The 239721-nt window shown below is 36.6% G+C and overlaps 1 protein-coding gene, 1 long non-coding RNA gene and 1 pseudogene across 27 annotated transcripts, besides 19 other annotated features; 1 reads left to right on the forward strand and 2 right to left on the reverse strand.

Annotated features, from left to right (window-relative positions):
• Positions 105870–105936: a non allelic homologous recombination region, noted in NCBI's record as "sub-region 1 (BP4 from PMID:23555282) recombines with sub-region 1' within the DPY19L2 LCR2 recombination region 1". NCBI's record gives the evidence for it as "EXISTENCE:nucleotide sequencing assay evidence [ECO:0000219][PMID:23555282]" and "EXISTENCE:polymerase chain reaction evidence [ECO:0000082][PMID:23555282]".
• Positions 105870–108082: a biological region, named in NCBI's record as "DPY19L2 LCR1 recombination region 1". NCBI's record gives its function as "recombination_partner: LOC106007491".
• Positions 106059–106115: a non allelic homologous recombination region, noted in NCBI's record as "sub-region 2 (BP1 from PMID:23555282) recombines with sub-region 2' within the DPY19L2 LCR2 recombination region 1". NCBI's record gives the evidence for it as "EXISTENCE:nucleotide sequencing assay evidence [ECO:0000219][PMID:23555282]" and "EXISTENCE:polymerase chain reaction evidence [ECO:0000082][PMID:23555282]".
• Positions 106117–106412: a non allelic homologous recombination region, noted in NCBI's record as "sub-region 3 (BP2 from PMID:22653751) recombines with sub-region 3' within the DPY19L2 LCR2 recombination region 1". NCBI's record gives the evidence for it as "EXISTENCE:nucleotide sequencing assay evidence [ECO:0000219][PMID:22653751]".
• Positions 106407–106419: a nucleotide motif, noted in NCBI's record as "nucleotide motif; similarity to the predicted 13-mer PRDM9 A binding motif (LD hotspot motif), CCNCCNTNNCCNC". NCBI's record gives the evidence for it as "EXISTENCE:motif similarity evidence [ECO:0000028][PMID:23555282, PMID:19165926]".
• Positions 106414–106456: a non allelic homologous recombination region, noted in NCBI's record as "sub-region 4 (BP5 from PMID:22653751) recombines with sub-region 4' within the DPY19L2 LCR2 recombination region 1". NCBI's record gives the evidence for it as "EXISTENCE:nucleotide sequencing assay evidence [ECO:0000219][PMID:22653751]".
• Positions 106458–106551: a non allelic homologous recombination region, noted in NCBI's record as "sub-region 5 (BP6 from PMID:22653751) recombines with sub-region 5' within the DPY19L2 LCR2 recombination region 1". NCBI's record gives the evidence for it as "EXISTENCE:nucleotide sequencing assay evidence [ECO:0000219][PMID:22653751]".
• Positions 106473–106760: a mobile genetic element, noted in NCBI's record as "direction; forward".
• Positions 106553–106582: a non allelic homologous recombination region, noted in NCBI's record as "sub-region 6 (BP4 from PMID:22653751) recombines with sub-region 6' within the DPY19L2 LCR2 recombination region 1". NCBI's record gives the evidence for it as "EXISTENCE:nucleotide sequencing assay evidence [ECO:0000219][PMID:22653751]".
• Positions 106584–106690: a non allelic homologous recombination region, noted in NCBI's record as "sub-region 7 (BP1 from PMID:22653751) recombines with sub-region 7' within the DPY19L2 LCR2 recombination region 1". NCBI's record gives the evidence for it as "EXISTENCE:nucleotide sequencing assay evidence [ECO:0000219][PMID:22653751]".
• Positions 106691–106738: a non allelic homologous recombination region, noted in NCBI's record as "sub-region 8 (BP5 from PMID:23555282) recombines with sub-region 8' within the DPY19L2 LCR2 recombination region 1". NCBI's record gives the evidence for it as "EXISTENCE:nucleotide sequencing assay evidence [ECO:0000219][PMID:23555282]" and "EXISTENCE:polymerase chain reaction evidence [ECO:0000082][PMID:23555282]".
• Positions 106740–106831: a non allelic homologous recombination region, noted in NCBI's record as "sub-region 9 (BP3 from PMID:22653751) recombines with sub-region 9' within the DPY19L2 LCR2 recombination region 1". NCBI's record gives the evidence for it as "EXISTENCE:nucleotide sequencing assay evidence [ECO:0000219][PMID:22653751]".
• Positions 107818–108082: a non allelic homologous recombination region, noted in NCBI's record as "sub-region 10 (BP7 from PMID:22653751) recombines with sub-region 10' within the DPY19L2 LCR2 recombination region 1". NCBI's record gives the evidence for it as "EXISTENCE:nucleotide sequencing assay evidence [ECO:0000219][PMID:22653751]".
• Positions 110359–116437, reverse strand: LOC105369797 (uncharacterized). The gene is made up of 4 exons (XR_945017.2): positions 116401–116437; positions 114168–114269; positions 113649–113721; positions 110359–110504 (listed from the first exon to the last, which is right to left on the reverse strand). It is a non-coding gene; the product is annotated as an uncharacterized LOC105369797 (long non-coding RNA).
• Positions 116310–116664: a mobile genetic element, noted in NCBI's record as "direction; reverse".
• Positions 116465–116478: a non allelic homologous recombination region, noted in NCBI's record as "sub-region BP8 recombines with sub-region BP8' within the DPY19L2 LCR2 recombination region 2". NCBI's record gives the evidence for it as "EXISTENCE:nucleotide sequencing assay evidence [ECO:0000219][PMID:22653751]".
• Positions 116532–116581: a non allelic homologous recombination region, noted in NCBI's record as "sub-region BP9 recombines with sub-region BP9' within the DPY19L2 LCR2 recombination region 2". NCBI's record gives the evidence for it as "EXISTENCE:nucleotide sequencing assay evidence [ECO:0000219][PMID:22653751]".
• On the reverse strand, positions 123797–233689 carry DPY19L2 (dpy-19 like 2). Of its 26 annotated transcripts, none has more exons than XM_047428722.1 (23): positions 233642–233689; positions 231349–231448; positions 230719–230743; positions 228642–228729; positions 226228–226365; positions 212129–212249; positions 209287–209380; positions 191353–191410; positions 188924–189015; positions 186122–186221; positions 183035–183112; positions 182188–182274; positions 173500–173559; positions 165190–165270; positions 162693–162794; positions 160850–160921; positions 158971–159017; positions 148696–148720; positions 147290–147409; positions 145546–145720; positions 135642–135741; positions 134108–134233; positions 123797–125546 (listed from the first exon to the last, which is right to left on the reverse strand). In XM_047428722.1, the coding sequence occupies exons 4-23, from the start codon at positions 228660–228662 to the stop codon at positions 125396–125398; spliced, it is 1848 nt and encodes a 615-aa protein (XP_047284678.1). In that variant the 5' UTR covers positions 228663–228729; positions 230719–230743; positions 231349–231448; positions 233642–233689; the 3' UTR covers positions 123797–125395. The 26 variants fall into 26 exon arrangements, with proteins under 26 accessions (XP_047284678.1, XP_024304714.1, NP_776173.3 ...); XM_024448946.2 differs by lacking the exon at positions 233642–233689 and adding an exon at positions 232941–233377; NM_173812.5 differs by lacking the exons at positions 231349–231448; positions 233642–233689 and adding an exon at positions 232941–233377.
• Positions 216462–216991, forward strand: S100A11P4 (S100A11 pseudogene 4; annotated as a pseudogene).
• Positions 233274–233333: an enhancer, noted in NCBI's record as "active region_6585". NCBI's record gives its function as "activates an Ori minimal core promoter by ATAC-STARR-seq in GM12878 lymphoblastoid cells {active_cell/tissue: GM12878}" and the evidence as "EXISTENCE:reporter gene assay evidence [ECO:0000049][PMID:35858748]".
• Positions 233783–234284: an enhancer, noted in NCBI's record as "H3K4me1 hESC enhancer chr12:64062679-64063180 (GRCh37/hg19 assembly coordinates)". NCBI's record gives its function as "activates a minimal SCP1, AML or CMV promoter by ChIP-STARR-seq in naive H9 embryonic stem cells {active_cell/tissue: H9 hESC(naive)}" and the evidence as "EXISTENCE:reporter gene assay evidence [ECO:0000049][PMID:30033119]".
• Positions 234285–234784: an enhancer, noted in NCBI's record as "H3K4me1 hESC enhancer chr12:64063181-64063680 (GRCh37/hg19 assembly coordinates)". NCBI's record gives its function as "activates a minimal SCP1, AML or CMV promoter by ChIP-STARR-seq in primed H9 embryonic stem cells {active_cell/tissue: H9 hESC(primed)}" and the evidence as "EXISTENCE:reporter gene assay evidence [ECO:0000049][PMID:30033119]".

A 239721-nucleotide genomic window follows, 5' to 3' on the forward strand; every position in this document is an offset into this window, starting at 1 on the left:
GTCCACACCAAAACCCCATCTGTAAGTCACCATCATCAAAGACCAAAGGTAGATAAAACCACAAAGATGGGGAAAAAACAGAGCAGAAAAACTGGAAACTCTAAAAATCAGAGCACCTCTCGTCCTCCAAAGGAATGCAGCTCCTCACCAGCAATGGAACAAAGCTAGACAGAGAATGACTTTGACAAGTTGAGAGAAGAAGGCTTCAGACGACCAAACTATTCTGAGCTAAAGGAGGAAGTTTGAACCCATGGCAAAGAAGTTAAAAATCTTGAAAAAAGATTAGATGAATGGCTAACTAGAACAAACAATGCAGAGAATCCTTAAAGGACCTGATGGAGTTGAAAACCACGGCATGAGAACTACAAGATGAATGCAAAAGCTTCAGTAGCCGATTCGATCAACTGGAAGAAGAGGTATCACTGATGGAAGATCAAATGAATGAAATGAAGCAAGAAGAGAAGTTTAGAGAAAAAAGAATAAAAAGAAACAAACAAAGCCTCCAAGAAATATGGGACTATGTGAAAAGACCAAATCTACGTCTGATCGGTGTACCTGAAAGTGACGGGGAGAATGGAACCAAGTTGGAAAACACTCTGCAGGATATTATCCAGGAGAACTTCCCCAATCTAGCAAGGCAGGCCAACATTCTAATTCAGGAAATAAAGAGAATGCCACAAAGATACTCCTCGAGAAGAGCAACTCCAAGACACATAATTGTCAGATTCACCAAAGTTGAAATGAAGGAAAAAATGTTAAGGGAAGCCAGACAGAAAGGTCGGGTTACCCACAAAGGGAAGCCCATCAGACTAACAGCTGATCTTTCGGCAGAAACTCTCCAAGCCAGAAGAGAGTGGGGGCCAATATTCAACATTCTTAAAGAAAAGAATTTTCAACCCAGAATTTCATATCCAGCCAAATTAAGCTTCATAAGTGAAGGAGAAATAAAATCCTTTACAGACAAGCAAATGCTGAGAGACTCTGTCACCACCAGGCCTGCCCTAAAAGAGCTCCTGAAGGAAGCACTAAACATGGAAAGGAACAACCGGTACCAGCCACTGCAAAATCATGCCAAATTGTAAAGACCATCGAGGCTAGGAAGAAACTGCATCAACTAACGAGCAAAACAACCAGCTAACATCATAATGACAGGATCAAATTCACTGATAACAATATTAACCTTAAATGGAAATGGGCTAAATGCTCCAGTTAAAAGACACAGTCTGGCAAATTGGATAGAGTCAAGAACCATCAGTGTGCTGTATTCAGGAAACCCACCTCACGTGCAGAGACACACATGGCTCAAAATAAAGGGATGGAGGAAGATCTACCAAGCAAATGGAAAACAAAAAAAGGCAGGAAAAGAGGAAGTCAAATTGTCCCAGTTTGCAGATGACATGATTGTATATCTAGAAAACCCCATCATCTGAGCCCAAAATCTCCTTAAGCTGATAGGCAACTTCAGCAAAGTCTCAGGATACAAAATCAATGTGCAAAAATCACAAGCATTCTTATACACCAATAACAGACAAACAGAGAGCCAAATCATGAGTGAACTCCCATTCACAATTGCTTCAAAGAGAATAAAATACCTAGGAATCCAACTTACAGGGGATGTAAAGGACCTCTTCAAGGAGAACTACAAACCACTGCTCAATGAAATAAAAGAGGATACTAACAAATAGAAGAACATTCCATGCTCATGGGTAGGAAGAATCAATATCGTGAAAATGGCCATACTGCCCAAGGTAATTTATAGATTCAATGCCATCCCCATCAAGCTACCAATGACTTTCTTCACAGAATTGGAGAAAACTACTTTAAAGTTCATATGGAACCAAAAAAGAGCCCACATTGCCAAGTCAATCCTAAGCATAAAGAACAAAGTTGGAGGAATCATGCTACCCGACTTCAAACTATACTACAAGGCTACAGTAACCAAAACAGCATGTTACTGGTACCAAAACAGAGGTATAGACCAATGGAACAGAACAGAGGCCTCAGAAATAATGCCACATATCTACAACTATCTGATCTTTGACAAACCTGACAAAAACAAGAAATGGGGAAAGGATTTCCTATTTAATAAATGATGCTGGGAAAACTGGCTAGCCATATGTAGAAAGCTGAAACTGGATCCCTTCCTTACACCTTATACAAAAATTAATTCAAGATGGATTGAAGACTTAAAATGTTAGACCTAAAACCATAAAAACTCTAGAAGAAAACCTAGGCAATACCATTCAGGACATAGGCATGGGCAAGGACTTCATGTCTAAAACACCAAAAGCAATGGCAACAAAAGCTAAAATTGACAAATGGGATCTAATTAAACTAAAGAGCTTCTGCACAGCAAAAGAAACTACCATCAGACTGAACAGGCAACCTACAGAATGGGAGAAAATGTTTGCAACCTACTCATCTGACAAAGGGCTAATATCCAGAATCTACAATGAACTCAAACAAATTTACAAGAAAAAAACAAACAACCCCATCAACAAGTGGGTGAAGGATATGAACAGACACTTCTCAAAAGAAGACATTTATGCAGCCAACAGACACATGAAAAAATGCTCATCATCACTGGCCATCAGAGAAATGCAAATCAAAACCACAATGAGATACCATCTCACACCAGTTAGAATGGCGATCATTAAAAAGTCAGGAAACAACAGGTGCTGGAGAGGATGTGGAGAAATAGGAACACCTTTACACTGTTGGTGGGACTGTAAACTAGTTCAACCATTGTGGAAGTCAGTGTGGCGATTCCTCAGGGATCTAGAACTAGAAATACCATTTGACCCAGCCATCCCATTACTGGGTGTATACCCAAAGGATTATAAATCATGCTGCTATAAAGACACATGCACATGTGTGTTTATTGTGGCACTATTCACAATAGCAAAGACTTGGAACCAACCCAAATGTCTAACAATGATAGACTCGATTAAGAAAATGTGGCACATATACACCATGGAATACTATGCAGCCATAAAAAATGATGAGTTCATGTCCTTTGTAGGGACATGGATGAAGCTGGAAACCATCATTCTCAGCAAACTATCGCAAGGACAAATAACCAAACACCGCACGTTCTCACTCATAGGTGGGAATTGAACAATGAGAACACGTGGACACAGGAAGGGGAACAGCACACACCGGGGCCTCTTGTGTGGTGGGGGGAGGGGGGAGGGATAGCATTAGGAGATATACCTAATGTTAAATGACGAGTTAATGGGTGCAGCACACCAACATAGCACGCATATACTTACGTAAGAAACCTGCACGTTGTGCACAGGTACCCTAAAACTTAAAGTATATATATAAAAAAAAAGACCTTGTCTCTACAAAAAAACTTAAAAATTAGCCAGCCTGAGTTGGGAGGATCACTTGAGGCCAAGAATTTGAGGCTGCAGTGAACTATGATCATTCCACTACACTACAGTGGTAATAGAGCAAGACCTTGTCCCTAAAAAATATAACAAGATAAAAATTTAAAGGCCGATTTGCAAGGAAATATTGAGGTTAGAATTCTGCGTATACTTTTTAAGCAATGGTACATGAGTTAGTTAAATAGGTACTGTTTTGTAAAGCCAGTTAAAATTTTTTCTATCCATTTTAAAGTATGTTGAAACTATGGGTGACTTGAAATGTATTTCTAATATATAGGTAGGGTTTTTTTTTTTACCTAGCTGTTTAATTGTTCTGTGATTAATACGCTATTGAAAAAATGAATTGTTAATTGTTGGGATTTTTCTTACATTATGTGGCAGGTTGTAGGTACCCATTTTGCACAGCCACCTTCTATTCTTATGTGAAAAAAATTCTCTTTGTTGCAAAAAAAGTTTATTTATTTATTGCTAATAAAGAGTTTGTGTCAATATGACAAAAAAAATTTTCAGCCAAGACAGACCAACAGCTAGACATCTTGCACCAAACAGCCAAGTTGTAAATGCTGGTTTGAATTCTGACTCTGCTACTGCACCATGTACCTTAGTCACACTTTTTGACCTCCCTGAGCAAATGGGAATAATAATATGTATCTCATAAATTGTTGAAAAGACCCAATTAGATATTTTATGTAAATTGCTTGCCACATAGTAGGGATTTAAAAATATCAACCCCTTTCTTTTTGGTTTGTCTGGTAATTACCATCCAAAGAATAAGAGTAGTGGGCATAATAACACTTCCAAATTTCTTTTTATATACCACAGTGCTGCAGGCACAAGCTTACTTGCACAAACTGTTCAAATTAAATTGCTCATGTTTTGTCACTTCTGGAAATCTAACTTTCTTATTGTGTTATACAGTTTAATTTTTCTTTAGTTTCCTTCACATGGTTTGTCTTTATGCACATGATTTCCATATCATGGTACTGAGTTGTCCTCAGTTATATGCTCTGATATCTACTGTGTTATTCATGTTGATAGCTTTATAGATTTTCCCTTGACATATTTTTCTTTTATCGTTGTCTGAAACCGTCCTGTGTCTCATGGCCCAGTGTTTCTCTTTTGCGTGTCCCTTTTCTCTAGTCTGGAAAATACTTCAGTGTCTGCCCAGGACAGAAAACAAACCAAAAAAAAAAAAAAAACCCCACACACATCCCAGAGGTTTTTAGACCCTAATCACTTGAAGGGTATATGGTGCATTCAGCCCAGGTATTCTCTGGTAATTCTCTGCCTTTTACAACTGGTTTCCATGCAGTCAGCTGGAAAAATATAATAAAATCCAAGTAAGGTCAAGCCAGGAAGTCTATCCCAACTTCCTTCAAGTCACCTAAGTAATCACTTAGAAACAAAGGCTAAAGTAGTCCTGTGTAACCTGTAGTACTAGCACTGCCTGACTGCTGATAATCACAGAAGGCTCACTAAACAACCAAGCCCAGAGGATGCATAACTTTAGCACAGGAAACAGAAAGGAAAGATGAGATACTTCCCTTCCTAACTCTGATTTCTTCTCTCAACTTCAAATGCCTTTAAACATATTTTTCACTCATTCGTTTTTTCATTTATTCATTTGTTATTTATTTAAGGAAACACACAGTAAATACTAATTATAGGCCTAGGAATTTGCCAATTAGTAAATCCAAACTTCGTGTCCTAGAGAAACTCAGCGAACTGGAAAGATAAGCAAATAAATGAATAACAGTCTGACGTGCATGTAAGTTTAAAGAGGTGCGGTAGTGGGAGGTGAAGAGAGAGCAGGCAGCAGGCAGATGCTAGAACAGCTTGGCAGAGGAGATGTCACAAGCACTGAGCCTGGGGAAGGACAAAGCTGGAGGAGAGGGGGCAAGGAATGTGGGAGGGAAATGTCATCACATATTCAGGGATACTGAGGGATCTGCTGTGAGGACAGACAAGAATTGGTTCATTGGGTCAAGAAGAGAGGATTAGAGAAAAAGCAGAAAAGGTGATCCTGGGAAATTAGGTACAACCAGCTTTTTGAAATGTACAAATATGGCATGAAGGGACAGTGAAAAGATCATGGTTTTGTATGCTAGCTGGGCTACTTAGCTGTATGAACTTGGACTTAACATCTCTACACTTAATATCTCTGAACCCTAATTTATTTGCTTGTCAAGTTGAGGATAAGACTCAGGATTGAGCTAGAAATGATAGATAATGTGTTTATAACAATTGTTATAATATTAATACTATAGCTACTATGTATTGACCACTTACTATATAATGTCATGTGCTTTACATGATTATCTCATTCAATTCTCAGAGAATAATGTTATACCTTAGATATTATTATTATCCACATTTTACAGTTGAGGAAACTGAGATTAAATAATTTTCTATTAAATGGCTGCAGTATGATTAAAACATAGATGTGTCTAAACTAAAGTTCTTGTTTTTAAGTGGTATATTACATAAAGTAGTCATTGCCCAGTAGATAGTACATGCTCAATAAATGGAAGTTAGAAATCATAGTAGCAGTAGCAGTAATTGTAGTATTACGGGTAGCCAAAAGAAAACTAGCAGTGAAATTGTAGTAATGGCGGTAGTAGTGTTATCCTATAGGAAATGAGACACAAACAAAGGCTTTTTGTTGTTGTAATTTGTGTATTTATTTACAGAGAAAAAAACATGATTAGATTTGCATTCTAGAACAACTTTGGGAAAAGTATCTTAAAAAATGCATTTGAGAAAAAAGTTCCTTGGAACTTCAAATGACATTTATTTATTTAAGATGTTGTCTCATCATCTTATGTGATATTGTGAGCCCTGGACATAATAGAACACATTTTCAAATATTTTAGAAGTATAAGTACTAAGAGTTAGTAAATCATTGCATACTGGAGTGAGGTAAAGTTGATACCACCAATCCAAGAAGAGGACTACAAAAGAAGGATCACACAGCAGGTAATTTTTTTATTTGGGAATATGTTGATAGTAAGACATTCAGGTGATTCTGTCCAATAGACAGTAGACCCTGGACAAACAGCCTCCAGGTTAAGTTAATATAAGACACAGTCTTCCTGTAGGGCTAAGTAAGAGCACCCAGGAAATGTACAGTGAGGAGAGAAGAGGGCATAGGACCACACCCTGACGAAATTCATCCTTTGTGACATCTAGAAGAGGAGTTCACAGGGGAAACCAGGGGAGGAAGAGCAGAAAGGGAAACTGGAGAAGGTGAGGATAGATTTTATCCACTTCCAGTTTGAAAGGATTGACACTAGGCTCAGGGATGAGCATTAAGATTGTTTTTTTTTGCAATTGGTGTCTGCTATCACATATCCCATTGCAGGAGGTTATGATCCTACATATAACAAATAAGTAAGTATATATGCATATGTGTGTGTGTATATATATATATATATAGAGAGAGAGAGAGAGGGAGAGAGAGAGAGAGAGAGAGAGAGAGAGAGAGAGAGAGAGAGAGGGAGAGAGAGAAAATCCACAACTAGAAACTAAATTTGTGCAGTTATTTAATTTTTGATTGATGTAAATTTAAATTTAAGCAGCCCCATTTTTCTAGTGGCTACCATATTGGGGAGTTTCACCAGTTAGAGTGAACACTAAAAAAAGTAATGCAAAGAGTTGTAACTAAAAAGACAGGAAAAAATAAAATGGAATGGGAAAAAACCTGTTAATTCGAAAGAGAAAAGAATAAAAGAAAAAAGAATGAAGGGAGCAAATGTTTTAAAATAGTAAATTAGTTAAATTTGTATCAGTAATTACATAAAATATAGATAAACACTAATTTTAAAAATTGATATTGTCATGGAATTTTTAAAAAAGAGACCAATTATTTGCTATTTCGAGAGATATATTTTAAACATAAAGATACAAATAGTTAAAAGTAAAAGAAAAACTACATCGTACAGGTGCTAACCATAAGAAAACTGATGTGGAAATATTAATATCAATCAAATGAGATACGAGGACAAAAAATATTTCTAGAGGAAAAAATGGGCATTTCATATGGATAAATGGTCTAATTCACCAGAAAGACATAAAAATCCTACATGTATTACTTACAATATGAATTAAAATAAATGAAGGGAAAATGGACAGAACCAAAAGAACCAAAAGGAGAAATAGACAAGCTTATAATCATAATTTTAATATAGGTCATTCTGTAATGTGTAGAGAGAGCCAACAAAAAAAAAAATCAGAAAAAATCAGGGAAACTGGAGAAGGTGAGGGCAGATTGAACAACACTATTTACCAACTCGACCTTGACATTTACACACGATCTTACCCAACAACTGTAGGATTATTTTCAAGTGAACATGGGATAGTAACCAAAACAGACTATATGCTGGGACATACAGCCATTCTCAATAAATTTCAAAGCACTAAAATCATACAGAGTATGTTCTCTAACCACAATAATTAAACTAGAAATCAATGACAGAAGACAAACAGAAAATCCCAAAACATTTGGAAATCAAGTAACACAGTTCTAAATAACCCAAGAGTTAAATTGAAAATCACAAGGAACTGAAAGATAATGAAAATGTAACATATCAAAATTTGTGAGATACAGTTTAACCATTGATTTAGAGAAAATTTTCTCTTTAAATGCAAAATTTAAAAAGGAGAAATGTATAGATTTAATGATAAAAACTTTATTCTCAAGAAGCTAAAAAAAGGAGCAAATTAAAAAAGAAAATGACAAACATTAGAAATAAATTAAATAGAAAAATGTCCACCAAGAGGAAAAGATATAAACAAATGGTGGTACATTCATGTGATAGAATTCTACTAGCATTAAGAAGGAACCATTGATACATGCATTAGTGAGGATAAATTTCAAAAATACTATTTTTTTCAAAGAAATGGCTAATTTTAATTATTTTAATAGCCAAGTCAAAAATACAATCTCTTAGGAGATAAACCTAATGCTAAATGATGAGTTAATGGGTGCAGCACACCAGTATGGCACATGTATACATATGTAACTAACCTGCACATTGTGCACATGTACCCTAAAACTTAAAGTATAATAATAATAAAAAATAACAAAATAAAAAAACATACAATCTCTTTTTTATTGAGGAATCCTAATGACCAAAGTAGATGATGCTGTTATCAGATATTGAAGTAATTAGACTTAAGACATAAAATAATGAAGCAAGGTAAGAAAGCACTGATTTGAAATTATCTTTCTTTTAAATTTAGATGGATAATTAAAAATGTTTTTAATTCAAAGTTCCAAGCCTGAAATCCAGATATGTCATATCATGTACTTGCTTCTTGAAGATGAACTCAATAGTTGGTGGATAGAATCCGCACTCTAACAAAACAGCAAACCACAAAAACAGTTGTCTCCATGAAGAAGCCAGTAACTTTGCATTTTTTAAAATTTTACTCTAAGTTCTGGGATACATGTGCAGAACGTACAGGTTTGTTACATAGGTATGCCTGTTCCATGGTGGTTTGCTGCACCTACTGACCTGTGCTCTAAGTTTCCTACCCTCACCCCCGACCCCCCAACAGGCCCTGGTGTGTGATGTTCCCCTCCCTGGGTCCATGTGTTCTCAGTGTTCAACTCCCACTTATGAGTGAGAACATGTGGTGTTTGGTTTTCTGTTCCTGTGTTAGTTTGTTGAGGATGATGGTTTCCACCTTCATCCGTGTCCCTGCAAAGGATATGATTTCATTCCTGTTTACGGCTGCATAGTAGTCCATGGTGTACATGTGCCACATTTTGTTTATCCAGTCTATCATTGATGGGTATTTGGGTTGGTTCCATGACTTTGCTATTGTGAATAGTGCCGCAATAAACATACGTGTGCATGTGTCTTCGTATTAGAATGATTTATATTCCTTTGGGTATATACCCAGTAATGGGATTGCTGGGTCAAATGGTATTTCTGGTTCTAGATCCTTGAGGACTCGCCATACTGTCTTCCACAATGTTTAAACTAATTTATATTCCCCCCAACAGTGTAAAAACTTTGCATTTTATATTTCCATCTTCCAGTTCATTCCCACCTGTTCGGGATTTGGATTCCTAAAAGCTTCTTCAGCTAAAAACAAAGCAAAATAAAACAAAACAAAAAACTATTTTCAATGAATTATACCTGGTACACAGAGTAGACATTGTATTATTCAATTTATATAATGCTCAAGACAAGGTTAGCGCATCATGACAGAAGTCACAAAATAGTACATGTAGAAATATTGACAGGAAAAGAGGCATGAGGGCACTTTCCAGGTGGATAACAGTGTTCTGCATCTTGGACTAGAAGGTGCTTACAAATGCATATGTGAAGGTAAATATCAAACTATATAGTTAATATTTGTACATGTAACTGTTTATAAATTACAACTCAATTTAAAATAAAACCTCACTAGAGTAGCTAAGCAGCATTTAAGCAACATGTTTCACATGGGGGACATAAGGAAATATATTTGAATATGTTAATATATAAGGAAATATATGTGGATGTGTTTGAGATATCTATTAGATAAACAAGTGAGAATGTAGAACACATCAGTAATCATTTCAGTGGAGTAGTGAGAATGAAAACTAAATAGAGTTGAGAAGGAAATAGGAAGCTACTGAAGAGACAACAAATGCAGACATTTTGAGAAGTTTCATGATACGGGAGAGAAGAGATATGAGGAAAGTCATGAGAATGAGAAGAGAGAGAGAGAATTCTACGAAAAGAAAGAGAGCATTAATTTCTGGCTTGTCTTCATGTAGGTGAGACAGGATGGGACCCAAGTGGAGGACGAGAGTTGAGATAAGAGCAGGGACAATTTTCCACTGTCACAGGAGAGAGACTATGATACATAGGCACAGATGCTGATAAGTTGACATATTTGCCATTGGAAAGATGATGTAATTCTCATCTGATTGCCTCTTCTTTCTCAGTGAAGCATGAGATGAATTCATCAGCTGAGAGAGAAAGGAAAAGAACGTGGGAGATTTGAGGAGAGAGAAGAAAATGTAAAATAGTCATGTGAGAATACAAAAGTACATTTATTAGACAAATGTCAGACTTGTTGGTCCATTTGAGATCAGTGATCATAAATTTTAAATTATGCACAGTTGTGTAGTTTTTTCAACAACATTCAGCTGCCCTGGGCTGCATGTTGTTCTAGATATAAGAGTTGGGTGTTCTATCATAGGATATTTTTAACCATAATGGATTACTCAGTTAGGTGTTGAGTCACAAAATTCAGAACCAATTTTACTCTTCACCTCCATAATAAATCAGATGTATTAACTTTACTAGTTCAGTCATCTTCACTCCATTTTTAAAGTTGTTGGTTCTGTTTTTAAGGGGAAATGTAAAACAAAAGTATCCTAAAACCATTAGTTCCTCTTTTACATCCAGGGAAGCTTTAAATTTGATTTTGTATTTTGAGTAAAAAAGACTGACTAAAATGGACTTTTAGTGCTTTTTAACTATATACATAGTAACATATTTTATTTTAAACTTCGATATTTTCTTCAATGTGCTGGAAGAATGTCTGTAAACTCAATCCATGCCAGAGGTAGCAGAAGTGTGTAATATGAAAACAAAGCCATCTCAGAAGAAACTAGAAGGTGTTGTGAAATAAGGCAAATTTTTTGACCCCAGTTTCACATAAATGCTCTGAGCAAAAAATAAATGTTAATGATAATTTAAATGACTGTTAACCATACATAGAAGAAAAATATGAGATTCAATTTTCAAAAAGCAGGAGAAAATGGGCAAAGGGAGGAACTAACATTTGGCAAGCTCTTACTTTGTCCCAAGCACTGTATCAAGCATATTTAATAGGATCCTATTATCCATGGCTATTATCCATGGTTCATCTCGCCCAAGTCCAAAAAGACTAGGTTTGTTCCTGAAAACTGTTATCATTTATGTGAAAGCATAGTCTGATGTGCATTTTCTTTATTACGCAGATGTACAAATCAACGCATTCCATTACAATTTTATAAAGACCACAGATGCTTTTACCCAGAGAAGCAGGTAGAAAGTTAAAAAATTTCAAATTTATTTGAACCACTATTCCCCACATAAAAATTCAGCTTAATCTGACATACACATGCCCAACAAGCATAGAAAAAATGCTCAACATCACTAATCATTAGAGAAATGCAAATCAAAACCACACTGAGATATCATCTCACACCAGTCAGAATGGCTATGATTAAAAGGTCAAAAAACAACAGATGCTGGCGGGGTTATGGAGAAAAGGGAAAACTTATAATTGCTCCTATGCAGCTATTAAATTTTTAAATGGAAACAAAATGGAAAAATTAGGATATTATGTGGCTTGGTTGTTCTGAATAAAACACTTTGCTGCTTTTACAAGAAATCATAGTGGTAAACAAGCCCTTTATAAAGCAGCAGTGTGTGTTTATTGTGAGAAATACTTTAAGATCTTTTAAATGAAGCCAAGAGGAGTTCAGTTATTAACTCTGTGCTGGTTTCAAAGATTTATAAAACCAGTCCGTTTCAGATAGAATGTTTTTCTCAGCTGAAATTTGGTCATATGAGTGTGTATGAAAAGCATCAACCAATGGATCTGTGCTATTTTTTTAAAAAATCTCTGTATTTGACATAAAAATCCATTCAATCAATTTCACTAAGACAAATTAGATTCGATATGTAAACCCATTTGTTCTTCATCAAAGTTCTAAATTTTGCAAATGATCAACATATCTTTCAACCAATTTGTCAACATATTAGCAACAAGATAACATGATTCATGGCTTTGGCAAGGTAAAATTGGGTAACAAAGAAATTCTCAGAATGTATTTTAGGAACCAGAAATCTTTGGCCACCGTATTTTCTAAACTAAAAATCATCCCATTCTAGCGTGTGGAATTGTCTTTTAGTAAGTGTACATGCTAATACTTCTAGAGATTTAAAACTAGTTAAAGAAAATATCACATGGAGTATTATATAGTTATTAATTGTAAGAGCTAAATTTTAAGACATTCGGGGAAGCCACAATGCATGGCAGTGGTCATTTCTAGCAGTTGTTATGAATAACTTTGATGTTTAATGCAACATATTCTACATGTATTTCAGAAAATTACATGGATATTTGAATTATTAATATTTATATTAATACAATGCTTTACAGTTAACAAAGTCTTTTTTTCATAACTAACCCATTCTTCCCTCACAATCAGCCCATGGAGCAGATGTTGTCATTCCTGTTTTTCAGGTTAACAACATAATTAGAAAGTTGTGGAATTGGGACTCAAACACACATACTCCACTTTCTGACTCCTAAGCCAAGTTTTTCTCCACTGAATTATTCTTAATCTCTATTGAAATGATATGTTCTATCCATACTCATGTATGAAAATATTGACATAAGATTTGGATTCCAAAATCATTGGGAAGTCTGTACAATGAAAATAGGAAGCCACAAAGTTGCTATAACATTGTGTGATGTGGGAAACCTATCTAAATGTGGCAAGAGGCAAACTGCAACTGAAGACTATTTTTAGGGAATGAATAATGTGAGTTTTGTAAACTTAAAGATACTACCATATAAAGGCTTTTTTCCCTATATTACAGAGATGATGGCGGAGATTTTAACTAAATGAAAGGAAACGTGCCCCAGTAATAATTAGGTCCTCAAATTGTTTCTCATTTATTTAACAAATATGTATTGAATACCTTGTCTTTGCAAAACATTGTGCTTGCAATGGTACAAAGGTAACAAAAATAATAATAATTTTAAAAGCAAACTTATTTATTGGCATATCTCTGGCAGTGTTCTAAGTTTACATAAATTAATAAATTTACCTGAGATTTCAAAACTTTTTCTTTTCGTTACAATTAGTTTCCATTTATGATGACTCTCAAATAATTCTTATAAATGGAGCAAAAAGATGGACAGAAATCAAAGTGACTGACACACAATCAAATGTGGAATGAGAACAATAATACAGCTGTGACCTGTAAGGGGGTGTGGTGGTCAGGGTTCTCCAGAGAAACAAGAAAAATAGACATATTTGTACAAAGACAGAAAAAGATTTATATAAGAAATTAACTTACACAATTATGAAGACTGAGAAGTCCCATGATCTTCACCTAGTAAGCTACAGACCCACGAGAGCTGATCTAGGCACCCTGTGGCCCAGTCAAGTTGATGCATAAAATTAACCATCACAAGGAGAAAGAGCTTTGAACCTGTCCTGAATTCTAATTCAAGTTCCATCACTAAATAGCCATGTGACCTTGGGAAAGTTAGTTAACCATTCTAAACCTAGAGACCTGACATCTGTCATCTGGTGTTGGGAGAGCCTGTAAGATGGTATATATAAAGTGCCTAGCAGTGCTAGGCCCATACTGGACAGTTATGGAACCCTGGCTTCTAATTAAATGTGCCTTCTCTAGCCACTCTAAAGCTTAATTCTGTATGACTGTCTTAAGTCCTTCAGGTGTGGTGGTAGCCAAGAAGAAAGTATGAGAGGAAAACTATGGCAACCCCTTTGATGTGATCCAAATGGCAGAGTGCATTTTCAGTTCAAATGAATTCCCACGGTATCTCCTAACCTCTTTAAAAACTAAATAGCTATTCAAAGAATTTTCTCAAGAGACAAGAAAATAGGCATTTATATTTAAAAGTATTATAAGGAGTTAATAGCCCTTGGAGTTACTGATTTAATGGCCCCTTATTTAATTAAGGAGTAGAGAAACTCATTGAGAGTCATAGAGTAGAGCTTATAATTAACGGATAGCTCCAGGCAAGAATTGCCTTTTTGCCCCTTTATCTCTGCTCTACCCCTTGAAATTTATACTTAAACATTATGAAAATATATATATCTAGGAAAAAGTGAAAGATCAATATCAAAGTTCTTAGTTTAAAAAGAGAGACCAAATTCATTCAGGATCTCAGATGTGGTGTTCTTAGACCATGTGGAGACAAGAAACAGAGTAACAAAAATGTAAATAGCATAGGCCAGAAGGGTAACCTACATCTGCTGACTAGTCATTACAAACAAAACTATCATGGCCATAATGTAATTTGGTGACCTGAGTCTCTGCAATGAGGTTGTTGCCTGGAAACAATGGGGTTTCACAGCTGGGGGTGACCATAGAAGCTGAGGTCTAGTAGTCCCCCCATCTAACAAATGAATTGCAATAAGTGATCAAATTCAAAGTCACATGGAAACAACAGAAATTAGGGACAGAAAAATATCCAGATGTCTGATCCCATATGCATTTCAATATTCAGAAAAAAAAGCTTTAAAAAGTGGAAAGAGGCTGGGCGTGGTGGCTCAGGCCTGTAATCCCAGCACTGTGGGAAGCCGGGTAGGTGGATCACCTGGGCAACATGGTGAAACACAGTCTCTATTAAAAATACAGAAAAATCAGCTGGGCATGGTGGCACACGCCTGTAATCCCAGCTACTTGGAAGGCTGAGGCACGAGAATCACTTGAACCCTAGAGATGGAGGTTGCCATGAGCCAAGATCCTGCCACTACACCCCAGCCTGGGCAGCAGAGTGAGACTTTGTCTCAAAAAAACAGACAAACAAACAAAAAAAAAACGAAGTGGAAAGAAAACTAGATAGAATTGTATCAAAAGATGCACACACTGACTTTGTGACTTCAGGAAAATTACCTGATGCTCTTAGCCTCATAATCCACAATTGTAAAATAGCAATCATAAAAATTACTTTGTAGCATTTCTTATTAGGACTCATGAGACAAAATATGTAAAAATATCTTTAAACTATTTAAAATAAGGTCATAAATTGGTAGCCCCAAGGTGTTTCTTTAGCCTGGAGAGTTTTTGTAAGTTTTTGAAAATACTGTTGTTTAAATTTTGAGAATCTATGTATGTCATGTAAAATATGGGATTTGGGTATCTCTTTAAAATAAGAAATCCGGCAATACAGAATGCATTTTCCCATAGCCACAATCAGCTAGATATGAATAAAAGTCCTCATCACCATACATACTCATGCAGTCTCCATTTACAACAGTTCCCACCCAGCTCATGTCATCCATCAGTGTACATTTCTGGCCCTTGTTAGCATATAAGATACTTCACCCTTGATTAAGGCTTTATTAAAATATCAGATTTTGTTATGTTTCAGCCAAAAGGATCTTAATGACCACTACAGACTGATGCACACTTTCCATGGAACAATGGATATGTAGAATAGAATATGTATTTTTTTATCACATAGCTAGGATACAGAAGAAACATTTGTGAAATGTAAACTATTCTTGTAAAACAATAGTCCTGAACATATGACCCAACTATATTTCTTTTATATTTATTGTAAATTAATCTATTTATAAAGAGAATGAGACAGTGGCATAAACGTCTTTTCTCTTTGCAAGTTTGTCAGTTAAACTCCATTTCTTGAATAATGGGAAGAGTTTGCTCAGAAGCACCCAGAGAAGTTGGGTGCTAGAATGTCTTCAATTGTGTGGCTCCATCTCCTGGTTTCAAATAGCCAGAAGGCAAATGAGGAACTCACAGAAAGGAAATATAAAAAGTAGTAAGAAAAACCGCTGTACTCTCTGGACTGCAAGTATATTGGTTTTTCTCTTGCTTGAACTTGGAATTTGAGTAATCTCTTCCTGCAGAATGGATAACATGTACTTTTACAATGTAAAAAAATAAGTTTCTGTTAATTTTGGAATGCATGATAGTATCATTTCATTAGGCACATCACAAACTAATCTCATTTTATAGTTGGCCATGAATATAGAAAAGCAATCTTTTACTTCCTCACAATAAGTCTTTCATCTATGTGATTTTGGGGATTAGAATTCACTTTAAGAGAGATGATATAATATTATTGGACGTGTGTGGCAGATATTACTAACTTCTCAGCAATATGGAATTTCACTCTCCTTTGGTCACACGAGATTATACCTTCCTGCCACCATGGCTAACTTGTTTGGCCAATGAACTTGAACAAAGTGACATATGTCATTCTCTGTGGAAGTATTTAATTGCTGGTCTTCAATGCTCCACTTCATTTTTTCCCATGTACTAGAGGGGCAGCAGACCCCAAAAGCCTGGGGATCTGAATGACTAATGAGGAAGTCACTTCTGCTAATCCTTATTGGACATGTAGTGGGGCAAAATATGAACTTCTATGGTTTTAGGTCATTGAAATATTGGAGGATGTTTGTTACTGCTGAATAACATAATTTATTTTAACTGATTTAGATATGTAAAAAGACTCTTTAACTAGGTATTTAATTTTTGTACAATTTAAGGGAATCTGAGGATGGGAGTATATTTTCTTTCTTTGTTTCTTATGTGTTGATATTGGACAAAGATGATAAATATGCTAATAGAAGAAAGTGCCCATCTTGACACACATGTGAACAAGTGTGGAAATCTCTTAAATTTCTGAAAACAAGCCACTTATGAAAAGACAAGTGCTGGCAAGGATGTGAAGAAATTGAAACCCTGTGTACTGTTGATGGAAATGCAAAATGGTGCAGCCACTACATAAAACAGGATGAAGCTTCCTCAAAAAATTAAAAATACAACTAGTATGTGATCTTGGTATCTATCCAAAAGAATTGAAATTAGGATCTTGAAGAGATTAGCACCCTGGTGATCATTGCAGCATTATTCACAATACCTAAGATGTGGAAACATCTAAATGTCCATCAAAAGATCAATAGATAAAGAAAATGTGATATACGCGATGAAATATTATTCAGGCATAAAAAGAATATGCAATGACATGGCTGAACCTTGAAGACATTATGCCGAGCAAAATAAGGCAGTTACAGCAGGACAAACAGCACACGATTCCACTGATATGAAGTAGCTAAAAGAGTCAAACTCAGAACCAGAGAGTGGAAATGTGGCTAACAGGGGTAGGAATAGAGGGAAATGGGAAATTGTTAATCAATGGGCATAAACTTTTAATTATGCAAGATTAATACATTTTAGAGATCTGCTATACAACATTGAACCTATAGCTCGCTTATTAATAGTTAAGTATATTGCTTGTACATTTAAAATTTTGTTAAAATGGCAGACCTCATGTTATGCACTCTTACTACAATAACATTTAAAATGTTTAAAATTTTAAAAGAAAAAAATGCCTTTTGTATTTCAAAGCATATTTCAGTTATAGTATAATGAACAGCATTGAAGTTAATTAATGATTTTTGTTTAAAAGGCTGCAAATACCATACAGTACACTATGGATAATTAGGGGTAAACTGACTGAATACAGAAGGGATATCTGTGTCCTTCCCAGTGCGTATGTTCACATGGTGTACATCTTCTCTTGCCTACATCTAAATGTGATACAGCTTTCTAAATTTCTCTTCAAAGCAGCCAAAATATTCATCAAAATCTAAGAGTCAATAAGAAAAAGGTAAATCATAATATGTAAGTTGATTCAATAATATAGTATGAAAATGAATGCCACTACAACTAAAAAAAAAAAAAAAAAAAAAAAGATTTAATTTTTGCTTATGGAGCTCTTAGATACAGTGTTCCAGTCTACCTGAACATATTCCATCTAATACAATATGAGTACACTCCCTAAAGGTTATTTCAGAGAATTTTTTTCCAGGTCATAAAATGGCTACTGATACATTGTTTTAAAAAATAAGAATTCAGGCCAGGCACAGTGGCTCACACCTGTAATCCCAGCACTTTGGGAGGCCGAGGCAGGCAGATCACTTGAGATCAGGAGTTCGAGACCAGCTTGGCCAACATGGTGAAACCCTGTCTCTACTAAAAATACAAAAATTAACTTGGTGTGGTAGCCAGCACCTGTAGTCCCAGTTATTCAGGAGGCTGAGGCAAGAGAATTGCTCAAACCCCAGAGGCGGAGGTTGCAGTGACCCAAGATTGTACCACTGCACTCCAGCCTGGGTGACAGAGCAAGACTCCAACTAAAAAAAAATTAAAAAAAATTTAAAAAAAATTTAGAAAATTCAGCAAAGTGTAAATAAAACAAATCATCATCTACCATTCTACCGCACTTGTTGTATTTCCTTCATTTGGTGTATGTGTGTATCTGAATCAGTATCGTGTCTAGATTTCGCCACAATATTTTATCATAGGTATTTCTCAATGACAATATTCTCTAAAATTATGTATTCATCTATGTATAATAGTAATGATAACAGTAACTACCATTTATTGAGCTCTGCTATTGAGGAATTCTGGGTATTGTATAAAGCACCTTACATATATTATCAGTTATTCCTTAGAACGTCCTCATGAGGCAAGCATTTTTGAAGTTAAGCAACTTGCTTAAGGGCATAATGTTTATTAGAAACTGGGATTCAAACCAGACCTGCATCCTCCAAGGCTGATAGTCTTAAGTACAATATTCTATGGAATAAAAACTCATCTTTTAGGGAATATCTAAATTTTAACAATAAAAACCTCTATACATAAATTCTGTGCACATTTAAGTATCTTCTTAGGATTAATTGTTTGAAGTAGAATTAAGAATCTGAGGAGTTCAGCATGTATAAGATACTTGATATATATTACCAAATTGACCTTCATAAAGATGATATTAATTTATTTTCCAACCAGCAATGAAAGTGATTTTCATTTTACTTAACCCCCACCAAAAAATAGTTTTTTTGAAAAAAATCTTTATTTTTCTATTGTAACTTGTCATATTTTTAAATTATTTTATGACTACTAAGTTTATATATGTATCATCTTTTCTTTTTCCAATGTCCTATTCACTCCTTTACTCATGTTTCTATTAATGAGAACATATTTTACTTAATAATTTGTGAGAGTTTTTGTTATATTAAAGATAGGAAACTTTTGTCAGTCATATATGTTGCAAATACTTCCCCAGTTTGCCTTCTAATTTTGAAATTTTTTATGTAATAAAATGTATCAGTATTTTATTTTGTCTTTTGCTTTTAGCCTTGGAAAAATTTTTATACTTTTAAATTTTTATAGCTTCTTAATTTTACTTTGAACTCTTTAAACTCTCAGGAATTTATTTCAACAAAGGGATGAGGGAAAATCTACTTTTTTTGTCCAAATGACAATGCTATATTTTCTGTTTTATTAAATCATCTTGCCATTCACCATCAACTTAAAATGCCACCTTTAGCTTGGTATAAATTTCTATATATTTTAGAGTCTATTTCTTGCCTTTCTATTCTACATCTATGATTTATTCTTTTGTGACTACTATGGTACATTAATAACTGAAGTTTTATAATATGTTTTAATATTTGCAAGTGAAAGTTCAATTTCACACAAAATTTTTCTCTCTCAGAATGTTTTTGGACATTCTCATCTGTTCTTCCAGATGATTTTAGAAATGATTATGTCAAATCTCACAAAAAACGTCTGTGAAGATTTGTATTAAAATTACATTAAACATACAAATTATTTTGCAGAGAATTCTATTCTTAAAATAGTTGGTCTCCTTGGTATTCTTATAGTTATTAAACCCTAAGTCATCTTATTAAAATCAGGACTATTTTTATGAACTCGAGGCTTCCCAGGGAATATTTCATAGTCCTGTCTCCAGCCCTAATAAACATGGCCATTGCCATGTATGTCCCATTACAGCAAAAGGTAGTAATAATATAATAATTATAACAGTCATATCGGGCTTTTTAATCATCCAGGTTGGCTTCCATGTTCTCTAACATTAAAATACAGAAACTCCAAGCTCTTTGGTGACAAAGAATCTAATATGTAAATAATATATCAAAGCTAAAAATCTAAAGTCAATAAGCATTTCTCAGTTTGGAAAATCTTCAAAGGAATTAGCAGTCTCCTTCTAGTTTTTTCCACAGAGGAAACTGGGAAATTATTAATAGTTTTTTTAAATTTTCTCATAATCACTATAGTGCCCCGTCTCATGGCCTTATGTAGTGTACATATAATTATAAAATTTTCCCATCAAGCAACTTAAAATACATTTGCCTTATCCTGAGTCAGAGAACTCTAAAAAATTAGTAATACAGAATGGGATCTATAGCAGACACAATTTCCCTGAGGAATAACTGGTATTGCCAAATCCATAAAAAGAACTTTCCAAGAATTGGGGAACATAAAAGTCCAAGAATGAATGAGCTGTCTGCTTCCCACATAACTCAAATCCCTAAGCATCTTTGTGGGTACAGGACTTTGTGCATATGGCTAGAAGCTCATTAAATTATTGTGTATAAAATGTCTTCAAATTTTAGACCACTATTATATATGTCTCTAGCAGAAAAAGAACTGTCTTGTAGTATGGCAGGACTTACTAAAGGGCGTTCTGCTTAAAATATACATAAAAGGTGGTTCTGTAGGAATGAGTTTGAACAAGGCAGAGTTTAAGTTAAATAGGCCTCTTTACAATGGGATTTCTCAAGGTCTTTAATAGACAAATGTGAAACTTCAGGACAGGAAGAGTTTGCAGCACTTTCTGAACAATTGACACAGAATCTCTTTTTAAGGTAGTCACTAATGATCCAAGGAACCTTTTCAGGAATACTAACTACTGGGATAGAAGCCATGATCTCCACATTAGAAGGTTTTCTAGTTTTTCACCAAATAATAACAGCTGTTACTCACAATCATACATTTGCCTATAGAAAAGAGAAATGTAATTACATGCTGGATTCATTGGTGGGTTTTCATCTCTGAATTTGGATTCGAGACCCACTACTTACTGGCAACATGTGTCCTTAGTTACTCAATCTCAGATTTCTCATCTACAAAATGAAGGAAATGATAATATCTCATAGAATTTGTACAAAGATTAAAATAACAAATGTAAAAGTGACTTTTTAAACTATAAAAAAATTATGTCTGTACATACTGTATTATCATGAATAAAACCTGTTTACCTTGATAGAAGAGCAAACAGATATTTACACTGGAAAACTCCACATGATGAAATGATTCTCTTTCATAAATTGGTTAATGAAATCTACACGGAACAATGAGGGTAAATGCATTTTAAAATCTGAAAATGTTTCCATTATATTCACCCTCTACTCCAGTACTATATTGATTATTGTATTAGTTCTATTGTATTAACTACTACTATGAACTACTAAAATAAAACTCAAAATAATAGTGACTTAAGATAGAAGTTTAGTTTCCTTTTCTGTATCTGAGCATGGGCAATTCAGAAGTATTGCAGTGTCAAAGCCTGAGGCAAAGCCAGAACTTGAGGGTCATCTTCAACCACAAGGACCCAGAAGGAGAGGGGAAGAAAAAACAGTTGCATACATTACTCCTGCTTACATACTATTGGCCAAATATAGATGGCCACAACTAGCTGCAAGGAAGGTGAGTAATTATGGTCTTTATTCTGAGTGTCCATGTGTTCAGCTGAAATTTGAAAGGTCTATCATAAAAGGAAAAGGGAGAGAACATATAGTGAAAGACGATGGCCATTCTCTACTACAATTATGTTATCTATTAATAGTATTAGGAACCTGAAGATTCTGTAATTATTTGCCCTGAATTTCAATTTCAGTAAGCATTGCTCAAATAATTATTATATATACTAATCCTTGGAAATAGGAAAGTTACTGGACAGGATGTTTGCCCTCTTTTTTAAATACCTCAACCTAATTTCCTTAATATCATAAATCAGAGGTCTCCATGTCATTAACTTTCCAGTCAGTTATGTTGCTGATAACCATCTCTGTTGATTCTAAGTGAATTCTGATGTAAAGACATGCATGACCCAAATCAGTCAAAATGACCATCTCAACATATGGTAACAACTGAGCAGCTAATGATCAGATAAATAGAGAACTTCTTTCTCAAGGATCTTTGCTATCTCTATATTACATTTGCCATCAATTCTATATCAATGATAATAAAGCTATCATTTAATAAGCAAGTACTATATTTCAGGAGTTTTGTTATCATTAATTATAATAACATTTCCACAGTGAATGCATTCAATATATTCATTCAAAACTGAGTACAAGTATTTAGAAATTCATTTTCTAGGCTCATCAGAGTCCAATTGTTTTTTCCAAGATCACTTGGTAAACAGTATAGCCAAGATTTCAACAACAGGGCTGTCCTATTTCAAGCTCAGGCTTACAGCCCCACCTAAAGTAATTAATTCATCCCAGTTTGCCTGGAACTTTTCAAGTTTTAGCACTGAATGTCCACATGGGAGGAACTCCATTTGGTCCCAGGCAAACTGGAACAGTTAGTCACACTAGAACCTTCACCCCATTGGCCAACCCAGCCTGTCAGTATCCCACCATCCAAAACCTCTTCACTTTCAAGAGGCAAGAAGTAAATTTTTTATAACAAAATGGGAAGATCTTTGCTCTAGAGCATGAGGTCATACAATGTACATGATAGCAAATACATTATTAAGCTTACTAATGTATTTTTAGAAACAATTTTATAGATATGTCCTCCAGGGATTAAGGGAACAGAAAAAGTAAATAATGATGCTGTTTGTTTAAAATAAAAAAACCCTACTAATTGGATAGTCCTATAATCAGCACTGTTGAACAGACTTCTCTAAAAATGTTCTGCATCTGTGCTGTCCAATATAGCAGCCATAAACCACAAACCACATGTGGCTATTGAGTACTTGACATTGGCTAGAGTGACTAAGACACTGAATATCTAATTTTGTTTTATTTTAATTAATTAAAATAGCCACAGGTGGCTATTAGCTATTATATTGCATAGCACAGTTCTCAGTAAACAATTTTTATATAAAATGCTCAAGGCCATGTATCACGTGGAACATTTCTAGTTTGGGTAAATACTGACAGACATAGGGAACTTGAATGGAGTCCTACTGCCTCATAAAAATGACAATTCAAGCAATAACTCTGAGCAGACTTGTGTGTGAATGTGTAAGTGTTGTTTAAATCTGGGGTGTTAATATTGACTGCCCAAACAAGGAGAAACAACATTATCTCTCACACTTCCGAGAATTATAAAGTCTTAATTTAGTATCATTTGCTCAGAGAGAATGATCTGTCACTCTAGAAAATAAAACTCATTTGACAATAAATTAAAAGTAATATAATTAACATTTCATTAATTCTCAACAGAGGGAAGAAAAATAGAGACTTTCTTGCTCTTTGCTACACTGGGAGCAACCGGAGAGCTTGTGTGTTTAAGCTCTTTAAACATCTAGAAGATAACTCATTACGGATCATCACGGCGGATGGGAGGCAGGACTAGATTGCAGCTCTGGACAGAGCAGCTTCTGAAAGCTCACATTGTGAATTTTAGCTACAGATTGACTGCAAGTACAAGCCAGCAATCCCGAGAGGACCCACAGACCCTCTGAAGGAAGCAGACTGCTCCTGTGGGACCCAGGAGACACCCCAAATACTGTGAGTGCCCCAACTGCAGAAGTGGGAAAGGGAAACCCTCCTTTCCCAAACACACACCCCCACTGGAGAAGCTGAAGGTCTGTTTGCGGAAGAAGTTTCTGACTTTACCTGGAGCTGAGACAATTTAGAGAGCCCAGTGAAATACAGGGGTACAGGAAGCATCAGAAAGGCCCTGGGAGCTCACTGCATCCCCTAGCAGGCCATTCCTGCCTGGCACCACAGGGATCCATCGGAAGGGTGACCAGAGGAGCAGGGGGTAAAACTCCACAGGGAGAAGGAAATCTCTATCTGAACTTTGTAACAATTTGAATGGGGTGAGAAGCCTTCTGGCCAGAACTCTGGGAAGGGGACCAATCCGGCGTGCAGACTCCACAGGCGGGGGAAGAACCAAGCCCTTTTCTTTTGCAGCTGGGTGGTGGGTAGCCCAGGGCAAGTTTTCAAGCCCATCACACCCTTCACCTGGAAACAGACTTGGGTCTGTTGGAGTGGGGCACGGTGGGAGGGAGACCAGCCTTTCAGTTTGTGTTAGAGCTGGGTGAGGTCTGTGACTGCCAGCTTTCCCCCACTTCCCTGACAACCTGCATAACTCCACAGAGGCAACCATAATCCTCCTAGGTACACAACTCCAGTGACCTGGGAATCTCACCCCCATCCCCCACAGCAGCCACAGCAACACCCACCCAAGGAGAGTCTGAGGTCAGACACACCTAGCCCCGCCCCCACCTGATGGTTCTTCCCTACCTACCCTGGTAGTGGAAGACAAAGGGCATATAATCTTAGGAGTCCTAGGGCTGGGCCCACCACCAGTCCCTCTCTACACTACTACAGCTGATGCTTTCTGGAAATCACCAACTCCTAGCAGGAGGCCAACCAGCATAAAAATAGAGCATTAAACCACAAAAGCTAAGAACTGTCACAGAGTCCATTGTACCCCCCACCACCTCCACCAGAGCAGGCGCTGGTATCCACAGTTGAGAGACCCACAGACGGTTCACCTCACAGAACTCTGTGCAGAAACCCCCAGTACCAGCCCAGAGCCAGGTAGACTCGCTGGGTGGCTAGACCCAGAAGAGAGAAAACAATCACTGCAGTTTGGCTCACAGGAAGCCACATCCATAGGAAAAGGGGGGGAATACTACATCAAGGGAACACTCTGTGGGACAAAAGAATCTGAACAACAGTCTTCAGCCCCAGACCTTCCCTCTGACAGAGCCTACCCAAATGAGAAGGAACCAGAAAACCAACCCTGGTAATATGACAAAATAGGCTCAACACCCCCAAAAAATCACACTAGTTCACCAGCAATGGACCCAAACCAAGAAGAAATTGCTGATTTACTGAGAAAGAATTCAGGAGGTTAGTTATTAAGCTAATCATGGAGGAATGAGAGAAAGGCGAAGCCCAATACAAGGAAATCCAAAAAATGATACAAGAAGTGAAGGAAGAAATATTCAAGGAAATAGATAGCTTAAAGAAAAAACAATAAAAAAATTCAGGAAACTGGCCAGGCATGGTGGCTCACACCTGTAACCCCAGCACTTTGGGAGGCTATGGAGGGTGGATCACCTGAGGTCAGGAGTTCAAGACCAGCCTGGCCAACACAGTGAAACCCTGACTCTACTAAAAATACAGAAATTAGCCAGGCATGGTGGCAGGTGCCTATAATCCCAGCTGCTTGGGAGGCTGATGCAGGAGAATCACTTGAACCCAGGAGGTGGAGGTTGCAGTGAGCCGAGATGGTGCCGCTGCACTCCAGTCTGGGCAACAGAGCAAGACTCCATCTCAAAAAAAAAAAAAAAATTCAGGAAACTTTGGACACACTTTTAAAAATGTGGAATGCTCTGGGAAGGCTCAGCAGCAGAATGGAATAAGTAGAAGAAATAAATTCAGAACTCAAAGACAAAGTCTTCTAATTAATCCAATCCAATGAAGACAAAGAAAAAAAGAATAAGAAAATATAAACAAAGCCTCCAAGAAGTCTGAGATTATTTTAAATGACCAAACTTGGTAGTAATTGGTATTCCTGAGCAAGAAGAGAATTCTAAAAGCTTGGAAAACACATTTGGGAGAATAATTGAGGGAAACTTTCCCAGCCTTGCTAGAGACCTAGACATCCAAATACAAGAAGCACAAACAACACCTGGAAAATTCATCGCAAAAAGATCTTTGCCTAGGTGCATTGTCATCAGGTTATCCAAAGTTAAGACAAAGGAAAGAATCTTAAGAGCTGTGAGACAGAAGCACTAGGTAACCTACAAAGGAAAACCTATCAGATTAACAGCAGATTTCTCAGTAGAAACCCTACAAGCTAGAAGGGATTGGGGCCCTATCTTCAGCCTCCTCAAATAAAACAATTATCAGCTAAGAATTTTGTATCCAGTGAAACTAAGCACCATATATAAAGGAAAGATACAGTCATTTTCAGACAAACAAATGCTGAGAGAATTTGCCATTAGCAAGCCACCATTACAAGCACTGCTAAAAGGAGCTCTAAATCTTGAAACAAATCTTGGAAACATATCAAAACAGAAACTCTTTAAAACATAAATCACACAGAACCTATAAAACAAAAATACATATTAAAAAGCAAAAAACAAACAAAAAAAAACATAGGCAACAAAGAACACAATGAATGCAACAGTACCTCACATTTCAATACTAGCATTGAATGTAAATTGCCTAAATGCTCCACTTAAAAGATACAGAACTGTAGAATGGGTAAGAACTCACGAACTAACTATCTGCTGCCTTGGGAGACTCACCTAACACATAAGGACTCTCATAAACTTAAAGTACAGGGGTGGAAAAAGGCATTTCATGCAAATGGGGTAACTTACCCAAAAGCAAGCAGGGGTAACTATTCTTATATAAGACAAAACAAATTTTAAAGCAACAGCAGTTAAAAGAAACAAAGAGGGACATTATATAATGGTAAAAGGCTTCGTCCAACAGGAAAATATCACAATACTAAACTTATACGCACCTAACACTGGAGCTCCCAAATTTATAAAACAATTACTAACAGACCTAAGAAATGAGATAGACAGCAACACGATAATAGTGGGGGACTTCAATACTCCACTGACAGCACTAGGCAGGTCATCAAGACAGAAAGTCAACAAAGAAACAATGGATTTAAACTATACCTTGGAACAAATGGACTTAACAGATAAATACAGAACATTTCATCCAACAACTGCAGCATATATCCAGATGGGTAGAATTAATACTGTGAAAATGACCATACTGCCAAAAGCGATCTACAAATTCAATGCAATCCCCATCAAAATACCACCATTGTTCTTCACAGAATTAGAAAAGAAAATTCTAAAATTTATGTGGAACCGAAAAAGAGCCCACATAACCACAGCAAGACTAAGCAAAAAGAACAAATCTGGAGGCATCACACTACCTGATTTCAAACTATACTATAAGGCCATAGTCACCAAAACAGCATGGTACTGGTATAAAAATAGGCACATAGACCAATGGAACAGAATAGAGAACCCAGAAATAAACCCAAATATAGCCAACTGATCTTTAACAAAGTAAACAAAAATATAAAGTGAGGAAAGGACACCCTTTTCAACAAATGGTGCTGGGATAATTGGCTAGCCACATGTAGGAGAATGAAACTGGATCCTCATCTCTCATCTTATGCAAAAATCACCTCAAGATAGATTAAGGACTTAAACCCAAGACCTAAAACCATAAAAACTTTAGAAGATAACGTTTGAAAAACCCTTCTAGACATTGGCTTAGGCAAGGATTTCATGACCAAAAACAAATGCAAATGCAATAAAAACAAAGATAAATAGCTGAGACCTAATTAAACTAAAGAGCTTGCACACGGCAAAAGCAACAGTCAGCAGAGTAACCAGATAACCTATAGGGTAGGAGAAAATCTTCACAATCTATACATCTGACAGAGACTAATATCCAGAATCTACAACAAATTCAAATAAATCAGTAAGAAAAAAACAAACAATCCCAACAAAAGGTGGGCTAAGGACATAAATAGACAATTCTCAAAAGAAGATATACAAGTAGCTAACAAACATATGAAAAAATGCTCAACATCATTAATGATCAGGGAAATGCAAATCAAAACCACAATGTGATACCACCTTACTCCTGCAAGAATGGCCATAATAAAAAAACAGCAGATGTTGGCATGGGAACAAGGGAACAAGTGAACAGGGAACATGTGAACATGGGAACAAGTGAACAGGGAACACTTCTACACTGCTGGTGGGAATGTAAACTAGCACAGCCACTATGGAAAACAGTGTGGAGATTCCTTAAAGAACTAAAAGTAGAACTACCATTAGATCCAGCAATCCCACTACTGGGTATCTACCCAGAGGAAAAGAAGTCATTATTTGAAAAAGATGCTTGCACAATTTATAGCGGCACAATTCACAATAGCAAAATCATGGAACCAACCCAAATGCCCATCAATCAACGAGTGGATAGAGAAACTGTGGTATATATAGATGATGGAATACTACACATCCATAAAAATGAATTAACAGCATTTGCAGTAACCTGGATGAGACTGGAGACTATTATTCTAAGTGAAGTAACTCAGGAATGGAAAACCAAACATCGTATGTTCTCACTGATATGTGGGAGCTAAGCTATGAGGACACAAAGGCATAAAAATGATACAATGGACTTTGAGGACTTGGGGGAAAGGGTGGGAGGGGATAAGGAATAAAAGACTACAAATATGGTATAGTGTATACTGCTCCAGGTGATGGCTGCACCAAAATCTCACAAATCACCACTAAAGAACTTACTCATGTAACCAAATACCATCTGTACCCCAATAACTTATGGAAAAATTTTAAAAATTAAATTAAATTTAAAAAAAAGAACTCATTGCAAACTTTAAAAACCCAGCAGTTCTCTGAAAAGAAACTCTCTGTTGGGGAATTGGAACTTGCCATTAAAAAAAAAATGAGTGGGGAAGAAAAATACTTTTTAGATAAGTTTGTTGTTTTATTTATGTCACACTATTACTGCACCTCAAAGAAGACTTTATTACGGTTAGTTAAAAAAATCATTGAGAAGAAAGAAGCATCATTCACCTTTCAATTCTAAACAAGCCTTCCATTTCCTGTTTTTTTTTTTTAAATTGAGACAGGTTTTTTGATTGAGATAGGTTTTGTTTTTCTATTAGCTGTTAATTTATTCTAAAACTTAAAAAAACTGATATACTCTTTTTAATAACCCTTCTTCACATTTACTAGATTGTGCCAATAGAATTTAGGAGTAGTTCTAAAATATTACATTTATATAAAATGGACACTACAGAGAATTTTTATTTAATATTTGTTGAAATCAGCAAGTTTTTTTCTAAGATTCAAGCAGAAAAGACTTACAAAAAGAACCAGTGGAATAAGTTGAAAATACCTCACATCAATTTTAGCAGAAAAAGAACTAAAGCACAAAACCTCAGCAACCTTTAAGTATCTAAACCAAAGTTACCTAAAAAAATTTTTTTTTAACTTTATTTTAGGGTCAGGGGTACATATGCAGGTTTGTGATACAGCTAAACTTATGCTACAGGGAGTTTTTGTACAGATTATTTCATCACCCAGATACTAAGCCTAGTACCCAATATTTATTTTTTCCTGATCATCTCCCTCTTCCCACACTACATCCTCAAATAGGCACCAGCATCTGTTGTTCCCCTCTATGTGTCCATGAGTTCTCATCATTTAGTTCCCACTTATAAGTGAGAACCTGGAGTATTTTGTTTTCTGTTCCTGCATTAGTTTGCTAAGGACAATGGCCTCTAGCTCCATCCATGTTCCTGCAAAAGACATGATCTTATTCTTTTTTATGGCTGCATAGAATTTCATGGTATATACGTACCACATTTTCTTGATCCAGTCTATCATTGATGGACATTTAGGTTGATTCCATGTCTTTGCTATTGTGAGTAGTGCTGCAATAAACATTCACATGTGTGTGTCTTTATGGTAACATGATTTATATTCCTTTGGGTATATACCCAGTAATGGGATTGTTGGGTCGAATGGTATTTCTGGTTTTAGCTCTTTGAGGAATTGCCATACTGCTTTCCACAATGGTTGAGCTAATTTACACTCTACCAACAATGTATAAGCATTACCCTTTCTCCACAACCTTGCCAGCATCTGTTATTTTTTAACTTTTTAACAATAGCCATTCTGACTGGTGTGAGATGGTATCTCATTGTGGTTTTCATTTGCATTTCTCTAATTCTGTTCCATTTGCCTACATGTCTGTTTTTGTACCAGTACTATGCTGTTTTGGTTACTGTAGCCCTGTAGTATAGTTTGAGGTCAGGTAACACAATGCCTCCAGCTTTGCTCTTTTTGGTTAGGATTGCCCTGGCTACTCAGACTCTTTTTTGGTTCCATATGAAGTTTTTTCCAGTTATGTGAAGAATGCCATTGGTTGTTAAATAGGAATAAATTGCTTTGGGCAGTATGGCCGTTTTAATAATATTGATTCTTCCTAATCATGAGCATGGGATGTGTTTCCATTTGTTTGTGTCATCTCTGATTTCTTTGAGCAGTGTCTTGTATTTCTCATTGTAGAGATCTTCCACCTCCCAGATTAGCTGTATTCCTAGGTATTTTATTCTTTTTGTGGCAATTGTGAATGGGATGACACTCCTGATTTAGCTCCCAACATGGCTGTTGTTGGTGTATAGGAATGCTAGTAATTTGTGTTCAAATTACTGAAATTTTGTCGAAGTTGTTTATCAGCTGAAGGAGCTTTTGGTCCAAGATTATGTGGTTTTCTAGGGATAGAATTACGTTGTCTGCAAACAGGGATAGTTTGATTTCCTCACTTATTTAGAGGCACTTTATTTCTTTCTCTTGCCTTATTGCTCTGGCCAGGACTTCCAAAACTATGTTGAATAGGAGTAGTGAAAGAGGGCATCCTTGTCTTGTGCCAGTTTTCATGGTGAATGCATCTAGCTTTTGCCCATTCAGTATAATGTTGGCTGTTGGTTTGTCATAGATGGCTCTTATTATTTTGAAGTATGTTCCTCCAATACATAACTTATTGAGAGTTTCTAACATAAAGGGACGTTGAATTTTATTGAAAGCATTTTCTGCATTGAGATAATCATGTGGTTTTTGTCTTTAGTAATGTTTATGTGATAAATCATACTTATGATTTGCATATGTTAAACCAATCTTGCATCCCAGGAATGAAGCCTATTTGATTATGGTGGACTCAGTTTTTGATTCCGTTTGCAAGTATTTTGCTGAGGATTTTTGCATCAATGTTCATCAAGGATATTGGCCTGAAGTTTTCTTTTTTGTTGTTGTATCTCTGCCAGTTTCGGGATTAGGATGATACTGGCCTCATAGAATGAGTTAAGGAGGAGTCCCTTCTCAATTTTTTGGAATAGTTTTAGTAGAAATGGTACCAGTTCTTTTTTGTACATCTGGCAGAATTCAGCTATGAACCCATCTAGTCCTCAGCTTTTTTTTGGTTTGTAGGCTATTCATTACTGATTCAGTTTCAGAGCTCGTTATTGGTTTGTTCAGGGGAGAAATTTCTTCCTGGCTCAGTCTTGGGAGAATATGTGTGTCCAGGAATTTATCCATCTCTTCTAGGTTTTCTAGTTTGTGTGCATAGAGGCGTTCATAATAGTTTGTCATGGTTATTTTTATTTTTGTGGGATCCATGGTAACATCTATTTTGTTGATTCTAATTGTGTTTATTTGGATCTTCTCTTGTTTTTTATTAGTCTAGCTAGAGGCCTATCTCATTAATTTTTCCAAAAACCCAACTTCTTGATTTGTTGATCTTATGAATGGTTTTTCATGACTTGATTTCCTTCAGTTCAGCTCTGATTTTGATTATTTTTTGACTACTACTAGCTTTGGGGTTGGTTTGCTCTTCCTTCTCTAATTCTTTCAGTTGTGACATTAGGTTGTTAATTTGGGATCTTTCTAACTATTTGGTGTGGGCATTTAGTGCTACAAATTTTTCTCTTAATACTGCCTTAGTTGTGTCCCAGATATTCTGGTATGTTGTATCTTTTTTCTCATTAGTTTCAAAGAACTTCTTGATTTCTGCCCTCATGTCATTATTCACTCAAAAGTCATTCAGGAGCAGGTTATTTAATTTCCATGTAATTGCATTATTTTCACTGATTTTTTACTCTTGAATTCTATTTTTATTGTGCTGTGGTCCAAGAGTGTGTTTGCAGAATTAATTTATTACTTTATAATTTTTTAACCAGCAAATAGACAAATGGTATTCTGACTAAAATTTCTATCTTCCTAGAAACCAGAGAATGAATTAAGTTACATTTCAAAGTAACCTTCCAGGGTCATTAAAGCTATTCTTCACCTGCTTCCAATCAGATTAAAGTAGATCCAAAGAGCAGGACTGTGGATATTATATTCACTGCTACATCCTCAACTCACTATAGGTATTCAGTAAATACTTGTTCTTGCAAATTTACTTTGTTTCCTCTGTGATAATTCCTCTTTTGTGGAATCAACAAATCTTACTAGATTTTCTGCTTATTTTAATAAAAGAACTTTTCAGTGTCAGTGGACAACAAGAAACAGAAGACTAAACTATCAAGATGGAGAAAACATTTTTAATCCTATCTACTAATGGAAACTACATGTAGTTTATCCAGAGCAGCCCCTGTAAGTAAACCAGACCACTTCATGTAAGTAAATATTACCAAAGAAAACCTGAGCAGGTATAGAATGCCTTAAGATAATGATTTCTCAACGTGGGGAGTTGGAAGATAGGGGAGGATTCTCAGTATACTGGGTAGAAGATAATGGATATGAAATAAGAAAACCATATTATTTTATGCAAATTCAAATTCAGAAAATGAAATAAAGACAAATTATAGACAACAAATCTTGCAAATTATTGGCTGATGTTAAAAATTGGGAAAAAAGTTGGTGATGTGTGTGAGTCAATCTGTGTATATGTTTAAGAAACTTGCACATTTTTAACATATGAATATGTTGCTACCTTAAAACTGAAGTGGAACCTTAAAGAGAAATAAAGTGAGGAATAGAAATGATGAATTAATTAATATTTGTTAGTCATGTGTCAGGTGTTGGGATTTTGCCCTACTGACTTCACCAAATGTTGGGTGGTCTCCTTTACACAGCCAGATGCACCTCAACTTCTGATACTATATCTATATGCTTTCAGTTCCCAAGAGATTTAACACCAGAATGCTCCAGCTAAATGTGCTTGCTTTATTTCTGGCTAAGCCATCTCTTGAGCTGGTTTTCTACTATAATGAGCCAGATTTCACTACTCAGAAACGTGCAGAATGTCCTTGACTTTCTTCCATAAACTCGGATCCTCTGTTTTCTTTCCTAGGGGTTCCAACGCAGTCCTATTGAGCCCTCCGAGGCAAATTTCACACCCTGTTCCAACAGCCTAGCATGCTCTTCTCCTTCAGGCCAAATGCCTGACACTTGTTCTCTCATTTCATTCAGGTCTCTGCTCAAGTGTGACCTCATTAGAGATACTATCCCTGATCACCTTGCCTAAAATAACACCCCTTCACTCTCTGTGTCCAATCAGCCCTCCAATAACACCTTACTCTATTCATTCCTCTGTGTTTTTCCTTATATAGCATGTATCACCACCTGACATCCTATTGTATTATGTTATGACATGTGTGTGCATGTGTATGTGTGTATGTGTATATATGTATGTTTTTGGTCTACTAACTAGTAATTACATCCATGAAGATAGAAACTTTATTTTATTCTTATTATATCCCCAACAGTTCTAAGCACATAGCAGACACAAAATAAATATTGATTAAATGGGTGAATAAATGAATCTTATTTTACCAGTTGAATATCAAGATATAAAAGAGAAAAGGTACAGTTTTGCTACTACTTGCAAAACCACTACTAGTAGGATGATGACCTTATTATATGTCTTTGAAGCCTTATATCTAATTTTGTAGAAAACAGAACTATGTCTACCAAAATAAACATAATTTCTGAATCATTAGAAATGTTTGTCAGAGCAATCAAAACATGGAAAACTGTGCAAAAGATAGAGTCAGATGACTGATATTTTAGGTATGTTCTGTTAGCAATTTTTAGTTTATAAAAACTTTGACTCTCTTAAGAAAAATGACATCAAAGAGAAATTCCCAGATACTAACAGGCTTTTAAAATATATACATATATATATATATATATAAATGAGTATCTGCTGGTAATATAAAACTATGAAAAATTATGATTCCTGACCTGTAAAAAGAGAACACATTCATGCTAATTTCATGGGTCTGCCAAGACAAGAAATCAGCTTTCCACTTTGCTCACTACAGAAAAACATTGAAGTGCCATTTTGGTGGCAAGAATGAACAACAACAACATTCATTCTTTGATATTTTTCCTTTTTCATCATTTATAGTTGTCAGAGCAGCGATCCTGGCATTATTCCACATAGTCAAATCACACTCAACTTCGTCATTCTGTAGCTGCTTTTAGATGATAAGAAGAAATTTTAGCAGTTTTCATTATAATGTACATGCTGAATTCTGCATTGTTTACTCTCATACACAGGGATTCTAAACACAATTTATTATTGTTCAGACCAATACCCAGGTAAGAGAACTCCTCGATGTTCACAATTCATGCATCTTTATTCTTCATTTAAATAAGCACAATCAACAACTCCTCTCATGAGGAAATGCCAGGGCAGAAGCATTTCAGTTTCCTAAAAGAAGTCTCTAAAATCCTGGACATACCATATTTTAGATGTCTTACCCAAAAGTCCCACAGAAAAAAGAGTTGTGTATGAAAATAATATTATTGGCCGGGCACAGTAGCTCACATCTATAATCCCAGCACTTTGGGAGGCCAAGGTGGGTGGATCACCTGAGGTCAGGAGTTCAAGACCAGCCTGGCCAACGTGGTGAAACCCCGTCTCCACCAAAAAATAAAAAAATTAGCGAGGTGTGATGATGCGCACCTGTAATCCCAGCTACCTGGGAGGCTGAGGCAGGAGAATTGCTTGAACCCAGGAGGCCGAGGTTGCAGTGGGCCAAGATCACACCACTGTACTCCAGCCTGGGTGACAGAGCAAGAATCCATCTCAAAAAAAAAGAGAGAAAGAGAGAGAGAGAGAGAGAGAGAAAAAAAAAAAGAGAGAAAAAGAAAATGATATTATTAACAGTTCACAAGGTACTGAGCATCTTGGTAATAGAAATCTCCTGTCACCTTGGTACTGGCTGACATGTGGACTCTGACAGAAGAGTGGGTATCCATGCCATAGATGCTTCAGTGGTGTCATCACAGGCATAGTTTTAGTCTCACCTGACACAAAATATGATTATAGTTTTAAAGAATAATCATGAAGGCAAGTAATTTACATTTCAGTCTAATAAAAACACTAAGACCTTCCTTAGCCAAGCAGCTGAAATCCTGCTAATGAGATTCATCATTGGCCTGCTTAGTTACCTCATACATCTTTATCTGCTGATTTCAGCTCTCTTCACATGCAGAACTACACATCATTCTTATAAATTATGTGAATCTCTTAAGAGTGAAACATTTCCGAGCAAAACACTACAAGCTTAGGTAATGTAGCAGAATGATCTCTGAAGCACCCACCAAGAGACTCAACTATTAAGTATATTCCTGGACAAGTTATTTTAATTAATGTTCCATGAGTAAATCTATTGGAAGCACTGTGGTAGTTAACCCTGGAGAACAGAAAGATGACTCTAATGATAGTTTGGACCTCCAAGTCAAGGGTATGGGTACATCATAGTGTATGTGTATTTCTACAATCTCATAGAAAGAAAGAAGATATGGACACATAGAACTATAATATTACTGTATTCACTGCCACAGTAAGATGCATTTTTAAGAGTTAAGAATCTCTCTATCTTTTACTATAGTCTCTAAAAGTCTAAAACATCTATTCTTTGAATATTTCATATCACTGGCCCATAAAACTGATGCTTTGGTGGTGCTGACTGGAGAAAGAGCTAGATTTTTAACAATCATTATTATTTGTTTTATATTTATTTGTCTCTTTGGGTTTTGTACATCATCAATTTGCTTTTGAATTTTAACAATATATTTTATTTAACCCAATATATCTAAAATACTATCATTTTGACATGTAATCAAAATTTAAAATTTATAATGAGACATTTTACATTCTTAGTAAATAATGTCTGCTAAGCCAGTGCATGTTTTACACTTAACAGTACATCTCAATTCAGACTTGACACATTTCAAGTGCTCACTAGCCCCATGTGGCTACAGACTACCATATCAAACAGGGCAGTTCTAGATCTTACCTCCATGGACTTTTGAGACCTAATGATTCTCACACTATCTTGTTCTGTAGTGACTGTGCTGCAAATACCTTGTCTAGATTCTGACATGATTTCTCATTTCTAAGCTACTGTTCACATCGAACTTTTAACTCCTAAATCACTGATTCCAGAAATGGACACTTTGCTTGGCTCTCTCAATACCTATTCCCTGTCTGACTAACATTGTCCTGCTGCTACATATCTGGCATGACATCAAGTAATTATTTAGGCTTTTCTCATTAGAAGAGAGGTCTATTTTATAGAAAAGGTATCACTGAGTGCAAGAACATGCTGAATTCTCTGTGGATTCTTTAGATTTACCTACGGGGAGCTTAACTATTTGGAATATAAGACTATTATCTGGTTCCCAGATCCACTCATGGCTACTTACTGCTTGCTGATGTAGTACACAAAAGAAAATAGCTTTTAAACATCAGAAACTAAATATTATCTTGGTCTTTAAATTTGTACAGTGAAAAATTACTAATTTGTTCCCACAGGCCAATGAATGATTCGATGTTTCAAGTAGAATGGGGTCAATGTTACGTGCTCAGAAAGGCAGAGGGGAAAAAAGTATATAAATAATTTTCAAAATATACCTAACTCTCTCACTCCCAGTTAACTTGGAAACCTTGATAGTCTTTTAACTTTTCTATTTTACCTTTGAGGCCAAACCTCTGTGATTACAGGTGTATGCTCACAGGCGAACTTTAACCTTGAAGATGTGTTTTGTTGGCTCACACAGCGTTTAAAATTCGTCTGAACCTACATTTAGAAATTGGGAGCTCTTGGCTGGGCATGGTGGCTCACACCCGTGGTCCCAGCACTTTGGGAGGCTAAGGTGGGTGGATCCTTTGAGGTCAGGAGTTTGAGACCAGCTTGGCCAAATACAAAAATTAGCCAGGCGTGGTGGCACAGGCGTGTAATCCCAGCTACTCGGGAGGCTGAGGTAGGAGAATCACTTGAACCTGGGAGGAGGAGGCTGCAGTGAGCCGAGATCGCTCCACCGTACTCCGGCTTGGGCAACAGAGTGAGACTCCTTCTCAAAAAAAAAGAAATAAAGAAACTAGGAGCTTTCATGTAAACATTCAGCTTTCTAGCTTCCTTTAAAAAATTGAAAGATTCATTCACACTAAGCAGTCCTCCTGCATGGTACTTTTTGGCACAGTTGGACTTGAGAGGGGCTTTCTATCTTGATGTATCAATTTTTATTTTCCAAGAAGCACATCTGTTTCAACTAAAGATTGAAATTTATTGGAATAAAGCCATGTGAAAATTATTTTAATAAGCGTTTTACTATAAAATAGAACAAAATGTGTAAAACACAAATTCTCAAGTTTAATATAAAATGGGCACCTATGTCATCACAACTCAAACTATAACGTCTTGCCAGCACCAAGGATCCCTCCATTTGTCCATTCCCAATCAGAACCTCTACCTTCCCTAGGGAAATGACCACTCTTATAACCCTTGAGATTTTTTTTGTTCATTTTGCTTTTCTTTTTAGACCTATGGCTATACATGCATGCCTAAACAATAAAGTTTAGTTTCACCCAGTTATAAACAACATAAATGGAATCATGCTATATGTTCTATGCTATTTATTTCTTCTTTTATTCAAAATTATGTTCATAAAATTCATCAGTGTTGTTGCCAGTAGCTATCATATGTACAATTTCAATGCCATAGTCTACTCCTTTGAGTGAATATGCTGCAATTTATTTATCAATTATATTCTTCATGGTCATTTGGATTGGTTCTAGCTTTGGGATAAAACTGATACAAACAATGCTGTTACAAACAATGCTGAAGGGAACACTCATACATGTATCTTGACGCAGATACTCACAAGCAGCTCTAAAATATATTCCTAGGAGTGGAATTGTTGGGTCAAAGGGAGGCTCATTAGAGCCTCAGCACTCAAGGTTTTTATTGGTGGCTTGTCAATGGGCATGCTTTGCCTGGAATATGCAAAAATTCTAGGCTCCAGGAGGAGAACAGGTGTTAAGTATAAACCAAATTGTTTGCACAAAGAGTTTAGGCATAGTTAGCCACTCTTATCCATTAAAGTGGTGGAAACCCTCCCAAAAGTCAAGTTCTCAGATACCAGCCACGGTCAACCTTTCTAAACAGTCCTACCAAACGCTAGCACTCAGGCCTGCTGTGTGTGTCAACTCTTCTCTGTACATCCTGAATATCAGACTCATTCAATTATTATTGCTTTGTAATAAGCCTCTATATCTGGAGTTTAAAATCTCCAGCTTTGACTTTCTTTAAAATTGACTTGGTTTTCTTTGCCTCTGGAATTTTCACATAATTTTAGCATCAGCTAATCAATTTACATGTCCAATCATTGATGAGATTTTGACTGGGATTACATTGAATTATACATCATTTAGGGTAAACTGACATCTTTACAATATGCAGTCTTCAATTCTTGAAGATGAATTATGTCACCATTTACTTAGATCTTTAAAATCCCTCCATTTTTAAAACTGTTTTCCATGCAGCATTGTGTATCTTTTCATAGATTTATTCTGAATACTTGATCATTTTTAACACACTTGTGCCATTATTTTTTAACTATTTGTTTTTTGCTCATAGAAATAAATTCATTTTTGTATCCATCAAACTTGCTAAACGCTTATTGATTTTAAGAATGTATGTGTACACTCTTCCAGATGAAATAAGAAGCAGCATAGCATAGTTAGGAGCATAGATTCTGGAACCAAAGTACCAGCTCCACTGCTTACCAGTGTGTGACCTCAGGTAAGTCGTAATCTCTTTATCTTTCTGTTCCTTACCTGCAAAACAGAAATAACAATTGTACCTTCCTCATGGGTTGGTATGAGGATTCACTGAGATTATGTAATAGAAGCACCTAGCACAATCTCTGGGATGTACTAAACATTAAATAATGGTCATTATTACCATCATCATTATCATCACTATATATACACATGATAAATAATCATATTTAGCCCCACAGACATTACTATTTTTGTTTATAAAGTCAGTGCCCCTTTAGATTTAGTGACATATTTACCTGTTTCTTTTTCATTCTTTTCTGCATCCCAGCCCTCCCCCCTCTGGAATCTCTGTCCTTCCATCTCATGTACATCTTTAGAAATTTCTCTAGTGACAGACTATATATTTTTATTTTAAAATGTTTTTATTTCACCTTCTCTTTTACAGAATACTTCCACTGGGTACAGACATTCAGAGCTGGCAGTTATTTGCTTCTCTGTGCATTGAGGTTATCGATCTACTGCCTCCTAGCTTCCAGTTTCTATTGTGCTATCGAGAAGTTGACTGTCAGTCTAACCCTTAATCCACTAAACAGAATTATGTTTTTCTCTAAATCATATTTTTTCTGTAGCTTTATTACAATGTGTATTTCATTATATTTAACCTACTTGTGATTTGTTGTGCTTAAGCCTATTGATTGCCTGTAATCCCAGCACAATGGGAGGCCGAGGCAGGCAGATCACTTGAGGCCAGGAGTTCGAGACCAGCCTGGCCAACATGGTGAGACCCTGTCTGTGCTAAAAATACAAAAATTAGCTAGGCGTGGTGGTACATACCTGTAATCCCAGCTACTCAGGAGGCTGAGGCAGGAAAATCACTTGAACCCGGGAGCAGAGGTTGCAGTGAGCCGAGATTTCACCACTGCACTCCGGCCTGGGCAACAGAGTGAGACGCTGTCTTAAAAAAAAACAAACAAACAACAAAAAAAAACTTGTTGATTGTTGACTTTCATTATTTCTCAAAAATTTTCTCCAAATATCCTCCTACCTATTATTTCTCTCCACTCTTTCTGAAATGCTTAGTTAAGTTCATGTTAGTCCTTACGATCTTATCTAGTATTGTTTCTTCACCTATTTTCCTCTCATCTTTTTTACTTTCTGATTCATTCTGGATAGTTTTTTTTTTTTTGCCTTATCTGTCTGTACATAAATTTTCTCCAGGTTTGACTAACTTGTTCTATTTGATTCATTTTCAAATCTGCTAGATCACATTTGATAGATTTCTGTCCCCTGAATCCAGTTTCATTTTGCCTTTTATTTAAATAGTAAATAGTGTTGTTTTACAGACTGTCATAATTCTAGTATCTATAGATTTGCAGGATTTCTTTTGATTATAGTGTCTGCTGGTTCTAATCTGTAATACTTCATTTCTTTGTGTTGTCTTTGACTGTATGCTGTATATTATTATATGCTGTATGTAATACCCTAAAAAGGCTGGGCATGGTGGCTCACGCCTGTAATCCCAGCACTTTGGGAGGCCAAGGCTGGTGGATCACCTGAGGTCAGGAGTTCAAGACCAGCCTGGCCAATATGGCAAAACCTTGTCTCTACTAAAAAATATAAAAAATTAGCCAGGCATGGTAGCAGCACCTGTAATTCCAGCTACTCAGGAGGCTGAGGCAGGGAGAGTTGCTTGAACTTGGGAGGAGGAGGTTGCAGTGAGCCGAGATTGTGCCACTGCACTTCAGCCTGGGTGACAGAGTGAGACTCCATCTCAAAATAAATAAATAAATAAATAAAGTATTATTTGTAGAAATAACTTGAAGCCTGGAATGAAAATATATTTCTCCAGAGAAGATCTTAGAGTGTCCTTGGAGCATATTAGTCTGGTACCATTTTAAATTACATTTGTGGCTTGACATATTTTGGACCTCCCGGGTGACATAATTTGAGGGCTGCCCAGCTTCTTGAGTGCTAGTATACTACTAGTTCCTTTTTGCCCTGAGAGTATGGCTCCTTGGGTTCACAATTTAAAGTGAGGGCAGTCACTTATTAGACATCCTACTTTGAAAATTATCGGGCTTTGATTTCTGTTAGCTTTTCCTGGGAAGCTGTCAAAGTCGGTATTCAAATTGACAACAATGGGCAAAACTCTGAGGACAAAGTAGCATCTCTACTCCCCTTATCTCTCTGACTTCCCAAATCCTCTTCAACCTTGGCCTGATATCTTTTTACTATTTTGTCAGATTTTTAGTGCTTTTTAATAATATAGTAGGCTGGGTGCTGTGGCTTATGCCTGTAATCCCAGCACTTTAGGAGGCCAAGGCAGGAGGATTGCTTGAAGCCAGGAGTTCAAGAAGAGCCTGGGCAACATAGTGTAAGACCTCATCTCCACACAAAAAAATTCTGAAAAGTAGCCAGGCGTGGTGGTGCACACTTATAGTCCTAGCTTCTGGGGAGGTTGAGGTGAAAGAATGACTTAAACCCAGGAGTTTGAGGCTGCAGTGAGAAAAGAGAAGAGAAAAAATATAGTTTACATGTTTCATCCAGCATTTTTAATAGTTTACAGCAGGAAAGTCTGGCGAACTGACCTAAGCCACTATGGAAAAGGAAGTCCCATTATGTACTTTATATTCTCTTTCATATTTTGTCTTTTATTATTTCTCTAAGTGTGTTCCAAACAATGTCTCACTTACTGATTTTTGCAAAGAGCCAAGCAGCTTTGATTGCTTTTTCTGTTTGTTCTCTATTTTATTCTTTTTTATAATTAATGCTTTCCTAGCATGTTTTAATTACTTTTCTTGATTCTAATTAGAATGCTCAGCTATTCCATTTTTCTTGTTTTCAAGTAATTGCATATAAAGCTATAGACATTTCTCTGAATACATTTTTATTTGTCATGTTTTCTAGATGGTTTGTAATATCAATCTTTACATCCCCTTTAAACAACAATTTATTTAGAAAAGTGTTTCACTTTTTTTAACTTGAATACATTTTATCCTATCTTTTTATTATTAATCTGTTTACATTGTTATGAGTTCAGAGAATGTGGGCTTTAATTATTTTTATTGAAGTTTTCTTTATGAACCAATATATGATCAAACATATTTGTGTTCCATAGGTATTTGCAAATAATATTCATTCTCTGTTCAAGACAAAATTCTTCATTAGATATTAATTCAAATTTTTTTGTTATTTAAATCCCCTATAATTATATTTTTAATTTTCTCGATTTGACTATTTCTGAGAACAGAGTTGGGGTAGGCAGAATAATGATCCACCAAAGACATCCATATCTTAATCCCTGAAAACTGTAAATGTGTTACTTTACATGGCAAAGAAGAATTAGGTTTCAGTTGGAATTAATATTGCGAAAAAGCTGACCTTAAAATAGGGAGATTGGCCGGGCTCACACCTGTTATCCCAGCACTTTGGGAGGCTGAGGTGGGTGATCGCTTGAGCCCAGGAGTTCCAGACCAACCAGGACAACTTAACGAGACTCTGTCTCTACAAAAAATAAAAAAATTAGCCAGGTGTGGTGGTGCATACCTGTACTCCCAGCTACTCAGGTGGCTGCGATGAGAGGATTGCTTGAGCCCGGGAAGTCAAGGCTGCAGTAAGCTACGATCACTGCCACTGCACTCCAGTCTAGGCAACAGAGCAAGACTCTGTCTCAAAAAAAAAAAAAAAGGAGATTATCCTGGATTATCTGGATAGTCCCAGTGTAATCACAAAGGCTCTGAAAAGTAGATGATGGAAAAAGTGGGCCATAAGTCAAGAAATGTGGGAGGCTGCTAGAAGCTGGGAAGGGCAAGGAAACAGCACTATTGAAAATACTGTCAACAATATACCATCATTGTTACTTTCTCTCAGAGCCTCTGAAAATGAATACAGCCCTGAGGACACCTTGCTTTTAGCCCAGTGAGACCCATTTTAGACTGCTGGAGAATCAGATAGTAAATTTGTGGTGTTGTAAGCCACTAAATTTGTGATAATTTGTTACAACAATGATGAAAACATAAAAGGCTTTTTAAAATCTCTTTGTATCCCTAACATTTTTGCTCTATAATTTTTGCATAAAGATACAAGCACCTCATACTGTATTATAATTAGCATAATGGCATGATGCCATGCAATCCTTTCCACCTTGAATATTCTTTCTAATTTTAATATTACTGCAACTTTATTATCATTTTGCTGTTTTATTGTTACCTGTTTTTATTTTCAAACTTCCTGCTCATTTGTTTGTTAACTATTTGACAATTTCTGTGATTTAATCATCGTTGTTCACTGTAATGTCTAAATTGTGCCTTATTCCTGCCATTTTGTTTCATGTTCTGATTGTTTATGTTTTGCTCTCTTTTTTCTTTCATGTTGGATTAATCAGGACTTTGGGATGAGGTGGGGGCTATTCGTTGGTTCTTTGTTTTCTCTGGTTATTCATTCTATTTCTGGCAATTTCCCTTTTTTACTTTCTTTTTTTGTGTCTTTGTTTCTCTCTCTTTTCTTTATCAAAAGACATTAACGAGCATGTTTTGAGGGAAAAAAATCACGGGGTTTTGACTTTTTTCTCTTCTGAATGCTTTAATAATATTTTTATATTATTTTTATATCATAAATTCCCCTTTTTTCAATTTATTTTTACTTTTCCTGGATTTTTCTGGATTCCTGCCTCAAGGAATTCTCCCAAAGAGTATTTAGATGGTAAACTTTCTGAGACTAACAAGTCTGAAAATGTCTTTATTTTACTTTCACACTTGAATACCAATTTTCTGTATAAAGGTATTGGCTAAAACAACAGCACTGTCTCAGATTTTGAGGGTATCACTGCCTTATCTTCACGTATCTGGTGTTATTAATGAGTCGTGTGATTTAGTCTGATATTTTTATGACAGGTACTTTGCATTTTATTTCTTGTGGCTCTTGCTATTTTCTTTATCTTTGGCGTTCGGACATGTCACCATGCTGTTTATAGGCATAGATGTGCTGTCCCCACGCCCCACCACCCTGAATCCTTCTACCCACCAGTCTGAGGATCTCTTCAATCTAAAGACTAGAGTCATTATTCTATTTCCTCAATTATTTGTTCATCTTCCCCACGCTGTTCTTTCTCAATACCTCCACAAAACCATACATTTCTCTAGATCTACCTCCATGACACTTATCTTTGCTCTCATGTGTTTGCCTTGGATTTTTGCATTCAGCTCTGGATGTAGCACTCTGAACCATCACCCAGTCCAGTAATGCGGTCTTCAGTAATGTCCACTCTGCTATTTAGTTCAGTCATTTCTTTCTCTTTTTTATCAAAAAGTTTTTAACTTCCAAGAAAATTGCTTCTTTCTCATAATATACTTTTCTTTTTTATGGGCAAAGTATGCTTCAAATCTCTAGGATACTTATTTTGTTTATTCTAAAACATTCTCTTTTCCCTGTATTAACTCTGTTGCCTTGGGCCATTTCTTTTCCTGTTTCCTGAATCTGAGCCTCTCTTTCATGATATTGACTTTTCTCAAATAACTGCTAATTTTTAATTACCTAATCCTATTTATATATTTATAGGTGGACATTTAAATTGTACAATGAGGCTTAGGCACTCTTTCAGAGTATCTTTGGCATCAAAACTCCCACTTCAGAGGACTTTTACTAGTGGGCTTTGACTTGAGAGTGGGGGAATGAACACAACTGTTATTCCATTCTTTAATTAAAATGTTGACTGCCCATCGCCCTGGCTTTTATCCATACTCAACTAGAGTGGGGGTTATTCTTGGATTCTTCTGGGAAAACTCACATTTTTATTTCCTTAACTTATATTGGATTACGTATTCTTCATCTGTTTTATATCTTCCAGAAATTCCTTATTGTTGTGGCCTTTTCTCTCTTAATTCTCATAATAACCTAATGAAATAAGTACAATATTATGCCCACTTTAAAAAGAGAAAACTAGGGGACAAAAACTTCAAGGAGCTAGCCAGCCTCAGATCTCACAGTCAGTTTCAGGATCAATATTTAAAATCAGATCCAGAGACCACACTCTGACAACTTTCACCAACCATTCAGAGCAGGGATAGCATAGCAAAGCTTCCCAGTGTGTTTCATTTAGCTTTTGACTGTACAATATTAAGGAACATAATTGGGAAATTTTAAATGACCTCTAGCCCACAAGGTTCAAGGAAGCTGAACTTTGCTTATAAATCTGGAAAAAATAAACATCCCAATTGTCCAGCAGGATGTGAACTTACTCACCTAAGACAAAAAATAAATATATATGTGTAGGTTTTCTCTAAGACTTGAAATAAAACTGAAAAGACTGCATTTAAAGTTGGAAAGAAATCCAAGATTTCTTTGTAATAGTTCTTAAGTATCTATGAAGTTTCTTATTTACTTAAATGGAAGTTCTGAAATAGTCACGTATGCCATACTTGTGACTAAAGCCAAAAAAATACAGGAAATTGACAATCAGCTTTCTCATGAGAAATTTCAAGTGTATTTTTTACAGTGAGGGAACTATATTGAGTGGATTAAATACATACCAAAAGGAAACAGAAAACTTCTGTTTCTTAAACAGTTAAGAAACTTCCAATGTTTTTAGGTATTATTTTTCATATACGTATACATTTTGTGCTTTTTCTGCCAAACAGTTTCGTATTCTCTATACTCTCACTTCTCTTTTGTAAGTGAAAATAGTTACATTGGGTTTGGGGGATTATGTTATATATTTGTTTGCTTATGTTACATAATATAATAATTATATAATGTTCATATAGAAATGGTACAATTAGCTATAAACATAGTACCCAAAGATAACCGTGTTTTTTAATACATGGATGGATGATAATGCTTAGAAAAGCAAAATGGCTACTTTAAAAAACAGCAATAACATAGAATAGCTAAACATATATGTTTAGCTATACATATATATACGTATGTATGTATATATACCTATTCTATGTTGTTGAATATATATTGTGTGTGGTGTGTGTATATTTTTATATAAACAGTATATGTATGCATATATATATGTTGCAGCTGAAGAAAGAGTTTGCAGTGTGTGTATATATATATTGAGTACCTATACATATATTGTGTATATATACAATATATATACATATATTGTGCATATTTTTCCATGGCATAAATAACAACCACATTATAGTGGCTGTATACTACTCTATCTTATAGTTCTATACCACAATTTAGTTAAACTATGCCCTCCTAATAATACTTTCAGATAGTCCTGATTTTTCATAATTTTACACAATCCTACAGTTAACCTTACACATGTATCATCATTTGTTTGTCTAATATACAAAGAATAAATGCCTGGCTATAAGAGGATACTGTTCCAGTCAACTTTAATATAGAGAAGTTATGACAATTTAAACTCCCAGAAAGAAGATATAAAAGGACCCATTTTTGTTCTCAATGCACCAAAACAAATAAAATTATTCTTTTTATCCTTTCCTATATAATATTATTTCTTTTAATTGAACTTTTTCTGTTTCACTTGAGATATGTAATTCCAAAAGAAGTTAAGCGTCTCTTAATATGTTCATTGAATCTATATCTTTTTGTAGAAAATTCCTTTATTGGGCCACATCTATTTTTGTGACTGTCTGTTAGCATTTTTCTTGCTGAATACTGAGATTTGTATTTTCTTAAAGTTACCATATATATAATTTATATAGTACTCATTATATATTTAGCAAAATTTTTTAAGTTATCTGTCTTTGAATGTTATTTATGAAATTTTTATGTAATAGAAAGTTTTAATCTTTAGCTAGGCTATTTAATCAACCTTTTCCTTTATGACAACGGCTTAGAAAAATTGTCTCCTATATATGAGTCTTCTAACACTTTGAGGATATCACTATTAATATTTAACTCTCTTTACTACATATGGAATTTGTTTAAGCATAAATTATAAGAAAAAGATTAAAGTTTAATTTAACTTTGTTTTCAATCACAAGTCATTTCATTCAATTTTTTGACAAATATTTATGAAGCATCTACTATGCGCCATTCAAAATGGGATAGCATCATGAACTGGATAGGCATAGTCTTATCCCTTGTAGCACTTATAATTTAGCAAAATAAAGAAAGAAACAAGAAAACAAATAGATAAGTACAAAAATTGTGATAAATGGTACCAAGCAAAACCATAGATATCCTGATGAGGAAAACAGGGAAGGGACACATTTAGATAAGATGGCTAAAAATGGCCTTTCAGAGAGAGCTGAACACTGAAGGACAAGAAAAAGCCAGCCACACACAGAGCAGGGAGGAGAGAGCAGCCTGGGTTGTGATAGGATAATGTGCAAATGATGCGAGACAGGAAGAGTTCATGCACTGGGACATGAAAAACGACATGTGCCTTCCCTCCTTGTGAAGGGTCTGGTGAAATGTTTTGCTCATTTTCATACTTTTACTTATTAGCACCCAGGGTAATACAAATCACATTCACAATTAGATTATATTACTCTCCCAGCAGATTAGCGTAATTTTAAACTCTTACATGTGTTGCTGAAAATGTGGAGCAATAGGAATCCTGCTCTGCTTGTTGGCAAATAAATTGGTACACCCCTCCACCCCCAACTTTTTTTTTTGAGACAGGATCTCACTCAGTCGCCCAGGCTGGGGTGCAGTGGTACAATCTTGGCTCACCACAACCTCCACCTCCTTGGCTCAAGCAATCCTCCCACTTCAGCCTCCCGAGTAGCTGGGACTACAGGTGCACACCACCATGCCCAGCTAATTTTTTGTATTTAAAGTAGAGATGGGGTTCACCATGTTGCCCAGGCTGGGCTCAAACCAGTGGTGGAATGGGATTCAGTTTATGATAACAAGCGTATATAAATGTGATATGCACTTTACTATATCAGTGTTTTCATGATGGCATGTTTTCTGTGAGTTGTTTGTTTGTTCTCCTCTACTAGTATTTGTTCCCACTTCATCTATACTCCCGTTCAAATTTTATACACTGGACACCTAACAGCTATACTTTCCAGTATCCCTTGCCAGGAGAATTTATTTTAGATTCTTCCTGTGAGAAACACCCATGAGATGTGGCAGGCAAAAAAGAAGCAAAAACTATTGTTGCTCCTTTGGAGCAGCAGACACAAGTATGGGCTTCAGAAGATAGCCAACAGGAAGCTCTGCAGCAGCTAAGCTAGTAGGGGCTTTGCAAATCATTCACTTTGATGGTACTGGCCACCAAGATCATTCATGACATTTTTTCAATTATCTCTGCATCTTTCTAATTTCCCAAAAGCAAACTGCAACTCTCTTTGACTTTTATTGCCCCAGCCTTTCTCCTGGTGCTGTAACATCCTATTTCAAATCCACTCCTGCTTGAAACACCTAGACATGTTTCTGTTTTCCTGACCAACCTATGACTTACACAATGTTATTTTGTTATAGTCAAAATTTTTGAAAGTAAGCCAAAAAAAAATGGGGCTTCTCTTATATAGTTTAAGGTACCAACTACTTAAAGTGGTGACATTTGGTATTTCTACAGTCTCCATAACTTAGATTTATGCAACAAATTTACACTTTTCAAGATGCTTTCTTATTCATTATTGCATTTAATGCTATATTTCTTGTTTTTCACAATTATTTATTTCTAAAAACACAGAAGAATATTTTTGTAAAACTGCAATTTGCAAATTACAAAGTCCTTTTTATCTCAGTCAACTCTTGCTCTAAGGCAAGTTTTATTATATTCCCCATTTTTAGCTGAGAAAACTGAACTTGTTTCTATCACAATTATTTTATTTAAGTGAGCAAATAAATGATGTCTTATTGCAGTTCTACATTTTGGCAATGTATATATGTTTATGTTTTAATCTATCTTAACTTTGAGTTAGTCCTCCTGATATTTTAAATTGTCAAATAGACTTGGCATAGATATTAGGAAATTATGAATATTTTAAACAAAAGAATTTTTAAAATTTACTTTAGCCTATTTAATCTAAGATAATAGTCCCTTACCTATAAAATAGTGAGTTAGGACAAAATTATATCTAGGTTTTCTTTTCAGTTCTGTACACTATTCAGGCTTGAAGTGAAAATAACTTAAACTCAGGGAACATAAAATTCTCCAAGGCTCAAACATGTAAGAACTCTGCAACGGAAATGAAGATAAATATGAGAGAAATTTAAGAGGCATGAAGATTCAAAAAACCTATGTACTCATCTCAGTTTCTCAAGAATGGGTCCTAATTCCAGTTGAAGGGAAGAAACACTAATATTTTAGGATGCATAATAAATTCAGGACAGATTCCTACACTGGCTGATTTAATGATTTAACATTAGCTGGTTAAATAATACTATAGAATAGTTATCACCTCCATTTTCACAGATCAGAAAACCAAGGAAAAAATACTCCATTGATGTGTTAAGGCCTCTAGCTTCATATATTCCTCTGAGTACTTGCTGCTTGAGGCCTCAGTGTTCTAGTTGGAAACTAATTGGAGGGTTCAATCATTCTGAGAAGTCAAGTTGTTTTCTAAAGGTTTTGGGGGATAGTTAATGTTTCTTGCAATTCTGCATTTCTTCTGAAAAGAGGTTTTGCAGCATTTGTTCTGGACTATCTTTTTTAGGATAATTGTATAGCAAATAACCATGGAAGTTAGTGACAGTATCTCCTTCTGGAGCAGAGGATAGATTTGCTTGCTTTTCAGGATAATAAAAATAATGTCCTTCCACTATTTACAATAGCAAAGACTTGGAACCAACCAAAATGCCCATCAATGATAGACTGGAGAAAGAAACTGTGGCACATGTATACCATACCATGTAATACTATGCAGCCATTAAAAAGAATGAGTTCATGTCATTTGCAGGGACATGGACGAAGCTGGAAGCCATTATTCTCAGCAAACTAACACAGGAACAGAAAACCAAACACTGCATGTTCTCACTCATAAGTGGGAGTTGAACAATGAGAACACATGGACACAGGGAGGGGAACATCACACACCAGGGCCTGGGGGAATGGGGGACAAGGGGAAGGGAGAGCACTAGGACAAATACCTAATGCATGCGGGGCTTAAAACCTGGATGACGGGTTGATAGTGCAGCAAGCCACCACGGCACATGTATACCTATGTAACAAACCTGCATGTTCAGCACATGTATCCCAGAACTTAAAGTAAAATTTTAAAAAATAGTATATAATAATAATGTCCTCCTCTGGGGCAAAAGTTGGACAGGCTTTCTGGCAGCACCCTTAAAAAAGATTCGGGTTTCCTAAACTCAGGATCCTTCAGCTATAACACAAACTACTGTGGTGGCTGTGTCACTTTCCCTGAAACATGGGGGCAAGGGGAAACTAGGCTGACATGAAGCTCATACCATCTGCTTGCTATGAGTAAGAAAGTCCTTTGTCACTGATTCCAGAGTCTCTTGTCTTCTGCCAGTCTCCATAAAATTGTGGCAGTCTAACTTGCTAGCTTGAAAGTGGCATAAAAATCTCAAACTCTCCATGGTTTGTGGTACAAGATTGATAAGTTAATAAGTGGTGGAATTTTTATTGAACCTAGACTTCTCTAACTCAAAATCTGTACACTTAACCAATACATGACACTATCCTAAGATGACAGTAAGAAAGTAATCTTGATGTAAGTAAATTGACCAGTACCTAAATGTGAGTAGTAAACTAGTCCTGGCAAAATAATGGAGCCATTTTTTAAAAAATTTCTTCTCCTTGAGATTCAAGTTTGTGTTCTTACATGCATTTCCCTGATGCCACTGACTTCCTACATCATTCAGGAAGGATTTCCAGTAAATATTCCCTTCACTGTGCACTGAACCCCCAAATTCCCCAAATTCACTTTTTCTCTTACCTATGAGAGAATTCAAATAATCTTTCATTACGATGTCCTTGTACCAATGCTTTGTTGTTGACTTCTTTCTTGGATAGGCATTATCTCTCATTTAGACTCTAATATCTTCACAGGAAATCTTTTCTTCTATTTTACATTTTTCTTAGTGCCTAACATTGCCCCACATGGAATAGCCTACAGATAGTTACCTGTCAACTGATAAGCTTCCAACAAAGACAATTTGAACTCATTCTTTAGTTGTCTGTGAATCCTCTGCCTTCTCTGTTATTTACATTTCAGCATCTGAAAATAGTTGGACAAAGCCATACACCTGAGTAAACTATTTCACTTCGCATCAGTCATCTCAAACCTCATATGACCTATCAAATTTATCTAGCAATCCTACTCCAAGTAAGTCTGCTCTCTTACTCCCCTCACACCACTTACTTTTCCTCCCTTCTCCTTATCCTCAGCTAGCAACTTTGTCTCTAGTCTACATCATTACAAAAACTAAGGCCATAAGATGACAATCCCTTCATCTTGCAACCACCAACTCTACACATTTAACCTGCAAACTTGTTCATCTCCATGTTTCTACCAATTACATCTGGCAAGGAATAGTTCTCATCTTTTGTAGAACTCATCACTTATATCCTTTTTAAGAATATTAAAAATAAAAAACAATAAAAAAGATGTTCATTATATGCTGTTTGTTCAAAAAGCTAGTTACAAAGTTGCTTATGTCAAAATCATATCTCTGTATGCACAGAAAAAAACTTGAGATATATAGTAAAATTTTAAAAGTGATTTTTTTTATTGTGGTGATTTTATTTTCTTAATGATCTTTTATATGATCTAATTATTTTCACTACAATGTGCTACTTCTATAATAAAAGTGTTGATTTTAAAAACAATAGAAAAGTAGAACATGGTACTATGGAAAGGAAACTTTTTTGATGTTTCTATCCATTGAGCTTACTATTTTATTTTGAATGGCATCTTTTCATTAGGTAGATAAATAATTTGCAAGCATTTGCTAGAAGGTAACATTTAGAAATTATTAAATGGTAACCACTAAATTATCCTCCAACCTCCATCACCAATTCAGCTACAACCTCCCACCTACTTTATCCCATTACCATGCTTTATTTTTTAAAAATTTTCCTCTTAGCCTTCTATGTGAAGTCAGATCATTTACACACTAGCCTACTTGTCCATTTTTCTCCAACACAATGTAATCTCCGTGAGATCTCCTTGATCCAGGTCCTAGGTACTGGAACATGCTCAAAGCTATATCCCAGTACCTGGAACACTAACTGGTAGATGCTCAATAAATATGTGTTGAATTAAATATATAGTAGATGCTCAATAAAAATGTGTTGAATTAAAAAAAAAAGAGAGAAGGAGAATGTTAAACCTTGGGTCACTCTCCTGTCATGAATTATCAGTCTTTCCCTCTTGCTGGTGGACCACTCCCATTAACATACATACATGTGTTAAATCTTTAACATTTATTAATTTTTGTGAGTTGTCACTTTCCTTCTTATTCATTCTTAGAAAGTTTATATTTTATGAATATTTACCTTTACTAACAAATGTCACAAATATGTTCTCTGCTGTTTGCCTTTAAGTTTGTTTAAGTCTTTAAACATAAAAATTTTTGATAACCAAAAATTTAGGTCATCCCTTTATTTTTTCAGGGATGTGTTTATTGCTTAGTAGGATCTTTTATCAATCCAAAATTTGGTAAACTTTTTTAATTTTCTTTTTGTATTTTTTTTAGTTTTGTTATGTATGGACAATCTAAAATTCATTTATATGTATAGTATGTTAGCAATCTTGCATTTTCTTTTCAGATCTATAGCTAATGTTTTAATGCTATTAGCTAAGTAGTTAACCACTACATGCAAACTCTACCATATGCTTAGGCTTTAAATACATAGGTGTATTTCTGTTTACTCATTTTTTCTTCATTCATCTATTGCCTATAGATACTTAAACAAAATTCTAGCTTTATGGAACAATTTGACATCTAATCAGATCACTTCTTCCTTTTTCTTTTTCCCTTTTTATAATTTTTTTGACAATTCTCAGATATTTACTCTTACACATGACCTTTAGCATTAGCTTTTAAATTCCATTTTTAAATCCCATCAAGTTTTGTCTGTGGTTGCATTGACTTTTATTTTGAGAAGACTTGACATTTACAGGGGTGAATCTTCCCATGCAAAAATATAAATTCATTTTCGCTCCATGTTCAGTTATACTTTCATGTCTTAATAAAAATTTTATAGCATATAGGAAGAGAGATATAAGAGGGATATTTTATTTATTTATTTTATTATACTTTTAAGTTCTGGGATACATGTGTAGAATGCACAGGTTTGTTACATAGGTATACGTGTGCCATGGTGGTTTGCTGCACCCATCAACTCATTATCTAGGCTTTAAGCCCCACATGCATTAGGTATTTGTCCTAATGCTCTCCCTTCCCTTGCCCTCCACCCCCCAACAGACCCTGATGTGTGATATTCCCCTCCCTGTGTCCATGTGTTCTCATTGTTCAGCTCCCACTTATGAGTGAGAACATGCAGTGTTTGATTTTCTGTCCCTGTGTTAGTCTGCTGAGAATGATGGTTTCCAGCTTCATCCATGTCCCTAAAAAGGACATTAACTCATTCTTTTTTATGGCTGCATAGTATTCCAGGTTATGTGCCACATTTTCTTCATCTAGTCTATCATTGATGGGCATTTGGATGGGTTCCAAGTCTTTGCTATTGTAAATAGTGCTGCAATAAACATATGTGTGCATGTGTCTTTATAGTAGAATGATTTATAATCCTTTGGGTATATACCCAGTAATGGGATTGCTGAATCACATGGCATTTCTGGTTCTCAATCCTTGAGGAATCGCCACACTGTCTTCCACAATGGTTGAACTAATTTACACTCCCACCAACAGTGTAAAAGCGTTCCTATTTTTCCACATCCTTTCCAGCATCTGTTGTTTCCTGACATTTTAATGATCACTATTCTAACTGGTGTGAGATGGTATCTCATTGTGGTTTTGATTTGCATTTCTCTAATGAACAGTGATGATGAGCTTTTTATGTTTGTTGGCCACATAAATGTCTTCTTTTGAGAAGTGTCTATTCGTATCCTTCACCCACTTTTGATGGTGTTGTTTGTTTTTTTCTTGTATATTTGTTTAAGTTCCCTGTAGATTCTGCATATCACCCCTTTGTCAGATGAGTAGATTGCAAAAATTTTCTCCCATTCTGTAGGGTGCCTGTTCACTCTGATGATAGTTTCTTTTGCTGTGCAGAAGTTCTTTAGTTTCATTTGATCCCATTTGTCAATTTTGGCTTTTGTTGCCATTGCTTTTGCTGTTTTAGTCATGAAGTCTTTGCCTATGCCTATGTCCTCAATGGTATCGCCTAGGTTTTCTTCTAGGGTTTTTATGGTTTTAGGTCTTATGTTTAAGTCTTCAATCCATCTTGAGTTAATTTTTGTATAAGGTGTAAGGAAGGGGTCCAGGTTCAGTTTTCTGCATATGGCTAGCCAGTTTTCCCAACACATATTTATTAAATAGGGAATCCTTTCCCCATTGCTTGTTTTTGTCAGGTTTGTGAAAGATCAGATGGTTTTAGATGTGCGGTGTTATATCTGAGACCTCTGTTCTGTTCCACTGGTCCATATATCTGTTTTCATGCCAGTACCATGCTGTTTTAGTTACTGTAGTTTTGTAGTATAGCCTGAAGTCAGGTGGTGTGATGCCTCCAGCTCTGTTCTTTTTGCTTAGGATTGTCTTGTTTGTAAAGGCTCTTTTTTGGTTTCATATGAAATTTAAAGTAGTTTTTTCTAATTCTGCAAAGAAAGTCGCTGGCAGATTGATGGTAATAGCATTGAATCTACAAATTACTTTGGGCAGTATGGCCATTTTCACGATATTCATTCTTCCCATCCATGAGCATGAAATGTTTTTCCATTTGTTTGTGTCCTCTCTTATTTCCTTGAGCAGTAGTTTGTAGTTCTCTTTGAAGAGGTCCTTCACATCCCTTGTAAGTTGTATTTCTAGGTATTTTATTCTCTTTGTAGCGATTGTGAATGGGAGTTCACTCATGATTTGGCTCTCTATTATTGCTGTATAGGAATGCTTGTGACTTTTGCATATTGATTTTATATCCTAAGACTTTGCTGAGGTTGCTTATCAGCTTAAGGAGTTTTGGGGCTGAGACAATGGGGTTTTCTAAATATACAATCATGTCATCTGCAAACAGAGACAATTTGCCTTCCTGTTTTCCTATTTGAATACCCTTTATTCCTTTCTCTTGCCTGATTGCCCTGGCGAGAACTTCCAATACTATGTTGAATAGGAGTGGTGAGAGAGGGTATCCTTGTCTTTGCCAATTTTCAAAGGGAATGCTTCCAGCTTTTGCCCATTCAGTATGATATTGGCTGTGGGTTGGCCATAAATAGTTATTATTATTTTGAGATACATTCGATCAATAGCTAGTTTATTGAGTGTTTATAGCATGAAGGGGTGTTGAATTTTATCAAAGGCCTTTTCTGCATCTATTGAGATAATCATGTGGTTTTTGTTATTGGTTCTGCTTATGTGATGGATTACATTTATTGATTTGTGTATGTTGAACCAGCCTTGCGTCCCAGGGATGAAGCTGACTTGATCACGGTGGATAAGCTTTTTGATGTGCTGCTTGGATTTGGTTTGCCAGTATTTTATTGAGGATTTTCACATCAATGTTCATCAGGGATATTGGCCTGACATTTTCTTTTTTTGTTGTGTCTCTGCCAGGTTTTGGTATCAACCAGGTTTTGGTTTTATGAGGCCAGGATGATACTGGCATCATAATATTAATTAGGGAGGAGTCCTTCTTTTTCTATGGTTTGGAATAGTTTCAGAAGGAATGGTACCAGCTCCTCTTTGTACCTCTGGTAGAATTCAGCTGTGAATCCGTCTGGTCCTGGGATTTTTTTTTTTTTTTTTTTTTTTTTTTTTGGTTGGTAGGCTATTAATTACTGCCTCAATTTCAGAACTTGTTATTGGTCGATTCAGGGATTCAGCTTCTTCCTGGTTTAGTCTTGGGAAGATGTATGTGTCCAGGAATTTGTCCATTTCTTCTAGATTTTCTAGTTTACTTGCATAGAGGTGTTTATAATATTCTCTGATGGTAGTTTGTATTTCTGTGAGATCAGTGGTAATATCCCCTTTATCATTTTTTATTGTGTGTATTTGATTCTTCTCCCTTTTCTTCTTTATTAGTCTGGCTAGTAGTCTATTTTGTTAATCTTTTCAAAAAAACAGCTCCTGGATTCACTGATTTTTTAAAGAGTTTTTTGTGTCTCTATCTCCTTTAGTTCTGCTCTCATCTTAGTTATTTCTTGTCTTCTACTAGCTTTTGAAACTGTTTGCTCTTGCTTCTCTAGTTCTTTTAATAGTGATGTTAGGGTGTTGATTTTAGATTTTTCCCACTTTCTCCTGTGGGCATTTAGTGCTGTAAATTTCCTTCTAAACACTGCTTTAGCTGTGTCCCAGAGATTCTGGTACAATGTGTCTTCGTTCTCATCATTGGTTTCAAAGAATTTATTTATTTTTGCCTTAATTTTGCCATTTACCCAGTAGTCATTCAGGAGCAGGTTGTTCAGTTTCTATGTAGTTGTGTGGTTTTGAGTGAGTTTCTTAATCCTGAGTTCTAATTTGATTGCACCGTGGTCTGAGAGACTGTCTGCTATGCATTTGCTAAAGAGTGTTTTACTTCCAATTATGTGGTCAATTTTAGAATAAGTGTGATGTGGTGCTGAGAAGAATGTATATTCTGTTGATTTGGGGTTTATAGTTGTGTAGATGTCTATTAGGTCTGCTTGGTCCAGAGCTGAGTTCAGTCCTAAATATCATTAATTTTCTGTCTCGTTGATCTAATATTGAGAGGGGGAATTACAGTCTCCCACTATTATTGTGTGGGAGTCTAAGTCTCTTTGTAGGTCTCTAAGAACTTGCTTTATGAATTTGAGTGCTCCTGTATTGAGTGTATATATATTTAGGATAGTTAGCTCTTCTTGGTGCATTGATCTCTTTACCATTATATAACGCTCTTCTTTGTCTTTGTTGATCTTTGTTGGTTTAAAATCTGTTTTATTAGAGACTAAGATTGCAACTCCTGCTTTTTTTGCTTTCCATTTGCTAGGTAAATATTACTCCATTCCTTTATTTTGAGCCTATGTGTGTCTTTGCACCTTAGATGGGTCTCCTGAATACAGCAAACTGATGGGTCTTGACTCTTTATCCAATTTGCCTGTCTGTGTCTTTTAACTGGGGCATTTAGCCCATTTACATTTAAGGTTGATATTGTTATGTGTGAATCTGATCCTGTCATCATGATGCTAGCTGGTTATTTTGCACATTAGTTGATGCAGTTTCTTCATAGTGTCATTGGTCTTTATATTTTGATATGTTTTTGCAGTGGCTGGTACCAGTTTTTCCTTTCCATATTTAGTGATTCCTTAAGGAGCTCTTGTAAGGCAGGCCTGGTGGTGACAAAATCCCTCAGCATTTGCTTGTCTGTAAATTATTTTATTTCTCCTTTGCTTATGAATCTTAGTTTGGCTGGATATGAAATTTTGGGTTGAAAATTCTTTTCTTTAAGGATGTTGTATATTGGTCCCCCACTCTGCTCTAGCCTGTAGGGTTTCTGCAGAGAGATCCACTGTTAGTCTGATGGGCTTCCCTTTGTGGGTAACCTGACCTTTCTCCCTGGCTGCCCTTAACATTTTTCCTTTGTTTCAACCTTGGTGAATATGACAATTATGTGTCTTGGGGTTACTCTTCTCGAGGAGTGTCTGAGTGGGCTTCTCTATACTTCCTGAATTTGAATGTTGGCCTGTCTTGCTAGGTTCGGGAAGTTCTCCTGGATAATACCCTGAAGTGTGTTTTCCAACTTGGTTCCATTCTCCTCGTCACTTTCAAGTACACCAATCAATCATAAGTTTGGTCTTTTCACATAGTTCCATATTTTTTGGAGGCTTTGTTCATTCCTTTTCATTCTTTTTCCTCTAATCTTGTCTTCACACTTTATTTCATTAAGTTTATCTTCAATCTCTGATATCCTTTCTTCTGCTTGATTGATTTGGCTATTGATATTTGCATATGTTTCACGAAGTTTTTATGCTGTGTTTTTCTGCTCCATGAGGTCATTTATGTTCTTTTCTAAACTGGTTATTCTAGTTTCAGTTTCTGTAACCTTTTATCAAGGTTCTTAGCTTCCTTGCATTGCATTAGAACATGCTCCTTTAGCTCAGAGGAGTTTGTTATTACCCACCTTCTGAAGCCTACTTCTGTCAATTCATCAAACTCCTTCTCCATCCAGTTTTGTTCCCTTGCTGGTGAGTTGTGATCCTTTGGACGACAGGAGGCGTTCTGGTTTTTGGAATTTTCAGCCTTTTTGCATTGGTTTCTCCTCATCTTCATGGATTTATCTACCTTTGATCTTTGATGCTGATGATCTTTGGATGCAGTTTTTGCATGAGTGTTCTTTTTGCTCATGTTGATTTTATTGCTTTCTGTTTGTTAGTTTTCCTTCTAACAATCAGGCCCCTCTTCTGCAGGTCTGCTGGAGTTTGCTGGGGGTCCACTCCAGACCCTGTTTGCCTGGGTATCAGTAGCGGAGGCTGCAGAACAGCAAAGATTCCTGCCTGCTCATTCCTCTGGAAGCTTCATCCCAGAGGGGCACTGGCCAGATGCCAGCTGGAGCTCTCCTATTGAAGTGTCTGTCGACCCCTGCTGGGGGGTTTCTCCTAGTCAGGAGGCACAGGGGTCAGAGACCCACTTGAGGAGACAGTCTGTCCCTTAGCAGAGGTTGAGCACTGTGCTGGGAGATCTGCTGCTCTCTTTTCGGAGCCAGCAGGCAGGAACGTTTAAGTCTGCTGAAGCTGCACCTAGAGCTGCCCCTTCTCCCAGGTGCTCTGTTCCAGGCAGATGGGAGTTTTATCTATAAGCCCCTGACTGGGGCTGCTGCCTTTCTTTCAGAGATGAAGACGGACATTTTACAGTGCTTTTACTTCTGCTGCCATTGTCCATTAACTTAGATTACTCAAATTTAATTCAAAGTTAGGTGCAATATAATTTCAGAAGTGACACAAAGAATCACCAAGAAATTCAACCTTCGAAAGAGCCTTTCCTGAGCAGAGAATGGAATTGGGAGAAGTAACATCTTTCAGCCAGTCATCCCCTCTCAGGGCACCTAAAGTAGGTCTCACTTTGTAGAGTCAGGGATCACCAGGATCTCCTCCTTTGCATGCTTTACTGTTGCCATCAGTTCCTGGGTTTCCTTTGCACTGCTTCCAATTTTTAATTGAGAAAACATTAAATTTTGTTTATTACAAAATTAATTATTCTGGGCCAATGGCAGCATTTGAAATAGTATGATTCACCTTAATTAACACTCATTAAATCCATACCTTAGCCAATAACATTTTGATTTAGCTGAACACAAGAGTTTCCTTAACAAGTAGAGAGGCAGTTAAAATGGGTAGTTCAAGTGTCTGGCAAAGAATAAAATGCTCTGGTATCCAGTTTGATGTATTTTTGCACATGGTTTTCTGTAGCTCTATTCTGTGCTCCTATTTTTCAGGCACTTGAGAGTGAGAAACAAAGCATCACGTTCTAAGCATGGAAGTAAGATTTTCAATGCTAGCAGGTTTTAAACATTGATGATGATTAGAGTTGTGATTTATTGAACACTTACTCAATTCCAGGTGCTCTTATAAGGATTTTTAAATAATTAACTTACTACAATCACATAGAGAGGTTTTTCTATTCCCATTTGTACAAACAAGGACCTTGAAACTCAAAGAATTTAAGTGCATTATTCTAGAAAGTGGCAGAGCCAGGAAACAAACTCGGGTATGTTGGGATCCACAGCTTCCTGCTGTTTCTGTGCTACCCCACAGCCTACCCATTACCATTCAGTGGTTTACCTGCCGTATATAGTTACCTATGGTGACTGTAACAAATTATCACAAACTACATGGCTTAAAACAACAAAAATTCATCCTCCTCAAGTTCTTCAGGCCAGAAAGTTCAAAATCAATATCACTGGGTTAAAATCAAGCTGTCAATAAGGCCGCACTTCCCCCAGAGGCTCCTGGGGAGAATCCATTCCTTGCCTCCTTCCCCACTTAACTTCCAGCTTCTGGTGGCTTCTTGATTCCTTACTTTGTAGCCACATCACTCCAATCTCTGTCACTGTCTTCACACCACCTTCTCCTCTGTGTATGTGTGTGTGTTTCAAACTACCATTTTCCTCTCTTTTATGAGGATATGTGTGATTGTATTTAGGGCCCAGCTGGATAATCTAGTATAATCTCATCTCAAAATTCTTCATTTAATCACATTTTTAAATACCTTTTTTCCAAATAATGTCAAACTTACAGATTCCAGAGATTAGTACCTGACATCTTTGGGTGCCATTATTCAACCTACCACACACACTCATGTTCCAGAGGGACAAAAGCAAAGGTAAAGGCAGATTTTCCCTTAAGACATTCCCATTTGTGGTATGAAGACAGAGACTCTAATCCACCAAAATGATGAGTCAAGAGAAATATACAGATGCCAAAAACTCCCAGAGGGCAGAGAAAAGTTTTTTTTTGCATTATACCAGAAAGTCCCAGCATTTAGTTTATAATCTTGCATATAGGATATACTCAAGAAACAATTGATGAATTAAAATTTCTAAAACATTATGAAAATTTTTTGAATATTACTAGCTAATTATGCTACTTATTAATGGAAATCTTTAATTCTTTAAAGAAGAAAACAATACTAAGAAATAGGTTTAAAAGGTAATAAGAAGGACCTATAAAATCATAAGCATTGTTACAATAGCCTCAGCCAAAAAAATGTGAATTTTTATTCCAATAAACTATTTTAAAGAGTTTATTCTTTGTTCTTTCACTTAAAAAATATTTTAAAGACATTTTTGAAGAATAAACAGCAATGAAAGTTTTTCTACAGTTTAGACTGAGTAAGTAGACTCTAAGTTAAAACAGTATCCTCAAATCTTGACTGTTTTACAAAATTGTTTGCAACTGACATGTATAATAGCATAGCCATGTGCTAATATTAAAATACAAACCTAGTAAAAGGAAAATATTTGCCAAATGTCTATGTTATCAGAGTTGTTAACACTGGAAAAATATTTACTTTTACTGATTTGTCATTACTGATATCTAAGGCAATTTTAAAGCATATTAATTATGTTGACAAAAGAATCCATCTTAGAAGATTACACTTTGTACTAAAGTAAAGAAATAGCAACTCTATTTTGTCCTAAGTAAGCAGTAAGTATGAACTGTGATTCAATTATTTAACTGTTAATTATTAATCTCTATCAGTCTGGGAGCATGACAATGCATCTGCTGCAACACAACTGATTAAATCAGCTAAGCAATAGGAAATTTTAGAAATCGTTATCTCACAATATGATGTTGCTTTGAAGATGTTAACACTTTGCATCTTATCAGTATAAAATGAACAAGAAAAGGAACTCTACATAACTCTGATGAAGCTTCAGAGGAATATTAAATTAGGGTTTGGTGGGAAAAAAGCAGGGGTTGGGGAAGAAAGCCCTGCAAAAGTAGTAGCGATCACTAAGCAAGCATGATCTGCACTTTTCCCCACCACGTATTCATAGTTATAAGCAAAACTATCTATGCACAAAGTAGTAAGAGAAGGAAATGTGGGAGATTAGAATGATTCAGAACAGATTCAGGTAGTGAGTACCTATCTAATAGGGTTGTGGTGAATACTAAATTCAATTATATCAAAAATGCACTAAACTCAGGATCTCAACATCAGCAAGTGGCAGCATATGTTAATTATTGTGAAAAGATGTTCTGACTCCTTGTTTGAGGATATTTAGACCAGAGACTTGATATCCAGGAAAGAGCTCTGCTGTACCAGTAAGCTATGTATGTTTCACTAATCATTAGAGAAGTGCAAATCAAAACCACAGTGAGATACCATCTCACACAAGTCAAGATGGCTATGATTAAAAAGTCGAAAAATAACAGACGCTGGCAAGGCTCCAGAGGTAGGGAACACTTGTACACTGTTCATGGGAATGTAAATTAGTTCAGCCACTGTGGAAAGCAGTGTAGTGATTTCTCAAAGAACTTAAAACAGAATTACCATTTGACCCAACAGTCCCATCACTGGTTATATATCCAAGGAATATAAATTGTTCTACCATAAAGACACATGCATACGTATGTTCATTCCAGCACTATCCCCAGTAGCAAAGACATGGAATCTACCTAAATGCTCAACAATGGTAGACTGGATAAAGAAAATGTAGTACATATACACCACGGACTATTACACAGCCATAAGAAAAGAATGAGATAATATCCTTTGTAGCCACATGGATGGAGCTGGAGGCCATTATCCCAAGTAAACTAATCTCGGAATAGAAAACCAAATACCGCATGTTCTCATTTATAAGTGGGAGCTAAATAGTGAGTACACATGGGCACAAAAAAGGGAACAGTAGACACCAGGGCCTACTACAGGATGGAGGATGGGAGGAAGGAGAGGATTGAAAAACTGTCATCTGTTGGGTACTATGTGTATTACCTGCATGACAAAATAATGTGTACACAAAACCCTGGTAACACGCAATTTATCTATACAACAAACCCACATGTGTGCGCCTGAAATTAAAAGTTAAAAAAAAGAAAGAAAGCTATGGATATAAGTTCTTGCTGGATAGTTTTTGGCTTTGGGCAAGTCTTTCACTTTCTCATAAGAATTGCAATAATTTATCTGACAATGAAATAAACCAGATAGTTTGATGAATCCTTTCTAGCCATAATATTGCTGAATAGATGCCACCAGGAAGAACATGAATCATTACCAATAACAGTGGAAACAAGTAAGACTACACTTGGATTCCAAAGCAAATGGTATTCAGGATATCAAGAAAATGGTAACAAAACAAAAATATATATATATCACTTTTACTTAGAGTCATTTAGAAAGGTTAAGAGCAAAAGGTAGTCTTTAAATCACAGGTAGACTTTTGAGGGAAGAGAGAAAATCCTACTGGGAAGATAGTGTAAACTGAGAACAGGGACTCATTATTTTAATCAAGGCAGTTTTACATGGCCCAATTTAAAAAAATGTGTTTCAGAAAATTATCAGAAAAGATAGCAACAGCCCCCAAAAATGTATGACTAAATATTTGCCAAGTCATAGACCTCTCCAAAGAAGTACTGGTCTATGCAATAGGCAACAGCTTTGTCCTTATTTTTTTTTTAATCTCACATACTTATCCTTTTATTGTGTTGAGAACCCTTAAAATCTACTCTCCTAACAAATTTCAAACATACAATACATTCTTATTAACTAAAGTCACCATGTTTTACAATAGATCTCTTGAACGTATCCCTCCTACCTAGCTCAAATTTTGTATCCTTTGACCAACATCTCTCTCATCCCCTGACCCCCTGGCCCCTGGTAACCATTGTTCTACTTTCTGCTTCTATGACTTTGACTTTTTTAGGTTCCATAGGTAAGCAAAATGATGCAGTACTTGTCTTTCTGTGCCTGGCTTATTTCAACTAACATAATGTCCTCCAGATTTATCCATGTTGTTGTAAATGACAGGATTTCCTTCTTTTTCAAGGCTGCATAGTATTCCATTGTGTATATGTGGCACATTTTCTTTATCCATTCATTGACTGATGGACAATGAGGTTAATTTCATAGCTTGGCTATTGTGAATCATGTTGTAATGAACATTGGAATGCAGATATCTCTTCAACATACTAATCATATTTACTTCAGATATATACTCAGTAGTTGAATTGCTGGATCATGTGGTAGCTCCATTTTTAGTTTTTTGAGGAACCTCTGTTTTGTTTTCCATAATGGTTGTACTAATTCACATTCCCAACAACAGTATACAAGGGTTCCTCTTTCTCCACATCTTCTCCAACACTTGTTTTTCATCGTTTTGATAACAGTCATTCTAACAGGTATGAGGTGATATCTCATTGTGGTTTTAATTTGCATTTTCCTGAAGATTAGTGGTAATGAGCATATATTCTTGTGTCTCCTGGGCATTTGTATGTCTTCTTTTGAGAAATACCTATTTCAATCTTTTGCCCATTTGTTAACTGTAAGCTGCTGGAAGAAATCATAGGGGAAAAGCTCCATGACATTGGTCTGAGCAAAGGATTTTTTGGATTTTACCCCAAAAGCACAGGCAACAAAAGCAAAAACAGATAAATGGGATTACAGCAGACTAAAAAGCTTCTGCATAGCAAAGGAAACAATCAACAGAGTGAAGAGGCAACCTACAGAATAGGAGAAAATATTTGCAAACCATACATCTGATAATGGGTTAATATCTAAAATATGTAAGGGACTCAAGAGCAATAAAATAACCAGATTAAAAACTCAGCTTTGTCCTCATTTCTAATGAACTAAACCAGTACATCTCAAACTTGAGAATTCTTTAACCTCGAAAATATGTCCACTGAGTCTGGTGATGCGAAGAGCCTATTGCCCTATGAATACACAAACATTACTTAAGATGAGCTCCTGACCAACACAAAAGCAGACAGGAGCACTGAAATCACCACAATTGGTAAGGCAGACATGCAAATAACCCCAAATATATTGTTTTTTTTTTTTAAAGATTTTCATCCACATAAAATACAAAATTTAAAAACTCTCATAGGATTATATCTGTGGACCACAAAGGCCTCGGATTCTACTTTGAGAAACACCATACCAGGTCACATCAGCAAACACCTAATTATGTTACAGGATTCCACTGGTGCCACTTCACCAGCCAGAAATCTCTGCAGCCACCGTGACCTCTGCCCAGGGCCTCATTCAGGCCTGCTGGGCTCACTCTGCCAGCTTGAACCGGCAGGCTGCATTCAGCTCATGCCCTGGCCCTGATCTCGCACCCACCACAGCTCCACACTCAACCCGCGGCTGGAACGGGCATGCCATGAGCAGCTTCTGCATTGGGCACCAGCATCTAGATGGGAATGTGATGGCACCTGAAAACTCAGAGATGCAAGCACCTGCAAAGCCCCAAGGGCTGTTATAGCTCTTGCCTGGGGAGTCCCAAGGTCTGGACTCCCAAGAAATATTGAGGCTTTTGTAGTTCAGCGAGTGGGAAGGAATGATGCCCAACAGCTTTTTCATTTCCATTGCTTGGTGAGCAGGAGGGAGCAGCACCTGGCAGCTTTACTTCTTCACACCTGCAGCTGGGCAAATGGGGGTGTGTTACAGCTCTCTCTTCCTGCCACCCACAGCCCGGCAAACAGGGGCATATTAGAGCTCTCTCGTTCCTGCTCCCCACAGCTCAGCGAATTCTGGGTTCTTGTCCCACGACCAAGAGCAGTAAGGTGCATGGACACCAGAGAGTGAGTAAGGCAGAGAAGAATTTTATTGAGTGACTGAAGGAAAGCTCTCAACTGCAAGAAGGGGCCGGAAAGCAGGTCGCCCTCAGCTGCAAGAGGGGGCCAGAAAGGGGGTCACTCCCTGTAAGGCTAGTCCGGGATTTTTATGGGCTCAGAATGGGGGAGTGAATGATGATTGGTCCATGGGTGGTCTTTGGAAAAAGCACCATTCAATTGGTTAAAAGGCGTCATTCAGAAGGAAACAATCCAGAGAGAGAGAGTAAGACAGAGACAAAAGTTCTCACTCCAGTCATGGACTCTATCCGGAACCAGCAGCCCAGTTTTCAGGCTTTAAACTGTCTTTGGCTTGAAGGTCAGGTTTCACCAGGGACCCATCCCTGTCTACCTAGGAATTTATCTGTCTCCTGTCATTATCAATTTTGAAATATTTTATTACATCCATAAGTGATACTCTTGAAGACTAACCAAAGCCAAAATGTGAACAAAATACTTGAAATAGATTTTGTGGGAATGGTTATGAGTAACATCAGTATTTGGCAAAGTAGTGTTAACTATTAAGCACTGATTTACCATACAGATACAAAATCATCCACTATGCCTATTTGTTAATCTTTAGTATTTGAAAAAAAAAAAGAACATTTTACAAAGATATTCATACCTCAATTTGGGCTTGGCTCTGCTCATTCCAGACCACAACACATGTGAAAACTTTTGACACATACGAGTTTGCAAGCCACTAACAAATAGTACTTAATGGAGTTCTTTTAAAGCAAATTTCCCAAGGGTAGCATAATACAGAATAGAACTGGAATCCAAGTCGATGTCTTCATTTGTAAATAAGCTTAGTCTAACTGGGTATTATTCATCACCAATATTTGAACTGCATCCTATTTTTCTTGTTGAATTTTTATATGTTAGAGAAGAAAACTAAAATTGGATATCTATTTAAAGTGTAATTGCAAATAAATGTGAGATTAAGACCATTAACTTGTCCTTCAGAGCTATTTTGTATTTATTAAAAACGCATGTATATTAGAATGTGTTGAACTATTAAACTGCACATGGTTGGATTTAACTATGGAAGTCTCATCCAAGAGATTGAAGGAGAAATCGAAGGAACTGTGTCAAGACATCTGAAAATAGATTCCATCCTGATCTTACTCTTCTGCTACTGAATTAGTATATGTCAGGAGGAGATTGAAATCATGAAACGCTCATTTCAAATGAAGTAATTTCTATTAAAGATTATGTATTTCTCTTTTCCTCTGATTTTGGGGGAGGGATAGAAATGAATTATGGTACACTGACCTTGAAGATATGGAAAAACAGATTAACTAAAATTATTTACTTTTCATCTTGATTTTTGATCTAACATGCACCAAAAAAAGATCAGCGTATTTTACTAGAAGAAAATTGTAGTGTCCTTATAAGATTCTCAGATATCCCTTTACCCTCTGTCACTTACTAGTTGTGAGAGGTTAAGCTAGCAGTTTGATTACTCTAGGTCTCAGTTCTTCCAGAAACAAAATGAGAATAATAGTACCTGTCTAGAGGCATCAGACTGGGTCAAATGAAGTTTCAAGAACCTTTTCAACATAAAAGATTTTTAGTCGATAGACTTTCCTAATAATAAAGGTGCAGTTACTCTAGCCTGTATAAGCATCCTTAAGAAATTAAACCATTCCACATTAAAATTATCATTGTAAAATTTAATGCAATTTGTTTCAGAGAAATTCATATAGAATACTCAATATAAACAAAGAATAGTCCAGATCCATTAGTGTCAGGCTCTATAAAAATAGTAACAGCTGAAAGATTTCAAAGTGATAATGTGAGAGCATAAGTTAGAAAAATTACAGATATAATATGATTAGTTGTAAGATGCTCACTCTCACCTCAGAAGATTGAATACTTAATTCTGAGGATTTGGTTTTAGTTTTTTTTCATGAATATACAATAACTCAAAGTCAATGTAGAATAAATTGACTTTAAATATGTGCTACAATTCTTAAATTACATTGGGATAGTACATAAATGAATTAATTGCCAAATAATGTTTACTTCAAATTGATGTTAACAATTTTTGTTCTTAATTGGCAGGAAAAAATGTTAGTATTACCATTAATTTTTAAATTTGTCTTTTAATAAAATCCAAACAAATAAAGGGGTGCCTATAGAATGTCCAGAAATAAGTAATAAATCTAGATCTAGAAGAATGCAAGAAAGGAAGAAAAGAAACAAGAATAAAAAGGTACATAAAAGAAAACACAGAACTACATGGTAGATTTAAACCCAAATGTATCAATAATTACAAACATTTTCATTAAAACATTTCTTCTTTGGGTCTACTCCACTTACCAATGAGCCTTTGGTTTTCAGGTGAAATACAATTTCTAAACCACTCATTGTGCCTTTTTTTCTCTGCATTCTTCATATTTATTAAACGTTATTATTTACTCTCCTATTTCCTGAACTTTCATTCTAGAGATCTTCGGAAATGGTTCTTTATCCAAATAATGCTTTTTAATGAATTTCATGTCTCATATTAATTTTATCAGCAACATTTTGGTGAGTTGCTTGTAGCTTTGTTCTGTATCATTTTTCTTAGTCTCTTGAATTTCATTTTCCTCAAAATCAAAATATAATCTAATAACTTAAAGAATATAAAATGTCAGCTTTTCTACCAGTGATTTTGCTGAAACAAAATTTTTCGAGTGTTAATTATATGTCAGTAATAGGATGCTCAGAACTGAGTTTCTGTTTTAAACTTGAAAGCTAAAGACTTTTTCATTCTCATCTTATTTCTTCCATCTGTTTTAATGTTTATGATAATGGTAATTTGCTTTTTTCCCCCTTCCCTCTCATGTGTCTTTATACAATTAATAGTATGTTGATTGATATATTCAGTTTTATTTTTACTATGTCAGACTCTTTAGTCTTAGAGTTTCTTTATATTCCTCTGTCATATCTTTGAAAATAGTTTTTCATTATATATATATTAGAATAATATCAAATATATCTTTATTTTTAAAAATAGTTGCAACTGTTTTAATAGTTGCACATGGTTTTTAAAAATCAAATATTACCAAAAGATACATCCAAAAAAGCACTTCTTCTCTCAACCACATGCCACCCCCAGTTACTGCCCTCAGACAGTTAACTCTTCAACTATTTTGCTGTTTTTTATTTCCTCTGTGCTTCTAAATATGTGTATGCTGCTACTTCTGGATTTATCCGTTTTGTCATTACTTTTTGACTCCTTGATATGGCCCCCTTCACCTCATACCCTTTCCCTATCATCCCAATGGGGTCATAGTTAGTGCTTACATTATCATGAGTCATATTCCTTACTTATAGAACTTTCCTTTACTTATAGAACTTTCCCTTACTTACAGAACTTATAGAATTCTCTCCCCAATGCTCAAACATATCAAATAATACAGCAATTTCACTTTTTTTCCGTGTTGTCCTTTCTCCTGGAATAATCCATCCTTCTACTTCAGTTAGGATTTTTTTCTGACCCTCAGCATAGTTGTTATCCTGAAATTTTCATGGTTGTTTTCCTGTGCAGAATTCTCTGTTTTCTTCATCCCAAGTCTTCCTATTGCTTAGTTTACGCTCTCATTTTGCTAAAGCGTCTAATCTAGGAACTCCCTGAGAGTAGGGCGATATGAGTTAAACTTGGAGTTTTAACATATATAAATATTTCTTTATTTTCCCTCATTATACTTGATTAACAGCTCCACTAAATATAAAATTCAAGCTTGGAAAATATTTTCTTTAAAAATTTTGAAGACTTGGCCTTATTATTTTCCAATTTCCAGTATTGATATTGAGAAATCTAAAGCCATTCTAATTTATTTGTACATAGCTGGTTTATTTTATTGAAAGCTTTTATGATCTTCACCTTATTCTTGTTTCTCTGAAATTTCACATGATATAAAATTGATATAAACCTTTTAAAAATTTATTGTCTTTGGCATTTGGTATGCCCTACCAATCTTGATTTGGATGCCCTTGAGAGTTTTTTGGAAACTTTTTTGTCATTTAATTTTCTCCCCTACTTTTTTCTGTTTTTGCTTCCTATGACTACTAGTGGTAAGCTATTGGTCCTCCAAGATAAATCCTCAAATTTTCCTATCTTTTATCTGTTATGTTCCAAATTATTTGGCATTTTGTCCAGCTTTCTGAGAAAATTTCATTAACTTTTGAGTTGAACTTTTCTTCAACTTTTAAGTTCACCATTCTATTTAATCTTATATTTTGTTGTTTATTTTATTTTTTGGGAGTTTTTTTGTTCTTTGACTGGTTATCTTTTAGGGTACCTTGTTCTTGTTTCATGTTCTCCGCATTTTTATTATCTATCTGAGGACATTATTTATAAATTTATTTAGAGTTCTTCTCAATAATCTAAAGATTACATTTTTCCACTTGTTTGCCTGTTTGTTTTAATCTGCCTTTCAGTCTGGAGTTATTCTCTGGATGTCTAGTGATATGTAATTAATTTTATATTTCACAGTGAAATATTAAAACAGTGTTTTGAAGGCTCCACATTCATGGTGGATGGCATTTGTTAACCCATGAGCTTCATTATGGGTTGAATGAGAAGTCAGCCAGTCTTTTCATTGAGGCACCCCGAATATCTGGAAGCCTTTCCTCAAGAAAATAATACTCCAATCTCATGTCTGGATATCATTGGCAGGAGAGTGCATATGCCTTTTAGTTAAGTTCAAAAATCAAAGTGGTGGGTAAGAACTGAAGATTTTACCATTCAGAATTTGGTATTCTAAGTATACAGCATTTTTGATACAATAAGCATCTGTTATAATTTTTTATAAGGTAAGAAATCTGGGGCGCCAAATGTTTTATATACAAATTTTCAATAAAACAAATATATCTGTAAGATCAATAAAAGAAAAGAAAAAGGAAAATTCAATGAATTCAACTTTTTATTTTAAAATGTTTTGTTTCATTTGTTGCTTAGTTTTTAAATCCTCTCAGATTTACTTTTTTCCTTTTGATGGAACACATACTCTAATAATTCCAGTAACTGTTTCTTTGAATGATTTAGAGATATCAGAAATTTTTTAAGAGAGAAAGTGAGGCCAAGCATAGTGGCACGTGCCTGTAATCCCAGCACTTTCAGAGGCTGAGGCGGACAGATCTCTTGAGGCCAGTTCAAAACAAGCCTGGCCAACATGGTGAGACCCTGTCTCTACTAAAAATACAAAAATTAGCTGGGCATGGTGGCAGGTGCCTGTGATCCCAGCTACTCAGGAGGCTGAGGCAGGAGAATCACCTGAACCCAGGAGGCAGAGGTTGCAGTGAGCCGAGATCACACCACTGCACTCCAGCCTGGGTAACAGTGCAAGACTCCATATCAAAAAATAATAATAAAATAAATAAAAAGGCAGAAAGTGTATATAAAACTAGTAACTGACTTAGCAGAAAGGAGAAAGCTATAAATAATGACTGCCACCTACTCTGAGTTTCTTAATTCTACTCCCTAGGAAGATTGTTCCTGTCAATGCTTTCGAAGCTCACTTCTGAGGAAGTCACTGGGGAGAAATCCTCTTAACATTAGCAGCTCCTTCCTATTGTTATTAATTTGAGGTCTCTGGATAGAGGCTAATAAACCAAGCCTTTGGTTTCCAGGGTTTATTTATCCCAAATGCCAATCTTTCAGGCAAGTATTCAAAGCCAATGAGCATATGATGATATGTACAGATCTTAGATCTCCATGCCAGTCTTGAAATTTTTGTCTTATAGCAGTAGACTTCAATATTCTACCTTCAATATTCAGACTTCAATCTTCTGATTTTACCTGGACTTATAACTCAGTACAAGATTGAAATGGTAAATTAGAAACAATATTCCCTTTCCAAAACAGCATCCCAGTATTCTGGCAGCTCATCACCATTAGATCTACCTTATGAGAAATATAAAAGGGAGTCCTTTAAGTTGAAACAAATTGACACTAACAATATGAAAACATAAAAAGGTATAAAACTCACTATAAAGGTAAGAATATAGTCAAATTCAAAATACTCTAATATTTTGATAGTGCTACATAAGCCACTTTTAAACATAGTATAAAATTTAAAAGACAAAAGTATTAAAATATAGCTATAATATTTTAATGGATACACAATATATAAATGATGTAAATTGTGACATCAATTACATAAAGTGTGGAGGGAAGAGAGGTTGAAGTATAGATATTGTGTATATAGTCAAAGTTAAGTTGTTATTATCTTAAAATAGACTGCTAAAACTATAATATGCTTTATATAAGCCTTCTGGCTACCACAAAGAAAAACCTATAGTAGATACAGAAAAGAGAATGGAATCAATTTATACCACTATAAAAAATTGTTAAGTTACAAAGGAAGACAGCAAGAGAGGAAGAAAGAAACAAAGGAACCACACAACAGTCAAAAAACAACAAAATGGCAATAGTAATTTCTTACCTAATAATAAAAATTTTAAGTGTAAATGCATTAAATTCTCTAATCAAAAGACAGAGCAGATGAGTGGATTTAAAAAAAAAAAAAAACAAGATCCAAATATATGCTGCCTACAAGAGACTCTCACTTTAGCTTTAAAGATACACATAGGCTGAAAGTGAATGGATGAAATAATGGTAATCTATGCAATGGTAACCAAAAGACAACAGGGTAGCCATACTTATATCACATAAAATAGACTTTAAGCCAAAAAGACAAACAAATTTTAAGTAAATAAAGAGACAAAGAAGGTGATTATACAATTACAAAAGGATTAGATCATCAACAGAATAAAATAATTGTAAATATATATGCACCCTACATTGGAACACAGAAATATATAAAGCAAATATTAACAGAACTAAAGGGAGAGATAGACAGCAACATAATAATAGTGATAGAGGACTTCAATAGCCCACTTTTAATAATGGGTAGAAAATCTATCAGGAAACAGCAGACTTGAACAACACTATACAACAAATGGACTTAACAGACATATATGTAACAATCCTTATTGTTATGTATACACAACATCAGCAGAATACACATTCTTTACAAGCACACTCAGAATATTATCCAGAATAGATGTGTTAGACAACAAAATAAGTCATAACAAGTTTAAGACTGAAATAATATCAAGTGTTTTCCAATTATAATTATATGAAACAAGAAACCAATAACAGAAGGAAAGTTACATAATCCACAAATATATGGAAATTAAACAATATGCTTCTAAACAACCAATAAGTCAATAAAGAAATCAAAAGTGAAATAAAAAATATCTTGAGAAAAATGAAAATAAAAACACAACATAGTAAAACTTACGGAATGTAGCAAAAGCAGTTCTAAAAGAGAAGTTTCTAGTGATAAATGCCCATAGTAAGAAGAAAGAAAGATTTCCATAAACATCCTAACTTTATACCTCAAGAAACTAGAAAAAGAACGAACTAAGCCCAAAGTTAATGGAAGAAGAAAATGATAAAGATCAGTGCAGAAATAAAAGAAAGAGAAACTATAAAAATAGTTGAACAAAGAAAGGATTTTGAATGTTTACAATACAAATAAATAACAAATGTTTGAAGTAATGCATATGCTAATTATCATGGTTTAATCATTACACATTGTGTACATGTATCAAAATATCACTCTGTATCCCATAAATATGCACAACTATTACATGTCAACTAAAAATAAAATAAAATTCATTATTTGATTCTGTTTTAAAAAGAAAGGATCAATAAAACTAATAGTTGATTTTTTTGAAACAAAATTGGCAAGACTTTAGCTAGACTAGCTGAGAAAAAATGAAAGAAGATTAAAATAATTAAAATTATAAGTAAAGGAGGTGACATTACAACTGATGCTGCAGAAATTTTTAAGGGTCATAAAAGACTATTATGAACAACACTATGCCAAAAAACTAAAAAACTAGAGGCAACGGATAAATTCCTAAAAATTTACAACCTACCAAAACTGAATCAAGAAGAAATAAAAAACCTGAACAGGGCTGGCACAGTGGTTCGCACCTGTAATCTAAGCACTTTGGGAGGCCAAGACAGGAGGATTGTTTGAGCCCAGGAGTTCAAGACTAGCCTGGGCATCATGGCAAAACCCATCTGTACAAAAACTACAAAAATAAGCTGGGCATGATGGCACATGCCTGTAGTTCCAGCTACTCTGGAGTCTGAGGTGGGAGGGCTGCTTGAGTCTCAGAAGTTGAGGATGCAGTGAGCCATGATCACACCACTGGACTCCAGCCTTGGTGACAGAGCAAGACCCTGTCTCAAAAAATAAAATAACATAAAATAAAAATCTGAACAGACCATTTGTAAGTAAGGAGATCGAATCAGTAATCAAAAACCTCCTAAGAAAGAAAAGCTCAAGACCAGATGGCTACATGGGTGGATTTTACCAAACATTTAAAGAAGAATTAATGCCAATCCTTCTCAAACTCTCCCAAAAAACGGAAGAGGAAGAAACACTTCCAAACTCATTTTACAGAGTCAGCATTACTCTGATACCAAAGCCAAATAAAGACACTACAAGTAAAGAAAACTGCAGGCAGGCTGGGCACAGTGGCCCACGTCTGTAATATTAGCACTTCGCGAGGCCAAAGCAAGCAGACCACTTGAGCAGTGGCCTACATCTGTAAAACTAGCATTTTGAAAGGCCAAAGCAAACAGACCACTTGAGCTCAGAAGTTCAAGACCAGCCTGGGCAACATGATGAAACCCCATCTTTACAAAAAATACAAAAATTAGCCAGGCATGGTGGTGAGAGCCTGTAGTCCCAGCTACTTGGGAGGCTAAGGTGAGAGGATTGCTTGAGCCCAGGAGGTCAAGGCTGCAGTGAGCCTCAATCATACCACTGCACTCCAGCCTGGGCAACAGAGCAAGACTCTATCTAAAAAATAATTATAATAAAATAAAAAAATAAAAGAAAAAGAAAAAAAGAAAGAAAATTGCAGGCTAATAACCCTGATGAACATAGATGCAAAAATCCTCAACAAAATGCTAGCAAACCAAATTTAATGGCACATTAAAACAATTATGTATTATGATCAAGCAAGATATATCCCAGAGATGCTAGGATGTTTCAACATACACAAGTAAATAAATATATCACATTAAGAGAATACAGGATAAAAATCATATCATCATTGCAATGAATGCAGAAAAAGCATTTGACAAAATTTGACATGCTTTCCCAATAAAAACTCAACAAATTAGGTATATAGAAGAAACGTAACTCAGCATAATAAAAGCCATATATGACAAGCCCACAGCTAACATCATACTTGATGGTAGAAAACTAAGATTGGGAACAAGACAAGGATGCTCACTGTCCCCACTTCTATTCAATATAGTACTAGAAGTCCTAGCCAAAGCAATTAGGCAAGATTTAAAAAATGAAAAGACATTCTACTCAGAAAGAAATAAGTACATGACATTACCTTATATATAGAAAACCCCAACAACTCTACAAAAATTAAAAACTGTTAGAACTAATAAATGAATTCAATAAAGTTGCAGGGTACAAAATCAACATAAAAAATCAGTTACATTTATAATCACTAACAACAAACTATCTGAAAAAGAAATCAAGAAAACAATATCATTTACAGTAGCATCAAAAAAAATTAAATATTTAGGAATGAATTTAACCAGGTAAGCGAATGATCTGTACCCTGAAGACTACAAGAGGTTGATGAACAAATTCAAAGAAGACATAAATGGAAAGACATCCTGTGTTCATGGATTAGATGAATAAATATTGTTAAAATGTCCACACTACCCTAAGCAATCTACAGATTCAATGCAATCCTTATCAAAATTCCAGCGGTATTTTTCACATAAACAGGAAAAAAAATCCTAAAATTCATGTGGAGCCATGAATAGCCATGGAGACCCCGAACAGTCAACACAATCTAGAGCAAGAACAAAACTGGAGGCATCACACTACCTGATTTCAATATATGTACAAAGCTATTGTAATCAGAACAGCATGGTGTTGGCATAAAAACAGACATATAGGCCAATGGAGCAACACAGACAGCCCAGAAATAAATCCATGCATTTAGAGTCAATTGATCTTCAACAACGGTGCCAAGAACACAAAAGAGGAAAGGATAATCTCTTCAATAAATAATATTGGGAAAACTGGATATTCACATGCAGAATAAAATTGGCTCTTATCTTACACCATATATAAAAATTGACTCAAAATGGATAAGATTTAAAAAGTCAGCTCTGAAACTCTTAAACTACTAAAAGATAACATAGGGAAACATCTTCTTGACATTAGTCTTGGAAACCATTTTTTTACACATGACTCCAAAAGTACAGGCAAGAAAAGCAAAAACTAATACAAATGGCATTACATCAAACTAAAAAGCTTCTGTACAATAAAGGAAACAATCAACAGCGTGAAGAGATAACCTGTTAAATGGGAGAATATATTTGCAAACCATAAATCTCATAAGGGGTTAATATCCAAAATATATAAGGAACTCAAACAACTCAATAGCAAGAAAACAAATAACCTGATTTTAAAATGGGCAAAAAACCTAAATAGACATTTGTCAAAAAAAAAAAAAAAAGGACATACAAATGGCTAACAGGTTCACTAAAAACATCACTAATCATCAGGGAAATGCAAGTCAAAATCACAATGACATATTACCTCATACTTTTAGAATGGCTATTATCAAAAAGATGAAAGATAACCGGTGTTGGTGTGGCTGTGGAGAAAAGGTAATTCTTGTACACTGTTTAGGAATGTAAACTGGTACCACCTTTGTGGAAAGTAGTATGGATGTTGCTCAAAAAGCTAAAAATAATACTACCATATAATCCAGCAATCTCACTACTGCATATACGTCCAAAGGAAATGAAATTAGTATGTTGAAGAGATATCTGCCTTCCCATATTCATAGCAGCATTATTCACAGTAGCCAAGATATAGAATCAACGTAAGTGTCCATCAACAAATGAATGTAACAAGAAAATGTGATACACACACACACACACACACACACACACACAAATAGAATAATATTCAGCCTTTTTTTTTTGAGACAGAGTCTTGCTCTGTTACCCAGGCTGGAGCATAATGCTGCCATCTCAGCTCACTGCAACCTCCACCTCCCCAGCTCAAGCCACTCTCGTGCCTCAGCCACCCAAGTGGCTGGCATTACAGGCATGCGCCATCACACCCAGCTAATTTTTGTATTTTTAGTAGAGATGGGGTTTCACCTGTTGGCCAGGGTGGTCTCAAACGCCTGACCTCAAGTGATCCACCTGCCTCAGCCTCCCAAAGTGCTGGGATTACAAGCGTGAATCACTGTGTCGAGCCTATTCAGCCTTTAAAAAAGAAGAAAATCTTGTCATTTGCAACAACATGGATGAACCTGAAGGAAATTATTTTAAGTGAAATAAACCAGCCACAGAAAGACAAATACTGCATAATCTCCCTTATATAGGGAATCTTAAAAAGTCGAATTCATAGAAACAGAGCAGAATGGTAGTTGCCAGGGGTTAGGGAGTGGGGAACATGTAGAAATGTTGATCGAAGGTATAAAGTTTAAGATGTGCAGGATGAATAAATTCTAGAGACCTAATGTACAGTATGGTGAATATAGTTAATAATACTGTGTTATATACATGAAATTTGCTGAGTAGATCTTAAATGTTCTCACCATCCCCTCTCCCCAAAATTGAAAGATAACTATGTGAGATGGTAGATACATATTTTTTTCTTTTTTTTTTTTTTTTGAGACGGAGTCTTGCTCTGTTGCCCAGGCTGGAGTGCAGTGGCGCGATCTCTGCTCACCGCAAGCTCTGCCTCCCAGGTTCACGCCATTCTCCTGCCTCAGCCTCCTGAGTAGGTGGGACTACAGGCACACACCACCACGCATGCCTAATTTTTTTTTGTATTTTTAGTAGAGATGGGGTTTCATCGTGTTAGCCAGGATGGTCTCGATCTCCTGACCTCGTGATCTGCCCGCCTCGGCCTCCCAAAGTGCTGGGATTACAGGCATGAGCCACCGCACCCGGCCAATGGTAGATATTTTTATTAGGTTGATTGTACTCATCATTTCACAATGTATATGAATATCAAAACATCGTGTTGTACATTGTAAATATATACAATTTTTATGTAAATTATACCTCAATAAAACCTAGGTTGGGGGAGGATAAATGATCAAAAGCCATTAAGAAAGGATGCTTGTGGCTTCCATGCTGGAAGGAGTTGGGCTTTATGTGTGTGTGTGTGTGTGTGTGTGCGTGTGTGTGTGTGCGTGTGTGCAGGAGGTAACAGCCTGGCTATTCAACTTTCCCCAGAGGAGATCCCTTTTGCCCTTCTTTACCTGGTTCTCATGTAATCAACAGTATAGATATCTGTAATTAAGACATTTATGAGAGGATTTATTGGCAAACAGAATGAAATCCAGCACCTGTGCAATCTTTAGACATCCAATATTTGAGAAACAAACTAATGGATATAACTGCTACCTCATCATCTAGAATGTTCCAGTACTATCCTTGTATTATGTAAGCTTAAGCAGTAAAGTGCCTGGATGTCATGTCCTCTGCTTGTTTGAAGTGTTATTTATGAGAACTGCTTTGTTAAACAGCAAAAAAAAAAAAAAAAAAGGAAAGAAAGAAAGAAAAAGAGAAACTTACTTTTCACCATATATTCTTCTATACTTTTAAAATTTTGTACCAGAATTATGGCTTATTTGTTAAAAATAAGTATTTTTTTACACTGAATTTATCATCCTGCTCATGAACCCACCTATCCCACCTTAGAAATTTTTCTTTTGGTAAAAGACATCACCATTCACCTAGTCACTCATACTAGACATGTCAATATTTTCTTCAACTTTTAGGTCAGCCTCAATATTTACATCTCACAAAGCACCAAATCAAGTCAATTTTTATAAGACTAATTTGCATATCTAGTCCCTCTCTCTATCCTTATTGTCACTACTTCATTTCAAGCCTTCCAAATGTCTAGTGGGACTAGTGAAATGGCCTTTTGTCTGGTTTTTCCTCCATCAACTCCTCCTAGTTCCTATCCACTTTCCAAATTGCCACTAGTTATAATCTGAAAACAATTTTAATGCATCACGACTTCTTATAAGGCCTCCACATGGATGCTCAATAGCCTATTCATTTGAGTTGATGGACTGAAAAAAAAATTGCAAAAAGAAAAATTTTATGAAACAAACTAAAAATCAGGCCAGGTGCAGCGGCTCACACCTGTAATCCTAGCACTTTGGGAGGCCGAGGCAGGCAGATCACTTGAGGTCAAGAGTTCGAGACTAGCCTGACCAACATGGAGAAACCCCATCTCTACTAAAAATACAAAATTGACCAGGTGTGGTGGTGCATGCCTGTAATCCCACCTACTCAGGAGGCTGAGACAGGAGAATCACTTGAACCCAGGAAGCAGAGGTCGCAGTGAGCTGAGATCACGCGATTGCACTCCAGCCTGGAAAACAAGAGCAAAACTCCATCTCAAAGAAAAAAAAAATCAAAAAATGCTAGGATTTCTTTTCAGATTTTCTATTAACTTGGCAAGCCTGGAAAAAATTTTTTTTTGAATCTCAATTTTGTCAATATAAAAATAAATATAACACACTAACTGACAAGAGAATTTGCTAATGATTGCAGAGCATATGGAAGCTTTAAATTAAGCTCCAAAACATTTATTAAGTCATGGGTTTCAGTTGCCTGTTTAATTACCATTTACAATGAACTATTCTCCATTTATTTTAAGAAACTGTCAAATAGATGTTTGAATTATACTATAATTTGGGCAACTATAATTTAGTGATTGCTACATTTGAATTTTAAGTATATTTGAATATGTATTAAGTCAGAAATCTCACCCAAAAAACACTTATACTTTAATAGGCTGAGCTTTATTTAAATTTTAGTAAGTCAAAGAAGAGGGGCAGAAATGTATGTGACATTAGATTTTATGCTTGGTTAGTATTTAGGAAAACAGCAACCTAGAAACAAAGTCAACAATAAATCTGAAAGGAAACAATTTCAGAATAAAGGCCATAACACTTTATACACTAGGGGAGACATGTATAGCAGCAAAATCAGCAAACCTTTTTTATCCAAAGAGAATGGAAAAACAGAAATATTTACAATGAAAGTGAAAATAAAAGTATGCATGCTCTTTAAAATTGCTATAATGGTTCTTTATCCTCCCTACTACAAAGGGCTCCATCAGTAGACAAAATTTTGTTACCCTCCCCTCTTGTGGAAAAGACATCACAGACTCAAGAGTCTAAAATAAACCTTTCTTGGCCGGGCACAGTGGCTCATGCCTGTAATCCCAGCACTTTGGGAAACCGAGGCGGGTGGATCACTTGAAGTCAGGAGTTTGAGACCAGCCTGACCAACATGGTGAATCCCCATCTCTACTAAAAATATGAAAATTAGCCGGGTGTGGTAGCGCGTGCCTGCAGTCCCAGCTACTACTCAGGAGGCTGAGGCGAGAGAATCGCTTGAACCCGGGAGGTGGAGGTTGCAGTGAGCTGAGATCATGCCACTGCACTCCAGCCTGGGCAACAGAGTGAGACTCCATCTCAAAAATAAATAAATGAATGAATAAACAAATAAATAAATAAATAAAAATAAATCTTTCTCATTTATTAAGGATGGCATTGCATGAAGAAAATGGAGAAGGAACTTACTAACCAATAGTTGGAGAGCTACCATATCCATTAAAGCCTCAAAATTACAGGTTTCCTTTTATCCATAAGTAGAAGTTAAGACTCCTTCAGAAAATTGCCTTTTATTTGGCTCTTCTGGCAGAAGCAGGTCTCCTTACACTAATACAGTGGAGGAGGGGCTTTGTCTTACTAAGTGGAGGGAAAATGCTGTGATATTAGGAGGAAGAAAGGATAGTCACAAGTTAGCAAATGTCAAAACCTCATGTTAAGGGATGCGGAGAGCATAGTCTTGAAAAGGGCCACAGTGTTTGTCCAGTAAAACATTAAAGGTCTATTATTTGTTGAGACCAGCTTTATTCCTCTAACTGGTAGGCTACGTCATGCTTAGCAGTTCTTCCATTTTGAGGAGGGTAGGGTTGGTTTCTTCACCCTCCCTTTCCTCTGACACCCACCGCCACCTGAATGGCTACTCAAATTACACATGAAATACCTGTGTATACATGCTTTACCCATCTAGTAATGTTTTTCATCAAAGCAAAAGACACTTGAAAGAGAGGAACATGAGAAGTCAGCTCCTCAGAACTTTCCCAGTCCAGAGCAGAAGATGGAAGTTTACTGGAATCTGTGCAGTTCTCCCACATTCCCTCTGTACTCAATCTGTGCGATGCCAATGGAAATGCCCTTTCCCCTCTAGGCTGAAGCTGTTACAAGGAAGTAAAAACCTGGAGACTCCATTCTCACTCAAATTTAGCTTGAAAAATATATTCTTTGATCCAATAATAAATTTGTTGCAATAACTTTCAAAGAGCCTGTGAATATTTGGTCCTATTTGCAAACTTAATTAAAAATATTGCAATGTTATAAACTAATTAATTAAAGATCCCTTTTACTATAAAAAAGTTTTTAAAATGATAATTTCCCTTTTAACTACTTTTCTCAGGTAAAACCTCTGTAAGCACTAAATAATACTAATGTATCTAACAAATTAAACTTTTAATAAGCTGAATCTAAACTTCTCTTATTTTTATATTAAGCATAAATTTAGTAAGATATCAACTTAAGATCATAAGTCTCAACTACTTAATTGGATACTTCAAATTAGAGCTTTAAGGCTGACTGTTTTTGACCAAGTTCTCTTATGTATGACAAGTAACAATGGTAATGGCAAATACTTACATAGTGCCTGTCATGTGACAAACACTGTTATATTGAATTCAACACAATTTTTACATTGTATTGAATTCAACACTGTACAGAACATATATTGTGTTGAATTTAATTTTTTGTGTATGAATTACTTGAATGGGTTTTTGTGTGTGAATGTCTATTTCCAGATATAGTCTATATCCATGTGCCAGATACAGTACGAAAGGCTATAAAATAACAAATACATGAACAGTTTTGACTACTTGAACTCACCTATATTTAATGTTACATCTTTCCACAGCTAGGGGAAGCATACTAGTTAATGAAGACAGTTTTCATTTCATTTGTTAGTTATACTCTAAGAGATTTTTGCAAGGAAGTAAGAGATGGAGGCATCCAAAGCAATTTCTCTCATGACCAACAGAGAAAACTGTGACATCATTGACATCATCCCAAGCAATTCTGAGTTACCTTCTCAGCATGCTTGAAAGTACCAATAACCAGAGATTTAAACCAAGACACTAATGAGAGTATTGATGATGACACTGATGGAATTCACTAAGTTGTGTGTTGCAACTTGCTACACCATAGGCTTCAGAACTTGAAAAGAATAAAGAGATTGCCTTTAGGAGTCTGAGGCCCATATCCTTGGACTCAATTTATATAAGCACTCCCTGATTATTTTGCATACACTCAGAAATTTCATGGCTCCCATTGAGATTCTTCACTCTGAAGACTTGTAAATGTATCTCTCCTTATAACTTAAAGACTGTAGAAATCCTCCTAGCAAAGGACCAAACACTCAAATATTAAAGGAATCACCAGTACCCACGTTCTTTATGCTGTAACTAAACCTAAAAATTATACTATTTAAAAACAAGTAGGTCATTGAGGCCAAGAAACATGAAAATACTAACATCACTAATGTTAGTATTTCAACATCACTAATAATCAGGGAAATGCAAATCAAAACCATAATCTGATACACCACCTTACTCATGCAAGAATGGCCATAATCAAAGAAATCAAAAAAGAGTAGACGTTGGCATGGATGCAATGAACAGGAAACACTTCCACACTTCTAATGGAAATGTAAACTAGTACAACCAATATGGAAAACGGTGTAGAGATTCCTTAAAGAACTAAAAGTAGAACTACCATTTGATCCAGCAATCCCACTACTGGGCATCTACCCAGAGGAAAAGAAGTCATTATATGAAAAAGATACTTGCACACACATGTTTATAGCAGCACAATTTGCAATTGCAAAAACATGGAACTAACCCAAATGCCCATCAATCAATGAGTGGATAAAGAAACTGATTTTATATATATATATATATATATATATGTATATATATATATATATATATACACATATATATATATATACATATATATATATAACAAACTGATATATAACAAACTGATATATATATTTTATATATAATTTTATATATATTATATATATATTTTATATATATAATATATATATTTTATATATATAATATATATATTTTTTATATATATATATTTTTTATATATATATATATATAGAACAATGGAATACTACTCAGCCATAAAAAGAACATAATTAGTGGCATTTGCAGCAACCTGGATGAGAACGGAGACTATTATTCTAAATGAAGTAACTAACGAATGGAAAACCAAACATTGTATGTTCTCACTCAGAAGTGGGAGCTAAGCTATGAGGATTCAGAGGCATAAGAATGACAAAGTGGACTTTGGGGACTCAGGGGGAAAGGGTGGGAAGGGGGTGAGGGATAAAAGACTACAAATAGGGTGCAGTGTATACTGCTCAGGTGATGGGTGCACCAAAAGCTCACAACTCACACTAAAGAACTTACTCATGTAACCAAATACTACCTGTTCCCCCAGGAACCTATGGAAATAAAAAATTAAAAAATAACAACAGGTCATTGAAAAAATGAGTGACCAAATAAACCACAACCATTCCCATATGTTACTCTCCTAGACCCGTAAGAACGATGTGCACTCTGGTTTCCCCATTGCCATAGGAGCTGTTGGGGAAGTATAACCAAAAACAAAATCTATTCCCAACCTAGAAATCCTCTCTGCAAAGATAGAAAAAAAGATTTAATGTTGAATAAACATTAAACCAGAATGTGATGCATATCACAGGCGATCTGCTAAGAGATTACAAGGCAGGTAGGTACAACCCATTACATACATCATTTGAAGATAAACAATAACTAGTCTTCAAGTAAGAGGACTTGACAGCACCCTTTGTTCCACATGGTTCATCCTAACTTTACCTGGTAATTAGGGTGACCATCTGTGTTAGCTAATTGACTTTATCCGGGGCAGAAGCAAGCTTCTCCTATTTGATGAAAGGAGGTACTTTTGCAACTTGGAGCAAGAAGCCCCTGAAGTTAGGCTCCTACCCTTTCACAGAAACTGGAAGAGAGGGGTGCTATCTTCTTTGTTGTTTATATTTCAAAGAGGTGGTGTCCAGGTTCTTGAGAAAGATACTTGGGTCATAAAGTAAACAAAAGTTCTATCTAGCTTTCAAAAGGCTTTATATACATTTCAAGAAGAGGAGAAAGTACTTACAAGTTTTCTAAAGTAAATGCTCTAAGAAAGGGGAAACAGAGGAATCTCTTTCCTTATTTTCAAGAGAGAAGCCTCTTTTTAAAATAAACCTTAAAGCAGTTTTAGATTCATGTAAAGTTGAATGGAAGGTACAGAGGTTTCTCATATACCCTCTGCCACCACATATATACCACCTGCCCCACTATAAATATCCCACATCAGAGTGGAACATTTGTTACAATAGATGAATCTATAATACACTGACACATTATCATCCAAAGTCCATAGTTTACATTAGGGGTCACTCTTGGGGTTGTACAGTCTATTGGTTTTGACAAACATATAACAACATATATCTATCATTATAGTATCATGCAGAGTAGTTTCACTGCTTTAAAAATCCTCTGTGTTTTGCCTATTCGTCTCTCCCTCCCCACTAGCCCCTAGCAACTACTGATCCTTTTACTATCATTTTCACAGTTTTGCCTTTTCCAGAATGACATACAGTGAAAATCATACACTTTGCAGCCTTTTCAGAGTAGCTTCACTTGATTCCTCCCTGTCTTTCATTTAAGATTCCTCCATGTCTTTCCACAGCTTTATAGCTCATTTCTTTTTAGCACTGAATAACATTCAATTGTTTGGAAAGCCTCTTATTTTTAATTTTGATTTGTCCTTATGGAACAATTCTTGCTAGTGTAGGACTGCCAGATATAATGCAGAACTAGTCCTAGGCAACAAATATTTGTAGAATTCATCTTATTGAAATAACTTCCAACTCCTCCCAGAACTTCATCAAATGCCTCCCACGTGGAAAGTGTTGTCCCCTTTAAGAAACACTATTGGGTCCCTCTTCTCCCATCACCGGTGAAGTGATCTAATACCATCCTATGCCATCCAACACTAATAATCTTACTATAAATACATCTAATATTAATAGTAATCTAATATATTTGATCTAATACTAATATCTAATTTAATATCCAATATTTAGTTAGTATGTAATGTAATACCAATCTAATACTAATTTAATACATCTAATAATATACTCTTATTACTGACATATCTAATATTAACACTAATACTCTAATCTCATAGTTTATACAGAGTATATCCACAGGCATCCACAGGGTGCCAGGGACTCTTCCATCAGATTGCTTCAATGCAAAATTGCTAAATTCTCTGAATCCTCAGGAAGACACATCCTAGAAATGATGGATTTAAAATATCCAGCATCCCTTCAGAAGAAGTTATCTTCTCCAGTGGAGGTTGTCATTCTTATAAGGTGGCTAAAAACTCCTTCCCAGGAGAAGCCTATTTCACTAAAAGAAACTCTTGCAACAACCAAATCTTAACTTCAGTAACTGGAAATAGAATAAACTGGAGTAACTTTTCCCTCAGAGGAAACCTGCATTGTTAAAAGCCAGAGGGTAGAGAGTTGTTTGTATTAGAAGTAAATAATCCTTTTCTAGCAGGAAGCATGTGTAGAAACTGAAATTTAAATAAATATAACTGTAAGCAATTCTTGCACATTGTTGATATTTGTTTTACACTTTAAAGCATTTATTCAGTCCAAAAAATCCTTGGGTGCTGTGCTTCATACAGGCATATGACATATTTATTGAAGTAGACACTTTATTCGGAGGTTTCAGGGTCTTAATCATATTGATCTCTTTAGAAAGATACCCTCCAAAAAATTTTTTAAAGGTTTAACTAAAAACCTGAAGATTTTATAGGAAGAAGGTGTTTTAAAAATTGTGTTGAACTCAATTTTTTGTGTATGAATTACTTGATTGGGTTTTTTGTGTATGAATGTCTATTTCCAGAAATATACAATAATATACTGATGTGTGTTTTATGAAGCTAAAATTATATGTATTATGTATTTTAAAAGTAATTTTTTTTTTTTTGCTGGCTTAGTCTTAAGCCTAAAAGAGGAGTTAATTCTAGACTGATAAGAAAAATGGCTAAGGAAATGCTAAAAGCTTGACTGCATCCAACCCTAAAGGTTAAAAACAAAGGCAGTAGCAGAAAATCATGCCTAATACCAAAAGCTACATTCTAGAAGGATGGAGATCAAAGCAACCACTCTCCCTCTTTCTTTAAAAATTAAAATTAAGGCTGGGCCCAGTGGCTTACACCTGTAATCCCAGCACTTTGGGAGGCTGAGGCAGGCAGATCGCTTGAGCCCAGGAGTTCAAAATCAACCTGGGCAACATGGTGAAACCCTGTCACTACCAAAAAAAGATTTAAAAATTATGGATGGACCGGGAGGCCATTATCCTAAGCAATGTAACACAGAAACAGAAAACCAAGTATCACATGTTCTCACTTATAAGTGGGAGCTAAATCTTGAGTACACGTAGACATAAAAATGGCAACAGTAGATACCGCAGATTCCAAAACGAGGGAAATTGGGAGGGTGGAAGGGTTGAAAAACTTCCTATTGGGTACCATGTTCACTATCTGTGTGATGGGATCAATAGAAGCCCAAACCTCAGCATCACACAATATACCCTTGTAACAAACCTGCATACGTACACCTGAATCTAAAATAAAAACAGAAAATTTTGAAAGATTTTAAAAATAAAAAATAAATTTAAAAATTAAAAAATTAAAGATAATGCAGACAACTACTTATTTGTGACTATGACACAGTGATTGACACATAGAAAGTGGGCAATAAACTTCAGTTATGATTATCATGATCACTATTACTCTTGCAATTATACAATCCATAAATATTTGTAAGGCTAAAATCACTCCAAAATGTCTAAGTCACTTTGGAAATGATACCCAGGTAAGATGTCTTAGCCTAATTCTTAAAATAAAGCAGCTTAATTAGAACCTAGCCAAAATATCTGAAAAGAAGAAAAAATTAAAACTCTCCCAATATCTAATGTTGTTCTTCCTGAATTCAAACCTTGAATTAAATGCCTTGCAGCCAAAGTATTTAAATAATGATTGAATATATATGAGACAATTATTTAAGTCACAAATCAGCAAGAGCAACTAATTACAATAACCAGAAATAACTCTTGGGTAAACACCTATAACTGCTACATCAACAGACCCACCTTCCCCACAGAGGGACTTGCTAACAATGAACAGCTTCCCAAATGAGCTTTGGAATGATGTGTTTCCAAGGTGTAAAGGCAAGAACAAGCTGCAAACGAGATGTAGTAGGTTAGGTTTTGTTTCCTGTATTTGGACTCTGCTCACATTCTTGGCTATTGATCAATTTCTGGGCAGGGGGGTGGGGAAGTATGTTGGATAAATCTTAACAGCCTAGGTTTGCTTGAGAGACAAAGTAAAATAAGCATGGAGTTCAATGACCCCAGGGAGGTTTCAGGAGTGTTCATTTTAAAATGTTAAATCTCTAGGCAGAAAGAGAAGAGGGCACAAGCCCAATTGTACCACTCGAATAACTGTTATTAATTTTTATCAAAAGTGTCCTTTCTTTGTTGCTGTTCTGGGGCATTAATACTACTACAGAAGTAGTTGCGGAGTTGTTTCCAAGAAGAATCAACTCATCCTTTTGCAACACTTAATTCCATGCTAAAACTCACTTAGAAATTATAGAAAGAAAGAAATAACAGCTTTGCAAGATGGAGGGATATTTAAGAATCAAACCACTGTAGCTTCTTTGACAAATCACCTCCTTCACAGGCTCTGTTAATAAAGAAGACAGAAGCTTTCTTACAAATCTGTTTTTTTTTTTAAAAAAAAATCTTATGAATACCGTATCTTCTCTAATGAACAAAGAGAAAGTGTTTTAATTCCACCATGAAAGTATTTCCAGTTCGCCATGAAAATAAAAAATAGCAAAGGAGACAGAGGAATAATTTTTCCCGAGAGGAGGAAAAAATAATTACAGTAAAACGATAAAGATAACAATGATAGTAATATCAATTGAATAACTACAACATGCAAGGCATTATACCCATTTATTTTAATCCCTATCAAAGCTTTATACTGTAAACATTATTTGTCTCCACTTTTCTGATGGAAATGTCAACTCATATATGGTAACTGTTTTAGTTAGGGTAAGTAATACTACCTTTCTGATAAAGCCCAAAATTCCTGTAGCTTAACACAATAAAAATTTATATTTCATAGCATAGTCCAATGTAGGAATATTGGTTAAGCAATCTTCAACAAGGTCATGCAAGGATTCAGGCTCTTTCCCTCTTATAATATTGACATATCCTAGGGCCTTAGAGTCTATAAATCACATCACATCCACTCGTGTTCCTTTGGCCAAAACTCAGCTATATAGTCACATCTAATTAACAAGGGAGTCTAGGCAACAAAAGCACCCTGCCCAAAAGAGAATAAAAGGGAAGGAGCTCAAATTTGGCATCAAACAACTTGTCCATGGTTACAGAATTAGTGGGTTTCAGAGGTGTGACTTGAACAGTACAAAATAACCACAACAATGAAAAAGAACAGCAAGACTTTCCCCTCATGAAACTTATAGTCTATAAAGACAAGCATTATTTACACACAAAAGTAAGATTGCAACCATAAGGAGTACAATAAAATAGAAGGACATGGGCTATGAAAGCTTTTGAAGTGTTGAGGAAGGGATGGAGAAACACTGGAAACTAAATCTGAACGATGAATGGGAGAAAGTTCTAGGCAGAGAAAGCAGCATGGACCAAGGTCCACTAATAGGAAGGGGCCTGAAGAATATGAGAACAACTTAAGCCCATGTGGCTGTGTGGCTGAAAGGGAAAGAGAACAAGAAAGAGAGTGGGAATTGACTGGGCCTTGTAGGCCACGTCGATTAATACTGTCTTTATCTTCAGAATAAAATGAAAGATTTGAGTTTTTGGGTTGTTTTTTGTTTTTTTGGAGACAGCCTCACTCTGTCACCCAGGCTGGAGTGCAGTGGCACAATCTCGGCTCACTGCAACCTCTGCTTTCTGGGTTCAAGTGATTCTCCTGCCTCAGCCTCCCCAGTAGCTGGGATTACAGGCACACATCACCACTCCCGGCTAATTTTTGTATTTTTAGTAGAGACAGGGTTTCACCATTATGGCCAGGCTGGTCTTGAAGTCCTGACCTCAAGTGATCTGCCCGCCTCGGCCTGCCAAAGTGCTGGGATTACAGGTGTGAGCCACTGCGCCCGGCCGGATTTGAGTTTTTTAAGCAGAAAGTTTGCTTGTTTAAGACATCAACCTACAAGCATTATTTTAAAAAAATGGATTGATGACGGTACTCAAAGGCTGCACAGAGACCACTAAGGAGGCTATTGTTTGAACCAATGCTGGTGGTGGGAAAAAATGGAAAGCAAAGAAAGGATTTGAGGAACATTTAGGAATGAAATGAACAAGTCTTGTGACCAGTTTGATATGGATTCTGTCTAGAGGATGACAGAGATTTGTAAATACTTAATAACCCCAACATTATAAAGTAGCTTCACTCAGAGAACTTATTAAGGTATCATTTATATGATACCTTACTTTCAATTGCAAAAACAGCAATTACTTTTGCACCAACCTAATAAAATAGAAATAACAATATGCTACTTTAGAATCAGAACCTATCATAACTTCTTAAAATTAAAAATAAATATGTTAACATAACTCTGTGTCTTGCAACTTCCTCTTTGCTTTTATATTCCTTTTAAATATTAGGTTAGGTTCCCCTTCTCTCAGTCCACCACCTCTTTTTTCATAAGAATTTAACTTATTTTAAATTTAATGTAGAAAGTGTATGTGGGATCTAAACACATGTATTGACACTACTTGAGAAAAGAAACAATATTCTTTCACTATTTGGGTAATGGGAACCCTAGAAGCCCCATCCTCACCAGTACACAATATACCTATAAAACAAACATGCACATGTACCCCGTGAATCTAAAATAAATAAAATTATTTAAAATATAAATTTAATTTAATTTAAAAGTTTTATACAATCTTAGAAAAAAAAAAAAGAAAAAAAGAACCAACATTCTTTGGTTACATCTGGATGTTCCAGTCAGTTAAAATGCGACAACTGTGTGAAAGGAAAATAGGATAGGTGGAAAATTTCTCTAATTTTGCTGCAATTGCTGAAATTAAATTTATTATCTGACATATTCTTCTACATGAACACTATAAATCACCTGAAGAACAGTGTTTTTGTCTTGTTTTGGTAGTGGACCACACATAAGCCATTCAGGTCACGGCCATGTGACTCCGAAGTAATTAAAATTTGATTGTATTTTTATTTTAACATCTGAATTGCCTACTGATTCTTATTATTTTCCCCTCTATGAAAGTAATACATGTTTACCAAAGAAAATCAGAAACTATAAAAAATTCTAAGAAGAAATATTATTATGGTTCTTCTAACTTACCTCTAATTATTGCCCTGAAGAATAATGTTAGGATGGGCCGGGCGCGGTGGCTCATGCCTGTAACCCCAGCACTTTGGGAGGCCGAGGCGGATGGATCACGAGGTCAGGAGATCGGGACTCATCCTGGCTAACACGGTGAAACCCTGTCTCTACTAAAAAATTAGCCGGGCGCGGTGGCGGGCGCCTGTAGTCCCAGCTACTCCGGAGGCTGAGGCAGGAGAATGGCGTGAACCCGGGAGGGACAGCGCCACTGCAGTCTGGCCTGGGTGAAACAGCGAGACTCCATCTCAAAAAAAAAAAAAAAAAAAAAAAAAAGGATAATGTTAGGATGAATATCTGAGAAGATAAATCTTTGTGTTACTTCATTAACTTTTTACATTCTAGATAATAGAATTATTACATGAGAATCTTTTTACTTATTCTTGAATTGCCATTCAGAAGAGTTATGCCAATGTATAGACCTATCAGCAGCATAAAAGAAAGGCCCACTCTTGGAAGCATTGGGCATATTCATAATCTTTGCTCAGTACCTGCCAACATGAAACAGGAAGAGGGGTATATTTCATTGCTGTTTAGATTTGAATTTCTTTGACTACTAGTGAAATTCAACAGTTTTCTCTCTATTTTTTCTCCCCTCATGCCACACTATGGAGATTTTAAATGGAGGCCATATTATTAATACTAGTTCACGTCTCCATTTGCTATCGTAGGACCACAGTCTTTTTTTTTTTTTTTTTTTTTTTTTTTTGGAGATGGAGTCTCGCTCTGTCACCCAGGCTGGAGTACATTGCCACAGTCTCAGCTCACTGCAACCTCCGCCTCCTGGGCTCAAGCGATTCTCCCACCTCAGCCTCCTTAGTAGCTGGGACTACAGGTGCAAGCCACCACACGTGGCTAATTTTTTGTATGTTTGGTAGAGACAGGGCTTCACCATGTTTCTCAGGCTGCTCTCAAACTCCTGAGCTCAAGTGATCCACCCACCTCAGCATCCTAAAGTACTGGGATTACTGGCGTGAGTCACCGTGCCCAGCCAGACCACAGTCCTTTTAATTGTGCCCATATATATCTCACATGAGAAGAGACACAAGCCCTGCTGACTACCATTTGGCATCTGCCAATTTCTTCTTTCTCCTGACCTGGCTTCCTTCAAAGATATCTGCAGTCTCCACTGCCTGAAAAACTGCATGTAGGGACTTTGCCATTAACTCAGGTGTCCAGAAAAAGGAATAGCAATATTATTTGGGCTCCACCAATATTGTTGGGCTCCACTCTCAATCCAGGGAATCACCTTCCTCCGTAAGTTACTGCTGCCACCTCCACTGGGTACCACTCAGTCTATTTATATGAGAGGTAGGCTTGCTATTGCTGCCACTTCTGCATGGAACCACTACCTTTGCTGGTCACACTGATACCGATGCCCTGAGGCCAGAGATACAAAACTTCAAGGTATTTCATAGTTAAGGGGCAGAATCCTCTGTCCATTTCTATTGAATAATATATAAAAGTAGCGGTGCTGAGCCCCTTTTAAGAAAACAGCCTCTCAGTCATCATCTACATTGTTCTACCTCCTCCCAGCTGCATGCATTATGTTATGAATCAGACAGAAAGCTTTGGGGAGAAAAACAGAGACCTACTCATCTAAGCAGTAATTGCAATGCTCAGAATTGCCTCTTCCGCCTCCAATGACTCTTTTTGTTTTGTATTGATGCTTGCCTGTTCTCTTCCCTCAAGACAAGTTCTCACTCCTTCCTTCCCTGAGTCTCCTCACCTTCACATAAATGGATATTGGTTGACTCACTTCTTCAACCTGCCAGGTATTTCTAAATCCCAATGGAAATCATTTAGGTATAAGCTAGACACTCCTCCCCACCATGTCATGTATTTATATAGTTTATAAATGTATTGGTCATTGAAATTTCTTTTTAAAATTATTTATTATTGATACATCATAACTGTACATATTTTTGTGGGTCATATAATAATTTCTTATATTCATACAATCAGGGTAATTGGGATATCTTTCACTTTAAAAATGTATCTTTTCTTTATGCCTGAGCCATTTGAATTATTCTCTTCTAGCTATTTTGACATGTACAATCAATTAACGTTAACTACAGTCACTCTACTGATCTGTCCACCACCAAGTCTTATTTTTTCTAAGTGGATATTTGTACCCATTAACAACCTCTCTTCACCCACTCCTTTCCCAATCTTTCCTGGCTTCTGGCAACCACCAATCTACTCTCTCTCTCTTCGTGAGATCCATTTTTTTACCTCCTACATATGAGTGAGGACAGGCAATATTTGTCTTTCTGTGCTTGGCTTATTTCACTTAACATAATGACCTCCAGTTACTTCTATGTTGCTGCAAATGACTGAGTTTATTCTTTTTATGGCTGACTAATATTCCACTGTGTGTATATACCACATTTTCTTTATCTATTTATCCACTAAGGGATACTCAGATTCCATATTTTGCCTATTTTGAGTTTTTTTGCAATAAACATATAAGTACAGATACCTCTTTAATATATTGATTTCCTTTATATTGGGTATATACCCAGGAGTGGAATTGATGAATCATATAGTAATTCTATTTTCAGTTTTTTGAAAAACCTACATATCATTCTCCATAGTAGCTATACTAATTTATATTCCCACCAACAGTGTACAAGGCGTCCCCTTTATCTACATCCTCAACAGCATCTTCTATTCCCTGTCTTTTTTTGATGAAAAGCTACTCTAACTGGAGTGAGATGACATCTCATTGTAGTTTTGTTTTGCATTTCCCTGATGATTAGTGATGTTGAGCATTTTTTATATACATTTGACCATTTGTATGTCTTCTTTGGAGAAATGCCTATCCAGATCCTTTGCCTATTTTTAATTGGATTATCTGGGCTTTTTGCTATTGAATTGTTTGAGCTCCTTATGTATCCTGGTTATTAATCCCTTGTCAGATGGATATTTGCAAATATTGCTCCTATTCTGTGTCTTTTTACTTTGTTGATGGTTTCCTTAGCTGTTCAGAAGCATTTTAGCTTGATGTAATCCCATTTATCTCTTTTTGCTTTTGTTGTCTGTGCTTTTGAGGTCTTACACAAAAAATCTTTGTCCAAATTAATGTCCTGGAGCATTGTCTCAACATTTTCTTCTATTAGTGTCATTGTTTCACGTCTTGGATTTAAGTCTTTAATGCATTTTTATTTGATTTTTATATATTCTGTTCCATTGATCTATGGGTCTGTTTTTATGTCAGTACCATGCTGATTTAGTTACTATAGCTTTGTAGTATATTTTGAAGTCAAGTAGTGTGACACTTCCAGCTTTGGTCTCCTTGCTCAGGATTGCTTTGACCTTTTGGGGGCCTTTTGTGGTTTCACATAAATTTTAGGATTGTCTATTTTATTCTGTGGAGAATGTCACTGCTATTTGATAGGGATTGCATTAAGTCTATAAACTGCTTTGGGTAGTATGATCTTTTAAAACTATTCATTCTTCCAATTCATGAGCATGGAATATCCTTTTTGTGTGCCCTCTTCAATTTTTGTCATCAGTGTTTTATGGTTTTTCTGGTAGAGATCTTTCAAATTTGGGGTCAAATTGATTTCTGGGTATTTTATATTATTTATAGCTATTGTAAATGAAATCACTTTCTTGATTTATTTTTCAGATTGTTTGCTGTTGGCATATAGAAATGCTACTGATTTTGTATGTTGGCTATCCTGCAACTTTACTAAATTTGTTTATTAATTCTAACAGCTTTGAGGTGGAATCTTTAGCTTTTTCTAAATGTAAGATCATGTTGTCTACATATAAGGCTAATTTTACTTCTTTTCCAATTTGCAAGAAGTAGAAAATCATATAAAATTACACTTGTGGTGAGGTTGGGGAAGTGAAAGTGAGAAGGAGATCCCTGTATTTGGAAGTCCTATATTATTTGGATACACACACACACACATACATATATATATATATACACACATATCAGTAAGGTATTATTACATAAGTGCAAGGAAAACTGCAGGTTGATTTACTGGATTGATTCATAGAATTCATTGGAGTGGTTCATACTAAGTTATGAATCACTTCCCTATCCTTACTCTCCCTGTACCCCTTACATCAGCTCCTTCACCCAACTCCAGGATACCAGAGCTGATGTAAGGGGTGCAGGGAGAGTAATGATAGGGAAATCCAAGCCTAAACAGAAAATAAAAGAAAGAAAAAAATATACTGGACCTTTAAGAAAATCTATAAAATGATACTATTTATGTATTTACCTACAATATATTGTGCAAGTAACTATTTTTAAAGCATATAAAGCTTTTTAATGGATATCATATTTATAAAGAAATAAATTCCTGAAAATTGAGGTAAATCTCATATAATAGTTAGCTATAAAAACACATTACAAAAGTATAGACCATAGTCAAGGGGAAATGTATTATACTCTGATATCAAGGTTATTAAGTGGTCAAGGTTCAAATATAATTGGTAATACTTTATCTAGCGAACACTCTGTTTATGTCAAAGATCAGTACAAACTACCCAAAAAATGTTAATAGAAGTTTTAAAGAGTAGTACTATGGAAGAAGTTTCCTAAAATAGGTCAAATCTCTGAAATTAAAATATTTAACAAATGAATATGCAAAGCAAAAACAGAATGGCATTTATGGTACTAAATCATGTATAGCTTGGTCATAATGATAAAACTGAAATGATTAAAAAAAATTTTTTTTTTTTTTTGAGATAGTGTCTCACTCTGTCACCCAGGCTGGAGGGTAGTGGTGCAATCACGGCTCACTGCAATCTTGACCGCCCAGGCTCAGGCGATTCTCCCATCTCAGCTTCCTGAGTAGCTGGGACTACAGACATGGATCACCACACCTGGCTAATTTTGTTTTGTTTTGTTTTGTTTTTGTTTTTTTTTCGGAGAGATGGGGTCTTACCATGTTGCCAGGCTGGTTTCAAACTCCTAGACTCCAGCGATGCGACCGCCTGGGCCTCCCAAAGTGCTGGGATTACAGGTATGAGCCACTGCACCCAGGCAAGAATTTTAATAATAACCTTTAGGTTAAAGTAAGCCTCAGGTTAATCTCAAGGAAATCAAATTTCCTGGGAAATCAAAAAAAAATCTATTTAGATTTTTCTGTCTAACTGGTACTTTCCATGAAGATAGTACTTGCCAAATAAAATATGGTAGCAATAAAACTGTGGATAAAACTTAAGCTATAGAATGGCGTACCTTTAGAATGCGCCAGGTTACTAAAAACAATTTATAAAGAAAATGGTACTGAGAACGTCAGCAGGGCCTTTAAAAAGTGCAAAACATGTTCTCAGAGATGAACTGTAAGACAGAAAGGCAAGAAAATATTGAGAAGTAAAGCTAAGCTATAAATCAAGGGGATGAGGTTTAAAAGAATCCACAGTATAATCAGAAATACATCATCTCTTAAATTAAAAAATAATAATAACAGTAATAAGCTGGGTGCAGGGGCTCATGTCTGTAATTCCAGCACTTTAGGAGGGCCAAGGCAGGCCGATCTCTTGAGGCCGGGAGTTTGAGATCAGGCTGGACACATGGTGAAACCCCATCTCTACTAAAAATACAAAAATTAGCCAGGCATGGTGGCGCACACCTGTAATCCCAGCTACTACTCAGGAGACTGAGGCATAAGAATCGTTTTAACTGAGAGGCGGAGGTTGCAGTGAGCTGAGATTGTGCCACTGCACTCCAGCCTGGGCAACAGAACGAGACACACTCTCATTAAAAAATAAATAAATAAATAAGTAATAATAGTATAAGCTTCAGTTTCCAAAATTTGCATTCAGCTCTCCCATGTTGACCCTTCTTTTTTAACTGTCCCTACCACCTACCTCCAGGACTGTATTTATTTAGCAGTAGAGGGAATGAAATATAATAAGAGTAGAAGAAATATTTTTCCACTGCCGTGGGACAACTGTCTACTCCTTTCTGATGTAAAATTATCAAAACTAGAATAATTAGCACTGCCTCAGAGACTAGCCACCATATTTATTAGATGGTCAAAATCATTTCCTCATGCCTGATTATGTCCTATATTTGCATATTGTCACCTTAGAAATACAAAGAATAAGATTCTTTTAAATGGACATTCTGGGCCGGTGCAGTGGTTCACACCTGTAATCCCAGAACTTTCGGAGGCCAAGGCGGGTGGATCACTTGAGGTTAGGAGTTCAAGACCAGCCTGGACCAACATGGTGAAACCCCATCTCTAATAAAAATACAAAATTAGCCAGGTGTGGCACATGCCTGTAATCCCAGCTACTCAGGAGGCTGAGGCAGGAGAATCACATGAACCCAGGAGGTGGAGGTTGCAGTGAGCTGAGATCATGCCACTGCACTCCAGCCTGGGCAACAGAGTCAGACTCTGTCTCAAAAATAAATAAACAAACAAACAAACATTCTGACTTGTACATTAGTAGAAAGAGAAAAGAATACCACCCCTTTTAGAGCAGCCAGTATTACCTAAAGTCAGATTTTTGATTGCATATTAAGCTTGCCCAAGTCAAGTGGTGCTCAGAGGTTAATGAACCCACTCTGGAAATAAATGGGTAGTGGGTATCCTCTTTACTTTTCTCTGGGGCCAGTGGAAAACGCATAGGGAGGAGTGTTCAAATGTTATTATACTTTTTTCAGGTGAGTTTCCAGCAGGCAATGTCTACTACTTAGCAATTTCCTTTTGTAGGATTCATGTTTTGGTACCAGCAATTCTCCTGCAGTACAACAGGCCTATATCCCTAAAATTGAGCAAGCAGGCTACGTGCAGTGGCTGATGTCTGTAATCCTAACACTTTGGGAAGCCAAGGTGGGAGGACTGCTTGAGGCCAGGAGTTCAAGACCAGCCTGTGAACATAGTAAGACCCTGTCTCTACCAAACAAAAAAAATTAATGTTTTTAATTAGCAGGCTGTGGTGGTGCACACCTGCAGTCCCAGCTACTTCAGAGCCAGAGGCAGGAAGATCACTTGAGCCCAGGAGTTTGACGCTGCAGTAAGCTCTGGCTGCTCCACCCCACTACAGCCTCGGTGACAGCAAGACCCTCTCAAAATAAAATAATAATAAAATAAATAAAGCATGCAAAACTTATGGTGCCTATTCAAAACACGGCTTCATTTTTTCCACAGCCTTTCAGTGAGACTAGGTATTTCTCTGACCTTGAAAATGTTTAGAGCAACTTCTACAACTTTGATCGTCATTTTTAGGCAATAAAAAGTTTTCCATCACTTAGCCAAAAACATAAACTCAGTTTAGTAACTGATATGTCCAATCCACTGAAACAGTCAAAAACTGTTCAAGGTTAATCTTCAAGTCTCCCTGAGTTTGGACTGTCTAAGAAACAAAAAGGGACATTCTTGGCTTCTGCCTATCTTCAGATAGACTGTTAGTCAAGTTTATGGTCTTTGGAGGCAGGTGGTTTGAAGAAGGAATGAGGAGAAAAAGGATCTTACTTGGCTGATGCCACTGTTTTCTCACTGAGCAGCTTCAGTCAGTTCTTTTGGAGGCTGATCACAGGGACTCTCCCCAGTATTCCTTTCCCTAGAGTGAAACAGTTTTTCTGGGTGGTCACTTGCAGCTTTCCTCTTATCCCCTGGCATATATCTCCACTTTCCTTTCTCTTGGTTCTCACCTCTCTCAAGGCAGCACCCTTGGACAAGATAAATGCAGTCCCAAGGCTGGAAGAAACAAACACATACACACACACACACACACACACACACACACACACCCCTGCTGGAAGAAACACACACACACACACACACACACACACACACACACACACACCCCTGCCTTTGGGGAGGAGGATGTAAGACCTCCTAGGACAAAACAGCCCTCTCAGAATCCTCCTCCAATCTCCAAACTTCTAACTCATTTACAACCTTATGTGGAAGAGCAATTTAGGCATCATACAATGAGTTTTAATTCAACTCTTTAATAACTCAAGTATCTCACATTTCCTGTTGGAATGCAGCACCTACCATCTTGGAAACTTAGAACTGAAACTAAAATAATTTAAACAGCTTATGATCCTTGCTTAAGTAAGCAAGTTTCTCAATTAAATATTATTACCTGCTGGTTATGCTTTGATGTCCACATATAAGGCATGTCAGGTTTTCTTTGTTTATTGTTTTTTTAAGACAGAGTCTCGCTCTGTCGCCCAGGCTGGAGTGCAGTGGTGCGATCTCGGTTCACTGCAACCTCTGCCTCCTGGGTTCAAGCGGTTCTCCTGCCCCAGCCTCCAAAGTAGCTGGGGTTACAGGCACCTGCCACCATGCTGGGTTAATTTTTGTATTTTTAATAGAGACGGAGTTTCACCATGTTGGCCAGGCTGGTCTTGAACACCTGACCTCAGGTGATCCACCCACCTCAGCTTCCCAAAGTGCTGGGATTACAAGCCTGAGCTATCACACCTGGCCAGTCAATATGTTTTGAAAGTTGGTTTGGTTTTTTTATTGTTTTGTAATGAAATTTAACCTTCAGATTAAACTGTTCTACATTTTAAATTATTTTGTGTTCATAAAGTTACAGTAACTGTTAAGCAATTAATTTAATCTCCCTTGATTAAAGAAATTGTTGCTTATAGGTGTTGCCATAGGTGCCATTCTTCACTCTGTTTAGTAGCTAGCGTCAACAGGGCTTTTGACATTATGGCAAACTATTTGGTAACCCATTTATTTGGAAATAATATAGAATATGGGATAAATTATAAAATATAGCAAGGCATTTTGGGTCAGTAGATTTTACAATTTATTTTTGTTTTCAGTTGGTAAAGGGGGAAGGAATATAATATGGAAAATTCTTGAGTGTCTGAGTAGTGGAATTGCAGACCCATCATGGGTGGGTGTTAATGTCAGAGTTTCCGGACATTTGAGGCAGAGGAGGTGGTTAGCAAGCCAGGGAGGGCCACCTCCTGAGGATGGATGGCCCCAGTGCTGGCACTCATCTCCATGAGCCCCATCCACTCTTGTAACCCTTTCCCTGGGTACCATGAGAGCACCATCTCACTCCCCCGAGTACCACAAAGTGGCTAGAAATCTGGAGAATTTGCAACCTCTATCTCTTGAATTCTTTGGAAATACTGGCTGCCTCGCAGTACTCACCATTCCTTCGCTGATTGTGAACATTTGAAAAAACAAGCAAACAGAATTAAACAAAGGCAAGGATCATTCATCTTAAACTTTCTAATACTCACTAAATTTATCTTGATTACCTTTAGGCTTCAGCCCACAGGAAAATGTTTTTCTTCCATGATTTTTGGATGTGAATCAGTGATTCTCAAAGTTTGCTACACATTAGAATCACTTGGGAGCTTTTAAAAATCCCAATGCTCAGGGCTCCTTGGGCCAATTAAAGCAGAAGCCCTAAGAATGAAACCCAGGCATCAGTATTTTTTAAAACTCCCCAGACAATTCCAATATAGAGCCAAATTTGAGAATTAGGGCTGCAGTGTAAATGACTCTGGGCCATGGTGGAAATAAAGGAAGGATACATAGCGAAGTTCTTCCTTAGCTTTCACAGATGACAATCAGCTAACATTACAAGTATATGCTGCTTTCAAAAATTCAACAAAGGAAAAACAAAATTTATAAAATAATGATTTAAGGCTGAGCGCAGTAGCTCACGTCTGTAATCCCAGCACTTTGGAAGGCTGAGGCCAGCAGATCCCTTAAGGCCACAAGTTTGACACCTGCCTGGCCAACATGGCAAAACCCCATCTCTACTAAAAATACAAAATTAGCCAGGCATGGTGGCACACTCCTGTAATCCCAGCTACTCAGGAAGCTGAGGCAGGAGAATCACTTGAGCCTGGGAGGCAGAGGTTACAGTGAGCCGAGATGGTGCCACTGCACTCCAGCCTGGGTAACAGAGCGAGACCCTGTCTTAAAAAAAAAAAAAACAAAAACGGGCGGCCAGGCACAGTTGCCCACGCCTGTAATCACAGCACTTTGGGAGGCTGAGGGGGTGCAGATCATGAGGTCCGAGTTCGAGATCAGCCTGGCCAATATGGTGAAACTCCCATCTCTACTAAAAATACAAAAATTAGCCAGGCGTGGTGGCACACACCTGTTGTCCCAGCTACTCAGGAGGCTGAGGCAGAAGAATCACTTGAACCCAGGAGGCGGAGGTTGCAGTGAGCCAAGATCACACCACCGCACTCCAGCCTGGGAGACACAGTAAGACTCCGTCTAAAAAAAAAAAAGAGATAAAACAAAATTTACATTAAAATATCTTCTTTTGGCTGGGCGCAGTGGCTCACACCTGTAATCCTAGTACTTTGGGAGGCCAAGGTGGGTGGACTGCTTGAGCCCAGGAGTTCGAGACCACCCTGGGCAACATGGCAAAATCCTGTTTCTACCAAAAAAATGCAAAAATTAGCCAGGTGTGGTGGCATGTGCCTATAGTCCCAACTACTTGGGAGGCTGAGGTGGGAGGATCACATGAGCCCTGGAGGTGAAGGCTGCACTGAGCAGTGATCATGCCACTACACTCTAGCCTGGGTAACAGAGCAAGAACCTGCCTCAAAAAAATAAAAATAAAATAAAGTATCTTATTTTTACGAAAGGGTTGACCAAAGATTCCTTGAAGGAGTAAGTACTCCCAATGCAAATTTTCATTAGATGTACAAAAGCAGCATATGTTTTAGGAAAGTGTGTATTAATATAGTCTACTATGGTCTCAACAAAATATGTCTCAAATCTGAATTTGTAATCATCCCCAAATCAGATCCCCCGCTTCTGTCTTCAATAAATCTGTCAATAATGAAACACCCATTGTTCCCTGGTCTTGAACGCAGATGTGTTGACTTTATTTTTTAATTTTATTTATAATTCTTATTTAATAAAGTCCTATAACTATCTCTTTAAAATGATTCTTGTTTTCTATTTTTGGTAATACTTCCAGAAGGTCCACTTTCTTAAGAATAGGCCCAGTTCTATTCCAAGATTATTACTACAGCCTCCTAATGTGTCTCCCTGCTGTCTATATGAATTTTTTTAAAAATACGACTCCTCTCATGCTCTACTTTTCTCAACAAGTTTCAAAATCTCCCATTACATTTTTTGTTTTTGAGACCAGATCTCACTCTGTCACCCAGGCTGGAGTGCCATGGTGCAATCATAGCACACTACAGCCTCGACCTCCAGGGCTCAAACGTTCCTCTGCTTCAGCCTTCTATGTAGCTGGGACTATAGAGGTGCCCAACACCATGGCTGACTAAGTATTTTTTGTAGAGACAGGGTCTCATATGTTTTCTAGGCTAGTCTTGAACTCCTGCCCTCAAGCAATTCTCTTTGTCTCTGCTTCCCAAACATTGGGATTACAGGTGTGAGCCACTGGGCCCGGCCTCCAATTACATTTAGAATAAAGCTTATACTCTTTAGCTTGGCCTACTAACCCTTCTGCAATTTTACCCTATAGTCCTACCTTTCACTTCTCACTTGCCATGGATGCTAGATTTACTCTAGCCACATCTATTTTTGTAAATCCTTTCTCTGAAGAATATCCTCCTTGCTGCATTCTTTCTATCCATATTTTACTCTCTTTTAGGCCCCAAATCAAATCCACTGTCCTCCAAGATGTCTGCTGGCTGGGCCACCTCTGTCTTTGAAGGTCTCTCTATCTCTTTCAACCTCTATTAATATTGCTCTCTTTTTCTCTCTTTCTCTCTCATTATAAGCTGAATATTTATATCCTCCCAAAATTTGTGTGTTAAAATCCTACTGCTCAAGGCACTGGTATTAGGAGGTGATACCTTCAGGAGGTAATTAGGTCATAAGGGAAGAGCCCTCATGAATGGAATTAGTGCCCTTAGAAAATAGGCACAAGGTAACTCATTCTTCCTTCCCACCATGTGAGGGTACAGAGAGAAGGCACTGTCTATGAAAACAATTCTAAATCTGAGAGAAAAAAAAACACACAAGTAATTCTCCTCAGCATTATCTGTAACAGAAAAATTTAAATTTCTATAGAATAATATTACTGATGGTATAGCCACCTTTCCAATACTATGTATTCACTAAAAATATTGTTTAAAAAAGACTAAGCCATACAATGGAATACTACTAAGCCAAAAAAATGAAGTACTGATTTATACTACAGAGTGGTGAACCTTGAAAACACTGTGCTAACTAAAAGAAGCCAGACATAAAAGGCTACATATCATATGATTCCACTTAACATGAAATGTCCAGAATAGACAAATCTATATAGAGAGAAAATAGATTGGTGGTTTCCAGGAGTTGGAGAAAGAGGGAAATGGGTAGTTACTGCCAGCAGGTATGAAGTTTATTTGGGGGGCTGAAACTTCTGGAATTAGTGTTAATGGTTATACAACCTCAATATACTGAAAAACACTGAATTATATTCCTTTAAAGGGTGAATTTTATAGTATGTGAATGATATCTGAATACATTTTTTTAACTATGCCAATATGGAAGATGTATATGACATAACATGGAGGAGAAAAGTAAGGAACAAAATTATATAAAGAGTAGCAAAAATTTCTCAAGTATAAAAGAAGTTTTTTAAAAGAACAGAATGTACTGATACACTAATAGGAAAAACACTGATAGGAAAAAAACAGAAACACTGAAGGAAAAAAAAGTATTTTTTTCAGGCAGTTTATACAAAGTTAGGTGAAATATCTTTATTAACGCACAACCATATTAATGCAAAGCTGTGTTTTGGTAGGAGTTCTGGGAACCACCCCGTAAGAGTCCCCGTGACTTAGTCCCCCGGAACAAATGCCAGTTTATACTTAGAATTTATTTCCCTGGGCATCACACACAAACACTCAGTTGATAAGCTGGCTGAAAACAACTTAATAATGTAGCTATTTTAACTTAGGCATCTATTCTATGAATTATAAGAACAAGATTGGCTTTCACTGTGTATTGTTAAAGAACTGGTGATGACTTGTGCCTGGGCAGACTAGTCCCCAAGTTGCTGGCTAGTCTGAATAAGAGTCAGGAAGGACAGTCCCTGACTGGCCCCATACCAGGGAATGCCTGGTGGCCACACTGCTGCTGACCCTGAGACAACACAGTGCACATCATGTCCACACCTCTACTGTCAGTCAATGCTTCTCCATCTCTGATGAAAGTGACTCCACCAAACCAACTAGGAAGTCCCAATTTCCTTCAGAGACCCACAGGCTGCCAAGAGGACCCAACCCTCCTCTTCCACACCAGCATGAGCTAAATTCTCCCTGGAGTAAAAAAAAACTGTAGCCTCCATCTCTCCTCCTTATTTATTTTTTGTGCAAAAAATGTTCATGGCGTCTTTATAAAAACTAAAACTGGAAACAACCCAAGTGTCCATGAACAGAACATCCATGCTCCATTCGTCCTGGAGAATAAACTGTGGTACATCTCTTCTCTTTAGCTAGCACTTCCATCTCCATTCTCCACTGGACCTCAAAAAAGGAAAGCTGAGGCACTAATGACTCCTAACCTTATTTGTACCTTGTGGGTTGGTATTTCTGAGGAAAGGCATACTCATGTAAGGAGAGAAAAAGAATCTGCTGCTAACTTCCATCTCTGTTACTAGAAAATGAATTCTTCATCAGAGTAATATGCATAAACTTGCCTAAGCCATACAAGTATTGATAAAACCTAAAACTAAGAGCCACATGTTTGGAGCTTGCTGTTTTATTTTAATCGATAAAGCTTCTTCATTTTAAAAGATGATTTCCATTAAGAGAGTCTCTCAGAAGCTTCCTGGATTTGTTATGAGTTGTAAGGGCCAATGAGAAAAACATTCGAGTCAGTATTTCCAGGAATCACAAAACTGTTCACACAGTGATGTAAGGAATTTGACAAGTGAATGTACAGCATGTGCCGTGTTATTTTTATTTTTAGAGCATGTTGCGGAGTTGTTAAACCCTCAAATATGCATCAGACATATTCCCAAGCACTCATTTGCTGGGAATAAATTCATAGATTTAACTCATCTGTGCTGTTTTAAGGATCCAGGATATATTCTAAAGAACAAGAGAATGAATATTAAATACAAAATAGAAATTTCCCTAGGAATTATTTTTTTCATGTACTATTCCTCATGTATATTTCATCCACAATTTGCTAAGTAAACTGCTCATTGTTCAAGCCAGTAAAGATAATAGTCTTCATCAGAGGTCTCCTCTAGAGTCAGACACACCTAGATTCAAATCCCAAGTCCATCTATTTCTATATGTGTTCTTGGATAATGTTCTCCACTTTCCTGGTCCATAAAATAGGAAGTTACTTTTTTCTCTAGGGGATACGCATGTACACATTATGTGTGTGTGTGTGTGTGTGTGTGTGTGTGTGTGTGTGTGTAATTTCTTTGGGTGTTGTATTAGTCAGAATTCTCCAGAGAAACAGAACCAACAGGGTGGATGGATGAAAGAATAAATAGATGGATGGACAGATGAATGGATGGATGGATGGACGGATGGACAGACAGACAGATAGATAATCGGTAATTTGCTCATGCAATTTTGGGTCTAAGACCCAAGGTCTGCAGTCAGGAAGCTGGAGACCCAGCAAAGCCAATGTATAGTTCCAGCCTGAGTCCCAAGTCCTGAGCACCAGGAGAGCCAGGTTCTCTCCAGGAGAGCCAAGGTTCAGTGTGAAAGCAGCAGGCTTGAGACCCAAGAAGAGCCAATGTTTCAGTCTGAGTCTAAAGGCCAGAAAAGACCAATGTCCTAGCTCAAAGCAGTCAGGGAGGAGTAGTTCCCTCATATTTGAGGAAGAGTCAGCCTTTTTGTGCTACTCAAGCCTTAACTGATTGGATGAGGCCTATCCACATTAAGAAGAGCAATCTGCTTTGCTCAGTCTACCAAGCTAAATGTTAATTTCATCCAAAAACACAGACACCCAAAATGTTTCACCAAACGTCTGGATACCCCATGGCTCAGTCAAGTTGACAACAAACCTACTTTCAAATATTAGCTATAATCTATCTCTATCAAAAAATTATCTAAGAAGTATAAATGCCCAAAAGGTTTGTGTCAGTTTGCAAGACAATAGTGTACTACTCTATGTATTTATTTATTTATTTTTGAGAAGGAGTCTCACTCTGTTGCTCAGGCTGGAGTACAGTGGCACGACCTTGGCTCACTGCAACCTCTGCCTCTCAGGTTCAAGCGATTCTCCTGCTCTCGAACTCCTGACCTCAAATGATCTGCCCACCTCGGCCTCCCAAAGTGCTGAGGTTACAGGCATGAGCCACCGCAACCAGCCATACTTATTTTCAAACACAGCATCTTTTCCCAGCCTTCTTTACCCATATGCAGTTTCAGTAGTATGTAACATATCCTCTATTTATTCAGCATTATTTCATTGTTCTGGATGAGAAGAGAATTAGGAAACTTCTGGAAAGTTAGCTGCTCTATTAATTGTTTACAGATTCCATAATGATAACTTATGGCACTTATGGGCACTGGCGCTCAGATAATTAGACATTTTAACAACATTTTACTTTCCATGACTCCAGAAGATTTTGCATTAGTCTAGACTCTTCTGGGAAAGGTATTATCGTAGAAATAATAGCCAATGCAACTTCAACAGCTTTTTTAAAAAACTAAGAGTGAAATATTCATCTCTGTTGTCACCAAATCCAAGAAAGTCACAGATCAGATATACTATCCAGCAGCCTGCTTCAATTTCTCTTTATAATACTGAATATATTTCTTTCTTGAACAGAAATCAAAGTGGTAATATACCTTTCACTCTAGTGTAGTTGTGGATTCAAAGGAAACCCAATTTATAGACTACAGACTGACTTTACATTTTAAAAGGCAGTAAAGGAATAATCTGTAATTTCCACTGCATTCAGAAGAAATGGAAATCAGAAATTCAAAACATTTAAACATCAAACTAATGATTGTCTTAGAAAAATCACTCCAAGAAAATCTGACTTTCTTGCTTTTCTTCTGGCAGATCATATCGTGATGTTATTTACGGGAATATTCTTCATAATTCATGAAAGATAATTTTTCTATACATTTAACACTTCTGCTGCTTTTACTTTCCTGCTGTTGAAGGATCAATAATAAAGTCTGCGTAGGCCCACTGGAGACATGAATAATAACCCAAAATCCTCTTAAAAATCTAGACACAGTCACAGCATCATCACTTTCTATTGAATAGGAATTTATTCTTATGAAGGCTTCTGACAAGCATTTTCACCCTTTGTACCTAAGATTTCATTTGATCCATATGATTTAAGCAGATAAAATAGATGAGTAAAATGCCTACATTTTCTCTAAAGACAGGGTCAACTGCTCAGAATTGCTTTTTTCCTCTTACAATTCTATCATACTCACTTTAGTGTCACCATGGAAAAGTCAATTCGAAAAATATGTTATTATATCTTTCAGTACAGTTCTCTGTGTTTCAGAAAAGAATGGTGTACACACCATGGCACAAGTGAGAGGATGAGTTTCTTGCTATAGCTCCCCTCCTGTCCTCACATATATCTTCACAGGAATGGGGTGGGTGGGGAGGGAGGTTAAATTTTAAAATTCTAAGGTTCTCAATAGTTTTCTTTGAAACAGGTAATTTGGCCAGGTGCAGTGGCTCATGCCTGTAATCCCAGAACTTTGGGAGGCTGAGGTGGGTGGATCACCTGAGGTCAGGAGCTCCAGACCAACCTGGCCAATATGGTGAAACCCCGTCTCTACTAAAAATACAAAAATTAGCTGGATGTTGTGGCAGGCGCTACTTAGGAGGCTTGAGGCGGGAGAATCACTTGAACCCAGGTGGCAGAGGTTGCAGTGAGCTGAGATCACACCATTGCACTCCAGCCTGGGCGATAAGAGCAAAACTCCGTCTCAAAAAAATAGAAATAAATACAAACATACATACATAAATCAGGTAATTTTCTTCAAATCTGCTTAGAAATTAAGAAGAAAAGTCAGAAAATTGCATCTCAAAGATTGCTTTATTCCTTCATCTGCCTCTATTAACCAAGGAAAATTTGAAAGATAGGGAGAGGGAGAGAAAGTGATACAGGAGCTAGAAAGAAATTATTAAGGCAGATAGTGAGGGAAAGAGAGTCCTTGGCAAGGTTTCTCTTTTAATGCAAAAGCAACCCCCAAATCATTTCTTTTCTGACAAAGAGCAGCCTGAAAAATCAAGCTGCAAGCATAGAAAAGCAAGCTAGAAGCTCGCACGGGTGAATGCTGGCAGCTGTGCCAACAGGAAAAGGCTACAATGGAAGCCAGGCATGTTCAACATGGAGGCTCCATCTTCCCTTTTGTCAACCACGTGTACAGTAAAGAGGCAGGCAACATGGCATTAGCCAGGTAGGGAACCCATTTGTATAATAAAAGATTAGGGTGGGGCGGCCAGTTTCTTCGTGTGCTATGCAAACAGCACACCTGGTCCTACCAATATCTCAGGCCCTATGTAAAGCAGACACCGCATCCTCAAGCTCGTCTATAAAACCCCGTGCATTTCACCACAAAACTGGAAGACCCACTCGGAAACCCATCTCTCTCTGCAGGAGACAGAGCTTTTCTCTTTTCTCTTTCACCTATTAAGCCTCTACTCTTAAACTCACTCCTTGTGTTTGTCGGCATCCTCGATTTCCTTGGCATTAGACAATGAACCTCAAGTTTTATCCCACACAAACGATGCCATTTCAAAAGGACAAAGGTTCTTTTCTTCAGGGTCATGGCACAAAAGATAGAGCCCCACTACCACCCCTCCTCACTTACACCCTAAGAGTCTCTCCCAGGTGCTCACAGGCAGAGAACAGGTAGGAGCAGTGCCCACTCAGACCCCAAAGTGGAGGGGTCACAGAAGCTGCCCCACTTGGGGCAGTTCGCTGACTGCTTTCATCCCCGCTGTGGCTGCAGCTGGACTCCATTCCAGCCCCAAGGGAATGTTTTGCTTCAGAGACTTGTCATCTGCATTCCCTTGCCTGAAATACTCTTTCCTCAGATTCCTCAGCCTCCAAGTCTTTGCTTAAATATCACAATCTTGTTGATTTAGGCCTCCTCTGAGCCCCCTATTTCAAAATGTCAGTCCCTTACCGTATTTCCTCCTTGTCTCTCTTTCCTACTTTATTTTTCACCATAGCACTTACCGTCATCTGCCCCGGATGTCTTCCAGCCCCAGCCCCATATTCACTTGCCACCGTCTCAGCCCTGCCACGTGTACCAGGAGGCCGACCGGATGCTCTCCATCAACAAGCTCTGCTGTCCTTCCGCTTCCTGTCGGGTTTGACCAATAAAAGGTAGCAGAACGAGATCCAAGGAGGGAAGAGAAAGAGGTTGGGAATTTATTCTCCCAGCTCCACTCCTGCCAAGTCCCAGTGTGTTAGCTGCCTCCCTTTTTTTTTTTTTTTTTTTTTTTTTTTTTTTTTTTTTTGAGATGGAGCCTTGCTCTGTCGCCCAGGCTGGAGGCAGTGGCGTGATCTCGGCTCACTGCAACCTCTGCCTTCCGGGTTCAAGTGATTCTCCTACCTCAGCCTCCTGAGTAGCTGGGACTACAGGCGCGTGCCACCATGCCCAGCTAATTATTTTTGTGCCTTTTTTTTTTTTTTTTTTTTTTCTAGCAGAGACAGGGTTTCACTATGTTGGCCAGGCTGGTCTTGAACTCCTGACCTCAGGTGGTCCATCTGCCTTGGACTCCCAAAGTTCTAGGATTACAGGTGTAAGCCACCATGGCCAGCTGGTTGCCTCCCTTTTGTGAGGACCACACTCCCTATCAAGCAGCTCTCTCCCTTCAGCTCCCTTCTCTGAGTAACTTCTCCCTCTCCTTACTTGCAGGTGTGAAGAGCTTCTCCCTGTTACTAGCTCCAGGGCATAGCATATCCCTTGTGCTTTAAGCACTGTTTTATTAATTACTAACCTTTATTAAGCTCTTTATTAACTACATTAAGTTAATTAGACTCTTCTCACCATTTTGACAATGACCTTTACTTTCCAAACATCATGTGGCATCTTACGTATTTTACTTAATTACTTGTTTTTCTCCCTCTGCTAAAACATAGGCTTCATGAAGTCAAGATTTGTCCCTTTTGCATACTACTGTATTCCCAGCACCTACGAGAGAACAGGGAACATAGTAGGAGATGAGAAAGAAGCACTGGATAAATAACTGAATCATGAGTGAACATATGACTTAGGAAGGGACATAGAAAGTCTAACTCCCCATCTTCTCTGTATGCTGGATCTCTGCCTTTTCAGATGGTGTCTTCTGTTTCTTTCCTTCCTCTGTTTTGTTACTTTTAACTTTTGATTTTTGTAGGTACATAGGTGTACATATTTATGGGGTACATGAGATATTTTGACACAGGCATGCAATGTGTAATAATCACATCAGGGAAATGGAGTACCCATCCCCTGAAGCATTTATCCTTTGTGTTACAATCCAGTTTTACTCTTTTATTTTTAAATGTACAATAAATTATTATTGACTATAGTCACCCTGTTGTGCTATCGAATGCTAGATCTTCTTCATTCTAATAATATTTTGTACCCTTTTTCAAAATTTTGGTTAGTGTGGATAACAAATATTTCTCTGGGCATTATTTCAGCTCCCAATTTATACTTAACATTTTTACATAACATCATCTGGCAACATTTTAGAGAATTCACATATATAAACCCATGTAATTATAATCTGGCATCACTTCCTACTTCAAAATGTTCATAAATAGCATTGCTGAGGCAGAGGTAGAATCATTTTAAAACAAAACAAAAAAAAGAGCAGTCCAAAAGCAAGTGAAAGATCACCACCAAACCTAACTTCACGGACAACAGCAAGCAAACCTGAATTGTAGGTTCCAGTACTCTATTTAGAAATATTAGCTAGAATATAAACCTCACGAGAGAAGGCTTTGTCTGTTTTGTCTGCTGATGTAGTCCAAGCACTAAGAGCAATATCCAGTATATATTTGGTACTCAATAAGTGTTGAATTCATGAATGAATGAACTAATGTCACCCTGAAATAAGGTACTATTTTGAAGTGACAATAGATTAGATAATTGTTTCCAACTCCTTGCTCCCTGTTTGATTTTGGGGTTTTCTTTTCCTTTGGTTTGGTTTTTGTTTGAGACAGAGTCTCAGTCTGTCATCTAGGCTGAAGTGCAGTGGCACAATCTCGGCTCACTGCAACCTCTGCCTCCCAGGCTCAAGCCATTCTCGTGCCTCAGCCTCCCGAGTAGCGAGATTATAGGTGTGTACCACCACACCCAGCTAATTTTTGTATTTTTAGTAGAGATGGGGTTTCACCATGTTGACCAGGCTGGTTTTGAACTCCTGACCTCAAGTGATCCACCTGCCTCGGCCTCCCAATGTGCTGGGATTACAGGTGTGAGCCACCACGCCCAGCCCCCCTTTGTAATAGAATATCCCACCCCCACCCTTTGTCGTGTAAGGTGGTCATTATGAAAGGAGTATTTCTCCTCACCTCCTTGATTTTGGGGGTTGGCCAACAGGATATGAGCAGAAGTAGCAATGTGCTGATTCTGCACAAAAGCTTTAAGCACAATTGCTTGATTCATCACAGCTTGCTGTTCCCATCTTCTGCCATGATAGAACAGCATGTGCAGTGAGAGGTGGCTCTTTCGACCAAGTCCCAAACTAAGAAGAGAAGACACATAGAGCCAGCCCTCAGTCATCTGCAGCCTGAAGCCACATGTATTGTGAAAATAAATACATTTAGCTTGTTTTTCTGCAGCGTTACCACAGCAAAAACTGACTCAATTACTGGTACCTAGAAGTGAGGTGTTGATGGAACAAAAACCATGTAGGTAGGGGAGGGGGCAAGGAAAGTGTTACAGGAAACAGAAAAATGGCAACTCATTATGTCATGACAAAACATTTGGTAAAATGATCACATATATCATTTTCTTGCCTGAGGTAACCTTTTGTGGTAAGGCTGTCAGGCTATTGCTGCCATTTTTATACGAGTGTGCCCTTTGTGACATCATTTTTAGGGCAACTTGATTTTCTGTCTCTGGAAGTACTATTTCATGAGTATATGCAAAATAGTGATACTATAGTATGTGATTTAGGAACTAGTCTCTCATTTGCATTGGAAGTAGAGATATGATAATCTTCCATCCCATGAAGGCATTTTTAATCCTCACAAAATTCATTGTTGTACCGTATCCTAGAACCAATTCAGTGTAACAGTTAGTTCCATGGATTTGAAGGTACTGAATATATAACTGTCTCTTTAAATTCTCTTTCAGGGTATGTAGTGAATTTTGAGACATTTACTTTTGATTTCTGCCACATGGTAATGTTTCAGAATATCACACTGAGGAACTTGTTAGAACAGTAATATTAGTAAATATAAGATCATAATGGCCTCATATGCCAGCTTTGTCATGCAGTCTCTTATGGAATTTTCAACATTTTGTCTGCTTCCTTGATTTTCTATCTTCAGCATAAGCTTATTTGAAGATAGAGAAGCTGGCAAGTCACAATTATTTTCCTCTGCATGTGATGGGATTTTCTTAATCTAATTTTGTCATGAAATATGATACTGTATGAAGGATTTGTTTCAGTCATTTTCTACAAGAAGTTTGTATTTCTGACCCATAACTTTGCTCTCTATGCTTTCTCAATCATCATCCTTGGTGATTTTGTGAGATTTTAGACACCTTGGATTTATATTTCCTAAATCTTTTCAGAACTGCTTCAGGTCTTCAAATAGTCACATCTTGGCCTGGAATAAAGATATAGATGTAGATACAGAGACAGGTACAAGTATAGACAGGTACAGGTATATAGATGTGTAAATATCTATATACACATCTATTTTTATTTATATAATTTCTATTTATTTCTTTTTTCCTCTTTTAGCCCCATCCCCACCCCCCTTAACCTATCTCCTCATCCCCTACTCTCCTTTTATTCTCAAACTTTGTAAAGTTTACACAGGCTATTTTTGGGTTTTTTTCACCACTCCTCAATCTCACAACCTAGCTCTTATCCACATATCTGTCATGGAAATGGAAACTTATGAGATCCTAATCACAAATCCAATGATCTTTGTTGTATGGAAGGGAGGCATGAAACATTTGATGATTTTGGCCACAGACACTGATACAGAGAATGAGGAATCTGGGGCAAACAAGCTTAAGGGACACGGGGTGGAGGAATGGAAACTCAATGTCAGGCTTAATGACAAAAGGTGAATCCAAGTCAAATCCTACGGTAATAAAAGCAAGAAATAAATGAAGATAAAGTCTAAGTCGAATATTGTTTCAGCTAGCTATTGCTGCATAATATCCAAAAATTTAGTGGCCTAAAATAATAATTTTATTACTTATGACTCTGTGGGTTAGAAATTCCAGCAGGGATCAGTTGAGGTGGTTCTTCTCCACTCCACATGGTGCTGTCTGAGACCCTCAACTAGGGCTGGAGGGTCCAAGATGGTCTTGCTCATCCATCTGGGGCTTTGGTGCTGGCTGTCAACCTGGATCCATTGTTTCCACTCTGCATGGTCTCTCTCTTTACAAAGTCTCTTATTCTCTACAGAGAGCTATCAGGACTGGATGCAGACTGGAGTTTAAGTCTAATGGGTAACTAGATGAGGCTTTAGCAGGTAGAGAGAAGGAAAGGAGGTTGGGTATCTTTTGCCTATCGGAGAGACGTGAGTTGTTGTGGCCAGAGGACACATTGTAGAAAATTGTCTGTAAAGACGGCCACCAACATGCATGTTGCCTTTCCCATCAAGAGGTAGAACCTATCTTTCTTCCCTTTGAATCTGGGCTCACTTGTGACTTGTTTTGGCCAAGAAAATGTAGCAGCAATACTCAGTGCCAGTTTGGGTCTGTCCTTTTAGAGACCTGGCAGCTTCCATTTTCATTGTGTTAGGATCCAGCCAGCATGGAAGCAAGAGTCGTGCTGTTAAATAATGGATTTCCAGGAGACAGAGAGAAAGAGATCCAGCCAGTCCTCAGCCATTCCAGTCACACTTAGCCTAGGTGCCATGTGAGTGAAGCCGTCTTGAATGTCGCAGCCCCAGCTGAGCTCTCAGCTGAATGCAACAGCATGTGTGACCCCAGCTGATACCACATGGAAGGGAGATGAGATATACCCAGTGAACCCCACCTAATTCCTAACCCACAGAATTATGAACAATAAAATTGTTGTTTTAAGCAGCTGTTTTTCGATACTTTGTGACAAAGAATCAAAGTTAGATCAGTCTCTTCTTGGACTCCAGTATCCTTCCTTATAGAATGCAATTTTAACAAGAATCCTGCCAAGTCCATTTAGCCAGAATTCCCCATCCTCAGTATCTGATCACCTTCGATACCTGATCATTTTCCGCCCCCTCCACCGGCACCCAGGTGATGTCTGATCAGCACTGCCTGCCTTTAGCAAGAATCCTGTTAGGTCAGTTCAGCCAGAATCTTCCCTTACCCCTGATGTTTCCAGTTAGTAATTTTCCACCCACTGAGCCCACCCTGCTTCTTCTAGATAGAAATGTCCACCTTTTTGTTGTTTGAGGTTGAGCACAATCTCTCTCCCCTACTGCAGGACCCCACTGTGCCATCCCTTCACCTACCAAGATGTTCTGAAAAATGTCTGCCTTACTGTGCTTCACCGAGTGTCACGAATAATTTTTTTCTTTGACATTTGTTAGGCAACAACAGATAACTTAAACAGATGTTCTCACTCTAGCCAAATGAACTGGAACTCCTGACAGGGCATCAGTTTGGTGAGAAAATAGAGTGCTAAGCAGAGAAAATGATGCAGAAGTTTACTCACATGGGTTTGGAGGGAATTCAAGGAAGGCTGGTAGCAGTCTTAATTTCTTCCACACTGAGGAATTAACTCTCAGCTAGGATGAAGGAAGAAAGATGTCTTTCTAGCGGTTTGAGTCTTTGGTGTGCCCCTGCTTGTGTGCTGTGCTAACTGTGCTGGGATAGTCACTTGTTACACAGTTCTTAGTAAGCAGCAGACAGATTACCATGAAGCTAATGAAGCTAATGTTCAGGTCCCCTCATTTCCACAGCCCCTTTCAAAACTTTGGAAGAGGTTTTAGCAATGTGTTCACCTAAACAGATACATCCTAAAATTCTGCAAAATGTCATGTTGAGTGGCATGGAAGTTACAAGAATTTTGCAGATCCAGTTAAGGGGAAATTAAATTCATCATATATTTAGTTTCTGTTCTAGAGAATATTTGTGTTTGGCAGTCACGGTCTTGTAGAAGCAACCTATTTTTAGTCCTTCAGTGTTGGACTGACCTCCAGGAACACTCCAACCACTCATCATGAAAACTTACCAGGCATTGTAACATGAAGTTGCAGGCCAGAAATAATATCTTGATAGAGGCTTTCCCAAATTTGACAATAATCCTAAAAATGTGTATGACACTACTGATGAGCTGTAAAGCAGAGATAAACGTTTCTAAATGATTAATAAAAAACAAACTTCAATCAGCTATGCTGAATACTAAAATCTTTCTGTTATCTCAATATTTAACTTTTTATATGAAAATACAATCAAAGAACATATAGCCAAAGAAGAAGGAAAAATTATAGAGGTATATTAGGCTCTTAGTTTTCTTAAGATAGCTTGCTACATTCTGTATTTTATTTTTTTTGTGTGTGTAGCTTGTTCTTTCATCACTTTAAATATATTTCCACACAAAATTTTGTTTTCTTTCTCTTAAGGAGTACTACAAAATTATTTAAACTTTAGGTCCATAAAACTTGAATTGATCCCAGTGACATATATTCATTTATTTCATCCCAACTAGCAAGATGCTTTTATTAATGTCTTCATTTTAAAACTGAGAAAACTAAGGGAGGGAGATATTAAGATCACAGAGACAGCCAGTGGTGTAACCTGGATTTAAAGCCAGCAGGTTGGCTTTTGAGCCTGTGTCTTACTCATTCTCCACCCTGCTGCCCTTGAGAATAAATGAAGTCCAGCGCTTTTCCTTAAGGAATGTGCAGTACAATAGCGGACCCTAAAAATTACAGTATATCAAGATATGTGCCAAATTAGTTATACAAGGTACAGAATTAGAAAGGAGAAATTAAATTTCTAGGATAGCAGGGGAGATTTCACAAAGAGATACCTACTTGGTTACATTAAAGTTTAAATTTGAAATTATACTTAAACTCATGTACCTAAAATCACTGGCTCTGGTCACCAGGCAATGATTTCTAGTATTGAACTACTGTATATATTACCTCATCCCAGATTAAGTTGATTGAACAATAGTTTTCAAAAGCACCACAGAGATTCAAAGAATAAACTAAGGCTTTTGACAATGCTTTAACCCTCCCACCATTCCCACAAACATAACAGGAATGATGATAGAAATGAAGAGACCACAATTCAGAGGTCCATGTGCTTATCCAGGATGATACAAATCTGATGCAAAATTAATATAGGACTAGGTTTTGTTAATCCCAATGTAGTTTTCCATTCAGTGTTCTATATGTCCTAACCAAAACTTGGTTTTATAGATAAAAATGATGTTGTAACAGTCTCTCTGGTGGTTTTAGAAGTAGAAACCACGGGCAGGGCATAGTGGCTCACGCCTATAATCCTAGCACTTTGGGAGGCCAAGACTGACTGATCACTTGAGCCCAGGAGTTCAAGACCAGCCCAGGAAACATGACAAAACCCTGTCTCTACAAAAAATAGAAAAATTAGCCGGGCTTTGTGGCACGTGCCTGTAGTTCCACCTATTCAGGAGGCTGAGGTGAGAGGATCACCAGAGCCCAGGAGGTCAAGGCTGCAGTGAGCCGTGATCACACCACTGCACTCCAGCCAGGGTGACAGAGCAAGACTCTGTCTCAAAAAAAAAAAAAAAAAAAAAAAAAAAGAAGAAGAAGAAGAAATAGAAACCTTGCTTTATAGACTAAGGAATTCACCTTAGAATCTCATGCTACAGAAAACAAATCTAGACGTTTTGCTTTAAAATGGACAGAAAATAAACTCCATTTTTCTATAAAAAAAAGTGACAAGTGAAATAGAGTTAATTTGATAAGTAACAATATGATGGGAGAATAAATATAAATAGGATTCATTAGAAACAAATTAAAATTTAATCAACTTTAATGGGCTCCTGTATAGTCCAAGCAGCTTAAGGCACTAGATTATTTCCTATGAAAAGATCTGAGAATAGGCAGTTCAACAAGTTGAAAATTTAATTTTTGAAATAACATTAAGCAAGGACCAAATATCCATGTTAATCAGTAGCATTTAGTTATAACTGGCTCAGTGATCAGACAATAAATTGCTTTGTAATACTAATTTGTTCGTGAGAAGATGACATTAAATTTAAAGTAATTGATGGAAACAAACTGCTAAAAGAAAAATTATGAAAGACTCACAAAAAACAAAGGAGAGAGAGTTCTTCCCCAAAAGAACATTATGGTTTTCTCTCCTGGGGGTTGCCCTTACCTCATGTGTTAGTTTGTTCTCACACTGCTAATAAACATATACCCAAGACTGGGTAATTTATAAAGGAAAGACGTTTAATTGACTCACAGTCTTACCTGCCTGGGAGGCCGCACAATCATGGCAGAAGGCAAAGGAGGAGCAAAAGCACGACTCACGTGACGGCAGGCAAAAGGGCGTGTGCGGCGGAACTCCTGTTTATAAAACCACCAGATCTCGCGAGACTTACTCACTACCATGAGAACAGTATAGGGGAAACCACCCCCGTGATTCAATTATATCCACCTGGCCCCAACCTTGACACGTGGGGATTATTACAATTCAAGGTGAGATTCAGGTGTGGACACAGCCAAACCGTATCATCTCAACTCCACCCAGCCAATCTTACTCATTCTTCAAGTTCCAGTTCCAAAGCTAAGACTAATAATCATTCCCTGATGTCATTCTTCTTTTCTGTGCTCCTTCAGTACTGTTGTCTTTTGTTCTCTTTAATTTTGTTTGCATTTATCACCCTCACAATACTATGTGCCTTTAGTATATAACCGTATGATACAGAGCGGAAAGGAATCCTCAATATCCTTTGGTTTAATGTTTTAGTAGCAGGGTCTAGCTGAGTCCAGGCTGTAAAACAGGATTAGGGTAGAATTAAGGTAGGATTATTTGGCTGGTGGTGCTAGGAACAGAGTGAATTTTTAAAAATTGAACAATTTCAAAATTTTTATTTCTCAGTGATTAGCTTTAAATTTACATTCCTATGCACATGGAGTTATGTCAGGAAACTCTTGTTTGTACCACCTCTTTCTGGCAGCCTTCAGGAAATGAAGTAGCATCAGGGGCAGCATGTTAATCATTGATGCTGAGTGTGGCCTGGGATGAATTTGATTACAGGATTGCTGTGTACCATGTGACATGAGGGGCTCATAACAGGCTTAAAGATGATAAAAATATTTTTTGTTCTCTTAAATATCATAGAAATAACTGGAAACATTAATAGAAATACAGTTGGCTCTCTGTATCCATAGGTTCCACTTCAGTAGATTCAACCAACCATGGATCAAAAATATTTAGGGGGGAAAAACTTCACAAAGTTCCAAAAGGCAAAATTTGAATTTGCCACACACTGAGCACTATGTTGAATCCACATGAATGAGGAGATGGGTCGGCATTATATAAGTAATCTAGAGATTATTTAAAGTATACAGGAGGATGTGTGTGGGTTATTTGCAAATACTACACCACTTTATATAAGAGGCTTGAGCATTTGTGGATTTTGGTATCTGCAGGGGGTCCTGGAACCAGTCTCCCATGAATATAGAGGGACAGCTGTAATTTCTTTATAAATTGATATTGACTACATAAAGAACCTCATTGACTACATATAGAACCTCATTACTCTTTTTTTTTTTTTGAGATGGAGTCTCGCTCTGTCGCCCAGGCTGGAGTGCAGTGGCACGATCTCGGCTCACTGCAACCTCCGCCTCCCAGGTTCACGCCATTCTCCTGCCTCAGCCTCCCAAGCAACTGGGACCACAGGCACCCACCACCACACCTGGCTAATTTTTTGTGTTGGTAGTAGAGATGGGGTTTCACCATGCTAGCCAGGATGGTCTCGATCTCCTTACCTCATGATCTGCCTGCCTCGGCCTCCAAAAGTGCTGGGATTACAGGTGTGAGCCACCATGCACGGCCTACTCATTTTTTTTTTTTAAGAAATCAATTCTTTTTTAATCATTCTATGTTTCCATGGGTTTCTAGGAAAGGATCTCGTTTTTGCTTTGGGTGGGAGGGTCAGGGAGCAAGATTAAAGTTCTGGGGTGAGGTAATAGCCAGACAGAGGAGGGAAACGAGATGGCAATCAACTGCCAGTAGCTGAAAGAGCTGTTTTTGAGCCTTTGTTGGGGGATAGATGCTGAAAGAACTAGTTTTGTGAATGACTTCATCAGTATCTGAGAGTAAGGAGAGCAAGTTTGGTGTTGGGTTAACAAATGTCGAGCAGAACTGGCTGGAGATCATGCCTGATCCTCACTGTACCATGGGCTCAGTGCAGTTTGGGATACTCTGAGGACTCAAGATCAACAATGAATGGCCTTGAAGCCATCATTCTCTGGAAGGGCATTGGCAAAAGAAGTGGTACTAAGGTACCTTGGCAATAAGAAATTGTGGGAAACCAGATCAGACTTGAAGAGAACATTTGAGATGCCTCCCCACTCCACTACCCAGGGATATCGGAAGTAATAGGCTGCAGGGACTGCAGGGTGAGAAATCTGGGTGGAGCAAGGGCTGATAAGAGCCATCAGAATTATGTGGCCTTGTTTGTGCTCTCAGGCCAGCAAGAGCATTTGAGTTATGTTCTCATTTAACAGGTAAGGAAACAGTGATCAAGACCCCAAATGACCTGCTCAGGATTTCACAGAAAGCTAATGACAGAGCTAGGACCAACTCCTCTCCTGATCTCCTGGCTGGAAGAATGTAGTATTAATATGGGGTTGCTGGATCAAATTGAATAATTATTTCCTCTAGTATTGCATATCATATAAATCAATAAGAATAAAGGCCAACAAATGTTTTGTTTTTCTAGCCTGAACAAGAAGAAGCTATTGTTAAATTTGTTAAATTTGCTTGTTAAATTAACATAAAGCTTTATGTTTAAGAGTCAGAAAATTTTAATTAGGATGCCTGACTTTAATTGTGATGCTGATATTTAAATAAATCAACTGGCCAGGTGCAGCAGCTCACACCTGTAATCCCAGCACTTTGGGAGGTCGAGGTGAGTGGATCATTTGAGGTCAGGAGTTCAAGATTAGCTTGGCCAACATGGTGAAATCCCATCTCTACTAATACAAAAATTAGCCTAGCGTGGTGGCATGCACCTGTAGTCCCAGCTACTCAGGAGGCTGAGGCAGGAGAATTGCTTGAACCAGGGAGGTGGAGGTTGCAGTGTGCCGAGATGGCAGCACTGTACTCCAGCCTGGGTGACAGAGCGAGACTCTGTCTCAAAAAGAAAAAGATTAATTAAATTAAATTAATCAACTAGTATTTATCACTCTAATGCCTCACCAACACAATATCATCAAGAAAAAAATAATTTCATTACCTTAATTTTTCTAATGATACCTTTTATCATTTTAAAATAATTTCTAATAAAACTTTTTTAGGAGAATTTTGTTTTACAACTATTGATTTTAATAGTGATAATTTACTGAGTGCTTATTATCCAGGCTCATTGCTAAGTGCTTCAAATGCATTACCGAATTTAATCTTTGCACAACCGCATGAGGTAGGTAATGTTACTTTTTTAAATTCATAGGTAAGAATAAATATTAGAGACTTTAAGTACATGCCTAAGGTCAGTCTCAAATAAGTGACATTGCTCAGTAGACTGGGATCCAGAGCCTAGGCTCTTTACCACTATACACTATAGCTTTACAGACTGCCCTTGGTTTGTTGTTGTTTTGTTTTTTGTTTTGTTTTTTGAGACAGAGTATTGCTTTATCACCCAGGCTGGAGTGAGGGTTGCAATCATGGCTCACTGCAGCCTCAATGTCCCAGGCTCAAGCGATCCTCCCTCCTCAGCCTCCCAAGTAGCTGAGACTACAGGTTCGTGCCACTGTGTCCAGCCAATTTTCAAAAGCTTTTTGTAGAGACAGAGTCTCACTTTGTTGCCCAGGCTGCTCTCGAGCTCTTGGGCTCAAGCAGTCTTCCCACCTCATCCTTCCAAAGTGCTGAGATTACAGCCATGAGCATCGCACCAGGAGTGCCCTTATTTTAAACAGAAAAATATTAAACATTTTTTAAAATGTCAAAGTCATGGTTAAGAATATTTGTTGCTGTTCCAGGCTGTAATTCGATGACTGGGGAGACTGACTGTGTAAATCTCTATGCAAGCACATCATATCGCTTAGAGTCTTGTGCCTTTGTGTTCTTCCATCTGAATTTATAATTTTTCCTTATCCTTTATCACTGTCAACCTGTCAGTTACTCCTTTCACTTTCCACTGTGCCTCCATCTAATATCTTTCCTCAAATTGCCTTCCAGTTTCCCATCCCTTATTTTTTAAGAGTTGGGAAATCAGTTGAAAAACTGGATTAGTTACACATAAGAGAAGAATAAATAGTCTCTGAAAAAGCACCAGTGCACTTTCTTATAAGTTCAATACAGTGACTTTAGTGCTTGGATTGAACAGCATCATTTTCAGCTGCTTGAAAACTTTTATTGACAAATTCCTACCATTGGATTGCACTTCAGAAGATTAGGTGAATTTTACCTAAGAAAAGTACTGTCATATGGACAGAATGCCCTGTACACAGAAGATGAGCCTGGCTGCTAAACACTATGAGAATTCTAGGTTAGAAAGCTGAACTATACAAATACACACTATAGTGTAACTTTAGATTATTTAAATACCTAAAAATAAGGAGAGGTTAAATAAATTATGGCACATCCTCAAAATGGATATCCACATACCCATTTTTGGATATCTATAGCATAAAACAATTTACAAAGCATTAGTTATAACATGAGAAACTATTTTTTTACCAAATGAAGTTTAAAAACAGGATTTTGGCCAGGCGCAGTGGCTCATGCCTGTAATCCCAACACTTTAGGAGGCAGGGGCAGGCGAATCGCCTGAGGTTGGGAGTTGAAGACCAGCCTGACCAACATGGAGAAACTCCGTCTCTACTAAATACTATATACATGTATATATATATACGTATATATATACACGTATATATATACACGTATACACATATATACATATATATACGTATACACATATATATACATGTATATATACATATGTATGTACATATATATACATGTGCATGTACACATATATACATATATACACGTATATACACATGTATACACGTGTATACACGTATATAGATATGCATACATGTATACATATGTATATACATATATACACGTGTATACATATGTATATACATATATACACGTGTATACATATGTATATACATATATACACGTGTATACATATGTATATACATATATACACGTGTATATATGTATACATGTATATACATACATATATACACGTGTATACATATGTATACATGTATATACATACATATATACACGTATATACATATGTAGATACATGTATCTACATATGTATGTACATATATACATGTATCTACATATGTATATACATGTATACATGTATATATACATATACACATATATACATGTGTATATATAAATGCATATATACATGTGTGTGTATATATATGTGTATATATATATATAAAATTAGCTGGGCGTGGTGGCGCATGCCTGTAATCCCAGCTACTGAGGAGGCTGAGGCAGGAGAACCCCTTGAACCCGGAAGGCAGAGGTTGTGGCGAGCCGAGATCACGCCATTGCACTCCAGCCTGGGCAACAACGGTGAAACTCTGTCTCAAAAAATAAATAAACAAACAAACAAACATAGGATTTAAAATAGCGTATGACAATAACAGCTAACCTTCTCTGAACACCTGCTACATGTAGAGCATTTTTGTTGTAAGTCCAACAAACATATGCATACTCAATTGCTTATGGTTTGCACTTATAAACTTCTAAGATGGCTTGTTCACCCTGACACCATGGGAGTCAAAGGCAGGTCCACTAGGTCTAAGACCAAAGAGGTGAGGAAAGCTGTCACAGGGAAAAAAATGGAATGAACAGGAGTAAGTTGTTCCCATAAATCTTCTGTCCTTGAATTAATTTTATTCCCTATCCTATCCCATGCCATTCTCTAATGCCAACTGAGTCCGGGTGCAGTGTGGCTCACGCCTGTAATCCCAGCATTTTGGGAGGCCAAGGTGGGCGGATCACCTGAGGTCAGGAGTTCAAGACCAGCCTGGCCAATGTGGTGAAACCCCATCTCTACTGAAAATACAAAATTAGCTGAACGTGGTGGTGGGCACCTGTAATCCCAGCTACTCAGGAGGCTCAGGCAGGAGAATCGCTTGAACCCAGGAGACAGAGGTTGCAGTGAGCCGAGATTGCGACATTGCACTCCAGCCTGGGTGACAAGAGCGAGACTCTCTCTCAAAAAAAAAAGTCTAATGCCAACCAATACTACTAGGAAAAAGGCTGATTGGACAGTTATGCTAGATGGACCAGGCTGATAATACCTGAACCCACTTGATCAACCTTAACAACACAAAAAGAGAAACAGCTGGCCATTATATGCCTCCTGACCTGTTGCAATCAGAAGTACCGCCTCTGAAGTGCTCTTGTCAAAAATCAAATCTGAATCTGATCTCCACTTTTGTGAGTTTGAAACTGTCTGAAAAAAAAAAAACTTAAGGATATTGGTCAGTTGATAGTAACTATGAGAGGACTCAAAGCAAACCTGCCAGCAACAATACCTGACCTTTGCAGAACTGACAGCAGGAAACAGCTGCCCCCACCATGGGGTGCCTGACATACAGTAAGTGTTTAATGAATATCTTTTGAATACATGGTAGGTACCTAACTAATGGAAGAAGCAGTATTCAAACTTAGATACATCTCATTGCACAGCTCACACTATTTCCATCATAGTATATTGCCTTCTGTGTAAGACTATACAGAATCATTTTTAAATGGCTAAGAAAGAGCACTGCCCGTGTAAACACGGCTAGTAAGCCCAGCAACCTATGATTTCTCCCTTTATATGAGAACAATTTCAATTTCAAAATGTATGCATTGTGAAGGATGAGAAAAGACAGAAAACAGGATCTTCAAGGGCTTTACAGTTACTTAACACAGATAGTACATGAAAATAACATATATATGAAAACATCGTATGTGTATGGAACATTTTATTAGTACAGCTCATCCATTTTTTGTTGAGTTCTACTGACTTTTTAAAATTTATTTTACTTGAAGTTCTGGGATACATGTGCAGAACATGCACGTTTGTTACATAGGTATACATGTGCCATGGTGGTTTGCTGCACCTATCGACCCGTCATTTAGGGTTTAAGTCCTGCATGCATTAGGTATTTGTCCTAATGCTCTCCCTCCCCTTGCCCCCCACCCCCACCCCCCACCAACAGGCCCTGGTGCGTGATGTTCCCCTCTCTGTGTCCACGTGTTCTCATTGTTCAACTCCCACTTATGAGTGAGAACATACGGTGTTTGGTTTTCTGTTCTTGTGTTAGTTTGCTGAGAACGATGGCTTCCAGCTTCATCCACGTCCCTGCAAAGGACATGAACGCATCCTTTTTTATGGCTGCATAGTATTCCATGGTGTGTGTGTGACACATTTTCTTTATCCAGTCTATCATTGATGGGTATTTGGGTTAGTTACAAGTCTTTGCTACTGTAACATCATCTGAAATGTGTTACTTTAATTTTATGAATGTTAGGTGTTATGTCTCTTTTCCTTTTTTGCCCCACACATCACTTAAACAGATTATTTGAAAATGCTAAAATAAGTAAAATGTGTGGCATGCTTTCTTAGATGCTTTGTCTCCTGTACCAAAATAATTTACAAATACAAAAGTTGGAAATAATTTTATTAGTTTTTTAATGCATAAATCCAAACATATATTTGTACTGAATATTTTATTAGCTAATACAGTACCATTTTAAAAGTTCTACCAACTTATTTAAAATATTTCCTGTAAAAACATCATCCAAAATATACTTTGTTAATTTTTATGAATGTTAGGTGTTATGTCTCTTTTCTTTGACGCTCTCCTTTTTTATCCTGTGCTTACACCAAAAACAAATTATTTGAAAATGCTAAAATAAAATGTGGCATGTTTTCTTAGCTGTTTTGTATTCTGTTATAAGATATTTTACAACTATGAAAGTTGAAAAATAACTTTATTGGTTTTGCTGCATATAGCTGCCTGTCTACTATAAGAGAACTAATCCATAAAATTAAGGCATTTTGTTATTTCAAGTGTAGAGGGGCAAGAACATAAGGGAATTATAAAAACCCCAAGATGACTCATTTAAAGTAGATGCACATTAAAATACTATAGATCTGGCATATTTCATATTTATAAAGCAGACAAAAAGAATGTTTATCTTTGCATTTGGCAAGAGTATCTTCAAGATAACTACCACTTTTCAAAGCACTATTGTTGGGTAGGTTTTATTAGGGGAGAGGACTTAGAAAACATGACTTTCCTCACCCAAAACCAAAAATAAATGAGGGCTTAAAAATATATTATTTAAGAAGATAGTGGCCAGAAATAAAGACCATGACCAACAAGCTTTGGGGCCATCAAGATGAAAAGACCTTTCCTTTATTCAAGATCTAGGATCTGAAAATCTCACTTCATAAATTTAACTGGATTTTCTTTTCTGATTATGTTTAACCCCAAAACTTGGTTGTATACCATAGCAGTTTCTGTTTTACCTGGATGTTAAAAGAAAAGCCACTGGAATCTAAAGAGAGATGAATAACCTCTTGAGCTTAGATGGAGAACTAACCAGTGGCAAATATGTATCTAGTGGGGTAAACACATCTCAAGAGATTCAAAACATTACAAAACAAAGTGTTTTTAAAAACACTTCAACTTGAAATTATTAAAAAAAAGTATTAAAAGGTATTAGAGATCTTTCTTAAGGGCTGGTAAAATAAAAACACCTTAAAAGACACACTGTTACAATTTCCTCACAGAGGTAAAGAGGCTGTGACCAGTATCAGCATTTTAAGGATGTCATTTCAGAGCTTGCATTCTTCTGCCTTAAGTGGTTCAAAGAGTTTGAGGAGGTACCCTCTGGTACTAGAGAAAATCTGAAGCAATTCACCTAGTTGGATGAAAAAGGACTTACATACCCCTGATTTATTAAAATTCATTGTTCTTTTATATACATTTCTCTTTAAAATTCTGAAATGAACATTTGTTTATGCAGTATGACATGAATGATTTAATAACTTATATGACAAGCTTAATAAGGCTGACATTCAATGAACAGAAAAGTAATTTACCTTTTAGTAATCAGAAAAATTTCCAATCCATTTTTATCTTATTTTTAAGTGTCTGTTATTAAAGCTTGTGATTTTTATTAATGTGAATAAGCCAAAGGGTGATTGTTTTTGACACACGGCATTGTGCCATAGTAAAATGGGTAGTATCCTTCTCAGTTAACCTTTAATACTCTGTACACACTATTCTGAAATACTGTGGTGAAGTAAGGCCTGGCGTCTTCGAGCAGGACGCTACATAAGGGAGGGTTAGCTGCATTGGAAGGGTCTTCCACATCCCAGATTTCAAGCATACTGCAACCAGGCCTGAAAAAAGACAGACATATATATCCATATTAGAAATGTATTGCTGTCTAGAGACAATAGATACATAACATCTAGATTTTCAGAGACAAATTTATTTCATAAGTTAAATATTTTAAAGCGTCATTTCAAAAAACAATTTCAATGTTTAGAAATTTAAAAAATAGAATGAAATTAAGCATGTTGCATTTTCACATCTCATTTAACCAAGGGAAAGACATATCCTAATAATAAAGCTTCAATATACATTCATAAATATATATGTAAAAGCACACTTTCAAGATGAAACAAACATAAATATACTTTCCAAGTGCCATCACCATCTAAACATAAGGCCCATTTGTAGTAAAATAAGACAAATTAAAACCTAATCGAATTCCTGATGAATTTCACATTTTTTAGCGTAAACTGCCTTGGATTAGCATGAAATGATCCAAGGCAGGGACAGGAGACTCTTACAGCAATTTGTTTTCTTCAATGCTTTCCCATTTTGGGTGGCTCTATGACTGGGCTAAATGAGACACTATTCCTCCCTAGAGAGTAATCCTGCATGGCAGTCATTAAAGGGAAGGAGTCAGACAAAATTGATTTCTAATTTTTTAATATCTATATTGAAGTATAAGTTATATAAACAATAAAACTTCACCTATTTTATGTGTAAAGTTTGCCAGGTATGGGCAAATGTGTATAGATGTGTAAGAACTACCACAATCGTAATACAGAAAATTTCCATCACCCCCACAAGTTCCCTGTGCCCTTTTGCAATCTACCATCTTCCCCAAACATGGCCTCAGGCAACTACTGTGCTTTCTGCACTATAGTTTTGCTTTTTCTAGAATTTCATATAAATATATTATGTAGTCTTTTCATTTTTGGCTTCTTTACCATAGCATGTTTTTGATACTCATATCTGAGCTGTAGTTCCTACAACTTCTGTTGTGGTTCAGTAGTTCCTTCCTTTTTGTTGCTAAATAATATTTCATTGTATATAGAGAACACAATTTGTTTATCCATTTGCAAGTTAATGAACATTTGAGATGTTTTGAGTTTTTGGTGACCATGAACAATGCCACTATAAACATTCATGGACAAGGCTTTTTGTGGACATATGTTATCATTTCTCTTAGGGAAACACCTAGGAGTGGAATTGCTGGGTTGCATGGTTATGTATGATTAAGTGTGGATTTATCTTTATAAGCAAGTTCAAAACTCTTTTCCAGAGTAGATGCGCCATTTTCCATTTCCACCAACAATGCATGAGAGTTTAAGTTGTATCAGTTTTTGTAATTTTAATCATTATAGTATGGTTATGGATGATTCAAAATATCTTCTTTGGTGAAATTTCTATTCAAATATTGTGCCAAATTTTGTGTTGTTTCTTATTGAGGTGTGAGAGTTCTTTGTATATTATGGGTAAAAGTCTGCCAGATTTTTTTAGCAGATGTATTAAGGCGTAATTGCTCAATAATTACTCAATAAGCTGCACATATTTAGTATCCACTTGGATACATATTAACATAGGTATACACTTGTAAAACAGCAGCCACAATAAAAATCATGAACATATCCATCTCTCCCAAAAGTTTACTTCTGCCCTTTTGTAATCCTAATTATTGCATGCTTTCTTTTTTGTCTGGCTTCTTGTCCTCAGTAGAATTATTTTGAGATCCATCCATATTGCTGTATCAATAGTTTATTCATTTTTATTAGTGAGTAATATTTACATTGTTTGGATATTCTAATAGTGTGTTTATACATTCATCTGCTGATAAATAAGTGGATTGTTTCCAGTTTGGGGCTAATACAGAAAATAAAGTGCTATGAACATTTGTGTACAATTACTGGGATGGATATATGCTTTCTTTTATTTTAATAAATACAGTAGTTGTATGTTTAACGTTTTACAAAATTGCTAAACTGTCTTGCAGAGTGGTTGTACCATATTACTTCTGCACCACTGGTGTATGAGAGTTCTAAATCCTCCATAGTGTCAGCAACACTTGGCAGTTTTTTTTTCAATTATAGCTATTTTATTAAGTATTTAGTTACGTCTCACTGTAATTTTCATTTGCATTTCACAAATCACTAGTAACATCAAGCATCTTTTTGTGTGATTATTTGCCATCTGTCCTTTTGTCCTTTTTTTTTTTTTTTCTGAGACAAGGTCTTGCTCTGTCGCCGAGTGGAGTGCAACGGCACAATCTTGGCTCACTGCAACCTCCGTCTCCTAGGTTCAAGTAATTATCCTGCTTCAGCCTCCCGAGTAGCTGGGATTATATGCGCCCACCATCACACCTGGCTAACTTTTTGTATTTTTAGTAGAGATGGGGTTTCGCCATGTTGGCCAGGCTGATCTCGAACTCCTGACCTCAGGTGATCCACCCGCCTCAGCCTCCTCAAATCCTGGGATTACAGGCGTGAGCCAACCACTGCGCCTATTTTGTCCATTTTTAATTGGGTTGTTTTCTTATTATTGGGTTTTGAGAGTTTTTTATACATCTAGAGAAAGTCCTTTATCAGACATAGGCTTTGAAAATATTTTCTCCCAGACTGTGGTTTATCTTTTAATTCTTCCTAACACTGTTTATAAAAAAGCAGAGGTTTACAGTTTTAATGAAGTCCTATTTATCAATGTGTTCTCTTGTGGATCATGATTATGTTACTGTATCTGAGAAATCTTAGCCTAATCCAAGGTTACAATAATTTTCTTCCATATTTTCTTCCAGAAATTTTATATTCTTGGATTCTTAGTAGCAAGTTACCTTCTACTCCTAGTTTGCTGAGGGTTTTTAATCAGTTATGGATACTGAATTGTGTCAAATACTTTTTCCTGAATGTACGAGACTATGATGCGCGATGATGCGGTCTTTCTTTTTCAGTTTGTTACTATGGTGACTTCACTTGATTGGTTTTCAAATAGTGAGACAACTTTGCATTCCTGGGATAAACTCCACTTGTACATTATGTATTGTCTTTCTTTAATATATTGCTAGATTCATTTGTTGCAATTTTACTTAAAAATTTCACATATGTGTTCATGATAAATTTTGATTGGTTGTTTCCTTTTATTGTAATGTTTCTCTCATGTTGGTATCAGGATAATGCTGACCTCACAGAACCAGTTGGGAAGTAATCCCTCCTTTTGAATTTTCTGGAATAGTTTGTAGAATTGGAATTATTTCCAGTGAAGATATCTGTCTTGAAGTTTTCTTTGTGACCATTCTTTTTACTACAAATATAATTTTATTAATAGATACAAGGTCATTCATAATAAGGTAATAGATATAAGATTTTCTATTTCTTAAGTGAGCTTTGATTTTGCATCTTTCAAGGAACTTGTCCATTTTATCTATTTTGTCCTACTTAGTGGAATAAAGTTGTTCCCAAAACTCCCTCATTATGCTTTTCATTTCTTCAGATCCTGTAGTGATAAAATCTTTCTTATTCCTGATACTAGTAATTTCTGTCTTCAATCTTTTAGTTCGGGTAGGAATTTATCAATTTTATTAATCTTCTCAAGAATCAGTGTTTGGTTTTACTGACTTTTCCCTGTTTTAGGAGGAAATACACACTGATTTTGATTCTAATCTTTATGCTTTCTTTTCTTCTCCTTACTTTGGAGTTTACTTATTCTTTTTTTCTAGTTCCTTAAGGTGAAGCTGAGTGACTGATATGAGGCCTTTCTTCTTTTTCTATTATGGGCATTCAACATAAAAACAAATCTCCCTACTGCTGTATCTGCATCCCACAAATAGCGGGATGGTGTTCTCATCTTCCCTTAGGTCAACATACGTTGAAACTAACCCTCCTTTTGTTTCTTCTTGACCATGGATTATCTGGAAGTGTATTACTTAGTTTCTAAACATTTGAGGGAATTTCCATATAGAATTCTGTTACTGATTTCTAATTTAATTTCATTGTAGTCAGAGATTGTATTTTACATGATCTAAAGTATTTTAAATGTGTCAATACTTGCTTTGTGGCCTAGAAAATGGTCTTTTTTGATAAATAGTCTGCGTGTGCTTGAATGTCTATTTTGCTGTTCTAGGGTGGTATGTACTATAAATGTCAATTAGGTCATATTGGTTGATGGCATCATTCAAGTCTTCCATATTCTTGCCAAATTTCTTTTTATTTGTTCTACAAATTATTTAGAGAAGGCCATTAAAATTTCTAACTATACTGTAGATTTGTCTATTTTTCCTAAAGTTCTATCAGTTGTATTTCATATTTTTGAAGCTCTGTTATCTAAGTGCATAAATGTTCAGGGTTGCTACATCCTCTTGAAATATAGATCCCTTCTTCATTTAAAAATCCTTGTTTAACCTTGATAATATTCTTAGCATTCAAATATACTTTGATGTTATTACAGTCACACCAGCTTTCACTGACAAGTAGTAGCATCACATGTCCTTTTCCTATCTGTTAACTTTTAACCTCTTCGTTTCTTTATATTTAAGTAAATTTCTTGAAAGTAGCCTATAGTAGGGTCTTGCTTTGCTGTGCAATCTGACAGTTCTTGCTTTTCATTTGTGGTGTTTAGAGCTATATTCGTTTCCTATTGCTGCTATAACAAATTACCACAAACAGTTGCTTAAAGCAACATATATTTATTCTCTTTCAAAGTTTGGAGCTCGTAAGTCTAAAATCACAGTATTGGCAGGACTCCAATCCTTCAGGAGGCTCTAGAAGAAAATCCACTTCCTTGCTTTTTCCAGCCCTAGAAGCTGGCCTCCTTCCTTGGCTTGTGGCCTTATATCACTCCAACTTCTGCTTCTACCATCACATCGCCTTTTTGATCTCTTACTCGTTTGCCTCCTCCTTATAAAGACTTTGTGATTACATTTGTCCTACCTGGATAATAAGGATAATCTCCACATCTCATGAGCATTAATTTAATCACATTTGCAAATTTCCTTTTTCCATGTGAGTAACGTAATTCACAATTTCTGGGAATTAGGACATGGCCATCGTGGGGGGCTCATTATTCAGCCTACCACAAGTCCATTTACACTTAATGTGATAATTGATATGGTTAGATTTAAGTCTGTCATCTCAGTGTTTTCTTTGTTCCATCTGATCTTCATCTCCCTTTTCCACTTCTTCTGCCTTATTTTGGATTGAGTGATTTTTATAATTCCATGTTAATCTTGTTTGTTGCCTTTTGGGTTCTGTCAATTTTTGCTTCATATATTTTGAAATTCTCTTTTAAGTTCATATGCACTCAAATTATTGTATCTTTCTCCTGTACTGAACTATTTTGCATTATAAAACATAGTCATTTCTAGTAATATTCTTTGTCTTAACATCTATCTTCTCTGATATTCATACATTTTTCACTTCAGCTTTTCTAATGTTTACTCACATGATATCTTTTCCATTCTTTTTCCTTCAGCCAATATACATATCTGTATTTAAAATGCACCTCTTGCAGGCAGTCCATAGATAGGTTTTGCTCTTGTATTCAGTTTGCCAATCTCCACCTTTTGTTTGGAAGAATTTAGTCCTCTTTCACTTTGAAATTACTGATATGGTTTGATATAGGCTTGCTATAGTGCTCTTTTGTTTTTTTAAAAAAACTTTTTATTTCAAGACATTTGGAGATCCACATTAAGTGAGAGATAATACAAGTAGCTCTTGTACAGTCTTTAGACAGTGTCCTCCACCATGGTAACATTTTGAACATTTGTATAATATCACAGCCAGATAATTCACATTGACAGAATGGTGAAAGAGAGCATTTCCATCACCACAGAGATCCCTTGTATAGCCACACATACTATACTCCCCCCACATTCCCACCCCACCCTAACCCCTCGCAACCACAAATCATCCATATCTATAATTTTGTCATTTGAAGACAGTTATACAAATGGAATCATACAGTATGTAACCTTTGGGGATTGTCTTTTCTTCATTCAAACAATTCTCTGGAGATTCATCCAGGATCTTGAGTGTATCAATAGTTTGACCCTATTGCTGAGCAGTATTCCATGGTATGAATAGATCACTATTATTTAATCATTCACCTTGCGAAAAACATCTGGGTTGTTTCAGGTTTAGGCTATTACAAATAAAGCTGCTATAGACATTTTTCTACAGAATTTTGTATGAACACAACTTTCCACCTTTCTGGGAAAAAATGCCCAATACAATTGCTGGGTCTTAGGTTAGTTATATGTTTAGGGTTTTTCCCCTTTTACTTTTACTTGACAAGTAATACTTGTACATATTTATGGAGTATAGAGTGATATTTCAATGCATAATTACAATGTGTAATGATCAAATCAGGGTAATTAGGCTATCCATCACCACAAACGTTTACCATCTGTTTGTGCTGGGAACATTCAAAATCCTCTGTTCTGGCTTTCTTGACATATAACGATAAATTACTGTTAACTAATATTCACTCTACAGTGCCAGAGAGCACTATAATTTATTCCTTCTATTTATCTGTAGTTTTGTATCTCTTAACCAACCTCTCCTTATCTTCTTCTCCTCCCTACCCTTCCCACTCAGCCTCTAATTACCACAATTCTACTCTACTTCTATGAGCTACTTCTTTGAGCTTCCACATGAGTGACAACATGGACTATTCATCTTTCTGTGGCTGACTTATTTCACTTAATGTATCCAGGCTTATCCATATCTAGGCTTGCCATTATGCTCTTTTTTTCCCCACTGTTTTATTTATTTTTTGAGTGGTTTTGATAGGGATGACAACAAGCATCTTTAACATATCATGATTTACTTACCATTTAAATTGGGTTATTTCTAGTAAATCGTACATTTCCACAGTTTACTCAATTTTTGTGCTACATGTATATTTAATTTCTGTCATAAACTAAAAAATATAATGGTATCACCTTTGCCTTAAATAATGTCTTTTAAAGATTTTCAGAGAAGAAAAACGTATAGTGATTAATATCTGCATATTTACCATTTCCAGCACATTTGAGTATTTCTTGTATATCTGAGTTACCATCTGGCATCATTTCTCAGCAGCTGATAGAACTTCTTGTCCATCTTGAAGTATAAACCTGTTACCAACAAATTATCTTAGATTTTGTTGATCTGGAAAATGTATTTTTGGCCTCCATTTTAAAAAGATAGTTTCATTAAATAGAGAATTGTTGATTTTTCTTCTTCAGCACTTTGAATAATCATTCCAGTGTCTGATAATTTCCACTATTTATGTTGGGAAGTCAGATGTTTATATAGCACATCATTTTTTTCTCTTATTTTCAAGATTTTCTCTTAATCTTTGATTTTACCGTTGTGACTATAATGTTCCTTGCTTTGGTTTTCTTTGGGCTTCACTCAGTTGGATTTGTTGAGCTTAGCGGATCTCTAAGTTAGTAGCTTTTATCAAACTTGAGAAATTTTTGGCCAACATTTCTTCAATATTTTTTCGGTAATGTTCTTTTTTTCATTACATCTAATACTAAAATTATGCATGTGTTGAACTACTTAATGTTACATAGGTCTGTGACTTTGGTTATTTTTCAATCTTTTTGGCTCCTGTTCTTTTGATTAACTATTCTCTCTTGATCTATCTTCAAATTCACTGCATTTTCTGTTCAAATGTTCTGTTTTCATCTCAAAATTGTTGTTGAGTACATTTAAATGATTTTCATTTCATTTATTATACTTTTCAGCTCTAGAATTTCCGTGGGGGCTGGAGTGTTTCTATTTCTCTGCTGAGATTCCATAGCTCTTCACTCATGGATACCATGTTTTCTTTTAATTCATTGAATACATTTTTCTTAAGCCTTTGAATGTATTTGTAATAGTGGCTTTGCAGTCTTTGGCTGCTAAATCCAACATCTGGACCTACTTGAATCGGTTTCTATTAACTTATTTTTTTCAGAGTATTGGTCATACTTTCTCATTTTAGTTTGCATCTCTGAAACTTTTTGCACATTGTAAATGATATACTGAAGTGACTGTAGAACCTGTTTTGTTCTTCTGATTGCCAATGTGTCATTCTAGGAGACAATTAATGTGCCTGAATTTCCTGTCATGTGCAGCAGCTAATATCTGTGCTTAGGAGCCTAAACAAAGGCCTCATAAGATCAATTACACACCTTAGAATTTTATGATTTTTAGAGATTCGAAATTCAGAAATTAAAAAATTTTAATTAGGAATGTTTTCCTTATGTCATTTTGGGTTTTGTCACTTTTCTTTTAAGTCTTACAAATCCAATATAATTCAGCTATAATACAGAATGCCAATATCTCACTTTGTTGTAAATTCAAATCCATATTTCAGATATCTAATAAAAATTTTCATAAATATTTCAAAAATTATGAAAAAAGCTAAGTGGAAGATGTTAAATTGAAAAATCAGGATATTAAATATACTATAATGTTTGGAATTAAATTCTACTTCATTGATAGTATAGTTTTATGTCTCTAGATGAAATAATTTAAACTAAGGTACCAGGATAATATTTTAATAAATTTAAAATAAAAATTCTTAAAGAATCAGGACTACTATAATAAAGTGAAACATTTGTTGCTCAAAAATATACCATATCAGATAGCATAGGGTTAATACTCACTTAGTTCTCACAACACACCATGCCTCTTCTAAAACATAATAATTCACATGTAACTCCAACAATTTATCTCTTACTTCTTTGGCAGATTTTCGACTATATGTAGAATAAACTATTTTTGTCCGAGCCCTTTAAATTTAAACAATAATTTAAAAGATTTTAAAATAAATGATAATAGAATAGACTAAAAAAATCTTACTAGCAAATTGAAATCTCAATACTCACTGGATGGAACACCGATATACATGACTCAAAACAGCATCAATTATTTTGGGGATGGCAGTTTCCACATTCCTACTTATATTTTGAATGTAATAAAACTTACAGCAATTTAATTTTGCATATACTGCTCATTACTGTATAAGATAGTCTAAAGTTGTACTGGGTAGCAGAGAGCAGCTTAGGATATACAATTTTCTTCTCATAATTCACAGTTTTCAGAGAATATATTCTGACAGAGACTGAATGTAGTGAAAAACACATCTTTCAATGCTTAATTTCATCTAAAGAAGCTCTGACAAATACATGAATTGAAATTTAGTGTATCAAGTAGAACACTTAGACAATGGGCATCCAGGGTGTCAGAAGAGGTAGGAAAAGCACCTTCGCAGAATCTTGAGAAATGGGGATGGTCACCAAAATATGGTACAATAGGTGATTTGACTGTAGTGGGAGTTCTTACAAAATCCTAACAAACTATCACTTATGCATTGGATGTTGCTTAGAATTTCAAGCATATGGGATGCTCAGTCACCACAGTGGTTTCCACGCCAGTTCACCGCAGTAGAACAGAGAGAGCATCAGGTACATTTCTAAGGTGTCTGACTCCAAGCCCTGGCTCCTAGACAGCAGACCTAAAACTTTTAAATAATTTAAACATTTGCCTCTAACAATAGGCCAAAAATCCACTTTTAAAAACGATTACCCTGACAACTACTAGAATAACCAAAATAATTTTTTAAACCAGCCATTTAAGGAAAGCAAAACTTTTAGACATCAATGGAAACTAGAGTTCTCATAATCGACTAGTAAAAATACTCTAAATTTTCATGAAAGCACGTAATATATAATAGCAACTTTCATGTACTTTTTCTACCTGTCACAAAAAGCTAGTCATTGGCCACCAGTAAGATCTAGAAATCATTTCTTAAATCAGAGTGGGGCTTGTGGTGTAGAGCAGGGGTTGGCAAACCATGGCTGTGAGTAAAATCCATCCTACCTACTCTTCCAACTACCTAGTAGTTTTACTGGAATACATACACACATCATAAATATGTGACACAGTTGTCACTTTGGGAAAAACTGGCTTTTGCATTTTTCAGTTTTTCAGAGGTCTGCTTGCTCCAGAGGCAACAGGTACGTATTGTCATTTCTGGATGGTTATTGTCATTTTTTTTTAACTTCCAGTATGAAAATGAGGATGAGTTTGTGTGTGTGTGTGTGTGTGTGTGTGTGTGTGTGTGTGTAAAATTTTCCCAATTCCTAAGAATTGGGAGTTGCCAAGTGAGTCTTGAAGAAATACTCATCAGCTGCCAACCTCAAGTCTGCATCTTCGTAATGTGGATGATTCACAATGGGATGAAGTGTAGACAGCTTGATGCTTGCCATTGTAGGCATGGCACCTGCAAAGACAGCATCTGAAAAAAAAAAAAGGATATATTCTTCAATTAAATGTTTTAAAGAAAATCAGAAGTTAAACTTACCTCTAATATGTGAACCCAAATTAAGAAGGATGATGCCTATTTACATGACCATGGACCTCATTCTTTTATTGACTCAATAGTTATTCATTATCTACTACAATAATAGCTGACTTTTGTTAAATACTATCTTGGGGCTAGAAATTGTGCTCCATATTTTAACAAGAAATAACCTAATCTTCACAGTTCTAAGGGGTAGGTCCTCTGTTCTTACTTTGTAGAATCTACAAACTGAGCATGTGAGGGGTCTGGGTTGTGCACTCAGAATCTAATGCCTGATGGTCTGAGGTGGAACAATGTCATCCAGAAACCACCCCCTACCCCCAATTCTGTGGAAAAAATGGTCTTCCACGAAACTAGTCCCTGGTGCCAAAAAGGTTGCAGACTGCTGTTGTAGATGATGAAGAGACACAGCCAAGTTAAGTGACTTGCCCAAGACTGTACAGCTAGGAAGTTCCAGAGCCTGCCCTCTTAGCTGCTTCACTCAAGCTTCCTGCTATGCTAGAGTACCATGCTAACAGCAGGACTACAGACACACATGAAACAAAAAGAATGTAAAATGTCACATCTGTTCCAATAATGTGAAATGCCAGGAGCTGAGAGACTGCTATGAAGGGCAAGTCTCATGGGACATTTTTTCCAATGACTTTTGTGGCTGGTGAACTGTGGTCCTGCGGATGTGCCATAAAAAAGGAAAGCATTGTTTTCTTCCCGCAGATCATCTTTAAGTTCTCAGAGTTACCATTTGACTTGACACCATTTATACATGCCATGAAATCATTTCATTACTTGCTGCTAGTACTTTTTGGAGTAATAACATGTATAAATTTGGTCATAACTAGAGATACATCAAAATCTATCTGGCTTCCATTTCATCTCTTGAAATACCAGAAGACCAAATGCTTACTTCCTGGTACTTTTGTATAAAAAACAATTACAAAATTGTGAAGGTTACTATCATTTTTCATCAGCACCATAAAATCAGTAACAAAGATAAGACATTATTCAGATCTACTATAAAAAACTACATTGGAGAGGAGGTGGAGCATGATGACCAAGTAGAAGCCTCCACTGTTCATCCTCCCCTCAGGAACACCAAATGTGATAATGATCTACACAAAAAGCACTTTCATAAGAACCAAAAATCAGCTTAGGTACCAGCTTGGCCGCAGTGGGGAGCAGCACCAAGCAGGCTCTTGTGGTCCCCGATTCCAGGCCTTGGCTCTTGGGTGGCATTTCTGGACCTGCCCTGGGCTGGAAGAGAGCCCACTGCCCTGAAGGGTGAGTTCCAGGCCTGGCAGCACTCACCACAAGCTGACTGAAAGGTCCTTGGGCCTTAAGTGAATGTCGGCGGTAGCCAGGCACTACCTCCCATGGGCCTGTGGTAGTGGTGGAAATGAGGAGAGACCCCTCTGCCTGGGGAAAGGGGAAGGAAGGGTGGGAAGGACTTTGTCTGGTGGTTTCAGCACCAGCTCAGCTGCAGTAGGATAGAGCATCAGGTAGATTTCTAAGGTGTCTGACTCCAGGCCCTGGCTCCTGGACAGCAGCATCTCTGGATCTGACTATGACCTGGGGGATCTTGCCACCCTGAAGGGAAGGTCACCAGCCTGGTTTGCTTTGCCACCTGCTGACTGTTGAGCCCTACACCTTGAGCAAACATAGGTGGTGGCCAGGCAGTAGTTACAATGAGCTTTGGGTAAGACCCAGTGCTGTGCTAGCTTCAGGTCTGACCCAACACATTCCCAGTAGTGGTGGCCACAGAGATGCTTATATCACACCCCACCCCCAGCTCCAGGCAGCTTAGCACAGAGAAAGAGAGAGAGAGAGACTCCATATGGGAGAGAGTAAGGGAAGAGAACAAGAGCTTCTGCCTGCTAATCCTGAGAATTCTGGATTTTATCCAAGACCACCAAGGTAGTACCTCTAAGAGTCTGCAATAGCTTCAGCATTACTGGGCATGGGGTGCCTCCTAGTGCAGATACAGCTGCAGCGACCAGAAACTTAGATCACAACACCAAAGTCCCTTTGAATACCTGGAAAGCCTTTCCAACAAGGATGGGTACAAACAAGCCCAGACTGCAAAAACTATAATAAATACCTAACTCTTCAATGCCCAGACACCGACAAACATCCACAAGCATCAAAACCATGCAGGAAAACATGACCTCACCAAACAAACTAAATAAGGCACTAGGGGGCCAATCCTGGACAGACAGAGATATGTGGCCTTTCAGACAGAGAATTCAAAATAGCCGTGCTGAGGAAAGTCAACGAAATTCAAGATAACACAGAGAAGGAATTAGTATCTTATCAGATAAAGTTAACAAATAAATTGAAATAATTAAAAAGAAGCAGAAATTCTGGAGCTGAAAAATGCAACTGACATACTGAAGAATGTATCAGTCTTTTAATAGCAGAATTGATCAAGCAGAAGAAAGAATTAGTGAGCTTAAAGACAGGTTGCTTGAAAATACACAGAGGAGGTGAAAAAAGAATAAAGAAGAATGAAGCATACTTTCGAGATCTAGAAGTAGCCTTTAAAGGGAAAAATCTAAGAGTTATTGGCCTTAAAGAGGAGGTAGAGAGAGACAGCAGTAGGAAGTTTATTCAAAAGTGTAACAGAGAACTTCTCAAAGCTAGAGAAAATATCAATATTCAAGCACAAGGTTATAGAACACCAAGCAGATTTAACCCAAAGACTAACTCAAGTCATTTAATATCAAACTCCCAAAGGTCAAGGATAAAGAAAGGATCCTAAAAGCAGCAAGAGAAAAGAAACAAATAACATACAATGGAGATCTAATAGATCTGGCAGCAGACTTTTCAGTGGAAACCTTACAGGCCAGGAGAGCATGCCATGACATATTTAAAGTGAAGGAAAAAACCTTTTACCTGAGAGTAGTGTATCCAGAGAAAATGTCCTTCAAACCTAAAGGAGAAGACTTCCCAGTGAAACAAAAGCTGTGAAATTTCATTCACACCAGACCTACCTATAAGAAATGCTAAAGGGAGATCTTCAATCTGAAAGAAAAGGACATTAATGAGGAAGAAATAATCGGAAGGTACAAAACTCACTGGTAATAGTAAGTACACAGAGAAACACAATATTATAGCAGTGTCATTATGGTATATAAACTACTTATATGATAAGTAGAAAGACGAAAAGATGAACCAATAAAAAATAAATACAACAACTTTTCAAGAGACAGTACAATAAGATATAAATAGAAACAAGAAAAAGGTAAAAAGTGGGGAGATGAAGTTAAAGTTTAGAATTTTTATTAGCTTTCTTTTGGCTTATTTGTTTATGCAATCAGTGTTGTCATCAGTTTAAAATATTGCAAATAATAAGATATTATTTGCAAGCCTCATGGTAACCTCAAGTTTAAAAACATAAAATGGATGTACAAAAAATAAAAAGCAATAAACTAAAACACACCACCAGAGAAAATCACCTTCAATGAAAGAAAAAGAGGAAGGAAGAGAAGACCACAAAACAATGAGAAAACAAATAACGAAATGGCAGGGGCAAGTCCTTAACAATAATAACACTGAAGGTAAATGGGCTGAACTCTCCAATCAAAAGACAAAGAGTAGCTGAATAATAAAACAAAACACTAAGAATCTGTTACCTACAAGAAACACACTTTACTTATAAAGGCAAATATAGACTGAAAACAAAGGGATGGAAAATTATATTCCATGCCGATGGAAACCATAAAAGAGCAGGAATAGCCATACTTACATCAGACACAATAGCTTACAAGACAAAAACTATAAAAAGAGACAAAGAAAGTCATTATATAATGATAAAGGGGTTCATTCAGCAAGAGTATATAACAATTGTAAATATATATACACCCAATACTGGAGCACCCGGATATATAAAGCAAATATTATCAGAGCAAAAGAGAGAGACAGATCCCTATACAATAATAGCCTGAGACTTCAACACCACACTTTCAGCAGTGGACAGGTCATCTAGACAGAAAATCAACAAAGAAACACTGAACTTAATCTGCACTATAGATCAAAAGGACCTAATAGATACTTACAGAACATTTCATCCAACATCTAAGGAATACACATCCTTCTCCTCAGCACATGGATCATTCCTCAAGGATAGACCACAAAACAAGGATAGGCCACAAAACAAGCCTTAAAACATTTTTTAAAAATTGAGACAATATAATGTATCTTCTCTGACCACAATGGAAAAAAAAACTAGAAATCAGTAGCAAAAGGAATTTTGGAAACTCTACAAACATACAAATTAAAGAATATGCTCCTGAATGACTGGTAGGTTAATAAAGAAATCAAGAAGGAAATTGAAAATGTTCTTGAAACAAACGATAATGAAAACACAACACATCAAAACCTATGGGATACAGCAAAAGCAGTATTAAGAGGGAAGTCTATAGCTGTAAGTGCCCACATCAAAAAAGAAGAAAAACCTCAAATTAACAACTCAATGATGCTTCTTAAAAAACTAGAAAAGGGCAAACAAAACCCAAAGTTAGTAAGAGAAATAAAATAATAAAGATCAGAGCAGAAATAAATGAAATTGCAATGAAGAAAACAGTATAAAAGATCAACTGGTTTTCTGAAAAGATAAAATTAACAAACCTTTAGCCGGACTAAGAAAAAAAGACAGAAGGCCCAAATAAATAAAATCAGAGGTAATAAAAGGAGACATTATAACCAATATTGCAGAAATTAAAGGATCATCAGAGACTACCATGAGCAACTGTATGCCAATAAATCGGAAAACATAGAAATGGATAAATCCCTAGATACATAAAACCTACCAAGATTGAACTATATAGAAATCCAAAACCTGAACAGACCAATCACAGGTAATGAGATCAAATCTCTAATCAAAAGTCTCTCAGCAAAGAAAAGCCCAGGACCTGATGGCTTCACTGCTGAATTTTATCAAACATTTAAAGAAGAACTAATATCAATCCTACTCTAACGATTCCAGGAAATAGAGGAAGAGGGAATACTTCCAAACCCATTGTATGAGACCAATATCACTTTAATACCAAAACCATACAAAGAACCATCAAAAAAAGAAAACTACGGGCCAAAATCTCTGATTAATGTTAATGCAAAAATCCTCAACAAAATACTAGCAAACTGAATTCAATAACACATTAAAAAGATTATTCATCATGACCAAATAGGATTTATCTCAGGGATGCAAAGATAGTTCAACGTAGCAAATCAATGTGATACGTCATATCAACACAATGAAGGGGAAAAATCATATGATCATCTCATCTCCATAGATGCGGGAAAATCATTTGGTAAAATTCAACATACCTTCATGATAAAAACCTTCAAATAAACTGGGTATAGAAGGAACATTAATCAACATAAAGAAGCTATATACAGCAAATGCACAAGCAGTATCATACTGAGTGAGAAAACACTGAAAGCCTTTCTTCTAAGACCTGGGACATGACAAGGATGCTCACTTTTTACCACATTATTCAACATAGTACTGGAAATCCTAAATAGAGCAATCAGACAAGAGAAAGAAAGAAAGGGCATCCAAATTTGAAAGGAAGAGGCCAAATTATCATTGTTTGCAGATGATATGATCTTATATTTAGAAAAACCTAAAGTCTCCACCAAAAAAAAAACTATTAGAACTGATAAATTCAGTAATGTTGTAGGATACAAAATCATACAAAAATCATTAACGTTTCTATATGCCAACAGAGAACAACCTGAGAAAGAAAATTTAAAAAGTAATTCCATTTACAGTAGCCACACATAAAATTAAATACCTAGAAATTAACCAAAGAAATGAAAGATCTCTAGAATGAAAGCTATACAAAACTGGAGAAAGAAATTGAAGAAGATACAAAAAATGGAAAGCTATTCCATGTTCAAGCATTGGAAGAATCAATACTGTTAAAATGTCCATACTATTCAAAGCAATCTACAGATTCAATGCAATCCCCATCAAACTACTAATGATATTCCTCACAGAGATAGAAAAAACTATCCTTATTTATTCGAAAACACAAAAGACCTAGAATAGCCAAAGCTACCCTGAGCAAGAAGAACAAAACTGAAGGAATCACAATACCTGACTTCAAATTATATTACAGAAGTATAGTAACCAAAACATCATGGTACTGCCATAAAAACAGACACACAGACCAGTGGAACAGAATGGAGAACCCAGAAAGAAATCCATACATCTACAGTAAACTCATTTTTTACAGCAGTCCCAAAAACATACACTGGGGAAAGGGCAATCTCTTCAATAAATGGTGTTGGGAAAACTGAATATCCATATGCAGAAGAATGAATCTACACCCCTATCTCTTGCCATATACAAAACTCAAATCCAAATGGATTAAAGCCTTAAATCTAAGACCTCAAACTCTGAAATTACTACAAGAAAACTTTGGGGAAACTCTCCAGGACTTTGGTTTGGAAAAAGATTTCTTGAGTAAATACCTGGGAAGCACAGGCAACCAAAGCAAAAATGAACAAATGGGTTCACATCAAGTGTAAAAGCTTCTGCACAGCAAAGGAAACAATCAGCAAAGTGAAGAGACAACCCAAAGAATAAGCAAAAATATTTGCAAACTACCAATCTGACAAGGAATTAATAACCAGAATATATAAGGAGCTCAAACAACAAATCTAAAAATCTACTTTAAAAATGGTCAAAAGATCTGAATAGACATTTCTCGAAAGAAAACATACAAGTGGCAAACAGGTACATGAAAAGGTGCTCAACATCACTGATCATCAGAGAAATGCAAATCAAAACTACAGTGAAATAGCATCTCACTCCAGTTAAAATGGCTATTATTCAAAAGACAGGCAATAACAAATGGCTGTTATCCAAAAGACAGGAAACGATGTGGAGAAAAGGGAACTCTCATACACTTTTGGTGAAAATGTAAATTAGCACAACCACTATGTAGAAGAGTTTGGAGGTTCCTCAAAAAACTAAAAATAGAGTTACAAAATGATCCAGCAATCCTACTCTTAGATATATACCCCAAAGAAAGGAAATAAATATTTAGAAGAGGTATCTGCACTCCCATGTTTATTGCAGCACTTCTCACAATAGTCTAGATTTGGAAGCAACCTAAGTGTCCATCAACAGGTGAATGGATAAAGAAAATGTGGTATGTAGACACAACGCAGTGCTATTCAGCCATAAAAACGAATGAGAACCTGTCATAAAAAAAGAATGAGATCCTATCCATAACATGGATGGAACTGGAGGTCATTACATTAATTGAAATAAGCCAGGTACAGAAAGACAAACTTTGCAGGTTCTTACTTGTGGGAGCTAAAAATTAAAAGAGTTGAACTCATGGAGATCAAGAATAGAATGATGGTTACCAGAGGCTGGGAAGGATAGTGAGGGGGTGGAGGGGAAGTGAGGATGGTTAATGTGCACAAACAAAATAGAATGGATAAGATGTAGTGTTTGGTAACACAGAAGGGTGACTATAGTCAACAAAATTTTACTGCACATTTAAAAATAACTGAGAGAGTATAACTGGATTGTTTGTAACACGAAGGATCAATGCTTCAGGTGATGGATACTCCATTTACCCTGATGTGATGATTACACATTGTATGCCTGTATCAAAATATCCCATCTACCCCATAAATATATACACCTGCTCTGTACCCACATAAATTAAAAACTTTAAGAACCCTGAGTGTTTACCTTCCAGTATAACTAAGCATTCTAAGTGCAACTTTGAATGAAAATTTCTTTATATGCCTCAAATTTGAAAATATGTAAGCTAGTCAAAGAATGTGTATTTATTATTGGAGACTCAATAATTTATGATGACAAGCTGTTAAGCTAGAGAAGTGGTTCTCAGGCAGGCATGATTTTGCTCCCTAGGGAGCACTATCAACTTCTGGAGACACTTTTCGATGTCATGCTATGGGGAGGAGGGAGGAGATGCTGTTGGCATCTTGTAGATAGAGGCCAAGGATTTCTTGTAATACATAGGACAGCCTCAATGTCAACTGTGCTAAGGTTGGGAAATGCTGAGCAAGAAGAATTGAAAGCCCAGGGCCAGGGTCTTCCAAAAAAAACTAGGCACACCTGTCCAGCAAGAGCTGGACCCACTGAGTTGTCATCTATGGCAGACGGAGAGGAAGAAATACCCTCCCACTCCACTTTCTGTCTCTTTGGCTGTGAAGTAAATGAGCATTAACAAGGAAAAATCAGATATTTTCCTATCACTGTATGGAAGTCTCCATTTAGCCTACTATACAGATTAGAAAAAGGTATTCCCCTGACCTGACAGAGCCCCATTATACATGGCTTGATGAGTGGACCACAAGCTGGATTTAAGCTTTCACTTATCCTCTCAATTGGTCACCTTTGTGCAGTGCACAAACTATACAACCGTATATGGCAGACCTCAATATAAGCACTAGTTCCACTAATACTACAAAACTTCATACAGCTTTTAATATGTGGTAACCATGAGATAACTCATAATAAGGGTAGTTAAAAGGAGAATAAGACAGATTAAAAAGAAGATCAAAGAAGAGGCATCTAAAAGTGAGACAGGGGTTTGTGGCAGTTATCTTAGAAGGATAAGTTGCCAAATGTAGGCTCTCTGTCAGGAACCCAATACAAACACTGGAACAAAGAAAGACACAAGAAAAGATTAAAAGGGCAGCTATTTTTAAAAGCTTGGGAAAAATAGCTATAACTGGGGAGGGGCAAGGGAGAGTAAAGAAAGGGAGTGATTACCTTGAGCTCCTATGTGGAAAAAGTCAGTTGGGGATTACTTTTAAAATTCTAATTAAACTGGCTTGGCAGTTTAACGAGGCACTGTCACCTACACCCTTTGAAAGCTATAGACCAAGTATCTTACTTAAAGCTTATAAAGATTTACCTTAATGAAGGTTAATTAGCAAAAAAGTGGCTATCAAATAAGAAATAAAAGGAAACAAGCTCAGGAGTCATAAGAAAATTTAAATAAATCATAGTGAAGAACTTGTACCAGAGTAAGTTTCTAAATATTAAAAATAATCTTTGATTTACAAATTTAGTTACAGAAAATGTTATAGACTTATTCTCTGGAAAGGTATTTAAAAATATCTATCTGCTTGAGGTAGTTCTGAATAAAAACAGGAAGAAAAGAAGGTAAGCTAAAAAGAAAATTTTGGAGTATTTAAAAGTAGGATGTATACTATCTCTGTGAGATGATTTAGTGAAGAAAATAGAATATCCAAGATTTTCTCTTCTGCCAATGACCTGTTTTACAGAATTAGAGGAGACAGCACTGATTGCAGTGACAGAAGCGGTGCTGGTTAACTCCCCACCATCAAAAGTATCTTCTGCTGTAGCCTGGCACAAGGTGTGAAATTTCATTTTTAAAGACTTACTTCTTTGATTTGTCATTGTTATGGTTAAAATGCTATAATGCTGTCTGAGAGTTAAAGGACATAACTTATGAAAAATCATTAATTTCCTGGTGCTAATTTAAATTCTTTGATAATTATCTGGGAGGGGCTTAAAGGGGGTGCAAAATTGCCTTTTGGAAGGGTTTAATTGATTGACATTGCAATAGTCTGCTCAAAGTCTGTGAGAGTATGAATGCCTATTTGTAAATCTGTCATACACACATACACACATATATCAGAAATGACAATAATTATATATAGTATACACAAATGTGTCTGTATGTTTGTATAAAACTAGCATATAACCAAATACCTACACACCTGATGTGGTACTGTATTTGATCCACTGTAAAAGTTCTTCCTGAGGCAAATTATTAAATTCTCCTATTATGCTCCATTGATTACGGAGGTTTGCATAACCTTGTATTGACATCACTGTTAAAATGCCAAAGATAACCTTCTCAAAACGAACTCTGCGAAAAAGCCAGCCAAAGAGCTGAAACGAAAGAAACCGTTTATTTCTAGTTCTTATATGAAGAGTACCGTAGGGTCAACAATAAATTCTCACCTTGTTACTCAAACCAATGTGAATTACCCTTTGATATCAGCACACATGTATACAGAATTATCATCTCCGATTGTTTCTAAAGCAACGAATATATTGGCATTACAGGGCCCAGGTGAAAATGGAACTTTCTCTCCCCTGGGAAGAATTAAGGAAGATATACCTGATCCTTCTAGTACTAATTTACTACTAAGGATTAAAATAAACAAATCACAACTGTGAAACATCTTAGAACTAAATCCTTGCATCCTTGGCTGCCTTTTGTGGACATGGTTAGTAGACAGGGAAGCCCTATTAGCATGATATATATAGATTCTTCTCAGGAAAACAGGCATTATGATATTTTAAGGCTATACACTCATAATAAAAACGAAGTAAGGTGTTTGTAGAAGTACCTTAGGCCCAATATTCTAGCAATTTATCTAGTTCTTTTGTATGTTAGATAACAGTGATAGAACCCCAGAATTTCTTATAGATTCTTCGAGCCAAACAGGATCATATTAGAGCAATTTCTCTGCATCTACTCTGGTATTGGATGAGTATTTCAGGGTACTTTTGGTGAACCAGGAAACTCTTTTTTTTTTTTTTTTTTTTCTGAGACAGAGTCTCACTCTGTCTCCCAGGCTGTAATGCAGTGGTGTGACCTCAGCTCACTTCGACCTCCACTTCCCGGGTTCAAGCAATATTCCTGCCTCAGCCTCCTGAGTAGCTGGGATTACAGGCACACACCACCATGCCCGGCTAATTTTTGTATTTTAATAGAGATAGGGTTTCACCATGTTGGCCAGGCTGGTCTTGAACTCCTGACCTCAAGTGATCTGCCCACCTCGGCCTTCCAAAGTGCTGGGATTTCAGGTGTGAGCCACTGTGCCTGGCCACCAGGAAACTCTTTTTTTTCTCTTTTTCTTTTTTTGAGACAGAGTCTCACTCTGTCACCTAGGTTAGAGTGCTGTGATGCGATCTTGGCTGACTGTAGCCTCTGCCTCCCAGGTTCAAGCAATTCTCCTGCCTCAGCCTCCCAGGTAGCTGGAATTACAGGCACTCGCCACCATACCCGGCTAATTTTTGTATTTTTAGTAGAGATGGAGTTTCACCATGTTGGCCGGGCTGGTCTCGAACTCCTGGCCTCAAGTGATCTGCCCATCTCGGCCTCCCAAAGTGCTGGGATTACAGGTGTGAGCCACTGTGCCAGGCACTCTTACACAAACCTGAACTCTAAAAGGTTATGTTCATGGACAGGATATTAACAGAGGGGAAATGTTTGCCTAATCACTTGTTATAGAAATATCAATTAAAATCCAGAAATACTTTTCAAAGCCACTTGAAATTGCTTTTCTTGCTTATAGTGAATCATGAAGTAATATTTTAAATCATTTAACTTAGTTAAGTTAAAAACACTTAGTGTGTTTATATTTTGAATTAGTCAGCAAAGCCACAGTAACTACTAAGTATAGCTGCTATAGTTTTTATAGTATTGTTATACAAGAATGAATCCCTTACCTGTCGAGAGCATATCAAGGAAGCCATAACACACATGTGCGGTGTCAAAAACATCTTTAGCCTCATAATTAAAATGGCAAGGGCAGTAAACACTAACAACTGCAATGTGTGAAAAGCCAGCTATAAAACACAAATAAGACAAAATCACATTTTTACTTTTCATATTTTTAAATTAATGAAGTATATTAAAACTATATTATTCATTAAGACAAGGATCTTCTAACTTAGTAATAAGCCTATCAGTATTCATTCAGCAATAATTTATCGAATGTCTACTATGTTCCAGGTACTCTTCTGGGTGCTTCGGATACAGCAGTGAGCAATTTCTGTCCTTGCATTACATTTAACTACATTTAGTAATGAAAGACAGACAATACATAGAAATAGCAAATAAATAAATCCATTACATAGTCTACTGTAAGGCAATAAGTGCAGTTGGCAAGAAAATGGAGCAGGCAGAGGAGCTAGGGAGAGCAGGAGGTGGTGTGAGGAGGTGGAGTACCAACACAGTGGGCCTCACTGTAAAGTGACAAAGTTACTAATGCATCCCTGATCCAAAAATCTGAAATCTACAATGCTCCAAAATCTGAAACTTTTGAGTACCAATATGATGTTCAAAGGTTATGCTAAAACAAATGCTCATTGAAGCATTTTGGATTTTGGGTTTTCAGGTTAGGGATGCTCAACTAGTAACTACACTGTAAATATTCCAAAATTCAATAAAATCTGAAATCTGAAAAGCCTCTAGTCCTAAGCATTTTGGATAAGGGATACTCAACATGTGTCATAAACTATCTCTATTAAGTTCAAATTCAGTTACCCACTCCTGTAAAGTTGACCTTTACCTCAAGACCCACTTAAAGTTCTATCAAATAGGAAATATTTCCAGCCCACACTGATCTTTTCCTTTTTATGCCACAAAATAATTTTACACCATATAAAATGTTGTCTTATTTGTCTCCTTTGTAAAATTACCATACTGAAGGGCAGGAACATGACTTTAGTATCTTGTGTATCCTTCAACACTTCTGAGCTTGTCACTGACTGACCAGCAAATCTACGTGGTGGCAGATGGCCACCAGTCACAGGGCCAAGGGTGCCTGCCCTAATGGACTGTAGCTGATTAGCTCAGCAGGCTAGAAACTGAATGCTTGTTATTGTTAAATGAATGCAATTTAATTTAATTCTGTACTATAGTCATAAATCAGCCTTCTAGCTTTTAAATCCTTATTACTATTCAAAAGTAAGAGCAGATGAAAGAGTGAGAAGGATCAGCAGAAATTTATCACCAATGCTGAACAACTCACTACTGAAGGTGCATCAGCAGCAAGGTTATACCTTTGTCAATTATCCTCAAACTACAATTTAATACACAAGTCTACCAGAGATTAAAATGAAAGCTTTACCTCACTGTGTTCAAGGAGCTGTTTTCTAGAATAAAACAAAAATATTACCTATTTACTGAAGGTCTTTTATACTATGAATACATAAAAATAAGCTTCATTTGCTTGATCTTAGATTTTTAAAATGTGACTATCTCTAAACTACTTACGAAAATACATAAAAATAAAAATATCAGATAATAGTACAAAAATTACAACAATTTAAAAGTCATAATTTATAGTCATCCTATTCAAGATATGTCAAAAATTTGTTCTTTGGTTAAGACAAAATAGATTTTACAGATCCCTAGAGATTGTACCTCTCATTAATAAATGAATAGGATGACCTTCTATTCAACCTATATATACAGTGTATACAATACTTTAGATGACCACTGTTAAACTTTTGAGTTATTTTCATTTTTCACAATTACAAATAACATGGACACTCATGCATAAAACTTTGTAAGCATCTCTGAATATTTCCTTAGCATAAATTTCCAGAAGAAAAATTATTGGGTAAAACATAAATATTTTTAGTTTCAGAAAAGTTGTCCCTTTACAAAATATTTATAGTACACCTACTGTATTCTAGGCACTGTGCAATGAAATGAATACCACAGTCTCTGCTTATCCTCCAATCCTCACTTTCCACAGTTTCAGTTACCTGTGGCTAACTGCAGTCCAAAAACATTAAACGAAAAGTTCCAAGAAATAAACAATTCCTAAGTTTTAAATTGTGCACCATACTGAATAGTGAAATCTCAAGTCACCCTGCTTCATCCTACCTGGGATATGACTCACCCCTTTGTCCAGCATATCCATGCTCTATACGTCACCGGCCTGTTAGTCATGTAGTTACCATCTTAGTTATCAGATGGACTCTGGTGGTATCTCAGTGCTTGTTTTGAAGTAACCCTTTTCTGACTTAATAATGGCCCCAAAGTTCAAGAGCAGTGATGCTGGCAGTTGAGATATGCCAAAGAGAAGCTGTAAAGTGCTTTCTTTAAGAGAAAAGGTGAAAGTTCTCAAAAGAAAAAACATCATATGCTGAGGTTGCTAAGATCTACGGTAAGAACAAATCTACCCATGAAATTGTGAAGAAGAAGAAAAAATTAATGTTAGTTTTGCTGTTGCATCTAAAACTGCAAAAGTTATGGCCACAGTCCATGATGAGTGCTTAGTTAAGATGGAAAAGGCATTAAATCTGTGGGTGGAAGACGTGAACAGAAATGTGTTCCGATGGTGGCAATCACGTGTGTTACTCTCTGCAGTTTCAAGCATCCACTGGGGGTCTTGGGATGCGTCGCCCTGCAGATAAGGGCAACTGCTGTGCAGCATGAACAGTATGGATACAATACTTATCTTCATGGAGTTTATATTAGAGTAAGACAAGAGGTAGGAGACTGCCTATTTTATTGTTCTCTTGAAAAGACTGGGTATTTTACTTTTATGAAAGGCTTTATAGCCTGCAGGGGCATTCTAATATGGATTTTGGGGGTGAAGAGAGAAATAGGTGTGGAAAGTAAGTTCAGGGGTACAGAGACTCATAGGTTTTTTAAAAGAGAAGTCAGGGGAAGGTCTCTTAAGGTAGTAATGGAGTCCAAATTATTCTATGTCCCTTGTAGCTCCTACCCTTTGTATGCAGTAGTTTTTTTTTAAATCGAAGACAGGGGAAGGTCTCTTAAGGTAATAGTAGAGACCAAATTATTCTGTCTCCCTCATAGCTCCTTCCCTGTGTATGCAGTTAACGGAGTGGGGTTTCTCCACTTGTCCCGAAATCTTCTAGGCACAACAGATTCCTGTAGTGAGCTGCATGCAAGGAAGAAGCCTGGTAGGTGAGTAATTATTATAATCACCAAGAACCCTGAAAGTAACTACTGATACTTTATTTAAATCAAGTAGCTAATTAAAAATGTGAATATACAACCAAATCCCAAGACACAGATATCATGAAAAGGAAACATCAAAATAAATAAGCAAAAAGCTTGACCTCTCATGAAACAGCCAATGCAAATGAAAACTCCAATTATTGTTTTCACAGAAGTTTAAGAGGATAATGCATCCATATAATTAAAATAAGCTCCAGTGAAAAGGAGTTTTCAGAAATTCTAAGAAAAATATATTTGCCTAATTTAAAGCCTCAAAAGAAAGTTGAAGAGCAAAATGTACACAGCTGAAGTTGACAGTATTAAAGACTCAGTGATGATATTCTCTGAGAACACAGAAAGAAAAGAAATAGATAATGTGATAAAAGCAATAACAGAAATTCAAAAAAGAGAGGCTAAAGTGAAAGAATAAGAGAACAACAACACACACACATCACCCCTCCAAACCTTATGAATTTCCAGAGAGAAAAACTGTATAGGAATTTTCATCTGTAATGCTCAATGCTAGAACACAAAGAAGCAATGTCAACAAAATGTTGAATGAAACCCATAAATATCTATTAACCAATCTATCAATCAAATATGAGGGCAAAATAAAGCCATTTTTTCAGGTAAGAAAGCACCCAGAAAGCATGCCAATTCTACATGTCAAGGAAAAATAAATCAGTAAAATTTGAAGTCAAGTCCAAAGATTGCTGGTGTCTTTAATGTAAGTGTTTAGAGACTTCTTAAAACATAACAGATAAGACAACAATCTAGAAAGTAAATTTCAGCATAACCTGGAAGGAGAGGGTGTCTAGGCAGGGGCAAGTAGAAATATTCCAACAGCTCAGCGCTGAAGCAAGCAGGTCTCTAGGTACAGAGCCTGAGTACGAATTCTGCCTCCACTACTCACTAGCTGTGTGCCTTTCAGAAAATTACTTACCTTCTTATTGGTTTCCTCATCTGCAAATAATGGGAATAACTGACTCCCTTCTCACAAGGTGACTGTGAGGATTTATTGAGTTAATACTGGTAAGAAGCTTAAAATACTGTCAGACACACAGGAAATAATAACTGTTAGCTACTATCGTTGGTGGTAACAGGTTTTAGATGCTGATGAATTCTTAATATCAAGATGAATACATTTGATAATAATTTAAGAGAAACCACCAGGAAATACAGAAATGGGATATAGCTAACAATTCAGCGAGTATCAAGAAAATAATTTTTGAAAAGCACGATGAATAGAAAACATAAAATCAGATGGCAGAGAGAAGTACAAACACAGCAGTTATCACAGTTAATATGAAAATGGGTTAAATTCACCAATTAGAAAACGGGTATTAGAGGAATTTGAATAGAAAAAATCTAACAATGAGAAATATACCTAAACCAAAATGTCACAAAAATGTTAAAAAAAAGCATAAATACAGGTAAACCAGGAAAATCTATAAAAAAGAAAGCAGATGTGGCAATATTAATTTTATACAAAGAAAAATTTACAGCAAAAAACCACTAAGTAAAGCAAAGAATATCCTTTATAATAAAAGTACAATCCTATAATAATCATGCAATGAACAACAGCACTATCTATATAAAGCAAACACTATTAAAATTACAAGACAATTTTGAAAAATTCATTTTTAATGTTGTATGTGAAGATAGCATTCTAAGAAAACAGATAAAGTAGAAAAATAAGTTGATGTACTAGACCATTTGGAATAGCACTATTAATAACATGATATAACATGTAACTTTGAACTTCCCCTAAATAAGAAATGAACATTTAAAAAATCCTCACAGAGCATTTACTAAAACTGAACATCCATCTCAATAGATAGCAAGTTAATTTTAAAGGCAAAATATACAACAGAAGAAACTAGTTAGACATTTTTAAAAATTATTATTATTATTATTATTATTATTATTATTATTGAGACAGAGCCTCGCACTGTTGCCAGGCTGGAGTGCAGTGGCAATCTTGGCTCACTGCAACCTCCAACTCCTGGGTTCCAGCGATTCTCCTGCCTCAGCCTCCCGAGTAGCTGCGATTACAGGTGTGTGCCACCACACCCAGCTAATTTGTGTATTTTTAGTGGAGACAGGGTTTCACCGTGTTGGCCAGGATGGTCTCGATCTCCTGACCTCGTGATCCGCCCGCCTTGGCCTCCCAAAGTGCTGGGATTATAGGCATGAGCCACCGAACCCGGCCTAAAACTAGTTAGACATTTTAAGACATTCTTCTAAGTGATTTTGGATTAAATGATCAAAACTCAAATCACAGACTACACAGAAATCAACATTAATGGTAATGCTACACACATCATGGGATACAGTGTGCGTTTTCTTCAAAGAAAAAGTTATAACTTTAAATGTATTTACTAGGACACAATAATGATTGATAATAAATGATGTGAACTTTAGACACAGAAAAACAACAAAAGTGCACCAAAAGAAAAACTAAGGACATAAACATATAAACAGAGATTAATAAAATGGAGAACAACCTTCATAAATATAAGGAATAAAACCAAAAGCTGGTTTTATGAAAAATCCAAAAAAGAATGACCTCGTTATGGACTAATGCAGCTGGTGACTTTCGGTTGAAGCCAATGTTCATTTACCACTTTGAAAATCCTGAGGCCTTTTTTCAGAATTATGCTAAATCTACTCTGCCTCTACTCTACAAATGGAACAACAAAGCCTGGATGACAGCACATCTGTCACAGCATGATTTACTGAATATTTTAAAAGTTTCAGTTAAGCCAGATGAATAAGTTCGAGAGATCGACTATAGAATGTTATACTTATAGTCCACAATACTGTATTATACAATTAAAAAATCGTTAAGAGGGTAGATCACATGTTAAGCATTCTTACCAAATTTTAAAAACAAGTGTAGTTATTAATAAGGAGAAAAAATATATAATAATCCCCAAAATATTTTTAAAGCCATTTTTAAAAAATTTAACATTCATTTTTTACTGCTTTATTGAGTTACAATTCACACATTATATACTTTCAACATCTATCTTTAATTTAATTTTTAAAATTATCCTGGTTTATATAAACCAAAAGGAAACTTTCTTTTTTTTTTTTTTTTTTTGTTTTTTGAGACGGAGTCTCACTCTGTCGCCCAGGCTGGAGTGCGGTGGCGCGATCTCAGCTCACTGAAACCTCCGCCTCCCGGGTTCACGCCATTCTCCTGCCTCAGCCTACCGAGTAGCTGGGACTACAGGCGCCCACCACGATGCCCAGCTAATTTTTTGTATTTTTAGTAGAGACGGGGTTTCACCATGTTAGCCAGGATGGCCTCAATCTCCTGACCTCGTGATCCGCCCACCTTGGCCTCCCAAAATGCTGGTATTACAGGCGTGAGCCACCGCGCCTGGCCAAGGAAACTTTCTTAATGAAATAAAGGCTATCTATTATATACTAACAGTAAATGAAACAGTGAGACACTAAAGGCATTCTTCACTTTAGAGTCAGAAACAAAATAAGGGCAAGCCCATCATCACTGCAATTCAAAATTGTTCTGGAAGTTCTAGCACGACAAGAAAGTAAAGAAGTATAAATATTAGAAAGTTATTACTATTTGTAGATTATATGATAACCTGCCTAGAAAATCCAGACATCAATGGAAAAACTATCAGAACCAGAAAGAAAGTTTGGTAATGTGGCTAGATAAAAATGTGTTGCAAAAAAAAAAAAAAAAAAAAAAAAAAAAAAAAAAAGTAAAGCAGCTTTCCTATAAACTAAAAGATCAATATAAGAGACAATCTAAAACAGACTCAAGTACAATGAGAATTGATAAGTGATAAAAGCTGACATTTGGAAAAAAGATTTATGCAACACTGTGTTGGGACAATACCTCATTAGAGGGGGAAAGGTAGACTCCTCTATGTCACTATACCACAAAATTAACGCAAGAGTAATAAATAACCTATATGTAAATAGACACTTATGAAAGAAAATATGAAAAAAAATTTTCATGTTTTTCGTATAGGGAAGTGTTCTAAGCAACATATGAACCCAGAAAAAATATATAACTGTGATTGTAGAGAAATTTTGAAGTTCTACAAAGCAGAGACCATAAATGAACTATAAGTTGACATCTTGGAAGAAACTATGTAATGCACATAAGAGACAAAATGTTACGTCTATGGAAAAAGCAAAAACATAACACATAGCCGGGCACAGTGGCTCATGCCTGCAATCCCAGCACTTTGGCAGGCCCAGGTGGCTGGATCACTTGAGTTCAGGAGTTCGAGACCAGCCTGGCCAACATGGCAAACCCTGTCTCTACTAAAAATATAAAAATTAGCTGAGTGTGATGACGGGTGCCTGTTATCCCAGCTACTCCAGAGGCTGGGGCAGGAGAATTGCTTGAACCCCGGAGGCAGAGGTTGCAGTGAGCCGAGATTGTGCCACTGCATACACAGCAGCGAGACAAAAAAAACAAAACAAAACAAAACAACAACAACAACAACAAAAACCCACAAAACAACTTTTAAAGGTCAAAAAGAAACATAGTAAACAAACACATGAAAAGCTGCAAAACTCCACTGACAAAGAATTGATACAATAAAATGAATTGTTTTTACCTATCAGAAAAAATTAAAAGCTTGATAACGATGTTGGTGGAGTTGCAGAGAAATGGACACTCTCATCATTATAATTTCTCAGTTTTAACAAATTCTAAAATATGCAGGCCTCATAATCAGCAGTCCAAATTCAAATATTTCATACTATAGAAATACTTAGAATAAGTGTACCAAGATACACGAACCAGGATGTTCAATCCTCAAAACATTGGTTTTTTTAAGACAAAAGTTATATATAATCTAAACTTTCATTGATATGGGAAAGGCAGTCACGCATGATGGTCAACAATAAAATCCTAAGACCATTATAAAATATAATGAAGATCAAGGAAGAGGCCCAAGACACACTATTAAATACAAGTAACAAGTTGCAGAATAAGAAGAATACAATTCTATTTTTTTAAAATATTGTGTTTCTATATGTATTTTCTAAAATAAAACATACAAAGCTACTTACAATCAGCACCCAGGGGAGCAGATCTAAGAGAGGGGAGTATTCCCTCTCTTTTTGATACGCTGGTTTTTCAGAATGTATTACTACTAGCCCCTGCTATTATTATTTTTGAGATTTAACCCGGAACCCTCTGCCCATACACAACAGGCCTGTCACTTTCAAATATGTAATCAATACATAGACTTCCATATTCTGAGTAATTATCTTCCATCCATTGACCCCTCCGAGTCTGTCGCTTCCACATTACACCCTCTGCAATATATGAAGACAGTTGCCACATACCCTTCAATCTTCTATTATCCAATTAAATATCCCAAGTCCCTTCATGTACTCCTTATGGGAACAGTGTCCAGGGTTCTCCATTCATTCTTTTTTAGAATGCCAAGACACATTTCCCTGTGCTCCATCTGTCTGGAACAATATAGAATGGTTCTATTATCCCCTTTATTTTGGAAACAATTTCAACAGATGCACCTAAGAGCTTAATTAGCTCTTCTGACAACCATACACAGCTGTTTATTAAAAATACAAGCATGGAGTATGGAGTTCATAGAAATTCTTTCTACTGTCTTCACAATTTTTCTATAAATCTAAAACTATTCTATAAAGTAGAAGTCACAAAATAAAATCAAATATTCTATTTACAAATATAAAATGTAACTTGAAAATTACTATTAGGTACTATGCTCACCACCTGGATACAATATACCCATATAACAAGACTGTACATGTGCCCCCTGCATCGAAAATAAAAGTTGAACACTAAAAAACATGTCATTTGAGATCATATTTCCCTCAGAAGGAAATTTTCTTCACAATTTACTTCTTGAGTTTTGTAGCAATTTACTTATGTGTGACTGATACGATACATTTTGCTGGCATCTGCTTATGCTAGTGACATTACTAAAACCATCCAAAAATGTTATACAATAAATAGTTTTAACAATAAGTTTAGAAGAAAATTCATAAATATTCAGGAACACAAATAATTATACCCCCTCTGAAAGTTAAAAAAGAAAGAAAAAGAAAAGCCTGACCAACACGGTGAAACCCCCTCTCTACAAAAAAATACAAAAATTAGCTGGGCATGGTGATGCACACCTGTAGTCCCAGCTGACTGGCAGAGCTGAGATGAGATGATCGCGTGAGTCCGGGATGTCCAGGCTGCAGTGAGCAGAGATCATGCCACTGCACTCCAGCCTGGCTGACAGAGCAAGACTCTGTGAAAAGAAAAGAAAAGAAAAGAAAAGAAAAGAAAAGAGGGGAAGGGAAGGGAAGGGAGGGGAAGGGAGGGGAGGGGAGGGGAGGGGAGGGGAGGGGAGGGGAGGGAACGGAAGGGAAGGGAAGGCAAGAGAAGACAAGAGAAGACAAGAGAAAAGAGAAAAGAAAAGAGAAGAGAAGAGGAAAGACAAGACAAGACAGAGAGAGAGAGAGAAGGAAGGAAGGCAGGAAAGAAGGAAGGGAGGAAGGGAGGGAGGGAGGAATTCCAAAAATTGCCAGGGTAATTTATAGATTCAATGCCATCCCCATCAAGCTACCAATGACTTTCTTCACAGAATTGGAAAAAACTACTTTCAAGTTCATATGGAACCAAAAAAGAGCCCGCATCACCAAGTCAATCCTAAGCCAAAAGAACAAAGCTGGAGGCATCACGCTACCTGACTTCAAACTATACTACAAGGCTACAGTAACCAAAACAGCATGGTACTGGTACCAAAACAGAGATATAGATCAATGGAACAGAACAGAGCCCTCAGAAATAACGCCGCATATCTACAACTATCTGATCTTTGACAAACCTGAGAAAAAGAAGCAATGGGGAAAGGATTCCCTATTTAATAAATGGTGCTGGGAAAACTGGCTAGCCATATGTAGAAAGCTGAAACTGGATCCCTTCCTTACACCTTATACAAAAATTAATTCAAGATGGATTAAAGACTTAAACGTTAGACCTAAAACCATAAAAACCCTAGAAGAAAACCTAGGCATTACCATTCAGGACATAGGCATGGGCAAGGACTTCATGTCTAAAACACCAAAAGCAATGGCAACAAAAGCCAAAATTGACAAATGGGATCTAATTAAACTACACAGCTTCTGCACAGCAAAAGAAACTACCATCAGAGTCAACAGGCAACCTACAACATGGGAGAAAATTTTCACAACCTACTCATCTGACAAAGGGCTAATATCCAGAATCTACAATGAACTCAAACAAATTTACAAGAAAAAAACAAACAACCCCATCAAAAAGTGGGTGAAGGACATGAACAGACACTTCTCAAAAGAAGACATTTATGCAGCCAAAAAACACATGAAAAAATGCTCATCATCACTGGCCATCAGAGAAATGCAAATCAAAACCACAATGAGATACCATCTCACACCAGTTAGAATGGCGATCATTAAAAAGTCAGGAAACAACAGGTGCCGGAGAGGATGTGGAGAAATAGGAACACTTTTACACTGTTGGTGGGACTGTAAACTAGTTCAACCCTTGTGGAAGTCAGTGTGGCGATTCCTCAAAGATCTAGAACTAGAAATACCATTTGACCCAGCCATCCCATTACTGGGTATATACTCAAAGGACTATAAATCATGCTGCTATAAAGACACTTGCACACGTATGTTTATTGCGGCACTATTCACAATAGCAAAGACTTGGAACCAACCCAAATGTCCAACAATGATAGACTGGATTAAGAAAATGTGGCACATATACACCATGGAATACTATGCAGCCATAAAAAATGATGAGCTCATGTCCTTTGTAGGGACATGGATGAAATTGGAAATCATCATTCTCAGTAAACGATTGCAAGAACAAAAAACCAAACACCGCATATTCTCACTCATAGGTGGGAATTGAACAATGAGAACACATGGACACAGGAAGGGGAACATCACACTCTGGGGACTGTTGTGGGGTAGGGGGAGAGGGGAGGGATAGCTTTAGGAGATATACCTAATGCTAAATGACAAGTTAATGGGTGCAGCACACCAGCATGGCACATGTATACATATGTAACTAACCTGCACATTGTGCACATGTACCCTAAAACTTAAAGTATAATAATAAAAATAAAAAAAAATAAATCTTTAGCTTACTGACTTTAAATTCTAATATTATAATTTATCAATTTAAACTTTGAGTTGGTTCACAAATATATATATCTCCAAAACAAGTCCAAATACATATAAGAAATCTGTAAGAATAATATTTTTAAGGAAACATTTAAGTTTGGCTCATATTTCCTTTCTTAATCACAATGCTAAAGTTTAATGCATATTCATTTGAAAAATTAATGTTACAGTAAGTTATTTAATAATGGAATACTGTATGTTTTAAAAACAATGATGATATAATTACCTTAGATAAATGTTTGTAGCTAAAACATATGAAATATCACGAACAGTCTGTGAATAGAATCAAATCAATGAAACTTTTGTAAGGAATACTGCAATATTTAAAATGCTCTGATTCATTAATATAAACACTCTGCCAAGGAAAGAAGTATTTTTTAATGTTTAAGGGAGTCCTCAGGAACAGGACGGTCATACTATAGATGCCTTCCTTTTCTCCTTCCGAGAAGTGACTTCACATCATTGAAAACTAAATGACCATCAGAAGTATCCTTGGGGTGAAAAATAAGCCACAATAGGACAAATAAAGACTGAGGGGTTTATAAGAAAGCAGAAAGGAAGGAGTGAAACTTGGCTGGCTGCAGGGATGAGAGAGAGAGAGATAGTGTGTGTGTGTGTGTGTGTGTGTGTGTATGAAACTTGGCCGGCTACAGGGATTTGTGTGTGTGTGTGTATGTGTGTATGTGTGTATGAAACCTGGCTAGCTGTAGGGATGTTTGTATGTGTGTGTGTGTGCGTGCACGTGTGTGTGTATGAAACTTGACTGGCTGCAGGGACGTGTGTGTGCGTGTCTGTGTGTGTGTGTGTGTGTATGCACATGCCCCTGCTAGTGCACATGCATAGTTCAGGTTGTGGTGTGTCTGGAAACTAGTAATGTATTTATAAGTCTTGGATCTTAATTTTTTAAAATATAGCAGTTGCGGATCTAGCTATCAGTTTCTCTCACATTGCTGACTCTCCGCTGAATAGTTAATTCATGCATTGGCCCCTCTAAGTGGAGCCTTAGAAGAATAATTTGACATTTTGCCTTGATGGAAAAGAAACAGGCCAGTAGAGAAAATCTTCATTCTAAGCCAGCATGGGCCGAAAGGATGCAGGGCGGTAAACCTGCTCACATTTTACTCATTCCTCCTTGTTTCCTTTATCCTGACTCTTCCCACGTGGTCTGCAGGGAACTGGATCAAGGGTGAAACAACAGAGATGTCGAGGGAGATACCTTTCTCACTCTTAAATTACTCACATCTCTGTGTAAACAAAGGAGTGAGAAGTGTGGCAACTAAAACTACATAGAGAAGATATGCAATTTGACTGTAAATACAGAAAACTCCTTTCAACAAGAACACAACTGGTATGGTGGTAGGGAAACTGCATTATTATTATCTGCTTAAAAGTATACAATAAATACATACTGGCTTAAGACTTGATAGCTTGTAAATAATATAAATAAAGATGGCTCAAGACTGCTTAAAAAAATACCCACTGTCTTTAACCATGCTTTTAGATAAACTCCACCCAGACCAAGAAAACCTACCAGTGGTATTTTAAAGATTATTTTTTTCATTGAGATGTTCTTTTCTTCTGTCATGAAAACAGTGAACATGTAGAAAAGTATTTTTCAATTAGCTATACAGATTTCTTCTACGCAGGCCCACTCAAAATAGATCAAGACTTCACTGTGCTTTATATTTGAAAGATACTAACATTGTTGTCACTGGACTTTTCTTTCATAGCACCTATAAAAATTTTAATTCTTTAGACATTTGTGTGATTATTTGCTTCATGTTTGCACCCCCACCCCCAATAATCCAGGATTGTAAGTTCCAAGACAGGAGCGGCCAGGTTTTATTTGTCCGGGTGTACCTACAATGTTAATGTAGTCCTTGATACACAGTTGGTGACTGGTATGTATCTTTTGAAAGAAAAAATAAGAATACCTTTTATCATGGCTTTTTATAAAAAGATCGATGATGAAAGATCTAAATAAAAAGCAAACTTTTAGAGAGAGAAAGAGTTCATCCTAAAAATAACATGGAATTCTGAGCAATTTGCATTCTTATAGTCCTTATATTGATGCCAAAAACAAATAATAATTTGTTTAAAAATACCTTTTTAAAGATAAAACATGTAATCACCATAACAACTGGAAGCAATAATGTCTTTGTGTATCTCAGCGGAGTCTGAAATATACCAAATTATTCAAAATGGTTACTTACAATTTTTACATTAAATTAGTAAACACCTATGTCAAACTAAGTGCCATGATAACATTCCTTAAAAGTAAAAGGTTAAATTTCTTTGTCATCAGCAGAATATATATTTATTGTCTTCCATGCCTTAATAAAATAATTAAAATTATAAAAATAGTTATAAAAAGTATTCCAAAAATTTAATGAAAAATTTATTATTTTAATAAAACTAGAATTGCTATATCTATTTTTTCTTTTCTGTTTTTTATTTACATAATACTAAGTTTTAAAATGTGTGTCTACCGATCCCTGGGTCCTACGTTGTAACTTTCTGTACTACACAGCTCCATTATTTTCATTAGTGAAACTAGAGCTAACAAGAAAGAACGCTAACCAAAGTTAATGACTAAAACTATGAATAAGTACAGAAATAACATTGGCTAACTAATTCTGATGACCTGTTATTGTAATAAGGAGTAATTTACCATGTAACTAAATTATACATTTCTTAAAAGCAAGAAACCAGTTCATTTTCCTATTTGTCGTGCTATAGCAAACTGCCTCATGGATAACTAGTGGTCAATAATAGTTTTTGAATGAATGGGATGACTGGTTGGATGGATAAGAGAAGAATGTAAAATTTTATTATTTACCACTAATTCAGAATTCATAATGATTACACAAGGAATAATCAATCCAGTAGCAACTTTGTTATGTCCTATGAAGAAAATTGAGCTACAAATAGAGGAAAGAGCCCTGGATTGAGAGTTCTAGAATCCATTAGAATCCACGTCCTGATCTTGGCTTGTGTGTGCTTTAGGCAAATCTTTTAAGCTTTTCTTTATCTGCAAATGAAAGAACTATATGGCATGGTCTCTAAGAGCCCTTCCTGATCTTGTGTTCCATGATTCTACAAAGAGGCCAATTTTTTTTTCTTTTTTTTTGATACAGAGTCTCACTCTGTCACCCAGGCTGGAGTGCATTGGTGCGATCTCAGCTCATTGCAATCTCCACCTCCAGGGTTCAAGCAATTCTCCTGTCTCAGCCTCCTACTCAGGCTGGGACTACAGGCATGCACCAACATGCCTGGTTAATTTTTGTATTTTTAGTAGAGATGGAGTTACCACCATGTTGGCCAGGCTGGTCTCAAACTCCTGACCTCAAGTGATCTACCCGCCTCAGCATCCCTAAGTGCTGGGATTACAGGGATGAACCACCACGCCCAGCCTATATTTTAAAGCTTTATAACATGAAGTTTTTAAAAAGAATAATACCTTGCATTTGTATAATTTAAAATGAATTTTTATATGTTCATTAAAACTCATCAGTAGCATACCTTTCTTGGTAACACCTTGTTAAAAATGTTATAATATTTGGGGTGTTAACTGTAATAAAACTGAATTTCTTAAAAACAGAAACAAGAATTTAGACTTTTTCCTGAATGGTCCCATATTTCCAAGTGGCCTAGATTATCAAAAGTAATTGATTTGTAATAATAGTAATTATTATGGGTCATATAGTATGTTAAATACTCTTCTCAGATTATCTCATTTAACCATCATCAATAACTCTATAAGATAGAGGCTATCTTTTTTTTTTAACAGACAAAAAAAACAAGTGAGGAATGTAGATTAGCAAAAGTTACAGTAAAAAATATAAAATAAGTTGACTGTTTCTGAGCAAAAATTTTGAGTTTCAGATTTTAAAAAACCTAGAGCAAAAAACTCATATTAGTAGAGAAGGAAAAAAGAAACATTCATACCGCTTTTTCCATGAAGTCAAATTCGGGAGCACAGGTATATATTAAAGTATCAAAATCTGTATACCTTAAGATTCTGGCTGCTATAAGATCACTCAGGCGAATCTGGGAGAAAATAAAGTAAAATGAATTAAAATTACACAAGTGATTATAGCCTATAGACAGTAATACTTTATTGATGTAAGAATAACAAAGTTTATAGAGCAGATAAATCCAATATATTTAGACATCCCTCTAAGAAAACAAAAAACTACAGTGAACCAAATATACCATGTGCTGACTTCTCAAGATAACTGAAAATAAAGAGAAATATCATGAAAAATGAAAAGTAGAAAGAAGTTAGAAAAAACAAAGAGAAGATGATAAAGAGTGAGCTAAAATCAATATCTGCTGAGAATAAACCACCATGTAGTTAATTACATTTTATAATAAGACAATTTATCATGAAAAACTATTTTACTTAACCTCTTTCAACATACATTGTAGGTCATAAGCTTTCTGTGCACTGTCATTTTCACAAAGCCTCGCAGACTGATTACAATATTTGGTACTTCTTGATATTTTATAGACATATATTCAAACCATTGAATATGAGACCTGATCCTCATAAGAATTACAATAATTATACATACGACTTTGATCTTTGACTTAGCTATTTGATCTCCAAGGCTAAAAGTAGATACCAACAACCAAACCCAATGCAGAACTTCTATTTTTCTACTGATTATATACAACCTGCTCTTGGTGAGACAATTATTTTTCCACAGCATCCTCAGAAGTCCAGAAAAAGGAAAATATTTGGCAAGTAAACTCTTAATTCAAATTATTTTATAGTGACAGAAATTATTTTATAACAAATTTGATGATTATGAGTGGTTTTCATTCAATTATTTTTCCTAATCTACCAGTACTCAAGGATAATTTAGAGTTGCACTTTATTTTTCTAATTTAGAATAGGCCTGGTGACTAACAGTAATTTAACCAAACCACTATAATTTCAGGTATTCCTCGTAACTGTCACATAAAGGAAGTCACTCAGGACTACCAAGGAAGTGTGTTTGCATTTTTTTTTTTTTAATTTGTAGGGCAGGCATGGTGGTTCACACCTGTAATCACCAGCACTTTGGGAGGCCCAGGCAGGCGGATCACTTGAGGTCAGGAGTTTGAGACCAGGCTGGCCAACATGCTGGAACCCCATCTCTACTAATAATACAAAAATTAGCCAGGTGTGGTGGCACGTGCCTATAACCTCAGCTACTCAGGAAGCTGAGGCACGAGAATCGCTTGAGCCCAGGAGATGGAGGTTGCTGTGACCCGAAATTGGCCACTGCATTCCAGCCTGGGTGACAGCATGAGACTGTGTTTCAAAAAACAAAAAAAAAAAAAAAAAAAGATTTAGATTTGTAAAGATCTGGGGGTCAATGTGAAGTAAGGCAAGAAACATAATCATGAACAAACTTAACAGATAAATAAATAACTTAGAAGGCCTAAATAAAGTTTATCATAAGACATATATAATAAAGTTAAAAACAATAAAAAGGAAAGGAGAATGGGGAAATCTGTCAGACATGCCAGAGAACAGCAGCAACAAATAAACTAATAAACCACCATGCAAAACTAGCAATAAATGGCAAATGCTTACATTTAGAAATTTTATTTAATATAAACATGTTGCATGTTATATTGCATAGAGATAGCATTTGACCTTTTAGAGAAGTAATACTATAATCCCTTGCCAAAGTACATAATTTCAGCATCAAACAGGGCCCTAATTGGATAGCATTAAATGAGGTAAATTTCAAAATTGATTATTATATGATATACTCATGTATGCTTATTTCTAAACAGAAAGTGCTAGAAATAAAAAGTAGATTCATGCATTGTTTTCTATTCCCTAAACCAGTTAGTTAAGCAGGGACTTAGGCCTTGAAAAGGGCTACTCTTTAAAACATTAACAAACAGAAATACTACATGAGAGATAAATGCTCTGCATGTATGTCCTAGAAAATGAAAAGATCAAAATTTTTTAACATTCTCTTTTTATATAACAAGAAAGGCCTTAAAACATCAAATCATACATTGATTTTAGTCCACAGTTATAAATAAATAAAACAATATTGAGATTTTAAGAGTTCTATATTTTCAAAGCTGAGGACAGCCTCCCATATGTTAACATCTGCAATAAATGGATAACTTATGATGTAAACAACTAATTATTTGTATTTTAACTGAAATATAAACAAATAACTACTTAACAAACTATTAGTATTTTTTTACTAAAAGGGCAAGTCAGCATTCATGAATATTTTTTCTTTTTAGTGGGTTGCAAAGATCACTGAACTGCAAGACTTTATTATTGACTCTGCCAATAACTCGTCTAGAGACCTTAGAGAAGGCACTTAACCTCTGTAAAATGAAGAGATAAGAATAGATGGTTTCAAAGTTTTCATTCAGCTACATATTTATAAGAACTTTCATGTTTTAACTAAAAAGTACTTACGTGGTCTGAAACGCCTAAGATTTTAGATGTCAGAAATTTCAAAATGATTGTTCCACACCACCAGGCACTACCTTGAATTAGCTAGAAAATAAAATAGAAGTCCAGTATTTAAAACTACAAATCACCCAGCTAAAGTATTCAATTATGTCTACAAATGACATAGAAAAAATTTAATTATGTGAGGTATAAATGGTGAAGTTTTTAAAAAAAGTTCCTTTAGAAAATCTTGTTTAAAAGCAAAGAATTAAAACTGATGACACTGGTATAAAATATATAGCAACACTAGAATTCTACATATCCTAAATCTTTTTTTTTTTTTTTTTTTTGTCTTAAGGAGTGAAAGGTTAATAGCCAAGAAAGAAAGAAGGAAAAAGAAAACAGCTCCCCGTACAGAGACAGAGGAAGGGGGGATTTGAACAAAGAAAAAAACCCGTGTGCATCGGAAAAGTGGCTGCTTATACATATCCTAAATCTAAAGGAAGTTTTTTTTTTTTTTTTGAGAGGGAGTCTCTCTCTGTCCCCCAGGCCGGAGTGCAGTGGCGCGATCTCTGCTCACTGCAAGCTCCGCCTCCCGGGTTCACGGCATTCTCCTGCCTCAGCCTCCCGAGTAGCTGGGACCACAGGCACCCACCACCATGCCCGGCTAATTTTTTGTATTTTTAGTAGAGACGGGGTTTCACCGTGTTAGCCAGGATGGTCTTGATCTCCTGACCTCGTGATCCACCCGTCTCGGCCTCCCAAAGTGCTGGGATTACAGGCGTGAGCCACTGCACCCAGCCAATCTAAAGGAAGTTTTAAAAGGTTACTTCCTTTTGATTTCTGTTAAGAAAAGGGAGTGTTTATGTGTTTGTTTCCAAATATTATTTCTCAGCTGAAAATCCATTTTTTAAAACACTACCTTAAAAGTTCTTCTACCACTCCTGTGGAAATATATGAGCCCATCATCAAGAAATAACAGTTTGAAATGTGAAAACTTAAGCTTTCCTTTAAGAAAGAGGAATATGAACTAGAACGGCAATGAGGCTTCTGTGTTGTTGTTGTTGTTTATTTTTTGACTAGCCTTGATTAAAAAGGGAAGAATTGTGTACTTCTGGTTAGCCTGGGGAAAGTTACAGCAACCTAAATTCAAATCTCTGCATATATCAACCAACAAGTAGAGCAATACAACCACATACATGGCAAAAAACTTCAAATTACCTATGAATCGAAAAGGAGGCAACGAATCTATAGAGTTATACCTCAAGTCCCTGACCTAAGCCTTTGCAGAGAATGAGGGGAGACCCATAAAAGGATAAAGAAGAAAAGGAAAGACAGGGGTCAAAATTGGAAATAAAATAACCCAAGAAAGAGAAAAGTCCATCCTATGTGTAAAAAGAGCTCTGGGAGATTGGTAAATGGGAGTACAGAGCAGGGCCTAAGAGTGAGTAGGAACAAAAGCACTGATGTTAGAAAGGCATTATTTCTGGAAAGGAAGGAGGATAAAAAGGGGAGTGCAAGAAGGAAAAAGTATCCAGCAGGAAAAATGAGAACCCAAACCAAAAGACTATCCATCACTACTGCCATCATGCACAAAAAAAGAGAAAAGTTATTCATTGAAAAAAATCACACTATGCTACATTTTCAGAAGAGGTTTGCACTTGGACTAGAAAACACAAAATAATTAATAGATGAAAAAATGCCTTTATAAATATCCAAAGCTTCTTTAAGAAGATAACAAACATGAAAATCAAATATTTCAGCTAATGAAATCCACACCACTGAATGATAAAATCTCACAAAACAGAAGAATATTATGCAGAATTAAAAGTTGAACTAAATATCCTCAAACGAGCATTCAGAAATATTAAAAAAGCAATTTAAACAAGAAATTCAAAAACCAAGAACAGAAATGGGGAAAAAAGCAGAAAGAAATAAAGAGTTTATTAGACATAGAAAGGGAATGGAAGAAAAGGAGAATACTATCAAAAAAAATAAAAACTGAATCACAAGATGATAAAAAGAAAAATTCAAATAATGAAGGAATTGAAGTAAAGGCACTAAAACAATGATGAAGAATGAAAATGATACCAGAGAAAGATGTGGGAAGTATCAGAGAAAGTGGTAGAAATGGAAGAAAGGCACATAATTATAACTGGAGTGCCTGAAAAAGAAAACCACAGCAATGAATCAAAACTAGTGTTTAAATTATAATCCAAGAAAACTGTCCAGAAATAAAAGAAGACCTGAATCGGCATTTGGAAAGGATCCAGGGGGTACTGGAAAAAATTAATCTGGTATGGTAAACTAACTCAAGGCATCTTTCAGTAGAACTATGAAAAATGAAGAAAAATTCCTCAGAACCTCCAGGCACAAAAGTCACATAATTTATAAGGGACAGAAGAATTTGGCTAGCATCAGACTTGTTAAAAGAAACATACAAACCAAAGCAGTGGTGTAGATGTATTTTTAAGAAACTTTAAAAATTGAGAACCAAGAATTTTATATCTAGCCAATCTGTCATTCAAGTATAGACGTTATTTAAAGAAGTTGAAAATATGCAACAATTGAGGAAATAATAGTAACTTTCCTAAATTCAAAAAGTTTAAAATAAAAGAGAATCATATACAGAAACAAAGCAAATATAGTCAAATATACATAAAACTTACAACAAAGGTTTTCACATTATCTCACAAAGCAAAGACAGACTCAATTTATGCTACACAGGGAAGACAAACAAAAACAGATTCAGAAAGGTGAAAAATAGAATGATGGCAGCAGCATGGCAGGCAAATGCCATTTCCATATGGAAACTAAGGAAGACATTTAAAGCAAGGATAAGAAGCAAATTCATGGCCTCAAAAGCTTTATCAATAAAAATGAAAGAGTGAAAATAAATGAATTAAATCCTTGACTTAAAAATCTAAATAAAGAATAACAAAATAAAGCAAAAAAAGTACACGAAAGGAAATACACATGGGAAGAATAGTCTATTATATCTACCCCTCTGTGTATCTATTTTGCTGTTTTATATTTCTTCCCTACATTCTAGGATTCCTTCTTGCATTTCCTTTTTGTTTCCAGAACTTTTTAAATTTTAAGTTCTGGGGTACATGTGCAGGATATGCATGTTTGTTACATAGGTAAACATGTGCCATGGTGGTTTCCTGCACCTATCAACCCATTACCTAGGTATTAAGCCCAGCATTCATTAGCTACTTTTCCTGATGCTCTCCCTTCCCCTACCCTCCCCTGACAAGCCCCAGTGTGTGTTGTTCCCCTCCCTGGGTCCATGTGTTCTCACTGTTCAGCTCCCACTTATAAGTGAGAACATGCAGTGTTTGGTTTTCTGTTCCTACATTAGTTTGCTGAAAATAATGGCTTCCAGCTCCATCCATGTCCCTGTCAAGGACATGTTCTCATTTCTTTTTATGACTGCATAATATTCCATGGTATATATGTATCACATTTTCTTTATCCAGTCTATCATTCATGGACATTTGGGTTGATTCCATGCTATCAAAAAAAGAGCTCATATAGCCAAGACAATCCTAAGCAAAAAGAACAAAGCTGGAGGCCTCAGGCTACCTGACTTCAAACTATATTACAAGGCTGCAATAACCAAAACAGCATGGTACTGGTACAAAAACAGGCACATAGACCAATGGAAGAGAATAGAAAACTCAGAAATAAAACCACGTATCTACAACCATCTGGTCTTTCACAAACCTTACAAAAGAACTTCAATTAACCATTCTTTAAGGTTCTCTGCTAGCCACAAATTATCTTAATTTTCATTGATTAGAGAATGTCTATTTCCCCTTCATTCCTAAAGGAAACATCCACTGGATATGTAATTCATCTTGACAAATGTTCTGCCCCAACCTTCTGGCTTCCTTACTTTCACATGACAAGTCTGCTACAATTCAACTCAATTTTGCCCTGTAGGTGATGTGTCATTTCTCCATACCTGCTTTCAAGATTTTTTTCTTTTCATTTTAAAAGTTAACTTATAATGTATCTTGGCATGGATTTCTCTGGGTTTGTCTTACTTGGGAATCGCTCAGTATCTTCACTCTGCAGGTACAGATTCTGCAGGTGTGTCTTTCACCACATTTGGGGAGTTTTAGCAATTACTTCTTAAAATACTATTCAGCCCCACTCTCTTTTTCCATTCCTTCTGAAATTTTGATGATACAAATATTAGATCTTTTGTTACTACACCATAGGTCCCGAAGGCTCTGTCCTTTTTCCTGTGATTTTCTCTCAATTTAGATTGGGAGATTTCTATTGTTCTGTCTTCAAGAGCACCGATTGCTTCCTCTGTAATATTCACTCTGCTACCAAGTCCATTTATTAAATTTTAATTTCAGTTATTGTATTTTTCAGTTCTATAATCACCAAGTTGTTCTTTCTTAAAAAAAAAATTCTGTGGTGAGCTTTTATAGCCTTTTCATTTGCTTCCAGAGTAATTAAAACTGCTCATTGAAGTGTTTTTATGATGACTGCTTTAAAACCCTTGTCACATAATCCCCACATCCTATTCATCTCAGTGTTGACATCTGTTGACTGTCTTTTCTCATTCAAGTTGTTATTTTCTTCATTCTTGCTATGATGAGTGGTTTTTCTACTGTGTCCAGTACATTTTTTATATTATGTTAGAGACTGTGGATCCTATTTTAAATTTCTATTTCAGCAGACAGTCACTTTGTTTTTAGGTTTATCACGCAAGTCCTGGCCTACTTCTGTTTGCTATAGTTACAATGACAGTTTAGTTTTCAGAGCCTTTGCAGTGCTAGTGCTATTCTGGTCAGCTTGATTCATCTGGTGCCCTGGTGCTCCGTCTCAGCCCCAAATCATGCTACCAGTGTAGGAAGAATGTACTTCCCATGTCCTGTTGCCATGAGGTGGAGGGTGAGAGACACCAGGATTGTGGGCTAGGAGGTCGGTAAGGAGCAGAGGGCTCTTTCCTGGGCTGCCTAGTCCTAGCAGGGCACCTGTTAGTTCCCTGCTGCTGCTACCTGCATGGGCAGGCTTCTTGGAGGGAATAGTAGATACCAGACCCACATCATAGAGAGCATTTCCCTGGAACCTCTTTCTGAGTGTCTTCTGCCACTGGATGGAGTTTCAGGAGATGGCAGGCTGTGGTGTTTTTCTGTGCGTTCTGAGGTACCTAACTAGTCTGCCTTTCTATAGCATTAGGCTGGGATTGGAGCTATAGTTATGAAATCATGATTTCATACACACACACGTGTGCACACACGTGCAGTGAAAGGGCCTAGAAACAAGGACACACTGGTAGTAATGAGTGCACATACCACTCAGGTCTTGGTTTCCAAATACCATTGTCCTCTAAAAGGAACCAGGGCTCCTTGGAAAAATGGCTGATTCCAAGGCTAGCACAAGGAAAATCAAGAAAAGCCTGGAGCATTATAAATTTATAAAGACATATCAAAAAGACATCCAGCTTAGGAACATTCAAAATGGCTAGGCCTGGAACTGATATTTGTGTATAACATCTGGTTTTTCTCATATAGATAGACTATCCCAGCATCATTTAGTGACATGTGACCTTTAAGACAATCTTGCTGAAATTGCTTTGAATCTGAACATCAACTGGGGAGAACTGCATTACATGAACCTTCATACACATAAATGTGTTTTATTTTTCTATTTATATCTTAGAAATTTTAAAATAAATTTCCCCATACAAATACTGTATGTATTTTGTTAGATTCATTCAGATCCTATGCATTTTTCTTCCTAATACATAAGGCATATTTTAAAAAAATATGTTTTCTGTTTGTTGCCAAAGAATAGAAATCCAATTGATTTTTTAATATTAAACTTATATCTAGCCATGGTATTGAATTCTTCTAATTTCTAATAATTTGTCAATTATTTTATTCTTTCTAGGTAAATATGATACTATAATAAATTTTGCTTCTGTTTCTTTCCTTTTCCTATTATTTACTTTTCTTGCATTACTAGGCTAGTTTGGACCTTTAATAAAATGTGAAAAAGCACATTTATCTTTATATTGATTTTAAACAGAACACTCTAAATACCTTATTATCGGTAAGACTAATGACTGCTGAAGAATTTTACTGGGTTGAGAAAACTGTTATTTATACTGTGTTAAATGTTTTCATTATAAATGGGTGTTCAATTTTATCAATTTTATTTTCTGCATCTAATGGGATGATCATAAGATATTTTTCTCTTTTAATCTCTTAGTGCGATAATTTACATTTTTGGATTTTCTAGAAACATCTTTCGATTCCTAGAATAAGCCAGATTTATCACAAGTGGATTATCTTTATCAGATATATGGCTGTTCTTGAGTTACTAATCTTTTACACTTTTGTGTGTAAGGAATGTTTTTAATCTAGGTGAAATTTTGAATCTATGCTCACAAGTAAGAATATCCTTTCTCATACTATCCTTATCTGGCCTTAGTACTGAGCTTTAGATTATCTTGGAGGTTCCATTTCCCTTCTTGTAATGATTCTCATGCTTCATGATGCACACAAAGTTCCCCTTTGTAAATTTTGTAAATTTCAGCATGAGCTCAATTCAACAATTACTTCATCACCAAAAACTGGAGTCTCCCATTAAACAGTGAACTTGCTTCTATTGACATTAAACTCTAAAGTGAATCACTTATATCTAAAAATACCTTGTTCAGGTTGTGTGTAATAAATACTTATTTTTGCCAAAGATACACAGAGCAAAAAACAGAAAATAATACCTAGGGAGGCTTAAAAAACATGTAAGCTGAACATTTGGTTAAATCTCAACTTTTCCTTCCTTAGATTTTTTGTTTCTTTGATATTCTTGATTTTAAAACTTGGTCAATTCATGTTCTTTCCAGTCTATTACTGAAAATGTTGTTGAAAATGAAGACAGTTAATTTTCCTTTGAGTGCAGCCTTGGCAGAATTTTTTTTGATGCTTATGGACACTCTTCTATTTATTGTCATTTTTCAATAGTTTGCAACTGAAATTCTGACCTCCTTTTGAGTTATTAAATTGCTCAATTTTTCTGAAGTGAAAGAATTATATATTACAAGTGTAATGTCGATATGTGAATTTCTACAAAGCCTGCATGTCTAAGGACAGGTGACCTGGGTAAAGAGTCAAATTGGTAGAACCAACAAAGAATAATAAAAAGACAAAAAAAGCATCATGCCATTCATTCAACAACTTAGTGGACAAATCTTTCTATATTTTCACCATAAAGGATGGGAGAATGCCTCCAACAAGGAGAAAATAGCAACTCCTTCCATTTTGTTCTCTTGTATTGTGGGTAGGAACCTACCTCCTCAACTTGTAACATTTCCAGACTTATCCTTTCAATATATAACATGTAAAGATACAGTTCATTTCTTCTGTCACCCAGGGTGGAGTGCAATGGGGTAATCATGGCTCACTGTAACCTTCCAGGGCTCAAGCGATCCTCCCACCTCAGCCTCCTGGGTAGTTGGGATCACAGGCTCATGCCACCATGCCCAACTAGTTTTTCTATTTTTTGTAGAGATGGGGTTTTGCCGTGTTGCCCAGGCTGGTCTCAAACTCCTGGGCTGAAGCTCTCTGTCCACGTTGGCCTCCCAAAGTGCTGTGATTATAGGCGTGAGCCAGTGTGTGTGGCCCAAGGTTTATTTTTTAATAGAAGAACATCACAGACCAGAGAAAAAGAATATTGTCTGTCTCCTGTAAGAGAATTTAGGAGTTGCACTACCTGCCTAATAACTTATTTTACTAGGAAACCATGGAGGTAATATGGGCCATCCATCTGCATATTTGGGAAGAAGCCAAACAAAAATTAGGTAGTGGCTGAGTTCAAATTAGAAGGGGCTGGGAGACTGTAAGGAAAATGTTAAAAGGACAAAAGTAATAGAGTCTAAAGTTGGAAGCAGAAGGAAAGAGAGACAGATGATGGATAGATGCAGAGGAAAGAAAAGGAGAAAGCTGGCAAGAAACTACAAACTTGAGTTATGTTGAAGGGAAGGTTAATTGAAGCTAGAGAGAGAAACTCAAGACAAACAAATTTTAAAAAGCAAGGCTGTATGGATATAGCAGAATGAAACATAAAGGAAGAGTGGCCTGAAAGTTAGTTGTGAAATATGTGAGCTAACTTCTTGAAAATGATTTCTAGTCCTTGCTAAGGACTATTTCCTTACATATCTATCTACCTTAGATAGTAACTATTTTTAAGACAGTAGCTATTTATTAACTATAAATCATTAGCATTTTAAAGCATATTAACTGTGTTCAGTTTATAGAAATAAAAAGTAGAATTTAAATAAACTGCATTAAAAACATTGAATCTTACCCAAAAGTTGAGTTTAGATACTCCCAGTTTTTGAATTTCATTTCTCTTTAGAATTATTGCCTAAAATGCACATAAGGGAAAATGAAACAATTCAATACAATTAACATTTATATTTTGTATAAATGGTACATTTCAAAAATTATATAGCCACCCTGTTCCATCTCAGCTATCACCAGCCATTTTCCTCCTTAACTGTTGATTTTTCAAATTTTGGACAAATTTTGGCAAATTTCCTTGAGGTGAGAGTTAAATGGTTTGTGTGTCAAAAAGTTGCCTCATTATTTCCTCACTTAAATACCCTGACCATTTTCTGCAGGCTAATTCCTCTACAAAGATAAATGGTATGTGAGCAGATGAGAGCAACCATGCAAGTCTGTATGTCAGTTATCCAGCAACGTTAGTGAACTAAACTAACATGAAAATCCTTCCTCTCCAAACTGCCGAATAAAATATTTAAACATGTTTAAAAAATATATACTTATGTGAAAGAGAAAGAACTTCTCCGATGCTAGAAAAAATATTATTTTTAAAAAATACAATATTAATCAGCAGAGAAGCACCACCCCTGGCAGTCTTTATAAAGGCCTGTAGAATAAGGTTCCAACTATAGGCTTGTATTGTAAGGGGAGGGCAGCAGAAGAGGCCTTGGGTCTATGCAAGGTAAGAAGTTGGGATTGACACTAATACATAAAGCTAGGGTCCTCAAAACTATACCTGCAGTGCTATGAACTGAGTATTTGTGTCCACCTCAAATTCACAGACTGAATCTTTAATCCCCAGTGTGATAGTGTTTGGAGGGTGGGCCTCTAGGAAGTAATTGAGTCATGAGGGTGAAACCCTCATGAATGGGATTAGTGTGCCCATATTACAAAAGACTAGAGAGTTGATGTCTCTCTCTACCATGTCAGGACACAGCAAAAAGGCTTCTGTCTGCAAACCACAAAAAGGGCTTTCACCAAGAACCAAATCAGTTGGCACCTTGATTTTTGAACTGCTCAGCCTCCAGAACTGTGAGAAATAAATTCCTGTTGTTTAAGCCATCCTGTCTGTGGTACTTTTGTTACAACAGCCCAAACTGACTAAGACACACAGTGACTAAGAATACTTCACCTACCATCTCTACAAGTTGATAGGTTATTTGTTTATTCCCAAGTTTGGGGTGAAAACAGTGCTCTCATGAGAAACTGAATTCTCGGACTTGCGTATTATTTAGACTTGGATTCCAATTTTGTATCATTTAGTTGGTGTAGAAATTCCCAAAGTGAGCCAGGATTACTAAACTTCCAATAGGAAAATATAAATGTATCAGATGATTCATTGCAACATTGTTTGTAAATGCAAAAGTTAGGCAACAACCTAAATGCCCAGACATAGGAGAGTGACTGAATTACAGTAAATCCACAGTAGAACACTAGGAAACTACCAAGAAGAATGAGGAAAATCTCTATGAACTGATATTCAGGATAGGTTGTTAAATGAAAAAAAAAAAAAGGCAAAAGACTATCTTTAATATAAGAAGAAGAGATATAAAAAATATACATGTAATAGTTATTAGTACTTTAAAAAGCCAACTAAATGGGTCAACCAGAAAACTAATGAGATTTCTTACCTACAGCGAATAGGCAGTAACAGGGTGAAAAGAAAGGTAGAGTGAATGTGCTGGAAGGAATAGTGGGAAGTATTTTCTGAGTATAATTATATATATATATATCTTCCTCATTGAAACATGGTAATGTTTCACCCAAAGTAACTAAAATCAATCAGAATGAAACTTCTGCTTCTGTCCAAGTTTGTATAACAGGAACCACATTTACTTTCTCACCCTAAAAAACTAAAATACCAAGAAAAATAGATTATAGAGCAACTATGAACAATTATATGCCAACAAATTAGATAACTTATAAGAAATAAATTTCTAGAAACATACAACCTACCAAGAGTAAATTATGAAAACATAAAAAAAACTCAACAGATCTATAACTAATAAGGAGATTGAATCAGTAATAAAAATTTTCTCAACAAAGGAAAACCTCGAACCAGATGGCTTCACTGGAGAATTCTATGAAACATTTAAATAAGAATTCACACCAATCCTTCTCAAGCTCTTCCAAAAAATTGAAGAGAACACTTCTATACACATTTTATGAGGCCAGCATTACTCTGATACCAAATCCAGAAAAAGATACTACAAGAAAACTACAGGCCAGTACCTCTGATGAATATAGCAAAAAAAAAAAAAAAAAAAAAAAAAAAAAAAAAACCACACACACACACAAATATTTCTTTTAAAAATGAGCAAAGGACTTGAATAAACATTTCCCCAAAGAATAAATACAAATGTCCAACAGGTATTTAAAATGATGTTCAACATCACTTATCATCAGGGAAATGTAAATCAAAACCACAATGAGATACCACCTCAAAACTTAGGATGGCCATTATAAAACAAAACAAACCAAAACTAAACCAGAAGTAACAAGTCTTGGCAAAAATGTAGAAAAATTGGAATGCTTATGCACTGTTGGTGGGAATATAAAATAGTGCAGCCAAAGGGCACATCAGGTAGTCTACACAGAAGAGTTTGCTTCAGAGAGCAGCAATATTAGCCATAAACTAACCAGTACTTTCATTCCAGCTAACAAATCTTAAAAGCAAGACCTGAAAAGATCAGCCTATGTTCAAGTGGCTTAACTGCATCACAGAAAAAAGCTCAAGAATATCTATAGGAATAAGAAAATAATCCAGCAGCTAACAAGGTAAAAGTCACAAAGCCTGGCATCAAAGTAAACATTGCCAAGCCTGCAAACACTTAAGAAAACACAGCCCCGATATGAGAAGAAGAAACAATTAATTGAAACCGACACAGATGACAGAATTAGCAGGTGGAAGCACTGAGGCAGTTAGTATAACTGTATTACACATGGTGAAGAAGTGGTAACAGAGAAAGAACATGTTAACTAGAGACACAAAAATACTTCAAAGATCCAAAATGAACTTTTAGATATGAAAACTACAATGACTTAAAAGAGAAATACACTGGATGTGATTAACAACAGGTTAGATACTGCAGAAAAACAACCAGTGAACTCTTGAAGACACAGCAATAGTAACTATCCAAAATTAAATTAAGAACAAAAATAAACATAGGCTCCATGAACCACTGAACAATTTCAAGCAGCCCCATATGCATGTAGTGAGAGTCCCTAAATGAAAGTGAAGTGGGGAGGCAGAAAAATATTTGAAGAAATAATGACCAAAATTTTTCCAAATTTGATAAAAATTGTAAACCTAAAGATCTAAGAATTTCAATTAATCCTAAATACAAGAAACATAAAGAAAGCTATAGTAAGGCACATTATATAAACAAACTGCTCAAAATCAGTGGTAAAGAGAAAATCTTATCTCTAGCTAGGAATAGCTAGAGAAGTAACATATTATTTACAGACGAAAGCGTAGGGATGTCAACAGATTTCATAAGAAAAAAATGCAAACAACAAGACAAGTCAAGCAGCATCTTTTAAATTCTTAAATAAAAGGGCTGTTAACCTGCAATTCTACACCCAGGAAACATACCTTTCAAAAATGAAGGCAAAATAAAGACTTCATGACCAGGTGATTTGCACTAAAGGAAATGTTAAAGGAGGTCTTTCAGACAGCAGGAATACAGTAGGTCAATCTGGCTGTACACAAGTAAAATGCACCGAAAATGGTAACTACAGGGTAAATATATAACATTTTAAAAATTTCAAATACTTTTCAAAGGTAATTTACTGTTTAAGTAAAAACAAAAATTTATTGAGATTTCTATATCACATGTTTAAGTAAAATGTATGACAATAACATGAAATAAATTTAAAAATGTACTTTATCAAAATATGTGGGATGTTGATAAAGCAGTACTTTGAGAAAAGTTTATAGCACTAAACACCTGTGTTTAAAAACAAAAAACAAGAAAGGTCTCAAGTCAATGACCTTGCTTTATACCTTTAAAAAAAAAAAAAAGGACTAGGAAAAAAGGAGAGCAAAACCCAAAGTAAGCAAAAGAAATGAGGTAATAAAGAATGAGTAGAAATCAATGAAACAGAAAACAAAAGCAGTAGAGCAAATCAATGAAAACAAAAGCTCGTTCCTTAAGAAAATTAATAAAATTGATATACCTCTAACCAGACTGATCAGAAAAAAAAATAGAACACAAACATCTAATACCAGGAATGAAAGAGGAACTATCACTACAGATACTATAGATACATAAAAGAAATAAAATATTATGCCTTTGTCAATGAATTTGACATCATAAATAAAATTTAAAAATTCCTTGAAAGATACAACCAAAGTTCACTCAAGAGGAAATGGATAACACGAATAGCCTTATACCTTATTAATGAAATGGAACTTGTAGTTAAAAACATTCCTACAAAGAAAGTCCTAGATGGTTTCACTGGTAAATTCTACCAAATATTTAGGGAAGAAATCATAAGGATTTTACACAAATTCTTCAGAAAACTGGAGAAGAGGGAACACTTCATAACTCATTTTATGAGGCCAGCATTGCCATGATACCAAAAAAGACAAAGATGTCACAAGAGAACTATGAACCAATTATTGTCATGAACTTAGGTGCAAAATCGTAAGTACAATTTTAGAAAGCTGTATCCCACAAAAAATAATAAAACAGCATGACCAAAGTGAGGTCTATTCAAGGAATGCAAAGATGCTATAACATTTGAAAATCAACCAATATAATGCAGCACATTAACAAAACAGAAAAGAGAAACTATATGATATCATATCTTCGAAATTCATTTTTGAAAAAACTCAGCAAGCTGAACAGAAGGGAACTTCTTTAAGCTGATAAAGGGCTTCTCTGAAAAATCCTATAGCTAACACAGTTACTTAAGGATGAAAGACTGAACAATTAAACAAAACTTACATTTCAAAATGAGCCATTTAAAATAAGATATTTTAAAATACTAAAATATGTGAAAGAATGACACAAATCAAAATTAGAAAAACTGAGAAATGAGCTGACAGAAATCAAATAATTTGAAATAAAACAAAAATAATTTCAGACATAAAAAACTAGAAGGAATATGAGGAAATGAACATAATAATAATGCCTTAAGAGCTATAAAAGGTGAAGAGAAGAAACTTTTAGAAATAAAAAAAGAAATAAGATAAAAAGTATTCAAGAGAAAGTGATACGTTTATAACGTATCAAAACTTGTATAACTTTTAATAGCAACCCTTTTGGACAGAAGTAAAACAAGTTCTCAAAGCAAAAAATAAAAGAGACAGCTGGGCGTGGTGGCTGACACCTGTAATCCCAGCACTTGGGAGGCAGAGGCAGGCAGATCACCTGAGGTCAGGAGTTTGAGACCAGCCTGGCCAACATGGTGACACCCCGTCTCTACTAAAAATACAAAAATTAGCTGGACGTGGTGGCAGGCGCCTGTAATCCCAGCTACATGGGAGGCTGAGGCAAGAGAATCTCTTGAACCCAGGAGTTGGAGGTTGCAGTGAGCCAAGACTGCACCATTGCACTCCAGCCTGGGCAACAAGAGCGAAACTCCGTCTCAAAAAAAAAAAAAAAAGAAGAAAAGAAAGAAAAAGTAAAAATAAAAGAGACAAGAATTTTACATAGAGCCAACTTCACTTTCAAGTAAAAGGTGACAAAACAAACTGACAAACACATCAGAATTGAAGGAATTCTCTTGTAGAACAAGACTAAAATAACCAAGATAACTGGGAGATAACGACATAAAGACTGGTGATAAATAAATGCATATTTCTTCACATAAAAACATGAAATAAGGTTGATAAGGCAGAAAGTACAGTATGCAATACTCTGTTCTGACAATATAGATACAGAATTAGTAAAAAAAATAAAATGGGTGAAGAGAATGAAAGAAGGATATGCAAAAAATTCTTTATTTCTCATAATCATGTGCGTGGTGCAGTATAGCAATTCTCATGCACACACTTTGGGAGAAGGCAAATGGATATATGATATTCTATCATCCCCTGGCTTCTTGAGACCCACAAGAAACAAAAGCAAATACAGGATAGAAAGAGTTAAGTAAAAACCCTACATTCTTGAATTTGATTTGGAAATACCCATCAGAACTTGTGAGCTAGTTTACCATAAATGCATGCACACACACATATTTTCATGGTAGATTTTTAAAGAAAGAGAGCCTGCAACCTATAATATTTCCTAGCTCTGCCCACTAATAAGGCCTAGAAACAATGACCTACTCAGTATCAATGAGCATCCTTGGGTCCCAGACTGCGGTCTTAAAACACCATTTCCCCAGTAAAGGCAACGAGGGTGCCTTGCAGGAATGGCTTCCTCCAGGTTTTGGGCAGGAGTACACAAGAGAGACCTGGAAAAACTTGTCATACATGACACAAGTATGCTATCAGACCACGAGTGTCATGTCAGAGAACTTAGTAGAAACCTAAAGAGGCTCCCCTGGTCAACAAAGAAACAATCTGAGAATGAGTAAAGATGTTAATTTCAATTAACTTGAAATACATAAAAAATGTTTAAATCCCTATGTTCCTAATGAAACCTAAACACACATATACACAGCCCAAAGAGCCTACATTTGGAAGATGACAGGGAATCAATTCATTATTTTTAAAACTTGCAAATAAAGAGGTAAATCAACATTTACTTTACTTCTCCTAAATGAACTTTAGATGACAGATTAGAATGTGACCACTTTGCAATCCCTAATGAATTAACAGAGCCAGCATAAGGCACTGAAGGCTAGTACCATAAAGAGAGACATTATGTGCCTTTTAATGAAAGAACAATACTAAAGACTTGCAAAAGTGATCAAGCCTGAAGCAATCCAAGTTTCAGATCCAATTTCTAATATATCAAGCTATACCATGAGACAAAGGAACATGCTTAGCTACACCACAGGAACTCAAAAAGCAAAATCTGGACCATGAAATCCTCCACATGTTCTATGACTGTGGTTCTTCAACAAATAAATTTCATGAGGATAAAACCAGGCAGATATGCAGGAAACTTGTAGCTAAAAAGAGAAACTTAAGTGATGAAACTATAAAGGAATGCTGGAAAGTTACTATCATAGCAGTCAAGATAGTCATTATCGTTTTAGGGCAGTACAAGGGAGTGCTTTGGGACAGGTCACATGGAGGCTTCTACACTCATTTAGAGAGTTATAATTTTGATATAATGGTAGTTTAAGAATGTTTGCCACATAATACATAACACAGTCAGCCCTCCACATCCATGGGTTCCAGTTGCTGCAGATTCAACCAACAGCAGATAGAAAATATTTGAAATAATAATAATACAACAGTTTAAAAAGTACAAATGAAAAAACAATACAGTATACAACTATTTGCATAGTATTTATATTGCATTAGACGTTATAAGTAACCTAGAGATGATTTAAAGTATATAGGAAGATGTACATAGATTATATGCAAATAACACACCATTTTATATAAGAAACTTGAACATCTGCAGATTTTAGTATCCACAGGGGTTGGGGGTGTCCTGGAATCAATCCCTGCAGACACGAAGGGGACATTGTACTCATCAGTATTAGCCAGCACTAAGTCAGCACACAAAACATTTGCTTTATGCAGTTTTATCTGTACTATATTTCAAAATAAAAAAGTTTTCATTAAAAGAGGTAGATGAGCACACTATTAGGAGTCCTCTACTCTGTAATGGTGAAATAGTTTGACAAAATGTTGGAAAGAAAGAGCATTTTTTCTGGGAGAGAAAGAGGAGGGATTACTATGAGGGAAGAAGGATACGGAAAGCAAAAATGTTAAAACATAAGGGCAATCCCAAAAGATTAAATCACTGCACCATACATGGAAAAGTGCTATATTTTGGCATTACCGTAGTTGGTATCATTTCTGATCAGTGTGGAGATGGGAGGTACAGGAGAATATTCTAGGTTCTGGCTTATAGATATCAGAAGTATAACTACAATGTAATAGAACTGATTTACTAAACCACCCTTCCAAACACATATCCAAAAGAGTGTCATTCCATGTAGTTCCCGTGAGGAGACTGCACACTTATTCTAATTATCTTGCCATCACTCAAAGTAGTTTGGAACTACACTTTCTAAACTGCCTTCAGAAATAATTTAGTTATAGGTGCAAAATAATCGGTCTTATGACTTTACTGTCACACCATCGTTTGAGCAAGATCTGTATTACCCAGCCCAATCACACAAAATATTCACAAAATTTTGGTCATTTCCAAAAATCAAATCCACTCTTGAAAGGCAAGACATACTAAAGAATGTGCCATAGTCTGTGAAGGAAACTCAGAGGAGTTCCAAAAATGTTCTGGGCAATGGCAGTGTCACTGCAATGAGTACTTAACCTCCTCAAGTGACTTAGGAGAAAAGAAGTCATTTTTATCATAAAATGGGATATGATTAAAGTAAGTCTTATTACTTTATGATCATTTTTAAATATTTACTTGGGCACTGTCTTAAAAAGAAAAACTTCCTACTATAGTATTTTTCAAGGATAAGACAGATAAAAAGCTTTGCTTGGGAAGAATTTTGTCATGTTGAGTGATAATCAGGAAAGGGCCTATTTATTCTCTTATACCTGTTTTAGACAGGAAAACATGCTATTTGGCAGGTTAAAAAAAACCAACTTTATGAACTAAACACTTACCCACGTCATTAACAAAGATGAAGAATAATAAGAAGATAAGTACATTGAATTTCCAAACATCAAAATGAAACTAAGGGTAACTGAAATCTGAAAAAAATGAAAAAAATACATTTTATGGTTATTACATATATTGGCATAATGCATATTTTGTAGGTATATAGCCATTTCTAATGCAAATTTATTTGCATAAAGATGAATGACTCTTGGCCAAATGATAACAGAATTTCAAGTCACTGCTAGATTCTAAGTATTAAAATTCAAGACCATAAACTCTATCTGGCAGAATTTAACTTTTTCTCCATCTGCTACTTGGAACAATGAAAAATAAGTCTATGATTTCTATTGTTTTAACAATGGAGTAATATAATAAGAAAGACTTAGTTATAAATACCAGTTTTACTAATCATATTTTTGTTAGACTTCAGGACTTCTATTATTTATGAAGCTTTACTAACTTTTTATGTTTTTAAGGAAGCTATGTTTGGGACCTAAGCCAAAAACAAAATTGCAAGAATATAAAATTTCAGTTAGAGTGTCATATTCAGGCAAAATGCTAAAAATCTCATGTCTGAGAAAGAAAAGGCAGTTTTAAAAGTAGTAATAATAATAAGTAAAACAAAAATAAAAGTTCTAGAGAATAAAACACATCTACAGTCCAGTTGAAAGTATAATCTGTTATAATATGTCATCTATAATATACATTTCCAGTTTTCCTTCTGGATATCACCAATACCATATGTATTAAATATTACCAAAGAGGAGGTACCGTATAAAACAGAATCACTTCGATTTTATAAACTCTGAGAACCTATCTTAATATTTGACTTATATATATTAAAAATGTTACCATGTTCATATAAATGATCTTCTGAAATTTGCTTGGTTCAATGTATCCCACAACATACATGGGAAATAATGATGCTATCTGAAATAATATAAAAAAGCAAAAGTGAAAAAAAGTATAGAAAACTAACACTTTACTATTCACAGGCAAAGTAAATATAAGAGGAGGGCTACAGTTCTAATAATGGTAAGCAAAGGAATTTGAACCAACCTTCCCACTAAGAACTAGAATGGCTAGGAAAAATATAAATATATAAATAAAAATATTTTTTAAATACGTATAAAAGCCACAGACTATTAACAAAGCAAATGCAGAATTAAAAAGATGGATGGCAATCTATACCGATGAGCATGACATTTTAGGCCACTTTTCTCCCAGAGGTATCTGCCAATTTCAACAGAGGCAGATGCCTTCCAGCTGAGAGGCAGTTGGAAGACCAACAAGCTGAGCAGGCATTTCAGCAGATTCAGCAGAGTGCACCAAGAAGGGTGCTTTAGTTTGGAGTTTCAAAAGGCCATACTATAATAGTGAACCAGAAATCAAGCAGCCCTCAGAAAGACTGAAACCCATCTACGGATCATCTCAATCTGATTGCATAAAGGTGGTTCAAGATTTATCAGTGCTTTTTACTCGCCTCTCCAATTTTTCATGTATGATGTCCAGCACCACATCAAAAATAACCCAACATAGATGGAGATAAGACACTATCACTAACATGATAGAAATAGATCCACAAAAGATTTAGATCAGGGATCAGCACATTTGTTATATAAAAGGCCAGATAATAAATATGTTATGCTTTGTTGGTCACATACAGTCTCTTGTATATTCTTTTTCTATTTTTGTTCTATAACCCTCTAAATATATAAAAATTATTCTTAGCTTGGAGATCACTCAAACACTTCTCTGGCATAATCAGATATATCTTTAAACTATGCTTCAAATGTTCAAGGAAATAACTGATAGGATTGAAAATTCCAGGAGAGCACAGAAGTCATAAAAAAAAAATTGGGCCAGGCATGGTGGCTCACGCCTATAATCCCAGCATTTTGGGAGGCCAAGATAGGAGAACTGCTTGAGCCCAGGAGTTCAAGAGCAGCCTGGGCAAGATGGTGACACCTCATCGCTACAAAAAATTAAAAATTAGCCAGATGTGGTTGCACAATTAACTAATTTTAACCTTAATCTACGAAAAACACAATTAAGAATAAAATCTTAAAGTACTTCCAGAAAATAACATTGAATTATCCCTCTGTAAGCATGAAACACACACATACAAACAAAACTATATACATTAGTAAAGAAAAATGAAAGCCTAGTATATATCCAGAGAATGACTAGAAAAACATTAACAGCAATATCAAACTTCTTTTTTTTTTTTTGAAACTGAGTCTCACTCTGTCACCCAGGCTGGAGTGCAGTAGTGCAATCTCGGCTCACTACAACCTCCACCTCCTGGGTTCAAGCAATTCTCTGCCTCAGCCTCCCAAGATTACAGGAGCCCACCACCATGCTCAGCTAATTTTTTTGTATTTTTAGTAGAGATGGGGTTTCACCATCTTGGCCAGGCTGGTCTTGAACTCCTGACCTCAAGTGATCCACCCGCCTCAGCCTCCCAAAGTTCTGGGAGTACAGGCGTGAGCCATCACACCCGGCCCCAAAGAGCTTCTTAGTTTCATCAGTATCACTGGATTAATAAATTTGCTTGCAATGAAATGATGCTCATTAAAAATCTATTCTACTCTGTTGGCATGTGCAAATAATGAAAACCATAGAATAATGTCTGTGTTATAACCTGAAAGGGGCCAACTTTTATGAAGTTAAACAGACGGAATACTTTAAACATGCAGCACCAATTGAGCTGGGGTTATAATTTCATTCTTTGTAGGCTATTGGCAGCATGAGACTTCTTGGCAGAATTTCTCACTTCCAATATAGAATATTATTATTATCATCAGCATTTGTTATGTAGGAAGGAGCTCTGATGGAAAATCTTAGTATCATGAAATGTCATCAAAATTCTCCATTTACTCTCTGCTTCCCCAGTTCAGTTTCTTGTTACTAGTTATGTAGTTGCTTTAGAAACAGGATATGGGCTCAGCTCACTTAAGCAATGATGAGCTTTATGATTAAAGCTCACAGAAATGGTTCCAGGTAAAATTCTGCTATACAGACAAAACAGCCAACATTCAGCTGAATTAGAAGCAGAACGTCCTGCTGTGAAGAGCAGGATTGGCCCTTGGCATGCTGTGTAGCTTGGCACCCAGAATGATTCCCAGGACAAAAGGAAAATCTATAGGTAGATATATACAGATATTATCTCAAACACCAAAAATAACATTTGTGAATAAAAATAATACAAAAAGTCTTTCACATGCCGAGCCTTAAAATCTGTCAAACTAACCAATACAGTAAAAGAATGTGGAATTATATTATTTCATAAAAATCATACCTTTAAGTAAACTTTATTCCCTATTTTGAAAATCTTTTAGGGCGTAAATGTAACCATATTTAAAAATTTATATGGAAACAACCAAGTACATCTTGCGTTCAACTTAATTAATATACGCAAAGGAATATAAATCATTCTATTACAAAGACACGTGCACCCATGTCTTCATTGCAGCACTATTCACAATAGCAAAGACATGGAATTAACCCAAATGCCCATCAGTGATAGACTGGATAAAGAAAATGTGGTACATATACACCACGGAATACTATGCAGCCATAAAAAGGAACAAGATCAGGTCCTTTGCAGGGACATGAATGGAGCTGGAGGCCATTATCCTCAGCAACAGGAACAGAAAACCAAACACCACATGTTCTCACTTATAAGTGGGAGCTGAACAATGAGAATACATGGACACAGGGAGAGGAACAACACACACTGGGGCCTGTCAAGGGATGGGGTGGGGAAAACATTAGGAAAAACAGCTAATGCATGCTGGGCTTAATACCTAGGTGATGGGTTGATAGATGCAAAAACCACCATGGCATACATTTACCTACATAACAAACCTGTACATCCCGCACATGTACCCCAGAACTTAAAATAAAAATAAAAATTAATTTAAAAAATCATCTTACCTGTGTAAAAAGTATAAACTGAGCAAATTGCCAGGGAAGCATAAAAGCAACATTGGAAAGACAGAGTGCAATGAAGGGCCTTCTATCATTGCTTGAGGTCCTTAATAGAGAGAATTGATACCAGTAAGTTTCACCCTAAAAATGGGCTGTCACTGAAAAGAAAGACTAATTGCAAAATGATAAAATCTACATTATTCCATTACCTTTACTATAATACAACAAAATATAGTTAACTTCTTAAAGTATACTAAAAAGAACTTGAAATACTTCATTCCTTGCATGAAGCAATCAAAATTAGAGTTTTAATATTAACATTGTAATTTACCATTAAATATTTTAAATACAAAAGCTCTTTTTCCTCTACATATGCATGACATTAGAAATTTATTACTCCAGCAAGGAGGTCAGAAAATAGGATGCAGCACTGCCCCTGCACACCTCAACATGCTTCTCCTGTATGTGTAGCAACAACTTTTATATGCCACAACTTTTGTGCTTCAAAAAACTTTGAAGAGAAATATAAGTGCTGACAAAGTAATAAGTTAAAAACTATGGGAAAAATTTAAGGAGAAGGAATCTTAAAAAATTAAAAAATCATTCTAGAATTCAGCTGAAGCATGTGGAAGTTTAAATTGTCCATTCTGCATTACTGAGATGTATTGGGAACCAATACCTTTTACCACAGAGAATTACAGTAACTTTTAGATATGAAAAAAGAAACACAAACATTTTACATAAATAGTAAAACTGCAACTCTTCCTTTTATAAATTCTGTATTGGATTTTGATGAATCTTTGTACAATCGTATATAAATTTTCAAAAACAAAATTCTAAATGTTCATATTGTTTACTAATATTATCATAAAATACTCATTATGTACTTTGTAATCTTATATTTTTCAAACAAAAATTACTTTTGACTAAGACACAGAGTATAGCACATGCCCTCAATGATACAACCCTAAATGTTCTAATTAAGACATTTTATTCCATGAAACCCCTGACTGACCAGACTGATATCACTTCAAAAAATAAAAATAACCCACCTTCCTAGGAATTAAACTGGGAATGAATAGCAAGGGGTGATGAAGAATGGGCAGCTTCCATCACCTAATCTTTGAGAGAAGGCAAAGTGTAGAGCAAAGATATAGAAATCTGAATGAGGAGGAGGTTCCTAAATCCAAATTCAACCGCAGAATATACTTGTCAGGTTGGTAAGAAATCAGAAGTTAGCCTGCTCCATTCTCAAGGTTTGTGCCACCCCAGTACACTACTATTTACCACTCTTCAATTAGCTTTATCTGAGTGCCACAAATATTTGCATGGACGTGTGCAGTGTTCTGTGGTTAAAGAGATAAATATGGCATGGTCCCTGTTTCCAGTGGTACTTTTAAATACATATAATTGGCCGGGCACAGTGGCTCACACCTGTAATCCCAGCACTTTGGGAGGCTGAAGCAGGCAGATCACTTGAGGTCAGGAGTTCGAGACTAGCCTGGCCAACATGGTAAAACCCTGCCTCTACTAAAAATACAAAAATTAGCTGGGGATGGTGGCGTGCACCTGTAATCCCAGCTACTTGGGAGGCTGAGGCAGGAGAATCGCTTGAACCCGGGAAGCAGAGGTTGCAGTGAGCCGATCGTGCCACTGCACTCCAGCCTGGGTGACAGAGCAAGACCTCATCTCTAAATAAATAAATAAAAATTTGTGTATGTGTAGACGATTCATAAATTTACTGTTTTAAAAAATAAGGAAGACAAACAAATGACTTTTATATAAGGCAGAATCTCCCAGGGACTAGTAGGTGAAGAATGGGGTCCTCTGGGAGTTTGGAGGAGATAGTGATCATTATTTCATTCAGTGAGAGTTCTCATTAGTATTCTATCAAACTTATTTCTCTGATAAGGTTATTTATACTATTCTACCACTTATGGGGTTTTTTGTTCATTTCTCAGACCTCTTAAATATCTAAAATGCTTATAAATGTAATCCCTACAAAAAAAGTGTATCCAAAAAAAAAAGTTTGAAATGAAACTGGTTGTCCTGTTAGAAACATTGGTTGTTCAGAAATGCTTCATAAATATGTGAATATATATACTCCTTATCCATCTAACTCCGCATTTCCCAAATTCATTTGCACACAGAACACTTTTTTCATGGCACAGTTATCAAAACCACAGGTTAGAAAACAATGTCAGAGTACTTAAACTGTGAAGAGAAAATGTAATTGTTTCTCAAAAACTTTTGAATCTTGGCAAACTATATACAAACGCATACCTTTTGGTTTATTAAAACATAATGTAGTTATCTAAAACCTGTAGCCTACACTCTTAAATGGAGAGCAATTTTTACATAGCAATTTTGAATTATTTTCTTAACTCTATACTCAATTTACTTTTAAAATAACTAAAAAATGGTCTAAATTTGGTAATTACAACTTCATAGATTGAAGTGTATATATGTAATATATATATTTACATTTTTTTAGAGGGAGTCTTGCTCTCTTGCCCAGGCTGGAGTGCAGTGGCACAATCTCGGCTCACTGCAACCTCCACCTCCTGGGTTCAAGCAATTCTCCTGCCTCAGCCTCCCAAGTAGCTGGGATGACAGATGCACACCACCATGCCCGGCTAATTTTTGTATTTTAGTAGAGATGTGGTTTCACCATGTTGGCCAGGCTGGTCTCGAACTCCTGACCTCAAGTGATCCACCCACCTCAGCTTCCCAAAGTGCTGAATTGAAGTATATTTTAAGAAACTTAAATTATAATTTATTTGCCTTCGTTTTATAAATCGAAGTTACCTGAGAATCAAAGTTAAAATACACATCTGAAGTACAAGGAAAGGATAGGAAAAACTTTCACGGAGAGGTGGTGTCCACATCACACGGGTGGCCTGAAATCAACAAAATGCCCACTTTACATCCTATTTACTACAACAAACATATTAAAAAACCAGGGGTGAGTTTGTTTTAGTAATTTTAATACTAGGCTCACTAGATCCCATTTCTGAGTGTCTGGCATAGCTTCTCAGTTTTTGAAGCTCTCTTAACTCATGAGGCCATTATGTAGACAGCAATTAACTACCATGTCCAGAAACCAGCAACAGATATATCAGACCGAGCAAAAGGAAACCCAAGGGACAAACAAGATTGTACGTATAAGAGTTGTGAAAATTCTGGAACTGACCAACTAGATCCACAGCCCAGCCCTGCAGTATGATCCTGGCATATGATCCTGGCATCCCAGGCTTTGGGATATATGCATGCCAAGACAAATAGCTAAACAAATGTCACCTAGGTCATTTGCAAGCACCAAGAGAGTTTCTACATAACAAGTAGGAATGAATATAAATACACACTTCGAATAGCTAGGATTGCCTCAGAATTTGTAAAATGTACCGTAAAAAAAGGTTAAGTATATATTTTAAAAACAACTAGAAGTATTTGGGAACTACAAATGTGATGCAAGTAATAAAGGTATTAAATTTTCATACGAACTTTAAAATTACTTCTAAGACATATGGGTCAGAGTATTGGAAAAATTTTCCATCAAAAATTCTGAAATTCTAGAAAGAATGTGAACTCTTATTACTTTGCAAGAGTCTTAAAAGTTATTGCTTCTCTTCCAAGATACCAAAATTGTAAATGTTGGAAGAGGAATTATGATACATATAAGAAAGTCAACTTATACCAACAGTTGTCTGGAACACTCAGAGAAAAGCCTTTGTCTTTATGTCAGCACATTGTTGAATGACAATGCATTTGTTTGCTTTAAAATAATATATATAAGGATTTTATGTATAATTTTTATGATTCCTTTATCTAATTGATTTTTAAAAATTAACCCAAGAGCAATGGATAAAAGTACTTCTACCCTGGCTTGGCATGGTGGCTCACGCCTGTAATCCCCAGTATTTTGGGAGGCCAAGGTGGGTGGATCATGAGGTCAGGAGTTCGAGACCAGCCTGGCCAACATGGTGAAACTCCATCTCTACTAAAAATACAAAAATTTAGCTGAGCATGGTGGCACATGCCTGTAATGCCAGCTACTCAGGAGGCTGAGGCAGGAGAATTGCTTGAACCTGGGAGACAGAGGTTGCAGTGAGCTGAGATCACGCCACTGCACTCCAGCCTGGGTGACAAAGCAAGACTCTATCTTGAAAAAAAAAAAAAAGTACTTCTACCCTATGTAACCTGTGACATAACATATTAAATGTATTGCTCCCAAGAGCTAGTAGTCAGAATCTCTCTCTTTTTCAATGCCATATCCTCAGCATCTAGCAGAGCATGGACATGGTATGTACTCAATAATTTGTTGAATGAATCCATCATATTTGAAATAAGCTTCTATGAGCTCTTTTTTAGGTGGACTATGTTTCATTGGGCTGAATTAGTAAGTTAATGTCTATTTTGAATTGAGCATTTTGCATTACTGAACAGACAGCATGATGTAACAGAAAGAAGTGAGGGAGCAGGTGGCAGTGTCTTAACTGTGTCCCTGCTGTCAGGCCTGAGGCCTCTTTCATTGTTGTTAAGGGGAGTGCAATGTATACAAAGTTTCAGTTAGGCAAGATGAATAAGTTCTGGAGATCTGCTATACAACATTGTGTTAATACTATATTGTATACTTAAAAATCTGTTAAGAGGGCAGATCATATGTTACTTATTCTGACCACAATAAAAAGTTGAATATATATGTTATATATATATAATATATAAGTTTTTATAAAATATAACTATAATTTTATAATTTATAAAATATAAATTAATATATATGTGAGGTTTTAGAGGCAGACAGATATAGAATGGGAAATCCAGCTTCATCATGTAGTAAATGTGGAATGTGGATAAGTAACTTAACTTTCTCTAAATTTAAATTTCATAACTTGTATGGTGAGGCTACCACCACCCACAAAAAAAGTTTAGTGGGAATAAATCAGATAATGTGCATGATATGATTCAACTCAACAAGTACAATATTTCCTTTTCTCTACAGAATATATGTATATGTATATATTTACTAAAAATAAGGCAAGAGATTTCATGTTTGAAATTCTAGCTATTTAAACATTTCAATCAACATGCTTAAAATATCAACTTATTACACAAGGGTCTTTAAAATATTGTGAAGTCATAAGTAGTATACAATTAAATATTGTTTTGATGAGTATATTTCCTTGTTCCTCTACAGCCTCTTCTATTTCTTAAAAATTGCTTTCTAGAAAACAAACCTCTCCATGGTTGAAAAAGAAGCACAGTACTGTAATAAGACCTCCCAGTTGAGTCCCACTGTAAAAAAAAAACAAAAAAAACAGAGAATACAATCAAAATTCATGTAAAATACAGTGAGTTTTTCACAAAATTACCTCAGAATTTAAAATCACAGTTTTCTATATTTAAAACATCATAGTACTAAACCATACCCATGTGGTTGAAGTTTAAATCCTGAATGTATAATTCTAAAAAGTGTACGTATAAATTAATCTCAATTGTATAATTTGTTATAGCTAAAATACTTTCTAAATAAAATACATAAGGTGTGAACATAATTTTTTTTTTGAGATGGGATCTTGCTCTGTTGCCCAGGCTGGAGTGCAGTGTCGAAATCTCAGCTTACAGCAACCTCCGCCTCCTGGGTTCCAACGATTCTCCTGCCTCAGGCTCCCAAGTAGCTCGGATTACAGGCGCGTGCTGCCACACCCGGCTAATTTTTTTACTTTTAGCAGAGACAGGGTTTTACCATGTTGGCTAAGCTAGTCTCGAACTCCTGACCTCGTGATCCACCCGCCTTGGCCTCCCAAAGTGCTGAGATTACAGGCGTGAGCCACTGTGCCCAGCCACATAAAATCATTTTTAAGAAACAGACTAGCACTTTAGAGTCTAGATCACATCCTTTGAATACTCTGAATAAAAGCAAATTTTTATCTTTTGAAATTGGATTTAAGGGACTGAGAGATGAAGATGAGATTCTAACAGTTTCATGTAGCATTAACTTAGAACTGTCTAAACTACTGCAAATATTCTTTACTTGAGTCCCAGAGAAGCAATAATGCAGAATACAAAAATCAGATGAAAGATAAAAACCATTTCTTTTGTTGTTGTTATTGTTGTTGTTGTTTTGTTTTGTTTTGAGACAGAGTCTTGCTCTGTCACCCAGGCTGGAGTGCAGTGGCGCGATCTCGGCTCACTGCAACCTCTGCCTCCCTGGTTCAAGCCGATTCTTCTGCCTCAGCCTCCCGAGTAGCTGGGATTACAGGCACATGCCACCACACCTGGCGATTTTTGTATTTTTAGTAGAGACGGTGCTTCACCATGTTGGCCAGGCTGGTCTCAAACTCCTGACTTCAAGTGATCCGGCCACCTCAGCCTCCCAAAGTGCTGGGATTACAGGCGTGAGCCACCGCACCCGGCCAAAAACCATTTCTTAAATTGCCTTTTTGTGATCATGTCTGTGTATGAGAATGCAGATGCTCAATCCCACATCTGTGTAGCGTTTCTATGCTTCCATTTATCTTCCCTCCATACACCACTTCCCTAGCCTAACACATTCTAAGCACCATGAGGACAGGGACAGGTTCTTTATCTGTCTTGTTCATTACTATATCCCCAGCTTCACACTTGGAAGATTAATAAATACTGGTTGAATTAATGAAGAAAGGAAGAAAACAGCAGAGGAAAGCTCATGGGAAATGATTTACCATTTAATAAAGTTTCACTCAGAAAATACAAAGGATGAACTTCAAAGAGGAAGAAATTGAAAGAAAGAATGTGTGAGTAGCAAGGACCAATTGTCAATGGAGGAACTGGGGAAATGTGGATAAATCAAAGTAAGATGAGTTGGTGAGGGGTGGAGCCAAGATGGCCGAATAGGAACAGCTCCAGTCTACAGCTCCCAGCATGAGCGACACAGAGGACGGGTGATTTCTGCATTTCCAACTGAGGTACTGTGTTTATCTCACTGGGGATTGTCAGAAAGTGGGTGCAGGACAGTGGGTGCAGCGCACCGAGCATGAGCCAAAGCAGGGCAAGGCATTGCCTCACCCAGGAAGCGCAAGGGGTCAGGGAATTCCCTTTCCTAATCAAAGAAAGGGGTGAAAGAAGGCACCTGGAAAATCGGGTCACTCCTACCCTAACAGTGCGCTTTTCCAACAGTCTTAGCAAACGGCACACCAGGAGATTATATCACACACCTGGCTCGGAGGGTCCTATGCCCACGGAGCCTCCCTCATTGCTAGCACAGCAGTCTGAGATCCAACTGCAAGGCGGCAGCGAGGATGGGGGAGGGGCACCCACCATGGCCAAGGCTTGAGTAGGTAAACAAAGCAGCCAGGAAGCTCGAACAGGGTGGAGCCCACCACAGCTCAACGAGGCCTCCCTGCCTCTGTAGACTCCACCTCTGGGGGCAGGACGTTGCCAAACAAAAGGCAGCAGAATCCTCTGCAGACTTAAATGTCCCTGTCTGACAGCTTTGAAGAGACTAGTGGTTCTCCCAGCACGCAGCTGGAGATCTAACAACAGACAGGCTGCCTGCTCAAGTGGGTCCCTGACCTCCGAGTAGCATAACTGGGAGGCACCCCCCAGTAGGGGCAGACTGACACCTCACACAGCCGGGTACTCCTCTGAGACAAAATTTCCAGAGGAATGATCAGGCAGCAACATTTGCTGTTCACCAATATCCACTGCTCTGCAGCATCCACTGCTGATACCCACGCAAACAGGGTCTGGAGTGGACCTCCAGCAAACTCCAACAGACCTGCAGCTGAGGGTCCTGACTGTTAGAAGGAAAACTAACAAACAGAAAGGACACCCACACCAAAACCCCATCTGTACGTCACCATCATCAAAGACCAAAGGTAGATAAAACCACAAAGATGGGGAAAAAACAGAGCAGAAAAACTGGAAACTCTAAAAATCAGAGTGCCTCTCCTCCTCCAAAGGAACGCAGCTCCTCACCAGCAATGGAACAAAGCTGGATGGAGAATGACTTTGACGAGTTGACAGAAGAAGGCTTCAGATGATCGAACTACTCTGAGCTAAAGGAGGAAGTTAGAACCCATGGCAAAGAAGTTAAAAACCTTGAAAAAAAATTAGACGAATGGCTAACTAGAATAACCAATGCAGAGAAGTCCTTAAAGGACCGGATGCAGCTGAAAACCAAGGCACGAGAACTACATGACGAATGCACAAGCCTCAGTAGCCAATTCGATCAACTGGAAGAAAGGGTATCAGTGATGGATGATCAAATGAATGAAATGAAGCGAGAGGAGAAGTTTAGAGTAAAAAGAATAAAAAGAAACAAACAAAGCCTCCAAGAAATATGGGACTATGTGAAAAGACCAAGTCTACGTCTGATTGGTGTACCTGAAAGTGATGGGGAGAATGGAACCAAGTTGGAAAACACTCTGCAGGATATTATCCAGGAGAACTTCCCCAGTCTAGCAAGGCAGGCCAACATTCAAATTCAGGAAATACAGAGAACGCCACAAAGATACTCCTCGAGAAGAGCAACTCCAAGACACATAATTGTCAGGTTCACCAAAATGGAAATGCAGGAAAAACTGTTAAGGGCAGCCAGAGAGAAAGGTCAGGTTACCCACAAAGGGAAGCCCATCAGACTAACAGCTGATCTCTTGGCAGAAACTCTACAAGCCAGAAGAGAGTGGGGGCCAATATTCAACATTCTTAAAGAAAAGAATTTTCAACCCAGAACTTCATATCCAGCCAAACTAAGCTTCATAAGTGAAGGAGAAATAAAATCCTTTACAGACAAGCAAATGCTGAGAGATTTTGTCACCACCAGGCCAGCCCTAAAAGAGCTCCTGAAGGAAGCATGAAATATGGAAAGGAACAACTGGTACCAGCCACTGCTAAAACATGCCAAATTGTAAAGACCATCAAAGCTAGGAAGAAACTGCATCAACTAACGAGCAAAATAACCAGCTAACATCATAATGACAGGATCAAATTTACACATAACAATATTAACCTTAAATGTAAATGGGCTAAATGCTCCAATTAAAAGACACAGACTGGCAAATTGGATCAAGAGTCAAGACCCATCAGTGTGCTGTATTCAGGAAACCCATCTCACATGCAGAGACACACATAGGCTCAAAATAAAGGGACAGAGGAAGATCTACCAAGCAAATGGAAAACAAAAAAAGGCAGGGGTTGCAATCCTAGTCTCTGATAAAACAGACTTTAAACCAACAAAGATCAAAAAAGACAAATAAGGTAATTATATAATGGTAAAGGGATCAATTCAACAAGAAGAGCTAACTGTCCTAAATATATATGCACCCAATACAGGAGCACCTAGATTCATAAAGCAAGTCCTGAGTGACCTACAAAGAGACTTAGACTCCCACACAATAATAATGGGAGACTTTAACACCCCATTGTCAATATTAGACAGATCCCCGAGACAGAAAGTTAACAAGGATATCCAGGAATTGAACTCAGCTCTGCACCAGGCGCACCTAATAGACATCTACAGAACTCTCCATCCCAAATCAACAGAATATACATTCTTCTCAGCACCACACCGCACTTATTCCAAAATTAACCACATAGTTGGAAGTAAAGCACTCCTCAGCAAATGTAAAAGAACAGAAATTATAACAAACTGTCTCTCAGACGGCAGTGCAATCAAACTAGAACTCAGGATTAATAAACTCACTCAAAACTGCTCAACAACATGGAAACTGAATAATCTGCTCCTGAATGACTACCGGGTACATAACAAAATGAAGGCAGGAATAAAGATGTTCTTTGAAACCAACGAGAACAAAGACACAACATATTAGAATCTCTGGGACACATTCAAAGCAGTGTGTAGAGGGAAATTTATAGCACTAAATGCCCACAAGAGAAAGCAGGACAGATCTAAAATTGACACCCTAACATCACAATTAAAAGAACTAGAGAAGCAAGAGCAAACACATTCAAAAGCTAGCAGAAAGCAAGAAATAACTAAGATCAGAGCAGAACTGAAGGAGATAGAGACACAAAAACCCCTTCAAAAAATCAATGAATCCAGGAGCTGGTTTTTGGGAAAGATCAACAAAACTGATACACCGCTAGCAAGACAAAGAAGAAAAGAGAGAAGAATCAAATAGACGCAATAAAAAATGATAAAGGGGATATCACCACCGATCACTCAGAAATACAAACTACCATCAGAGAATACTATAAACACCTCTATGCAAATAAACTAGAAAATCTAGAAGAAATGGATAAATTCCTGGAAATATACACCCTCCCAAGACTAAACCAGGAAGAATTTGAATCTCTGAATAGACCAATAACAGGCTCTGAAATTGAGGCAATAATCAATAGCCTACCAACCAAAAAAAGTCCAGGACCAGACAGAGTCACAGCCCAATTCTACTAGAGGTAAAAGAAGGAGCTGGTACCATTCCTTCTGAAACTATTCCAATCAATAGAAAAAGAGGGAATCCTCCCTAACTCATTTTAGGAGGCCAGCATCATCCTGATACCAAAGTCTGGCAGAGACACAACAAAAAAAGAGAATTTTAGACCAATATCCCTGAAGAACATTAATGCAAAATTCCTCAATAAAATATTGGCAAACCGAATCCAGCAGCACATCAAAAAGCTTATCTACCATGATCAAGTGGGCTTCATCCCTGGGATGCAAGGCTAGTTCAACATACGCAAATCAATAAACATAATCCAGCATATAAACAGAACCAACGTCAAAAACCATATGATTATCTCAATAGATGCAGAAAAGGCCTTTGACAAAATTCAACAACCCCTCATGCTAAAAACTCTCAATAAATTAGGTATTGATGGGACATATCTCAAAATAATAAGAGCTATCTATGACAAACCCACAGCCAATATCATACTGAATAGGCAAAACCTGGAAGCATTCCCTTTGAAAACTGGCACAAGACAGGGATGCCCTCTCTCACCACTCCTATACAACATATTGTTGGATGTTCTGGCCAGGGCAATCAGGCAGGAGAAGGAAATAAAAGGTATTCAATTAGGAAAAGAGGAAGTCAAATTGTCCCTGTTTGCAGATGACATGATTGTACATCTAGAAAACCCCACTGTCTCAACCCAAAATCTCCTTAAGCTGATAGGCAACTTCAGCAAAGTCTCAGGATACAAAATCAATGTGCAAAAATCACAACCATTCCTATACACCACTAATAGACAAACAGAGAGCCAAACCATGAGGCAACTCCCATTCACAATTGCTTCAAAGAGAATAAAGTACCTAGGAATCCAACTTACAAGGGATGTGAAGGACCTCTTCAAGGAGAACTACAAACCACTGCTCAATGAAATAAAATAGGATACAAACAAATGGAAGAAATTCCATGCTCATGGGTAGGAAGAATCAATATCGTGAAAATGGCCATACTGCCCAAGGTAATTTATAGATTCAATGGAATCCCCATCAAGCTACCAATGACTTTCTTCACAGAATTGGAAAAAACTACTTAAAAGTTCATATGGAACCAAAAAAGAGCCCGCATCGCCAAGACAATCCTAAGCAAAAAGAACAAAGCTGGAGACATCACACTACCTGACTTCAAACTATACTACAAGGCTACAGTAACCAAAACAGCATGGTACTGGTACCAAAACTGAGATATAGACCAATGGAACAGAACAGAGCCCTCAGAAATAATGCTGCATATCTACAACCATCTGATCTTTGACAAACTTGACAAAAACAAGCAATGGGGAAACGATTCCCTATTTAATAAATGATGCTCGGAAAACTGGCTAGCCATATGTAGAAAGCTGACACTGGATCCCTTCCTTACACCTTTTACAAAAATTAATTCAAGATTGATTAAAGACTTAAACGTTAGACCTAAAACCATAAAAACCCTAGAAGAAAACCTAGGCATTACCATTCAGGACATAGGCATGGGCAAGGACTTCATGACTAAAGCACCAAAAGCAATGGCAAGAAAAGCCGAAATTGACAAATGGGATCTAATTAAACTACACAGCTTCTGCACGCAAAAGAAACTACCATCAGAGTGAATAGGCAACCTACAGAATGGGAGAAATTTTTGCAATCTACTCATCTGACAAAGGGCTAATATCCAGAATCTACAATGAACTCAAACAAATTTACAAGAAAAAAACAAACAACCCCATCAAAAAGTGGGTGAAGGACATGAACAGACACTTCTCAAAAGAAGACATTTATGCAGCCAATAGACACACGAAAAAATGCTCATCATCACTGGCCATCAGAGAACTGCAAATGAAAACCACAATGAGATACCATCTCACACCAGTTAGAATGGCGATCATTAAAAAGTCAGGAAACAACAGGTGCTGGAGAGGATGTGGAGAAATAGGAACACTTTTACACTGTTGGTGGGACTGTAAACTAGCTCAACCATTGTGGAAGTCAGAGTGGTGATTCCTCAGGGATCTAGAAGTAGAAATACCGTTTGACCCAGCCATCCCATTACTGGGTATATACCCAAAGGATTATAAATCATGCTGCTGTAAAGACACATGCACACGTATGTTTATTGTGGCACTATTCACAATAGCAAAGACTTGGAACCAACCTAATGTCCAACAATGATAGACTGGATTAAGAAAATGTGGCACATATACACCATGGAATACTATGCAGCCATAAAAAATGATGAGTTCACATCCTTTGTAGGGACATGGATGAAGCTGGAAACCATCATTCTCAGCAAACTATCGCAAAGACAAAAAACCAAACACCGCATGTTCTCACTCATAGTTGGGAATTGAACAATGAGAACACATGGACACAGGAAGGGGAACATCACACACCGGGGCCTATTGTAGGGTGCGGGGAAGGGGGAGGGATAGCATTTGGAGATATACCTAATGTTAAATGATGAGTTACTGGGTGCAGCACACCAACATGGCACATGCATACATATGTAACTAACCTGCACGTTGTGCACATGTACCCTAAATTTTAAAGTATAATTAAAAATAATCAAAGTAAGATTTGACAACAGAAATAATAATGATGGCAGCTGTGAGGGGTAACAGGAGTACTAAATGATGGTAATAACATGTAAGATATGAAAGGATGGAGAGAGGTTCCAAGATGGCTGAATAGGAACAGCTCCAGTCTACAGCTCCCAGCACGAGCGACACAGAAGACGGGTGATTTCTGCATTTCCAACTGAAGTACTGGGTTCATCTCACTGGGGCTTGTCCAATAGTGGGTGCAGCCCACGGAGCAGGGTGGGGCATCACCTCACCCGGGAAGCACAAAGGGTTGGGGAATTCCCTTTCCTAGCCAAGGGAAGCCGTGATAGACAGTACCTGGAAAATCCGGACACTCCCACCCTAATACGGCACTTTTCCAACGGTCTTAGCAAACGGCACACCAGGAGATTACATCCCGCACATGGCTCAGAAGGTCCCATGCCCATGGAGCCTCACTCACTGCTAGCACAGCAGTCTGAGATCCAACTGCAAGGCGGCAGTGAGGCTGGTGGAGGGGCGTCCACCATTACTGAGGCTTGAGTAGGTAAACAAAGCAGCCAGGAAGCTCGAACAGGGTGGAGCCCACCGCAGCTCAAGGAGGCCTGCCTGCCTCTGTAGACTCCACCTCTGGGGGCAGGACGTTGCCAAACAAAAGGCAGCAGAATCCTCTGCAGACTTAAATGTCCCTGTCTGACAGCTTTGAAGAGACTAGTGGTTCTCCCAGCACGCAGCTGGAGATCTAACAACAGACAGACTGCCTGCTCAAGTGGGTCCCTGACCTCCGAGTAGCATAACTGGGAGGCACCCCCCAGTAGGGGCAGACTGACACCTCACACAGCCGGGTACTCCTCTGAGACAAAACTTCCAGAGGAATGATCAGGCAGCAACATTTGCTGTTCACCAATATCCACTGCTCTGCAGCATCCACTGCTGATACCAACGCAAACAGGGTCTGGAGTGGACCTCCAGCAAACTCCAACAGACCTGCAGCTGAGGGTCCTGACTGTTAGAAGGAAAACTAACAAACAGAAAGGACACCCACACCAAAATCCCATCTATACGTCACCATCATCAAAGACCAAAGGGAGATAAAACCACAAAGATGGGGAGAAACCAGAGAAAAAAAGCTGAAAATTCTAAAAACCGGAGTGCCTCTTCTCCTCCAAAGGAGCATAGCTCCTTGCCAGCAACAGAGCAAAGCTGGAAGGAGAATGACTTTGACAAGTTGAGAGAAGGTTTCAGACGATCGGTAACAACAAACTTCTCCAAGCTAAAGGAGGGTGTTCGAACCCATCGCAAAGAAGCTAAAAACCTTGAAAAAAGATCAGATGAATGGCTAAGTAGAATAAACAGTGTAGAGAAGACCTTAAATGACCTGATGGAGGTGAAAACCAAGGCATGAGAACTATGTGACGCATGCACAAGCTTCAGTAGCCGATTTGATCAAGTGGAAGAAAGGGTATCAGTGATGGACGATCAAATGAATGAAATGAAGCGAGAGGAGAAGTTTAGAGTAAAAAGAAATAAACAAAGCCTCCAAGAAATATGGCACTATATGAAAAGACCAAATCTACGGCTGATCGGTGTACCTGAAAGTGACAGGGAGAATGGAACCACATTGGAAAACACTCTTGAAGATATTATCCAGGAAAACTTGCCCAACCTAGCAAGGCAGGCCAACATTCAAATTCAGGAAATACAGAGAATGCCACAAAGATACTCCTCAAGAAGAGCAACCCCAAGACACATAATTGTCAGATTCACCAAAGTGGAAATGCAGGAAAAAATGTAAAGGGCAGCCAGAGAGAAAGGTTGGGTTACCCACAAAGGGAAGCCCATGAGACTAACAGCTGATCTCTTGGCAGAAACTCTACAAGCCAGAAGGGGGGGCGGCCAATATTCAACATTCTTAAAGAAAAGAATTTTCAACCCAGAATTTCATATCCAGCCAAACTAAGCTTCATAAGTGAAGGAGAAATAAAATCCTTTACAGACAAACAAATGCTGAGAGATTTTGTCACCACCAGGCCTGCCTTACAAGAGCTCCTGAAGGAAGCACTAAATATGGAAAGGAACAACCGATACCAGCCACTGCAAAAACATGCTAAATTGTAAAGACCATCGATGCTAGGAAGCAACTGCATCAACTAACGAGCAAAATAACCAGCTAACATCATAACAACAGGATCAAATTCACATAAAACAATATTAACTTTAAATGTAAATGGGCTAAATGCTCCAATTAAAAGACACAGACTGGCAAATTGGATCAAGATCAAGACCCATCATTGTGCTGTATTCGGGAAACCCATCTCATGTGCAGAGACACACATAGGCTCAAAAAAAAGGGATGGAGGAAGATCTACCAAGCAAACAGAAAACAAAACAAAACAAAACAAAAGGGGTTGCAATCCTAGTCTCTGATAAAACAGACTTTAAACCAACAAAGATAAAAAGAGACAAAGAAGGCCATTACATAATGGTAAAGGGATCAATTCAACAAGAAGAGCTAACTATCCTAAATATATATGCACCCAATACAGGAGCAGCCAGATTCATAAAGCAAGCCCTTAGAGACCTGCAAAGAGACTTAGACTCCCACACAATAATAATGGGAGACTTTAACACCACGCTGTCAACATTGGACAGATCAACGAGACAGAAAGTTAACAAGGATATCCAGGAATTGAACTCAACTCTGCACCAGGCGGACCTAATAGACATCTACAGAACTCTCCACCCAATATCAACAAAATATACATTCTTCTCAGCACCACATCGTACTTATTTCAAAATTGACCACATAGTTGAAAGTAAAGCACTCCTCAGCAAATGTAAAAGAACAGAAATTATAACAAACTGTCTCTCAGATCATAGGGCAATCAAACTAGAACTCAGGATTAAGAAACTCACTCAAAACCACACAACTACATGGAAATTGAATAACCTGCTCCTGAATGACTACTGGGTACATAACGAAATGAAAGCAGAAATAAAGATGTTCTTTGAAACCAATGAGAACAAAGATACAACATACCAGAATCTCTGGGACACATTTAAAGCAGTGTATAGAGGAAAATTTATAGCACTAAATGCCCACAAGAGAAAGCAGGAGAGATCTAAAATAGACACCCTAACATCACAATTAAAAGAAGGAGATAGAGACACAAAAAACTCTTTAAAAAATCAATGAATCCAGGAGCTGGTTTTTGGGAAAGATCAACAAAATTGATAGACCGCTAGCAAGACTAATAAAGAAGAAAAGAGAGAAGAATCAAATAGACACAATAAAAAATGATAAAGGGGATATCACCACCGATTACTCAGAAATACAAACTACCATCAGAGAATTCTATAAACACCTCTACTATAAACTAGAAAATCTAGAAGAAATGGATAAATTCCTGGAAATATACACCCTCCAAGACTAAACCAGGAAGAAGTTGAATCCCTGAATAGACCAATAACAGGCTCTGAAATTGAGGCAATAACTAATAGCCTACCAACCAAAAAAAGTCCAGGACCAGACAGATTCACAGCCCAATCCTACCAGAGGTACAAAGAGGAACTGGTACCATTCCTTCTGAAACTATTCCAATCAAAAGAAAAAGAGGGACTCCTCCCTAACTCATTTTAGGAGGCCAGCATCATCCTGATACCAAGGCCTGGCAGAGACACAACAAAAAAAGAGAATTTTAGACCAATATCCCTGATGAACATTGATACAAAAATCCTCAATAAAATATTGGCAAACCGAATCCAGCAGCACATCAAAAAGCTTATCCACCATGATCAAGTGGCCTTCATCCCTGGGATGCAAGGCTGGTTCAACATACGCAAATCAATAAATGTAATCCATCATATAAACAGAACCAAAGACAAAAACCACATGATTATCTCAATAGATGCAGAAAAGGCCTTCGACAAAATTCCATAGTCCTTCATGCTAAAAACTCTCAATAAACTAGGTATTGATGGGATGTATCTCAAAATAATAAGAGCTATCTATGACAAACCCACAGCCAATATCATACTGAATGGGCAAAAACCGGAAGCATTCCCTTTGAAAACCAGCACAAGACAGGGTTGCCCTCTCTCACCACTCCTTTTCAACATAGTGTTGGAAGTTCTGGCCAGGGCAATCAGGCAAGAGAAAGAAATAAAGTGTATTCAATCAGGAAAGAGGAAGTCAAATTGTCCCTGTTTGCAGATGACATGATTGTATATCTAGAAAACCCCATTGTCTCAACCCAAAATCTCCTTAAGCTGATAGGCAACTTCAGCAAAGTCTCAGGATACAAAATCAATGTGCAAAAATCACAACCATTCCTATACACCACTAATAGACAAACAGAGAGCCAAATCATGAGTGAACTCCCATTCACAATTGTTTCAAAGAGAATACCTAGGAATCCAACTCACAAGGGATGCGAAGGACCTCTTCAAGGAGAACCACAAACCACTGCTCAACGAAATCAAAGAGGACACAAACAAATGGAAAAGCATACCATGCTCCTGGATAGGAAGGATCAATATCGTGAAAATTGCCATACTGCCCAAGGTAATTTATAGATTCAATGCCATCCCCATCAAGCTACCAATGACTTTCTTCACAGAATTGGAAAAAACTACTTAAAAGTTCATATGGAACCAAAAAAGAGCCCGCATTGCCAAGACAATCCTAAGCAAAAAGTACAAAGCTGGAGACATCACGCTACCTGACTTCAAACTATACTACAAGGCTACAGTAACCAAAACAGCATGGTACTGGTACCAAAACTGAGATATAGATCAATGGAACAGAACAGAGCCCTCAGAAATAATGCTGCATATCTACAACCATCTGATCTTTGACAAACTTGACAAAAACAAGCAATGCGGAAAGGATTCCCTATTTAATAAATGGTGCTGGGAAAACTGGCTAGCCATATGTAGGAAGCTGAAACTGAATCCCTTTCTTACACCTTTTACGAAAATTAATTCAAGATGGATTAAAAACTTAAATGTTAGACCTAAAACCATAAAAACCCTAGAAGAAAACCTAGGCCATTCAGGACATAGGCATGGGCAAGGACTTCATGACTAAAACACCAAAAGAAATGGCAACAAAAGCCAAAATTGACAAATGGGATCTAATTAAACTACACAGTTTCTGCACAGCAAAAGAAACTACCATCAGAGTGAATAGGCAACCTACAGAATGGGAGAAAATTTTTCCAATCTACCCATCTGACAAAGGGCTAATATCCAGAATCTGCAAAGAACTTAAACAAATTTATAAGAAAAAAATCAAACAACCCCATCAAAAAGTGGATGAAGGATATGAACAGACACTTCTCAAAAGAAGACATTTATGCAGCCAACAGACATATGAAAAAATGCTCATCATCACTGGCCATCAGAGAACTGCAAATCAAAACCACAATGAGATACCATCTCACACCAGTTAGAATGGCAATCATTAAAAAGTCAGGAAACAACAGGTGCCGGAGAGGATGTGGAGAAATAGGAACACTTTTACACTGTTGGTGGGACTGTAAACTAGTTCAACCACTGTGGAAGACAGTGTGGCAATTCCTCAAAGATCTAGAACTAGAAATACCATTTGACCCAGCCATCCCATTACTGGGTATATACCCAAAGGATTATAAATCATGCTGCTATAAAGACACATGCACACATATGTTTATTGTGGCACTATTCACAATAGCAAAGACTTGGAACCAACCCAAATGTCCAACAATGATAGACTCGATTAAGAAAATGTGGCACATATACACCATGGAATACTATGCAGCCATAAAAAATGATGAGTTCACATCCTTGGTAGGGACATGGATGAAGCTGGAAACCATCATTCTGAGCAAACTGTCCCAAGGACAGAAAACCAAACACCACATGTTCTCACTCATAGGTGGGAATTGAACAATGAGAACACTTGGACGCAGTTTGGGGAACATCACACACCGGGGCCTGTCATGAGGTTGGGGGAAGAAGGAGGGATAGCATTAGGAGATATACCTAATGTAAATGACGAGTTATTGGGTGCAGCACACCAATATGGCACAAGTATACATATGTAACAAACCTGCACGTTGTGCACATGTACCCTAGAACTTAAAGTATAATAATAATAAAAAAAGATACGAGAGGATATTTTGAAGAAAAGCATTCCAAGATTCCTTGTTTGATTGGAAGAAGGGGAAAGATATCAATGTATTTTATACTTGAACAAATCATATCTGTATGTTAAAATTTTATGGTTAGCCACCAAAAGAATAGAAGCGGAATATCTACCTTCCCAGTTAGTGTCAGTGGGGAGGGTAGCCATGGTAACAAATACAAAAGTTTTCCCCAAATTTCTATTTCTTTTGTTCCTCAAATGCCAGTTTCCAATATCCTCACAGTTTTGATGACACCTCTACAGTCACTATTGGTTGACTCTGTATATCCTTCTTAAAGACTAGATAGAGCCTAATATTGTATTTTATATTCCAGGACTATATAACCAATTTAGAGAGACTAGCACCTCTTCGGTAGCCCTCCTAATGAAATATACTGATTTTTTAAATTTTAGTCATTGTTGTGTAACATTTTCCATATGAAAAAACAAAAAAGATAAGAAATACAAACCATTTTCAAAAATAGAACTTATTTATTCATTTATTTATTGATTTATTTTTAGTTTTGAGACTGAGTCTCGCTTTGTCGCCCAGGCTGGAGTGCAGTGGCGCAATGTCGGCTCACTGCAAGCTCTGCCTCCCAGGTTCACGCCATTCTCCTGCCTCAGCCTCCCGAGTAGCTGGGACTACAGGCGCCCGCCACCACGCCCGGCTAATTTTTTGTTGTTGTTGTTGTATTTTTAGTAGAGACAGGGCTTCACCTTGTTAGCCAGGTTGGTCTCGATCTCCTGACCTCATGATCTGCCCGCCTCGGCCTCCCAAAGTGCTGAGATTACAGGAGTGAGCCACTGCTCCCAGCCCAAAAACAGAACTTTTTTAAAAAAATAGAACATTTTTAAAGCTGCCCAAACAATCTCAAAGGAATCCTTTTCCCTCAAAATACTTTAATGAGCTTATATTTTTTCTATATGGCACATAGAAAAGTGCATAACATTTCTAGCTCATAGATCTATTGTAAAAGGAACGTCCATGTAGTCGCCATATAATTAACTGAAATAGAGAAATTATTATACTGAGTCTCCACTTGCCAGCCTCCAAGATAAGAATCAGCTACTGACCTGATTTTTGAGATTATCAACATAACCATTTCTATATACATATCAAACTATGATTTACTTTAATCTGTTTTTAAACAATACAAATGGAAGTATGGAGTATTTTTTTTAATTTTGTACCTGGATTCATTCATTCAAAATTATATTTGTAAGATTCAACCATGTTGTGTGTAGCTGTATAGTTCATTCATTCTCATTATTGTATACTGGTCCACCATGTTAATAAACCAAAATGTATTCATTTCTCTGTTAATGGATATTTGGGTTGTTTCCAGTTTGAAGCTATTGCAGATAATGCTACTATATTATTGTATGTACTTCCCAGTACACACATGCAAGACTTTTTTGGGAATATATACTTTAAATTAGAATTACTGAGTTACAAGGTATCTATATCTTGAATGTTATCAGATAATGTACACTGTTTACCAAAATAGTTGTACCAATTTATATGTCCACCTGTGGTGGATGAAAGCTCCTTTATCAATCTATTAGATGTGAGTTGGTATTTCACTGTGGTTTGAATTTGTATTTTCTTTATGACTAATGATGGTGGACAACTTTACATATGTTTATTGACCATTTGGTGTTCTTCTGGGAAATATCAGTTCATAAACAATTTGTCCATTTTTCTATCAGGTTGTCTTTCTTCTTTATCTTCCCACTCTAATATAAACTTCACAAGGACAGAGATCTCTGTCCTGTATTCCAAGCACCTAGAACAGTGCTCCTGGTCACAACAGTCTTTCAATAAATATTTATCAAATTAATGAATGAAATTTCTGGATAGTAGGTGGGGTATATACTTTGTAAATATCTTCACTCACTTTGTGGTTTATTTTTTATCCTACAATTCTTTTGAGGAACTGAAGTTCTTTTCATCAAATTTATTAGTTTTTCTTCATGACTGGATTTTTTTATCTTGTTTATGAAATCACTTCTTATTCCAAGTGACTTTTTCTATATTATACGCTGAACATTTTATAAATTTGTCTTTCATATTTGAGTGTTTAATCCAACTTGGATGTATTACTTATATAGTTCCAGTATCTCCTTGCTCCATATGATCTCCCAATTATTCCAGCACTATTTATTAAAATGCCTGTCCTTACTCACCAATCTGCGATACCCACTCTTCCATATATCAAATGCCTTTAAATGTACATTTCTGCTTCTGGGCTCTACTCTATTGCAGTTATCTATTTGTCTATTGCTGTGCCAATATCATAGTGTCTTTTTACATTAGCTTCATAATACAGCAACAATTGATAGTGCAAATCCTCCTTTTTCAAGAATACCTTGACTGTATTTGGCCCTTTGCATTTTTGAATAACTTTTAAATCAGCTCATCAAAGTCAACAAAAAATATGTTGGAATTTTGACTGGTAGAGCATTGAATCTATAAAGCTTTTTAATATCAAGTCTTCAATCAATGAACGTGGAATATCTCTCCACTTAGATTTTCCTAGACATATCTCAGGAATGTTTTAATCATTTTCCCATAGCTGTCATATGTATCTTTTGTTGGATTTATTCTGAGGAATATCATGCTTTTAATGCTATTCCAAATAGCATCCTTTCAAAATTTCATTTTCTATTTGATGCTAAAGTATAAAATTTATAATTTTGAGTTTAAATATTAATGCTTACATCTAGTAACATTGTAAATTTTCTTATTATTGCAAATACTGTATCCATAAACTTTTAAAATTTTTCTAGATACATGATGTAATCTACTTTTAAGAACACTTATTTCTTTTTTTTCAAGTTTTCCAATCCTTATACTTATTACTACTTTTCTTTTTATGTACCGTGCTGGATAGTATTCCTGGCACAACACTGACTATGTCACTAGTTTTCATTGATTCTATGCTAGTCTTTTTTATGCTGAGAACTTCCTAAAACAAAGAGTGTGTATATTTACTAATCTCTATATTGACATAAGCCCCATGAAAACTCAATAAATATTTGTTGAAAGACTAAAGCTATCAATTAATTTTAATTTTAATTTTAAATGTTTTGCATGACAAGAATAACATTGTAAAGAAACCTGATGATTCAGCTAGGAATGCGCTCCACTGAAAGAAACAGAAAACCTAACAAAAGTGGCTTACACAATATGGATGTTGTTTATTGTATCATTCAACAAGAAAATGAAAGATAAGCATCTGTTGGCATTGGTTCAGCAGCAGAAGGATGGTAGGCCAGATATATCTGCTATTTTTATGACCTTTCCCTTATGGTCACAAGATGACTGCTACAGCTCTGGGCATGACATCCTAGTGTAATAAAAGCAGGAAGAAACAGAGAAGGGGCAGCTAAGTCTGTCCTTTTGTGAGAAAGGCAGATACTTTACTGGATGTAACCAAAACTGACTCAACTTAGTTTTCATTGGCAAAAACTAGCTGATATGGCTATCTCAGGGAGCAATTAAGTGTGGGGGCAAAACACACGACCGTTGAAATTAATTTCAACTTATCACCTGAGACTGGTCTCGCTGCTGCTTCATCGTGGTACTCTTATCAAGATAGACATGCTAGCAGATGTAAGTGCCTGCCACATGTGATTCACAATTTTTCCTACTGCTTTCTTAATTTCATCCTTAGAGAATACAATTAGAAATAAGCTGCTACTACTGCTAACCAAAGATCTCCTCCAATGTTTTATTAATTTTACACATGAACTAGGAGATATTCCATTAAAGCCTTTGTTAGGAAATCTGTTTAAACAACAGAATAAAAGGGATGACTTTGAGATAGAATTTTAGTGACATCTCCAGTTTCTGGTTACATGATATTGGTTAAGCTTCTGAAAAATCAAGTAAATCCACAAACTTTCCTGATATGAATCTAATCTCATTAATTTTCCTTTTCATTTAATCAACAAATATCAGCCAGTCTGTAAAAGCCCACTGAAAGGTCTCTTAATTCAGTAGTAGTCTTACCTCAGGTATGCTCCATACATGAAGAACAATCCCATCATTAGTCCATTTAAAATAAAGATTACACCAACATAAAAGCAAGCAGGATCTCCCAATCCTTTGAAAAGATACAGATAATCAGTGTTTAATGAATATATGACTCTAAGGCAATTGGGCATAATTATCTCAGTGCTTTGCAATCAAGAGCTCATGAATTTGCTGAAAGCATTTGCTTTCCAGATTGCTGCTGTGTTTAATTATTTACCCTTATAAGAGTTTGTGTGTGTGTGTGCTTGCAGACACATATATATGTATGTGTGTATATATATGTGTGTGTATATATACACATACACGTATGTAAGCTCACCCTTAATGAGTGATTATATAGTTACACTTATACTTTATACTTTTTATAATTGCATTTATACTTTCCTCCAATGAATTACTATTATACTGTAATGATTTGTTGGGGATTCACATTTATTTAGGTGATGCTGCTAGTGTTCAGTGTCTGGAACTGTCTGTAGAACCACTTAATGAATACAAAAGAAAATCCATTACATTATTTTTATCTTTTGCTAGGTTCTAGGAAGAGTTAAGATATGGTTTTGACTTTAGGGTACAGCTTTAGTCTATATGAAATGATCCAGTCATTTGATCCATTATTATGTATAGCTAGAATCTTAGTATATTCCATATAGAAGATCATGTGTGTGTGTGTGTGTGGCAATATGTACTTAACAATCATCCCACACTTTTCTCAGAACAAGTTTATGATATTAGCTGGTATAAACATACTTTTCTTATGGTTGAGAAAACAGAACATAAGATATTCAACTTGTCAAAGGTTATTTCACTTTAACTGGCTGGAGCCAAGGTCTGAAGGCTGGCCTTCTGATTCCCCCTGCCTCTCTGATCGCTCGTTTCAGTCAGTTCTAGTAACTTCTCTTGTTTTATGTACCACTCTTTAATATTGGACCACCTTAGGCTCTGTCATATCCCCCCTTCATTTCTCCATCTGCATATTCTCCATAAGGAAATTCTTCCACATCCACAGCTCCAATGATCTATATACAGATGACTCCAACTCTACATTTAATCCAGAACTTTCTCCTTATTCTTATAGCCAGATAGCCACTTGATGTCCCCACTCTGAGGTCTCTCAAGTACCTCAAATTCATGCATACACAATGAAACATAACAATACAAACCTGCTGCTGTTCAAATGTTTCCTATCACTCAAAGGAGCTCAGTTACTTAAGCTAGAAACCAAACTATGTTTCACATGATTCTTCACTCACCTTCTCCTCTCTTACCAAACAATTACCAAGTCTTGTCCATTCTGCTTCCAAATTCTCTCTCATACCCAGGCATTTCCACATTATCTTTCCTGCAATCACTTGTTGAGAATATAATTGTCTCCTACCTGGCCTCCCTTAACCTACTTTTGTTCCTTTACTAATATTTTTTCCATACCATTGACTAAATAATGTTTTAAAATGGAACTCTGTTAAAATTCTTCAATGGATAAAGTATAAAATCCTTCACCAGTGCACCCCTTTCATGATCTGATCCTTGCTTATATTCCCAGCACCATTTCACATCATTTTTCTTCTCCATCGCTTCTAGGATTTCTAGCCTTCTTTCAGTTCTCTCTTGTTTCAGGGTATTTGAATATATTATTCCCTATTCTTAAAATACTTATCCTCTCTTACTCCTAGTGTCAGTAACCTTATTTTCTTATTTGTAATATCCATCACAGTTGTAACTGCTAACAGCCCCCTTACAGCATAAGCTCTATGAGGGTAAGGCCCCACGTCTAGCTGGTTCATCTCTGTGTCCCAAGTGCCAAACACTAACTTATCACTTATTGGGAATGTAACTAATACCATACTTAGGTGATCATTTTCACCACTCAGACAGGGTCACACCTTCCAGCTGATTGAATCATTGCAAAGTCTTTCATTTTATGAGGCATTTTCTCCAATCCTTTACATTGTACACAAAAAAGTATAATTGCCCCTCAAACATCCTCATCAATTCTATTTTTACTGAGGGAATCAGTAAAAAATGTAAGGAAAATAGATTTAGTTTATATCCCAAGAGTTGAATGTTGTTACAAACAAGTCTAAAAATTTATTCATAAAATATAGTAAGTCATGTTGTTAAGAATTTGAAGAAATAAAGAAAAAACTACAGTGTTAGTGTTATGAAAACAGATACAAGTGGCTCTGAATGAGAGTCTCAAGGGACGGCACCATACTTGAATTGTAAAAGTGCTGAAATGCAAACATCTTAAATGGAAGTGACCACTATGTATCCTGGAAAGCTGTTAGATGATTCCAAAAGTGGTTCTTTGACAAAGAAACCAATGTAGAAGATAAATAGGAAGAGTTTTATTAATAGTACTCATGGACTATGAGCATATATAAAAAAGTAATATTTCTAAATCAATCTATTATGGCATATCCAATTTTTAAATATGTATGCATAATTAAATTTATACATTAGCTATTACAAATAGATATTTGACTATTTAATGTATCCTCAAAATTTATATATTGCAGCTACCCCAAAAAACATCTTTCTGTATCTTCTCATTCTGAAATAGAAGACTAACTTATAGTCAAGATTGCCTTACAATGGGATATGTTAATACTCAAATTCCAAAATTTATACTCAAATTTTTAAGTACACAGCCTTCTCAGAAAACTATTTTAAAATGTAAAATACTCATTGATGTGAGTCAGTTCTAATGTTTTTTAAATCAACAACAGAATTTTACAATAATTCTTAAAAGTGAATCATAATATTATTAAATGTTTATGAATGTTTACAAATGACAGCATTTTTGGAAGAAACATGCCTTCACAGCTTTGAACTTCATTAAGAGGTTCTATTCTGGTGACATTCCAGCAGGTCTTAGTTTCTAGTCCAAATAAATTCATTATTCCCATGAATGTGCAATACCAGGAGGCTATGATTACCTTAAAAAAGATAAAAACAAAGAGATAATTGAGGTAAATACATTCTCTTCATAATAATAATAATAATAATATATACCATGGAATACTATGCAGCCATAAAAAAGGATGAGTTCATGTCCTTTATAGTGACATGGATGAAGCTGGAAACCATCATTCTTGGCAAACTATCGCAAGGACATAAAAACAAACACTGCGTGTTTTGATATTAAAAAGCTTTATAGATTCAATGCTCTACCAGTCAAAATTCCAACACATTTTTTGTTGACTTTGATGAGCTGATTTAAAAGTTATTCAGAAATGCAAAGGGCCAAATACAGTCAAGGTATTCTTGAAAAAGGAGGATTTGCACTATCAATTGTTGCTGTATTATGAAGCTAATGTAAAAAGACACTATGATATTGGCACAGCAATAGACAAATAGATAACTGCAATAGAGTAGAGCCCAGAAGCAGAAATGTACATTTAGAAATGTACCATAACTTATATGGTTATGAGTTCCGTGGGCTCTCTTTGTGCCTCATTTTCTGAGATTTGGAGTTAAAGAGGCTGGCAATCCAGAAATGCCAATGGGCACTGCTATAGTTTGAATGTGTCCCATCCAAAATTCAGGTATTGAAACTTAATGGCCAATGTGATAGTATTAAGAGATGGGACCTGCAAGAGGTGATTAGACCATGAAGACTCCCCCCTCATGAGTGAGATTAAAGCTATCTTACTCTCCTACTGTCTGCCGTGTGAGGACACAGTGTTCCTCTCCTTCAGAAGATGCAACATCAAGGCACCATCTTGGAAGCAGAGAGCAGCCTTCACCAGACACCAAATCTGCTGGCGCCTTGATCTTGGACTTCCTTGGACTCCAGAATTCTTAGACTCCAGAATTGTGAGATATAAATTTCTATTCTTTATAAATTACCTAGTCTCAGATACTTTGTTCAAACAGCACAAAACAGACTAAGACAAATATACAAAAAGTACCCAAAAAGTCAAAAGTAAAAAAAATGTGGCTCTACCCATACCGTATAAACAAAGGCCAAGTGGGGAAGCTAGACTTCCACCTTCCCTGGGCTTTTTTTTTTTTGAGACAGAGTCTCGCTCTTTTCACTCAGGCTGGAGTGCAGTGGCATGATCTCGGCTCACTGCAACCTCTTCCTCCTGGGTTCAAGCCAAGTCTCCTGCCTCAGCCTCCCAAGTAGCTGGGATTACAAGTGCCCACCACCATGCCTGGCTAATTTTTATATATTTAGTAGAGACAGCGTTTCACCATGTTGGCCAGGCTGGTCTCAAACTCCTGACCTCAGATGATCCTGAAAGCAACAAGATGGTGCCTTCCCCCTTTTCCCCTTCCTTTGCTTGAGTGATACCAGAGGTATCTAGTTAAAATAGCAGGTTTAAATAAAATCCGGTCTCATAACATAATACTCAAAATATCTAGGTTTCAAGTGAAAATCACTCATCAAGATCCAGAAAGATCTCAAACTGAATGAGAAATAAATGGATTCCAATACAGAGATGAAAGAAATATTAGCATTATCAAGGATTTTAAAGCAACAATCATAAATATACTCTAATGAGCATGCTTAAAACAAATGGAAAATTTGAAAAGTTTACCAGAGAAATAGATAGTCTCAGCAAAAAAAACAGAAATCAATACTAAGAACATCTCTCAAAACCACATAATTACACGGAATTTAAACAACCTGCTCCTGAATGACTTTCTGAGTCAACAAAGAAATTAAGGTAGAAATCAAGAAATTCTTTGAAACTAATGAAAATAAAGATACAACATACCAGGATTGCTGGAACACAGCTAAAGCAGTGTTAAGAGGAAAATTTACAGAGCTAAATGCCCGCTTCAAAGTTAGAAAGATCTCAAATTAACAACCTAACATCACACCTAGAGGAACCAGAAAAATAAGAGCAAACCAACCCGAAATCTAGCAGAAGACAAGAAATAACCAAATCAGAGATGAACTGAATGAAATTGAGACACAAAACACCATACAAAAGATCAACAAAACCACAAGTTGGTTCTTTGAAAGAACAAATAAATTTAATAGACCACTAGCTAGACTAATAAAGAAAAAGAGAGAGAAGACCCAAATAAACACAATCAGAAATGACAAAGGATATATTACCATTGACCCTGTAGAAAAGCAAAAAACTCTGAGAGACTATTACAAACAACTCTATGGACACAAACTGGAAAACCTAGAAGAAATGGCTAAATTCCTGGAAATATATAACCTCCAAAGATTTAACCAAGAAGAAATGAAAACCCTGAATAGACCAATAACAAGTTCCAAGACTGACTCACCAATAAAAAGCCTACCAGCCAGAAAAAGCCCTGGAACAGATGACTTCACAGCCAAATTCTACCAGACATAAAAGGAGAGCGGATACCAATCATACTGAAACTATTCCAAAAACTTGAGGGATTCCTCCCTTACTCATTCTATAAGGCTAACATCATTCTGATGCCAAAATGTGGCAAAGCCACAATGTAAAAAAGAAAACTTCAGGCCAATATCTCTGATGAACATAGATGCAAAATCCTCAACAAAATACTAGCATACTGAATCCATCAGCACATCAAAAAGCTAATCCACCACAATCAAGTAGGCTTTATTCCTAGGATGCAAGGGTGGTTCAACACAGGCAAATCAATAAATATGATTGATCACATAAAAGAACTAAAAAAAACCCCACATGATTATCTAAATAGATGCAGAAAAGACTTTTGATAAAATTCAACATCCTTTCATTTTAAAAGCCTTCAACAAAGTAGGCATTGAAGGAACATACCTCAAAATTGTAAGAGCCATCTATGAAAAACCCATAGCCAACACCATACTGAACAGGCAAAAGCTAGAAGCATTTGCCTTGAGAACTGGAACAACAAAAGCGTGTTTACTCTCCCCACTCCTATTCAACATAGTACTGGAGGTCCCAGCCAGAGCAATCAGGCAAAAGAAAGAAAGAAAATAAATCCATATAGGAAGACGGGAATTCACACTATCTTTTTTGTAAACAATATAATTTTATACCTAGAAAGCCCCATAGTCTCTTACTAAAAGCTCCTAGATATGTCTTTTTAAAACTTCAGCAAACTTTCCGGATGTAAAATCAATGTACCAAAGTCAGTAGTATGTCTATGCACCAACAATGTCCAAGCTGGGAGCCAAATCAAGAATGCAATCTCATTCACAATAGCCACAAAAAAAGTAATAAAAAAACTTATAAAAGAATACCTAGGAATACAGCTAATTAGAGCGGAGAAAAATCTCTACAATGAGAATTACAAAACACTGCTGAAAGAAATCAGGGGCAATAAAAACAAATGGAAAAACATTCTATGCTCATGAATAGGAAGATTCAATATTGTTAAAATCACCATATTACCAAAAGCAATTTACAGATTCAATGCTATTCCTACCAAACTACCAATGACATTTTTCACATAATTAGAAAAACTATTCTAAAACTTATATGGATACTCCTTCAACATAAATAAGGTTAAAATAAATAAATAAGTAAATAAAATAAAACACATATGAAACCAAAAAATAGTTCAAATAGCCAAAGCAATCCTAAGCAAAAAGGACAAAGCCAGAGACATCATAGTACCCAACTTCAAACTATATTTCAAGGCTACAATAACCAAAACAGCATGGTGCTAGCACAAAAACACACACATAGACCAATGGAACAGAATAGAGAGCCCAGAAATAAAGTCACACACCTAGAACCATCTGATTTTCAACAAACCTGACAACACAAGTCAATAGGAAAAAGGACTTCTTATTCAATAAATGATGCTGGGATAACTGGCTAGCCATAAGCAGAAGACTGAAACTTCACCTTTCTTTTCCCCATACACAAAAATCAACTCAAGATGAATTAAAGACTGAAACGTAAAACCTAAAACAATGAAAACCCTAGAAGAAAACAGAAAATATCATTCTGGACATAGACCCTGGCAAAAATTTCATGATGAAGATGCCAAAAGCAATTGCAACAAAACAAAGATTGACAAATGCAAACTAATTAAATTAAAGAGCTTCTGCATAGCAAAAGAAACTACCAAGGGAGTAAACAGACAACCTACAGAAAGGGAGAAAATATTTGCAAACTATTCATCTGACAAAGGTCTAATATCCAGAATCCATAAGGAACAAATCGAAAGTAAAAAAAAACCCAAATAAAAAATGGGTACTCCGTGCCACTCCCAGTCACAGCCTCCCGTGCCTTGCTCAGCTCCAACATGGCAAAAATCTCCGGCCCTACAGAGACTGCGCGGTGCATTGAGTCCCTGATAGCTGTTTTCCAGAAGTATGCTGGAAAGGATGGTTACAACTGCAATCTCTCCAAGACGGAGTTCCCAAGCTTCATGAATAAAGAGCTGGCTGCCTTTACAAAGAACCAGAAGGACCCCGGTGTCCTTGACCGCATGAAGAAACTGGCTGTCAGCAGCGATGGGTAGTTAGATTTCCCAAAATTTCTTAATCTGATTGGTGGCCTAGCTGCGGCTTGCCATGACTCCTTCCTCAAGGCTGTCCCTTCCCAGAAGTGGAACTGAGGACCCCTTGGGCCTGGCCTTCAAACCCACCCACTTTCCATCCAGCCTTTCTGTCATCATCTCCTCCTCACAGCCCACATGTCCCCTGAGCCCAGCATACCTACCACATCATGCAGGCCCCACCTGTGGATAGTAATAATACAATGTCACTTTTTTAAAACATGAAAAAAAAAGTAGGTGAAGGACATAAACACAAATTTCTCAAAATCAGATATTTATGTGGCCATCAATCATATGAAAAAGTGTTCAACATCACTGATCATTAGAGAAATGCAAATCAAAACCACACTAACCCAATCGGAATGGCTATTATTAAAAAGTCAAAAAATGACAGATGCTGGTGAGGTTGTGGAGAAAAGGGGATGCTTATACACTGCTGGTGGGAATGTAAACTAGTTCAAACACTGTGGAAAGCAGTTTGGAAATTTCTCAAAGAACTTAAAACTGAACTACCATTTGACCCAGCAACCCCATTACTAGGTATATACCCAAAGGAATATAAATTAGCCTACCATAAAGACACATGCACATGTATGTTCACTGCAGCACTACTCACAATAGCAAAGACATGGAATCAACCTAAATGCCATCAATAGTGGAACGGATAAAGAAAATGTGGTGGTACATATACCCCATGAATATTATGCAGCCATTATAAAGAACAAGATAATGTCCTTTGCAGCAACATGAAAGGAGTTAGAGGCCAGTATGCTAAGTGAATTAATGCAGGAACGGAAAACTAAATACTCTGTGTTCTCACTTATAAGCGAAGCTAAACACTGAGTACACATGGACACAAAGAAGGGAACAACAGACACTGGGGCCTACTTGAGGGTGAAGGGTATGAGGAGGGTGAGGACTGAATAACTGCCTATTGAGTACTATGCTTATTACCTGGCTGCCAAAATACTCCACACACCAAACCCCCACTGCATGCAATTTACCTATTCAGCAAACCCACACATGTATCCCATGAACGTAAAATAGAAGTTGGAAGAAGAAAAAGTGTCAGCAGAAAAATAGAACACATAAAGAAAAGTCAAAATTTTCAGAACTCAAAAATAAAATAATCAAAATAAAAAACCTTAAATAATGGATGGCGCAAGAGGAGAATGGCAGAGATAGAAGAAAATAACCAGTAAACTGGAAGACAGAACAATAGAAATTACTCAATCTGAGCAAAAGAGAAAAAACAGATGCTAACAGAATAAACAAACAAAACAGCCCTAGGGACCTGTGGAACTTTAACAAAGGATCCTACATTCATGTCATTGGAGTCTTGGAAGGAGACAGGAAAGAGGCAGGGCTGAAAAAGAATTCAAGGAAATAATTACTGAGGCTGGTCCCGGTGGTTCATGCCTGTAATCCCAGCAGTTTGGGTGGCCAGGCAGGCAGATTGCTTGAGCCCAGGAGTTTGAGACCAGCCTGAGCAACATAGTGAAACCCCATGTCTACAAAAAATTCAAAAAAATTAGCCAGGTATGGTGGTTGCCCATCTCAGGAGGCTGAGGTGGGCAGATCCCTTGATTCCAGGAGTCAGAGGTTGCAGTGAGCTGAGATTTCACCACTGCACTCCAGCCTGGGCGACAGAGTGAGATCCTGTCTCAAAATAAATAAATACATACATAAATAAATAAAAAAGAAAGAAAAAGAAATAATGACTGGACTTCCCATATATGGCAAAAGTTATAAACCTAAATATTCAAGAAGCTGAGCAAATCTCAAACAGAAAAAATCTAAACAAATCCACACTAAAACACAACATACTTTAGAAAACGTTTGAACTTTGAACATTATACTTTGATACACTTTTGAAGATGAAATTTAAAAAAATACTGAAACCAACAAGAGAGAAACAAACCCTTACCTAAAGGAGAAAAAGAATTCAACTAACAGTGGATTTCTCATTAGAAACTATGGAGGGCCAGAACAAAATGGCACAACACTTGCCGAATGCTGAAAGAAAGGAACTATCGACCCAGAATCCTATGTCCAGCAAAAATATCCTTCAGTAATGAAAAGAAACTGCATTCTCTGAGTTAAGAAAAACTAAAAAAAAATAAAAATAAATAAACAAATTTAAAAAAATGCAGCCAGCAGAACTTTTAGAACAGACATCTATTCTAAAAGTGTAGCTAAAGAAAATCCCCTAAACTGAAATGAAATGATAAAAGAAGGAATGTTGGAACATCAAAGAGGAAGAAATAAAAAAACATGGATAAAATAAAACAGGCTTTCACTTTCTTCCTGAGTTTATAAAATATGTGTAAAACGAGTTTAAAATAAGTTTGATGATTAAAACATACAGTAAAATGACAGCAGCAACAGATTGTAATAAATTGTGTTAATACAATCACTAGAACCACTAAAAAAAGCTTTGTAAAGTGATATATTGAAAAAATAGATAAATCAAAATATAACTCTAAACAATGTTCAAATAAAATGTTCTGCCACAAGAAGGTTAAAATAAAAGCAAACAGAAATTGAAAACCAAGAATAGAAACCACAAAATAAAATCGCAGACTTAAACTCTAACATATTAATAACTATATTAAATGTAAGTGGCCAATTGGTAAACATAACAATTAAGAGATATATTGACAAATGGGATTTAAAAATATTATCCAACCGTTTACAAGGAACTCGCTTCAAATATAATAATAAAGTCAGGCTGAAAGTGAAAGGATGGAAAATGATGAATTTATCATACACACAGTAATGAAAAGAAAGCAGAAGTGACGATGCCATTATCAGAAAAAAGCACACTTCAGAGCAAGCAAAATTATCAGAGAAGGAAGAAAAAGTCATCGTTAAATTATTTTTTAAAAAATTCAACAAGAAGACCCTGCAATCCTAAATGCATATGTGCCAAACATAGAGCTACAAAATATGTGAAGAAAAACAGATAGATGTCAACGGAGAAATGAACAAATACATAATTTTACTAGGAGACTTCAGAATCCCTCTGTCAAAAAACTAGAATTAGTATTTTCAACTAATTCTTTTAGTTGATAGAAGAAATAGACAGAAATTCCCCCAAAATTGAGACAAACTCAACAACACTATGCAAAAGACCCTGCTTAAGAGAATGAAAAGGCAAGCTACAGACTGGGAAAATATGTTTGCAAGCCATATATATGAAAAATAATTAGCATCTATAATATATAAGGAACATCCTAAGATCCAAAATTCATAAAACAAACAATTCAAATAGAAATGGAGCAAAATACATAAAGACACGTTGCACATACAGATGGCAAATAAGCACAAAAAGATGTACACTGTCATTAGCCAATAGGGAAATGCAAATTAAAGCCATAATGATATATCACTACATATGTGTAAGAATGAGTAAAATAAAAAATAGTGACAATACCAAATGCAGGTGAGGATACAGATAAACCAAATTTTGGTTGTGCTTACGTTGTATCCATTGACTACTGAGTATGTAGCACAAGGAAATTTGCATAGTTTCATTCATTCAACAAATATGATATTGAATCAACTCCATATTCCAGGAAGTAGGCACCTGGGATACAGCTAGGAAATACATAATGGGCATGGGAAAACAGTAGAAAACAAGGTCATTTGCTGAGAGTGAAAGGGGGACAGGAGGTTTGGGATAACTGGAGAGAGAAGATATGAAACAGGCATCAAGGGGTTAGCAAAAGTAAGGCTCAAGGACCATATCAGGATCTGTGGCCTATTTTTGTACCAGTAATGTGAAAAGGATATTGTTTACCTTTCCCCCAGCAGTTTAAGATAAGAGAGTGTAAGACTTATAGGGGAGATAAGGAAGGGTCGGGGGGTGGGTTTCACGCCTTTCTCTAAGTGGCTCCTGTTCTCCCAGGCTTTACCATGGAGGATGCTTTCTGAGCACTCTTGCTAATCTTTTGTCAGCACCTTATGAGGTCTGTGTTAAAATGTCTGTAAGCAATTGCAAATACCCTTGCTAACCCATACTAGGCATTTACCGACTGACTGGTGAACAATTTGAGTTTAATTCTTTACCATTGTGTCTAGTGGCATGACCCATGTAATTAAATGCTTGTTTCTGTTCTCCTTGCACATGCTTTATCTTTTTAATTTATTTTGGGTTATTTGATTGCCCTGTGACCTCAGCTTCCTGACCGCTTCAGGAAAAGTTGTAAATTTGAAGACTGTCTGGCTTTTGTTGTTGTTGCTGCTGACATTGCTGGAAGGCCACAAGCAATGTTCTTTTTGGCTTTCTACATCCAAGGGAAAGCTGACCCAACATGATTAAATCCAACTCTCCATTTTCTCCGTGTTTATACTTGGGAATCTGATTATAGCTGGAGGAACACAATTCTGTTGGCTGGTTTTGTTCTCAATTCAAGACCGTCAACCTCAAATGAAGCCCTTGGTGCTGCCCAAGAAACTCACATTATATCCCTAGTCTATTCATTCTGTTAGATAAGAGGTCAGAAAACTTCTCCTATAAAGAGCCAGGCGATAAGTATTTTAGGCTTTGTGAGATAGTCTCTGTCTCATACTCTTTAATGCGTTTACATTTACCCCTAGGTTTGCATATGCATGTTTGGTTTGTTTATCTATTCATTCATGCATTTGTTTGATATTTATCCTTTTTGATGTTCTCTGAGTTTCTTGGATCTGTGGTTTGGTATCTGTCACTAATTTTGGAAAATTCTCAGTCATTTATTTTTCAAATGTTTATTCTTCCTCATCCTTTCCTCTCCCACTGGGATTCTAATTATGCATATATTAGAATATTTGATATGGTGTCACAGCTCTTAGATGTTCTATCATTTCCTTCCTCCACTTTTTTTTCTCTTTGCATTCCTACTGACCTATCTTCAAACTCATTGATTATTTCTTCTGCTGTGCTGTCTGCTGATGAGCTCATGTAAGGCATTTTTTACTTCTTTTTTTTATATCTAGCATTTCCCTTTGATTCTTATAGTGTCCAACTCTGCTAAAATTATCTATCTGATCTTGCATATCATCTGTCTTTTCCATTTGGGTCTTTAAAATATTAATCATAGTTACTTAAATCTCCTGTCCAGTTGTTCCAATATCTGTATCTTCTTTGGGTCTGCCTGATGACTGCTCTGTCTCTTCGGACTGTGCTTTTTCTTACCTTTAGGTATGCCTCATAATTTTTGCTGAAAGTTAGACATGTTGTATAAGACAGTAGACATAGAGGTCAGTATTTTTATGCTTGAAATTAAGAACATCTTTCTTACCGTTAGGTCTTTATTGTAGGGATTTGTGTTAATCTAGTTAGGGTGGGCTGGATTTGAAGTTTGTAATTGCTATAGTTACCAAAGCTGGAGTTTGTTGCCGCTATGGACACTAGTGATTTCAAATTCCTCTAGTGGTACCTTGTTTTGAACTTGGTTTTGGGTTTTCCTTTGTGCTGCTCCCTAGAAAGAAAATGCCTTGCAAAACTCACTCAGTCACATTCCACTGTGATTTTTACCAAAGGCTTGTTAATGTAATGGGGGAAGAGTGACAGGTTTTCTGATATTCCAATTAAGCCTCAGTCTTAGACAGGTACTGTGAATTTGGGATTTGGGGGCTGCACCCTTCATAAGTGTTCCTTCCTCAAGGAATATGACTGTTTTTTAACATTTAGGTTTTTTTTTTCCTGCCTGTTCTCTTTCACCAGCTTCACTGGATACCCACCAGTGTCCTCAGACAATGGGTTTGATACCGTTCTCCCTGCAGATCATGGCTTTCTTTTCCTTAGGAGAGATTTCACAACATGGGTGTGAGCAGAGTCTGAGCAATGATTGCTTTTCCTGTCCCCTAGCCAGCACCATAGGGAAAACTTTCTCTAAATACTTCCCCAATCTTCCCTGACAGAGCCTGCTCACCTTCACATTTCATACCAGCTCACACTAAGCCTGTAGCAGTTCATTAAAAAATTTCTGGTTTAACCTTTGTACCAGCTTATATGGCATTCAAAAGCATCTATCTCAGTCAAGCAGTTCCTATTGCAGAATGCTCAGTTCTTTGTGCTTTCTGCAGGCACCTGTCCTTCTTGAAATTTTGAGTTGGTTGTCCTCTGACTTCAGTTTTCTGAAGGGTTCAAGAAAAGGTGTTATATTGCAGTTTGTCCGGCTATTTTCCTTGTTGTAGGAATGAGAGTGCCATCATTCCAGCTCTCTTCGTCACCAAATTGACACCTGAAGCCTCCAGAAGCTAAATATATAAAGAATTAAGAGTTCTTTATATATTAGGTGTATTAGCCCTTTATCTGTGAGATATATTACAAATATTTTCTCCTGGCCAGGCATGGTGGCTCACGCCTGTAATCCCAGCACTTTGGGAGGCCGAGGCAGGAGGATCACTGGAGGCCAGGAGTTTGAGACCAGCCTGGCTAACATGGTGAAACCCCGTTTCTACTAAAAATATAAAAATTAGCCAGGCGTGGTGGCGCACATCTGTAATCCCAGCTATTCGGAGGCTGAGGATGGAGAATCGCTTGAACCCAGGAGGCAGAGGCTACAGGGAGCCGAGATCACGCCACTGCACTTCAACCTGGGCAATGAAGTGAGACTCTGTCTCAAAACAAACAAAAAGAAACCAAACAAATATCTTCTCCCAGTTTGTCAACTGTCTTTTGATTTTATTTCTTTTCTTTTTTAAACTCTGCCCAGTTTTGCCTTTTCCATAGAAACCCCAATAAAAGCGATGGCCTAGGCTTTACCCTCAATACTGCTTCCACCTGACCAAACTATCTCTCTCCTGTGGCTCTGTGTGATGTGACTTGTCCTCTTCTCCAAGGAAGTATTACTCATAAATTCTTCTTTCAGCGGCACTGATCTATCTGTGTCATCACTCAGTCAACCGCATAAATTAAGACCTAGGCACAGATCAACTCTGTTTCTATTTCTATAAAATTCTAGAAAATGCAAACTAAACCATAATGACAAAAAGAATATTAGTGGTTTCCTAGGGATGGGATGTGGGTGAAGAGAAATGAAGGAAGGAGGGATTACCAAGGAGCACAGGGAAACTTCAGGATGAGGGATATGCTCATTGTCTTGACTGGTGATGGTTTTGCAGGTGGGCCAAAACTAATCAAACTTTACACTTCATCTATATGACCAGCTATCATATGTCAATTATACCTCAATAAAGCTGTTTAAAAACATTTAGGGTATATCTACTGGAAAGTAAAACTGCTTTTAATTACAGACTGTATCATCATGTGCATAGAAAAATCCAAAGGATTCTACAAAAAAGCTACTAGAACCACTGACTTCATCGAGGTCAAAGTTAATATTCAAAATCAACTATATTTCTACACCAAAGCAACAAAAAATGGAAAAATAAAAATTTTAAAATAATACCATTTATAATAAAAGAGTACTGGGGAAGACTGTACATTGAAAAAATACAAAACATTGCTGAGACAAACTAAAAATAATCAACAAAATGGAGATCTATACCATGATCGTGGATTGGAAAATTCAATATTGTTAAGATGTCAATTCTTCCCAGATACATGTACAAATCCAACATATTCCCAACCAAAATCACAGCAGGTTTTTTTTTTTGAGAAATTAATAAGCTGACCCTAACATTAGATAGAAATGCAATTTTAAAAAGGAAAAAGGTAGAGAACTATCTACTTTCAAGATTTATTCTAAAGTGACAGTAATCAAGACAGTGTGGTATTGGCATAATTATAGATCAAGAGAATAATAGAGTCCAGAAACAGATTCACATATAATGTGGTCAATCAATTTTCAACGATTGTACCGAGACAATTAATTCAATGGGGGAAAAGACAGTTACCACAATGGAGCATTTTTTGGCATTCCAAAAATGTTTTGTAACTCAATTGTGGTGATGGATATATAGCTTCATACATTTGTCAAAACTCAGAGAATGGTACACTCAAAATTGGCACATTTTATTACATGTAAGTCATACCTCAAAAAAGCTGATTTGGTGACAAAGATTTATATATGTTGTTGACAGAAGAACAAATCCAAATGCTTATTAAACATGGAAATATATTTATCCCCATAAATAAGGGAAGTACAAATTAAAACAAAAAAGCATATCACAGCCATCGTAAGAGTAAAAATCACAGGGTCTGACAATTCAAAATCTAATAAGGATATGAGAAAATTCTAGACAGCAGTGTGAACTGCTACATTTGCTTCAGACAGCAATTTAGCAATATCTGGTAAAGCTGAAAAAGCTCACACTCTATAACAACAATTCCACTTCTAGGTATATATCCTAGACAAAATATTGCACATATACAGAAGGAAACCATACAAAAGTGTACCTTTTAGATTACATTGCTTGTAATCAAAAAATTGGAAATAATATATTAAGATGGGGAAATACATAAACTTTACAATTCATAAAACGGTTAAAATTAAAGAAATATATATATACAGAAAGTTCAAAAATACAATTTTGAAGAAAAAATCCTAGAGTGACACATTCAGTATGAGATCATTTATGTGGACTTAAAGCATATAATAAAACAATCTCTGAAAACAGAGATTGGATGGATACACACATCAAATTTTAATAAAGGTATAAGTTGGACTAGAAGCAGAACAAAGGTGATTTTAACTGTATTTATAATATTTTAATTATTTTAAAATAGCTGATGCAAAAATGACAAAGATTAGCATTTATTTATTTTAGATGGTTGATCACACATATTTGAATATTATTTTCTAAGTCTGTAGTTTTAAGCATTTCAAAATCTAAAGAATAATAATTTTTAAAAGCTATAAAAATATGAATAAAGGACTAGAAAGCAGTAAGTTTTCATTAATATGCTGGATTCTGAGACAATTTTAAACTCAACAGTAGTATTTACCATGGTGTCAAATTTAGCATTTATCTTGAGTTCACAAACTGAGTTCACTAATTTTGTCTCCGTTTTTCAAATTTCTAGCATTTATAGACTACTATAACAACCATACTCTTTTAGGCTAAGTGTTGGAAAATAGTAATAGATTTCTGGCTGTGTGACTAAATAAATCTTACTTTACTAACTTAACTCCAAGATCACTATTCAAGCTCATCACTCTTACTGTCCCTTCACGTGGTCATCATGCTCACCCACGAGGTGTCCAAAGCCAAAAGCCCATCCCTATTTAGAACTTTTTGGCTCCCATGACTCTCTTTTCCATTTGGCTTGTCTATTACCCTGGCCATTATTTACACACTAAGGTTCATTCTTCGAGTTCATGAGAGAACAGTTTCTGGGGTCTTTAAATTTTAAGAGAGGAACTTATGATATTCTACTCAACTATAAGGATACACACAATTAATAAACCTGAAACGTCCCCTCCCTTTCTTAACAAGATTGTGCTTACTATTTTTATCTGACAAAGAGGATCACTCTACAAATATTATTTGTCTCAAATTATGACTCACCTCTGGATAAAGATGGAAGCGTTTTATTGCATTAATTATAAGAGGATATTCAGTAAGCCTGTCATTCATAATCATCCACAGTCCTTCCAAAAACGAAGGTGCTTCAATAATGGTCTTGAAGTATGAATAATAAAGTCCCTTTTTTTAAAAAAAGACATATATTGTCAATGTAATTAAAACTTTAAAATATTTATTTTTATCACTTCTTTAGAACTTTTTTTCTGAAAAAAAAAAAAGGTTAATAATAAGACTTCCTAATCACTTCTCGCTATTTTGCATTCTTGGTTTTTAAAGAACACGTATTTTCAGGTGATCACTGTAATATTCTTTCAAATTTTCTATAGGCTTTCAAACTAAAGAGATGGAGGGATGGTCAAACAATTTAAAGAGTTTCTCTAATAATGTCTTAAAATGTGTAGACAGTATATGTTTGATTTTCCCAAATCTGGTTTTATCCCCCACATTTGAGATGCTTGAAGGTTGACATCTGATTAATTCTATCATAAACAGGGATGCTTTCATGCCTCTGTACAACTTTGCATATAGAAAATTACTTTTTTTCCCATGCTCTTAGGAAATAAAATATAATGACCATAAGCATCATGAGCAAGGAATCCAGTGCTTCTAGCTTAATTCATAGCTCCATCTAATCCTCTGTGCAAAGTGAAAGCTCAGTGTCAATTGACTATTGTTGCTCACAAACGCTATGTACTAAAAAGCAGATTATTTTAGTGTCTTACACTTCAGCATATAAAATAAAGGCTTCATTAGGATAGTAAAAGTGCTGTTGAGTTAAAATTCATGGATTAACAACAGCATATTGTGTCTAGTTTCCCCAACTAGAAGAAATTCCCCAACACAATTTCTTGCTTTCACTCCTAAAATCTAAAAGCAAAAAAGGGCCACATTGTTTAAAATGCATTCTCCCTAAAAAATGCTATATGCTATAATCATATCTGCCTCATCCAACACGAGTAAGTACTAAATTACAGGTCTGTTTTAGCTGATGTCTGAAAGGCCATTACCTCATAGTTGATTGGCAAAATATGAATTCATAAAGAATTTTCCTTTCTGCTTAGGAGGATAACAAAGCAATACAACAATTAAAAGATATCTAATATGCAAAAGACTATATTTAGGGAAATATTAAATATATAAAAAGTTACTAATAACAGCTATTATTTTGTGTTAAGTATTCTGCTATGTGTTGCCATTCATTATCTCCCTTCATTTTCCCTAAACCCCTCTAAGGTTGGCATTATTTCTATTGAGCAGACGAGATTACTGAGAATCTGAGAGGTGACCTGACTAGCCATCATTCAATAAAGCGCAGAACTGCTATTAGAATCCAGCGATCTGTCACCAAAGTCCAGACTCTGCCACAGTTACACTCTTTATTTAATAATATTTTATATTCTGTCTTTGGAAATATCTTTAAAAAGTTCAAATGTCATACATATGTTAATGTATCCAATGCTTTGAAACTTTATAGGGGCAATATAGGGATGAAAATTAAAAAGCAGTGACTGAGGGGCCTGGCATAGGCAAAATCACAGAGACAGAAAATAGAGCTGGGTGTGATTAGTGTTTAGTGGGTAGAGTTTCTGTTTGGGATAGCAAAAAGTTCTGGATGTGGACAGTGGTAATAGTTGCAAGACAATACGAATGTACTTAATGTCACTGAATCGTACACTTAAATGATAAACATTGAAATTTTTTATTACAAATTTAAATCTAAATTTTACCATAATTTAAACAAAAAGCAATGGCTAGACTGAGGAGAGCCAGTTTCAATGCTTCACTAGGCCCCCGACCAGCTGTGAGCAGATCTGGAAGATGGACGGTTGTGGTGTCTTCTAAATGTAAAATTGCGCAATTTTGGCATTTGCTATCCCGCTTACTCCTCACAATAATTATGTGAGATATGTACAGCACAAAACTCCATTTTAAAGATTAAGTATTGAAAAACAGAAAATTATTTTAAAATTATATAAAAAGTTATCTCTTAAAAGAGATTATCTTGAAATCAAAAGAAAGCCAAATAATAATCGTCATCATTAAAAGGCCCAGGTAAAACATGGAATCTAACTGTAGCCAAAGAGAAGGCAATTTCTGATAACATCTCATTTCATTCCCTTTTATCACTTCTTCAGTGCTTTCTTTGTCCTCTTTCCTCAGCTATTATAATTCATCTTTATTATCTTAAAAAGAAGTCTGCATTAGGAAAGGGTGAGAGATAATGAAGTAACAGAAAAATAATCTCAAACACTTTACTATTTAAATAATAAACCTGGGTTATAGCTTATGAAACAGTGCAGTTGACCAGAAGTTCATTTCAATTCCTAATACATTTCTACCTCATAGTCTCGCTATTCTTAAACCACAAATTAATTCATTAGAAGAAGAAACCTAACCATTTCAGTGCGAAAAGTCATCTCCCGTTCCAAAGATGAGAGGTGAGAGAAATGACGATCATTTTCAAAAAGTGTTACTAAATGTAACCTAGAAAAAAATGAAGTATCATATTACAATAAGAACGAGTTTCAAAACTAACAGTAAAATAAGCAATAAGAAAGCCATAAAAAAGAAAACAATAAATTGTTATATTAATTTTATAATTTGCTTACTAACTTGTATGTTTTTCAGCATTTATAATCCAGTATGGCACACACCTGAAATTCCTTAACTCAGTGGTTTTTAAGCTTAACTGTGGCCAGGTACGTTGCCTCATGCCTGTAATCCCAGCACTTTGGGAGCCCGAGGCAGGCAGATCACTTGAGGTGAGGAGTTCGAGACCAGCCTTGCCAACATGATGAAACCCCGTCTGTACTAAAAACACAAAAATTAGCCAGCCATGGTAGTGCATGTCTGTAATCCTGGCTGCTAGGGAGGCTGAGGCAGGAGAATTGCTTGAACCCAGGAGGTGGAGGTTGCAGTAAGCAGAGATCATGCCACTGCACTCCAGCCTGGGCGACAGAGTGAGACTCTGTCTTAAAAAAAACAAACAAAAAAAAACAAAACCTCAATTGTATATCTAAAATTCTTGTGGCTTTTTTCACCCTTCCTTCCATCCCAGGCCTCCAAATCAGAACAGAGGCAGGTTAGTGTTTGTTTTTTAAGTTTCAAGTGATTCTAATGTACTGGCCTTGGGAAATACCTCCATAACTGTTGAAAAGGGTTCAGAATATAATTTTAAGTGAAATTACTTTAGATCAAAGCAGACTTACAATAAGTATAATATCACATAAAGGATAAACTTTCAAGTGCCAAAGAATACAGGTGTGTACTTGAAGACCTTTTAGTAGTGAAACTCAACAGCTGTCGGCAGTGAAGAAAGGAGCATATGTGATAAACAAAATTAGCTATGGTCAACAATTATGCTATAGCTAAGTTATGTAGTCAGACTTTCCAGTGAAGTTGAAAATAAAGCAAAGTTCCATATATTAACCCTGTTTTCCACTAACCCTTCTTTACATGTAGGCCATATGCCAGGGTACCAAAAACTGCAGGAATATTCTCTACCATTGCAGCCTCAGTTCTAACATCAAAATCTCCCTGCAGACTAAACGTCTACAGCAGCACTGTGTCAATAGAACACAGGGGCAGATCTCATACATCCCAAGGGTAGAAATCACTGAGCACAGGTAAAAATAAAATATTCCAGAAGGAAATATTATTTTACAAATTTTTATAAACACTTTTGTAAAATAATGTACACAGGCTTGCACACTGAAAGACTCAGAGCCATTTAACTCTGTACACCCACTGCAGAATCTTTATCTTCTTTTTTACCTGATTTCCAATTGGCAGGTGTTACTAAAACTTTATCACCAAAGTTATTTCACTGGCTGAGTGTTGTGGTTCATGCCTGTAATCCCAACACTTTGGGAGGCCGAGGCAGGTGGATCATTTGAGGCCAGGAGCTTGACACCAGTCTGGCCAACATGGTGAAACCTCGTCTCCACCAAAAATACAACAAATTGGCTGGGTGTGATGGTGCACACCTGTAATCCCAGCTACTTGGAAGGCTGAGGCATGAGGATCACTGGTGCCTGGGAGGCAGAGGTTGCAGTGAGTCAAGATCACGCCACTGCACTCTAGCCTGGGAGACAGAGCAAGACTCTGTCTCAAAAAAAAAAAAAAAGTTATTTCACTAGCAACATATAATTACCATAAAATAAAGGAAGGTTTTAAATGAACTACACATACAAAATACACTAGAAAAGCTAGATATTTAAAGAAACGTGTGGTGAATTATTTGGTAAAGCAAAAATATTTTAATTCATAAGTGACTATTCCCCTAATGCATCTATTTTGTAAATGCTGTTTCACATATGAGGTTTGTAAAAAAGCAAAATACATGTATAAATTGGTGCACATAAAGATGTTCTACAAATATAGCCAGAAGTTATTGTTTTACTGTATGCAAAGAGTGATGGCAATTTTTAATTCAAATGTTTTTAAATATTTCAAACTGAAACTAAATCTTACCAATGTAAAATTGCCACAAAGACAGCTGGAATAAAGAAAAAAAGGAAAGTCATTAATAGCTGCTTTATTATAAAATACCATTAAAACAAGTATTTCAAATGTATTATTTTACATGTCTAGAAAGATAGCACACAAAGCAAGACGGCCAGCTAATCCTGTCTCTAAGAGCATAGGAAAAAATCCAGGACACAAAGCAAATTCTGAACAGAGCTTACCTCTCTGCAGCAGGGCTTGACAAGCAAAGGGAGAAACTTGAGAGGGTTTTTTTACTTCAGGTAATTGGTAAGAGTGATGGAATTATGGATGATTGTGACCTTTTTTGATTTTTTTCAGTATTATTTTCTATTCCTTTATATGAAATTTTTAAAAGAAGTAAGTATATACAGTATGCTTCAGGTAGTTCTAACCAAGACGAACCACTCTAGATCAGTTTCTCTAGCATTCATCAGAAGATGATTAAATGCAGGCAATCACTTCCTCAGCAGCACATCTAAAAGCCCCAATGTGCAGCTCAACCCTTGATGAATTGCAAGCTCTTTCCAAGAGCCCAGACCTAGGAGCTACTAGATGGCCTAGGAGACTAGTCTGGAGTCACCTGTGCCAACGCCCCATGTATACATAAGACTTCACCTGGGAGCTAGGAGACACTGCTCTGGGTATGGAGCTTTTACAGGAGCTGCAAACGCAGCCTGTGCCCGTTTGGTTGGGGAACTGCTTGTTTTCAATTCCTCTGGAGAGAGAAGAGTGGGTAATAGAACAAGTTAAAACACCACAAACTTTGCTTTTCTTATAGAGGTTCAGCATCTTTTCTTGAATTAATGTCCTTTAGATTGTTGTAAACCTTTGGTTAATTTCCAAAGTTTTGAAGAAAATGATTTTGATAATTTTCCAAGTATTTTCATTGTCGTCATGGAGGAGTGCATTTCCTTGGCTATTCCAGAAGTCCCACCTCCCTTCTGAGATTTTATAATGGTATTTCTTATGGTTATCCTAAATATACTTGGCAAGTCATCTTATAAACCACCAATAATAGCCTCTTAAAAACTCAAAAATTACTTCACTTGGCTAACAACATAAATGCAAATTAATTCAATAATTATTGAAGAAATTAAATTTTTAAAAATTAAAAAATTGCAGTGTTGAAATTCTCAACCATGCTTATCCAGATCTTTTCCTATATTACTAACTGTCCTGGGCTTATCTTAAATACTTCTCGGAAGATTTACTTGTTTTATACCAGGATAGGCAAAGTATGGCCCATGGTGCATTTTTGGACTGTATGCAAGCACGGTTGCTATAATTTTTAAAAGGTTGAAAACTTTAAATGGTTGTAAAGATGCTCATTAACTGTTTATTAGGCTTCATTAATTTTAAAATATACAGAGACTATCCTGTTCAACTATATTTGTATCCTATTTCTAATTCTCCCAACAATTATATACACTGGCAAAAACTCTTCAGATGATATATAAGGAAAAGGTCAAATATACTACCAAATTCATCCAGCTTTCCAAAGATGCTCAAAATCTTTCTGTGTCTCTCACTCCCTCCCTTAACCCACATACCACATCTGAAAAAAAATGATATGGTGTAACGATGCCAGTATTCTAAATGCTTGAAGGGCTTATCACATGCCCTTTCCAAGCTGTGACAGAAGAATGTCCCCTGGACCACGGCATCCTATCAATCTCACCTCTGAAGGTGACCCAGCCTCATACTTCACTGAAACAAAGACCATTAGACACCAACACTCCCAACTTCTTTTATTTCCACTTTAACATTTCTCCATATAGTAATCCTCACTTTTCTACTCCCTGCCATCTCAGAAAAGGAATTCTCTCTCCTCTTTTCCACAGTTAGCTTCTCAAATTTGTACCTTTAATTCTACCCCTCCCAAATATTGCAAGACTTGCTCCACTAATTATTTCCTCTCTTGGAATCTTAATCTCATCATCTTCTCTTGATCCTTCCCCTCAGCCTTTAAAACTCCTAGACCTTAAAACACTCTCTGCGATCTGACAGCCCTTCAAACCAATATACTCCCTATCTCTCTCTCTCCCCTGGTTCAATGACAAGATCTTTGGCCAACTTCTTTCTACTCGGACCTTGCTATTATTTCCTACTAGGCACCCACAAACCCTTGCTTGTTAAACTGATCTCCTTCAAGACTCAAGAAAAGCGCCATGCGGCTCCCTCCTAGGGCTCTCCTGCCCTCTCCTCACCGATGCCGAGAGTGGTTCTGCTGGAGAACCGCCGCGCCTGCAGTTCCTGCACCTTTTCCCGGAGCTGCGCCAGGGAATTACGGACGAACTGGAAGGGGCCGAGAAGAAAGGTCTTGGCCACCACCTCTAGCTCCAAGCCTTTTCGCTCTTTCAGACTTTGGATCCTCCCCGGGGAGGACCTCCAGGAGCCCCTTGGCAGTTTCCCGCCGCCTAGGGCCGACTTTTCCATCTCCTCCTCTACCTCCGGCTCCCGGGCGAGGGAGGCCCCGCGCCGCCCCTTAGACTGGCTGCGGCCGGAAGATTGCAGCCGCTTTGAGCTTACTCCTTGTTTTCTCATAATCAAGGAGTATGGTGGAGCTGGGTCAATTTCAGGCACAGCCCAGCCGAGTCAGGCGAGGTCCAGAGAGACCTGACTCGCCTGGCAGCCTCAACGGACTTGTCCCCGCAGCCGTTGCGGACCTCCCGGTCGTCATGGCGACTGTGAAATGTGGGGTGGGGCGCATGCGTTGGAAGCCATTCGCGCGGGCAGTCCCTGAGTGTCCCCTCACGTGCTCCCCAGCGCGAGCAGCACCCCCGCCTCTGCGCTTCCCAGAGCGTGCAGCTTCCGGTGAGGGCAGCCCCACGCACAGCCCCCCACACCCTCCCCAGCGCCTGCAGCCTCCGGTGCGCGCAGGCCCCAAGCCCACATGCGCAGTCCTCACCTTGCGCGCAGCCCCATGTACAGCCCCGGACGGGCTCCCAGCCCCACTGGCGCAGAACCCATCACCGCTTGCCCTTCACGCGCTTCATTGGGAGTGCAGCCCCCACCCCGAGCGCGCAGCTCCACGCAGCCTCTCCACACTCTCCCCAGCGCCTGCAGCACCCCCAGTGCGCACAGCTCTGCCAGTCGCTTCCCCGGGCGCCGCCCCTGCACCACTTCGGCCCATAACCTTGCGGCGACTGTCTGAAGAACTTCCCGTGGTTTCATTCTTTTCTTCGGGTTTAGTCTTAGCTGTGACATTTTAACCAAAAGATTACACGTTAATTAACGAGGTATTAAAGGGAAAGATCTCAGCTGAAAGAAATGACTGTAGGAAGTGTGTCAGGGAAGCCAACGGAACCGCCGGCCCGCCGGCGGTGCGCCCGGCATTAGGAACGTCTCTACTCCCCTACGATCGCTGAGGTATCGGACAGTCAGTGCCCGTTGCCAACGCAGAGGGAACGGGCCGAGACTGCGGGCAACAAGTGGCAGAGCCGGCGTGAGTCCGGTGGGTCTGATCCCAGAGCCTCAGGTTGACGCCACTTCCTTGGCACGGGACAGCGTTTACTGAATCTTAGAGCAAAATGCTTTTCCAATAAGGTTCCTCAGAAGTCATCAGCCCTAGGAGCGGTGTGCTCAAGCGCTTTCAGCACCAGCCAGGACCAACTAAGAGGGGAGCGCTTAGCTCCCAGTCACCGCACAGCCCTACAAGAGGCCAAAGCGGCTGGCACAGATGCACTGGGGCCACTGACATTTTCCATGTCCTCTGTCACGGGCCACATGCTGGAGCCCACACCGCTTCACTTCCCATCTGTTTGATGATGGATCACATTGAACTCCCATACCCTAACTGACCAATCTAAAGCCTGGCTCATTGTGGCCAGGTTAATTTTTCCTGATGCAACACAGCACAAAAATGTTCGTGGCCCACAAATCAAGTCCTAGGCTTGCTCACCAATGCCTTCAATATTTGCCCAATATACCTTTTCAACTTTAATTTCCCACTTCCTCGGGCACAAAATCTTCCATCTCAGTCATTTCAGGTAAAGTCCACAACCTGAGACATCATAACTGCTGAATTCCTTTATTCATGTGGAAAAGCCATCCCTTGGCTTTTGCATCCTTTTCTCCCTGCCCATCTGAATGCTGTCACCTTCCAAGCCCCAGCCCATTTCTCCAGCCCATATTAATTATGCTTTTTCTGAAGGTCTAGAGCACTTAACTGACAGTACTATTTATCTTCTCACTCAGTTAAATTCAGTAAGTGCTACTACTGCTCATTTTTTGTTTTGGGAGATTTTTTTCAAGCAGCATTTCTGCATTCCTGGCATTGTGTTTGGTGCTCAAAATGTTTTCTCACTTAATCATGCAATGACTGTATGCAAATTTTAAAATCAAGCATCAGGATGTAGTTATTTGCCCAAGTTTTAACAGCTAATAAATTCTATCTATCCAATACTGCATTTAAAATACAAAGTATTTACGGTGGTTAAGAAGAATATATTCTTGAATGGCTAGGCAAACTCAAAGCACCTTATTTTAAAATATGACTGTTTTAATGTGTTTTGGAACAATAAGTGAAGTGGAGTGATTGTTTTTCTTTTTGGTCAGTTTGGTTTTTCTGGAGTTTCCAATTGCCTTTTGCATCACTTGGTGTCCTGATGGGATACAAAATGCTCTTACCCATGGTCTAGCCCTTGAAAGTACAAATCTGGTCATTTTTATCATTTAAAAAATTAATCTTTTTATAAGAATGTTCATTGTGCTATTATTTATATCGTTAAAAAATAGAAGTGGCCTCAGTATCAAACACTAAGTTATGAAACATTCATATAGTGAAGCATTACAGCCACTAAAGTCATTTTGCATGGATATTTAATGATATAGGAAAATAGTCATGATATAATGTTAAAGGAAAAAAGAAGCAGGATATATTTTATGATTCATATGTTTAGTAAACACATAAAATTAACTGTGTGCCATGTGCTGCTCTAAATCTTTTACACAGGGGACTCATATAGGAAGATTACCAATGTATGACCTTGAGCTAGTAATTTAGCCACTCTAGGATTAATTTCCTCATCTGAAAAATGAAGACAGTTATATTTGTCTTACTGATGGTATGATTGAATGAATTAATGCTTGTAAAGCATCAAAAACACAGCACATGCTTAAACAAATGTTCCTTTATTATGTTCTAGACCGGCCATCCTATAGTGCAGTAGTGAGGATTTTTAGGTTGGTGCAAAAGTTGTTGCTATTTTTGCCAACACTTCCAATTAATATTTTGCTCACTTGGTTTCTTTGTCATCAAGTGATATGTTAGTAATTATTAAACAGTAATACATGTTTTAGGTTCATTAGTTAACTGAGAGATAGTTGCCTAAATCATTATGTATCTACTCCTACTAAGGAGAGGAGTAGATTTGTGTATAAGAGGGAAATCATGACACTTAGTTTTATGTGCAGTTGAATAGAATCATGGATGTTTTCATGTTTTTACAGCTTCTGTAACAGTGGTCACTTATTTTGACCTCATTATTTTGAATGGTTATTTGAGTCACATTTTAGCTGTATACTAACTAATCACTATAATGACTAATAACTTAAAGCAGTTACGTTGATAATTTAATCTATGATTAATTGACAATTAAAATAGCACATTATAATTAGATAAGATGCAATATATTCTTGCATTATCTTATCATCTTTGAAACAGAGATGTCTCATGATTTAGCTTTTTTATATATATGTTTTTATTATACTTTAAGTTCTAGGGTACACGTGCACAACGTGCAGGTTTGTTACATATGTATACATGTGCCATGTTGGTGTGCTGCACCCATTAACTCATCATTTACATTAGGTATATCTCCCAATGCTATCCCTCCCCACTCCCTCCACCCCACGACAGGCCCCAGTGTGTAATGTTCCCCTTCCTGTGTCCAAGTGTTCTCATTGTTCAATTCCCACCTGTGAGTGAGAACATGCGGTGTTTGATTTTTTGTCCTTGCGATAGTTTGCTGAGAATGCTGGTTTCCAGCTTCATCCATGTCCCTACAAAGGACATGAACTCATCATTTTTTATGGCTGCAGAGTATTCCATGGTGGATATGTGCCACATTTTCTTAATCCAGTCTATCATTGTTGGACATTGGGTTGGTTCCAAGTCTTTGCTATCGTGAATAGTGCCGCAATAAACATACGTGTGCATGTGTCTTTACAGCAGCATGATTTATAATCCTTTGGGTATATACCCAGTAATGGGATGGCTGGGTCAAATGGTATTTCTACTTCTAGATCCCTGAGGAATCGCCACACTGTCTTCCACAATGGTTGAACTAGTTTACAGTCCCACCAACAGTGTAAAAGTGTTCCTATTTCTCCACATCCTCTCCAGCACCTTTTGTTCCCTGACTTTTTAATGATTGCCATTCTAACTGGTGTGAGATGGTATCTCATTGTGGTTTTGATTTGCATTTCTCTAATGGCCAGGGATGATGAGCATTTTTTCATGTGTCTGTTGGCTGCATATGATTTAGCTTTTTTTTTTTCCTCAAGATAGGGTCTCACTGTCACACAGGCTAAAGTGTGATGGTGCTCACTGAAACCTTGAACTCCTGGGCTCAAGGGATCCTCCTGCCTCAGCCTCCTGAGTAGCAAGGACTACAGGTGCAGGCCACCACACACAGCTAATTTGTTTATTTCTGTAGAGATGGGGTATCACTATGTTGCCCAGGCTGGTCTAAAACTCCTAGACTCAAGCACTCCTGCCGCCTCTGCCTCCCAAAGTATTGGGATTACAGGTATGAGCCACTGCACCTGGCTGCAAATTATCTGTCTTACATAGAGATCTCTAATCCGGTTATGGATATCTAAAACTTGCCTCAGTTTTTTCCTTTGTCTTTTAGTAAAACAATTGGGAATTTTAAAAAATGCAATTAAACTATGTAACCAGCAGATGGCAATAATGATCTGTAAATCAAAATTTCAAAAGTTACTTATTAAATTCATTCTTTAAAAAAAATCACTGTTCTTATAATAAATCCATTTACTAAATATGAAATGTAGGAAAATTCCAAATGTAACCCCACATAAAAATTACACTGCATATTTCATATGTCAAAATAATTAAGATATTCATCATGGCCAAGATTTAGTTTTCCAAATAATAATGACTTTGTTTTAATTGATTCAAATAATTTATTAGATTTAAAGTTTTAACTTTGCACAAATACATAGATATAATTTAAGTGGATAGTTAAGTTCCATCTCTAGCCTCCAGGCTAGATAAAGGTAGTTTAGCGAAGGCCATTTTGAAAACATTACAAACTTTTCCAGTTATAATTTGGTAATTTAAAATATGAATTTCACTTTAATTGAAACTTTCTGCATAAAAGATTGGTTTTTATTTGTGCTGTCTCATAATTTCTTATGCATTAAGATACTTTTCGCCCTTTGTACAGTGCAAGGAGTTGGAATTGGCACCAAAGTATTAGTCTCTACTTTATCAGCATTAGTTATTCCCAAAGATGGTGGCAAAATTCTTAGGATCTCATAGTTATTTTATTTAGTAATTGTATTTATTTTCATTATACCTTTCTAAGATTTTTTCTACAAACTCAAACATGAAGTACATCCTTTGTTTAATTTTGTAGCTCCATTTTTGCCTTTGAAAAATAGGATAGCCATAGGTATGTTCTTCTTGGAGCTTACTTATTTTCTAGGTAATTTCAAATTGGTCTGTTTATAAATGTTAAAAGATCCTTTCAAATTCTTCTTCAGCAAGTTGCCTCCACTAAAAAAGTGTCTTTGGACATGTTTATTTTATAAAACAACTGCTTCAGTCTAAAACCTTTCTTGGATTTACATATCTTGGATTGACTCATTTTTAAATAGTTATTTGCTGCTGTCAAATTACTTTACAGAGCCTCTTTAAATTCATATTGGATGCAGGTCTTCGTCAAGGAGAAAGTGGAAAGACACCAACTTGCCGTGAAGCATACAGCAAGTTTAGATGTAAATGCATCTGTAAGTGATACTTTGCACAATGCTGTCTTTTGGACTATGGGAGAAAGGCATCTGTAATAACAAGTTGGAATTTCCAAGAGTTCCAATCTATTTTCTGTGTCCATGAGGGGGCTATCCACTCCCCACTCCTAGCCTCCCCCAAAAAACCCCAAAACCAAAAAACTAGAGCTCTGTAAGCCACCCATGCCCTGGTCATGTAGTGCTCCAGGCCTATGTCAGATACGACATACCTTATAAACAACTCCAGGCCTTTATCAGATAAGACAAGCCTTATAAAGTCATGTCTTATTCAAAGGAAGGGAGGTGATCCATAAATTAATTGGGAGATTCTTTCAGCTCCAAGTAGAGAGACTGCACAATTGCATAGTATATGCATATTCATTTGAACCAGATTGGTACTCAGTTATCACTGTTAAATGACTTAACCAACATATACACAACTATACTTATATACATGTACCACATCCCCAAATCTACAAAATCCATTTTTCCCTGGATTTGATGGTAATATACTATGTACAAACTCCATCATATTGAGATTATTTTTATTTACCACCAAAGTAACTAATATAAGAATTACTACATTCAATATTAATAAGCAAAAGCCTCTACTATATTGGTCCATTTTCCCCATTTAGTAAAAAAAAAAGTGCAGCTTGCTGCCAGTGCTCATTTAATTTTACATAAACACTTTATTTGAGGCTGAAGCAAATCTGACTGATTTTCAACATGAAAATAAAATATAAAAACTGTTCTTGGAGTTATTTATAAACAGAATTTGTCTCTAATCCTAATGTAACAGAAATGTAGATGATGATGTTACAGTAGGATTAGAGATGAGTATTTTTGGGGCAAACAGGAAATGATTTAAAGAATGAGTTTCAGAATATTTATGGGCAGATTAAATGCAAAACATAGTAAAAGTGCCAATGATACATAATGAATCTGTGTGCTGTATTTTACATAATATAATATTTTAGGTTGATTTAAGATTGAACTTTGATTATAATA

The sequence above is a fragment of the Homo sapiens genome, chromosome 12, assembly GCF_000001405.40.
Source record: "Homo sapiens chromosome 12, GRCh38.p14 Primary Assembly".
Taxonomy (NCBI): domain Eukaryota; kingdom Metazoa; phylum Chordata; class Mammalia; order Primates; family Hominidae; genus Homo; species Homo sapiens.

Coding starts and splice junctions, on each gene's coding strand:
- DPY19L2 (NM_173812.5), bottom strand. CDS start 233,277: ATGAGAAAACAAGGAGTAAGCTCAAAGCGGCTGCAATCTTCCGGCCGC. Junction 228,730..230,718: donor TTTGTGGCAATTTTACATTG/GTAAGATTTAGT, acceptor ATTTTTTTCTAG/GTTACATTTAGTAACACTTT. Junction 160,922..162,692: donor TTGACTTCATGGAAAAAGCG/GTATGAATGTTT, acceptor GGTATATTTCAG/ACTCCGCTGAGATACACAAA.